At 41.3% G+C, this 283,359-nt stretch overlaps 6 protein-coding genes across 9 annotated transcripts; 4 read left to right on the top strand and 2 right to left on the bottom strand.

The window, feature by feature from the left end:
* The first annotated feature begins 30,904 nt into the window (after positions 1–30,904).
* Positions 30,905–31,451, top strand: LOC121462022 (39S ribosomal protein L27, mitochondrial-like). The gene has a single exon (XM_041673432.1). It carries the CDS (start codon positions 30,905–30,907, stop codon positions 31,343–31,345), a length of 441 nt encoding a protein of 146 aa, XP_041529366.1. The 3' UTR covers positions 31,346–31,451.
* Positions 31,452–34,805: 3,354 nt separating this feature from the next.
* Positions 34,806–36,223, bottom strand: LOC121461780 (tubulin beta chain-like). The gene has a single exon (XM_041673051.1). The coding sequence runs from the start codon at positions 36,144–36,146 to the stop codon at positions 34,821–34,823; it is 1,326 nt and encodes a 441-aa protein (XP_041528985.1). The 5' UTR covers positions 36,147–36,223; the 3' UTR covers positions 34,806–34,820.
* A 51,046-nt stretch (positions 36,224–87,269) lies between these two features.
* Dtx3l (deltex E3 ubiquitin ligase 3L) lies at positions 87,270–102,594 on the bottom strand. Of its 2 annotated transcripts, XM_041673247.1 has the most exons (6): positions 102,275–102,594; positions 99,503–99,780; positions 91,826–93,088; positions 91,550–91,684; positions 90,861–91,078; positions 87,270–88,616 (listed from the first exon to the last, which is right to left on the bottom strand). In XM_041673247.1, the coding sequence occupies exons 1-6, from the start codon at positions 102,456–102,458 to the stop codon at positions 88,547–88,549; spliced, it is 2,148 nt and encodes a 715-aa protein (XP_041529181.1). In that variant the 5' UTR covers positions 102,459–102,594; the 3' UTR covers positions 87,270–88,546. The 2 variants fall into 2 exon arrangements, with proteins under 2 accessions (XP_041529181.1, XP_041529180.1); XM_041673246.1 differs by having other exon boundaries at positions 91,550–93,088.
* On the top strand, positions 102,547–143,652 carry Parp9 (poly(ADP-ribose) polymerase family member 9). Of its 2 annotated transcripts, none has more exons than XM_041673244.1 (12): positions 102,547–102,641; positions 103,598–103,821; positions 104,362–104,464; positions 106,487–106,628; positions 110,056–110,972; positions 122,040–122,252; positions 123,661–123,879; positions 129,836–129,893; positions 133,850–134,236; positions 136,685–136,821; positions 138,537–138,711; positions 142,778–143,652. In XM_041673244.1, exons 3-12 carry the CDS (start codon positions 104,450–104,452, stop codon positions 143,170–143,172), a joined length of 2,658 nt encoding a protein of 885 aa, XP_041529178.1. In that variant the 5' UTR covers positions 102,547–102,641; positions 103,598–103,821; positions 104,362–104,449; the 3' UTR covers positions 143,173–143,652. The 2 variants fall into 2 exon arrangements, with proteins under 2 accessions (XP_041529178.1, XP_041529179.1); XM_041673245.1 differs by having other exon boundaries at positions 106,487–106,520; positions 142,778–143,601.
* A 6,184-nt stretch (positions 143,653–149,836) lies between these two features.
* Kpna1 (karyopherin subunit alpha 1) lies at positions 149,837–213,401 on the top strand. Its single transcript, XM_041672983.1, has 14 exons — positions 149,837–149,992; positions 164,077–164,210; positions 174,718–174,825; positions 182,366–182,465; positions 185,924–186,018; positions 194,232–194,363; positions 195,469–195,557; positions 195,859–195,958; positions 196,732–196,895; positions 198,577–198,655; positions 201,843–201,968; positions 206,190–206,317; positions 209,550–209,728; positions 210,005–213,401. The coding sequence occupies exons 2-14, from the start codon at positions 164,082–164,084 to the stop codon at positions 210,190–210,192; spliced, it is 1,617 nt and encodes a 538-aa protein (XP_041528917.1). The 5' UTR covers positions 149,837–149,992; positions 164,077–164,081; the 3' UTR covers positions 210,193–213,401.
* A 2,376-nt stretch (positions 213,402–215,777) lies between these two features.
* On the top strand, positions 215,778–220,252 carry LOC121462010 (WD repeat-containing protein 5B-like). 2 transcript variants are annotated; one of them, XM_041673410.1, is made up of 2 exons: positions 215,778–215,822; positions 219,187–220,252. In XM_041673410.1, exons 1-2 carry the CDS (start codon positions 215,778–215,780, stop codon positions 220,141–220,143), a joined length of 1,002 nt encoding a protein of 333 aa, XP_041529344.1. In that variant the 3' UTR covers positions 220,144–220,252. The 2 variants fall into 2 exon arrangements, with proteins under 2 accessions (XP_041529344.1, XP_041529345.1); XM_041673411.1 differs by lacking the exon at positions 215,778–215,822 and having other exon boundaries at positions 219,151–220,252.
* Positions 220,253–283,359: the final 63,107 nt, after the last annotated feature.

Genomic DNA, 283,359 nt, shown 5'->3' with positions numbered 1-283,359 from the left:
CCAACAGGTCACACAACTCAGTGTGAGGCTTGTGAAGATCTTGGTAACACCGAAATGCTTCTGAAAGCACAATGACCAAAAATTAATTCAAAATCAATTTCATAACACCTCCTTGCTTCTGGCCCAGCTCCACCGGTGTTGTCTCCTGACATTACCACAACCTTGTTCTGAGCACACATGCACACTTTGCAGAGGGGGCCTTCACATCAGAGGACACAAGTGAACACTCTGAAACAGGCACTTCAAATGAGAGACTGTGGTATGATATGGATTGCAGTTTTTATTGTACACAAAGTTTCTGTTTTTATAGAATATGACTTAGTAATAGAAAACAGACTTTTAATGTGTTCCTGCTGTCGTTCTTCAGCATTTAATTATTAAATTAGTCTATATTTGGATTGCATCTTGTGAGAAATTGCTGTTTTCGGGGCTGGAGAGATGGCTCGGCAATTAAGAGAACTGGCTGCTCATCCAAAGGACCCAGATTGAGCACCTGCATGGCAGTTCACAACCCCCTGTAACTCCAGTTCCAAGAAATCTAATACACTCTTCTGGCTTCTGTGGACTGTTCATACACATGTCATACACTGACACACATGCAGGCAAAACACTCACTATAAAATAAAAATAAATAAAATAAACTTTCTTCTAATGAATTTTGTCTTGGGAATTAGGACAGAATTTCCTACCATTTCTGAAATGGTCCTCAACATTTGTCTGCCATTTTATATTGCGTATTTAATTCAAAGTATGGTTTTCAGCATTAAAAACAGCAAAACAAAAAAATATTTATTAAGTCTGGAAAAAAAGTTAAAACTGTTCCATGTCTTGCAGTAGCAAATATTCAGCCAAGATTTAGTTCTTTATATAAAAGACAAACATTTGTTGCAATATGCAAATTTTCTTTCATTTTTAGTAAATGATAAAAGCATATGTAAACTCAAGAACTGGCTTAAAATAACTTTCTTTATAGTTATTATCTGTAAGTACTTGGTTTATATAGACATTTTTGTATGCCTGGGTACCTGAGGTTGCACTAAAGTTCGTCAGCTGTCAGCAGTAGAAGAAAAAGTTCTATCTCAGGGTCCTCAAGTTCAGAGACGCTTTGGAGAAAGACAGACCTCGCACATTGCTATTTAATCCCAAAGAAGAAACAGTGTAGAGAAGGACAGAGACCCATAGAGGAGCATTTACTGTTTTGTGTTTTGTTTTGTTTTCCTGATCTTTAATAGAGTGCCCAGGTGTCCTCCAGCTTTAGAATTCTGCCTGCAGATGGCGCTGATACAGCTCTGGACCCTGGCATAGAGGACACCTGCGTAGGTTAGAGTGCCAACTCCTCCTGACTTTGTCCCTGGCTAACCCAAGCCACAAAGAAAACCAGCAACCACTTTCCCAAAACTTAGAATTCCAGAGCTGGGCAAACAGTTTCTGGTTTTCCTCACACCATCAGCTTCTAAGAAATAAAGTCATGTTGTAGATCCAAAACAGCCCAAGCAGGCACAAGAGTCCACACAAAGCAAGTTCTTTATTGAATTGGGCATCAAAGATCAACAGACCAGGGACAACAGTACAGACTCAGGAGCTGACTGTGTCCTTGAACATTCCTTTCAGTGAGTATTTAAGCAGAAAATCTGCAAACATCTGCACCAAGTCACAGTTACATTGTTCCCCAGTCAAGGTTCAGGGATAGGGAACTTTCCTAGGATGATTTTCTGTGGTGCACTGGTCTTGCCTGGTTTACCCAACTGTGGCAGGGTGACTTGCCCACCATACAGGTCTCAACTTGCCAGCCAGGATGTCAAGGATGTCAGTTACCCAAGGATGTCTAGGGAGGTCTTGGGAACTTTAACTTTGCTTCACCCTACCTTTCAAGATGGAAGTCTTATTCAAAATGACTTCAGTTTGGATCCTTCTTACAGTCACAATAAAAGTGATATTTATAGTTGAAGTTTCCATCAACACTGGGCCTTTCCACTCTGGGAGACCCCTTTGTGTAATCCAGTGTCAGTCTGCCGGTACAGCAGTCTCTAACAGAGCATCTCCAAATTAGGAGTGACATAGGCTCTCTAATACTCCAGGTGGATGCTGCTGCCTTTGTTACTTTTCCCGTTGCTCTGCTGAGACACCTGACAAAAGCAGCTGGAGGGAGAAGGGTTATTTTGTCACAGTGCCAGGTTGTGTCTATCACAGTGCAGAAGTCACAGAAGCAGGAGTCCCAGATGGCATTCAATATTCAAGGTGGCTGTCACACTGCACCCACAGTCAAGGAGCAGAGCAGGACTGGATGCTAATGACAGCTCATGCTCTCCTCTCAATGTCCTATTGGATGGACTCTGTGTGCATTGTGCACCATGAGGAAGGAGAGACAATGCCTATGGGCAGTGAAACAGCACAGTCCTTTATAAGTCAGCAGATGAGTTGGGTCACTGATCGATCAGGCTACCTTGATCCTCCTGGCAGCCCTGATCAGAAGTGGGGTTTATAAGCACAGAAACCACAAACACCTGTGACAAGTCACAGTTACAAGTTTCCACCAACCTGGGACCTCAGCACCAGACCAGGATTGCAGCAACATCCAACTTCATAGACTAAAATCTACTCGATTCTTGACCTTTCTGGTGCAAGATAACCATTGTTGGCCTACAGGACTACATCCTATAGGTTAGTTTAATGAATCCCCCTTAATATCAATTCTATCCATTCTTCTCTGGAGAAACCTGACTAGAAACCTGTCTTGGCTACTTCATGTCACTCTGGTAAAACAGCATGACCAAGGCAACTCATCAAAGGAAGTGGCTCATTGGACTATGGTTCTGAAGCGATACAGTCCATGATGGCAGAGTGGAGGTGCAGGCAGCAGACACCTGGAGCAGCACCTGAGAGCTCACATGTAAAACTGCAAACAGAGGCAGAGAACACACTGGGAATGCCAGGACTCTTCTTAAACCTCAAAGACCTCCCCCAGTGACACACCTCTTCTTCCAACAAGGCCACACCTCCTAATCCATCCCAAATAGTTCTACTTTCTGGGGAACAAGTATTCAAATATGAGTCTCTGGTGTTATTCTCATTCAAACTACCACAGAAACAACAACAAAGAAAATCGCAGGTTCATTTTCATGTATGCACACATGGTCCAAGAATGGAGCTCTGTGAGGGAATTCCAAGTGCTTGGGAGAAAACTCCAAGAAAAGAAGATAAGAGGCATGTGACCTCTGCTCCTTCTAAACATGGGTTTGTCTTTGGAATGAGCTTTTGTGCCCCTGCCAGGTGTAATAAATAGAAGAGGTTTACTTTAGATTTCCCATTATCTCACTACTGTCATTTAGATAATGTCTCCAGGCACTGCCTGTCTTTGTGATTGTACACAGCTTGAATCATGGGAGTTTTGTTCATGTTAACTTTGCTCATTGTTGTTTTGCCTTGCGAAATGTGTCTTCCCGGATACCATGAAGAGCCCCCTTCTACATGATATATTCTCACACTTATCAACTTCACAGGCAACCTTGAGCCCTGAGCTCCCCACTTTTCTGTACAGGTGCTAAGAGCCAATTATCCCAACAACTGTTTTCTATCAACCTTAACCCTTCCCTATGAATGGGACTTCAAAAGTCAGTAAGGGGCTGCTTAACCCTCAGGATATAAGCTGCCTGATGTTCTAAATAAAGCTGGCTATCAAATGAGACCTTAGTCCACCTTGTTTTTAGGCTCCATTCTCCCAGGTCTCACTGCCTCTAGAGTAGGGACACCAGGAAAAACACAGATAAAAAAATGTTCAATGAAACACTTATAAAATTGCTGATGCCACATGTCTTTCATACCAGTATTCAGAGAGGCTGTGGCAGGTGGATCTTTGTGAGTCTTAGGTCAAGCTAGTTCTATATAGTGTGTTCCAAGGCAGCAAGGGCCAGATAGTGAGAGCCTGTATAGAAAATATTAAATTAGGAGGTCCTTCAGGCTGGCAAGAGGCCCTGATCCCATGCTGAGGGGATCTGGAGAGCCCACCTTTTTGTCTGCAAGGTCCTTAGAACCTAATCCTTGGAACCTGGCCCTTGAAATCTGGCAAGAAACCCTGCTACCATGCTAGGGGAATCTGGAGAAGAACAGATGGGCAGGCGCCAATGCAAGAATTCCTCAAACATCCTGAAAAGCAACATGATAACACCAGAATCTAGAGAACATGCAATAGGAAGACTTGAACATCCTAACCCAAAAGAAGTAGAAAAAAAAATCGACTTTAAATGTAACCTTATAAAAATGATGGAGACACTTAAAGAGGATGTGAAAAACTCCCTTAAAGGAATGGAAGAAAAGACAAACAAAAAGTTAGAAGAAATTAATAAATCCCTCAAAGATACCCAAGAAAACCAAGAAAAAGCAATCAAACAGATAAAGGAAACAGTTCAAGACTTGAAGGATGAGATAGAGGTAATAAAGAAAAACAAACCGAGAGACAGCTGAATATGGAAAATCTGGGTAAATGAACGGGAACTACAGAGACAAGTATAACCCACAGAATACAATAGATAGAAGAAAGAATCTCAGGCGCTGAAGATACTATAGAGGAAATAGACTCATTGATCAAAGAAAACATCAAATTCAACAAATTCTTAACACAGAACATCCAGGAAATCTGGGACACCATGAAAAGACCAAACCTAAGAATAATAGTGGTAGAAGAAGGAGAAGAAAGTGGCCCTGCTCCTGTACTGAGGAGATCCATCCAGAGGGGTAAGTGTGTGCCCGCCTGGCCAGCCAGATGCATTGGGAACGAGTACAGGCCCCCTCCAATTCCCTAAACATTTCTGGCCATCCAGCAGTGCATCTTCCTGGCTATTGGCTCTCTCTACTTACCCCCATTCCATCTTGTCCCCGAGCACCATTTCCATCTGCAGGATCCTAGGATCCCTCAACACAGCCTGCTTTGAGGCTGAGGGTCTGTGGACCCAGGGGTGAGTGCTCTTTTGGCAGGGGATTCTTTGTTCCACAGGAATCTGCCCCCCCCGCAAAGCCTGCCCTTTTGTCTGCTATGTCCTTGGCCCAACAAGTGGCCCTGCTCCTGTACTGAGGAGATCCATCCAGAGGGGTCAGTGTGTGCCTTCCTGGCTGGCCAGACACCCTGGAAATGTAGTACAGGCTTCTTCCAATTCCCTAAACATTTCTGGCCATCCAGCAGGGCATCTTCCTGGCTACTGGCTCTCTCTACCCCATTCCATCTTGCCCCCAAGCACCCCTTTCAATCTGTGGGGTCCTAGATCCCACAACTCAGCCTGCCTCAGGTGGAGGGGATCTGAGAACCAGCTCCAGTGCTGAGGGGACCTAAGAGAGGGCAGACCAAGAAAAAACCCCAAGTACACAGTCAGCCACAGCAAAGATTGAACCAAGATGCCAAGACTCTCCTGGCCACATTTGAAGGAAGAGATGGGCAGGCGCCAATGCAAGAATTCCTCCAACAAACAAATTCATAAGGTTTGATGGTTATATTGCCAGCTATTTCCCAAAGTTGCCTGCTTTCCTTTATAGCTCTGACTGATGCCAACATAGGTTCTCTTATTTTAATCTTAATGACTCAATATTAGTGCTCAGATTATACATTAAATATCACACAGTAAATCCATCATCTGTTTGTCACCATATCCACTGGAAACAGCAAGAATCATGAAGCCAGCACAGGTGTGTGACATAGTTCCAGCATAGCTGAGTCAGTCTCACACTTTTGGTTTTGGTATCTATGTGCTGCATGCTTGGGGGCTTTCTACTTTATAATTAATTTAATGTCTTTTACTGAGGAAATTATGTCTGTGTCTCTTTAGGAAAGTCTTGAACATTTTATCCCTCTTGCTTTTAGGGAGATAATTTTATCTGGCCCTATTTGGAACTCTTCTGGATACTCTGGAGATTGTGATAACCCCAAAGATGCTAGAAACTTTCTTCATGAGGCCATGATTTCAGGATCTTCTTGGTACATCTGCCCCTGAGCAAATTCAAACACGACAATTAAAACAATGTAAACTTAAAGACGACTGGTAAGCTCCAACCAACTGGGAAGCTTGACAACAGATCAGAGGCCCCCTCTTATGTTTAGAGTTTGCTGAATAAGTAACGTACTAAATAGGGAGATATGCAGAGTGTGCCTCTAGAAAATTAGAATGTCAATGACAGGCTAATTAATGAATAACCCTTTGTACTCTAAGAACTGACAGTACACTATTCAAAGCATGATGATTCACCTGAACTGGCTCAGATATTTTCTGTTTACCTAGCTCCTTGAAACTGCAAACACTGCCAGCCTGGAAAGAGGCTATTTTATACTAAGTATGCTTGCCCTAATAGAAGAATCTAGTAGAGTCTTTAAAATATGGTCATGGGTATGGAGACCCAAAAATGTGAGACTATTCCATCTTGTCTGAAGGTCAGAGACTTTGAGTTTATTTTGCTTGTTCAGAGTTGTTAACAACAATTATGGCTACACACCCTGACCTAGGTGTGGTTACTTGGTGTTTTGAACATTAATGTGGCCCATAGATGTAGATCCACTCCACCCTGACCAAAGGTCAGAGAATTCAAGCATACTTCTGCTCTTTCTTTTGCAATAGGAGATTTGATTTAGGTAGTGGCTGCCTTCTGGATACTTGATCTAGGGTGTTTACTGCCTAAACCACAGAATGCTTTTCTCAAAAAATAATGATCAGAGAAAGTAGCTGTTCTAGTTGTCCTTTGTATCATGTTAAATCATTCTTTTATCTTCTTCCCCCCTTTTGTATTATGGTATAAAAGTGTATGGAAAACTAAACATGCGCAAACTCAGATACTATCCTATGTCTCTGTGTTTTTTTCTTATCTCCTCCCTAACTTTTCTAATCCTCATGTCCCTACCCTGAATGTACAAACCTGCTGTGGTTAGGATCTCAGAAGAAGTCATCCCAAAAGCAAGGCTTCCAATGCACATGAGACTATAATAGAAGTAAAATATGTTCTATCTGTACCTGTTAATTGTAACTGAATCTACGACCCTGTACATGTTCTAGAAAATCAAACCTATGTCCAGAAAGAAACTGATGTAATCTATTCCTTTTGAAATAAATCATGAGTTTGTCTTTGTCTTGTGAATCTATATAAATAAAGAGGCAACCTGATTGCTAATCAGTCAGACTGCAAGATTCTCCAGACCACTGTGCCTGACTCCCTTCTTCCATTGCTGTCAACACTTTCATTCTTTCAGGATCATCAACTGCTAGGTCTGGCTCCTGGCAATATATCTCTTTATCATCTGTCTGTCTGTCCGTCCGTCCGCCCGCCCGCCCACCCACCCACCTATCTATCTATCTATCTATCTATCTATCTATCTATCTATCTATCTGAGTGACTAAAAAAAAATTCAAGAGCCAGGCAGTGGTGGTGCGCACCTTTAATCCCAGCATTCGGGGAGGCAGAGGCAAGCAGATCTCCATGAGTTCAAGGCCAGCCTTGTCTACAGAGTGAGTTCCAAGACAAACTCCAAAGCTACACAGAGACACCCTGTCTCAAAAAACCAAAACAAACAAACAAACAAACAAATAAAACAATAACAACAAAAAAGGGTCAAGAATCAGGGAATGAGAAAGAGGAGAACCCAGAGCTGGAAAACTGACAGAAATGCAGACAAACCTGTGGGGATGAGCCATGCCAGCTTCCCAGGTGGAGGTTCCTGGGGAGGCCTCAACTTGCAGGGTCAGAATGGAGCTCTAGAGTTGAGTCCAGGTGCAGAAGCTAAAGGGGGACATCGAATGTAAAAACAAATGGGTGGATGAAGAGAGGCAAGACCAGACAGGCAAACCAGATTAGACTAGACGGTAGCATTAACAGCAGGGACCAAGCCAAGCCAAACCCCAGGGACAGTTGGGAATTCTCTTTATGCTGGTCCCTTGATGCACAAAATTAGTGGTCATATGGCAGATGAATAGGGCTGTCACCATTTCAGAGCTAGGATTCTATCTCTTTATGACATCTGAGTGAGGGAGTTGCACCATTTCCTTGGGTTGTTGTGTCCAGTAAGTTATTGGACCCAGTTTTTCTAACATAATTTTTTGCTGTTGTTGGGTTTGGTTTTTTTTTTCTCCAAGACAGGGTTTCTCTGAGTAACATACCTGGCTGTCCTGAAATTAGCTTTGTAGTCCAGTTTGTCCTCAAACTTACAGAGATCTGTCTGCCTCCACTTCTCAAGTTGCTGGGATTAAAGGCTTGTGCCACCACCGTCTAGCTTTTTTATGATATGATTTTAATGTACCCACATGCTCCTTAATTCCCGATTTATCCTGATAAATGTACAGGCTGGTGTCTTCTCTAGCCTAGAAATAAATCACCTCTCCATCTGTGCCAGGTGAGTAGTGCCAGGAAAACAGTGCAGGGCAGGTGTCTATCCACGGGCACACCTTCCAACCTCACAATAGTCAGTGACTGCTTGGAAAATGGAGTCTCTCAGGACAAGGGACAGAATAAGAACCTCAGTTCTTTACACAATATTTGGAGGAATTCAGAGCAGGGCACAGCCTGATCACAACCTACTTCTGGACAGAATACTCCTGTTTCTCATGTCTTTCTGGCTGATGGGTTGGATCTTGTAGTTCCTTCCTATGCCCTAACTAGGAAAACAACTCTGAACTGGACCATTCTCTGAGGTCAGGCACGTCATGGTCTGGGACCAGCTCGGACCATAAATTATTTCTCTGGACCAGAAGGGAGACATGGGATTAAATACACAACACACATGGCTTTATCAGGAGGGAGATTCTCAGTGATTCCTCATGAAATCCTGAGTTCACATCCTGAAAATTCTCTTCATTTATTCCCCAAACAACCATATATACCAAAAAAAAAAAATAAATAAATAAACTGATGGGCAAGTTCATTAGCATTCTGTTTCCGAAGTAACCAGGTAAATGGCTGTGGTCGCATCCACACATCTACCTATGCCTGCTCTGCCACATCTTTCTATCTTCCTGCTTTGAATGCGAACTCTGTCACATAGGCTGAATTAGCATCTCTTTTTAGGCATCCTCCAAATTACAAAGAAGGGAGCAGAACAACATTAGCATATCCTGACCCTTTGTTAGGGAGGTGACCACATCCTGTGTGGCAGGTGCAAACTATGACCTGAAAGTCTAGCTGTCATTCAATGTAGAAATATGGGCCTACAATCCATTCTCTCTTATTTATTTTAATAAAAACCTGTGCTTCTGCAACAGGACAAACCATCATGTCTGCCTTAGGCAAAGAGTTCTCCATGTATTCCAATTTACCCATCCTTGGAATAGGCACTTTATTTTATGTAACCTCCTGTCTTAGGTATCTGGGGAGAAGAAGCTTTAAACCCATAACTGACTGTTGATCTCTGTAAAGAAAAGAGATTAAGGGAGAGAGATACCTTTGGATTCTGTGTCTCAGAGAAATAATCATGTTTTATGAATAATCATGCTCCTAAAGGCTATAGTCTCCTATTTAAAGAAGAAAGGATCACCTGAGTTGAAAATGTTTCTTTAGCTAGTTTAGAACATCTCTTAAATATTTTTTACATTGTATCAAAATCCAAAATTTGTTTTTTAATTTTATTGATTTTTATTGAGCTCTACATTTTTCTCTGCTCCACTCCCTTCCTCTCTCCTCCCCTTCAACCCTCTCCCAAAGTCCCCATGCTCCCAGTTTACTCAGGAGATCTTGCCTTTTTCTACTTCCAATATAGATTAGATATATGTATGTCTCTCTTAGGGTCCTCATTGTTGTGTAGGTTCTCTGGGATTGTAAAAATCCCAAATTCTTAACATATGTATTAAATCCAAACAGTTATAGGTTGTGTCAAACTTTTCTCAACATTTTATAAGCAGTTACAAGCTTAAGGTCAATACCAACTTTTTTTTAACATGTTATAAGCAGTTACAAACATTATCAGGTCAGTATCATAATTAACAATAAATCTACAATTAAACATGTCACAATTTTCTTAAATCCACATTAATCAAAAGACAAGAAAAGCTTTTCTGATGGGCGAGAGTACAATGACATTGCTGCTATCAAATACCAGCAGTTAAACCTGAACAGCAGTTAAACCCCTTGTTTGCTCCCTTCTTAAGTGAAGAGGGGTTTCAGTCATTCCTTATTTTGAGTCTTTGTTCCCCTAAGGGAAAAGCTTATTTCTTAATTCTCGGGTCCAATATTTTAATGAAAATGAGTTGTGTCTCAAAGATTAAAACAGTCAGATGTTTAGTCTGCATTTCAGCTCCTAAGCAAATTGTAGAAATTCAAATTGTAGAAAACTGTAGTCGTCATGCAGCAGGGCCTCTGGGTCTGTGTGTCCCAAGTGTCTGGAAACAGCTCAGCATCTGTCCCTCAGAGCAGCATGGAACCCTGCAGTGCAGAGGGGAGATCCCACAATCAGTGACTTTTCTCTGTGGGGGCCTCCTCTCCAACTCCTTTCTCCAACACCTCCATAGGGGCTTTTGCAGCTACAATGTCATCAGGTCTGCCACTCCTTTACTTTATATGCATTCATCTTATCTACTTTATTTTCTTTCTGTGAAAAAAGCACAAACACATACTCGACCACAAATTAATACAGGTTCGGGTCTTTTTATAATTCATTGCAAGGCCTTTTTTTCACCTTGGTGCCATCATGCCAGATCTGTCTGCCGCAGATCTGTCTGCAACTTTTATACTTTTAAGTTGTTTTTAAGGAGCCATGCTAAGCTCCATAATCTCTTTTCTTTATTAACTATATATGCAGTCCTTCTATTGGAAAAGGCATTTGCAAAATTTTTGCTTAACTTTTTTTAAGGGGTCTTTAGCTATAACATTAGCAAGCTATAGTTTTCTGAATTGCAGCAATGGTCATCTGGGAAAAGACCATTACTCTGGCCTTTGAATTGAGCAAACATAATTGTCCAAGAATCACTATCTTAAAATTATTGATTAATCTGTTGCTTAGTATAATAAGTATTGATCATAGTCAATTCTCTGCTAAACTATCTCCTAAATTTCATCCTGCTCTTTTGTATTAGATAAGCTACTGCTTTAAATTAAAAGTTTAATATCTCAACTGGCAAAATGGGAAGTTACAACCATAAAAAGCAATCTGTTTTTTCTTTTATAAAACTGCTGTAGAATAAGTTTCTTACTTAATACACACACTTGTCATATCTGAATCATAATTAATATACTGTCTTTGCTGGTTATTGTATACTCTATCTGTTTGAGTACCTGTTGAGCAGCTTCTATAAGCTCGTTACTGGAAATTGGCTCATTGCTCCCTTTAAGAATTTTACTTTGTAGTTTAATATCTCCCATAAGAATATTATAATTAAGGCTTTAATCATTGTATATCTAATTAAATATTTGTAAACTAGTTTTTTCTTAAGTTCTCAGTCTGTCTAGCTGATAGGAACATGGAAAAAGGAAAGCATATTTAACTAATGATGCTGGCCCAATTAGACATCAACAATGTAGAAGAATGAAAACAGATCCATATTCATCTCTATGCACAAAACTCAAGTTTTACTGAATCAAAGACACAAAACCAACAATACTGAACCACATAGAAGAGAAAATAGAAGAACACTTTGGCACATCTCAAGTACAGCTCCAGTGGCACCAACACTGAGAGAAACAATTAATAAATGAGATCTCCTGAACTGAGTTCTGTATAGCAAAAGATATAGTAAACAAAACAATATATCAGCCTATAGAATGGGAAAAGATCTTTACTTATCACTAATTCACTCCAAAAACATACAAAGATCTCAGAAAAATAGTCATCAAAAAACAAATAATCCAAAAAATACATGGTACAGATCCAAACCAAAAATTCTCAACAGATAATCTTAAAATGACTGAAAGACACTTTAAAAATGCTCAACCATAACATCCTTAACCATTAGAGCAATGTGAATCAAAACTCTGAGATTCCATCTTATCCCTGTAAGAATGACCAAGATTAAAAACACATATGACAACTTATGCTGAAGAGCATGTGGGGTAAAGAAAAAACTCCTCCATAACTGGTAGGAGTACAAATTGGCACAACCACTTTGGATCCTAGTAGGGCGATTTTTCAGAAATTAAGGCAACAATCTACTTTAAAACTCAGCAATACCAGTTTGGGAGCCTATACAAAAAAGATGCTCAACCATACCATAAGAACATATGTCAATTATGTTCACAGCAGAATTATTTTGTCATAGACAGAATCTGAAAACATCAAGGAACTTCTGAATGCCTCACAATCTCTGACTTTAAACTTTATTACAGAGTTTGTCAGTATGTCATCACAGGCTCTGGCAAGTGTAGCCATGCCAATTTTTAACTATCCTTTTTATTTGAACTTGTAATCATAAAATTAGGAGAATTCCTGAATCCTCTCCTTTGTTTTATTGACCAACTGGGCTGTTGTGTGGTAAAATTTGTTATGTGTTCCTTGCTTAATATTGTTTATTGCTTATAATTTTATATTTGGTATCTGTTCCTGTTGTATTGGGTTTGGATCGATCTTGTTTAGACAGAAGGGGGAGATGATGGGAAAGCTATCAACCAATCACATCTAATTAGGGTGTGGCTACCTGGGGCCCAAGTAGAAATACTGGGAGATCAAGGTGTGCAGCTTTCTCTATGCAGTGCTCGCTGAACCTTTTGGATTTCAGACCTCCCACTCTTGTAGCATGAGTTTCCCCTTTTCAACTATTAAAATATAACTGCTGTTCTTGAGTTGGTCTGGTTATTTATCATGCCAACCTAATTTTTCAGCAATCGACTTCCCTATTCCTAGAGCACGAAGTCTGGCAATTAGCGACACATGTTGACAATAACCTTGAGAGAGCAGAACTCTCAGATTATCTTCAAGGTGAGGCCTTTCTTTGAGGTAAGTGCAAACTAACGTTGTAGGTTTCAACTCTCTGACCTTTGGTCAGATGTGGAAATAGGCTCATAATTTTGGGCCTCCATACACTTGGCTCAGACAGCAGCTCAGACCTGTAAAGTATGCTTGAAAATGGGTGGGGCTAAAATAGGCTCTGGAGACTGTTGAAGGAGCTGCGGGCCTGCTTTTTGTCCCTTCCAGCTCCCGCACGGCTAGATTTACACCAGAAATAACAACACACAAATTGCATTCTTTTAAACACTGCTTGGCCCATTATATCTAGCCTCTTCTTGGCTAACTCTCGCACCTGGACTAGCCCATTTCTAATAATGTGTGTAGCACCCCAAGGTGCACTTACTGGGAAGATTCTAGCCTACGTCTATCCTGGGTCGGAGCTTCATCACGTCTGCCCGGGAGAGGGGAGCATGGCCTCTGTCTGAGGCATCTTACCTCACTTCCTCTTTCTCCCAGCATTCTGTCCTGTTTACTCCACCCACCTATGTTCTAACCTATGAGGGCCAAGCAGTTTCTTTAATTTTTAACCAATGACCTTCCTCCATCATTTCCCCTTTTTCTGTTTAAACAAAAAGGAAAGGCTTTCACTTTAACATAGCAAAATTACATATAACAAAACAGTTATAAAGCAAGAATTACAGTTACAATATTTACATCTACTTTATCTTTATCATAACAAAGAAAAACAACTATAACTATCTATCTATTCTTCAACTCTATCAAAGACTCCAGAAGGATATTATATTACCTAAGTAAACAACTAAGAAACTTCCAAAACTCTAGAAGTGACAGAGACATCTTGCGGCCTGGACAGTCACCCAAAGTTCTTTTGTACCGCTGGGGCATCCATCTTTGGCCTTCAGGCCCATAGTATCCAGAGACATATCCATGAAGCAGGAAAATCCAAAGGCAGTTCAGTCACTATCTGCTGTGTCCTGCAGAATGTCTCGCAGACTCTTTCATGAATCAGGAACTCCGAAAGATCATCTCACCTTTAGGCAAGTTCAGTAGTCCTCTCTCTGTGGGTTCTCTGTGTCCAGTTTATACAATAGTCCAGACAAGAGCAGTTTCTTGCCCAAATGGCTATCAAACTCCATAAGGTGCCTCTTCAATGCCCATCTTCTTCTTGAAGTAGATTGGTGCTGCCAGGAGCAGAGTGTCTCATTGTCATGAAAAGTCCTAAGTTATTAAAACATTAAATTTCATATTCTGTAGTCATTGAAAGATATGAAGAATGTCTATCTAAAATATATCTATGCACATCTAGAAAATCTAACATGATTACAAGCTTAACTATTATAGATGACTATCCATTAACAACCTATATACATTACATTTTTAAGTGAACTACACAATCACAATACCTTAATCAAGATTAGAAATATATGTACATATAACAAAATTGACCTTAAATCTCTATCAATAAAGCAAAATCTATACTAATGCAAATTGCTCATACCTATATCATATTCCCCTTTAAATGTAAAAGAACCTTTATAAACAATATTTGGGAATATGGGCACAGTTATTTCTCTCCAAACTGCTTCCTGCTGTATGGGAGCACTGTTAATCAGGTATTTCAGGGTATAACCTGTGTGCTAGATTCATCTCAGTCAGCAGTCGAATGAAGTAATTTTTTGAAGGTGTTCACAGCAACCCTTCAGGAGGGCGTGATCCATCATACAATACTGGGATAGAAGCAATGCACAGGGTTTCATCCTCTGTGAAAACAAAAGAAGAAACTCCTTTCCAAAGCATCATGTCCTTAAATCCAAATTCTGAAGTCAAGGTATTTTCAAAACATCTATCTTGGAGAAGTTCAGCAGCATTTATAAACAAATATCTTTTAGCATCTGTTGCTCTTTCCTCAGCATTCAGACAATTCAAAGAGAGCATACAAGATTCTCATTGTATTTTCCATCCTTGTGTGGCTTTATTATAACTCTATTTTGTTTGTTTTTACTTTTATTTTATATTCTCTGTATATCTTTGTTCTGGAATAACTCTGTAAACCAGGCTGTCTTTGAACTCTTAGAGATCTGGCTGTCTCTGCCTCCCAGGCATTGGGATTAAAGGCGTGTGCTACCACACCTTGAAGTCACTAATTTTTGATACAACAGCAGAATTTTTTACCAATGAAATAATGAGTTACCAGGACCCTAAGTCATTAAATGCCATTAGATAGATCTAAGGAATAAATGAGCAGTAATGAGACAGCATTTTTAGCTATGCAGGCAATCCCAAGTCTCTCTGTAATAGTCATCAGTCTAAGAAGTGGTACTTGCCTTTAGCTGCTGAGTCCAGGAGCCCAAAGATTTTCTTGTAGGGAAAGATTTAGTCTTCACAGAATGAGACAATCAATCCCTAGGTATAGTGTCCGGGAAACTGATAAAATGGAAGGCCACTGTTTGCTGTGTAGGGAGCTTTGCCATACCCAAAGGCAAGCCACCAGGCAGAAGGTCTTTTGTACCCATGCATCTTCTTGGAGGAGGTATAGGATGCTGCAGGAGCAGGCATGTCTCTGCATTAGAAGCTCTTTTGTTAAATGTCATACTCTTAGATCTGTAAAGCACTTGAGAATTAGGGTACATTTACCTGCTAGTTATATTTAAATTAGACATATAAGTTAAATTTAGAGATACAGTTTACCCAATTAGTTAAAGCTTACCAATGCTAGTAGAGGCAAGAAGATTAGAATGAATTTGTTAGTAAGTCAAAAAATTTTGGAGATGGAATGTCTCCTTTGTAGTTCCAACATACAAGAGTACTCTTACCAAAGATGGCACTGAGATCAAAATGGCAGCTACCACTGTGTTTGTATTTCTTTAGAGCTGTTGTAATCTGGAGTTATAAGTTTTACAGATCTTAAAACACACACACACACATATACACAAAGAAATAAGACGAGCTTACTATGGAAACAAACACACATGCACACATAGACATAAAAGAAGCATAGTATGGCCACATTATTTTAACAGACATACAAATAAAACTTCTTAGGAGCTTATGCCAGTTGACCAACTTAAAAATCCTGGTGTAGGTGGCAGAAGCCAGGGAAGCACACAGATGGGACCATTAAGGACCAGATTAGCATACACTGCAAAAGAGAACAGAAACATAAGGATGGAACACCTCTACAGTTTTAGAGTAGAAGGATAGGAAAAATACAGATCCATTGTAGAGAGAATCCCAGAGTGAGGCAAACATCAAACAGCTAGAGAAGCATGGAGGGGAAGCGGGAGCACAGCACCCAGAAACCATGGGCATATGGTGGCTTGTTTGCTTTACATTAGGCATTAAGGGATGTACAGTGTCAGATAACACTAATTTAAAGGAATTGTTTGTGACAAGCAGCCCCAGAATTTGAGGATTTGGTTTCAAATTGCAGGCACCCATATTACAAGTCTATGCTGAGACTTGCAACTCAATGCCTTAGTACAATGCATCCACCATGATAAGACTTTTGAGTTAAAAAGAGAGAGGTATGGGAAACCTTTGGAAGTAAGTCTCTTGTCTGAAGAAGGCCCATGAGGGAAAGGACTGCTTTGCCTCTAATGGTGGGGTCAGATGACTTCAACAGACAACTTGAGAACTATATGGGCCCTGGGTCATAATGGCAATGACTTGAAATAGAAGAACTCACAACAATATGGCCTAGGCTACTGACTGAGAACCTGTCTCAATATACATCACTTTTTAAAAATAATGTTCACATAACTAAAAGGAAACACTGTAATCCACTGACATGCTGAGTTTAGAAAAGCAGCAATTATTTCTTTAAGGCAGATTAGGGTCCTACAAAAAATGTCATTATAAAAGCATTGAAAAAAAATTTTTAAATCTAATATTTAACAACTTTACAAAAAATGTTCAAATCTGTTGTTCTCAAACGGTTTTGAAAAAATCCCCTCCATTTGCTTTCCTCCTTGTGACCCATAGGTATTCATAGTTCTTCTAAAACATAATCAAAGCAAGTGTCCATCTCATAGATCTTCTAAAGTATAATCGAAGCAAGTGTTTATCTCCATAAGTTTCCTTTTGTATAACATTATTTAACCAAATACTGTTTATTTCTTATAGCATTTTTATGTTGATCCTTTTAGGATGTCCCTGGAGGATATCATTTTAATATACCACAGTTACTTCTATGATCTGTACTGTCAGAAGAATATTATCTTTCTTCCAGAATTTTACTATCATTAAATAAACATTCTATGTGTCATTTTCTTTGTTTTTTCATCAAACATTTTTTTCCTCAGGATAAATTCTACCCCTTTGTCAAGGTTGGGCATATTTATGATTCTTTCAATAAAGCACTGTTTTACCCTTCAGAAAACCTGCAAAAGTCAGAAGAAGGTTTTGGACTCCCTGGAATCAGAGTCATAAGTAGTTGTGAGCTACCATGTGGATACTAGGAATGGAACCCAGGTCCTCTGCAACAGTAAAAAAGTACTCTTAACCACTGAGCCATCTTCCCAACATACCAAATCTATATTTTAAATTTTCCTTTCCAGAGTTGGTGGGATGACTCAAAGGGAAAGAGTACTGGTTGCTCTTCCACAAGTCCTGAATTGAATTCCATGAACCACACTCAGAGATGATGGCTCACAACCATCTGTAGTGAGATCTGATGTCCTCTTCTGTCATGTAGGTATATATCCAAGCAGAATACTGCAGATATAATAGATAAATAAAAGTTTAAGTTTTCTTTTTTATTACTTTATAATAATAACAATCAAAATTCCAGCTTCCTCCCCTCCTCCCACTTCCCTCTTGGTCCCCACAAAAAACCTGCCCCCTCCCCCTCCAGTCATAAGAGGGCAAGGCACCCTGCCCTGTGGGAAGTCCAAGGCCCTTCCCACTACATCCAGGCTTAGGAAGGTATGCATCCAAAGAGACTAGGATTCCAAAAAGTCAGTACCTGCAGTAGAGACAAATCCCAGTGCCATTGTCATTGGCCCCTCAGTCTGCCCCAGTTGTCAACCATATTCAGACGGTCCATTTTGATACCATGCTTGTTCAGTCCCAGTCCAGTTGGAGTTGGTAGCTCCCATTAGATCAGGCACACTGTCTCAGTGGGCGAACCAATACCTCATGGTCCTGACTTCCTTGCTCATATTCTCCTGCTTTCCACTCTTCAACTGGACCTTGGGAGCTCAGTCCAGTGCTCCGAAGTGGGTCTCTGTCTCTGTCTCCATCTGTCAACAAACAAAGGTTCTATGGTGATATTCAAGATAGTCATCAGTCTGACTATGGGACAAAGCCAGTTCAGGCACCCTCTCCTCTACTGCCCAGGGTCCTAGCTGGGTTCATCCCTGTGGACTCCTGGGAACCCCTCCAGAGCCAAACCTCTTGCCAACCCCACAATAGCTCTCTCAATTAAGATATCTCCTTCCTTGCTCCCATATCTGTCTTTCCTTCTTCTCAACCATCGCACTCTCCCAAGCTCTCCCCAACCCTCCCCTTCTTCCCTCTCTCTCACTCTCTCTCCCTCCCCCTACTCCCCCCACCCCCATGCTCCCATCTTTTGCCTGGAGATCTTGTCAGCTTCAAATCTCCAGGAGGATCTATACATGTTTTTCTTTGGGTTCTCTTTATTACTTATTTTCTCTAGGATCATGAACTATAGGTTCACTGTCATTTGTTTATGGCTAGAATCCACTAATGAGTGAGTACATACCATGTTCATATTTTTGTGTCTGGGTTATCTCACTCAGGATACTGTTTTCTACTTCCATCCATTTGCATGCAAAATTCAAGATGTCATTGTTTTTTGTCGCTTACTAGTACTCTAACGTGTAATGTGCCACACTTTCTTTATCCATTCGTCCATTGAGGGGCATCTAGGCTGTTTCCAGGTTCTAACTATTACAAATAATGCTGCTATAAACATAGTTGAACAAATGCTTTCTTAGTATGATCGGACATCTCTTGGGTATATTCTCAAGAGTGGTATTGCTGGATCCTGAGGTAGGTTGACTCCCAATTTTCTGAGAAACCGCCACACTGATTTCCAAAGTGGTTGTAAACACTTGCATTCCCACCAGCATGGATGAGTGTTCCCCTTACTGCACATCCTCTCCAGCATAGGTTATTATTGGTGTTTTTGATTTTAGCCATTCTGACAGGTGTATGATGGTATCTCAAAGTTGTTTTGATTTGCATTTCTCTGATAGCTAAGGAAGTTGGACATGTTCTTAAGTATCTTTTGGCCATTTGAAATTCTCCTGTTGAAAATTCTGTTTAGTTCAGTACCCCATTTTTTAATTGGGTTACTTAGAATTTTAATGTCTAGTTTCTTGAGTTCTTTATATATTTTGGAAATCAGACCTTATTCTGATATGAGGTTAGTGAAGATCTTCTCCAGTTCAGTAGGTTGCCTTTTTGTCTTAATGACTATGTCCTTTGCTTTACAGAAGCTTCTCAGTTTCAGGAGGTTTCATTTATTCATTGTTGTTCTTATTGTTTGTGCTACTGGGGTTATACATAGGAATCTCCTGTGCCCATGCATTGCAGGCTACTTCCCACTTTTTCTTCTACCAGGTTCAGTGTGGTCAGATTTATACTTAGGTCTTTAATCCATTTGGACTTGAGTTTTGTGCATGGTGATAGATATGGATCTATTTTCATTCTTCTACAAGTTGAAATCCAGTTATGCCAGCACCATTTGTTAAAGACACTTTCTTTCTTCCATTGTATAATTTTAGCTTCTTATCAAAAATCAGGAGATCATAGGTGTGTGAATTAATATCCGGGTCTTCAATTCAATTTCATTGGTTCTCCTGTCTGTTTTTATGCCAATAGTAGGCTGTTTTCACATTACTGTACCTCTGTATTAGAGCTTGATGTCAGGGATGGAAATGCCTACAGAAGTTCCTTTATTATATAGAATTGTTTTGGCTATCCTGGGATTTTTGTTTTTCCATATGATAATCCATAGATTATTGTTCTTTCAAGGTCTGTGAAGAATTTTGTTGCAATTTTAATGGGGATTGCATTGAATCTATAGATTGCCTTTGGTAGAATTGCCATTTTTTACTATGTTGATACTCCCAATCCAAGAGCAAGGGAGATCCTTCCATTTTCTGGTAACCTCTTAAATTTCTTTCTTCAAATACTTAAAGTTCTTGTCAAATAAGTCTTTCATTTCCTTGGTTAGTGTTACACCAAGATACTTTATGTTATTTGTGGCTATTATGAAAGGTGATGCTTCTCTGATTTTCCTCTCAGCTTCTTTATGCTTTGTATATAGGAGGACTACTGATTTTTTTTAGTTGATCTTGTATCCTGACACATCACTGAAGGTATTTATCAGATCTAGAAGTTCTCTGGTAGAATTTCTGGGGTCACTATGTACACTATCATATTATCTGCAAATAACGAAAGTTTGACTTCTTCCTTTCCAATTCGAATCCCTTTGATCTCCTTATGTTGTCTTATTGCTATTTCTAGAACTTCAAGCACTATGTTGAAGAGATGTGGAGAGAATGGACAACCTTGTCTTGTTTCTGATTTCAGTGGAATTAATTTGAATTTCTGCTGTGCCAGCACAGCATCTGTCGTTCTTCTGAGTGAGGGATGTCAGGATTAACACACAACACAACTTCAGGTTCTGCAGACAAGCCCTTTATTCCACCTTCTCACACAGTATATATAGCCCTCAGAAGGGGAGGCCAAACCAGCAAAAGCAGGAAGCTCATCACTGTAACTCAATGGCTTAGGGGTAAACATAGAAACATTGCTGAAAGCAACAGATTGTTCCTGTTTTTGTTCCTATTTTCAACCAACCGCAAGAGTACAAAACAGATCAAGTGGGGGTGTGAAGGCCTGTCCTCTAGGGACCCAACAACTCCCCCCTTTTTATTTTAAAAGCATGAGAACTCCTGTCTTAGGACTTCCCCCGATAGAGATTCTTACCCATCTATGGGAGGCCTTAATCCTTGTCTTAGGCGAGCTCTCTATACCAGGACAGTTGCCCATCGTAGGGATCCCTCATGACTTCTGCAGCATCTGTAGCCAGACTTGGGGCACTTCCTGATTACTGGAAGACAGCCCACGTAAGACTCATCGAGTGACAGTGTGCTGTGCATGGCATTGCTGCATAGAGCAGCAGAGAATTCAAAAACAGATAATCCCAATATCAATATCAGTACATGTGAGCATTTTAGACAATTGCTAGACCCAGCCCCCAAGCTGAGCCATGGCATGCTACTGACTGGATCCAGACACAGCAGGGGCCCTCATGCTATTAATACTAACAATATGATAAGCTGTCTGCGGGGTGAAATTCATAAAGAAAGAATTCCAAGGGCCATCCAAACATGCATTCAACCACATCAGAAGCATGTATAACATTAGCAGGTGTAATGTACAAGACACTTGTTGCAGGAATCAAAGGGAATCTACCTGTTCTTGCAAAATCACAGTTTGCTGATCTAAATTTAAAAGTCCAAGTCCAATATAAGAGTCTAGAGCACTCCATGTCTGCAGGGACTTGCTAACCTTTCCAGATAGCTGATCCATAGTCTCTGTAGTCACAGCTGTCTGCAAAATGGCAACTCCAGCAACCGTAGCCACAGTGGCAGTGACAGCAATAGCAGCAACAATTGCAGCTGTTCACCCACTGTCGATAAAGGATGATCTCCAGATGTTCTTGAGACACCAGCACTGGCAGAGGAATTATAGCAGGCACTCGAACAATCGAAGCTCCATCAGAACCGTCCCAGCAATTACTCAGCTTGCAGATCCTAGAAGAACAATTAAGAATATTGCCTTCCAAAATGCCATTCCACAATACAAAAAAAAAATGGGGCAGGAACTCAAGCAGTGGATTGAATAGTTATATTGTATCCAGCAGTATAACAAATCAGGCTCTTGAGTATTACATTCTCTCCACATAACTGTGGGGTGGAGATTAAAATCTCTATCAGCATCCCAACACTGAGGAACAGGTTTGGGACTATAAGTATTATGGAATACTAACTGGCATTAAAAGTGGGGGGTTCTCACCAGATTCCCCATCACACATAATTCTGTTGTTGTTACAAGAGTCATCACCTGAAGCAGAAGGAGTGTCATGATCTTCATCCTGGGTCACTGGCCTTATGTACTGCTCTGGCACCCAAATTGTTTTATCAACTCCTGGAGGAAAAACACATACAGCCCCCCTCACCTTTGCCAACAGGGGGTTGGTTCCATCCACCTTCCTGTTTGCAGGTCTTTCTAATGAACCTATCCTAGGCTCTGAGCCCTAACTTGTGTATGGTGTTCCATGGGTGAGAGTTCTTCAGCATCCACAGTCAAAAAATTTAAAATAAAGAGAATGGTAGAAAATTGAGTTGCTGGGAAGAATATGAACTCCCCCCTTTTTATTTTTTGAAAATATTGCTTGAGAGTCTGATTGGCTCATTCCACAATTGCTTGACCCATTGGGTTATATGGGATGCCTGTTTTATGGGAAATTTCATAGAATGAACAAAAGGATAAAATTTTTTTGCTAATATATGCTGGGCCATTATCTGTCTTAATAACCTCAGGTTTGCCCATATAGGCAAAAGCAGAAAGACAGTGTGCAATGGCATCTTTTGCTCATTCTCCTGAATGCAAGGATGCGAAAATTACTCCTGAAAAGGTGTCTACTGATACATGAACAAACTTAAGTTTCCCTGCGGCAGGCAGCTGTGTAACATCCATCTGCCATAACTGATTTGGTCATAACCCTCATGGGTTAACTCCTAAATTGGGACTGCTTAGGAAAGGAGCACACTGAGGACAAGAAGATGTAATGGCTTGTGTTACCTCTCACATGTATCGAGTATGATACGGAAGGGAGCACGCATTAAGGTGAAATTTATCATGTATTTCTTGGGTGCGGTCAGAAATAAAGCAAATGTGTATATTTCTCAGCTAAATCATTACTTGCTGACAATGGCCCAGGCAGCCGGGTATGACTGTGGATATGTATGACAAACAAAGGCTAAGTCCTCTGTCAAATCAAATGCTGAACACAGCTGAGCAAATGATGGATCTTAGAGATAGGTGATATATATGCAGATGTCTCCAGTGGCTTAAAGATATGTGCCATATACACACTATCAGTATACAAATTTAGAGGTTCCCCAGGGAGGAGCTGGAGTGCAATGAGGCAGGCTGTTACCTCTGCAGCTTGGGCTGATACATCCCCCACAGGACGTTTCCATACTTTTCCTCCAGAAACCACTACTGCATTACCTTTAGGGGAAGCATCTGTAAAGACAGCACTTGCTGAAGATATGGAAGATCCTCTAATCACTCAGGGGAACATAATGGGATGATTTTTAAATAGGACCATTAATGGATGCTGAGGATAATGACAATCAAAAATTCTAGATAAGGAGGTGAGAAAAAACGGTCCACTTATCATGGTACTGCTGTAAATGTACTAGCTGATCTTTAGTATAAGGTGTTATAATCTTGTCAGGGTACTTCCCAAACATCTGGGCAGCAACCTTCTTAGCTTTCCAAAGTAATTGTAATATAGCTTCATAGTATGGGGTGACTACCCTCGCTGGAGAGGCAGGCATGTGTACCCATTAAATAGGTCCATCCTGCCGAAATACTCCGGTAGGGGCAAAATTGGAAGCAAGAACTACAAAATTTAATCATTGATCATAATTAATTTGCTAGAGATGGACCCTTTCAATGTTGTCCAGAAGAAGCCTTAAGGCCTGCCTGGCTGCAGGCATCAATATTTGGGGAGAGGTTGGGTCAGGATCTACCAAGAGCATATCATACAATGGTCTTAAGTCACCTGTCTTGATTGCTAGGGAGGGGTGTATTCACTGTACATCTCCCAGTAACTGCTGCCAATCATGTAAGGTTTTAAGATGAGAGGTGTCAATAGTTAATTTTTTTGGTTTAATTCTATCCATGGCCAATTGGTACCCAAGGTAGGAATATGGAGTTTGCATTTGGACCTTCTCAGGAGCTATGATCAGCCCCGCCTTCTCTAAATCCTGTTGCATTTGAGTATAAGCCTTGAGCTTATATCTTGATCAGGTTCTGCTTTAATAAATCATCCATATAATGAATAATATATAACTGTGGAAACTGACCATGGAAAGACTTCAAGGCACTAAATAAGAAGGTGAATCCAACGACAAACATATAGGCATCCTCCTGAATATTAACCTTCATCAGGTGATGAAAGGAGACAGAGACCCACATTGGAGCACCGGACTGAAATCTCAAGGTCCAAATCAGGAGCAGAAGGAGAGAGAGCACGAGCAAGGAACTCAGGACCACGAGGGGTGCACCCATACACTGAGACAATGCGGATGTTCTATCGTGAACCCACTAAGTCCAGCTGGCCTGGGTCTGAAAAGCATGGGATAAAACCGGACTTGCTGAACATAGCGGACAATGAGGACTACTGAGAACTCAAGAACAATGGCAAGGGGGTTTTGATCCTACTGCACGTATTGGCTTTGTGGGAGCCTAGGCAATTTGGATGCTCACCTTTCTAGACTTGGATGGAGGTGGGGGTTCCTTGGACTTCCCACAGGGCAGGGAACCCTGATTGCTCTTTGGGCTGATGAGGGATGAGGACTTGATTGGGGAAGGGGGAGGGAAATGGGAGGCGGTGGCAGGGAAGAGACAGAAATCTTTAATAAATAAATAAATTTTAAAAAATGAAAAAAAAGAAAGACTTCAAGGCAGCAGCAACATAAGTTTGACATATGGTAGGATTATTGGCCATGCCTTTTGGGAGTACAATCCAATGGGATCGCAAAGCTGGTTCCTTAAAATAAACTGCAGGGAGGCTAAAAGCCAAATGAGGGCAATCCTATTTGGCTTAGAGGAATAGTAAAAAAAGCAATTCTTTAAATCTACTATAATTATATGCCAGCACTGGGGTATGGCTGAAGGGAAGAGCAATCCATTCTGAAGAGGACCCATATGCTGCATCCCCTCATTGATGGCCCTAAGGTCTTGTAATAGTCTCCATTTTCTAGATTTCTTTTTAATGATAAATAAGGGTATATTCCAAGGGGAAGTAGAGGGGATAATGTGCCCAGCCTGCAGCTGATCTTGGACCAAGGCATGAACAGCCTGCAATTTCTCTTGAGTCAAAGGCCACTGTTCCACCCAAACTGGATCATCATATTTCTAAGTTATAGGAATTGGGGCAGGCATGGGAACAGTGACTCTAACTAAAAATGGCCTAGACCACTTCAGTCTCCCAGCAGTCTGGTAATTTTTTTATCTGGTGTTATTGGCTGCAACTGGCCCTGCAGATTTTTTTTCCCAGTTCCTGTCCTGGTCTCCATCCCAGTTGCTGCATAATATGGGATGCTGGAGGTGGCAGTGTGGGCTGAGTGGTCAAGACAACTCCCATCTCACTCAGGACATCTCTTCCCCAGAGATTAACAGGTAGTCCTGTGTTACGGGAGGTCCTCCCACTCCTCCAGCCTATCGCCACTGAGATACCAGCCCATTGGGGCGTGGTCTCTCTCCCTTTAAAAAAGCGGACACTTGCCTCTCCTATCTCTCTTCACTTCCTGCTCTGCCGGCGACTAGACTCCCTTCCTGGTTGCCCAGAGGGCTGATGGTGATCTGTAAGTTTTTTTCCCCTTTAAATAAATACCATGCTATTAATCATAATTCCAAACTGGTGGGGCATTGTTTATGACTTATGCCTTCAGTTGGCACCCAACGTTTGGTTTTAGAACCTCTCCTTTCCCCGCTCGGCTGCCGGCTGCGAGTTCGGCTTGGCGGGAGCCCTCCCTTCCTCAGCCGCCACCTGTGCCTTGCAGCAGTGGCCTTGGCCTCCCCACGTGGATTTAAACTCCACAGGCCCGCGTAGTCTCTGCCCGCGTGGTTTGCTCTTTTCTGAGTCATTTTTAAATCTCCATTGCAAGCACAGCTCTTAAGTAGCGCAAACCAGAGCACAAGGTTGCTGAAAGCTGCAACCCCTCAGGGTGACTCTGTCACGTGGAGGCATAAGCGGCTTCCAGGTTGCTCTTCTCTACCCCTGGATCCAGGGTTTCTGGTTCCGGCTCTGGAATTGATTTAATTACATTTACTTTGTTGAGCAACTTACATTTTCCAGATTTTAACAGATACTAGGCAGACTCTGAAACAGGACCCTGTTTTCGTCGCTACTTGGCAACAGCGCCACCTGCTGGATAATAGGTAATATGGCAGTTTTCGTTTCCAAGGCAAATTTTACTGTTCTGGTTACCAACACAATGGGTTATATCATGCAAGGTTTATATGACTATGGGGATAACTTAATTTACTGGTTACTAGGTTTCAATATGATTTTGCATATTTTATCATTTAGGAAGATCATGGCACTCCTAAGAACCATACAATCTTTACTAGAAACTCATGCAGGTCAGGAGATTCAGGATTCAAAAGAGACAATAATAAAGACAATAATAAAAAGACTTGAAATGGTTGAAGAAATGATTGGAGCTGGTGAACAGAGTAATAAGGCACAAGGACAGGATACAATGCTAACACCAGCTATTAGAACTGGCTTACCCAAGGTTTTAGTGGCATACCCTATACTTAATTCTGACAAAGCGTCAACTTCTAAAGGCGCAAAGGGAGTCAGAGAAGCTAGATGGACGCCAATAGCAATGAATGATCTAAAAGAAATTAGGCAAGCTATTGTTAATTTTGGCTTGCACTCTGAATATGTAAAGGAAATGATAAGGACTTGGGCTTCTAATGCTAGAGCTACCCTCCATGATTTCCATCAGTTAGTGTCTGCAGTTTTAGATAATGGACCTTCCTTGATGTTTGGAATTTATTTCAGAGAAGAATCCAAACATATGGAACAGCAAGGAAGAGCAAAAGGTGTCGAGGTTTCCCAAGATCAAATTCTTGGTGCAGGAGAATATGCTGATCCACAGGTCCAAGCTCTTTATGATGATGAAGTACTGTGTCTATGTCACCAAGCAGCTTTAAATGCTTGGAATAGGATACAAGATCCAGCAAAAAGGGTTGAATCATATACTAGAATTAGGCAGGGACCGAGAGAACCCTTTATTGACTTTTTGCAAAGATTAATTAAGGCTCTGGACATAGGGGTAACAGACCCGGAAGCTAGACAAATACTTCTTGAATCTCTACCTTTTGAGAATGCAAACATAGAATGCAAAAAGATAATTGGGCCTTTAAAGTCTAGATCAGCACCTATGGATGAATGGATTCAGCATACGATGAATGTTGAGACGTTTAGCTATAACGATGAATCTTGGGTAGGAGAAGTGATTTCCACAGCAATGAGGAGACATCAAACTGCCAGGTGTTTTAATTGTGGTAAATTAGGACATTTGCAAAGGGATTGCAGGCACATAATTTCTAGGAATATTATCTCCTCTGGGAATGACAAAAATAGGAGACCTAGGCCTTCAGGTATATGTAGGAGATGCGGTAAAGGCCGACATTGGTCCAACGAATGCAGGTCAACAACAGACAAACAAGGTAACCCGATACCATCGGGAAACTCCTTGAGGGGCCTCTCGCAGGCCCCCAAGCCAACAGTGGCCCAGTCATTCCCAGTCACAGTGGAGAACATGCCTCACCAAGAAAATGAAAAGCTCCAATTTCTGCTGTAAAAAGTAATACTGGTCTAAATGATGAATTACGTGTGGAGGATGAGTCAAAAAACCCAGTAGAACAGAGTAAACGTATATTTTGGCAGACTTCTATTAATGATCAAAGACCAAAGCTAAGAGTCTGTATAAATGGCACTTTTATTGAAGGCTTATTAGACACAGGTGCAGATGTAAGTATCATTACCACAGAATCTTGGCATCTGAATTGGCCTCTTCAAGAGGTAGATGTTCAGTTCCTGGGAATTGGAACCCTATCTCGTGTAAAACAAAGCACAAGATGGATTGAATTCATAGGGCCCGAAGGACAAATAGGAAGACTAAGGCCATATATCACCAATATTGCCATAAATTTATGGGACCATGACCTGCTACAGCAATGGGATACCCAGATTAACATTCCTGTAGTTCCAGGAACTCATAATTCTGGAAAGGATATGATGAGGTATTATGGAAAAAGGTCACCAGCCATTCAGGCTGTACAAGAACATACAGCAAATACCAAACCTTTAGAGGTATCAAGAGCCCTACCTTTAAAATGGCTAACTGAGAAGCCAATATGGATCAAACAGTGGCCTTTAGCTGAAGATAAACTACAGGCATTGGAACAGCTTGTGCAGGAGCAACTAGATGCTCACCACATTGAAGAATCAACCAGCCCTTGGAATTCTCCTGTATTTGTTGTAAAAAAGAAATCTGGTAAATGGAGAATGGTGACAGATCTAAGAGCTGTCGACAAAGTAATTCAACCTATGGGCCCACTATAATCTGGAATTCCTTTGCCTTCCCTGTTACCAAAAGGATGGCCTCTTATAGTTATTGATTTGAAAGATTGTTTTTTCACTATACCGTTACAAGTAAAGGATAGAGAAAAATTTGCCTTCACAGTGCCTACTTATAATAATTCTCAGCCTAATAGGAGATAGCAATGGACTGTCCTCCCACAGGGTATGCTCAATAGTCCTTCATTGTGCCAATATTTTGTAAGTAAGCCATTGGAAATAATTCGTAAACAATTCCCCAAGTCCATAATTTATCATTACATGGATGACATCTTGTTATCTGATTCAAATAAAGATACTTTAGAAAGGATGTTTGAAGAAGTAAAGAAAGTCTTGCCTAGGTGGGGATTACAAATTGCCCCTGAAAAGATTCAAAGAGGAAATTCTATTAATTACCTAAGTTACAGAATAGGGTTAGAGAAAACTAAAACACAAAAGGCACAAATTAGGAGAGACAGGTTAAAGACTCTTAATGACTTCCAAAGATTGTTAGGAGACACTTCCAGTCTATGACCAACTGTTGGGATAACACCTGATCTAATAGTTCATTTAAACAAAACCTTAGATGGTGATAAAGATTTGAATAGTCCAAGAAAACTGACAGCGGAAGCAGAAAAGGAACTGACAATGATAGAGAACAAATTACAGGAGGCACATGTGGATAGGGTGAACCCAAATCTTAGCTGCATCCTAGTCATATTGCCTTCCAGAATTTCTCCTACAGGGATTCTAATGCAGAGGGAAGATATTATTTTAGAGTGGATATTTATACCTAATAAACCAAGTAAAAAATTAAAAACTTATGTGAAAAAAGTCTCTGAATTAATTATAAAAGGTAAGCTGAGACTTCGTCAACTAGTAGGTATAGACCCAGCAGAAATTATAGTGCCTTTTACTACTGAAGAAATAAAAAAGTTATGGGAAGACAATGAACCGTGGCAAAGAGCTTGTGCTAATTTTTTGGGAGAAATTAATAGCAACTATCCCAAAAGTGGTAGACTTAACCTTATAAAAAGAACTTCTTGGATTCTTCCTAGAATTGTACGTGATCCTCCAATAACTGGAGGCCGTACATTCTATACTGATGCAAATAAATCAGGGAAAGCAGGTTACAAGTCAGATGAATTGAGTAAGGTGGAACAAAGCCCTTATAATTCTGTCCAGAAGGCAGAATTATATGCCATTCTTATGGTGCTAAGGGATTTTAAAGAACCCCTTAATATAGTTACAGATTCACAATATGCAGAAAGAGTTATCTTGCATATTGAAACTGCTGAATTTATACCAGATGACACAGAGTTGACATCATTGTTTATCCAGGTACAAGACATAATCAGTAACAGACTTTGTCCGATGTACATAACACACATCCGGTCCCATACAGGTCTGCCTGGTCCTCTAGCCCAAGGCAACGCTGAGATTGATCAATTATTGATTGGAAATGTGTGGCAGGCCTCAGAATTTCATAAGAAGCATCATGTCAATAGTAAAGGCCTAAAGAAAGAATTTTCCATTACTTGGCAACAAGCTAAGGACATTATAAAGAGATGTCCTACTTGTTCTTTCTATAATCAAACACCGTTGCCTGCAGGGAGTAACCCAAAGGGTACTAAGAGAAATGAAATCTGGCAGATGGATGTGTTCCACTTTATGGAATTTGGTAAATTAAAATATGTACACCACACCATAGACACGTATTCAGGTTTTCAATGGGCTACTGCCCTGAGCTCTGAAAAGGCTGATTCAGTAATCACACATTTATTGGAAGTTATGGCCATCATAGGTATACCAGGGCAAATAAAGACAGATAATGGTCCAGCATATGTATCTAAGAAAATGAAACGCTTTTTTGATTATTATAATATAAAACACATTACAGGTATACCAAATAATCCTACAGGTCAGGCAGTTATAGAAAGATCAAATCGTACTATAAAGGATATGCTGAAAAAACAGAAAGGGACCGAAAATACCCCCAGAAATAGATTACATAATGCTTTATTAACCTTGAATTTTCTTAATGCTAATGAGAAAGGAATGACAGCAGCAGAAAGACATTGGATAATGGAAAAGTCTGCTGAACTAAATCAATCGATTTATTTCAAAGATGTACTGACCTCTCAGTGGAAGCCAGGAGTTGTGCTACGTTGGGGAAGGGGTTTTGCTCTTGTTTCCACAGGAGAAGAAAAATTGTGGATACCATCAAAATTAATAAAGTTTCAATTTGAAGAGGAGAAACCTCTTGGAAAGGAGAAATGACAACTCATCCACAATGATGATATTCATACAGGTGGCAAGAAAAACATATAGAATGGGGGCAGGGTTCTGTTCTTATCTCCACAGGAAAACACTCATCTTTGAGAAATTCAAGGGACCCTGGATGTTTGGATACTGACAGATGGAAAAATACCTGCCCAATGGGAAATATCAAGAAAACTGAATGGGTTGTGTAAGTAATATTAAACCATATTTCTAAATTTATAAAGCTGGTTTTGAAGTTGGACTCTGGCTCAGTCCCTCTCCAATTCCAAGCCTGTTAGTAAGAGAAAAACCCAGAGTTTCTGGAGTTTCTGTCTCATGTCAAGAGCCATGATGTGGGCGAATGCGAAGCAGCAAGCATGGCGTTGGCAGTGCTTGCCCTGAGGACGAGGGCAGAAGCCCTTTTCAGCCCCAAGACAGCTGCAGCTCTTTCAGTCAGATATGCGTCCAAGAAGACAGGTGGCAGCTCCAAGAACCTGGGCGGGAAATCACGAGGCAAACACTATGGCATCAAGAAAATAGAAGGTCACTATGTTCATGCTGGGAACATCCTTGGCACTCAGCGGCAGTTTCGATGGCACCCAGGCGCCCATGTGGGACTTGGAAGGAACAAGTGCCTCTATGCCCTGGAGGAGGGGATAGTCCGCTACACCAAAGATGTCTATGTGCCCAATCCCAACAACTCGGAAGCTGTGGATCTGGTCACCAGTCTGCCCAAGGGGGCTCTGCTCTACAAGACTTTTGTCCACGTGGTTCCTGCCAAACCTGACGGGACCTTCAAACTGGTAGCCATGCTTTGAAGTCCCTTTGAGACCACTGGATGGGGACTGGAGCCAGGTCACAGGGCCAGATTGAGGACATGGTCCCCAGAGAAGAAGCCTTGGATGGTGACTGCTGGAGACCCTTTGGTAGCGCTGATGTGAGCATCAATAAAGCTCGCTGGAGGCCTGCATCAGTGCCATCTGGGGACAAGTCCAGATGGGGCTGCTTACTGCTCTAAAAAAAAAAAAAAAAAAAAAAAAAAGAGCCATGATGTGGGACAGAAAGAAATATGAGTTTAGAAAACATCTTTGCTTTTCTTCATATCTATCATACTTTTCATTGAATATATCTATCAAGTCTTTCATTGAATATATATATATATGTCTATATATGTCTATATGATTAATGTTTAAGTTTTTCATAATGAACAATGAGTTTTTCCTGAAGTGACATTTGAAGTTTCCAGGAAGTAGATGTGGCCCCATAACAACAACTCCACCTGGTTGATATGACGTCATGATACTGATAGCGCTACTACAAGACCTGCTTTGGGTACCAGCTGCACAAGACAGTTCCAATTTGGTTAGCTGAAATGGTGCACATCTTATACAACATTTTGGCCAGACCTGCACAAAATACTCAGAGACTATTGGCAATTTTAAAAGACTTTGATCTTGAAATTTTACCATCATTTTACTTTCACAGGATCCCCCAGAAAGAACGTTGCCCCCATGACAGCTGGAAGTAATTCTAGAGGACAACGTCCCCTCTCCCAGTAAAGTTTGCCCTTGGGTTTAGGGACATCATTTAGGGGTTGATTATAATTAGTATACGGTTGAGGGTTGGGGGAGGAATTTTATAAGCTCAGGGATCATTTTGAAAAAAAAAAGAGGGATGATGGGATAATAGATTTGTAATTGTGAGTTACTGTTTTTAGACAAATATATTGGTATTGATTCTTGTATATTGATACAAAGTTAAATTATATTGACTATTGTATGCATGCATGTTTCTACCTCTGTTTAAAACATTTTTATGTATTGACATATATTGTATTGATATATATTGTATATATTTACCATATTGCAGTGTACATTTGTACCTCTGATTAAGATACTTATATAATGTTTGTGTATTGATATATATTTACCTACTGCAATGTATATTTGTACATTGTTTATATTTGGAGGTCATTGTCCTCATTTGTTTCACAGTCATTTATTGTCTTAGTCTTTAAGTTAGATAGATATTGAGAATTATATAGACTAATAGTCATCTAAGTTTGTCATTTATAATTAGACTAATCAGGTTCTTTAGATATATAGAGATTATACTCAGTATAGATAGATAATCTTCAACTTCTTCAAAGAGCTGTAGAAAATGGCCTTTAATCTAACTCAGAGTTTTGTGGTAGTGAGACACAATTGCTCCTGGCAACACCACTCTATTCCCGAGAGAATGTTGAGCACCAAAGACACTCCACCTGGAGCCTTTCTTTTTGGCAGAACTGGCCTTGGGGCAAAGAAATGCCCATACTTCAACCACTGACAAAGATACAGAGCGTGCATCAATGGATAAAACAGGGCTGTCATATCCTGCCAAGACAGGGTAAGATAGTTTTGAAAAGTTGCTTGCCTTTGAAAATGGTATGTCAGTTATGTTAGGCCTTAGCCAAAGTTGGTTGCTTCAACGCTGCTAATGTGACTTTGGGTGATTGCCTAGGTAGCTAGTTGTCTCTGTGATTTGTTGCATTTTTGGAAGTTGTTTTACTGAACTTCCTAATTACCCAGGTAACATTATTTCCCTTCTCAGATCTTCAATGGGGTTGAAGACTATATAAATGTAGTTACTTTCTCTCATGACTTGGCCAAGTTATTTATTATACAAGACCTAAGCTAGTTAGAATAGGATATTTGTACTTATTGTATATAATTTCATAGTAGGTTTAGAACTCTCTTATTTAAACAAAAGGGGGAGGTGTTACGGGAGGTCCTCCCACTCCTCCAGCCTATCGCCACTGAGATACCAGCCCATTGGGGTGTGGTCTCTCTCCCTTTAAAAAAGCGGCCACTTCCCTCTCCTCTCTCTCTTCACTTCCTGCTCCGCAGGCGACTAGACTCCCTTCCTGCTTGCGCAGAGGGCTGACGGTGATCTGTAAGTTTTTTCCCCTTTAAATAAATACCACCCTATTAATCATAATTCCAAACTGGTGTGGCATTGTTTATGACTTACGCCTTCAGTCCTGGAAGGACATAACCCTCATGGCTTTCATTATCTAGCCATTTTAATTATTTTGCACTCTTCTTGGGACTTGCTTGACCTATTCCTTGTAGGGTGGCAGTACTACTTTCTAATGGCCACTTCTTAGGGCAGAATTCTAAAGACAGGATGGAGACATCAGCTCCAGAGCTTAAAATCCCATTAAATGACTTCCCATCAATAATCAATTCCAATCGTGGTCTTTCTTTCATATGAGCTACCCAAAAGGCTGCAGTGCCAGATGATCCAAAACCCTTAGCACCCTGACTAGACCTGGGCACAGGGTTGGAGGTGATAACTAAGGGTACCAAGACCAATTGGGCAATACAATCCCCCTGAGGAATTACTGTAACTCCTTGAGTAACTGATATCATATTTTTTTTTCCAACTCCCATTTATTTGTCGGCTCTTGGGGCAATGTCATCTTTTCAATATGAAAAAAAAGCAGCCAAGTTCAACACAAAAAAGAAGGGTAGGAGCAAACCAGGAAGAAAACGGCAGAAGCAGAGACAGGTCCCAGATACCCCGGTAGCAACACACCTTTCCAGGTTTGGAGGTCAATGGACGGGGCGGTTTCTGGACAGCCAGAGACCAAGGCTCTGTTCCACTCCCACCTTAGAGAAAGAAGGAATACAGGGAAGACACCTCCAATGGCAGATTTGGCTCAGGACAGCTGGAGGTTATAAATGGAGATAATACTGTTAATCCTTCCCCTGAGGCTGAGAGATGAGGCAGAGAAAAACCTGTCAATTGAAAAAGCCTCAGTGGATTCCCTTGTGGAAATGGCCTTGACTGGAAAACCCACCCCCCTCTTCCCAGTGACCTCTACCTGGCACCCTTCCCTTCCTGATCTCCTTAACTTTAGGATGGTGGCCACTATCTGTTCTTTAGTAATGGACTTGTTCTAGGCGGACTCTGGAGCAGAACTCAGGTTCCTGGGGAATATAATGGAAACATTGACAGTCATGAGAAATGGGTACCAGAAGGTAACAGGGCAACACTCAGAATGGCAGAAGTGTAGGTTTGTCAGAGTGGAAAAGAGAAAGGAGACATTCCACAAACAAATATTTATTGAGCGCCTACTGTGTGCTGGGCACCGTTCACTCCCCCCCCCCCCCCCGCCCCAGTGAAAAAAACGAAAAAACAGGACAGAGGCAGCAGAAAGAAAACTCTGAAGGAGAAAAATGGGCAGCTGAAGAAAGCTGAGGGAACTAAGCAGCCTGAGGTGATGCGGGGCTCTCTGCCTTAGGCCTCTTATTCTGCCTCCTCCCCGAAATCCTCCTCCTCTTCCGCAGTGGCATCCTGGTACTGCTGGTACTCTGAGACGAGGTCATTCATGTTGCTCTCGGCTTCGGTGAACTCCATCTCGTCCATGCCCTCACCTGTGTACCAGTGGAGGAAGGCCTTCCGGCGGAACATGGCTGTGAACTGCTCCGAGATGCGCTTGAAGAGCTCCTGGATGGCCGTGCTGTTTCCGATGAAGGTGACTGCCATCTTGAGGCCGCGGGGTGGGATGTCACAGACCGCCGTCTTGACATTGTTGGGGATCCATTCCACAAAGTAGCTGCTATTCTTATTCTGCACGTTGAGCATTTGCTCATCTACCTCCTTCATGGACATCTGCCCGCGGAAGACAGCTGCAACGGTGAGGTATCGGCCGTGGCGGGGGTCGCAGGCAGCCATCATATTCTTGGCATCGAAGACCTGCTGGGTAAGTTCAGGCACAGTGAGGGCCCGGTACTGCTGGCTTCCACGGCTGGTGAGCGGGGCAAAGCCGGGCATGAAGAAGTGGAGACGCGGGAAGGGCACCATGTTGACAGCCAACTTTCGGAGGTCAGCATTGAGCTGGCCCGGGAAGCGGAGGCAGGTGGTGACACAGCTCATGGTGGCAGAGACAAGGTGGTTCAGGTCTCCGTAGGTTGGCGTGGTGAGCTTGAGGGTACGGAAGCAGATGTCATAGAGGGCCTCGTTGTCAATGCAGTAGGTCTCATCAGTGTTTTCAACCAGCTGATGGACGGAGAGGGTGGCGTTATAGGGCTCAACCACGGTGTCAGACACTTTGGGTGAAGGCACCACGCTGAAGGTATTCATGATACGGTCGGGGTACTCTTCTCGGATCTTGCTGATGAGCAGGGTGCCCATGCCAGAGCCTGTGCCTCCACCCAGAGAGTGGGTCAGCTGAAAGCCCTGCAGGCAGTCACAGCTCTCTGCCTCCTTCCGCACCACATCCAGAACGGAGTCAACCAACTCAGCTCCCTCTGTGTAGTGACCCTTAGCCCAGTTGTTGCCTGCCCCAGACTGACCAAAAACAAAGTTGTCTGGTCTGAAGATCTGGCCAAAAGGACCTGATCGAACGGAGTCCATGGTCCCGGGTTCTAGATCCACCAAGATAGCTCGAGGGACATACTTGCCACCTGTGGCTTCATTGTAGTAGACGGAGATTCGGTCCAGCTGCAGGTCGCTGTCTCCGTGGTAGGTACCGGTGGGGTCGATGCCGTGTTCATCGCTTATCACCTCCCAGAACTTAGCACCGATCTGGTTGCCACACTGTCCGGCCTGGATGTGCACGATTTCCCTCATGGCTTTAAGATAGGTACCGAGCAAGAAAAGATAATTATTTTTCTTTCTGGGCTGGTCTCAGGCTGAAAGGATGGAACATGGCCCCGGAGGCTGCAGCAGCGAGATGTGACCACGACCGCAGGAAGGTTCTAAGAGGCAGGAGAGGCCGGCGAGCGCAGGAGGGAAGGCGCGCAGGGCGGGGCCTGATATCATAATTTTTATTTTTTCTTGATAACCTGCATCAACAACCCCAGGATGAATTTGAAATCCCCTCAAGATGGTACTGCTTCTTCCTAAGATAAGCTCCAAGGTCCCTCTAGGGAGCAGCCCAAAAATGTTAGTGGGTAAAGTTTGAACCCTCATTTGGGCTGTCAAGACTGTTCGGGTGGAGGTAATAAGGTCCAGTCCTGCACTTCCTGGGGTGGCATGGGCAAGGTCTGCAACACAAAAGGATTGCCCTCTGGAACAAACTGGATACGGCCACTGCCGGGATGGGACCCCCTGACTCCGCGTGTCATTGCTCCATACACGCGGCACTCCGTTCACGGGCCCTGGAGTGGGGCCCTCCACCAGTTTCCCTGCTGTTGGCCTTGGATGGGCAGAGGCCTTCCATCTATATCTGTCTTAGAACTGCAATCATTTGCCCAGTGGGCCCCCCTTTTACATCATGGGCACTTTCCTGGTCTGTCAGTAGTTCCGCGAGTGAGTTATGGACATTCCTTTTTTAAATGTACAGGGGCACCACAGTTAAAGCAGGTTTTATCCCCAGGTATCCAGGATCCTCGCCCAGGCCTGATGGGAGCAGCAATCTCCTGGCCCTGAATGAAGTGCCCATCAATATTCCGGAAGATCCAGATGTATTCATTTAAGCTTTTTGCCTTATGTGGCCGCAAGACTTCCTTACAGTATTTATTTGAATTCTCAAACGTCAGCTACCTAACTATGGGCATAGCTGTGGTCACATCACCAATCTCCCTGCCAACTGCAATATCCTATCCACATAGACCTGAAATGGTTCTGAAGGCCCTTGTAAAACTTTTGACAGCTGATCTCCCGTGGCCTTGTTTGGAAGGGCTTTCCAAGCTTTGGTAGCAGCAGTCACCATCTGGAGATATACTGCAAGATCGAGCACATTTGATTGACCAAGTCAGCATAAGCTCTTGCTCCAGTTAACATGTCTAGATTGCGCTGTGCCTATCCTGCTTGCGCATTTAACCCAGCCATTTGTAAACAATTTTCTTGATATTCTCCCCTCCACAGTAAGTAATCTCCTCCCAATAGTACCACACGGCATAGCTGCTGTCAATCGCTAGGTGTAAGATTCAATGATGCAAAAGACTCTATCATTACAAGAGTAAACGGGGCCTGAGAGCCGTATATCACCATGGCCTCTTTCAATTGCTTCATCTCCTTAAATCTCAAGGCCACATGTTGTCTCAGCATCTGTCCTGGATTGTTAGGATCGGGTACCTCTGTAACTGTGTGCCGGGGCCGAAAACAGACAGCTCCTCTTCTTCCTGAGCCCTCTTCAGCCTCCTTGTCATCTGTCAGTCCCCAATGGGACTCCCTCCTTCCCCAATCCTCATTATAAGGAGGTGGGGCTGACACAACTTCAGGTTCTGCAGACAAGCCCTTTATTCCACCTTCTCACACAGTATATATAGCCCTCAGCAGGGGAGGCCAAACCAGCAAAAGCAGGAAGCTCATCACAGTAACTCAATGGCTTAGGGGTAAACATCCTTAAAAACATTGCTGAAAATAACAGATTGTTCCTGTTTTTGTTCCTATTTTCAACCAACAGAAAGAGTGCAAAACAGATCAAGTGGGGGTGTGAAGGCCTGTCCTCTAGGGACCCAACAAATTTCTCTCCATTTAATTTGATGTTAGCTGTCAGCTTGCTGTATATTGCTTTTATTATATTTAGATATGATTCGTGTATCTTTAATTCCAATACCTTTATTAAAGGGGTTAGTATTTTGTCAAATGCTTTTTCAGCATCTAGTGAAATGATCATGTGGGTCTTTTTCCTTTCAGTTTATTTATATGATGGATTACATAGATAGAATTTTGTATGTTGAACCAGTCCTGCATCTCTGGGATGAAGCCTACTTGATCATAATGGATGATTTTTTTTTTATGTGTTCTTGGATTCATTTTGCCAGTATTTTATTGAGAATTTTTGGGACAATGTTCATTAGTGAGATTGGTCTGTAATTTTCTTTTTGGTTGAGTCTTTGTCTTGTTTTGGTATGAGTGTCACTATAGCTTCATAATAAGAGTTTGGTAATGACTCTTCTGATTCTATCATGTGTAACACATTAAGGAGTATAGGTTTTAGCTCTTCTTGAAAGTTCTGCTAGAATTCTGCACTAAAACCATCCAGCCCTGGGTTTTTTTTTGTTGTTGTTGTTGGGAAGTTTTTGATGACAGCTTCTAATTCCTTGGGACTTATAGATACATTTCAATTGCTTGCCTTTTCTTCATTTAATTTTGGTATATGGTATCTATCTAAAAAGTTGTCCCTTTCTTTTACATTTTCCAATTTTGTGGCATACAGGCTTTTGTAGTAAGACCTAATGATTCTCTGAATTTCCTCAGTGTCTGTTGTTATGTTCCCCTTTTCATTTCTGATTTTGTTAACGTGGGTGTTCTCTCAGCTTTTTGATTACTTTGGATAGGGGTTTGTCAATCTCATTGCTTTTCTCAAAGAACCAGCTCTTTGTTTCACTGTTTTTTGTGGATTGTTTTCTGTGTTTCTATTTCAGCCCTCAGTTTGATTATTTTCAGTCTTCTACTCCTCCTGGGTGAGTCTGCTTCTTTTTTTCTAGAGCTTTCAGTTGTGTTGTTAAGTCTCTAATGTGAGTTTTCTCTGTTTTATTTATGTGGGCACTTAGTGCTATGAACTTTCCTCTAAGCACTGCTTTTATAGTTTCCCATAGGTTTGGGTATGTTGTGTCTTCATTATCATTGAATTCAAGGAAGACTTTAATTTCTTTATTTCTTTTTTGGCCCAGGGGTGGTTCAGTAGTTGACTGTTCAGTTTCCATAAGTTTGGAGGCTTTCTGGTAAATTCCAACTTTACTCCATGGTGATCTGATAAGACATGGGTGGTTACTCATTTTTTTTGTATCTGTGGATGTTTGTTTTGTTACAAGGTATGTGATCAGTTTTCAAGAAGGTTCCATAAGTTGCTGAGAAGAAGGTATATTCTTTTGTGTTTGGGTGGAATGTTATATAGATCTCTGTTAAGTCCATTTGATTATTATATCTGTTAGTTCTTCTATTTCTCTGTTAAGTATCTGTCTGGTTGACCTGTCCATTGGCGATAGAGGAGTATTGAAATTTCCTACTATTAGAGTGTGGGGTTTGATGTGTGATTTGAGTTTTAGTAATGTTTCTTTTACATATGTGGGTGCTTTTCTATTAGGGGCATAGATATTCAGGATTGAGATTTCATCTTGATGAACTGTTCCTGTTATGAGTATAAAGTGTCATTCTCCATCTCTTCTGATTGATTTTTAGTTTGAAATCAATTTTTTTAGATATTAGTATAGACACACTTGCTTGTTTCTTAGGTCCATTTGATTGTAAAACCTTTTCCCAACCCTTTACTCTGAGGTAGTGTCTGTCTTTGAGGTTGAGGTGTGTTTCTTGTAAACAGAAGAATGCTGCATCCTATTTTTGTATCATTCTCTTAACCTGCGCCTTTTTATAGGTGAATTGAGTCCATTGATTTTAAGTGATATTAATGACCAGTGGTTGTTGACTCCGGTTATTTTTTGGTGGTAGTGTTTGTGTGATTCCCTTCTTTGAGTTGTGCTTGTGGAGGGTTATCAGATGTCTGTGCTATTGTGGGTGTTGTTAGCTTCCTTGGGTTGTGGTTTTTCTTCTAGTACTTTCTGTAAGGCTGGGTTTGTGGATATGTATTGTTTAAATCTGTTCCTGTCATGGAATATCTTGTTTTCTCCATCCATGGTGAATGAAAGCTTTGCTGGGTATAGTAGTCTGGGCTTGCATCCATGGTTTCTTAGTGTCTACAGCAAATTTATGCAAGACCTTTTGGCTTTAATGATTTCCATTGAGAAGTCAGGTGTAATTCTGATAGGTTTACCTTTATATGTTATTTGACCTTTTCCTTTGCAGATCTTAATATTCTTTCTTTATTCTATATGTTTTGTGTTTTGATTATTATATGGTGAAGGGGTTCTTTTTCCAGTCTGTTTGGTGTTCTGTAAGCTTCTTGTACCTTCATAGGGATATCCTTCTTTAGGTTGGGAAAGTTTTCTTCTATCATTTTGTTGAATATATTTTCTAGGCCTTTGAGCTGGAATTCTTCTCATTTTCTACCCCTATTATTCTTAGGTATCCCAGATTTCCTGAAAGTTTTGTATTAAGAATGTTTTGGATTTGATGTTTTCTTTGATCAATGAGTCTATTTTGTCTATAGTATCTTCAGCACCTGAGATTCTTTCTTCTATCTCTTGTATTCTGTGGGTTATACTTGTGCCTGTTCATTTACCCATATCCAGCCTTCCCTAGGTTTGTGTTTTCTTTATTACCTCCATTTTGGTCTTCAAGTTTTGAACTGTTTCCCTTACCTGTTTGATTGCTTTTTCTTGGTTTTCTTGGGTATCTTTGAGAAATTTATTAATTTCTTCTAAGTTTGTGTTTGTCTTCTCTTCCATTTCTTTAAGGGAATTTTTCACTTCCTGTTTGAAGGTCTCCATCATTTTCATAAGGTTATGTTTAAAGTCGTTTTCTTCTACTTCTGTGTTAGGATGTTCAAGACTTCCTATTGCATGTTCTCTGGATTCTTGTGTTACCATATTGCTTTTCAGGATATTGGAGAAATTCTTGCATTGGCGCCTACCCATTTCTTCCTTCAGATGAGGCCAGAAGAGTCTTGGCATCTTTGTCCAATCTTTCCTGTGGCTGACTGTGTACTTGGGAGTTTTTGTTGTTGTTGTTCTGCCCTCCTATGTCCCCTCAGCACTGAAGCAGGCTCTCAGATCCCCTCATCACTGATGCAGGCTGTGTTGCAGGGTTCCAAGGACTCCAAGATGAAAAGGTGAGCTATAGGTAGGGAGGGAAGGGAGAAAGAAGGCCCAGTGGCAGGAACATACCCTGCTGGCTATCCTGTCCCCTCAGCCCTCAAATTTTTTTCTATCTGTAGTAAAAAGGTGATTTCCCAGGCTGTCTTTCCTATGTAGGTGCATATCTTGTGATTTTTGTTTTGTTTTCTTTTCTAAGGCATTTAGTTTTTAATCTATCTGTAAGCTATTTGGCAGAGAATGGTGGGAGGTGTGTATTTTTAATGTATATATCTTCCATATTTATACAACTCCAAATTTGTGTCATAACCCCTTTGGATTCTAGAATACTATTTTGATTCTCTTTACCATTTACTTTCCCAAACGAAAATGAAAATTACATTAATTCCATAAAGTATTTCATTCTCAACTCCATAGTAAGCTTTGCTGAATGGGGGTAGGTGGTCATGTTCCTGGCTCAGTGTACATTGATTTTGATGGCTCTATGAGAAAAATATAGTACATTCTCCATGTCACCCTCCCCCACAAGGGTCCAGAATTCTGACCCTTGCCTCTTGGGATATCTGAGGATTCTGTTCTGCTGTCCGTGTCTGCCCAGAGTTTTCAGACTACTTCCTCATTCATCTCTGGAATTTCACAGATGTCAGTGAGGAATTTGCAGCTCTCCCTTACAGCATAAGCAGTAAGCTTCCAGGCGGACACTGCCTGAGATGGATCAGCAGAGGGCCTGAAGTCCGCTGTCTTTAAGCTTCTCTGGAGCTGGAGTCTTGTTCCACTGATTCTTGGTGACTGACTCAATTGTTCTCCTCTACCTCAAAACTTCCTGCTTTCTCTATTTTGTTGAGATTTCTTGGTATCTGTAGGTGTGGATGATGACTGGCCACTGCTAATCCACTCCACTGAGAAACAGTGTTTCATTCTACTTGACTGTTTTCATTTACCTTCTTTAAAAAATGCTTTTATCAACAGATTGGTGCACTAAGGTAGGGCAGACTACATTCAAGTAAAACCTGAAAAGGCTTGGAAAAGAAAATTCTAGACACAAAAGAACAGATTTAAGCTTGGCTTTTTCGTAGTCAGCGTTTTGGGGAGCCATGGGTTCCATTTGCTGGCAATGAGCAGGGGCACCACAGCTCCTTTAAGAGAGGTCTTTCTAAGTCAGCATTAGCAGCAAAGGCTGTGAGGCTTCTTTATGGGAGGGCTTCCTAGTTTGTGTTAGTTGGCATGAACAGCTCTGGCTCTTTCAGGAGGATGAGCATTTAAATGGGGTCTGTGAGCAGCATGTTACAAATTGCTTAATGGGGACATAGGCCCACCACTACTTCCCTGGAGCTGGGGCAGCATGCATTGCTCTCAGAGGAAGCAAACATTCCTCTGTCATGTTGGACTGGGCAGAGCTAACAGGCAGGGCCATGAAATTGGTCCTAGTCATAACCATTTAGCATTTGGGGGGGGGAAAAGCACTCCTTGTCAGAAAATAATTACAGATACACATGAATAAAGACAAATTCAGATGGAAAGGAACTCTAAATGGGTAACAGTGTTGGATAACTATGTATAGGGTTGGGAGAAAGAAGAAAAAGTATACAGACAGTTATAAAAGGAAGTAAATGGTTTTAAAAAAAATAAAACAAAATCCTTAAAGAGACAGAGTACAGACAGTCATAGATAGAGGCATAAAGAAAAATAAGCCACATAAAGATAGATGTCTTATTCAAAGAGAGTCTGGATTATGTATATTATTGTGTTTTCTTTAATTTTTTGACTGTGAAGAAGCTAAGTACAGAGAGACATTTCATTGTATGGGCTGCTAAGCTAAGCTAATCCAACATATATATTAAAGGTATCTTGATTTCAAATTTTGGGTATAAGGATATGCTGCTTTATAAAAGAGGTTCTGCTTCTGTTTCCACAGAAGATGAGAACCTGTGTAATCCTTCCAGACCAATGTTGTTTGATGAATCAAGACACCCTGAAAGGCCACTATGAACACTCCCAAAAATTACTTCGCCCAACAAACATAGGAAGTAATTGGAGAAAACTACACCCAAATTCCCAAATATCCTCTCAGGAGGCAGAGGCAGGTGGATCTCTGTGAGTTCGAGGCCAGCCTGGTCTACAAGAGCTAGTTCCAGGACAGGCTCCAAAGCTACAGAGAAACCCTGTCTCGAAAAACCAAAAAAAAAAAAAAAAATCCCAAATAATGTTTATAAATATTTGTTTACATTTAAAGGGAGATATGCTATAGATATTTGCACTGGTATGGATCTTGATTTATTGATACAAATTTAAGGTCAATTTTACTATACTGTGTATATGTGTTTCTGCTCTTGATTAAAGTATTATGATTGTGAGTTCATTTAAAAATATAATGTTGAGACAGTGGAGCTGATATATTGGGAGCTCACCAAGGCCAGCTGGACTGTGACTGAAAAAGCATGGGATAAAACTGGACTCTCTGAACATGGCGAACAATGAGGGCTGATGAGACGCAAAGGACAATGGCATGGGGTTTTGATCCTGCTTAATGTGCTGGCTTGGTGGGAGCCTAGCCAGTTTGGATGTTCACTTTCCTAGATATGGACGGAGGGGGGAGGACCTAGGACGTACCACAGGGCAGAAAACCCTGACTGCTCTTTGGACTAGAGAGGGTGGGGGAAAGGAGTGGGGGGAGGGGGAATGGGTGGGAGGAGGGGGAGAAGGGTGGGAGGAGGGGGAGGGAAATGGGAGGCTGGGAGGAGGTGGAAACTTGTTTTTTTTCTCCTTTTCTCAATAAAATAAAATAAAAAGTCAGAAAAAAATGTAATGTATAAATATAAAATATAGGTTAATAGGGAGTCCATCCAGCTCTGGAAGGGTTACATGGCTTCTCTTGACTTCGCCTTCTTTTTCCCAGCCTTCAATTTAATTTCCCCACCTACCTCTATTCTGCCCAGCACAGGCCGAGAGAGCTTTTATTAACACTGGTATTCACAGCATTCAGAGGGAAATTGCACATCACCTCCCCTTTTCTGTTTAAATAAAAAGGAAGGTTTTAAAATTAACATAGTAAAATTACATATAACAAAACAGGTATCAAGCAAGAATTACAGTTACAATATTTATATCTACTTTATCTTTTATCATAACTGAGGAAAATTATAATTATAAATATCTATTGTTCAACTCCATCAAAGACCCCAGAAGGATATTATATTATCTAAGTAAACAGGAAGTGCTTTGTAAGCAACTTCCAAAACTCTAGAAATGACAGAGACATCTCACTGCTTGGATAGTCACCCATCTTCTGTAAAGTTGGGGCACCCATCTTCAACCTACAGACCCATAGAATCCAGCAGACTTTTCCATGAAGCAGGAAGTTTGAAATCTGTTCTGCCTTGTAATGGCAAAGACTATCAGTTGCTTTCTTCTGTGTCCTACAGGATGTCTGGCAGACTCTTTCATTAAGCAGAAACTCCAAAGGATCATCTCACCTTTAGGCAAGTACAGCAGTCATTTTTCTGTGGGTCCTGCATGTCTAAGTCACACAGCATAGCATTTAGCAGTCTAGGTAGGAGCAGTTTCTTACCCAGATGGCTAACTAACACCATAAAGAACTTCTTTGGTGCCCATCATCCTTTTGAAGTAACTTGGTGTTCCCAGGAGTAGATGTGTCTCACTGTCATGAGAAGTCCTAAGTTCTTAAACATTATAAATGCCATATTCTGAAGTTATAGAAAGATTTCAAGAATACCTATCTAACTGAAATATATAATGATGAAGGGTAGTGGTCTCATTCAAACAAGGATGAAAATAGAGGGGTATGTTTCCACTCGGCACACCTGGTGGCAACTGTAATGGAAGTACCAGACCCTAATAATCCAGGGCAGGTGATGCGACAACATTTTCTATTACAGTTTAAGGAGATAAAGCAATTAAAGGAGGCTGTTGCCTATGTGGCCCAAGCACACTTCACATTGGCCATGGTGGAGTCTTTATCTGCTCTGAATTTGACACCAAGTGATTGGCAGCAATTATGCCATGCCATTTAATCTGGGGAAGACTATCTTCTATGGTGGGGAGAGTACCAAGAAAACTGTTTACAGACAGTGTGATTAAATGCTCAAGCTGGACAAGCTCAGTGTAATTTAGACATGTTAACTGGAGCTGGGGCTTATGCCAATATGCAGCAACAAATTTTTTTAAAGATTTATTTATTTATTATGTATACAACATTCTGCCTCCATGTATGCCTGCACGCCAGAGGAGGGTGCCAGATCTCATTACAGATGGTTGTGACCCACCATGTAGTTGCTGGGAATTGAACTCAGGACCTCTGGAAGAGCAGCCAGTGCTCTTAACCTCTGAGCCATCTCTCCAGCCCTGCAGCAACAAATTTTGTACAATCTGGCGGTATTCGCACAAATAGTGGCTGCCGCTATTAAAGCTTGGCAGGCACTGCCCAACAAGGCAGTGGGAGATCAGCTGTAAAAAAGTTTTATAGAGGCCTTCAGAACCATTTCAGAACTATGTTGATAGGCTATTGCAGTTAGCAGGGAAACTGTTTGGTGATGCCACAGCAGCCGATAGCAAAACAACTTGCATTTGAAAATGCTAACAAATATTGTAAAGAAGCCTTATGCCCTCACAAAGCAAAGAGTTTAAATGAATATATCAGGATATGCAGAGATATAGATGGGAATTTCATTCAATACCAGATTATAGCAGCAGCTATTCAGCCTCAGGGAAATATGCGAGGACAGGGTCTGGGGCCAGAGGCTGTAATTGTTTTAAATGCAGAACTCCTGGCTATTTCCAGAAGGAATGCCCACAGCTGATAATGGGAGGAGGGAAGAAACCTGGCATGTGCCCTAGATGCAGAAGGGGAGCACATTGAGTTAATGACTGCCACTCCAAGACAGACATAGATGGGAAACCCTTGCCACCTACCATTAATCAACAGCAGGGAAACTGGTGGAGGGCCCCACTCCAGAGCCCCAGAACCTCAGTATATGGAGCAATGACTGTGGAATCATGGAGACAGTACCCCAGCAGTGGCCATATCCAATTCCTTACACAACTCAATCCTTTTGCATTGCAGATCTCAACAGAGCCACCCCAGGGAGTGCAGGATTGGACCTCTGCACATCTGCCTGAGCAGTCTTAATGCCCCATATGGGTGCAGGCTCTTCCTACAAATGTATATGGTCCCTTACCATTGGGGTTCTATGGGACTGATTCTGGGAAGGAGCAGTACTATCTTAAGAGGAATTCTGATACACCCAGGTATCATGACTATCAGGGGGAAATCAAGATTATAACATCTGTCTGACAAGGGGTTGTGGCCATTCCTCAAGGTGAGTGTATAGCTCAATTAGTACTAATTTCTTATCTGAATTCCAAGAATGCAATTAGCATACTGAGTCACCACAACCTGGGATTTGGATCCTCAGGGCCAGATGCCTTTTGAATTGCTCAATTAAATGAGTGACCCCAGCTCAAAATAAATATAGAAGGAAAACTTTTGAGGGTATTTTGGATTCTGGAGCAGATGTATCAGTGCTATCTATGAAATTTTGGCCTAAGGCTTGGCCCCTGAATGACAGCACTGTACGATTACAAGGAATAGGTCAAGCAGCTCCTCAAAAAAGTACAAAAAAATTGAGATGGCATGATGGAGAAGGGCATGGGATTTTTTCCAGCCATGTGTTCTTCCCAGTCTGCCTGTCAATCTATGGGTATGTGATCTCTTAGCAGAGATGGGGGCTGTCTTAACAGCACAACCTATAAAGGTGTCCTCAGGAAAAGCTGTAACCCGCCCAGGGGGTCAGTTATTCCAAGGTCCCGAAGAGGTGCTATCTGAAAAAGACATGGGTGGGAAAGAGAAACGGAGACCAAGCAAAGCCAGACAAGATTCTGTTCTCAATTTGTCAAGGTCTCCCTTTATTAGTGAAATGGTTGTGGCTTATATAGCCCTTGAATGAGGAATTTGGCTTGGGATGGGGGCAGGGGGATGGCAAGAGCAAGAAGGGACCTTGCCGGGGCAGCAAAGGTCACAAGTCAACACACCTAGTGTTCTCTGTGCAAATGGAATCGTTCCTTTTGTGATTCCAACCACAAAAAATTCTCTAGATAGTTGGAGTGTGGGGCGGGTTCCGCTAACAAATGGTTCTCAAGATAGTTGGGTGTGGGGCTCCCGGCAAACATCCTTAGGACAATAGTCCCTGCTATAATCTTTGGAAAAATGGCTCCTGACAAAAAGCCACCTCTCTGATGAAAGCTATGGGATGGTGAACAGGCCAGGGCCTATGAGTGTTGCATTAGGGCCGGACATCACCTTTAATGCCTGATGACCAGGTTTCTCACCTTCCAGGGGACCGTACGTGGCTGGGACATTTTTAGTGCAGGTCACTGTCCCACTGCTCACACCTATACCATACACATGGTTGTCAGATGACCCCACATGGGTGGAACAGTAACTCCTAGCTGAAGAAAAATTGCAGGCAGCCCATGCTCTAGTGCAAGAACAATTACTTGTTGGGCATATAGTGCTATCCACGTCCCCCTGGAATACTCTCATTTTTGTAATAAAGAAATAATCTGGTAAATGGAGGTTGCTTCAGGACCTTCGTACAGTAAATAGAACCATGCAAATCATGGGACCACTGCAGCAAGGGCTCCCCTCTCCCATAGACACCCCCAAAGATTGGCATCTTATTGTAGTTGATCTAAAGGATTGCTTCTTTACTATTCCTTTGCATCCTGATGATTGCTTTTGATTTGCTTCTAGCCTGCCCTCTATTTTAAAGAACTTCCATTGGGTCACATTACCCCCAGGACATGTCAAATAGCCCCACTAATTGCCAGTCTTATGTGGCAGCAGCACTACATCCCATCAGACAGAAATAGTGTGATCTTTATATGATTCATTATGTGGATGATATTTTATTGGCCGCTAAATATTTAGAAAAAGTGCACGATGCATTCATTGATATGCAATAAGCTAGCAGTCGCTGGATTGATTATTGCACCAGAAAATGTTCAAGCCATGCCCCCATATTCTTATCATGGACACATTTTGAAAAAATGAGGAATTAAACCTCAGAAGTTGCAGTTTGATTGTGCTCATCTTAAGACCTTACATAATTGGAAATGCTTTTTGGGTGATGTGCAATGGATACGCCCTTCACTATCTATTAAGTCTGGAGATCTTAAACTGTTATATATTTTACCCAGGGATACCGATCCCTCATCCCCGCGAATGCTTGCTCCTGAAGCCAAAGGAGCTCTAAAATTGCTTATGCAGAGTATAGAACAGGTGCATATACAAAGGGTAGATTATGATAAGCCCATACAATTATTGATGTTAGCCTCTCATTTTGCACCAACTGGAGTTTTTTTGGTAATCTGGACCTATTATGTGGGTACCTATGCCTGCTTCTCTTTCCTGTGTTATTACACCATATTATGATTTACTTCTACAGTTGCTCTCAAAAGCTAGGAGGATGGGTATACAAACCTTTGGCAAGTTTCCAGACAAAATTGTACTCCCTTATGATGATTAGACTCTATATTTATTAACAACTGATGCAATGATTGATAATCATTATCCCCAACATTAATTGTTAAATTTCTTTAAGAATCATCCTGTTATTTTTCCACAGATAGTAAAACCTAGGCCCCTAGCAAGGAGCTCAAACAGTTTTTCTGGACGGTTCCCAAAAAGGAAATGTTGTGGTAGTTTCTCAAGATCTGATATCCCAAATACCTGTTGGTGATGTCTCTGCCTAGGCAGCTGAAATAACAGCCTATATTCTAGCATTGCAAATGTTTTCTGATGAGCTGATAATTCTCCTTATATTTCCCCTTTGTCCCACATACAACAACAATTATGCTGTTTGCAACATTTATTGTGGTCCAGATGGGATCCTCTTTTTGTGAGTCATATTAGAGGTCATACTCAATTACCTGGACCCCAGGCCGAGGGTAATCAGCTCGTAGATTCACATACCCAAATATTACTTGCCAGTCCCAAAGAAAAGGCTTCTAAACTCCATAAGAAGTATCACCTTAATGATCGGTCCCTGCAGCACCATACTGGTTGCTCAAGTCACTGCCTTACAAATTACCACTTAATGTTCCCCCTGTGTCCCTTTTCATAATGCACCTATTGCAGGAGTTAACCCCTGTGGACTTAAACCAAATGACATTTGGCAGATGGATGTAACACACCTACCTTCGGCTGGAAAACTGAAATACATGCACGTTTCAGTAGATACTTGCTCTAAAGTAGTTTTTGCTTCGTTGCATAGTGGGAAGAAAATTAAGGATGTGATTGCTCATTGCCTGCTGGCTTTTGCTTATATGGGATTACCTAATGTTATTAAAACAGAAATGGTCCTGCATATACTAGTGGAAGATTTCTAACCTTTTGTATAGATAATGATATTAAACATATTACAGGTATTCCATACAACACAAGCTATAGTAGAAAAAATGCATATGGTTCTAAAGCAGTATTTCACAAAAATAAATAGGAGGGAGTATATTACCTCTCCCACTATACAATAAAATATTCTATTTTATTTATTTTAAATTTTTTAACTGTGGATCGTGAGGGCCACTTGGCCATGGAAAGACATTGTAATAAAAGTTCTCAGTCTTTGGGATGGGTATGATGGAAAGACCTTATTACAGGACAGTGGAAGGAGCCCACATCCCTGTTGGCTAGGGTGAGGAGGCTGTATGTGTTTTTCCCCCAGGTAAGGGCAAACCTATTTGGATCCCAGAATGATAACTTTCGACTGATGGATAGTACCTTCAATGGAAGAAATAATGAAGCTATGGGTAGGAATGATGATGGTCAGCTTCACTCAAGCAGAGCAAACTGTATAGAGCCTGGTAAGGAACCCCACAATATTAATGCCAGTGAGCTAGACTAGTCCTTTATATCCATCTTTTTATTCCACCAATTGTTAGAAAGGTACAGAATCACTCTTAAAATTCTTCATTTTACAGTACTGTATAATACTAAGTAATGCTTCCATGGCTGATTTTACTCCAAATGCTACATCAAGCAAGGCTGTGGGACTAAGAAATATTTAGTAGTCCATGAATAAGGAGGATTTAAAAAGTACTATGACATACTCCCCGTTGCTGGCCTACAGTAGCCAACTTTGATCTGCAAGGAGTTTTGCTTTGGGGAGAGTGTATCAGCCCAAGTAACATGTGGGGTATGGCCATGGGCCTGATGACTTTGAAATAGTACTTTTGGGGAGAGAGATATTGTTCTTGATTGTTCTTCCAGAGACTGCAGCCTGAGTAGTTGCCGAGATTGAAGCTCCTCGGCTGCCCTATTAGCTCGTGCACCAGCTATCACTCCTTTGCCAGTCTGAGAGAAGGCTGTTAGAACAGAAGTAACCCTGTGTTGAAAAAAATGTGATATCAGAATAATAGCTGCTGTGGTTGCAGTCATTACAGTCTCTGATGCTGCTGGACTGGCAATGGCCCAAACGTCTCTTGTGGCAGACACTGTGGATATATTGGCAGGACAAGTTAGTAAGGTTCTTCAAACGCAAAATGTTTTGAATTTTCACATCAAATTTGGACTTTTAAATTTAAATCAGTAAATTGCCTTATTGCAAGAACAAGCGGACTCATTATGGGTAATTCAACAAATGTCTTGCTTGCATTTTTATCATACAACTTGTGTTACACCTTCTGTTGTGAACAATGCTTCTGAAATTGTAAAACAACTTAATGCACATTTGTGGGGTCCCTAGAATTCTACTTTCCTTAATTTTACCTTACAATTGTCAAATGATACTCGGGTGCCACCTGTTTCAGTCAAGGGGTGGTGGAATGCTATGACTCAGTTGGGAGATTGAGTCCAGCAGTTGTTGGGGACTCTCTCACTGGCTATGCTAGTTTTCGTAGCCATGAACATTTGTCTCTGGATTCTGTGTAAATTTATGCAATCCATGAAATCACAAAACATGGTCACTCAGCAAGTTCTTTAAGTCTGTCATATGGAAATCCAGATATGCCGCCTGGCTACAAATGCAGAAACACTGAGGATACCTCCATAGATGGGCAACTTCTACAGGGGAGGGCCCACCTGGACAGAAGCCTCACAAGGACAGGTAAGGGACTGCTCTCCTGAGATGACCTAAGACAGGAGGATCTTCCTTTTATATAGGGGGGAGATGTTGGGACCTAATGGAGTTCTGGCCTTCCTACTCACCTCCCCTGTTGGTAACCTTTCTTGCCTTTGTTGTTCTGGGTTTCTGAGAAACTTACAAGTTCCATACTCTCAGAGTTGTTTACCAACCCTGCTTCCTGAGTATGCATTGCCTTGGCCCTAACCCAAGGATCCGGCAATGAGGTCTCCATCCTGTTTACCCACCTATCTGGGTTAGGTATAAAACCCCCCTTGAAGATGTACAATAAAGGGCTTCTGATTCTGCAACATCCAGAGTATGTGTTTCATTAATCCTGACATCCTTCGCTTGGACTTGGAATCCAGGTTGTGCTGGTATGGCAAGATATATATGTTGGTTTGGCTTAGCAGCCCATACAATGAAATGTCTCTCTGTACTTAGCTCCTTCATAGTCAAAAATTCACAGAAAACACAATAATATACATAATCCAGACTCTCTTTGTATAAGACATCTTTATGTGGCTTATTTTTATTATTCTATTACTTTTTCTACAGGTTTAACATTTGTTGTCTTTTCTCCTTTAATCTATGATTGTCTGTACGCTTTTATATTACATTTACTATCTCTCTACTCTTTTTTCTCTCTCACAAGTGCATGTACATTTTTAAAACACACTGTTACTCATTTAGAGATCTTTTTTGTCTAAAATTGTCCAGTTGTGTATCTGTAGTCCTTTTCTGTCCTGGAGAGCTTTTAAAATGGTAAGCAGCTTGGTTTCAGTGGCACTGGGTAATGGCTCCACCTCTCTTCGCTTTTCAATATGGTTGAGGTACCATTAATGAAATCTCTGGGACTTCCAGGTAGGAACTGGACTCACCACTTTAACTCTGAGAAGGAGCATGCAGCACATAAACCCTTTCTACTTGCAAAGCACTGTACAACCTGGAAACATTTCAGGTCTTAGCTATGCCTTCTTCCCTGTGCACTCCTGGCAGACCTGATCCCATTTCCCACCCAGGCAGGGACCACTGAGCTGCAGGCATGGTCTCAGCTACTTTCCTCCTGACCCTCAGTGAGCACAAAAGCTCTTGGGCCCACAAACACCATTCAAGTGCTCGATCTCCTGAAAGAGCCAGGGTGGTTTGTGGTGCCATTTTGAAACCACACTTTTTTCTTTTGCTACTACTACTGAATCAGAAAGACCACTCTTAAAGGAGCTGCAGCACACCACCAGCAAAATGCTGGCTAGCAAGAAGCCATGTTTACCTCTGTTCTTCTGGGTCTAAAATTATGTTTTAAGCTTCCTCAGGTTTTACTTGGATATAGTTGACCACGTTGACATGCCAATTTGTTGTAGGAAGCCACTTGTTTGTCCTGGCTGGCCAGAGACAAAATAACCACATAGAAACTGCATTAATTAAATCACTGCTTGACCCATTATCTCTAGTTTCTTATTGACTAACTCTTACATTATAATTTAACCCAATTCTAGTAATCGGTATATTGCCACGTGGCTGTGGCTTATCGGGTAAAGTTCCATATGGCTCCAGCGGGACTACATGGCTTTTTTTGACTCTACATTTTTCCCCAGCCTTTATTTTAGTTTTATCCACCTATCTCTATTCTACCCTGCACAGGCCCAAGACAGTTTTTATTAACCAATGGTACTCACAGCATACAGAGGGAAATTCTACATCAGTTATCTATAATAGTCAAGCTTATAATCATATTAGTTAGGTTTTCTAGATGTACAGAGATATATTTCAGATGACTATGTATTCCTCAAACATTTTAAAGACTACAGAATGTGGCATTTAAAATGTTTTAAGAACTTAGCATTTTTTATGACAATGAGACACATCTGCTCCTGGCAGCACCGATCTACTTCGAGAGAATGATGGGCATCAAAGAGGCTCCCTATGGAATTTGCTAGCCATTTGGGCAAGAAACTGCTCTTGTCTGCACTGCTTGGTGTTATTCTATATAAACTGGACATGCATGACCCAAAGATAAATGACTGCTGAACTTGCCTAAAGAAGGTGAGGCAGTCTTTCAGGGCTCCTGTTTCATAAAAGAGTCTGTAAGACATTCTGAAGAACACAGAGGAAAGTGACTGACAAACTGCCAATGAAGATGGAGCTGTCTTTGAAATTTCCTGCTTCAAGGAAAAGCCTGCTGGATACCATGGGCCTGTGGGCTGCAGATGCATGTCCCAGTGTTTCAGAAGAACTTTGGTGAGTGTCCAGGCATTAAGTTGTCTCTTTCAATTCTAGAGTTTTGGAAGTTGCTTACAATGTACTTCCTGTTAAATTTAGAAATATAATATCCTTATGGGTTCTTTGATGGAGCTGAAGAATAGTTACAATTATAGTTTTCCTTAGTTATGATAAAAGATAAAGTAGATATGAATATTGTAACTATAATTTTTGCTTGGTAACTGTTTTGCTGTAAGTAATCTTGCTATATTAAATTTAAAACTTTCCTTTTTATTTAAACAGAAAAGGGGAGGTGGCGTGGAATTTCCCTCTATATGCTATGAATATCATTGGTTAATAAAGAAGCTGCTTTGGGCCAATTGCTCATGCTTCTTATTGGCTAGCTCTTACATAATAAATTAACCAATTTTTATTAATCTGTGTATCACCATGTGGTTGTGGCCTACTGATAAGGTTCTGATCTTTTTTTTTTTTTTTTTTTTTTGGTTTTTCTAGACAGGGTTTCTCTGTGGTTTTGGAGCCTGTCCTGGAACTAGCTCTTGTAGACCAGGCTGGTCTCAAACTCACAGAGATCCACCTGCCTCTGCCTCCCAAGTGCTGGGATTAAAGGCATGCGCCACCACCTCCCTGCAAAGTTCTGTCTTTATCTGGCATCTCTCTCCTGTGGCAGCTATAAGGCTTCTCCCTGACTTCACCTACTCTTTCCTCCTCTATCTGCTTGGAATTCCCATCTTACCCTATTCTATGCTGTAATAGGCCCAGAGTACCTTCTTCATTGCAGAGGGGAATCCAATATCAGAGGTGGTGCACACCTTTAATCCCATCACTTGGGAGACAGAGGCAGGCCAATCTATGTGAGTTCAAGGCCAGCCTAGTCTACAAAAGGAGTTTTAGGATAGCTAGGGCTGTTAAACAGAGAAACCCTGTCTAAAAAATAATTGCTTTTACTTTTATGTATACAGTTGTATTCCCTGCTTATGTCTGTCCACCTTACTCATGCCCAAGGAGACCAGAAAAGGGTATCAGGTCAATTGGGACTGGAATTGCAGACAATAATGAGCTGATATATGGGGGCTGGGACTTGAACCCCAGTCTTCAGGAAGGACAGCCAGTGTTTTAAGCACTGAGTCATCTCACCAGCCCCTTCATTTACCTTCTTATATTTTATTTCTGCAGGTTCTTATTTCTGTTTGACATATTTCTCAGAAAAATCTTCCCTGACTTTTAAAACCCAGTTAAACACATGTAGGAGGAGGGCCCACTTGTTCGTCCCGGCCACCCAGCTAGCTTAGCTCCAAAATAACCACACAGAAACTATATTAATTAAAGCACTGCTTGGACCATTAGTTCTAGTTTCTTTTTTTTTTGTTGTTGTTGTTGTTTTGTTTTGATTTATTTTTTGACACAGGGTTTCTCTGTAGCTTTGGAGCCTGTCCTGGAACTAGCTCTTATAGACCAGGCTGGCCTCGAACTCACAGAGATCTGCCTGCCTCTGCCTCCCAAGTGTTGGGATTAAAGATGTGTGCCACCACCACCCAGCTAGTTCTAGTTTCCTATTGGCTAATTCTTACATCTTAATTTAACCCATTTCTATTAATCTGTGTATTGTCACATGGCAGTGCCTTACCAGATAAAATTACCACCCCTGTCTCCAGTGAATCAATGGCATCACTCTGACTGTGCTTTCTTCCTTTCAGAAATCAGTTTTATCTTCCCTGCCTACCTAAGTTCTGCCCTATCAACAGACCAGGGCAGTTTCTTTATTCATTAACCAATGAAGGACCTCCCACACCAAACACATCACACCCTCTACTTCTCCTTTAAGACTAGTGTTTTATTCTATTATATGACCCATCTAATGCCTTTCTCACATAGTAGACAATAAGTTCCTTAGGGGAGGAGACTTATTCTGCCATTTGACACATCCTTGGTGCTGAATGCAATGCCATCTACATGGTGGTTGGTAGTGCTTCGATGAATGGATGATATCCAGACCATTTCAAAGTTGTTTGGTTTTCAGTCTTCCTTATGTGTTTTAGATTGTGTCTTTTCAGACAGGTGAGATGCCTCAGGGTGCTTTCTGCCAAGCCTGACACACCAAGCTCACTTTAAGCTCTGCTAATTTTCCTCTGGTCCTCTCATGTTTGCTGTGGAACATGTTCACACAACACAAATTATACATAAGTGTAATAGAACTTTATTGTGTCCTGTATTTTATTCCTTACCTTTGTTTTTTAATAAATTTAACCTGTTTTCATCATTTCCTTTTCCTTACATATGTAGTGACTGTTAAATATCAATTTTATCACTTTTTAATTTACAAATTTATTCACATTGCTTCATTTAACTTTTGCCTCTCAGTCTGTCCTCTCTGTCTGTGTCTCTCATCAGGATGTCCTTCGTTTGCAGCCAAACTAACCTGGGAAGTAAATCAAGATCCACACTACTACCTAGTTGTTCAAGGGAAGTAGGATAGCAAGAACTTTGAAAGTGAAAACTCATCTTCTAAAGTATATATGTATCACTTAAAGTTTTCCATGCAAATTTCAGGGGATGCTTTTATAGACACAGCACAGCTCTCACCACATACAGGATGAGAGAGTTTGTTCTGGAGCTAAATATGAGTGATGATGGTCCAGAAACACAGATTTACATGACTCAAAATACTGTGCTCCAATGTGACAACAGTTTATAAAGTTTGTAGGGTTACAAAACAAAGAGAATCATAAATCAAGTGGATTTAAAGATAAAATGAGCACAAGTCTTTAATTACAGCACGCGGAAGACAGTGGCAGGCTGAGATCTGTGAGTTCAAGGCCAGCCTGGTCTACAGGAGCTAGTACCAGGACAGAAATCAAAGCTAAGCAGAAAAACTCTGTCTCACCCCACCTCCTATTTCTTTCTTTCTCTCTCTCTCTCTCTCTCTCTCTCTCTCTCTCTCTCTCTCTCCTCCCCCCCTCTTTCTTGGGGCATGGTCTTTCTTTGTAGGGCTGGATGTCCTGGAACTCATTATGTAGACCAGGCTAGCCTTGAACTCATAGAGATACAGGTTCCTCTGCATCTCTAGTCTGGGATAAAGTCTGTACCATCACACCTGGCCAATTATTGTCATTTTATTTCACTAAATTGGAGTAGCTGTTAAAAGAGAGAGGTAACTACATATGAAAAATTAGGTCACTGCCTAGTTTAAAACAAGAGTCATTCTTATTGAAGCTTCTTTATGCAAATGCATTTGAGTCAGTGACAGACTGTTAGATTTAAGAAAACAGTTGATAAGTAGGATGGAAAATTAATTTGCTTTAATTGAGGCATATCACTGGCTCAGGGAGGCAGAAAAGATTTCCCAAAAATATTCTATGGAGCAAAGATTTTAAAAGGTTGTTTCTTGCTTTTGATAGCCAGAGTGTCCAAATGTCATGAACATTTGACCTGAATCTGCAAAGATTTTGTTGATTTCTTCACAGAGGCACAGGCAAGGGACTTTGAGAGACACACAGCTTGAGCAGTTGGTACCTAGTCCAAGTCACTGACTTTCCCTCGATGCATGTAATTAAAAGACTCTTGAAAATATCAACCATAGCTATATTCACTACAAATCAGTTTCTCTAAGGACAGGACTCTCACATGAAATGCAGTGTGCAGAAAGTATATCAGGAAGTGACTTTGAAGTGGATATCAGTGCAAAGAAGACACAGAAGTTGAATTAGACAAAGAAGCCATTGCAATGCTGGTGCAAGAAGAGCCTCATTGAATCCCTAGGTGTAGTGGATTAATTAAAAATGTTGCAGGATCCCAAAGAGATGGGAATGTAATAGTCTGTCCTGTATCTTTAAGAGACAAGCCACTGACACTCCCCCTCATCTACTGAGGCAGGCAGATCTTCCTTCCTGCTAGAAGCCTGAGTCTCTTCCACCTTCCTCTCGAAGAGGCAGCTTCTGCTTTAACCTTCTCTCCTCTCTCTCTTTCTCTCTCTCTTTCTCTCTCTCTCTGCCTCTCTGCCCCCTCTCTCTGCTCTGCTCTCCTTCTCCCTCCTCCCTTCCATAACCCACTGAATAAATATCCAACCTCACTCGGCATGGCATGCCTATCCATGTCTCTGTCTCTCGCCCGCCACCACATGTCTTGCCACCTGGGACCAGCCACCTTCAGAGACCTGTGGCATGGTCTCATGGCTCACTGCCCCTGCAGTCACTAGGGATCCTGCAGCATTTTTAAATTAATCCATTACATTGGTACTGTGAAACTCAGGAAGCTCTCCCACCCAAGTCCCTCTCCCGGGGTTGGGATCCAGATCCGGATATTTTTTCCACGACAACTACATGTTCCATATGCTTGAGCAGTATTTCTACAGTGTGATTTCTACACACACCACCAGCTTCAATTGGTGAGTTTCCCCCCATTCTGGTCAGCTTAATCATTTCTGCGAACCCAAGGAATTGACCCGTGAGCTCCTGGCAATCTTCTGGTGTTCCTAGAAATGGGGGGACAGCTCCCAACCATGGACAGTTGAGCCCTTCACTGAGATTCATGTCTGGATTGCTTCCCTTAGCTAAATTGCATTTGGAATGTCCCAGGGCCAATCCACCTGCAACTAAGGGCTCAGGGTCCCTCGGATTCTTTTTTCTCTTTATTCCTTTTCTTTTTTACCCTTTTCCATGAAAGGCCACTTGGCCTCTCTGGGTTCCAAGTTGCCCCAACAAGATCCAGCCAGGCTTTACGATCCCACTCATGGCCAAGAGATGACTTCTCATGGGTCGTTCAACAGTTGCACTGATTCACACCCCACCTGCAGTCAAGAGACATCTTACTGTGCACTTGTGGTGTCACCAGTTCATGGGTTTTCATGTTTTCAGCCATGCGTAGCAAGCCATCCAAGCCCATCAATCCAGCCTCCCCTGTGGGATGCCTTTTAGAGGCCCTGAAACCACAGGCCTTAATATCCTACTTCTTCAGCTCATACCCATACTCCGCAGGTGTCCTGCCAGCTCCACTTTTATGGAAGATTTCTAACTACTGTCAGCACACAGGCAAATGGAAGGAGTTTCCTCAAACTGTCCCTGCCAGTACTGCTGCCAACAAAATTGTTTGGATCCGCAGGGAGGCAGTTTTTTTTTTCAGCTCTAGCCTTTTGCTTCTTGCTGCAGCTTGTGGCATGGCAGCTCAGCAACAGGATGGGTCACGCCTCTAGGTCTCTCTTATTAACCTTAAAATCTCTATAGCTCAAAAATCATGAATTTTCCATACAGTATGTGACTGCTGCCATTTTGACAACCTGGGAGGCAGAGACAAACAGATCTCTGAGAGTTCAAGGACAGTCTGGTCTACAGAGTTATTCTAGCACAAAGATATACAGAGAACCTGTCTCAAAAAATAAAAGTAAAAATAAAAGAAATAGAGGTTAAAATAAAGCTGCACAAAGATGGAAAATACACAGAGAATCTTGATACTGTATGCTATTATGCTCTTTTTGAATTGTTTGAATGTTGAGGAAGGAGCAACAGCTACTAAAAGATACGTGTTTATAAATGCTGCTGAGGCAGACACACGCGGTGGACACCGGCATGCAGAAGCAGTGGTGGTGGATGCTGGATAGTCAAACATGAAACAGTGAATCCCACACTGAGAGCAGATCGCCACACTACAGCTAAACCAAGTAGGTTTTTGGGGGCCAGGCCTGCAGAGTGGTAGACCTTTTATGGCGTGGTCCATGGACGAACGGAGAGCTATTTACAACAAGCCGACAGCTAACATCAAATTAAATGGAGCGAAACTCAAAGCCATCCCACTAAAATCAGGAACACAACAAGGCTGTCCACTCTCTCCATACCTCTTCAATATAGTGGTTGAAGTTCTATCAATAGCAATAAGACAACATAAGGGGATCAAGGGGATTCGAATTGGAAAGGAAGAAGTTAAACTTTCGTTATTTGCAGATGAAATGATAGTATACATAGGCGACCCCAAAAACTCTACCAAAGAACTCCTAGAGCTGATAAATGCCTTTAGTAATGCGGCAGGATACAAGATCAACTCCAAAAAATCATTGGCCTTCCTATACACTAAGAATAAGGAAACAGGGAAATCAGAGAAGCATCCACTTTCACGATAGCCACAAACAGCATAAAATATCTTGGGGTAACTCTAACCAAGGAAGTGAAAGATCTATTTGACAAGAACTTTAAGTCTTTGAAGAAAGAAATTGAAGAGGACACCAGAAAATGAAAGGATCTCCCTTGCTCTTGGATTGGGAGGATTAACATAGTAAAAATGCAATCTATAGATTCAATGCAATCTCCATCAAAATTCTTCACAGATCTGGAGAAGACAATAATCAGCTTTATATGGAAAAACAAAAAACCCAGGATAGCCAAAACAATCTTATACAATAAAGGATCGTCTGGAGGCTTTACCATCCCTGACTTCAAACTCTATTACAGAGCTACAGTATTGAAAACAGTTTGGTATTGGCATAAAAACAGAGAAGTCGACCAATGCAATCGAATAGAAGACCCTGACTTCAACCCACAAACATATGAACACCTGACTTTCGGTAAAGGATCTAAAAGTATACAATGGAAAAAAGAGAGCATCTTCAACAAATTGTGCTGGTAAAATTGGATGTCAATCTGTAGAAAAATGAAAACAGATCCATATCTATCACCATGCACAAAACTCAAGTCCAAATGGATTAAAGACCTCAATATCAGTCTGAACACACTGAACCTGATAGAAGAGAAAGTGGGAAGTGCTCTACACATGGGCACAGGAGACCACTTCCTACATATAACCCCAGCAGCACAGACATTAAGGGCCTCATTGATTAATGGGACCTCCTGAGACTGAGAATCTTCTGTAAAGCAAAGGACACTGTCACTAAGACAAAAAGGCAACCCATTGACTAGGAGAAGATCTTCACCAACCCAGCAACTGACAAAGGTCTGATCTCCAAAATATATAAAGAACTCAAGAAACTAGACCATAAAAGGCTAATCAACCCAATTAAAAAATGGGGCACTGAACTGAACAGAGAATTCTCAACAGAAGAAGTTCAAATGGCCAAAAGACACTTAAGGTCGTGCTCAACTTCCTTAGCAATCAGGAAAATGCAAATCAAAACAACTTTGAGATATCATCTTACACCTGTCAGAATGGCTAAAGTCAAAAACACCAAGGATAGCCTTTGCTGGAGAGGCTGTGGAGGAAGGGGTACCCTCATCCATTGCTGGTGGGAATGCAATCTTGTACAACCAATGTGGAAGTCAGTGTTTCAGTTTCTCAGGAAATTCGGGATCAACCTACCCCTGGACCCAGCAATACCACTCTTGGGAATATACCCAAGAGATGCCCTATCATATGACAAAAGCATTTGTTCAACTATGTTCATAGCAGTATTATTTGTAATAGCCAGAACCTGGAAACAACCTAGATGCCCTTCAATGGTAGAATGGATGAAGAAAGTATGGAATATATACACATTAGACTACTACGCTGCGGTAAAAAACAATGACTTCTCGAATTTTGCGTGCAAATGGATGGAAATAGAAAACACTATCCTGAGTGAGGTATCCCAGACCCAAAAAGATGAACATGGGATGTACTCACTCATAATTGGTTTCTAGCCATAAATAAGGGTCACGGAGTCTACAATAGGTGAACCTAAAGAAGCTAAGTAAGAAGGTGAACCCAAGGAAAAACATATAGTTATCCTCTTGGCTAAGGGAAGTAGACAAAATTGCCGGGGAGAAAATTGGGATCTTGGGGGTGGGGTGGGGTGGGATGGGGGTAAGGGGAGATGGGGAGAGAAAAGGTAGAAGGGAAGGAAGGGGGACTTGGGGAAACAGGAGGATTGGGATAAAGGAAGGTTGGACAGGGGAGCACGGAACCACAATTCTTAGTTAAGGGAGCCACTTTAGGGTGGGCAAGAGACTTGACCCTAGAGGGGCTCCCAGGTGCCCAAGCTGAGGTCCCCAGTTAGTTCCTTGGGCAGCTGAGGATAGGGAACCTGAAATGACTCTATCCTAGAGCAATACTGATGAATATCTTGCATATCATCATAGAACCTTCATCTGGTGATGGATGGAGATAGAGACAGAGACCCACACAGGAGCACTGGACTGAGCTCCCAAGGTCCCAATGAGGAGCAGAAGGAGGGAGAACATGAGCAAAGAAGTCGGGACCACTAGGGGTTCACCCACCCACTGAGACAGTGGAGCTGATCTACTGGGAGCTCACCAAGGCCAGCTGGACTGTGACCGAAAAAGCATGGGATAAAACTGGACTCTCTGAACATGGCGAACAATGAGGGCGGATGAGACGCAAAGGACAATGGCATGGGGTTTTGATCCTACGTAATGTGCTGGCGTTGTGGGAGTCTAGCCAGTTTGGATATTCACCTTCCTAGATATGGACAGAGGGGGGAGGACCTAGGACTTACCACAGGGCAGGGACCCCTGACTGCTCTTTGGACTGGAGAGGGAGGGGGAAAGGAGTGGGGGGAGGGGGAGAAGTGTGGGAGGAGGGGGTAGGAAATGGGAGGCTGGGAGGAGGTGGAAACTTGTTTTTTTCTCCTTTTCTCAATAAAAAAAAAAGATACCATCTTACACCTGTCAGAATGGCTAAAATAAAAAACACCAATGATAGCCTTTGCTGGAGAAGTTGTGTAGAAAGGGGTACACTCATCCATTGCTGGTGAGAATGCAAACTTGTGCAACCACTCAGGAAAGCAGTGTGGCGGTTTCTCAGGAAATTCGGGATCAACCTACCCCTGGACCCAGCAATACCACTCTTGGGAATATACCCAAGAGAGGCCCTATCATACAACAAAAGTATATGCTCAACTATGTTCATAGCAGCATTGTTTGTAATAGCCAGAACCTGGAAACATCCTAGATGTCCTTCAATGGAAGAATGGATGAAGAATGTATGGAACATATACATATTAGAGTACTACTCAGCAGTAAAAAGCAATTACTTCTTGAATTTTGTATACAAATGGATGGAAATAGAAAACACTATCCTGAGTGAGGTAAGTCAGACCCAAAAAGAGGAACATGGGATGTAGTCACTCATATTTTGTTTCTAGCCATAAATAAAGGACACTGAGCCTATAATTTGTGATCCTAGAGAAGCTAAATAAGAAGGTGAACCCAAAGAAAAATATATAGGCCTCCTCCTGAATATTAACCTTCATCAGGTGATGAAAGGAGACAGAGACAGAGACCCACATTGGAGCACCGGACTGAAATCTCAAGGTCCAAATCAGGAGCAGAAGGAGAGAGAGCAGGAGCAAGGAACTCAGGACCGTGAGGGGTGCACCCACACACTGAGACAATGGGGATGTTCTATCGGGAACTCACCAAGGCCAGCTGGCCTGGGTCTGAAAAAGCATGGGATAAAACCGGACTTCTGAACATAGCAGACAATGAGGACTACTGAGAACTCAAGAACAGTGGCAATGGGTATTTGATCCTACTGCACGTACTGGCTTTGGGGGAGCCTAGGCAGTTTGGATGCTCACCTTACTCGACCTGGATGTTGTTGGGTGGTCCTTGGACTTCCCACAGGGCAGGGAACCCTGATTGCTCTTTGGGCTGATGAGGGAGGGGGACTTAATTGGGGGAGGGGGAGGGAAATGGGAGGCAGTGGTGGGGAACAGGCTGAAATCTTTAATACATAAATAAATTAAAAAAAAGAAAAACACAAAAAATAAAATAAAATAAATGCTGCTGAACTTATCCAATATAGATATTTTCAAAATACCTTGACTTTAAAATTTCGGTCTAAGGACATGATGCTTTGGAAAGGAGTTTCTTCTTTTGTTTTCATAGAGGATGAGACCCTGTGGATTGCTTCTATCCCAATATGGTATGATGGACCATGCCTTCCTGAAAGGTTGCTGTGAACACCTTTAAAAAATTACTTCACTCAATGCTGACTGAGATGAACCTAGCAGACCGGCTATACCATGAAAGGCCTGAATAACAGTGCCCCCATTCAGCATGAAGCACTTTGGAGAGAAATAACTGTGCCCATATTCCCAAATATGTTTTAATAATTTAGGGTTTTTCATGACAATGAGCCACGTCTGCTCCTGGCAGCACCAATCTACTTCAAGAGGAAGATAGGCATCGAAGAGGCTCCTTATGGAGTTTGATAGCCATTTGGTCAAGAAACGGCTCTTGCCTGGAGTGTTGCATAAACTGGACACAAAGAACCCTCAGAGAGTGGACTGTTGAACTTGCCTAAAGGTGAGATGATTCTTTGGTGTCCTGACTCATGAAACAGTCTGTGAGACATTCTGTAGGACACAGCAGATAGTGACTGAACTGCCTTTGAAATTTCCTGCTTCATGGAAACATCTCTGGATACTATGGGCCTGAAGGCTGACGATTGATGCCCCAACCATACAGAGGAACTTTGGATAACTGTCCAGGCAGTGAGATGTCTCTGTGATTTCTATAGTTTGGAAGTTGCTTATTTCTTGTTTGCTTAGGTAATATTATATCCTTCTGGAGTCTTTGATGGAATTGAAGAATAGGAAGATAGTTATAGTTGTTTTCCTTTGTTATGATAAAAGATAAAATAGATATAAATATTGTAACTATAATTCTTACTTGATAACTGTTTTGTTATATGTAATTCTGCTATGTTAAAGTGAAAGCCTTTCCTTTTTGTTTAAACAGAAAAGGGGGAAATGATGTGGGAAGGTCATTTGTCAATCTGTTGTTTCATTGGTTAATCAATAAAGAAAACTGCTTGGCCTGATAAGTCAGAAAATTAGGTAGGTGAAGCAGACAGAACAGAATGCTGGGAAGAAGCGAAGTGAGCCAGATGCCAAACCTCTCCTCTCTGGTCAGATGTGATGAAGCTTTGGCCCAAGATGGACACAGGTCAGACATGCTGAATATTAGAAATGGGTTAAGCAAGATATGAGAGTTAGCTAAGAAGAAGCTAGATATAATGGGCCAGGCAGTGTTTATATGAATACAGTTTTGTGTTATTATTTTGGGGCATAAGCTCGCCAGGCGGCTGGGAGCTGGGTGGCAGGAACGCAGCCCGCAGCTCCCCCTACAAATGGGGCCCAACCTTAACTGAGTGGTTTTTCTATACAATATATGCATGCTGCCATTTTTGGAGGTCAGGTGACCTTACTGCCATCTTGACTGAGAGTCAGGTCAGGTGACCAAGTTCTGCCATCTTTACTGAGGTATTCTCTGACTGGTTCTCCAGTGTTAACTCTGTTACAAGGATGACCTTACAGCCATTTTAACTGAGGTCAGGTGTCATTATCACCATCTTAACTGAGAGCCAAGTCAGATGACCAAGTTCTGCCATTTTTACTGAAGTATACCCTGCCTGGTCCCCCGGTTTACTTATGTTTTTGTCTCTAAATTCCTCTTGCTGACTCTGTTGCATGTGTGTTGTGCACAGTGGCATGCCTTTGGTAAGGACCAACAAGAGAATCCACTTTGCCCAATTCCTGTTCGCACTGTGTTTTGTGTATGTTCATACATGTAACTTAAGTGCACCTATGTTTACTATTAAATGTTATAATTGTCTGTTCATTGTATCTCAATACAGACTACAAAACAATAAGTCTCATTTTAAAGTTGTATGTACTTTTAACTCTCTGATGAAAATACTTTATATTTAATCCAACCCTCATTTAAAATATATTAAGATGTTCTATACTATTGTCAGTTCTACCATTAATTTTCTATTGCAAGCAGTTTTCTCTCCAGGCAGATTCAATAATGTAGTTACACCTAATAAACAGCCCTCAACTTCTCAGAGATATGGGGAATATGACATTTAAATATTTAATTTTTTTTTTTTTTTTTTGGATTTTCGAGACAGGGTTTCTCCATAGCTTTTGGTTCCTGTCCTGGAATTATTTCTTGTAGACAAGGCTGGCCTCGAACTCACAGAGATCCACCTGCCTCTGCCTCCCGAGTGCTGGGATTAAAGGTGTGTGCCACCACCGCCTGGCTAAATATTTAATTATTAAAAGACTTTTTCATAACAAAAAGAGACAGTTTGGCTCCTAGCAGCAGCACTCTACTGATGTGGGAGTGTCATATATCAATCTGTTGATTTCATTGGTTAAGCAATAAAGAAACTGCTTCGCTGGCCCTCATAGGTTAAAACATAGGTGGGAGGGGTAAACAGAACAGAATGCTGGGAGGAAGAGGAAGTGAGGTAAGACGCCTCAGACAGAGAGGCCATGCTCTGCTCTCCCAGGCAGACGCGCGATGAAGCTCCGACCCAGGATGGACGTAGGCTAGAATCTTCCCAGTAAGCGTACCTAGTGGTGCAACACACATGATTAGAAATGGGCTAAATTAATATGTGAGAATTAGCCTAAAGAGGCTAGATAGAAATGGGCCAAGCAGTGTTTAAATGAATACAGTTTCTGTGTAATTATTTCAGGTAAAGCTAGCTGTGTGGGTGGCCGGGTGCCGGGGACGCAGCCCCGCCGCTCCTATTACTACACTCTACTTCCTCCAAAGGAAACAGCAGACCAATGGGCACCGAACAATGTCCACTGGCAATTCACTTCAGCTGCCAAGTGTTGATCACTGGGGAAAATTGCCTTTGATATAAACTGAAGATCTCCAGACATGGACAGAATAGCTGGAATCCACAGCCTAGCTGCCCAGGTCATGGTAGGCTTGTCTTCCTACAGATTTCTCTAGCCCACAGGATCTTCTGAAGCCTGGCAGGCCCTGTGCTAAACAGCAAAAGGCAAATACAACCTTCAGTGATCATGGAAGACCCTATGGAGTAGCTGTAGGTTCAAACCAGGTAAATTCTCTGTCATTTTTAAATCAGTAACTTAAGTAAAATTTCATCCTTCTCAATGATCTCTAATTCATTTTGACATCTGAGAGTTTTTGTCAGTTTAAAAGGAAAACCACACCAAACGAATTTCAGTAAAATACAAATACAAGACCTGCAAGTTATAAGAGTGTGAGAACAAGTGCACACTATCAAACTTCTCTGTCCTGTTGCCTTTCATAGTCTTAAAGATACTCTTCATTGTGCAAAAATATCTGTCACAGTCATTCTGACATAAATATGCTACTGCTTATATAATATATCTATCTAAAACTTCTGTTTTCACAAACCCAAAGAATTATTGTGAATTCCAGGGAGCCAAATTGAAGGATCTATCTTAGACAGGTCAGAGACACCCCTCTCAATTCCCTGGTCCTAATTTTTTTTTTCCTAAACTTAATTTACTCCTCCATTTTGCCAATACCTTAAACAAGTGTAAGAGACACCATACATTTCCATACCACAAACACCAGATAGGAAAAAACAGATCAGCTACACCAGGATGTGACCAGCACCCAGCCTTCTCAGATTCCCCCGAAGATATGCCCACAAATAAGCAGGCAGCAGTCTTGAGAATCTGCTGCACCAATTCCTTTAATCTGTGGTACCTAAACTCCCATCTTTTTATTATAAAAAGGAGATGGGGATGTAAGAATCTGTTCCATCCCTTTAAAAGACAAGTCATACCCACTTCCTCCCTCATTGACTGAGGCAGGAAAATCTTCCTTCCTGATTGCAGCCTGAGTCTCTTATAACTCCCTCTTGAAGAGGCAGCTTCTGCCTTACCTTTCTTTCCCTTCTTTCTCTCTCTCTCTACCCCCTCTCTCTGCTCTTCTCTCCTTCTCCCTCTTCCCTTCCATAACCCAGTGCATGGTGTGCCTATCTATGTCTCTGTCTCTCGCCCGCCACCACTTGTCTCTCTGTGCAGGACCAGCAGCCTTAGAAGACCTGTGGCATGGTCTCATGGCCCACTGCCCCTGTGGCCATTAGGTATCCTGCAGCATTTTAAATTAATCCATTACACTAGGAACTCACAGACAAAAATGGCCCATCAGTGTTGTACAAGAAATATTGAGACTTTATGTTACCTTTTTCGAGACAGGGTTTTTCTGTGGTATAGTCCTGGCTATCTTAGAACTCACTCTGTAGACCAGGATGTCTTCAAACTCCCTGAGATCAGCCTGCCCCTGCCTCCCATGTGCTGGGATTAAAGGCATGCACCACCATGTCTTTATGTTACTTTTTCATTTCATTATTGCTTGTTTGTTTCCTCATTTAGACAAGGTCTGACATCCTCCATAAAGTGCTTCTGCATTGTGCCTCCTTCACTGGCTAAGTGCTTCAAATGAAACGAAGACTTTTGGCTGATTACAGCACATCCATATGGTTTCTGAGGAATGTCTTTTGTTCTTTAGTTGTCAATGAGGATGACTAGTTTCAAGAGCTATAAAAAAGCTGACTCAATAAAATGCCAGACTGCCTGGAGTTTTAGAATGGGTTTCCCCCAGTCAGGTGTTTTTAATGCCATACAGTGATTATAGATGAATAACTTAATTGCTGCCATCAGCAGATGATAGGATTTTAGCATTAAAAATCAGTTTAGAAACTTACATTTTTCTTTTCTTCCTTTAATTTAAATTTAAAAGTTTTGTTTCATTTTTAATTGTTTTTTTCCCTTCTCTCAACTCTCTTAGATCCTCCCCACCTCTGCAACTTTATGTCTCCCCTCTCTCTCAAAAAAAAAAAAATCAAGAAACATACAAAAAATAAAAATCAAAATAAACAAGCAAAAGATCACTTAGGTGGGTAAGGAAAGAGTCAAAAGGAATCAAGTTTATCTCAGAAAATAAATTCTCATGACAATGTAAACTTCTAACCTCCAGCAAAAGACACACCCAAGAGGAAGTGAGTTCTATCTTTCTACCATATTACTTCTGGCTATTGGTTCCTGTATCAGGCATGGCAACTAGTACATTTATTGACTGAGCTCTCTCGCTCATTCTGTTTCATTTTTTAATTTCATAAGTCAATTTAAATTCTTGAGGATTAGAACCCAGTGGTACATGACTTTAAACCCAGTACTCAGGAGGCAGAGGCAAGTGGATCTCTGAGTTTGAGGCCAGTCGTGTGTGTGTGTGTATGTGTGTGTGTGTGTGTGTGTGTAGTGCTTCAGGCTAGTTAGAACTACTTAGAGAGATCCTGTCTCAAAAAGTAGATAAATAAGTAAAACAAAATAAATTTTTAATGTAGACAGAGTGTGTTTGAATTCCCTTAAACTTCCTTTTATTTGCACTGATAATAGATTCCCTGATATTCATATATTTAAAGAAACAATTATCTACAAAGACCAAAAAGAAAAAAAGTTAACTTATAGACCACCAGATTGCACAGCAGGCACATGACAGCCTTCAGTTTTCTGGAAATAATAGAAATGGGTTAATTTAAGATATGAGTTAGCAAAAAAAGATGCTTAAGATATTGGCCAAACAATTTTGCAAATAATATGGTTTCTGAGTGATTTTTTCAGGGCTGAACAAATAAGTGGCCTCTGACTAAATTTCATCACTGGATGGATATTCTTGCCTGAAATGGGTCTGAGGTGGATAGAAGCTGTCATTCATCATGTAAAGCTCAAAGATAAAGGAAACACCACTAAACAACCAAGAAAATCAAGGTCTAGAACAGTGGTTCTCAACCTTCTCAAGACTGTGACCTTTTATGCAGTTCCTGATGCTGTGGTGACCCCCAACTATAAAATAATCTTTATTGCTACTTCATAACCATAATTTTGTTACTTTTATGAATTGTAGTGTAAATATCTGCCTTTTCTGACGATCTTAGGTGACCCCTGTGAAAGGGTCTTTCAACCCCCAAAGAAGTCAGGACCCACAGGTTGAGAACCACTGGTCTAGATAATGTCATTTTATCACCTGGATCCAGCTACACCTGAAGCAGGGATTGCGTGAACTGTATTGTAATAGGAGTCAATAGAGTCTAGCTTTTTACAGAAACTAGTATAATTTATATATTGTATTTTATAAATTGTATTTTATATTACTGCAAAAACTTTAACAAAGGAAATTACTGCTTTCATTGTGGTTTATTGTGCATGAACAGCTCTTACGTGCCCTGGGTATTGTAACATATCAGGAAGAGTGGCTGTCAGATAGTTGACTGTGGGAATGAAGCCAGCACCACCAAGCAGAGATGCTGATAAGGAAGCCTACGGCTGAGCCCAACACATCAGCACTAGAAAGGTTCATGGTATTTCATAGGGAAGTGCTTGAAAAGGTGGAAACAGCTACTGACAGACAGCTGTGTTCCTCGTCCTTACAGTAGAGACAGAGAAGCTACCAGAGGAAGGGAAGGCCGTGGGTGAACGCAGGTGCTTAGACATACTGTGCAAACACGTCTCAGAGCAGCAACTGAGACTCATAGACTTGCGATTCAACAACTGAGTCCCTAATAATGCTATTTTGAGAGGTCTTTGAAACTTCAGGAGCTGTATGAGGTAGGCCACTGTTGTTGGGTCCTTAGGGGTATATCCCTGGCTTCCTGCTTTCTGCTCCCTCGCCCACTGCAATGTGAACTGAACTACCTACCCTGCAATGTCTTTCCCACCATGAACATCCTAACCCTCTGAAACGATGAACAAAGTCCTTCCTCTTTTAAGTTGCTCCTATCAGGCTTTTGGTCTCATTGATACCAAAAAAACTATTACACTTGTCTAGAGAGAGGTGATCAATCCACCGTTGATTTGTAGTTTATAGCTACAAGAGGCAGTGAGGATTCATAATATTAGACAGAGAAATAATGAGAAAATTGGCCACAACTTCTGGCTCACTCTCCCTCCCTGCTGTCTTGATTTCGCATTCTGTCCATTTGCTGGTGACAATTCCAGGTGCCTTAGTTAGGGTTTCTATTGCTGCAGTAAAGCTCCATGACCAAAAGCAAGTTGGGGAGCAAAGGGTTTATTTAGCTATCACTTCCATATTGCTGTTCACCAAGTCAAGACAGGAATTCAAACACGGCAGGATGCTGGAGGCAGGAGATGATGTAGAGGCCGTGAAGGGATTCTGCTTCCTGGCTTACTGCCCATGGCTTGCTCAGCCTGCTTTCTTATAGATCCCAGGACCACCAGCCCAGGAGTGACACCACCCTATTCTGGATGTTCTGGATCCTCCCCTATTGGCCACTAATTGAGAAAATGCCTTACAGTTGAATTTCATGGAAGCATTTCCTTAGCTTAGGCTCCTTCCTCAGTGATGACTCTAGCTCATATCAAGTTGACACACAAAACCAGCACTATACCAGACATGGATTCGTTTTTCAGAAAAAAATAATCAAATAATAGGAAGGTATGTTTCCTGATTGTTGGGCTTTACCGTGTGTCATGGAAAGTTGTTTCTGAAGTCCAGAAACTGACAGAAAAGTATAAACCCAGAGAGCATTCACATCTGAATATTTTATACATGATATTAGGCAGCCTCCTGATTATCAAATGAGCATTATTTTTAGACAATGACTGGCCCTGGGAGGCAAGAGCCGTCATGAGATGGCCCTTTCCTTCACACTGCCATAGAATATATTTAGCAGCTCTTATTGAAAGACGCCAGCTTTAACTATGTCTAACGCTAAAGAGGAATGTTCCCAGAGAGTTTCTATTATGTCACTGTTCACCTTACAAGCAATGATGATTGAGGATTTTTAGCACATTTCCTAAAACAAAAACATTTTTCTCTACATGACCAAAAAAAAAAAAAGTGTCAGCTGGTCTTGATGATGTGATGAGCTTTGGCAAAGGGGGAAGTGAAATTAAGGGAAGGGAAGCAAATGAATGCCCAGGAGGAAATCTGGATCATTCCAAGGCACACAAGCTAAGGTCCCAGCTAAATGCTGGGGGAGGAATAGAACCTTTAAGAGACAGAGATTATGGAAAGTCATCTCAGGGTATGGTCGCACAGGGGAAGCTGAGACCCTTGTCTCTTCCATCTTGCACTTCTTGGCCCTGAGGAACAGGTTTGCTCCACCACACACTTAAGATAGATGTGCTGCTCAGCACAGGCCAAAGCAACAGGGTCAGCTGATTGTGGACTGAATGGAACCTCCAAAGCTAGGAGACAAAAATCCTTTTCTAAACAATTGGTTTCAGGTATTTGTTATAGTAACCGGAGATGACTGGCCTTGGATTGAACACATAAAGACACTGAAAGAGAAGAAAATAAAGCAAAAAGCAAAAGGTAAATAAAAAGAGGCCTGCCTGGGTTCTGTCGCTCACTGCTAGACTCCGTGTAGACACAACTTAGAGTAAGTCCAAAAGAAAGGAGCTAATTCAGGATGTTCAAGTTGTGAAGCTGCAAGCCTCTTCCAGTTCCTAACAGGGAAGAAGGAATGTACCCTTTGATCATTCCTTTCTCTAAGACATCAATTGTTACTTTGTACTCAATTTGCCTTACATAATCAGTCCCTCCCATCTGTGCAGCTAAATAAAGAAGAGGAAGCACAGAAGGCATCAGTTACTGGAAGAAGCACCTGATTTCTGAGCAATGAGAACAGCTGACAGCACAGATAACTGTGAGGCCTGGACTCACAGTTATCTCCGGTTCCACTTCGTGACCAGTTGAACTTTCTTTTAATCAGAAATGCTTTTGTTATTGGTAGGGAAATGGTAAGGTTATTGGAGATACTTACACGAGCTTGAGAGAAGGGATTTCATACTCAAAATCAAATGCATCACAGAAAAGCACCACCCCACCATGAGTGACGAACCCTCAAAGCTGCCTGACTCCCACCCCCACAACCCAGATTCTTAATTCAATAAATATATTGTTGAAGTCGGGCATTGGTGATGCACACCCTTAACCCCAGCACTCAGGAGGCAGAGGCAGGCAGATCTCTGTGAGTTAGAGGATAGCCTGGTCTACATAGTGAGTTCTAGAATAGCCATGACTCCTCAGAGAAACTCTGTCTCAGAAAAACAAAAACAACTACAGCAAAACAAAACAGAAAACAAAACAAACCACCAAATAAATTGTTTATACTGTTCAATATTTGGTGTGTTATGTGAATGTATTATCTGCCTTAATCCATCTGATCCTTAAAACAAAGCAATGAGTAGATCTTTCTTTTCCATCTCATGGATTCGATGGATCTCAGAGGCAGGTGACCAGGCATCCGCTAGTGCTTGAGCCCTCGCCATCAGTCCCCAGAGCACTCAAGCCCTGTCCTACATTCATAGAAGAGCAAGGTCAGTGCTCATTCTCCTGAGATTTTCAGGAAGGTAGAATGATAGCAGCCTTCCTCCAGAGGCTGGAGAACAGCCTGACCACAGCTCTGAGGTGATGCCCAGAGGGCGAAGCAGAAGCTGAGTTTTTGCTTGAACAGAAACGTTTATAGAGCCAGGTGGTGGTGGTGCACTCCTTTAATCCCAGCACTTGTGAGGCAGAGGCAATGGATCTCTGTGAGTTCAAGGGCCAGCCTTGTCTACAGAGTGAGTTCCAGAACAGCCAGGTCTATGTAGAGAAACCCTATCTTGAAAAAAACAAAGATAAAAATGAAAATAAAAAAATAAAAAAAGAGAGAAGAAAAGGAGAAAAAAGGAACGTTTTCAAGCAATTTTAGTTTTTTGCACCATATTATTTTATTTAAAAAGAGTAAAAATGTACAAACACAGTGTGTCAATTAGAAATGTGAAAGAATACAGAATTTAATGAGAGCTTGTTCATTAATTAGCCTAGCAATTGTTAAGAAACCATTGGATAAAAGAGTCCATGTGTTAGAAGATAGTTATCATACCGTTGTCAGAATATCTTCAAAACTGAAAAATAGAAAAGGTGAAAAGTTCAGATGCTAACAAGAAACACTGACCTCAAAACCACAATAAAATTGGTCATTTTGTCTGAATTATTTGATTCCTCCTACACATGTAATCAGGGAACTACTCAGCTGGTTTCAGCACAGTGAGTATTTAATCAAGGTTGTGGTTTCACCACGTTGGTCAAAGTGTAATGATGGCTGGGCTGAGTGCATAAAACCAAGGACTTTGCACTTTGACATCCTGGCTGGGAATTGGCTCCTCCAGTTTCTTCCAATAAAAAATTCCTCTTTCCTCATGAGTCACACACAGCCTGAGAGAGTGCTTCCTGCTCCAGGATACTTGACCAACAGAAGTAATGGATCAAAGGTGCCCGGGATGCACAAAACTTTGAGCAAATGTTAGATATTACCACTATGAAAGGACACACACACATACACACACATATATCCTGGCCATTAAAGAACTCACCATGTACACCACTTTGGTCTCGAACACACAGAAATCCACTTGCCTCTGCCTGTCTAGTGCTGGGATTAGATGTGTGTGACACCATTCCTGGAAAATATCTATATACTTTGGATTATGTGGATGAGATCTTTAACTTTTTTTTTCCTCTTTCCATTTCTATGTCTGGCCTCTGTCTTTGCCAAGGTGGAAACCTTCCTTAAACATTAAAACTTCTTGGCAAAAGAGGCTTGGAGAACAGTAGACTTCAACACTGGCACAGCAGACCATGTTCTACTCTGTAAGGCATGCAGGGACGCAGCAGGGACAGGGGACTCACAGCTGGCACAGCCCTAACACTGTTTTCTGTCTAGCTCATCTCACCAGGCCCTGGTGCCCTACATCCGGAATCTCTCTGGTCCTATTTCTGTGGTGAACTAACCTGTGATAAAGAAAAGAACTTGTTGTATAGAATAGGGCAGGGCATTAAGAGCTGATGCCACTGATGCAGGATGTCACCCAATGCCACCTCATCTTCTTATTGTCTCAAGTCCTCCCTGGTCCCTGTGGCCTCCAAGTCTGTCTCTGGTGGTGCCATTCTCTGTATTGTTCTCCACTCAGTTACTCCAAAGGGCTAGCTGGTTCTCATCTTGTAAAATATGTTATCTTTTGTTCATTGTTATTTTTCTTCCAATTCCCTTTTTTCTTTACTTGTTGCCTTAATGTAATTTCAGAAGGCTAAGACAGAAATTAATGCTTAAGTTCAATTTTTCATTTTACAACTACTTTTGGGTGGTTAGTAAATTGTATAAATATTTACAGACTCACTTCTGTGAGTTCCAAAATACTGTGCAATTGAGAAAGTATTAAAACTTTTATTTGTGTTTTATCTTAACCTTCAAAATTCAGTGTTTTACAATACACGAGTAAACAATAGATTTAGGTAGGAGGCTTCAAAAGTGCTACATCAATGGAGGTGGTCAGACGTCTGAGGGAAAATTAAGAAAAACGGATTGAGTTTCATTTCCTAATGCAGGGAAAACCTGTGCAATCCAAAAACCTGTTCTACTTTAGCATCATGATGGTCATCCTACTATCCTTGCAATGAGGAAAATTAAATACATTTTTGCAACTACTGTTAGGGTATTTCTCATCTTTTGGACCCCAATATCTGTGGTCTCCTATATCAGCTGTGCTAAGGAAACAGTGGACTTGCAGATGGGTGAGGAAGGAGCAAAACCAACCTTCAGCCTCCTTGGCTAGTAGGCACTGTGGTAGTTTGAATGAAAACAGCCCCTACAGGCTCCTGGGAGAAGTACTATTAGGAGGTGTGGCCTTGTTGCCTTTGAGCAAAAAAATCATTTCTCCATATATTTTATAGTCACCAGGGGATAAAAACAAAAACAGTTTTAGGTTAAATATTTTTAGCCATTATTCTTTCCTGCCTCCATGGCAAGTTCATTTACAAATCATCTCGTGTAACCATTTGATTTTGTCAGATGACCTCAGGGAAGACGACACTTCCAACTGCAATGTTAAGAATAGTTTATCACATGTACTCACTCATAGGTGATTTTTAAACACAAAGCAAAGAAAGCCAACCTACAAACCACAATCCCAGAGAACTTAGACAACAATGAGGACACTAAGAGAGACTTACACAGATCTAATCTACATGGGAAGTAGAAAAAGACAAGATCTCCTGAGTAAATTGGGAGCATGGGAATCTTGGGGGAGGGTTGAAGGGGGAGGGGACAGACAGGGGGGAGAGCAGAGAAAAATGTAGAGATCAATAAAAATCAATTAAATAAAAAAAAGAATAGCTAAGCCAGGTAGTGGTCCCAGCACTAGGGAGGCAGAAGCAGGGAGATCACTCTGAGTTCAAGTCCATCCTGTCTACAGAACAAGTTCCAAGATAGTCATGAAAACACAGAGAAAATCCATCTTGAAACCAACAAACAAGCAAACATGCAACTTTTTCTGGTCTAACTGGGCATGAGAGTACACACCTTTAATCCCAGCATTTAGAAGGCAGAGGTCGAGGGTTTCTGTACATTCTTTGCCACCCAAGACTACACAGTGAAACTGTATCTCAAACAACAGAAAGAAAACTACTTAGTTTATTAATTTTTGGTTCATATTTCTTCCTGTTTCTTTACACCTACTCTTTTGTACTAGGTTTTTCAAATCATGGTTTCTCGGTGTCACCCCGGTTGGGATCAAAGGCATGTGTCACCACACCCAGCACAAGAATTTATTTTTAACTTTCCATTATTATTATCAGTGGTTGCTCAGCAGTGAGATGGCATTGAACCCTGCCAGAGCTGGCTTTACAGTTGGTCTGCTGAGCAACCTAAGCCTCCTCCTAGAGTGAGAAATAAATGAGCTATAATGTTACGCCATCCAGTTTCTTTCCTGGTCTGATTATACTCTCATAGCACCCTCATAAAACTCAGTCACAGCACTCACCATCACCAGTAACCATGACAATTATCTTTCCCACTGCAAATTAAGTAATTAAAATTCCTGCTTCATAAAGTCACCCTCTTGAGTTTGATTTGTGTGAGTCAGATCATTCCGGGATAAAAAGATAAGATTCAGCTGCTCAACCTGCTGATCTCAGGACAAGGTCCTGAGCCCACACTCCAAGGTAGTCCAAGGACTTTGCTCATTGGAGAACGTAGAGAAAAAAGCTGGCTGCATCCTCTGCTATCGCATTAGCTACACCAAAGGCTAATGTTTCCAGTGGCTCATAATCAGAAAGCCTCAGAATTTCTCAGGAGGGTTCGCTTTCCATTAGTCTTGAATGTGTGCTGTCCAAACAGAGGCGAATTTCAAGATCAGATGGTGGAATTCTGAAGAAAAACTCAAAACAGCGGTTTTCAGCTACAGCTGCATAATAGACTCCCTTGGAGTGCTTTCGAAAGCTGCTGTGTCCTGCACCACACACTTGACCAGGTGAAATAAAAATGTCTAGGGCTAGCACCTGGGTGTCTGCATTGTAAAAACTGATCTGCAACCCGAATTGAGCAACAGGCTCATCTACAGGAAGGGGGAAGGTCTGCATCTCCTGCTAATGGGGAGTTGCCAGCAAAGAGGAGCAACAAGAAAGAGGGACCTCAGAGCTAACAGTGGGTCAAAGTCAGTTATAGAGAAATAAGGAGGTGGTTCTGCATAGCCTGGCTGGTGGTTGAACTTGGACCTTCTAGGAGATAATGTATCTTTACGTGACATTAACTTCTCAAACTTATATAATGTTAATCTGATTCCAAATCACAGAATCAGTCAGTTACTTGAATCGTGTTGCTTCGTACTAAATTTTTTTTCATGAAAAGCAAAGCCTACTCAGAAATACAGACCATCATCAAAAAATAAAATCTCTCACTGTTAAGGCTCACTGGCAACTTGAGGGCTCATATACAGGGGTTAAAAATAGACTTGGAAGTCAAGATTTTCTTTTTTTATTGTTTTGTCTTTTCAGGAGTTGGGGCAGGTGGATCTCTGAGTTTGAGGCCAGCCTAGTCTACAGAGTGAATTCCAGGACAACCAGGGCTACTCAGAGAAACCCTGTCTTGAAAAACCAAAGGAAGAAAGGGAAGGGCGGAGAGAGGAAAGGAGGGAGGGGACAAGGACTTAGCATCCTGAGATCACAAGGAATCCATGAATCCCTCCACAGTTCACAGTCTGCTGTTGTTCAGTCAGATTTGTGGATATGTGGGATGACATCAGCAGCAACTGTAGCCTTGATGAGTAGAATCCAGTATTCATCTACACAAATATCTGGTTATAAGTGACAGAATTAATAGGTAGCTTAAGGCTTCTGATGTCTCCTGCTAACTCAGGTATCACTGTGGTGAGCTACCCAGGACAACTGCACCAAACACAGCAGTCCTTGAGTCCCTGGGTGATTGGTTGTCCTAGATTTCAGGTTTCCCTAAATATGTTCTACAGAAAACTGCTAGTTACCTCGCTGTGAAGGGAAGCTGCCACCAAAACTCCCCTTAGCTGTGCTTAAAAAAAGCCTGCCTGCTCCCCTCGGGCATTTTGTACAGGTGAATGGCCTCACATATGCTGATAATAATCACTTCTTGCTCTTACATACTGTTTGAGTCTGGGGTCTTCCTTCAGCATTTCTTCAGACCCCTACACTAGGTCCTTTAATTTACTCATGTTCTCTAGATGAAGCATCATGTGGGTTTGTCTGTTTACACCCTGTTTAGGATGGTGGCTCTGACACTGTTCTCATCCTCCTTTATTCTTCCCGCACTTGTCACTGGACAGAATTCTATTATACATCTGTTTACTCTGCTTTGTTTCCCTTACTCGATGTCAAGGCCCTAAGAGCAGTCCACACAGTGTCTGTGCCCCCAGCCCTACATCAGTGTCTGTCACACCTTAAGCAGTACCTATTTGTTGAGTGCATTTTGTTAATGGCTGGTGCCTTCTCATCTTTTAAGCCTCAGGCTAAATGTCACCTCAGCAAGAAGGTCTCCCATCTTCCCCTTGCATGCCTTCACCATGTTACTCTCCAATGCAAAACTCCTTTTTTTTTTTATTCTCCTAGCACATCTCTGTCTTTGAAGTATTTTTCCTCAGTTCATTTACCTGCTTATGGTCTATGCAACCCCCTTACCCCAATACAGGCTGCATGAGGACGGGAATCTTGTCCCTGCTTATTCACCTCTGTAGCCCAGTACCTAGAGCAGCATCTGGCTCACAGCTAGTGCCCAGCTAAGGCTGCTGGACCAAAAGGGCAGAAGTGGTGACCTAGGGGCAGTTGTAGCATCAGTGCCAGCTCTTCTGTCAACACTCACCTCCTGGACAATAGCGTCATCAGAATTGTAAACAGGCCCTTCATCAGACAGTGCTTCATCCAGAGACTGTGTCACAGATGGAGGTCTGGAGCTTGAAGCCTCATCTGGCTGTGTCACAGATGGAGGACTGGGTCGCGGGTCCTCCACTGAGTTTTTCATGGTTTCCAGGAAAATGGTCACAGGTTTGCCATCAATCACCATCTGGTGCTCTCTTTTTCAGAACTCTCTCCTTAGCTTCAGGGGAGACATTGTTGAGGCCCTTGTGGGTCCAATATAGATAATTATCTTCCCTAACTGAACTGGTACGGAGTTGTGAAGAATAATCAGACACAACTTATACGGTCATCATTGAAGGGCAAGATCTCTTCCGTTTATTCTCCAAACAGTTTATATATCATCCCATAAATTGAGCGTGTGGGGGGGGGGGGCATGACACATTAGGCTGTATCCTAGGTAACCAGGTGAATGGCCTTTGTCACGTTGGCATCTACCTGTATGCTAGCTGTTAGGCTGAGAGCCTAGGCCCCAGTCCCTGGCATCTATCTCAGCCCCCAGGCCTGGTCTGGACTTCAAATCCCAGCAGGCCAGTCCTGGCCCCTCCCTGGGGGTGGGGTCAGGACCACTCCCCAGAGTACTTAAGTGATCCCCCAAAAGAAGAACACGTGGTCCCCCTTTATTCCTCCCGAGGGAGCTGCATTTCTGCAGCTTCCCGGTTTCCCCCTGGGGCCACCAGAGAGCGCAGATTTCCCATTAAACTTGGATATTTCTTAATTCAGCTTGTTTTGATTTGGCTTGATTGGGAATTTTTGCGTCTTCAGAGAGCTCGCTTAGGAAATATTCCTAACACTAGCTGTCACATAGGCCATAAATTAGCATTTCTATAAGACATCTTCCAAATTACAAAAGGAAGGAAGCACCAAACCCTTAAGTCATCAGCTTCAGCCAACACCTCTCCTCAGGTGATCTACATTTATAACAAAAGAAAATAGGAGCAGCACATCCTGGCTATTGTTAATCAGAGACAGCTTGCCTGCAGAGCCTCACGATCACCTCAGACGGGGCCTATGGCTCTTGTGCCATACAGAAATATGGGCTTACAAGACATGAAACACACATTCACAGGGAAATGAGAGAAAACTTACAGGTGACACCCAGTGTCCTCTCTGGGTTGATTCTAGGAACGTCTGAAGGCACCAAATCCAGAAATCTCCCTTATAGGTTTAGGACTTTCACATAAGCTACCCATATTCTCCCATTTGGTTTTTGTTTGCTTGTTTTTTCTTGTTTGTTTGTTTGTTTGTTTTTGAGATATGGTCTTACAATGTAATTCTTGCTGCCCTGGAACTCCCTAAATAGACCGGGCTGGCCTCGAACTCACAGACTTCTGACTATTACTGCCTCCAGGGTGCTGGGATTAAAGGAGTGTGCCACCACACCTGGCCTTCCACACACTTTTAAGAATCTCTAGACAACTTTAATCCCTCACACAAGGTAAACACTCTGGAAATACACGTTATGTTGTATTGTTTAGTTGGATGAACCCTATAATGCAGCACTGTTGTCTAAATTTCCTCAAGATCGAAAAGTTCTATCCTGCAGGGAAGTTCCTAGAGCCAGAAGGTGAACAAATTAAAATACCTTGAGGAAGTCCCTGAATCTGACCAGATTTACTAGGTTTCTCCCTGCTAGAGTAATCAATAAAGACTGCTGAGAGTCCCTCTGAGACTGGCAGGACAGAGGGGCAAGGAAGATTCAGAAAAGCACCATTGACTCTAAGAGAAGACAAGCAGTTATGACAACACCAGACCATGTACCTGAAAGAATCAGAAACGAACTGAGTTACCTGGAAGAGGTTTAGACCAGAGCTATTTGGACCTGCTGAGGACCTGCAACCTATGCAGTGTGCTCTAGATTCCCAAGGTTATGAGCTGTCACCCATGCTAAGCTGCGCTCTGGTGATGCAGCTGTCTTTGAGTCATTTCTGCTCCTGTAAGTAACCCTCCTGTAAGAAGTCCTGTAAGAAACCTCGATAAAAGCCATTGGTTCACCAAGTTGGGCTTTGGTAGGATCCTTCCTTTGGTCTGTTGTAGGCTCCTTATCTGAGGTGAGTGGACATGTGTGTTGTGTCTCCCCAGGAAGAGTTTTGTGTCCCAATAAAAACAGAGAATCTGAGCCCTTGTGTCTGGCATTCTGGAATAGCAGGTTGTTGGTGGCAGAAAGTTATCTGGAACTCAAAAGTGGGCAGCATAAGCTTTACTGTAGAACATCATTTGGTTATTAAAAGACACATTTCTAGTCTGGGAATGAAGGTATACATTAATAATCCTAGCACTTTAACAGTAGAAGTAAGGGCAAGGGGATCACAGGGCAAGGGGATCACAAGTTCAAGGCCAGTCAAGAGCAAGACGCTGTCTCAAAGTGGTGAGGGCAAGTCTATGCTTCTGAATTGGTCTTAAACCCTCATCTCAATGACATAGAATGATATTGTATAGTTATGTAGGTAAACCCCCGCCAAACTAATAACCCAAAACTTTAGAATGACTTAAATGTATATACATTAGCTGTTTCACAGATAAGAATACATGAGAATGTTCCCATTGTACATCTCCAGGGACCTTTTTTTTTAATGGATCATATATTACTTTTGTAATCCTTAGAAACAAGCCAATGGAATCGTTATTTACAACAGAAAGATGCTTTGGGTATAGCTCAGTTGGAGGAGCAATTGTCTGGCTAGCACAGGACTCTGGGTTCCTGCTTCAATCCCCATTTCCACACTTTCCCTTCTCCTCTCAAGGCTGTCTGCTGGGTAACTGGGCAACTCAGGTAGCAAATGGAAGCTATTCCTAGGAAGCAGCCAAACTTCTGGGGCTCTGTCCCCCCACTGTGGGATGGAGGAAGTCTGTGGATAGTAGTGGCTCCCACAGGCAGTGCCACACTCCCGTGGGCTCTCCTGAGAAGCATGAGTGGGTCTGTTTGGACACCTGCATGGTCTGCCTTTGTACCCGACCCTGGCCCAGTTCTACTGTCCTGACTCACCTGCCCTTTCTAGGAAGTTCACCTCGAAGGTGTCGGGGGTGCTGGGGCCCAAGGGCTGGACACTGCACTCCCTGCCTCCCGAGGCCCGGCTCTGGAAGTATTTCTCTTGTTTCCTGTGGGCCCGGGAGATGGACTCCGGCAGCCGCACAAGTAGAGGGGACACCGGGCAGGGACTGGAAGCCATGGCTGTTAGACGTCTGGCTCACCTAGCCCTTAGGGAACTTTGCACCTCACAGACAAAGCAGAGTCCTGCCCCAGAGACTTGGGCTGCAAAGTTTCAGTTTTCTTTCCCAGGAGGCCCCTCCCTGTTCCCTGCAGAACTACCTCCTTTCCTCCTTTCTTTCTCTGAATTCTCCAAGGGCCTTCGCCCCTTTGAATAGGTTGGTGGGGAAGTAATTTCTTTAGGGTCCCAGGTTGCCTTCTTCTCTTGCAAGATCGGAAGAGTGGCAAGAACTGGGATCAGACTTCCTAAGGGAGGGTGTAGAGCAGCAGAGGGATAAAAAGGTTTTCCCATGTTTGTGCTCTTTGAAACTATATTGTTTGGATTAATATTTCCTGAGATGTGATTCTGAATTCAACTTATAGTTACTAGTTTTCATAGAAATTGAGGGTGTTTACCTGGCTGGTGACCGGTTAGATGGGCACTTAGGAATTTTCTGCTCTGGGTCCTTAAGATAGCCAGCAACACAGATCTGCTTGCTGTCCAGAGTCCCCAGAGAGTGAGGTGGAGAGGCACCTGACCACAAGAATAGGTACCTGTGAACAAAGCAAAAAGCCAAGGCCTCCAAGAGCTGGTTTCAAGCAGAACCTTAAGGTGAGGTGGGGAAGGGGAGGAGAGTATCCCAGGCTGGGAGAGCTGTACTCTGAAGTCCCTGAGAGCTCAGTCCCAGGCCTGGGAGCAGATGAGATAGGTCAGGGAGAGGATGAAGAAGGTTCTCTTAGATCTACAGTGTCAGCAGAAATGCAGTGGAGATTATGTGTGTTAACTGTAAAGTTTATCACCATGGTTTAACTTGTATACAAGGCAATGGCCCTTCTTGGTTGTCGATGTGACACCACTTGGAATCAGCTAACACCCACCTCTAACTCCCCAGCACTGGGAATAAAGGTGTGCACTTCCACACATTTTTTTTCTTAACTTGATTTTATTTTATGTGCATGTGTGGATGCCTTACACATGTGTGTTCACCTCATGTGTGTCTGGTGCCCATGGATACTAAAAGAGAGTGTCCGATCTTAAAGCCTACAAAAACATCATCAGAAGAAACCTCATTAGTTTTTGACCCAGAATGTCGTCGGTAGTGAAGCCTTTATTGAGGACATAAAAAGTCAGGTCTTCCTTGTTCAAGTTGTTCATGGTTTCCCTGTGAACCTATGGAAAACTGAGAGATGGAATTAAAGAGATGATTTCCAGTTTATCACCAAAGAAAACCTCCAGGAAATCCAAGTCTTGTCGTCTCCTAGGAGTAGCAGTGGCAACTGGCTTAGAGAATACCAGATCCCTGCCACCCTAGCTGTGGACTGGGGAGCACTCAGCCTCCCTGGTAGGTAACTTCCTTTCTGTCATTGGTTGTTTTTTGAGACAGGGTCCCATAATGTCAGGATCTCAGTATTGGCTGTCCTGGAACTCACTGTGTAGACCAGGCTGGCCTTGAACTCACAGAGATCTGCCTGACTCTGCTTCCCAAGTGCTGGGATAAAAACCATGCTCCATGTAGGTGGCTCCTCAGAAAGGAACAAGACAGAGGGACATTCCAAAGAGGAAATATGCAGGACAAAGACCAGAAGGACAAGAGGATAGTCAGTGTTTGGTAAAATTGATATTCCGGTGTGGCATGGGCCATAGGGTTTTGTGCTGAGCAAGAGATAGGAAGAAAGCAAAACAGAATAAAAAGTGTTCTATGGCCAAGCTAGCTGCAGAACTGAGATTTTATTTTTAGGCCAGTGGTTTTAAAAATGTGGTCCCCAGACCAGCAGCCTCAGCATTACTTCAGAACTAGCTAGAAGTATACCTTTTTGGGTCCAGTAGGTGTGTCTCACACCTACTAGGTCAGAGACACTAGGGGTAGGTAATAGCACTCTGTACCCAGGTGAGCCCTTTTAAAAAGTATGTGTATGTGTGTGTTTTGTGCACATGCACACGTGTGCACATGTGTGTCACATGTGTGCAGGTAGCATAGGAGTGAAGGTGCCCAGGAGGCCAGAAGTGGTGCCAGATCTCCTGGTATTACAGTTACAGGTGAGTTTGAGCCTTCAAGAACTCTTAGCCACAGAGAATCAATCCAGCCCTGTATCCAGTAGAGTTTAACCTATGATCAAGCTCACAAAGCATTAGTTGGGGCATCAGGAGGCCGCCAAAGGCCACCTCATAAAAGAGATTTGATCAGAGTTGTTCTCTCAAAACATAGTAATTATTGTGTATATGAAGCCCATTTTTCAAAAAATTATTATTTTTATACGTATGAGTATTACCTGCCATGTATGTATGTGCAATGTGTGTGCGTGGTGCTCATGTAGGTCAGAAGAGGGTGTCAAGGCCTTTAACTCCCAACACAAAGGAGGCAGAGGCAGGCCTGGTCTACAGAAGAGAGGGTGTCAGATCTCTGGAACTGGATTCAGACACATCTGAGACACCATGAAGGTGTTGAATGATCTTCTATATGAGCAGCAAGTACTCCTAACTGCTGAGCTGCCTCTCCGACCCTGAGAAGCCCATTTTCAGGATCCATTCACCCAACGATGGGCACGTAGGCTAATCCATGAGTTGGTGACCTGTGATGTGGTGGATGTAGTGCGCAGGGACCTGGGGATCACATGTAGATCAGAGTAAGTTTAATGTAGAAAGACACATACAGCATGTCAGGAGGTAGCATGAGGACCAGAGAGCACCAAAGGTGGTGGTAAAGATGATACAAGTGTACCGCATAAAACATCTGTGGAGGGGCTGGAGAGATGGCTGTTGTAAATAAGAACCTAAATTTATTTAAGCCAGATAAGAACAACATGGAGGCAAGAAACAGTGAAACTTGAACTATAAGAAGAGGTGGGACCAGAAGTAGTGGGCAGGAGGGTGCAGGGGAGAGAGGAGCCAACCCGGCACTAGGACTACATTAAATAAGCGTGTATTTCACAGCGACTCTTGTTTTCCTGGGAAATAGATCTGAGCTCCTCCACTAGAAAACCAGGCACCCGAAGTTGAAAGAACTGACAAGTCTCCATTAAAATTACTTCTCTGTGAACTGTTACCCCAAGCTGGCAGTTCTATGCCTGTTTTGATGTCACTGTTTTTCTACTTCTGACCAATTATGTTGACTGTCAGATGCCCTCGGAATCACCACACGGAAGCAGGTAAGTGGTATACCCCTTTAATACCAGCAATAGCAAGGTTGAGAGTGGGATCATGGGTCGAGGCTAGCCTGGGCTATCAAAGACTCTGATTCGAAAAGAAAATAATTAGGTGACCTGACAGCCAGAAATGGTCTTTCTACCCAGTGCCCACCTGAAAGCATCGGAATCGCCAGGCCCTGCAGCCTCAAGACTTAAGGCCAGCCTCAACTAAACGTATGTTGACAGGTGAATTTTTTTTCTTCTGGAATAAAAAGAAACCAGAAAGGTTTTCTAGGGACTTTTGAAGAGAGTAAATCACAAAACCAGGCTTGAGTTTTTCATAGTGGCTATTTCTTGTAATCCCAGCACATCGGAAGTTGGGTCAGGAGGGTAGCAGTTTGAAACCACCCAATACTACATTGAAACATTGTCTCGAAAATGTTTTAAAAAGGAAAAAACGCAAAAAGCACCCGGCCCGGACCCTCGGCACTAGACCCTCCCTAGGTAGGCCCAACCCAGGACCAGCACCAATTTGTCCTTTGACAAACGGGGCCTAAGCAGCTTCTTTGTTAACCAATAAAAGCAACACATATACAGAAGGCCATCCCACATCAGCAGCAAGCACCTTTACCCTCTGACCTATATCACTGTCCCTGTGGTCTATTTTTGTTTCTATAGCAACCTATATGTTGGAGCCCGTGTCGCTCCAACACAGATTCCCTAACTGAACTGGAACGGAGTCATGAGGAATAATCAGACGCAACTTACATGGTCATCATTGAAGGGCATCTCAGAGTCTTTTCTCCTGAAGAGCTCCCTCGTTTATTATCCAAACAACTTATATATCAACACATCAACTGAACGGGAAAATACATTAGATTAATCTCTTAGGTAACCAGGTGAATGGCCTTCTGTCACGTCCGCATCTACCTGTTTGCCGAGTATGCTAGCTGTCATGTAGGCCATGAATTAGCATCTCTATAAGATATCCTCCAAACTTCCTGACCATTGTTAGGCACAGACAGTTTGTCTGCAGAGCTACGTGACCACCTCAGATCAGGCCTATGGCTTTTGTGCCTGGCTGCCCCACCATCCAGAAATATGGGCCTATACCTATATTCTCTAGAAGGGAAAAATACTGAGAAATATGATACTTTTTATAATCAAACGTGAAGCCACACACCACTGTATACAATGTGTCATAGGAAACAGAATTCCAACCTAAGGAAAAAACAATGAGAAATAAGGGAAACCACAAAATCTGTTGTAAATAAGAACCTAAATTTATTTAAGTCAGATAATAACACCTGCAAAAGCAGAAATCCAAATGCCATTAAGCATTTACACCATATTGAATTTGCATATGCATATATTATGAAATACAAGATCCAGAAGTTAACAGAAACCATTTTTTTTTTTTTTGCTTTTTTGGAGTAAATTAAACTGCTAGATTAGATGACAGAAACTGATCATTAGTCTTAATGATAAAAACTTGGTAAATCATTAACAGTAAAAGGTTTAAGCTGGATGTAGAAGTGAGGCATAACAATGTATCCGTGCACTTGGGATATAGGAAGGCAGATCCTGAGAGATGGCTTGTGGAATATTAGTTGCAGATGTGTTACATTTGTTTATGCTGTAGAATGTTTGTTTAAAGAAACAAAGAGGTGTTGCATTCTTTTAGGTTGCATTTATTTAACTCTATGAAGCTGTGTTACTTTGCCTACCTAAAACACCTAATTGGTCTAATAAAGAGCTGAATAGCCAATAGCTAGGCAGGAGAAAGGATAGACAGGGCAGGCAGGCAGAGAGAATAAAGAGAAGGAGAAATCTGGGAACAGAGATCATGGAACAAGAAAAGAAGGGTAGGAGGCAGAGGCAGGTGGATCTCTGTGAGTTCGAAGCCAGCCTGGTCTACAAGAGCTAGTTCCAGGACAGGCACCAAAGCTACAGAGAAACCCTGTCTCGAAAAACCAAAACAAAACAAAAAATCCCAAAGATCTGAGGAACTCATCTTTTTATATGCTCATCCCTCTGCTGAGCTGAGTAAGGCAACAAACACACTCTAAGCACCAACTGTCTACTAGGTTCTGTATCCTGACACACAAGATTATCTTCTTATTATCAAAAGTTGCCTAACCTCCTGGGCATGTTTCGCACTATGGGTAGGGAGGGAAGTGGGGGTCTCTTCCAGTCAATCCTGTTTTTTTTTTTTTTAAAGATTTATTTATTATGTATACAACATTCTGCCTCGATGTATGACTGCATGCCAGAAGAGGGCACCAGATTTCAGTACAGATGGTTGTGAGCCACCATGTGGTTGCTGGGAATTGAACTCAGGACCTCTGGAAGAGCAGCCAGTGCTCTTAACCTCTGAGCCATCTCTCCAGCCCCTCAATCCTGTTTTTTTTTTTTTTTTTTTTTTTTTTTTGGTTTTTCAAGACAGGGTTTCTCTGTGGCTTTGGAGCCTGTCCTGGAACTAGCTCTGTAGACCAGGCTGGTCTCGAACTCACAGAGATCCGCCTGTCTCTGCCTCCCGAGGGCTGGGATTAAAGGCGTGCGCCACCACCGCCCGGCTCTCAATCCTGTTTTTAAACTTTCCATTTACACAAAGGTTTCACTTTCCCATTTACACAAGGATTTTACTTTTCCAGGCAGAGATTAAAAACCAAACAACTAACATACCACAAGAGAGATGGCCATGGAAAATGATCAAAGGTGTTGGGATTGAACTTACTGCCCTTGGGTTTAAGTCCCAACACCAAAAGCAGACCAACTAAACCAACCAAAAGAGGCAACAACAAAAACCCCAAACAAACAAATACAATTAGGCATGTAGCACATGTCTTTAACCCCAGCTCTCAGAAGGCTGATGCAGGCAGATCGAGATTCAAGACCAATCTGGTCCACAAAGAGAGTTCAAGAGCTGCACAGAGAGACCATGTATCAAGAAAACAAGCAGCAGGAGAGGGTCTACTAGTTGCCAGTTGTTCAATGAAAGATACAGAAGGTGACTTCATACTGAGCAGCACCCCTATAGGACACAAGAATGAGATCAACTTCCTCAGCAAAAATTTGAAATCCTTTATGTTTTTCTGCCCTACAACTTTTCTCTGTGTGTGCGCAGGTGTGAATGTGTTTATAGGTGCATTTAGAGGTCAGAGGGTGATGTAAGATGTCTTTATTTCTGTCTACCTCATATTTGTTTTGTTTGTTTTTGGCCATGGCCTCACTATGTAGCCCTGGCTGTCCTGGAACTTGGGCTATGTAGACCAGGCTGGCCTGGTTTGGCATGCTACTGCCTCCCAGTTCCTGGCATTAAAGGCATTCGCCATATTGCCCAGATGCACCTGATTTCAGTGAACCTGGAGCCCATGGTTTTGGTTTGGGCTAGACTAACTAGCCAGTGAGCTCCAGGAATCCTTCTGTCTCCACTCCCCAGGGCTAAGCTTACAAGTATATGCCATCACATCAACTCTTACATGGATACTGCGGATCTGAGCTCACATCTTCACACGTTATGATGTCCCCAGCACATGCCCTTCATATTTTGCCTTCCAAGAAAAAGAAACACTCTAGAAATCACTGGCAAGCAGACTTCTGCTTTATAGAAACTACATCTACTTAACATGAAAAATGCTCTAAGTTTTTTCTACAAAATGATTGAGGCCTGTCCTACTGCGGCCTCCTAACACACTTCTTTTGAAAGTGCACAGACGTCTTCCCAGCGCTTTCCTTACTCAATTCCTTTTGCTTTCAGCTCCTCCTTGACACGTGTCAGGTAATGAGGATCAGGGTAGCCAAAACTGCATGAAGAAAAAGGAATCCTGTTAGTTTCCTCCCAAATAATTCTCAAGAATTTGTACAATAGCCGGGAATGGTTGCACAGGCCTTTAATCCCAGCACTGGGATGGTGACAGCAGTCAGATCTCTGTGAGTCTGAAGCCAGCCTGGGCCACATAGTGAGACCCAGCCTCTAAACAACAACAACAAAATCTGTACAATTTACATTTGAGCATCTAGTATTCTGGGATCCAGCATCCTCAGGCAATCAGACAGTGACTGGTATCTAGTCACTGAAGTGCCCAGCTGACTGACCAGCATCTGTTTTCCACACATTGCTTGCATAATGTTATAAATGCAAAATTCTACCTAGAAGGTAATCATATGACAGTAGGATTTTCAAATTGGGAAACTTAACAAGATCTCAGGACAGTTTTCTTTTAGATGCCACAAGTAGAGGAATTCTGAGTTTTATAAAATAGAACCAGATTTCAAATTACATCTCCTACCATCTTGGGACTCTTTATAATGAAGACTTTTTTCTACCATGTTTCATCCATGTTAGTTTAACATCTTTGTGAACAATGGGAAGTCAGGGGTGAGGGAGAGTAAGATGACCTTAAAAGAAATCAAAGCAGGGCTGGAGACATGGCTCAGAGTACTGACTGTGCTTCCAGAAGACCCAAGTTCATTTCCCAACACCCACATGGTAGCTCACACCTGTCTGTAACTTCAGGTGATCTGACAGCCTCACACAGGCATAAAAGCAGGAAAAACACTAATGTACATACAAGTAAGTAAATAATTAAATCTAAAAGAAACCAAAAATCAAAGCAAATAACATTCCTAGGATCTTCCTTTCAAATTGACATGAAACCCTAAAATCGACTTGGGCACCATTCATCCTGGGTTCTGAAACCACTCTCTTCTGATGCATTTGGTGGGAAGGGTTGTAGAAACAAGGTTTCTCTGTGTAGACCTAGCTGTCCTGGAACTCTCTCTGTAGACCAGGCTGGCCTTGAGCTCAGAGATCCACCTGCCTCTGTCTCCTGAGTACTTCGAGTTGAGTACTTAAAGTTGTGCCCCTACCCTGCCCATCTTTGATATACAAAATTTAATAACCAAGTCATACATGATGAATGGCAAGTAGAAAGTTTGAGGAACCATTTTTTTTTTCTTCAAAACAGTGTTTCTCAACATAGCCCTGGCTGCCCTGGAACTTTCTCTGTAGACCAGGCTGGTCTCAAACTCAGAGTTCCACCTGTCTCTTCTTTACAAATTCTGGGATTAAAAGTATGTGGCACCACTGCCTGGCTGGGACCAATACTTTTTGTCTTTAAGCTATCATTATGGATTAGTATTTTGCTGTGTGTGTTGTCTAGTTTTAAGACACAATTGGAGTCATCAGAGAGGTGGGAACCTCAATTGAGGAACTGCTTTCTTGTGCGGTGGTGTCACACAACTTTAGTCTTAGCAGAGAGGGAGTCTGGCCTGGTCTACAGAGTGAGTTCCAGGACAGCCAGGGTTATATATAGAAATTGCCTCCACAAGATCCGGCTGTAGGCAAGCCTGTAGGGAATTTTCCTTTTTATTTTTTTTCCTTTCCTTTTCTTTTTTGAGACAGGGTTTCCCAGTAGCTATGGAGCCTGACCTGGAACTCACTCTATAGATTAGGATGGCTTCAAACTAAAAGAGATCCATCCACTGCCTGGCACGGGTTTTTATTTTTAGTTTTGGTTTTTCGAGACAGAATTTCTCTTTTTAGCTTTAGAACCTGTCATGGAACTCGCTCTGTAAACCAGAGCTCACAGAGAACCTCCTGGCCTCTGCCTCCCAAGTGCTGGCATTAATGGCATACACCACCACCGCCTGGCACATTTTCTTAATTAAGTGATTGATGTCCAGTTCATTGTCAGTGGTGCTGCCCTGGGCTGGCAGTCCTGGGTGGGCTATAAGAAAGCAGGTTGAGCGAGCCATGGGGAAAAAGCCAGTAAGCAGCACCCCTCCATGGCCTCTGCATCAGCTCCTCCAGTTTCCTGGTTGGTTTGAGTTCCTGCTTCCTCTTCCCTCAGTGTCTCAGGAGCTGTAAGCCAAATACACCCTTTCTTCCCTAGGTTGCTTTTGGTTATCACAGCAACAGAAACCCTCGCTAAGACACTGGGCTAACATCTGCTGCTAGAATGCCGTTTCATACCACAGCCTCAAACTGCAGCACTTAACACCCCTATACTTTGTCCAGCAACCATTACATTTCAAAGGGCTCTTACTTTCCTGGTCCTCCAAACATGTTTGTTTTGTGATGGATGTCATTCCATGTAACGACATCAGACATTCCTGATACTCTAGAGTCCCCTACTGTGAAAATCAGCCTGTTCTTAAAGGCTTTCTGGAGCAGATCCAAGACGTGTCTTCCCTCCTGATTATCAGGCAAGTATGCAGTTCGTTGTGTTCCAATATAAGGCTTTCCTGGGTTTGGGTGCTCATCCTGTATGAGGAAAGGAAAATGTTAGATAAAAAAATGGCATGCCTCCGAAATTTACTATACTAAAGGTGTGTGCATTATAGGTGAAGTCTACTGAAAACCAAAAAGAAAATGCTGTTTTGCTCATATTCTGAATAATTCATAGTTCTCTTCAGATTACAGTCGTACCCACCCAACTCCTCCCATCCTGACATATGGTCTCTACCTTCAAAAAGACATGAAAGTCTAGATGCACAGCTTGGCAGTGCTTGCTTGGCATACACAAGAGGCTGGGTTCAGCCCCAACACTGTTGAAATAGCTGAAAAGACATCCAAGTTCTAAGCAAACAGTATGGCCTCTAGCTATTATGTTCCTACCACAATCACTGAATGAGTTCCTGGGAAAATCGGCATCTAAGAAGCTACAGGATGACCCCTTGGGTGCTGGTAACTCTAACAGAGCCAAAAGAAACTCATGTTCCCTGGTACACTTACTGTTTGGATGCCACTTTCTATAATGTATTGAATCTCAATTGTGCCACAGTCTGCATAACCCGGAAGTGACCGTCTTGAAGTGGAGAAAGTCATGACTCCTTTTGGCTGGTTCCCTTTCTGGATACCGTAGGACGTCTGACACAAAGGACAGACAGGCTTGAATGACAAGGCCTTGGTGATACAAGAGGAACAGAATTCATGCTTGCACTTAGGGAGCACATGCTTGTTGCTAATGGTATCCATGCAGATGGCACAGGAATCTTCGTTATCATTCACCTTCAAGGCCCCAGAGCTGTCGTCAGCAGAGCCTCTGAGAGGAGGTGAAGCTTCATTTGCATCGATATCCATGGGTGTCTCGTGATCCACATTTAAGCTCTCTCCAGATGGTAGGGACAGTCCCATTCTTTTGAACATATACTGCTTTGCCTGTGCAAGCTGATTCGGCAAACCCATCAAAGTCATTGACTCTTTAGATACCACGAAGTGTACGTTTGGGTGCTTTTTCTTTAAGTCATCGACAAACTTGTGTAAGTGAGCTTTCCCCATGCCCAAATGTTTCAGCGGCAGGATTTCTGTCGTTAGCTGACACATGGCATGTTGGAATGCATCAGTGAAACTGGCATAAGAGTGCACGGACAGGTCGACCTCCTTATCCATGGGGACAATTAGAATGCAGGTTTTCTGGGTATTCTCCTGGACTTCTACACTAGTGTTATACTTCTGCTCTATCTCTGAGATTTCCTGGTCCAATGCTGGTTTTAGAAGGTTGAAGTGAGTTGAATCAACCTCAATCCCTGTCATGTAACCAGAGGACATTATTTCCACAGGAGTCTTGAAGGAATTTTGGGAGACTTTTTCTGTGGCGGCTGAGATGTCAGCTTGAGACCCGAGGAGAGTTAGCTTTCTTCCCTGTTCCTTTATCAGGAGCTGTGGAAAGCAGCGATTCAACTCCTGTCTGAGTTTCATTGCTCTCTGAGGATCTTCTAAAGAGACACAGTCTTGCTTCAGAGCTTGGGTGTATCTCTGAAAGTCTCTGATAAAATACTGACAGGCTGCTTCTAAGTTGCCTGGTTGGCCGGTGGTGAATTGTACAGAGGCCATATTGGGAGCACTGTCTCGGACTTTAAAGCTTACACCAAATTTATTCGCTATGGACTCTATTCTATCAGGATAGGCATGTCTGAAATATTCAAGGAAAAGCAGAGGAACTTCAACACGGTTCTCAGAATCATCTTCTAACCCGGTTTTTGGTTCCGAAGAGGAAAAGTCCATGCCCGAGTCTTGCTGGTTGGGTGGCTGTCTCTCCACATCAGAAGGGGGGTATTTGTGTGTGGGGTACTTCTGTTTCTGCTCACTTTCCAAAAGCCGCACAGTCAAGAAATTATGTATCTTCTCAATATCTTTGAAGCTGCCACACACCTTGGCAATACCATCCTCACCCTCCACGCTTCTGATGCCAGGGCAGACAGAGGCTATGTGTGCCCTCTGCTCTTTGGAGAGCAGCTCACAGTTCAGCTCAGCGGTCACAGCAAGAAAGACCTGAAAGTTTAAAAGGCACATATACAAATCAACTCTCTCGGATATGACCCCCTTCAGGAGAACACCCAGGAATACACAAAAGACCACGATCTTTTTTTCTTGTCTTTTTTTTAAAGCAGGGGTTGACTCCTTTAAATCTGCTGAGAGGAGCATTCTGCTGCAAGCCAGGCTTGTCAATCCATTTGAACCTTAGACTCACCTAGGGGGAGTTCAAAGATGAATTAAACAAAGAAATTCAAGGCCAGATCTCATTCCAGAGGTCCACATAACTAACTGGTTTGCAATGAAACCTGCGTGCCAACATTTTCTAATAGATCTGTATCTAAAGACAACATTATCTGCTTGACCTGGGGACTGAGAGTGCCGAGAAGGCAACGCTACTCTGTGAAGTTGCTGTGGTCCTCAAGGAAGAGTTTGTGAGCTTCAGAGGTAGCTCTAAATCCAAGAAGGAGTCTAGCCCCCATGTCAATACGCTTTTTGTTATTTACCTTAATTCTTACTTTAAGAAAACATGAAAGCTGAAACACTTACCTCACGCAAAGTTAATAAGTCCTTTTACACCTTTGTTTTAAGAAGTGCAGTGATGCAATAGAAAGTCCAGATTAGTTAGGAGAAAAGGGATATAGGCAAATTGAGTGCAATGTAAACAAAAATATCTAATGATTTATTTCCACTCAAGGTTTTTGAAAATGATCTTTTTTGTTGTTGCTATTCCTTTTTGTTTTTAAGATGTATTTATTATGTATACAGTGTTCTGCCTGCATGCCAGAAGAGGGCACAAAAATCTCATTATAGATGGTTTTGAGCCACCATGTGTGTGTGTTTTTTTTTTTTTTTTTTTGGTCCCTTCAAGAGACAAGCGACGCCCACTCCCTCCCCCTTCCACTGAGGCAGGCTGATCTTCAGCTTCCGGCCTGAGCTCGCTCTTTTTCCATCTTCCTCTCGGAGAAGCAGCTTCGCTTCTGCCTCTCTCCCCACTTCTCCGCTTCCCCCCTTCTCTGTCTCTTTCTCCTCTCCTCTCCTTTCTCTCTCTCTCTCTCCCTTTCTCTCTGTCCTCTCTTCACCCTTCCTCCTCCATAACCCCCTGAATAAACATTCAACCTCACCCTGCATGTCGTGTCTATCCATGTCTTTGTCTCCTGTCTGCCTGCCATGTGTCTCCCTGCCTGGGACCAGCCACTGCTCGGAGACCAGCAGCCGTCTCTGCCTGGGACTGGCTGCTCCCAGAGCCCATTGCCTGCTGCCACATGGCCCGCTACCACCATTTGGGACCTACAGCATTTCTGCTGCCTACTGCCACGGGGATCTTGCAGCATTTTTTAAAAAAGAATATTATTGGTGCCGTGACTTGGATGATTCGCCTGCCCCGGACTTGCACCCGGGGCCGGAGTTCCGGCTTTAGGCGCCATCCAGGACTCCAAGCTCCCTCCCGGGGCAGAATCAGGACCTGAGGACCTTTTCTACAACGACCCACATGTTCCATCTGCCTGGACACAACTCCTCCAAACAACACCGGCTTCTAATCGTGAGTGTCCCCATCTCGGCCAGCTTAACCATCTCTTTTAACCCAAGGGATTGACCATTGAGCTCCCGGCAACCCTTCATGGTTTTTAGGGATGGGGGGGACCTCCAACCGTGGGCTTTCAGGGCCTCGGTTGTTCCCTTCGCTGGCATTCAATTCGGCTTGTCTCCTGTGCTAAGCCTGTGCCTGGGATGGCGTGGCCTTAGCCAGCCCCTCAGCTCACCTGCACCTGGAGGCCTGGGGTCTCCAGTTCTCCCTCTTTTTGTCTTTTTATTTCTTTTCTTCCTTCTTTTCGTCATAACTGCCACTACGGTGCGGCATGCAGCTACGGTGCGGCCTGGCCTTGGCTGAATCCCTCCGGCCCGGGAATCCCTCTCCCGTCGGAGGCTCGAGTTGATTCAGCCAGGTTATAGCACCCCCCCCCCCCCCCCCCCCCCCCCCCCCGTGAGCTCGGATGCCTGTTCACAGGGCCTGGGTGTTCGTCTGCTACAGTGCGGCCTGACCTTGGCTGAATCCCTCCTGCCCGGGAATCCCTCTCTCGTCGGAGGCTCGAGTCGATTCAGTCAGGTTATAGCACCCCCCCCCCCCCCCCCCCCCCCCCCCCCCCCGTGAGCTCAGATGCCTGTTTACAGGGCCTGGGTGTTCATGCCATCTGCATCTCGCCTTTAAAAGGAGCCGTTCTCGTTGTAGGCTTGAGGTGCCATGGTTTTTGCGGGTGTTTTCATGGCTTTGACCATGGGAGCCAAGCCACCCAGACCTATCACTCCAGCCTCATGCTTTAATGCCTTACACTTATCAATGTCTGTTCAAAATGGCCCCAACTACCTTTAAGAAAATTTAAATGGCCGGTTTTTTCGGTTCCAGCCTTTTGCCCCTCCCCGCTGTGGCTTCTGTTATGTCATGGCGGCTCTCCAACAGAGCAGACTACATGTGGTGGTCGCCATCTTGGATGAGGGCCAGATGGGTCAGGTGACTTTTTGCCATCTTGGCTGGGAGCCAGGCCACGTGACCATACTCTCCCGGTTTTACTCCTGGTTTTACCCTGCCTCTTCACCCGGTTTTCACTAAAATCCTCCTATTAACTCTGTTACATATGTTTTGAACAATGTCACGCCTCTGATAGGGCCCATCAGAGTCGTCCACATTGCCCAATTTCTGTTCACTCTTTCTATACATAATAATACATATATTTTAAACTGCTATGTACCTTTAAGTCTCTTAAGCTGTTCTCTACCATTGTCGGTTCTGCCACTAACCTTATATTACAAACAGTTTTTTGCCCTCAACTGCTCAGAGATCTGGGGAATGTAATATTTAAGTATTTAATTATTAAAAACTTTTCACAACAAAAAAGAGACAGGTTGGCTCCTAGCAGCAGCTCTCTGCTCCCTCCAAAGAAGACAGAAGACAGACACGCGCAGAACAACGTCCTTCTGCATTTCGCTTCGACTGCAGAGCGCTAACCATTGTGAAAACCTGCCTTTCATCTAAAGTAAAGACCTCTAGACGTGGAGAGAATCGCTGGAATCGACAGCCTAGCTGCTCAGGTCAAGGTAGAACTGTCTTCCTACAGATTTCTTAGCCCACAGGGTTTTCTGCAGCCTGACAGACCCTGCGCTAAACAGCAAAGGTCAAGTACAACCTTCAGTGACCACGGAGGACCCAAAAAGAGTAGCTCTGGGTGCCAACCAAGTAAGTTCTCTGTCATTTTTTTAATCAGTAACTCAAGTAAAATCTTATCCTTCTCAAAGATCTCTGAGAGTTTGACAGCTGAGAGGTTTCTCCAGGTTGAGGTTTTACAAGATGACCTCACCAAACAAATTTCAAATCAAATTTATCTCTTATGCCACAGTCATTATATGTCTAAAACTTCTGTTTTCACAAACCCAAGGAGTTCTCATGAGTTCCAGGGAGCCGAATTAAGAAATCCATCTTAAACAGGTCAGATACCACCTCAATTCCCTGGTCCTAAATTTTTTTTTTCCTTAATTTAACTTTGTTGTTTGTTCTGCCAATACCTTAGGGACACCAGACATTCCCATGCCATAAAAACCGGTCAAAAGGAGACCAGCACCCAGCCTTCTGTCGGGTTCCCCTTCTATAAAAGACAACGCCCACGATCAGCCAGAAGCAGTCTTGAGAATTCACCGCCCCAATTCCTTCAAACTGGAGCATCTAATTTGCTTTTTTATTAAAAGCAAGATGTGGGAATGTTATTCTTTTGGTCCCTGCCCTAGCCACGCCCACTCCTTTTTTACCTCTGACCTCCACCTGTCATCTCTCTCTCTTTTGTTCTCTCCCGGTGTACACATGGCTTTGCCTCCTCTCTCTCTCCTTTTCTCTCTCTCCCTCTCTCCTTCTTTTCCATTAATAAATGCTGTTATGGCTACTTTCTGTGTTTATGGGTCTGCTCACATGTGCCCACTGCATTGGGAATTCTGCCGCATGGCTTCCCGCTGATGGGAACTTTGCCACCGCTTCCCGCTGATGGGAACTTTGCCACCGCTCGGGTGCCGGACTCTGGAGCCGGAGCCCGGCACCGCTGGTAACCCGCCAGAGCCTCCCGCTGGTGGGAAACTGTAGCCACTTGTCTCATGGCGGGCTCTGCCAGCCCGCCAGTGGATCGTTTTAAGAATAAGAACCAGGAATTGAACTCAGAACCTCTGGAAGAGCAGTCAGTACTCTTAACCTGAGCCATCTCTCCAGCCCCTTGCAGATGATCTTTAATCCACTTGGAACCTTTTTTCTCTATGTTACAGCTTCAGGATGTTTCCAGATTTCAGCCTGTTTGTCAGTCCTCTGTCAGGACCTTTGGGAATCTGTCATTGTCATCACCTTCCTGGCTCCTTCCTACACCTGTGCTCAACCCAGCAGCCAGAGTCACCCTTTACCAGTACCATCCAGGGACTGGAGAAGGACTCAGGGGTTAAGAGCACTGGCTGCTCTTCCAGAGGTCCTGAGTTCATTTCCCACAACCATCTGTCATGGGATCTGATGCTCCTTTCTGATGTAAAGTCCTACATGTACACAAAGTACTCATACAGCTAAGATAAATCTTTCTTTTTAAAAAAAGTGCAATTCAGATCCCTCATCATCAGGCTCAAAAAGATCTGGTGAAGATCCCCACTGGTGGGAGCCCCCGTGTGACTCAGTTTCCATAAGGAGTCCTTTCTGACTTAAAGAAGTCTTTTGAGTTCAAGCTTGCTTGCCTGATCTGCTTTTTCCAGTAAGAAAGTTCTGATTAAGCCCATGGGAAAGAGCATTTTTGCCCAAGAGAAAGAACACATTATCTGTTAAGATTTGGGATTGGGTGTGCCAGTCGGAGGCCCTCCTCATTAGAGATTAGAAGCCACTTAGCTGATTGAGATAAGGAACTTGATTTAGCTTCCTCTGAAGGACAGTGCGGGGAGGTGGCTAGCTGACTGGACTGCCCTTTGTTCTGCCTTCTGACTGTATTTAGCATAAATGCTGGCTGAGCAATAAACTTGGGGCTGTTTCGTATTTGCCTTCAGTCCTCCTGGTCTATCCTATTTCTGTCTTCACTTCTCGTAATCTGCTATTTCCTAGAACCTCACACTCCCTCCAGGTACCCCTTGCTGATTCCTGTTGGAGTGGACTCCTACACCCATTGGAGTTAAAATCCTACACCCTGTCTCACAGTACCCTTTCCCATCCTTAGCTCTCTCCCTTGCTCACTGCCTCCCCCCTCCTCTTGCCTCATTGAGCTTCAGTTCCTGTGAGGCCTGTGCATGTGCTTCCCTCAACCTAGAATGTTCTTACTACAAAACCAGGAAGCTAGAGAAAGGTCTGAAGTGTTCCCATTTTACAGCTGAGCCTGAGTTTCAGTTTCCTAAAAGGACAATGAGGGAGACAGCACATACCGGGCCTGAGGCAGCTCCTACAATACTTCAAGGTAGTGACCAAAAAGGACAGTTCCTGTAATCTCCCTAAAACATACCCTGCCTTACCCAAGTATGATCTAAAATGATAAAACCATAACCACAGCCAATTAAAAATGTACTAATGGAGCTACAGCCTGCTTAACCAATTATATTTGAGGTGACCTAACTGTCACCAAAACTCCCCTTAGCTGTGCTTAAAAGGAGCCTGCCCGCTCCCCTCGGGCATTTTGTACAGGTGAATGACCTCACATACGCTGATAATAACACTCCTTGCTCTTACATACTGATTGAGTCTGGGGTCTTCCTTCAGCATTTCTTCAGACCCCTACACTAGGTCCTTTAATTTACTCATGTTCTCTAGATGAAGCATCATGTGGGTTTGTCTGTTTACACCCTGTTTAGGATGGTGGCTCTGTCACTGTTTCTCATCCTCCTTTATTCTTCCCGCACTTGTCACTGGACAGAATTCTATTATACATCTGTTTACTCTTCTTTGTTTCCCTTACTCGATGTCAAGGCCCTAAGAGCAGTCCACACAGTGTCTGTGCCCCAGCCCTACATCAGTGTCTGTCACACCTTAAGCAGTACCTATTTGTTGAGTGCATTTTGTTAATGGCTGGTGCCTTCTCATCTTTTAAGCCTCAGGCTAAATGTCACCTCAGCAAGAAGGTCTCCCATCTTCCCCTTGCATGCCTTCACCATGTTCCTCTCTGACACAAAACTCCTTTTTTATTCTCCTACCACATCTCTGTCTTTGAAGTGCTTTTCCTCAGTTCATTTACTTCTTTACAATCTGCAGACCCCCTTACTCACTACAGGCTGCATGAGGACAGGAAGCTTGTCCCTGTTTATTCACCTCTGTAGCCCAGTACCTAGAGCAGCACCTAGCTCACAGCTAGTGCCCAGCTAAGGCTGCTGGTCCTAAAGGGCAGAAGCGGTGACGACAGGGGCAGTTGTAGCATCAGTGCCAGCTCTTCTGTCAACACTCACCTCCTGGACAATAGCGTCATCAGAATTGTAAACAGTCCCTTCATCAGACAGTGCTTCATCCAGAGACTGGGTCACAGATGGAGGTCTGGAGCTTGGAGCCTCAGCTGACTGTGTCAAAGATGGAGGACTGGAGCTTGGAGTCTCATCTGGCTGTGTCAGAGATGGAGGACTGGAGCTTGGGTCCTCCACTGGCTTTTTCGTGGTTTCCAGGAAAATGGTCACAGGTTTGCCATCAACCTCCATCTGGTGCTCTGTCTTTTTCAGTACTCTCTCCTTAGCTTCAGGAGAGACATGAAACACATTCACAGGGAAATGAGAGAAAACTTACAGATGACCCCCAGTGTCCTCTCTGGGTTAATTCTAGGAAAATCTGAAAACACCAAAATCCAGAGATGTTCCTTATATGCTTAGGACTTTCACACAAGCTATCCATATTCTCCCATGTGCTTTTTGTTTGCTTGTTTATTTTTTAAAGATGTATTTATTATGTATCTAGTGTTCTGCCTGCATGTATGCCTGCCAGAAGAGGGCACCAGATCTCAGTACAGAAGGTTGTGAGTCACCATGTGACTGGGAATTGAACTCAGGACCTCTGGAAGAGAGAGTCTCTCCAGCTCTGATTGTTTATTTTTGAGACGTAGTCTTACGTCCTTGCTTCCCTGGACCTCCCTATATAGACCAGGCTGTCCTTGAACTCACAGACACCTGCCTGTCTCTGCCTCCAGAGTGCTGGGATTAAAGTCCTGTGCCTGCACACCTGGCCTTCCACACACTTTTAAGAATCTCTAGACAACTTTAATCCCTCACACAAGGTAAACACTCTGGAAGTACACGTTATGTTGTATTGTTTAGTTGGATGAACCCTATAATGCAGCACTGTTGTCTAAATTTCCTCAAGATCGAAACGTTCTATCCTGCAGGGAAGTTCCTAGAGCCAGAAGGTGAACAAGTTAAATTAGCTGCAGGAAGTCTCTGAATCTGACCAGATTTACTAGGTTTCTCCCTGCTAGAGTAATTAATAAAGACTGCTGAGAGTCCCTCTGAGAATGGCAGGACAGAGGGGCAAGGAAGATTCAGAAAAGCAGCACTGCAGAGGAGACTCTCTGACAAGCCAAGCTGCAAGGAGACCAAGACCAGACATCTGCCTGGAAGAAACAGAAACCTGCAGAGCTACTGGGAGGAGGTTTAGATCCACGGAGGCACCTAAAAAGGACATCGTCCCAGCTGCTGAGCTGCCTGCAGCCTATGCAATGTGCTTCAAGTTCCCAGCTTTGTGAGATGTTACCCATGCTGACCTGGACTTTGGTGATGCAGGTGTCTTTGAGTCATTTCAGCTCCTGTAAATAACCCCTCACCCATACTCCAGTAAGGAACCTCGATAAGCTGGGCGGTGGTGGCACAGGCCTTTAATCCCAGCACTCTGGAGGCAGAGGTAGGTGGATCTCTGTGAGTTCAAGGCCAGCCTGGTCTATAAGAGCTAGTTCCAGGACAGCCTCTAAAGCTACAGAGAAACCCTGTATCAAAAAACCAAAAAAAAAAAAAAAAAGAAAAAAAAAAGAAAGAAACTTCAATAAAAGTCATTAATTCACCATGTTGGGCTTTGGTAGGATCCTTCCTTTGATTTGGTCTGTTGTGGGCTCCTTATCTGAAGTGAGTGGACATGTGTGTTGTGTCTCCCCAGGAAGAGTTTTGTGTCCCAATAAGAACAGAGGACCTGAGCAATTGTGTATGGCATTCTGGAATAGCAGGTTGTTGATGGGAGAAAGTTATTCTGAACTCAAAAATAGACAGCTTAAGTTTTACTTTAGAACATCATTTGGTTATGTGAAGCCATGTTTCTAGTCTGGGTATGGTGGTATGCACTAATAATCCTAGCACTTTAAGGGTAGAGGTAAGGGTAAAGGGGATCACGAGTTCAAGGCTAGCCAAAAGGACATAGCAAGATGCTGTCTCAAAGTGGTGAGGGCAAGCCTATGCTTCTGAAGTGGTCTTAAACTCTCATCTCAATGACATAGAATGATATTTTATAGTTTAGTGAGGAAACCCCTACCAAACTAATAACCCAAAAGTTCAGAATGATTTAAATGTATATACAATAGCTGTTTCACAGAAAAGAATATATGATAATATTCCCATTGTGCATCTCCAAGGAATTTTTCTTTTGACTTTTTTTTAAGTGATCATAAATTACTTTTGTAATTATTTAAAAACAAGTCAATGGGTTGGGTGCTGGTGCATGTGCCTTTAATCCCAGATGTGAGTTTGAGGCCAGCCTGGTCTACAAAAAGGGCTAGTTCCAGGACAGCAAGGGCTATTAGACAGAGAAACCCTGTCTTGAAAAACCACTCCACCCCCCAACAAGCAAATAATAACAAACAAACAAATCAGTGGAACCATTATTTACAACAGGAAAGGGCTTTGGGTGTAGCTCAGTTGGTGGAGCTCTAGTTTAGCTAGCACAGGGCTCTGGGTTTCAGCCGAGATCCCCGCCCCCACACTTCCCTTTCTCCCTTCCTGTAGGACTGTAGGGAAAATTGGCAACGCAGCTAAAGGAAACTATCGCTAGGAAGCAGCCAAACCAAGTCAGGGGCTGGGCACATCTAAGGCTCTGTCCCCCACTGTGGGATGAAGAAAGTCTGTGGGCGGCAGCGGCTCCCACAGGCAGTGCCACACTCCCGTGGGCTCTCCTCGGAAGCATGAATGGATCTGTTTGGAAACCTCATGGTCTGAATTTGTACCCGACCCTGGCCCGGTTCTGCTGTCCCGACTCACCTGCCCTTTCTAGGAAGTTCACCTCGAAGGTGTCGGGGGCGCTGGGGCCCAAGGGCTGGACACTGCACTCCCCGCCTTCCGAGGCCCGGCTCTGGAAGTATTTCTCTAGTTTCCTGTGGGCCCGGGAGATGGACTCCGGCAGCCGCACGAGTAGCGGGGACGGCGGGCAGGGCCTGGAAGCCATGGCTGTCGGCGTCTTGCTCGGTAGGGGCTCAGGGACTTTGCACAGTCCGGACAGAGCAAAGATTTATTTTGCCCCAGAAACCCGGGCTGCAAAGTTTCAGTTTCGTTTCCCAGGAGGTCCCTCCCTGTTCCCCGCAGAGCCACCGCCTTTCTTTCCCTGCGGTCTCCTTGGGCCCTCGCTCCGGTGAGTAGTTTGTACCTCGGGCGGTGGGCTCTTGGGGGAAGTAATTTCTCCGGGGTCCCAGGTAGTCTTCTTCCTTTCCAAGACCGGAAGAGTGGCGGGAACCGGGATCCCAGGAACAGACCTTCTTAAGGGAGGGTGCAGCAGAGTAGAAGGATAAAAAGTTTTTCCCATGTTTGTGCTCTTTGAAACTATATTGTTTGGATTAATATTTCCTGAGATGTGATTCTGAATTCAACTTATAGTTACTAGTTTTCATAGAAATTGAGGGTGTTTACCTGGCTGGTGACCGGTTAGATGGGCACTTAGGAATTTTCTGCTCTGGGTCCTTAAGATAGCCAGCAACACAGATCTGCCTGCTGTCCAGAGTCCCCAGAGTGAGGTGGAGAGGCACCTGACCACAAGTGTTGGTACCTGTGAACAAAGCAAAAAGCCAAGGCCTCCAAGAGTTGGTTTCAAGCAGAATCTTAAGGTGAGGTGGGGGAGGGGAGGAGAGTACCCCAGGCTGGGAGAGCTGTACTCTGAAGTCCCTGAGAGCTCAGTCCCAGGCCTGGGAGCAGATGAGATAGGTCAGGGAGAGGATGAAGAAGGTTCTTTTAGATCTACAGTGTCAGCAGGAATTATGTGTGTTAAATGTAAAGTTTACACACATCGTGATGGTTTAACTTGTAACAAGGGGACGGCTCATTTTGTCAATTTGACTACATGTGGAATCAGCTAAAACCCAAGCTAGCTGGGTAGAGCTTGTGAGGAGTTTTCTTCCTTCCTTCCTTCCTTTTTTTGTTTTTATTTTTCGAGATTAGGTCTCTCGGTGTAACAGCCCTAGCTGTCCTGGAACTGGCTTTACTGTGAACCATGCTGGCCGCGAACTCACAGAGATCTATCTGCCTGTGCCCTCTCTCCCCAAGTCTGTGCAACAAGTCTGGCTGTGAGTGATTTTCTTAATTGTATCATTTCAGGTAACAGACACACCCTAAATCTGGACCACTCCTCCTGGTAGCAGTCTATATAAAAGGACAAGGAAAAAGGAAGCTTTTGCTTCTTTGCCTGCACGCTTCAGAACAGACAAATGCACGGCACGAAGCAGATGCCCTGAAGCTGTCTCCCAGGAACCTTAGAAGTCTTTCTTCTGTGAAAATAACACTGCCCTCTGGAGGCAAGGCGGACCTTGTCCCCGCAGTCGGTTAGTATCCAGCTTACTCAAGATGAATGTATGACCAACTGTGCTGTTTTGTTATTTTTTTTTCCAACTACGCTCTGATGTACAGTTTTTCTATTGCAAAGACATTGTAAATCACTCCAGAGACTTAACGATGGCAACAGTTTTAGACCACTGTATTGTAAGTTTTAATCATGAGTCTGTTCATAATCTTTAGTTTTTACCTACTAGGCTAATATCATGAAAGTATGGTGTTCTCCAGAGTTTCCGACTTTGATCTAGATACCCTTAGGTCAGAGCTGTCTCACAGGTTCAGTTGAATACGACCCCTGCAGGTTCAAGCAGTTTTCTCAGTCCTCAAACACTCTGTGGGGAGCCCCACTGCTCAAAGACTGCTGTTTGGAGACCTTTTCAGTCTCAGCACTTTGTTATCACTTTAAAGCCAGCCTTTACTTAGCAAGTTCCAGAGTAGCATGATGAGTCCCTATCTCAAAACAAGAACAAAAACCCAAATTCCCTCACTTTTTGGTCGGTGCTAACTGTATGCTTTCTATTTGATCCCAGAAATAGACCACCCTCTCCAGGATCAGCAGACTACGCCTGGAAACACGAACTGGTATAAACAGCTAAAGACCCACGTGAGACCCAAAGCATGGACTTTAACCTGGTAAAAACATAAATACCTCTTTGTCATGAAGTTCAGTCATTACATGAAGAGTTCTTCCCCCAATAGTAAGAAATATTCAGTTATAGCTCGCATCCTCATGGTTTTACTAGCTCAACAGAAGCTTCTCCCAGGGACTGTACAGATGGCTCAGTGGTTAAGACTGTATACTGCTCATGTAGATGACCTAGGTTTGATTCCTAGCACCCGCACGGTGACTCACGGTGTTGCCTGTAATTACAGTTCCAGGGGTCTGATGCCCTCTTCTAGTCTTTGTTGGCCCCTGCACGCATGCGGTATACACAAACTCACAGAGTTTTTTGGGGGGGGGGGCTGGAGAGATGGCTCAGTGGCTAAGAGCACTGGTTGCTCTTCCAGAGGACCCAGGTTCAATTCCTAACACCCACATGGTGCCTCATTGTCTGTAACTCCAGCTCCAGGGGATCCAGTTGCCCTCTTTTGGCCTCCATGGCATACATATGATGCACAGATATACATTTGGGCAAAACACCCATACATATACGATTATATTATTTTTTTTCTGTTTTTTTCCTAGTACTGTGAAAGAAATGGAAAATCAAGAGTATGCTAATATAGTTAAATACCATGGCACACACCTGTGATACCAGTAGTCAGGAAGCTGAGGCAGAAGAATCACCATGTGTTCCAAGGCAGTCTGAGCTATGGAGTAAAACCCTGTCTCAAAATTCAAAACATAAAATACTTATCTAATTAGCAGAATCAACTTGGGGATGGATAATTTAAAAAAAAAAATGTCGTCTCCTAGACTAGGAATGTATCACAGATGATGAAGGGCTTGTCTACTGTGCATATGGCCCTAGGTTCAATTGGGCCTGGTAGTAGTAGCAAGTTCAAGGCCAGACTGTGCTGCCTGAGATCCAGCCTGGGTCACCTCCGTGACGTGTGGATTTTTTTTTTTTTTTGAGACAGGGTTTCTCTGTGGTTTTGGAGCCTGTCCTGGAACTAGCTCTTGTAGACCAGGCTGGTCTCGAACTCACAGAGATCCGCCTGCCTCTGCCTCCCGAGTGCTGGGATTAAAGGCATGTGCCACCATCGCCCGGCTGACATGTGGATTTTCCTCAGTCACTCAGCAGTTGTCTTTCAGCATAGGTAAGGAGCGCTCAAGGAATGAAAATGGGAACAGAGAAAGGCACCTTGTCGAGCAGATCAGAAAATTCCCATTTAATGTTTGTGTCGTGAAAGAGGTAAACGAAGTGGGTCCTTACAGATGTGAGGAGGGACAGCTGATGAAGCTCATGTCCCGTGTTTTCTGTTCTGGCTAGGGAAACCCCACAAGACTTTGGAAGCTGGACTCTGAGAGCTCTGACTCATTTTAGTTGAGGACTCTGTGCCTTCTCAGGTGTTAGCCTCCAGCTTTTATCTTATTTTAAATTAGAAGTGTATCGAGCCGGGCGGTGGTGGCGCACACCTTTAATCCCAGCACTTGGGAGGCAGAGGCAGGCGAATCTCTGTGAGTTCAAGACCAGCCTGGTCTACAAGAGCTAGTTCCAGGACAGACTCCAAAGTCACAGAGAAACCCTGTCTCGAAAAACCAAAAAAAAAAAAAGAAAAAAAAAAGAAAAAGAAAGAAAGTGTATCGGCTGAGCCTGGTAGTACACACCTATAACCTGAGTGTTCAGGAGGCTGTGGTAAGAGGATGACTGCTGGGAGTTCAAGGCCAGCCTGGGCAATTTAGTGAGTTCAAGGCCAGCCCAGGTACAGTGTGAGATGAACAAGCAAAAAGTGCATTGATCTCTAAGGGACCTAGGATCGGTACTTGCAGCATTTAGTATTTTCAGTGTTTCAGGCACACAGGCTAAAAGGAACACTACAAAAATCAACAAACCAAATAATGAATCTACACAAACAACAACCAAGACATTTCCTTCCCCAACCCGAAAACCTGTGCTCTGCGCTTCCTCTTCCTAGAATATATGTACTGTCCATCATCTCCACTTTTGCAGCTTCGAGCTATTAAAGGAGCCGTTTTCATGTTTTTCACAGGGTACTGGAGCAGCAGCTTACGCCGAAAGACCAGGTATGATCGCCTCACTCTCACTCTTGTTTAAGAAAGGCTTTGCTCATCTCTTCCCTCAGTGCAGAAGAGGGCACACGGAAGGAGACTGCCTCCCCCTCGGGGGCTCAGGTGTGTGACTGCAGGCCCCGAAGATGCCAGCTCCTCCTTCAGAAGGGGAACTGCTTCAGAGGCACTGGTACAGCTGAAGACGTGTTCTCTTTGGGTCCCTACTGTCCTTTTCCCTTGTTGGCAGATATGATACTCTTTTCTCTATTCACTTTGTATATCTGGCTGGCCAGAACTCAGATCTGCCTGCCTTAGATCAAAGGTCCGCATCACTACTCTCGATCCTGTGAGATGCTTCTGACCATAGCTCGACAGCCAAAATGGGCAGGAAGGGTGACCCAGAGCTAAAAGAGCCAACCTGCCTAATTCTAGGGGTGGCCCATCAGAGGTTTCCCGTCAGTGCTCAGGCCAGTTGAGACCAGCTGCTTAGATATGGCTTCTTTCGGGTAGAGAGGTCACCAGAAGCCTTTCTTTGGCTCAGACTAGAAACGGAGTAAATTACGACATTTAATCTGTTTTAGGATGCATGTTTTCTTGCATTTTGATGTCTCTGAAATGATCCCCAGTTTCACTGACATTCATCTTCCTTTCTCAGACACAGAGGCTGTGTTGGTAACTCATTAAAGACTCGACACTTCTCTTGGGATAGTTAGACCAAGGGCAAGCTCAGAATTGAAATCTCCACTTCTCCTCATGTTCATCTTTCTGTAGTTTGTGGTCTGTAGTCTGTCTCTTGTGTGTATCTGTGTCTATCTGTCCTAGTGGTCTGTCCCTAACATAGGGCTTTCTGTTATTTGGCAGCACAGAAAACACAGTATGGTGAAGGAATTAAGAATTTTTTAAAAGAGTTTTAGAAGAGAAGAAGTTACTTTACTGACCCCAGCTGACCCACAAACAGATGTTCTCTAACAGATGTTCTCAACCTATATCCATACGTTGCTTCCAGCAATTATGAATTATTTTGCTTAAGGTTCCCTTCAACCTATTGACTGCTTTGAGCAAATGATTACCACCACACACACATTATTCTGGGTCAGGGTCATGAAAGAATCATAGTTTGAGATTAAAGCTATGCATTTAGTTTAAGTTATAAAAAGGGATTGCATAAGTATGTATACTATTGCATAGTAAGATTGGTTGGTTGCATTTTTTTTTTAAATATTTATTTATTATTCATACAATAGTCTATCTGTGTGTATGCCTGCAGGCCAGAAGAGGGCACCAGACCCCATTACAGATGGTTGTGAGCCACCATGTGGTTGCTGGGAATTGAACTCAGGACCTTTGGAAGAGCAGGCAATGCTCTTAACCTCTGAGCCATCTCTCCAGCCCCTGGTTGCATTTTTTAAAGGTTTATTTATTATGCATACAGGATTCTGCCCTCATGTATGTCTACATGCCATGTTTACAGTATGTATAGTGTATTCTGCCAGCATGTATGCCTGCCAGAAGAGGGCACCAGATCTTATTGTAGATGGTTGTGAACCACTACGTGGTTTGCTGGGAATTGAATTTGACCTCTGGAAGAGCAGAGATACACACAAGAGACTCTTAACCTCTGAGCCATCTTTCCAGCCCTACACTGTTTTCTTAAAGGCAAGATTAGAAGGCTGGATATGCAGTAGAGAAACAGATTGAGTACATAATTTTAAGTGATTTCTAGAAAAACGTATGTATTATCATCACTCCACAGTTGGGTTATCCAAAGGAAAAAAAAAAAAACAACAACAAAAAAAGCCGGGCGGTGGTGGCACATGCCTTTAATCCCAGCACTCGGGAGACAGAGACAGATGGATCTCTGTGAGTTCGAGACCAGCCTGGTCTACAAGAGCTAGTTCTAGGACAGGCTCCAAAACCACGGAGAAACCCTGTCTCGAAAAACCAAAAGAAAAAAAAGAAAAAAAAAAAAACCACAGTTGGGTTATCCAGAAACTGGATTCTGAGGTTGAGTGAGGCATATAAAAAGTTTATATGAAAGAAAAAGAGAAATCCACCAGGCTGTATGAAGATCTGTGCTAGGTGGGTGTGGTGGTAATCCCAAGGTTTAGGAGGTGAAGGAAGGAGGATTATAATTCAAGGACTACAGGCCAAAGTCTTGTATTATCACCACCAACAATAAAATTGTAATGGTACCCCCCCCCCACCACCACCAAATTGAAGTCTCTGGCCACCTGAGGTGTGTGTTAGAGGTGCCCCACAGGCACAAGTGGCCTTGCTTGGCCTTTGATGATCAGGGGGCTGCCTTGAGAACTGTGGTTAGTGCTGAGGTGAACTTTAGTGGTAACAGCGACAGACTTCCGAGATAACTAGATTTTCCACAAGTCAAGGAATATATCCTTGATTTCATATATCAATATATCCTATATTTCATAGTGTGAAATATGCAGTAAGTGATATTTATTTTTAAGGACAGGATCTTCCTATGTAGTTCTGACTGGCCTGGAACTCAGAGATTCTGTCTGCCTCTGCCTCCCCAGCGCTGGGTTTAAGGAAAGGCATGCACAGCATAGAAAATATTTTTTTAGTTACTTGGTTGTAACTCTGTGCTGATTTTGACTGTGAGGACCGGAGTAGGTGCCATGAGGCTGAGGTTGTCAGCCTTCTACCCATTGGCTATCCTGTGTTGCCCATCTTCCCTCGGTACAGCTCTGAGCAGTGACTTGTGGGAGCAGGAGCCATAGCTCCCGTAATGACCACTCTAAAACTAGATCTAGAGTTATGTGATCTGTTCAGCCCTCAAGTAGAGTTAAGCTTCATTTGCTAATCAACACACACATTATCCTTTTTTGTTCTTGTTTTCCTGTCTTAGTTTCTTACTTTCTCTCCTTATCCAGAACCCCTGGTGTTTTCTAGAATCATTTCTTAAACTCTAAAGACTTACTTACTTCAGGATTTTCTTCTAAGCAAACAAACTCAGACACTAAAAAAAGTGAAGAAGTGTCAGGTGTGGTGGTGCACATCTTTAATCCCAGCACTTGTGAGGCAGGGACAGGCGGATCTCTGTGAGTTCGAGGTCAGCCTGATCTACAGAGCCAAGTACCAGGACAGACTCCAAAGCTACAGAGAAACCCTGTCTTGAAAATACAAAAAAGTGAAGAAGTTACAAATACAGCTTCCCTATGTTTCTGATTAATAATGAAGTCATTTTAGTATATATATGCACTTGGCATGAGTCTTCCCAAACTCACAATTTTTACATACATTCAAGACCTTCTTAGCCCCGGTACAAGGTTTTCTCACTTAGAGGGTTCTGACTAAATTCCACACACAAGCCTGAGCCCTTTTCAAGTGACTTGGCATTGAAGACTCTTAGTTGTCCTTGGCCTGACTCCACCGTGTGGATGAAAAGCAGGGTCAGCACAGAGTAGAGTGCAAGGTCGTCTCTCTTTAGAAGTAAGAAACTCAGTCTCGTGGTGTGGAAAGGAATCAGGTCCTTTCCAAAAGAATCATCGTTCACTGCTTTCTTGTTTTGTCTCTTTTCCTTTTCCAGCCAACGATTCTTTCAATAGATGGCTAATTCCTGTTAAACACAACGTCTTTGAAATTTTAAAAAGCAATGAGAGTCAGCTATGTGAAGTCCTCCAGAGTAAGTTTGGGTGTACCTCTACCCTGAGCTGTCCAGTTCCAGCAGGAAACAGCACTCCTGCTCAACAGGTCTTCAGAAGGAGGCTGATCCCCGGGATAGAGCTATCTGTCTGGAAGGATGACCTCACCAGACACGCTGTTGATGCTGTGGTGAACGCAGCCAATGAAGAGCTTTCACATGGAAGTGGCCTGGCCGGGAGCCTGGTGAGAGCTGGTGGTTTGGAAATCCAAGAAGAGAGCAGACGCTTCATTGACATCTATGGTAAAGTTCCAACTGGTAAAATAGCTGTCACAAAAGCAGGAAGGCTTCCTTGCCTTCAGATTATCCATGCTGTCGGACCTCGTTGGACAGCACGGAACGGCCAGACAGCTGTTAAATTGCTGGAAAATGCCATTAATAGCATTCTAGACTATGTCTGCATACAAAATACACAAATTAAGACGGTAGCAATTCCAGCCCTGAGCTCTGGGATTTTCCAGTTTCCTCTGGACTTGTGCACACAAACAATTTTAGAAACTATCCAGTTATATCTCCAAAAGAAACAATCGATCAGTGATTTGAAAGAGATTCATCTGGTGAGCAATGAGGACCGCACTGTTGCTTCCTTTAAAAATGCAGCAGAACGCATTCTGGGGAAGGATGAACTGAGCCTCAAGATGAGTCCAGGAACTACCCCTTCTTCCAGTGTAGAACGATTCCTGAGGAAGGATGAGCTGAGCCTCGGGATGAGACCAGGAACTACCCCTTCTTCCAATGTGACGCTTCAGGTTGGCCAGCGCCTGACTCTCCAGATTGTCCAAGGCTATATTGAACAGCAAACAGTAAGTCTTTGGTTTTGTTTTTTGGGTTTTTGTTCTGTTGTTGCTGTTTGTTTGTTTGTTTGTTTTTGAGACAGGGATTTTCTCTGTAACAGTCCTAGCTGCCCTGGAACTAGCTCCTGTGGACTGGTCTGGCCTTGAACTCACAGAGATCCACCTGCTTCTGCCTCCTGAGTGCTGGGATTAACCACTGCCCAGCAAGTCTTTGTTTTTATTCTCTGGCTCTGACAGAGTGGAATCCTGGAATTATTTATTTATTCTTTTCTAAATTTTTTTATATTTATTGAGCTCTACATTTTTCTCTGCTCCCGTCCCTGCCTCTCTTTTCCCCCCTTCAACCCTCTTTCAAGGTCCCCATGCTCCCAATTTACTCAGGAGATCTTGTCTTTTTCTACTTTCTGCTTCCCATGTAGATTAGATCTATGTAAGTCTCTCTTTTAAGTTCTCTGGGAATGTGGCTTGTAGACTGGCTTTCTTTGCTTTATGTTTAAAAACCACTTATGAATGAGTACATGTGATAACTGTCTTTCTGTGTCTGGGTTACCTCACTCAAAATAATGTTTTCTAGCGCCATACATTTTCCTGCAAAATTCAAGATGTCGTTATTTTTCCTTCTGTGTAGTACTCCATTGTGTAAATGTATCACATTTTCCTTATCCATTCTTTGGACAAGGGGCATTTAGGTTATTTCCAGGTTCTGGCTATGACAAACAAAGCTGCTATAAACATACTTGAGCACATGTCCTTGTGGCACGATTGAGCATCCTTTGGATATATACCCAAAAGTTGTATTACTGGGTCTTAAGGAAGGTTGTTTCCTAATTTTCTGAGAAATCGCCACACTGACAGTCAAAGCGGTTGTACCAGCTTGCACTCCCACCAGCAACGCAGAAGTGTTCCCTTTACCCCACAACCTCTCCAGCATAAATTGTCATCAGTGTTTTTGATCTTGGCCATTCTTATAGGTGTAAGATGGAATCTCAGAGTTGTTTTGATTTGCATTTCTCTAATGACTAAGGACATTGAACATTTCCTTAAATGTTTCCTTAAATGTCTTTCAGCCATTTTAGATTCCTCTGTTGAAAGTTCTCTGTTTAGGTCTGTACTCCATTTTTTTTTTTTATTGGATTATGTGTTCTTTTGGTGACCAATTTCTTGGGTTCCTTGTATATTTTGGAGATCAGACCTCTGTCTGATGTGGGGTTAGTGAAGATCTTTTCCCATTCTGTAGACTGTTGTTTTGTCTTGTTTACTGTGTCCTTTCAGTTTCAGGAGGTCCCATTTATTAATTGTTTCTCTCAGCATCTGTGCTGCTGGGGTTATATTTAGGAAGTGGTTCCCTGTGCCAATGCTTTCAAGTGTATTTCCCACTTTCTCTTTTATAAGGTTCAGTGTGGCTGGCTTTATGTTGAGGTCTTTGATCCATTTGGACTTGAGTTTTTTGCACGGTGATAGATAGGGGTCTATTTTCATTCTTCTACATGTTGCTACCCAGTTATGCCAGCACCACTTGTTAGATAGGCTTTCTTTTTCTATTTGATATTTTTTGCCTACTTGTCAAAAATCAGGTGTTGGAAGATGTGTGGATTGATATCTGGGTCTTCTGTTTGGTTCCATGGGTCCTCCTGTCTGTTCTTATGCCATTACCAGGCTGTTTTCAGTACTGTAGCTCTGTAGTAGAGTTTGAAGTCAGGGATTGTAATGCCTTCCTAAGTTCTTTTATTGTATAGGATTGTTTTGGCTATCCTGGTTTTTTTTTGCTTTTCCATATGAAGTTGTGTACTGTTCCTTCTAGGTCTTTGAAGAATTTTGCTGGGATTTTGATGGGCATTGTGTTGAATCTGTAGGTTGCTTTTGGTAAGATTGCCATTTTTACTATGTTAATTCTGCCTACTTAAGAGCATGGGAGATCTTTCCACTTTCTGGTGTCTTCTTCAATTTCTTTTTTCAAAAATTTAAAGTTCTTGTCATACAAGTCTTCCACTTGTTTGGTTAGAGTTACTCCGAAGTATTTTATGCTGTTTGTGGCTATTGTAAAGAGTGTTGATTCTCTGATTTCTTCCCCAGCCCTTTTATCATCTGTGTATAGGAGCTACTGATTTTTTTGAGTTAATCTTGTATCCTGCTACATTGCTGAAAGTGTTTATGAGTTGTAGAAGTTCCTTGGTAGAATTTTTGGGATCACTTATGTAAACTATCATATCATCAGCAAACAGTGAGAGTTCGACACCTTCTTTTCCAATTTGTATCCTCTTGATCTCCTTTTGGTGTCTTATTGCTCTAGCTAGGACCTCAAGAACGATATTGAATAGATATGGAGAGAATGGGCAACCTTGTCTTGTTCCTGATTTCAGTGGGATTGCTGGGAGTTTCTCTCTACTTAGTTTGGTGTTGGGTGTTGGCTTGTTGTATATTACCTTAATTATGATTAGGTATGCTCCTTGTATCCTTGTATCCCTGCTCTCTCCAAGACCTTTATCATGAAGGGATGTTGTATTTTGTCAAAAGCTTTTTCGGCATCTAATGAGATGATCATGTGGTTTTTATTTTTCAGCTTGTTTATATGGTAGATTACATTGACAGATTTGAACCATCCCTGCATCTCTGGGATGAAGCCAACTTGATCATGGTGGATGATGGTTCTGATGTGTTCTTGGATTTGATTTGCCCGTATTTTATTTAGTATTTTTGTATCAATGTTTATGAGTGAGATTGGTCTGCAATTCTCTTTCTTAGTAATGTCTTTCTGTGGTTTGGGTATCAGAGTAATTATAGCCTCATAAAAAGAGTTTGGCAATGTTCCTTCTGTTTCTATTGTGTGGAATAATTTGAAGAGTATTGGTCTTAGTTCTTCTTTGAAAGTCTTGTAGGGCTGGAGAGATGGCTCAGTGGTTAAGAGCATTGCCTGCTTTTCCAAAGGTCCTGAGTTCAATTCCCGGCAACCACATGGTGGCTCACAACCATCTGTAATGAGGTCTGGTGCTCTCTTCTGGCCTGCAGACATACACACAGACAGAATATTGTATACATAACAAATAAATAAATGAATATTTTTTTTTAAAAAAAAAGAAAGCCTTGTAGAATTCTGAGCTGAAACCATCTGGTTCTGGGCTTTTTTTGGTTGGGAGACTTTTGATAACTGTTTCTAGTTCTTCAGCAGTTATAGGTCTGTTTAATTTGCCCATCTGGTCTAGCTTTAATTTTGCTAAGTGATACTTATCCAAAAAGTTGGATTTCCTTTAAGTTTTCCAATTTTGTGGAGTACAGGTTTTCGAAATATGACCTGATGATTCTATTTCCTCTGTGTCTGTTGTTATGTCCCCCTTTTCATTTCTGATTTTGTTAATTTGGATATTCTCTCTCTGCCTTTTGGTTAGTTTGGATAATGGTTTGTCTATTTTGTTGATTTTCTCAAAGAACCAGCTCTTTGCCTCATTGGTTTGTTTTGTATTGTTTTCTTTGTTTCTATTTTGTTGATTTCAGCTGTCACTTTATTTCCTGCCGTCTAGTTCTCTTAGGTAAGTTTGCTTTTTTTTTTGTTCTAAAGTTTTCAAATGTTCTGTTAATTTACTAGTATGGGATTTTTCCAGCTTCTTTATGTAGGCGTTTAGTGCTATGAACTTTCCTCTTAACACTGCTTTCATTGTGTTCCATAAATTTGGGTACGTTTTGTTTTTATTTTTAAGACTGTAAATCCTGGTGCACAGACTCCAGAAATCACATCTTTTTTTTTTATTTAAGATTTTTATTTATTTACTATGTATACAATGTTCTGCCTACCTGCATGCCTACTTACCATAAGAGGGTACCAGATCTCATTGTGGATGTTGTTAGCCACCATGTGGTTGCTGGGAACTGAACTCGGGGCCTCTGGAAGAGCAGTCAGTGCTCTTAACCTCTGAGCCATCTCTCCAGCCCTAGGAAGTCTTTAATTTCTCCCTTTATTTCTTCCTTGACCCATTGATGATTCAGGTGAGCATTGTTTAATTTCCATGTGCTTGTGTGTTTTCTGGAATTAGTATTGCTGTTGACTTCTAGTTTTATACCATGGTGATCTGAAAAGGTACATTGGATTATTCCTATTTTTTTTTGTATTTGTTGAAGTTTGTTTTGTTACTGAGTATGTGGTCAATTTTTGAGAAGGTTCCATGAGGTGCTGAGAAGAAGGTATATTCTTTTCTGTCTGGAAGGAATGTTCTATAGATGTCTGTTAAGTCCATTTGAGTCATAACATCTGTTAGTTCTTTTATTTCTCTGTTCATTTTTTGTCTGATTAACCTGTCCAATGGTGAGAGGGGAGTGTTGAAGTCTCCCACTATTAGTGTGTGGGGTTTAATGTATGATTTAAGCTTTAGAAGTGTTTCTTTCACATAAGGGTGCTTTTGTATTTGGAGCATAGATGTTCAGTATTGAAATTTCCTCTTGATGGATTTTTTCCTGTGACTAATATGAAATGACCTCCTTTGTCTGTTTTGACTGATTTTAGCTTGACGTATATTTTGTTAGATATCAGGATAGCTACACTGCTTGTTTCTTAGGTCCATTTGATTGATATATTTTTTTCCCAACCCTTTACTCTGAGATGATGTCTGTCTTTGAGGTTGAGGTGTGTTTCTTGTATGCAGAAGAAGGATGTATTCTGTTTTCGTATCCAATATGTTAGCCTGTGCCTTTTTATAGGTGAGTTGAGTCCATTTACATTAAGGGATATTAATAACCAATGATTGCTATCTCCTGTTAATTTAGTTTTCATTGTTGGTGATGTTAATTTTTGCATTTTTTTTCTTCTTAGGGATTTGCTGTTATGATGTTATGAGATCATCAATTGTCTGTGTTTTCATTGGTGTAGCCATCTTCGTTGGGTTGGAGTTTTCCTTCTAGTATTTTTTGTAGGGCTGGATTTGTGGCTAGGTATTGGTGAAATATAGATTTGTCATGGAATATCTTGTTTTGTCCTTCTATGGTGACTGAGAGTTTTGCTGGGTACAGTAGTCTAGGTTGGCATCCATGGTCTCTTAATGTCTGCATAATGCTTGACCATGGCCTTCTGGCTTTCATCATCTCCAATGAGAAGTCAGGTATAATTCTGATATGTCTACCTTTATAAGTTGCTTGGCCTTTTTCCTTTGCAGCTCTTAATATTTTTTCTTTACTCTGTATATTTAGTGTTTTGATTATTATGTGGCCAGAGGACTTTTTTTTTTTTTAAAAAATCCAGTCCAAAAGCTTCTTGTATCTTCATAGGCATATCTTTCTTTAGGTTGGGAAAGTTTTCTTCTATGATTTTGTTAAATAAATTTGCTGTGCCTTTGAGTTGAACTTCTATACGTATTATTCTAAGATTTGGCCTTTTAATGGTGTCCCATATTTCCTTGATATTTTTGGTTAAGCTTTTGTTAGATTTAATATTTTTTTAACTGATGAGTCTATTTCCTCTATTGTATTGAGAGTCTCTCTTCCATCTCTTGTATTCTGTTGTTCATTCTTGCATTTGTGATTCTTGATCTTTTTCTCATGATTTCTGTTTCTATAATTCCTTCGGCTTGTGTTTTCTTTATTGTTTCTATTTTCAAGTCCTGAATAGTTTCTTTTATGTTTGATTTCTTTTTCTTGGTTTTCTTTAAGTGATTTGCTGATGTCTTCCAATTTTTTGTTTGTCTTTTCCTCAATTTCTTTAAGGGAATTTCTCATTTCATCTTTAAGGATTTCTAACATTCTCTTGAAGTTATTTTTAGGTCATTTTCTTCTGGTTCATCCATATTTGGTTGTTCAGGTCTCGCCGTTGTAGCGTCTTAAGGTTTTACTGGTGTTGTGTTGCTCTTTGTGGTGTAGAATGTGATCTTACCTTTTCTATTCATCTTTTCCTCTAATAGGTGTGGTTGGGGCTGTCTGAGATTCTGTTGAATAATCTTCTAGGTGCCAGTGAATCCAAATCTCGGTTGTTCCTTGTGGTACAGTCAGTGTCACAGTTCTAGTTACCCCGTTGGTTACTTGGTGTTCCTGGAGATAGCTCAGCACTCCTTTTCCTTGCTCTGCTCACTTGCAGTTTGCTGTCTCAGGCCTACTTTGGCCTAGGTTGCCGGCTTTGTCCTGTTTCTGTAAATCTTGGTCTGGATTCCCTCCTGTAGAAGTTCCTGGCTTGGAGTTGAACCTGTTCTGGTGCAGACCACTGACACTGGATCTGGTCGCTGACTCAGTCCTCATCTGCCACGTCCTAGGACTGGGTTGGCTCCCGGGGACTGGATTTGTTCCTGGCTTCTGCTCCTGGTGGAGCTTGTTGGCTCTCTGTCCTAGGTAGCTGGTTTTGTCCCACTCTGGTTCTGGTGGAGATCACTGACTCTGAGTCAAGTTGCTGGCTCAATCCTGGTCTGCCAGTGTCCCGGGACTGGGTTGGCTTCCGGGACTGGATTTGCTTCTGGCTTCTGCTCCTGGTGGAGCTTGTTTCTATTTATTTATTCTTAATGGATGAATGCTCTGTCTGCATGTATGCCTACATACCAGATCCCATCATAGATGGTCGTGAGCCAACATGTGTTTGCTGGGAACTGAACTTAGGACTTCTGGAAGAGCAGTCAGTGCTCTTAATTGATAAGCCATCTCTCCAGCCCCTAGTTAATTATTAATTGTGACGATGTTTAAAGTGGAAGACCATGGAATGTATCATTTTTGGGTTAAGAATGTGGATATTGGGGTTAGGCCATCTGGATTAGAAACCACCTTCATTAGTTCCTAACTCAAATACTTTCTCCCAGTCTTCAGTCCTTCTTCTGTAAAACACATTACAGTAGCACTTGACATCTGAAAGTTGGAATCAGCATCCAAGAAACACTTACAATACTGTGTGGCACATGGTTAATATGGAAATTAAAATTAGGCTATGAGTCTTAGGAATCATAAGGAGTTAGAATCCTCTTTGATCCCAAAGAACTTAAGCCCCTTCGTGTGTCTTTGTTGTTTTTGAAACAAGAAAGTATTTTGCCGTGTCACCAAGGACTCAGTCCTCTTGACTCAGCCTCAACCACTAAATTTTTATTTTATTTAATTTTTCTATAGAACCTTGGCTATCCTGGAACTCACTCTGTAGATCCGGCAGGTCTTGAACTCTACCTGCCTCCACCTCCCGGGTAATGGAATTAAAAGTTACTATGCCCCATCCGAGCACTAGAATAAATGAATGAATTCAGTGTGTGTTTGTGTTGATAGATGTAGGTTTATGTGTGTTTATGCGTGCATGCTTGTGGGTGGAGTTGCACACCTGTGCACAGGTGTGTAAGAGCCAGGGATCAGCCTTGGTTGCCTTCCTAAAGTATTATCTACCTTTCTTTTTTTGAGGCAAAGTTTCTCATCTGTCTGGATCTTGCCAGGTAGACTGTTCTTACTGGCCCGCTAGCCCCAGGGAACTTCTTGCCTTGGCCTTCTGGCTTGCAGAGATTATGAATGCTTGTTACCACACCTGGTTTTTTTTTTTTTTAACAGAGGTTCCTGCAAGAACTTTACTGAGTCATTCCTGCAGTCCTATTTTTAATCTTTTAAAAAAATCATTTATTTGCAAATATTTCGTTGGGAAAACCAACCACTCAACATGTCTGAAGCAATCTATCAATAACAGTAAACAAAAGTAGTACTTAAGAATATGGACAGGCATGGTGGCTTACTCTTGTAATCACAGTAATTGGGAGGTAGAAGCCCAATGATCAGGAACTCAATGTCGTCCTCAGCTCCTTGAGTTGGAAGAAGCCAGCTTTCGCTACATGAGACCTTGCTTCAGAAATTTGAGGAAAAAAAACAAAAACAAACAAACAAAAAAAAAAAGGACGGGGGCTGGAGAGATGGCTCAGTGGTTAAGAGCACTGGCTGCTCTTCCAGAGGACCTGAGTTCAATTCCCAGCAATCACATGGTGGCTCACAACTGTCTGTAACTCCAGTTTCAGGGGATCTGAAGCCCTCATACCAATGTCCATAAAATAAAATTAAATAAACTTTATAAAAAATAGAGTCCTTTGGATTTACGGGAAAAATGACGATAATTGTGATTAGAGCAATATATACACAGAAGTAGCACAAAGTGATGGTGGCAGAGCAGAGGATGAAACCCTAACTGACACCCCTTTAAAAGCAGCCACAGGCTGGGGTGCTCTGTCGAAGAATGCTTGTTCAACATGGGTTGGATCACTGAACTCGGAAAAACAGAAGCTAACCTCAGGTTGTAGCAGATGTGAAGTGGCAGGAGAAAAAACTTTCAGGGAAACTTGAGAGACAGGAATCCACAGACAGGAGATGTGGAGTTTGGATAGACTCAGTGAAGTTTAAAATCATATCTTTATTATTATTTTTAGATCAGCGATGTGTCTTCTGGTCATAGTCAAATTATAATTGACCAATTATTAGTGAGACTAGCACTTATTACCTACAAGTCAATTGGCGTGAAATGGAGGAGACTATGAAATGAAATACTCGAGGAGTCATTAGTGTAGCAGTTTAAAACCAAAGTAGAAGCATTATTGAGTAATATCCTTTTAAAAAAATTTTATTGTATGCATTTATTGTCAGCAGCATTAGGAACCTTACACTTTCTCAAGGGTGCCAGTGCCCCCAATGGCAAGATCAGATTGCTCTTTCATGGTAAAACATTTAATGTCCCTGATAAACTAAGCACTTCGTCACATGCGTGGAATTCCAACACCCCAGAGACAGAGGCAGATTTGATCCAAATGTGAGGCCAGCTTGGTCTGCAAATCAAGTTGAATGCTAGCCAAGACTACTCAGTGACACCCTGTCTCAAAACAAATAACACCCATAGAAGTACATAAGTTTCCTTTGATGGAACCAAAGACATTGGGGTAATAGGAATTTGGGCACTAAAGCAGCAAGAACACAACCACCTCTAGCACTGCTCCAGAGTGATGAAATATAACTGGTGTCTATGCGGAGTCTGTTTCCGTAGAGCAGTGGCTCTCAGCCTTCCCAACGCTGCCACCCTTTAATATAGTTTGTCATGGAGGGGTGACCCTAACCACAAAATTATTTTTGTTGCTATTTTGTAACTGTAATTTTGCTACTGTTATTAATCATAATATAAATATCTGTTTTCCAGTGGTCTTAGGTAACCCGTGAAAGGGTCATTCAAAGCCCCCTAAGGGGTTCAGACTCACATGTAGAAGGAGCTGCGGGCCACTTTCCACCACCCAGCTCCTGGCCACTGGCTAGCTTATGCCCTGAAATAATTACATGGAAACTGTATTCTTTTAAACACTGCCTGGCTCATTAGTTTTAGCCTCTTATTGGCTAACTCTCATATCTTGATTAACCCATTTCTAATAATCTGTGTAGCACCATGAGGTGGTCGCTTACCGGGAAAGATTCGGCATGTCTGACCTGGCGGCTGGCTCCATGATGTCTGTCTGAGGCATCTGCCTCATTGCCTTCTTCCTCCCAGAATTCAGTTCTGTCTACTCCACCCACCTACGGGCTGTCCTACAAAGGTCAAGGCAGTTTCTTTATTAACCAATGAAAGTAACACATAGACAGATGACTCTCCTCCATCATTCACAGGCTGAGAACTGCTGCTGTAGATTGACTGGTTAAAGTGGCTGCCTGTGGAATAGATGGATGATTGTATATCCATGAAGAAAGAGAGCTACCTTTCACTAAAGACCTTTTGGTCTTGTTTACTTTCTTTAACCTTGTGCATGAGAACATAAAGACATGAGATGGCAGAGAGTTCCTAAGAAACTTTATTCTTTGTTCCAAAACAGCCTGCACAGAGATGGCAGTAACTGATAAAGGTAAAGCAGAGAATGAAACCTGTAAGGGTTTTCTCAAAAATCATCGTGGACTAGGGATTTGGCTCGGTGGTCAAATGGCTGCCTAGCATGTGGCACTGGGGGAAAACAACACAACTGGGCATGGTAGGCTGTGTATGCTGCTAATTTTAGCACTGGAGATATGATTCAAAGTTTAATCTGGACTACATAGTGAGGCCCAGTCTAAAAAAAAAAAAAACAACCCAAACTCAAAAAAAAAAAAAAACCAATAACAACAAAAACAAAATGAAAAGCAAGCAGGCATTTAGGTAAAAAGATAAGAGGACTGGAGGATGTAGTTCAGTTGGTCAAGTACTCATCTAGCAGCATGGAACCTTCATTTAACCCCTAGGATCCATAAACCTGGAAGCCCAACACTGGGGAGATAGAGGCAAGAGGATTGGGAGTTTTGGTTTTTCGAGACGGGGTTTCTCTGTTTAGTTTTGGAGTCTCTCCTAGAACTCACTCTGTAGGCTAGGCTAGCCTTGACCTCACAGAGGCCTGCCTCTGCCTCCTGAGTGCTGGGATTAAAAGTGCATTACCACCCAATGAGGATCCAGAAATTTAAGGTCACTTTTAGCTATGTGGGAAGTCTCAGGTCAGTCAGGCTGCAGGAGACACTGTCTCAAAAACCAAACAAGGTGTGGTGGTGCAAGCCTTTAAACCCAGAATGAAGTAGAGACAAATGGATCTCTGTGAACTTGAGGTCAGCCTGGTCTACACAGTGAGTTACAAACCCACATAGAGATATACACACAATTGAAAATAAAATCTTTTAACTTTAGTATTTTATGGGTGTATGTATTTTGCTTGTGTGTCTGGCACAAATACATGCTTGGTGACTTTGGAGGTGAGAAGCGGGCTTTGGATCCCCTAAGAGTGGAGTTATTGACAGTTGTGAGCTGCCTGGGAATTGAACCCAGGTCCTCTGTAAGAGCCACAAGTGCTCTTAACCACTGAGCCAACTCTCCAGCTTCAAAATAAAGTCTTTAAAACAAAGGAAGCCTGAGGGAATGGTCAGAAACTTGAAATAAAAAGTATAATTCAGCAAAGGTGAATGCAATGACAATATCATCCTTATATGTATAGGACAAACGGCTTCGTAGCAAAGAAACGAACTCTCTGGAAATGTCAGTCTATTGTGAAATCAATTTTTGTGAATTTGGGATATCCAAAAAGTAATTTTCAAAACTCTTTGGGAAGTACAAATTAGTCATTTAAGAAGGAGGGATTTAACGTGAACTCCTGTGTTTTCTACCCTTTTCAGACAGAGGTAATTGTTAATTCTGTATTCAAGTATAATCTTAAAAGCGGACGTGTGTCACAGTCAATTCTTAGAAAAGCAGGACCTGAAATGGAATGGGAACTTCACGAGGCTAAACTGACTTCAGATTGCCAGACGGTACTGGTCACAAAAGGATTTAAATTGTCGTGTCAGTATGTGTTCCATGTGGTATGGCAACACGATAACAAACACCAGGTAAGTTCAAAATCTGTTTATGTTTGTATAATTGCAGAGTCTAGGCGGTTTGTTTCCATTGTTTCATTATGTTTGTAAGCTATTATCAGATGATATATCCCTGTTAGGAAACACACCTATGCCTGACTGAAAGGCTGAGCAAGTATGGTTGCCCCAAGTTCTCTTAAGTTTGACTTGACATGTCTAAGTGTACACACTGCACATGGGCACTGAAACATCTGAACCCTTCTGTCTGTGCACCAGTTTGCTCCACAATTCACGATGACCTGCTCTGTCTTTCCCTGGTGAGGTGGGATTCAGCCTTTCCATATTTCCTTTCACAGGTTAAATTCCAGTCTAATCTATTACCTGGTCTCTTCTGACTGTGCCTATAGTGGATATTGACTCTTAGCCAACTCCTCCCCCAAAACACAAAAATTAAAGAATAGATGGAGGTCATTCAGATGTAGAGATGCTTAATCCCTTTTTGTTTTGGTTTTTTGGTTTTTTTTTTGAGATTGTGACTATCTTTACATAGCTGAACTCATAGAGATCTACCTGCCTCTGCCTCCCGAGAGTTGGAATTAAAGGTGTATACCACCACTACACTGACTGTTTTTTGTTTTTATTTTTGAGATAAAGTTTCACTGTAGTCCAGGCTATTCTAAAACTCATGGGAATCCTCCTGCATCTGCCTCCTGAGTGCCAGCATTATAAGCCATCACACCTAGAATGCGAGTGTGTGTGTATATGTGCCCATGAGTTTGCGGAGTGTGTGTGTGTGTGTGTGTGTGTGTATTCTGTACTATGTCTTGTTCTCTGTGAGAGAGTTCTCTAATCCTAGATTGGCCCTCCAATCATTCTCTATGCTTATCTTTCCAAGGTTCTCAAGGTTCTTCCACAGACAACGTTCCTGTCTGTATGTAGTAATTCAGTGTAATATGGAAAAGTTGATAGAGGGTTAGTCGACATTGTGGTCCACTTTTTTTTAAATCCCAACATTTGGGAGGCAGAGGTAGACAGTCCTCTGTGAGTTTGAAGCTACATACTCTACTCTAGCCACGGTGCCTTAGTGAGACTTTGTCCTTAAAAAAAAAAAAAAAAGGAAAAAGAAAAGTTGATGGAAGTTTAAATCTGCCAGGCTATTGGCACTTCTCCAGGAGAAGGTACACAGTAGACTTAATCATGGTGAAGGACCACTCTTTGCCTCATTTAGTCTCCATCTCCTTCTAAACTGCCAGGGACTCTGTTGACTTGGGAGTGGCCGGTGAGTGGCACACTGACGCTTGGCTCCCTAAGATGGGGAGAACAATCAAGGCTGTATAAATGGGAGAGAGTACAGTGCTCAGATGCACTAGGTAGCGTTTAGTTGCCTCAGTTTCTTATTTTAGACTCAAAGGTTGATCTTGAACTTGTATTTATCTTACAGATATTAAAAGACGCAATGAAGAATTGTCTGAAAGAATGCCTTCAACTATATGTAGATTCCATTTCTTTTCCTGCCCTCGGGACAGGAGGGATTGGTATGGAGGGCAGTTCAGCAGCAAGGGTAATGTTAGATGAAATTTTAACATTTGCCAAAGAGTACCCGAATAAATCACTGACTGTAAGGATTGTGATATTTCCAGCAGATAAGGAGACATACAAGGTGAGTTTGCTTCTTGGAAATGTCTTACAATTCATTCATTCACCAATGTCTAATTAATATCTTTAGTCTAAGAGGCTAGGTTAGGATCCCACATGTGGTGGGATTCTAACTCGGTAAAGTTTAATTTCTGCAAATTACTCACCCTTGACCAAATGTCACCCTGAGCAAAGTTCACCCCAATCAAAGTCATGCTCACAATTTGCTTTTCTCTTTTCCTGTTGTGTTTATTCTCTCTGTTCCGCAAAGGTAAGCAACCTATTTTTGGTATGGGATGATCTTTCTTCACTTTGTCCCTCCTCTCCTCCTCCTTCTTTGGGGTATTTCTTTCTATATTTTATTTGTTTGTTTGTATTTTTAAGACAGGGTTTCTCTGTGTTACAATCTTAGCTGTCCTGGAACAAGCTCTTGTAGACTAGTTTGGCCTCCAACTCACAGAGATCTGCCTGCCTCTGCCTCCTGAGTGCAGTGATGAAAGGCATGCACCACCACCACCCGGCTCTCTTTGTGATATTTCTTGATGGCTTTTGTCCTGGATAGAGCTGAGTATCTATAAAAGTATAAAGAGCAATAGATGGTTATTTAGCAAATATTTCTTGTGTATTAACCTAAGCCAGGCATTTTGTCTTAGAGTAAGAAACAGCTCTGCAAAATACACTGTTGGCACCTCTCAGGTCAGGTGTTCATCACTAGTGGACAGAGCTGGAAGGATACTGCCACAGCTTGCCCTTTGGCTCCACCTCTTAGATCAAGTGTTCATCTGTTGACGGGGGCTGCTTGTTTGTTCCTGGTCACCTAGACCCAAAATAATCACTCAGAAACTATATTAATTACAACATTGCTTGACCAATAGCTTAAGCTTCTTTCTAGCTACCTTTTACATCTTAAAACAACCCATTTCTATTAATCTGTGCATCACCACAAGGTTGTGCCTTACTGGCAAGGTTCCAGCATCTGTCTCCAGTGGCAGCTATATGGTGTTTCACTAACTCCACCTACTCTATCTGTCTGTCTATCTATCTGTCTATCTATCTATCTATCTATCTATCTATCTATCTATCTTTCAGCCTGGCTATATTCTGTTAAGCCATTGGCTGAAAACTTTTTTATTAACCAATTGCTATAAAACATATTCACAGCATACATCACCTCCCACATCACCTCTCCTTTTCTGTCTAAATTAAAAGGTTTTAACTTTAACATAGTAAAATTGCATATGACAAAACAGATATCAAGCAATAATTACAGTTACAATACTTATATCTACTTTATCTTTTATCATAACTAGGGAAAATATAACTATCTAGTCTTCAATTCCATCAAAGACTCCAGAAGGATATATTACCTAAGTAAATAGGAAGTATATTGTAAGTAATTTCCAAAACTCTAGAACTTACAGGGACATCTAGCTGCCTGGACAGTCACCCAAAGTTCTTCTGTAACATTGTGGGCACCCATCTTCAACCTATTGGCCCATAGTATCAGGCAGTCTTTTCCATGAAGCAAGAAATTTCAAAGAACAGTTACACCTATATTAGCAGTGTGTCAGTCACTTTCTTTTGTGTTCTGCAGAATGTCTGGCAGGCCCTTTCATGAAGCAGGAACCCCAAAGGACTGTCTCACCTTCTTTAGGTAACTTCAGCAGTGACTTTTCTATGGGTCCTGCAAGTCCAGTCAAGCAGTTCAGGCAAGAACAGTTTCTTGTCCAAATGGCTAACAAGCTCCATGAGGAGCCTCTTTGATGTCCATCTTCCTCTTGAAGTAGATTGGTGCTGCCAGAAGCAGACTTGTCTCATTGTCATGAAAAATCCTAAGTTCTTAAAACATTTTAAATGCCATATGCGTAGGTCTTTGAAAGGTTTGAAGATTATAGATATAACTGAAATATATCTCTATATATCTAGAAAACCTACCTGACTACAAGCTTGATTATTATAGATGACTACCTATTAACCTGTATTTCTTAATTATACATTACATTTTAAATGAGCTGTAAAACCAATACTTTAATTAAGAACAGAAATATACATATAACAAAACTGACCTAAAATTTGTATCAATAGACCAAGATTCATACCAATGCAAAGTAATCATCTCTATAGCATATCCCCCTTTAAATGTAAATAAACTTTTATAAATAATATTTGTGAATTTGGTTATAGTTCTCTCCAAACTGCTTCCTGATTTTTGTTGGATGAAGTAATTTTTGGGGGGTGTTCACAGCGACCTTTCGGGAGGCCTTGGTCCATCAAACCATATTAGTCTGGAAGGAATCCACTAGTTCTCATCTTCTGTGAAACAAAAGCAGAACCTCTTTTCCAAAGCAACAAATCTTTAGACCCAAATTTTGAAGTGAAGATACCTTTAAAATACATTTGTTGGTTTAGCTTAGCAGCCCAGGAAATGTCTCTCTGTACTTAGCTCCTTCACAGTCAAAAAATTCAAAGAAAACACAATAATATGCATAATCCAGACTCTCTGTGTATAGTCCATCTTTATGTGGCTTATTTTTATTACTCTATTACTTTTTCTACAAGTTTAATATTTATCTTATTATCTTTACTCCTTGAATCTATGCCTGTCTGTACTCTTTTATATTACTTTTGCTGTTTCTTTAAAGACTTTCTTTTTATAACTGTCTATGCTCTTTTTCCTCTCTTTTTCAAGCCTTGTACATTTATCCAACACTGTGACCCATTTAGAGGTCTTTTTCATCTGAATTTGTCTTTATTGTGTGTGCATCTTAATTATTTTCTAACCAGGAAATAATTGTTTTAAGCTCCTAAGTGGGTGTAGCTAGGACCAACTCCTTGGCATGGTCTGCTTGCTTCGCCCAGTCCAACATGGTGAAGGCATGTTCACTGCCTATGAGAGCCATGTACATTGCCCTAGTTCCAGATATACAGTGGGTCTATGTCACACCATTAAGCAGTTTGAACAGCTGCTCATAAACCCTTTTTAAATGCTCCGTAGCCAGATCTCCTGAAAGAGTCAGAGCCATTTTTGTGGTGGCAAACCAGGAAGCTGCTGGTTCTTTTCTTCTTTTTTTTTTTTTTTTTTTTTTTGGTTTTTTGAGACAGGGTTTCTCTGTGGTTTTGGAGCCTGTCCTGGAACTAGCTCTTGTAGACCAGGCTGGTCTCGAACTCACAGAGATCCACCTGCCTCTGCCTCCCAAGTGCTGGGATTAAAGGTGTGTGCCACCACCGTTCAGCTAGGAAGCTGCTGTTTTTAAAGATGCTGCACAGCCTTCCTTGCCAAGGCTGAGCCAGGAAGACCTGTTGTAAAGGAGTTGCAGCAAGCCAGAAAACAGAGCAAGAAGCTGCATTGATCTCTTTGTTTTGTCTAGAATTCCTTCCCAAACTCTCTCAGGTTTAAAGTGGATTTAGCTGGCACATATGACATGCCATTCTGTTGATGGAGGCAGCTCGTTCATTCCTGGCCACCTAGACCTGAAATAATCACTCAGAAACTATATTAATTACAACACTGCTTGGCCAATAGCTTAAGTTTCTTTGTAGCTAGCTCTGACACTTTAAATTAACCCATGTCGGGCTGGAGAGATGGCTCAGAGGTTAAGAACACTGACTGCTCTTCAAAAGGTCCTGAGTTCAATTCCCAGCAACCACATAGTGGCTTACAACTATCTATAATGAGATCTGGTGCCCTCTTCTGGCATGTGAGGATACATGGAAGGAATGTTGTATACATAATAAATAAATAAATCTTAAAAAAATAAATTAACCCATGTCTATTAATCTGTGCACTACTACAAGGTCGTGGCTTACTGGCAAGGTTCTAGCATCTGTTTCTGGCATCTACGTGGCATCTGACTAACTCAGCCTACTCTATATTTCTTTCAGCCTGTCTATACTCTGTTAAGACATTGACCAAAAGCAGCTTCTTTATTAACCAATGGCAATAAAACATATTTGCAGCATACATCACCTCCTACTTCATTCATCACTAGTGAGCAGAGCTGGAAGAACTCTGTTTGCCACACCTTGCCCTTTGGCTCCACCTCTCAGTTTTTCATCACATTTCAGTTAAAGCTTTCCCTAAGTGTTTCTACCCTTGCAACATCTCCCGACTTCTAAGATGAACTATGAAAGAGCTGACTTGTTTTGTATATGGCCTCTTTTACAGTCTGTTTATTAGTGGATAATGTTAGTTCATTTGCTTTATTTCCAAGTTCTTGGTTGGGTATGACAGGGAATAACCCTGTCTTAACCTCTCCAGGTAATTAAATGTGGTTAGTTTAAGGGATTTGTTCTGTTTTTTGTTGTTGTTTTTTTTTTGTCATCCCCCCCCGGGGGGGGGGGGCGTCTAGAAGCTGCAAATACCATTTATAAAGGAAATTTTTTGTTTTTGTTTTTTGAGACAGGGTTTCTCTGTAGCTTTAGCGCCTGTCCTGGAACTAGCTCTTATAGACCAGGCTGATCTCAAACTCACAGAGATCTACCTACCTGCCTTGCTGTAACTCCTTTACAACAAGTCTTCCTGACTCAGCCTTGGCAAGGAAGGCTGTGCAGCATCTTTAAAAACAAGTGCTGGGATTAAAGGCGTGCGCCACCACTGCCCAGCTAGAAATGTTTTAAAGAAAATTATTTTTTTAGTTTGGTCTGGTGGCGCATGCTTTTAATTCTAGCACTCAGGAGGCAGAGGCAGGTGGATCTCTGAATGAGTTTAAGGACAACTTAGTCTACAGAGAGTTTTTCCAGGACAACCAGGGCTACACAGAGAAATCCTGTCTCTACCAACCCCTCAAAAAAAGAGGATCTCTGAGTTCCAGGCCATCCAAGGCTACATTGTGAGCCATAGTGAGACAGTGAGAACCTGTCCAAACATACACACACACACACACACACACATTTTTGAAGTACAGATAAAGCAAAATCTAGTCTTTATCTCATCAATATTATCATTTTTCAACAAGGTTAATTATTGCTACTGTATCACCTTTGAAGAAGAAAGGTATTGGATAATGTCTCTTTTCCTGTAGACCATCTTGTAACAATAATTACCATATCTAACATATATTGATATTCATTATGAGTCAGATCCAATTTTAAGTACTTTACAATAATTAACTCATATAAAACAGTTTGGTGTCCTCATACTGTTTAGAAGTGATCTATATTTTTATTTGAGCTTTAATTCAGTACCTACAATAATACCTATTGAATGGATGAATGCTTACGTTTTGCCTAAATCCTGCCAGGTTTTAGTTTTATTTTTACCTATTTTCTTTTCTCAGATGTTCTAATACAGTGACCTTGTGACCTTTAATACAGTCCTCATGTTGTGGTGACCCTCAACTGTAGTGAGGAGACGAGCAGGCCTGCTTTACATCCTGCCCGGCTTCCGCATGGTTAGCTTTACACCCAAAATAACAACACACAAACTGTATTCATTTAAACACTGTCTGGCCCATTAGTTTCAGCCTCTTATTGGCTAATTCTCACATCTTGATTAACCCATTTCTATTAAATGTGTAGCACCATGAGGTGGTGGCTTACCGGGAAGATTCTAACCTGCGTCCATCTCGGAGAGGAGAGCTATGGCGTCTGCCTCACTTCCCTTCTTCCCAGGATTCTGTTCTGTCTACTCTGCTTACCTAATTTTTGGCCCTATCAAAAGGCCAAGGCAATCTCTTTATTAACCAATGAAAGTAACACATAGACAGAAGGCCCACCTATATCACCCAGCCATAAAATTATTTCTTTTTTATTTCGAAACTGTAGTTTTGCTACTGTTGTGACTCATAATGTAGATATCTGATATCTCCACAGGTTGAGAACCACTGGTGTAGTAGCTCATAGTGCTCATGTTATTCTCTTGGGCTGTCCAAACCCTGCTTGTGGCCTAAGGACTGTGCGAGAGTGCTGTGGTGTGTGCAGGCAGAGATTTTTATTGGAACACTGTCCTCCCTGTTATGACTGCTTTGCTCTGCTCATTCTAGGATTTTTGTGCTGAAATGACGAAGAGGTCCAGTGAGCTGAGTCTCAGCAACAGCAGTGGTGAGTGAGAAATTAAGAGTCCTACAGGCATCAGGGTGGGGGCAGGAGACTCGGGAGTTCAGGTCATTCTCATTAGATAGCAAGTCTGAGGCCATCCTGCGCTACATGAAAGAAAGGTGGGATGCCTGCCCATATATTCTGATTATAGATTCTGATTCAGCAACTCTGGTTTAGGGTCAAGCAGATCTCTTTAAGAACCGTCTACTTGATTTCACCGCTGAGCTAGGTTTTGGATTCCAGGGATTGATGGATTAAACAAATATTGAACGGTATATGCTAGTGGTATTAATTTTGTCTCAGACTTCCACTCCTTCACTGGAATGTGAGTGGACTGGGGTGGAATGTTTAATGGCTCAGTTGTGCTGCAAGTACAGAAGGGTAACTCTGTCACGAGTCTTGGGAGTCTTAGGAGCCTATATAGATTGGTCTGTAAAGTGAGGATGATCACGATAGGTGACTACGAACCGGTGAGATGTGCAATCAGGTGAGAGCACCTGCTGCCAAGCCTGTTGGCCAGAGTTCAAGTCCAGAACCCACTTGGTAGGAGAAAACTGACTCTCACAAATTGTCCTTTGACCTCTAAATGTATACCATAGTACATGTGACAGATATGCACATTCACAGAGAGAAAGGGAGAACAATCATGAACTGTAATTTAAATAAATAATAGACAATATATTGATAATTTCCAATTATCAAAAAATGTTTTGTAAATTAAAATTACAAAGCATTAAACCAATTCCAGGAGACAAATAAAAGGGGCACATGGTCAGACTCCTCGGGTAGAGTAGAAGAGGGAAAGATTCCTTCAGGCTGGGGGTGAACAAGAATGGCTGCACGGACAAGAATGAGTCTAAGGTGAGCTTGGGATGCGAAGATTGCCATTGGCCAGCAGTGGAAGGAGAGTGAGCTTGGGATGGGAAGATTGCCATTGGCCAGCAGTGGAGGGAGAGTGAGCTTGGGATGGGAAGATTGCCATTGGCCAGCAGTGGAGGGAGAGGGCAGCACTTGAGATAAATCAAACCAGTAGGAGCCAACAAATAAATTTTGGGAATCCACATGGAATATAGAGGAACAGAAAAGGGATGGAGTTCTAGGTAACGCTAACTCAAAAAGGGGATGTAAAAGTTCTATATGTCATCAAACTGAAGCACAGAGACAAGGATTGTTGTAGTAATAAGAGCGGTGGCGGGGCTGCGTTCCCAGCACCCCGGCCGCCTGCTCGGCTAGCTTATGCCCCGAAATAATTACACGGACACTGTATTCTTTTAAGCACTGCTTGGCCCATTCTCTTCTAGGCTAATTCTCACATATTAATTTAGCCCATTTCTAATCATCTGTGTGTGGCACCGCAAGGTGCGCTTACCAGGAAGATTCTAGCCTATGTCCATCCTGGGTCGGAGCTTCATCGCGTGTGTCTGCCAGGGAGCAGGGCATGGCGTCTCTGCTGAGGCGTCTGCTCCGGAGAGAGCTGTGGAGTCTCTGACCTCACTTCCTCTTCCTCCCAGCGTTTTGTTCTGTTTACTCCACCTACCTATGTCCTAACCAATAAAATGGGCCAGGGCAGTTCCTTTATTAGCCAATGACCTTCCTCCATCAGATTGTGATTAAGTCAGTAGTTCTTGAAAATATTTGTAAAGAAATTAGAAACCACAGGAAAATAATTACCATTCAGCATGTTTGATACGGATTGTCTTCGATTGTCAAGGAAAGATTAAACTAGCCAGGGATAAAGAGAAGCACACATTCGTTAGGAATATTTATATAATAAATAGTTAATTGAATGCATTTTAGTGCTTAGAAAAGTTGCCCTTAGTGATTTGAACAATTTTGTTGTCTGAAGTAATTCTTCTCTCCTAATAATGATGGCTCAAGAAAGTACCACTATGTATGGTTTTTGTGTCTTTCCAGAAAGTAAATTCCCAAATAAGTATTTAAAACAGCAAGAAGTATACTCCTATTAAAATTCCCCTTTCACTTCTGTTGTCTTAGACATTGGCCCTTATTTCAACTCAGCTCCCTTGCTCCTTCCTTCTAGTGCTGCCCTGTTGCTTCCCAGAGCTCCTGGTACCTCCCAGCTGTGACGTCAGTAAAAAGATAGATACTGACTACCTACCCAGGTGTCCTTATTTAAAAGTTCAATTATGGGAGGAGAGAGGCATTTTGCCCTCAGAGGCCAGAGATCTCTCTGGAGCTAGAGTTAAAGGTGGTTGTGAGCTGCCTGATGTGGGTGGTAGGAATTGAACTTGGATCCTCTTCACCACTGAGCCATCTTTCCAGCCCCTACTCTGTTTGTGAATCACTATTGGAAAGTTGTGTGATTTTAGGGTCAGATGCACCCACCCACTAGCTTGGTGGACATGATTAACTAGTCCTACAACCATGCCCAAGTTACTCAACAACTCTGGGAATTTTAAGTGCCATCAATTGTACAATGAACTAAATAGTTCCTGTCTCAAAGGGTTGCATGGCTTAAATAAAATAATATATTTAAAGCCCTTAGAACAATGTCTAGAGTAGTTCTCAAATTGCTTTGTCTCCCCTCAGAATATGTTTCTGTGACTCAGGTAAAGGTAATTTCTTTTCATAAGTACAGTAATATTCTATTATTGAAGGGCATCAGGTTATTTCCATTGGGCAGTTAGTTCCAATGTGAACATATAAGATGGCTTGGTGGGAAAAGTGCTTGCTACCGAGCCTGAACACCTGAAGAAATGTTCTCTCTCTGTCTCTCTTCTCTCTCTCTCAGCTGTTTTTAAAAAGAACAAAATGTGGGCTTTGTAAAAGTTTTTGGTTTTAACTTACGTAAGAATGCTGTTCCCAATTTTATGTCATAGGTATTTAGGAATTCTAGTTGTTCTATAGATTTCTCACTTGATATTGTTAAACTGCCAAATTCTTGCCCAACTTGTGGGTGATGGTGCATTTCTCTAATTGCAGTCAAGATAAGCATCTTTTTACATAGGTATAAGCCATGCTTGCTTTCCTGTGGAATATTTTGCCTAACTGCCTACCAATTTGCTACTTTTTTTTTTTTTAATGTGCATCAGTGTTTTGCCTGCATGTGTGTCTGTGTGAGGGAACCAAAGTTACAGACAGTAACTTGTGAGCTGCCAGATGGTGCTCAGACTTGAATCTGGGTCCTCTGGAAGAGCAGCCAGTGCTCTTAACTGCTGAGCCACTCTCCAGCCCCTTGCTACCTTTTTTAAAAGTTAAGGTGATAATTAGTTCTTTGAGAATTACATACAGTGCATTTGCCCTAATTCTCTCCTGACTCTTCCCAGAGCCACCATCTATTTTATTTTTGAGACAGGCTCTCACATTGCCCAGGTTGACCTCAAAACCTTCATATATTCATGATCCTTTTGGCCTCACCTCTCAAGTGTGGGTATTACAAGTACATGTTACCAGCCTCAACCTCAGCTTTTCTTTCTTTTTTCCCCTCAAGGCAGGGTTTCTCTGTGTGGCTCGGGATGTCCTAGAACTCACTTTGTAGACCATGCTGACCTCAAACTCAGAGATTTGACTGCCCCTGCCTCCTGAGTGCTGGGATTAAAGGTGTGCGCCACCACTGCCTGGACAGTTTTTGTTTTTAAAAAAATAAATTTTATTCCTCGAATTCTGTAGCTTTAGGTGTTTGATTTTAAGTCTGGTAGGAACAAGAGGCTAAGGATATGCCACTTGGCAGGTGAGAATAGGTAAACTTACTTATGAATTGACAAATCACACACAGCAGAGGGTAGATACAATAAATCCATTGTCTTCTAAGCTAGCTGGTGTGTTTATAAGGAGGCCGGCCATGAGCTAGCTGTTCATGTAGACTTCCTTTATAGCTTTTACAGATAGGTCTTAGCTGCTGTTGGTGACAGTGGCGGTGACAGCCTTGGGGCCAACAGTGGCTGTGATGTTCTGTACTATTTAAAAACCCACCAGCCTTCTATAATTGTTTTTGATAGTCGTTTCAGTCCCACAGCGGATCAGAGGGGAGCAGAGACATGGACTTGAAGCTGGATCCCCTGCCATCAGTCTGATGTGTGTAAAAGTGGAAGAGATGTGTGAGGCAAAAGAATGGATTGAAAGGTTGCTGACTTCTGAGGACTGCCACATCATTGAGAACAACCACATTCTCTACTTTGGGAAAAAAGAGCATGACAGGCTGTCTCAGCTCCAGATAACCTCAGGAGTCTCCATCTCAGAGACTGTCAGTCCACAAAAGGCCACTCTGGAGATTAGGGGTGCCCAGACTGACCTAATTGAAGCCGTCATACATATTGAAGGCATGCTGTGTGAAGTTCAGGAAGAAGTGGCAAGAAAAAAGGGGAAAAGTCTTCAGGGCTTGTTAGGTGAGTAATTGCATATCAAGGTCAAAGCTCTTGCTAGGCATCGTGGAGCCCAACTTTCAGCCCAGCACCTTCAAGGTGTATCTGTGCGAGTTCCAGGCCAGTCAGGGCTATGTACTGTGACTATATCAACATAAATAAAATTAAAAGAGGAAAAAGAGTTTCTTAAATTCAAGTAAGTGTTCTTCTGACTAAGGGATGAAGGATGTTGGTGTTGGCAGTGTTTTTGCTAAGTCAGGGCAAAGATTTCCGCAGAGAGAAGAGATGGAACAGAAGCAGAAATGAGAAAACCAGTGACCCCTGATCCCCCAAAGCCAGGTGTAATCCCAGCACATGGGAGACGAGACAGGAGAATCAGGTAGTCTTTGATAAGTTGTGTTTTGTCTTTCTACTGTCAGAACTGTTGATTGATAAATAGAAGCACATTCCATTGGATTTACTTGCGATGACTTGGATTGTCTTAAGAGGTAATTATACAGAAAGCCTAAAGTAAGACCTGCTAGAGCCATGGGGCGAAAAAAATCAAAACCCAAAACACCACAAAACCCAACATGCTCAATTGTGCAGATGGAGCATTAAATGTAGATATGTTCTATCTTATTACTTACCTTGAGTTTCATTACATTTATATATTGCTGGCAGCATTTCATTCTCTAAAATTGCTATTTTGAACTCTGTCACCAACAAAAGGACTCACTGGTATGGTGAGATATATACCCCACTACATCTCAGTTAGTGTGATTAAACTCATTAGAGTAACTGTGGGCACTTGGGCCAACAGAGACCCTTTGTGAGTCCTACAGCCAACCAAGCTATTGTCTCATTCAAAATGCCACTTTGATGGCCAGCAAGATGGCTCAGTAGGTAAAGGCATTTGCCGTCTAACCTGAGTTCAATCCCTAGGACTCATGTGGTGTAAAAGAACCACCTTCCATAAGCTGCCTTCTCTTCCATACCCATGGGGACCAGCACATACCCACATCTACACAAACAAATAAATGTGATTTATAAAACAAATTAAGTGGAATTAAGTGGAAAAGTGTAATTAATGCTCCCCTTCCTATTTTTGAAGTCTCAGGACCCAACTCACCAAGAACAAATTCATCACGCATCCATTTCACCCCATAACTTAGTGTATCATAGTTTAGAACAGCTTTAGGGCAGAGGGTCAGCCTCTGCAGCCCCAGGAGGCTCAGCTCAGCTGTCCTTCCCAGTATGAAAATCAGGGATAGGAGTAATGACAGAGAAAGATTTCATCAGTTCACATTGGGAAGAGGAAGCAATAAAGGGTCCCAGCACCTCCCATTTCCTCTTCTGATTGATGTGAGTTTTAGGTTTAATTAAAGGATGAATTGGGGACTGGTGACATGGCTCAGCAATTAAGAGCACTTGATTTCGAGTTTCAGAGGACCTGGGTTTGGTTTACAAACATTTACATGGTCACTAACAATCTATTAACTCCAGTTCTAGAGTATCTGATGCTCTCTTCTGGTCTCTGCATGCACTGCATACACACGTTGCACAAATAATGCATGCAGGCAAACACCCATGCACATAAAATGAAAATAAATCTTAAAAAAAACTTTTTGAGGGTAGGCAGAGAAAGCAAGCAGTCCTTGTCAAGGCTTTTCCCGTCCATCATTACCTCAGCTCAGGGTTCCACAAGATGGTCTCATAAATTGATAATTTTTAAGCACAGTCATCTATGGTGGGGGACTAACCTGGACTCCATAAGATCTGTCTCCATCACAGACAGCTGTTCTAATCATGGAAGTGGCCTGTCCTGCCTGGAAGGCCTTGTGGTCCCTGGACTCCAAGGTAACTAAAGGTTTAAGTGCTTTCAATCTTAAAATAGGTTAAATAGACTGACACTCCTTATTAACAGATACGCCTATGCACTTAGGCCTGAAGTAAAAGAGATGTGCAGGCAGAGGTGGCAGGCTTCCGCCTTGTTTTAGATACGTACCAGGGCCCAGTGAAGAGCAGAAACAGCTCCTGGGTGCCTGGTGCAGCTCTTCCTGCGTGCTCTAAACAGCAGGAGCACATGCTTTCAAAGGGCCGACCTTCCACATTTTTTTTTTTTTTTTTTTTTTTTTTTTTGGTTTTTCGAGACAGGGTTTCTCTGTAGCTTTGGAGCCTGTCCTGGAACTAGCTCTGCAGACCAGGCTGGTCTCAAACTCACAGAGATTCGCCTGCCTCTGCCTCCCGAGTGCTGGGATTAAAGGCGTGCGCCACCACCGCCCGGCGACCTTCCACATTTTTAGATTTCCTTTTCACAAGGCAGTTGTTTCTCTGTACAGCCCTGGCTGTCCCAGAACTCGCTCTGTAGATCAGGCTGGCCTTGAACTCAGAGATCCGTCTGCCTCTGCCTCTCAAGGGCATGTGCTACCACTGCCCAGCAAGAAATTGTTTAATCAAATCTCCTCAAGGTTTTGTCTTACTCATTTTTAGGACAGTGGACCGATCAGCAAGAAATACTGGATGAAATGGAGGATTTTCACACATATCTTCGTTACCCAGTACCTTTATCTCAGGAACTTGAGGACCGAAAGAGACAGTTTGAGAAGTGTGGCCTGTGGGTTGTGAAGGTATACGTAATCAAGGGAGGCTCTGGTTCACTTCGCTATTGATTGGTTCTATAGCCAAAATAAAAATTCACCTGCCAAGGACTCTCAGGCAGGTAGCAGGTCAGTCACCTGGGGCCTGAGTAAGACCGGGTGAGAATTCAGGCCTGAGGGTGTAGCTGGAATCAGGAGGTAGAAATGATGTCAAGATCTACAGAGCCAGAGAATCAAGATTCATGAGCAGATGGTCTACCTGTCAGTGACCACAACAGTGGAAAGTACATTAGTGCTTAGTCCACTGTGCTACAATTGTTTACCTACTGTTATCTCACAAACCGTTAGCTTCAATGGGACATGTACTATGTCAGCATTGTTGGTCATTTCAGCACTAGTGACTGGCACATACTTATTACACAGTGGATTTGCTGTGTGTAGCAGGCTATACCTGCCTGGTATGTGTATGCTGTTGAAATAAAGAGGCTTCTCCAGTGAAAGTATCTCAACAAGGCAAACTTGACTTCTAATTAGCAGGGTGTGCTACTTAGAAAGTGGAAGAGCAGGAAGACTGGTGGGAGTTCTAGGTTTACATCTAACACAGGGGCGACTGTGTCCTTCCCCATTGACTGGGGGCTCATCCACAATCTCTCTCTCAGTTGTCTAGCTGTAAAAGAAACCATGAAAAGGAAATGAAGGAAAGGGGGTGGGGGCATGTCAGTGCCTAAACTACCTGAACTCTGACAATCTGATGTTTCTAACATGTGGAGGCCAGAGAACCTTGGCTGTTGTCCTTCCTTAGGACATCTTCCACAGCTCCCCTTGCTTTTGAGACAAGGCCTGTGGTGGTTCAAGTGAGAATGGCCCTCATAGGCCCACGTGTTTGAATAATTGGTCTCTGGTTAGTGGAACTAACCAGAAGGAAGTGTTAGTGGGTGTGAGCTTACTGGAGGAGGTGTATCACTGGGGGTGAACTTTGAGGTTTCAAAAGTCCATGCCAGGCTGAGTGTCTCACTCTGCCCTCTGTGTATGAACTGGGGTGTAGAGCTCTCAGCTACTGCTCTCACCTGTCTGCTTCTTGCTATGATGATCATGGACTAATCCTCTAAAACTGTAAGCGAGCCCCCAGTTAAGTGCTTTCTTTTATCAGTTGGCCTTGGTTATGGTGTCTCTTCACAGCACTAGAACAGTGACTAAGGCGGATCTCTCACTTTTACTTGGAACTAAGTAGGCTAGGTTGTCTAGCTAGTGAGCCCCAGGGACCTGCTCCCTCCCCAGTGCTGGGATTACAAGATCATGACACAATGTTTGGCTTTTTAAAATGTAGATTCTGGGGATAGAACTCAGGTCCTCATACTTTCAAACCAAGCACTTTACCATTTCCGAATTTCTGGAACTGAGCCATTTCTGAAGCCTGTGATTTTTGTTGTTACTTTTTTTTTTTTTTTTTTGAGACAGAGTCTCATATAGCCCAGACTAGCTTCATACTTGCTGTGTAGTTGAGACTGTCCTTAATCCCTTTCTGATCCTCCTGACTCCTTTTCAGGGATTGTAGGCATACAACTAACTTTATTAAATGCACTTACTGAAAAGGGGGTAGATTTTGGAGAGAAGCCAAATTAGGAGAGAGTTAAAAAGCAAAATGCACGTATTCCATGAACATCACACATGTAGTTTCCAAATAGTACAGCAGACAATTTAAAGTAGCTGTTTTTCAGACCAATTCAGTTCTTCTTTTCTTATAGGTGGCACAGATACAAAATAGTGTGCTCAAGAATGCCTTCCAAGAGAAGAAGAAAATGATGGAAGGGAGAACACTGAGGGGATCTGGGAGCCAAAGGTTGTTCCAACAGGTCCCCTATCAGTTTTGCAATGTGGTATGCAGAGTCGGCTTTCACAGACTGTACACAACACCTTGTGGTAGGTATTGGCCTCATCGTCGGGGCTCATCCTCAGGGCTGCCTGCATGGGCAGGACAAGCAGACATCAGAGTATGGCTGTGGGGAGGGATCCTTTGCCACTGGCCTTTAGAGGTGAAGTCTTTTGGAAATGGTTGCTATTTTATCCTTTGTTGGTGGGTGATACTTGATGCAAGTGTGAACAGCAGGATCTGTGGTCCAGGTTTAATCTCATTCTTGTCTGTGTTCTGTCTGCATAGAGCACCTTGAAGTGTCACTGCTTTGCCCTTTTCATTTCAACACAATTATCAGAACCAACCCCATTCCTTAGTTTGAAGCATATTTACTTACATTTAAGAAACTTGTTTTGCACCCACCCCTGGTTTGTTGTTTTTGTATTGTTTTGTTTGTCCTGCCTGACCTGTAATTCAGAGTTCTGCCTGCTGCTCCCTTCCCTCCCTAGTAAACCAGGATTAATGGCAAGTACCACCATGCCTAGCCCTTTCTTCCTCTATCTCCTGTGAATGAATCAGGTATAGTCTTGCAGGTGAAGTGCCCTCTCTGTCATTAGCTAATGCTATGTAAAGGATTTGGAAAAGTGTAGTAATGGCTCCCATTTTGAAAGAGGAGAGGAAAAACACAGAACAGTTACTTATCTTGTGCTGCTCGATAGGAATAGGGAGCATTGCTCAGTCAGGGAAAATTCTCCCTTACAGCCTAACCAGTCACCTAACCAGGTGACTGACTTTGCATTGCCTCACAGGCTGGAACATGCTCAGATTCTTAGCCAGATTATAATTTCCAGCAATATAATACCTTTAAATGTTCAGCAAGATCCGTGGTTAAGAGCACTTGTTCCTCTAGTAGAGGACCCAGGTTTGATTCCCAGGACCCACATGTGGTTCACAACCATCTGTAACTCTAGTTCCGGGGGATTTGATGCCCTCTTCTGAACTACTTGGGCACCAAGCATACATGGTGCATACACATTCATGTAGGCAAAAACACTCACACATAAAATAAAAATGAATAGATCAAAATTTTTAGAGACTGGAGATGGCACTTATTCTTCCACAGGGCCAGGGTTTGATTCCCAGCACCTACATGGTGATGCACAATCATCTATAACTCCAGTCCCAGGTGGATCCAGTGCCCTCTTCTGGTCTCTGTGGGCACTGCATGCACATGGTGTACAAACATACACACAAGCATTCACACACACATACACACAATTAAAAAGTTCAGCAACTAAGAGAACTAATTTGAGGTCAAGCTAATGTCGTCACAGGATCCCTTTTGCAGGTCCTTGGTTACGTCACTAAAACAGTTTTCAAAACGGACTCAGCAGGGAACGCAAAGACTACTTTATTGCAGTGAGAGAAAATAATAGGATAGGCCAGCAAGCTGGAAGTCTATTGGCCTGGCGGAGGGAAGTGGAAACAGAAGGAAGGCTGTACTTGCTGAGCTGCGAGTCAAGAAAGACAGCAGGCAGGCTCAGCAGTGGGAGTCTGTGGCTTCACAGGACACAGTGAGGAGAGGTATGCTTCAGAGAGAGTGATTCGTTCCAACATCAGGATAGACAGGCTTAGGATTTTGATTAGCAAATAAAAAGGGCTGGGGAGTGGGAAGGTTATGGTTTCTGGGTCAGAACTAGTTACATCCCCTTCTTATTAATTTGGTTGTACCAGCTGGAAGAAAGGACTTCAAACTGAGGAAAACTGCTCTAAGAGCATCATGCTTTATTTTCCTGCCGTTTATAGTTTAAAATCTAAACAGAAAAAAACGTTCTCAGTCTTTCAGGTTCTTAGCCTGTAGTTGAAAATAAACCTCAGAAAACTAAACTATGTAAGCTAGAATTTTATGATTTTCTTATGTATTAAAAAACTATATAGGGGGCTGGAGAGATGGCTCAGCGGTTAAGAGCATTGCCTGCTCTTCCACAGGTCCTGAGTTCAATTCCCAGTAACCACGTGGTGGCTCACAACCATCTGTAATGAGGTCTAGTGCCCTCTTCTGGCCTGCAGGCATACACGCAGACAGACTATTGTATACATAATAAAATATATATGAAATATATAAAGTATTATATATAATATTCTACATATTATATATAATACATAAAATTATAAAAAAGCAACTATATATGCATGATTGTTTTATAAGTATATTTGTATATTAAGAGGCTTTGTTCTAAGCTTTATCGCTTTTGTCCTTGAGGCAATATTCAAAAAGAAACTCTTTCAAAGAAATATTTATTTTTAATCTCAGACTATTATTATTTTGGCACTGTATCTTCTATGTTTACAATGCAAGGAGATTGCTTTGTGATGTTTTGAAAACAGAAATGCCACTTATTACTTCACTGTTAACTGTGGCAGCCTCTAGCCACACATGACTGTTGAACATGAGATGTGGCTAATCTGAATTGAAATGTTCTATAAATAAAGTAGATACTGGATTTTGAAACCAATCATAAATGTAAAATATCTCCCTAGTGAATTTTTGAAAGTATACAACTTTTATTTTATTTTTTTTAGTTTTTCGAGACAGGGTTTCTCTGTAGCTTTGGAGCCTGTCCTGGCACTAGCTCTTGTAGACCAGGCTGGCCTCGAACTCAAAGAGATCCGCCTGCCTCTGCCTCCCAAGTGCTGGGATTAAAGGCGTGCGCCACCACCACCCGGCTAGTATACAACTTTTAAAAAGATTTATGTGTAGTAGTGTTTTGCACCATGCCATGTGTTTGCCTGGTACCTCTTGAGGTCAAAAGAGAGGCTGGATTCCCTGGAACTGGAGATATCCAATGGTTGTGAGCCACCATATTTGCTCTGGGAACCTGTCTTAGGGTTTTTATAGGGTAAAGAGATACCAGGACCACAGCAACTCTTATAAAGGAAAACATTTAATTGGGGATGGCTTCCAGTTTTAGAGGTTTGGTCCATTATATCATCATGGCAAGAAGCATGGTAGTATACAGGCAGACATGGTGCTGGAGAAAGAGCTGAGAGTTTTATATATTAATCCACAGGCAGCAGGAGTGTATAGGGTGTAGTTTGAGCATATGTGACCTCAAAGCCCGCCCCCACAGTGACACTTCCTCCAACATAGCCACACATACTCCAACGAAGTCTCTAAATAGTGCCACTCCCTCTGGGCCAAACATTCAAACACATGAGTCTATGGGGGGCCATACCTATTTAAGTCACCACAGATCTGAACTTAGGTCCTCTGAAAAACAAGTGCTCATAACTGTTGTGCCTTCTCTCCAACCCCTGCCCCGCCCCCAGTGAATTATACTATTAACTAGACACTGAAATGACAGTTTGACTCTAATTTGATTTCATTCTTTTTCTCTTTTCTTTCCTCTTTTTAAAACGTGGCCCCTAGAAAACTTAAAGTGGCTTATATGGCTTGGATTGCATTTTACTTTCCAGTGCTGCTCGAGAGCCTATGCCAGCATTTGCTTCAGTATAGAAGGGATAAAGAAGGAAGGAACGGCGACACAGCTTCAAAGTTTTCGCGTGTTCACCTCTACATGAGGTTATTTATTTTCAGTGCTGAGGAGTGACCCACGACTTTGTGATGCTAATACATGCCACTAAGCTGCGTTTAGTTCCTCTACAGTGAAGGGCGACTGAACAGTTTTGGAGGGTTTGGGTTTGCTCGTTTTCATTTCTGTTGTTTTGCTGTTTGAGACAAGGTCTTCCTGTAGAGTCTTTGCTTTAATACTCATTTGAGGCTTCTGTAGCCAGCCAGTGTTTTAAGAACAGACTTCCTTACTGCTGCTAACTGCCTGGTTAATAATGACTTAAGTCAGAATTTGTCTGAATCTTATATTTTCATACTGTAAATGATAATATTATCCAAATTACAGATTAATTTAATATAATTGATATGAAATTGCTTTGAAAGCTGGTGACTTCTGTGTAAATTCTAATGATATATTCTGACATCAAACTATTGTTGATGGTATCAGTGATAGTGTTGGGAGCAACTTAGCATGGAGGTAATTATGTGAAGGTCTGAGAGAAAATACATATTAGCACCCAAATAGACATAATCTATTATAACATATTTTTTTTCTTTTTCAGACCCAGTTTATGGAACCGGCATATATTTCACCAAAAGCCTTAAAAAACTAGCAAACAAAGTCAAGAAAACCTCTAGCACTGATAAATTAATATATGTGTTTGAGGCAGAAGTGCTCACAGGCTCTTTTTGTCAGGGTAATAATTTAAGTATAACCCCACCGCCACTGAGTCCTGGGGCCTTAGATGCTCATGACAGCGTGGTTGACAATGTTTCCAACCCTGAAACCATTGTCGTTTTTAGTGGCACGCAGGCGATGCCCCAGTATTTGTGGATTTGCACACAGGATAGGACATTGTCACAGCATCAGATGTGGGGACAGGATGACTTATCAGAACTAGAGATGGTCTCCTCTCCGCTCTCATGGAGGGAGGTCTCAAATGGCATCCCTGTTTAATCTCTACGTCATTTTAACAGACAGCAGGCTTTGGGTGAATTGAAACAATGACCGTCGGTGACTTGAAGAGTGGCTTGAATATAACAGATTATCTGTTCAGAATGACTGGGTTACTCAAGGCATCTACCACATACTAGCAACTTACTGCCTTCTTCACCTCTGGGCTCGGGATGGACAGATGCCAACTAAAACTTGTTCTTGACTGTCTCTTCTCCTTGACATCCTTCATTTCCTTTCCTATAGGTAACAACAAGAATATTTTACATATAACAAAAGATGTTTTTTTCCTAGTAACTCAAGCCAATTAAAATGATGATAGTATAAAATAGGACAATGGAATGATTTTAGATTTTCTATATGATTTTATAAAGTACTTTGGAAATTCAAATAAATCACCTTTGTCTGAGTAACTGGTTCTGAGTAGTTATGTGTGCAAGGAAATAATGCAAACTGGAAGGGCATCAAAAGACTGCTACTCAGTTTGGATTCAGTGATATCAAACAATGCTACTCAGTGCTGGGTGTGGCTGTGCACACCTTTAGTCTCAGCATGGAGGCAGGGGCAGGGTAGGTCTGGTAGGTCTCTGAGCTCCAGGCCAGCCTGGTTTGCCAGAGAAACCACGTCTAGAAAAACAAAACACCCACCCTCCCCGCTCCAAAAAAAAAAAAAATCCCCCCAAAACCGACCCAAACAAACAAAAATCAATACTGTTCATCCACCATGTGGCTTAATTCACCAAGCATTTACTGATCACTACAAGTGCTTCAGTCACTTTGTGCATGCCACGCAAGACAACTACCCCCCAAACCCTGTACCCTGAATAATCATAAAGGCAGAGATGGACACATGAACAAATATAATTAGGCGTAACTAAAGGAGGATAACAGTCTTTGAAAAAATTTAAGTGAGAACAGGGCAAATGAGTCAAGGACTGGGAGGAAGCTTCCAAAAGAAACAGTAACAACAAGGTAAAGTGGAGGCAGAGCGGGAAGTGTGTTTTAGGCAAAGAATATAGCTCTTATAAAAATTGAATCCACCTCTACTGGGCCCAGACTTAACTTTAAGATGCTATTTGTAACAGACTAATTTCATGTTTGCCTTTTGATGTAAAAAGATGTCCCCTGAAGGCAGTTTATGAAGTATTAATGGAAAAGTCAACAGAATAAAAAATACTCAACCCTTGGGCTGGAGAGATAGTTTTGCTCTTCCAGAGGTCCTGAGTTCAAGTCCCAACAACCACATGGTGGCTCACAAACATCTGTAATGAGATCTGGTGCCCTCTTCTGGCTATCTGCAGTCATACATGCAACAGAACACTTTAAATCTTAAATCTTTAAAAAAAAAAATACTCAACAGAAACATATTATTTTATTACTTGTTTTGTTGAGAGGTTTCTCTGTGTAGACCAAGCAGGCCTTGAACTCACTGGGATAAGCCTGCCTCTGCCTCCTAAGTGCTAGGATTAAAGATGTGGGCCCCCACTGCCAGCCATTATTTTTATTGAATACAGATAACAGCTATCTAATTAGTTCTTTTATCATGCTTCTATTATTCCTATATTTATAGGCTTTAATGTACAGAAGAAGAGGCTGGAGCTAGAGTTTAGTTAGTAATGTACTTGCCTAGCATGAAGTCCCAGGCTTGATTCCCCAGCACCATTACATAAGATCAGGTGTGAAAGAAAGATACAGAATAATATATCCTGCAAAATTTAGACATGTAATGAAAAATTAAAATAGATCCCTAAAGCAAAGGGATATAAGCATTATAAAATATTGCCAGATACATGTTATTTAATTTGTCCTTCTTCTACTTATTACTAGCTGACATTTTTAATCAGTCCTGTTGCCATTTTGCTTTTATATGTAACAGAAATATGCCATACTGTAAAATTCCAAGTAAATATCTATTTTTATATTTACATGTTTGAGTACTAAATCTACATTTGTTTTTATTTCTGTACCTGTTAGCTTGGCAGTTTTGTTTTTAGCTTCAACTTGCAGAGGTTTCGTTTTGAGTTAGGGTCTCACTATGTAGGCCAGAGATCTGTTGGCCTCTGCCTTCCAAAGTCCTGGAATTAAAGGAGTGTGCCTCCAATCCCACATATGTGCACATATGTGGGCAACCTCAGATGGTGGTTCCTCAGCAGTGCTGTAAACCTTGGCTTTGTTTTCCCTCCTCCCTTTCTCCTTCGCTCCCTCCCTTTTTTGAGACAAAGTTTCTCAGTGGGTTCTGGGGCATGCTGATTAGGTCACTAGGCCAAACTGGTTGATTGGCAAATCCTAGGGATCCACCTGTCTTTGCCTCCCAGAACTGGGATTCAAAGCCTGTAGCAACCTACCTGACCTTCTGCTTGGATGCTGGAGATTGAACTGAGGTCCTCAGACCCTAGTGGCCAGTATTTTACTGACTGAGGTATCTTTCCACTCTCGACCTTTAGTTTTTTTTTTTGTTATTTGTTTGTTTTAAAATTGCATCCAGCTGGGTGGTGGTGGCACACACCTATAATCCCAGCACTTGGGAGACAGAAGCAGGCGGAACTCAGTGAGGTCGAGGCCAGTCTGTCTACAAAGCTAGTTTCAGAACAGTCAGGGCAAACAGAGAAAACCTGTCTCAAAAAACAAATCAAGGGGCTGGAGAGATGGCTCAGAGGTTAAGAGCATTGCCTGCTCTTCCAAAGGTCCTGAGTTCAATTCCCAGCAACCACATGGTGGCTCACAACCATCTGTAATGAGGTCTGGTGCCCTCTTCTGGCCTGCAGGCATACATGCAGACAGAATATTGTATACATAATAAATATTTTAAAAAAAAACAAATCAAACAAACAAAAAAATGTATCACAGATATCTGGTCAGTTGCGTTTAAACTTCCATGAAACAAAGTCAAAAGTAACAAATATATAAAATGAAAATAGTTTACAAATAGATGAAAATAGCTGAAAGATAAGTATTTATAAACTTATGTTCCAAATATTAGCAAATATGCAGAGAAATGGAATCTTATAAACTGCTTATAGACTATAACTTGGAGAAATAACCAAGCAATGCCCAGTGTATTAGTTTAGTTTGCAAATGATATGTAATGAGTTGCCACAAACTTAGTGGTTTAGCACCCATTTATTATCTTAGTCCTTTGGCCAGAGAGTGTTCACAGCTTACCCGGATCCTCTGTTCAGGGCCTATCAAAGTGGCAATAAAATACATGTTCCTCAAGTCCGGAAGGGTCTGCTTTCAAGATCACTCAGGCTGTTAGCAGAGTTCATTTCCTGTGATTCTCACTGCTAGCTAAAGGCTATTCAGGTCCTATAGGCCATCCATAGACCCAACCAGGTGGCCTTTTTTTTTTTTAAAAAAAAATAACATTTAATTTTGATATTATATGTATTGGTGTTTTGCCTGTAAATATCTGTGCAAGGGTGCTATATCCCTTGGAACTGCAGTTACAGACAGTTGTGAGTTGCCATGTCTGTGCTGGGAATTGAATCTGGGTCCTCTAAAGAATAGCCAGTGTTCTTAACCATTGAGCTATCTCTCCAGGCCCAACCAGGTGGCCTTCTATAGGCAAGTGACAACAAGTTGCTTCTTTAAGGCTAGCATGAATTTTTAGTTCCATAATACACAAAGTATTACAAAATGAACTGTTATCACAGTAAGCCTTCTATAATCCTAGATCTATCTGTTGTCTAGGAATTAGTAAGGGGTCCTATTCAAGGAGTGGGGACTATACAGAGCAACACCAAGAATCAGAGATCACGGAGATTATTTTAGAGTTCTGCCAACCACATCTAATGATATTACAGATGTAGTGTCCTGGGGCTGGAGAGATGGCTCAGTGGTTAAAGGCACTTGCTGCTCTTGCAGAGAACCTGGCCTTAGTACCCAGCACATGTGAACTCCCACATGGCAGTAATAACTGTCAGTAATTGCAGTTCCGGGGATCTGGTACCCATCTTCTACACAGAAGATGCACAATATGGCGTACATACATACACACAGGCAAAATACTCTTAAACATACATTTTAAATTAAAAAGGCAGTTTACTTGTACATAGTATATAGTCAAGATTATTCATAGGCTGAGCGTGGTAGTACATGCCTTTAATTCCAGCACCCAGGAGGCAGAGGCAGGTAGATATTTGTGAGTTCAAGCAACAGCTAAGACACTGAGCAGAGCTTTGGTTATCTCATGGGGTTGAGAAGGCCCTGCCGAAGAGAAGAGACCCTAGTGGATACCTGTGACTCTTGGTTGAAACTCTTAAGGATCTACCTAGGACTAAGGGCGGATTAGGGAATAAACCAGCCTCCATGAAGACTACTCTGAATAATGAGTCTTAGCTCCCGGTAATGATCAGACATCACCTCAGTTACAGTCAGGAATACCTGCTGGTCTTAATTAGGGTATCTATAGCTACAGTGGAACGGCGTGACCAAAGGGCAAATTGGGGAGGAAAGGGTTTATTTGGCTTATACTTCCGCATCTAAGTGCATCACTGAAGGAAACCAGGACAGAAACCCCCAACAGGGCATGAACCTAGGTGTTAGTAATCAGGCATCTCTGTACTGGCCTGCCTTGGGAGTTCTGACAGGCTGTAGCCACTAAGAGCACCTCCTGTGCACATTCACTAAGTTCCCTTTTAAAAGGGCACTGCCCACCTTCCATCTCTTTCTCCCTCAGCCTCCACTCACTATGCGCTCTCTCTTCTCTTCTGCTTCTGTCCCCAGAGGCTGGGCTCTCCACTCTCCTTCCCTTTTTACATTCCCTTTCCTCTAATAAAATCCTTCCATATTAACTTGCTTCTCTCTCTCCCATGCTTTTTTTTTTTTCCCAACACTAGGGGCAGGAGCTGGGAAGCGTGGTATTTACTGGCTTGTTCAACCTGCTTTTTTCTTTTGCTTTATTTCTTTTTGTTTTTTGTTTGTTTGTTGAGATAGGGTTTCTCTGTGTAGCTCTGGCTCTCCTGGAACTCGCTTTGTAGTCCAGGCTGGCGTCAAATTCACAAAGACCCGAGAGATCTACCTGCTTCTGCCTCCAGAGTGCTGGGAGAAAGGTGCGCAACACACAACCGTCTTCAACCTGCTTTCTTATAGAACCTGGGACCATCAGCCCTGGGATTGCACCACCCACAATGGGCCAGGCCCCATCAATCACTAAGAAAATGCCCTACAGTTGGATTTTATGGAGGCTCAATTTTCTCAGCTGAGGTTCCTCCTTTCAGATGACCCTAGCTTGTGTCAAATTGACATAAAACTAGCCAGCACACTGGCCCTAAGTCTCTCTCATAGAACATTTTCTTTTTCCCCAGCTGCCTTACTCAAACTTAGTTCTAATTGTAATAAACACACTGTTAGTGGAGAAGGGGATACTGATGCAGACAGGAGTCAGAAGAAAGAGAAAGAAGGACCATGGGAGGGAGGAGGTTGTTCTACTTTGCTCTATTGCTTGAATAGCATTAAACGAGGCAACTTGGAGGCAGGCATTCCAGCTTACAGAACATCTCTGAAGGAAGCCAGGGCAGGAATTCAAAGCAGGAACCTGGAGGCTCTAGCTGAACAGACCATGAGGAACGTGGTTACAGTGACTCATTCTCAACTTGCTATCTTCTACAGCTCAGGGGTGGCACTGTCCACCGGGGGCTGGGCCCATCATGAGTCAGGAAAATGCCTCACAGACATGCCCACAGGCCAATCTGACAGGAGCCATTCTTCAACTCAGGGGCCCTCTTGCCAGGTGACTCTAGTTTGTGTTAAGTTTATTAAAACCAGCACTGGAGCCAAGCCAAATGAACATTGCACTGCGGAGGGTTCTCTCTTTCTTACGTTTATAAATGTATCGACACTGTCTGTTGCTCCTCAACACTCCTTTTAAACTGACTCGTTAAGCCACATCTTGTGTGTGAGATTTTCCCGTGACCTCGGCTTGGCCAGCTTAAGGGTCTTTTGAATCCACAACTCAACTTCCCCAAAAGAAAAATAATCATTTTTTTCTAAACAGCATGTCAAAGCAAATGTTTTTTTTTTTTTTAACTAAAAATGATTATTATTGAGATAAGGTCTTCCTACATAGCCATTCTGGTCTAGAATTCGCCATTCTCCTGCCTCAACCTTTCTAGTTCTGGGAACACAGGCGTGCGTTATCATGCCAGGCTCAAAAATTAATTTCTTAATGTTTTAGGATACTAATAAATTACCAGGCAAAATGGGAGAGAGCCGAAGAGAATACCCAGAAGGTTCCGGCAGACGAGCTGCGAATTCTTTGAACGTGAGACACTGACGTATTTTGTAATACTCCCTCAGCCTCCAACCATGCCATCGTTCATCCAATAAGCAAGCTCCGGGTGCGGTACCTACCATGTGAGAGGTTAGCTATGGAGATGTGAGGGGGAGCCGTCCGTTCTAGAAGAGCTAAGTTAGGACACAACTTCTACCTGTCTTTACTTTTACTGACAGCAAACCTCGTCCTCAGAAACCCACTCAGAGCCCGGGCGGCTACTCCCCACCCCCCTCCCCGCCGCCCCGGGCGGCTCCAAACAGCGCGTCCACTCTGGGAAGAACGTTCGGAGCCTCCGCTTCCCGGCAGCCCCTGCGGCGGGCGGCGGAAAGGCGCACGCAAGCGCGCAGACCGGCCCCCGCACGCAGGCGCACTGCGCACGCCGGCTGCACTAGGTCTCGCGGTTCGGTGCACGGTAGCGGAGAGCGAGGCCTGCTGAGCGCCGCCGTGGTGCCGCCTAGTCAAGGTTGTGCGGGAAGAGGCGCAGCGGGCGGGCGAAGAGCGCGCGTCTCACCCTCGCAGTGGCACCGGGACCGGTCGCCTGGAGGAGCCGGTGAGTGAGGGGGTTCCCCGCGGCCCCTCCCCCTCGGCGGGCGGCTCTAGGTTCCCTCCGCGGACCCGAGGGAGTCCCCGGGGCGAAGGCGGACGCGGGCGGCGGCTAGAGCTGGCGCTGACGCGTCAGGGACCGGACCTTCGCGTCGCTCCCGTGCGTCACGGGCTCGGCGATCCTAACGGCAGCGCGGCGGCGACGAAGGCGAAGCGGGGTGGGGGTGGGGAACGCTGGTGCTCGCTGTGAAGAACGCCGGTCGGGGCGGGGCGGCGGTGGCAGCGGCGGCAGGGACTGCGGGGCGCCGGGCGGTGGCGCGGAGTCTGCGCGCCACGCTAGCCGGAGGGCGGGGGCGAGCGGCGCGGATTGCGGTGGCCGAGGTCCCGGGCGTGCGGGGCCGGTCCGGGAGTTGGCAGGTTACCGCCCGGGTCGGTGTTTGGAGGGAGGTGGGGGTGGAGACGGGAGGCTGCAGTTTACAGATGTCATAACTACGCGGGCCTGGAGCTGCTGACGGGGGTGTGGTAATTATAGCAATGACAACTTGGTCGGCTGTGTGAGCGGTGGAAGCGAGGGAAACCGCCAGGCGTTAGCTGAGGCTCGCAGTGGCTGGAGTCAGGAATGTCGGCCAGAAAGAATGAGAGGGTTGAATGCAGTTGCTTCCGACCCGCTTTGCAATGAGAAGTTTCAAATAATTGGTTTTAAGGCTTAAACTTAGGTTTGGTAAACTATCAGAATCGACAACCGAGAAATGCTTTTGAAATATTGTATTAAACACTAACACCTATCCTTTTTTTCTCTTAACACAGTTCCTTCAAACCCCATCTCCCTGTCACTTTCTTTGCTTTATGTTCCCTGATACATAGCCCATGGTTGTCTTGAATTCAGAACAGTTCTGCCTCAGCCTTTCAAGTGCTGGGGTTACAGGTAAAACAACATGCCAGATTTACTTATATATATTTTGAGACAGGGACTCATTACGTACTCCTGGCTGCCCCTAGAACTCATATATAGACTAGGCTGTCCTTGAACTCAGAGATCCACCTGCCTCTGACTCTTGAAATTCTGGAAGTAAAGACTTGTGCTGTCATACCTGACTTCCACCCTCCCATTTTAAAGTCCAAAATTTGAAAGAAAATTGAGAATGGTTTAACTCTACAGTTTTGCTGAAATAATTTATTCTTGGTAGGTTACTGTTTTATGTGGCACCTAATTTTAAGAGGAAGGCCTGAGAGGAAGTAAAGAAAAGTGGATTTACAGTAACTTTGAAGTAGATGCAAACTTTTCCTAGTATGAATGAAAGCACGGAAGAGCACAGTATTAGTTTTCAGAATAACTTGTTTCTTTTGTTTGTTTGGGTTTTTTTTGTTGTTGTTGTTTTGTTTTTGTTTTTTCGAGACAGGGTTTCTCTGTGGCTTTGGAGCCTGTCCTGGAACCAGCACTTGTAGACCAGGTTGGTCTGAACTCTTCAGAGATCTGCTTGCCTCTGCCTCCCGAGTGCTGGGATTAGAGGCGTGCACCACCACCGCCCGGCCAGAATAACTTGTTTCTTAAAAATATTTTAGGTTTTCTGCGTATGAGTGTCTATTTACATGTATGTAAGTACATCATGATGGTGCTTGGTGCTTGCAAGGCCAGAAGAGGGCGTTAGAGCCTCTGAAACTGGATTTACAGATGCTTTGAGCTGCCAAAACCAAAGACAAGACTTTTGATTGGCTAGATGACTGACTTGCTGATAAAGGATAATCCCTTATTACTCTTGTTTTCTTATCTTTGTACTTTGTTGGGATTGTGAATTTAGGTGTAACTAATAATCTAAATGTTGGCTATGACAATTCATTTAGCTGAATTGAGCTGATTTCTCTCTTCCCGTGGTGTACAGATGGGACTTTTGTAGGAAGGATTGTGAAGTAGGTCATTGAAAATGTGGGAATAAGACCTGATTAATTGTAGTTTCTGGATTTTTGTTTGTTTGTTTTAAGACCTTAGCAACACTGCAAAGTAGACCTAAATGAGAAAAAAAATGATTCTGTCCCAATACTGTAGACTAATTGGGATAATTCTTGAGAGCTGGCAGTAATCCAGAATGTGGATAATGGAGATAATCCTCTTCATATAACAAGAATAATGCTGCCCTTCATATATGAAGATAAGTCTGCATGCTCATCACGAATGATTTTCCAGCACGAACAAGGATACGTGCTGAGTTGTCCATGTGTCCATTCTCTTATGCTTTGTAACCTACAAGCCAGCTTGGGGTCAGAATGACGGCTTCTAACTGAGAAATAGAAAGACTCACAGAAAGTAGTAAAATTCATTATGGGTCAACCCTGTCTACATCAGATGTCTTTCAATAATTATCCTTGCAAAAACCACTTGAAGAGGAGGTTGCCTTACTGCCTGATTAGGTAACACGCCCCACTTTACAGTGGTGGGGCCAAGATTGAAGACATAAGATTGTTTGTAATATATTTATACCAGACTTTAAACCTTGGCTTTATCAGCAGTTCAGTCTTTATTTACATTAGAACAAACCAGAGGCTGAATTTATCTACAGTTAAGAGTCTTTTAAGTTTTTTGTTTTGTGACCATTAAAATTCCTCAGTTTTAAATAGAATAGTGGAAAAGAGCTGCCACCCCATTTCAGTCTCTATACTTTAGATGATACCTCACTTTAGATTGATAAATACCTTAGTTTATTGCCTCTTCACTCCTCCATTTTTTTTTTTAATTCTGTGGTTTAAAGTTGTCTATTGGTCTCACTGTGTAGTTCTAGCTCTGGAATTTGCTGTGTAGACCAGGCTAATCACAAATTCACAGACCTTAAACTAATATTGATCCACCTGTCTTTGCCACCCAGAGTGTTGGGATCAAGAATGTGTATCACTAAGCCTAGCTTCCTTCCTTCTCTCTTTGTTTGCTTTTTGAGATAAGGTTTCTGCCTGTTTTGACTGTCCCTGAAATCACTCTGTACATCAGGCTGGCCTCGAATTTCACAGAGATTTGCCTGCCTCTGCCTCTCTGAGTGCTGGAATTAAAGGTGTGCCCATTTTTACTATAGTTTTCCTCAAAGTAAAATATTCCTTGGTATTTACATTATCAGCTCCACCTAAATATAACTACCCATCCCTTTTCTCAATATACTTACTTTAGCATCTGTTAATATGACTGTAAGTATAGTTGAACCATATTGATTATTATGATATAATTTCCTGTCAACCAGTTGATGTTTATGTAGAAATTAATACATTCTTTTGGAGTAGAGTGGCCTCATTTCTTGAGCTCTTTCCTGAAGTCATTACCCTCTTTATTTTCTTTGTTTTTGGCTTTTTGAGATGGTATCACTATTCAGCCAGGCTGGCCTGGAACTGAAGATTCTTCTGCCTCTCATTTCCAAGTGTTGGGACTAGAAATGTTTGCCAAAAAATTCTGGCTCCTTTGTTCTTTTTTTCTTTTATTTATTTTTCTTTTTCTATACACTGGTGTTTGCCTGCATGTATGTCTGTGTGAGGGTGTCAGATCTTGGAGTTACAAACAGTTGTTAGCTGCCATGTGGGTGCTGGGAATTGAACCTGAGTCCCTGGAAGAGCAGTCAGTGCTCTTAATTGCTGAGCCATCTCTCCAGCACCAGTTCTTTTTAATGCAGTCTGGATTGGTAGTCTTCATCTATGTTCATTTACATTCTTATCTTGGGATGTCTCGTTATGTCATCCTTAAATTTTTCTTTGCTCTTCTTTATTGAATCATCTTTTTTCCCCTCTTTTCTTTATTTATTTTCTTTGGAATATATCCTCTTGATAACTTCCTGACACATGCATGGTACTTTTTTATTTTACCTTCTCATTGACTAATAATCTTGCCGGGTATGAGATTCAAGATTGAACATTATTTGGGGGACTGGAGAGTTGACTCAATGGTTAAGAGCACTGGCTGAGGTCCTTAGTTCATTTCCCAGCAACCACATGGTGTCTTACAGGCAGACAGAACACTGCAAAATCATAATAAATAAGTAAACCTTAAAAAAAATTTCACTCAAAGTAGAAGCAGAATCTCCACTGCTTCCTTTCACTGTTGCTTTTGACATTTTAAGCCCTTTTAAAAATATTGTGTGGTTGTGGTATATATACTTGTGCTTATGGGTGTGCATGCACATGTGTGCACGTGAGTGTGGGTGCCAAAGGAACCAGGTATCTTTCTTGATCAATCTCAATCTTTTTTAAAATTTATTTTTATTATTTCTAATTGTTTGTGTGTATTTGTGAATATGTGCACTTGAGTGCAGGTGGTGGTGGCCTGAGGCTTTGCATTCCCTGTTGCTAGAGTCACAGGTAGTTGTGAGATGCCTTTCATGGATGCTAGGAACTGAACTTGTGCTCTCTGCAAGAACATGTTCTTAACTGCCCCCCCCCCCCCTCGCCCCTCAATATTATTATTTGAAAAGAGAGTCTTTCTGAATCAGGAGCTCAAGATTTATCCCAACAGTGGGACAGAATCACACTACCCCAGCTCTGGGTTTACAGATTTGTGTGCTACATCTGGTCCTTTACCTGGTGCTGAGGATCCAAATTCAAGTTTTCATTCTTGAAAATTTTTTGCAATCTGAGATGGGATCTCATGTATATTAAGCTGGTCTAGAGGATGGATGACCTTGAACTAACTTACTTTCTTTTTTTCTTTATTATGTATACAGTGTTCCCTTGCAAGTATGCCTGCAGACCAGAAGAGGGCACCAGATCTCATTACAGATGGTTGTGAGCCACCATGTGGTTGCTGGGAATTGAACTCAGGACCTTTGGAAGAGCAGCCAGTGCTCTTAACCTCTGAGCCATCTATCGAGCCCTGAACTTTCTTTCTTAAGTGACAAGCATATTTTTTTCCAATTTTATTTTTATGTGTATGGGTATTTGTCTACATGCATGTCTGTGCACTACATTAATACCTGGTCCCTCTAGAGGCTAGAAGAAGGGGTCACACCACCTGGAATTCGGTATCAAATCTCATTTTAGATGGTTGAGCCACCATGTGGTTGCTGGGAATTGAATTCATGACCTGGAAGAACAGTCAGTATTACTAATTCCTGTGCTTCTGGGTTAGGGTTAGGGTCCCCAGCACCTGATTTTTTTTTTTTTCATTAATGTGGTAATGGGGATGGAACCCCCAGCATGGTAGACAAGCATTCTACCAACTGAGTTACATTTCCATTCCCCTCACCTCAGGCTTTTTTTTTTATTATTTTAAGAGCATTCCAGGGTTAGAGAGATACTTCAGTGGTTAAGAATACTGGCTTTTTTTTTTCAAAGGTCCTGAGTTTAACTCCTTGGATCTATAGGATCCAATACCCTCTTCTGATGTGCAAGCATACATGCAGACAAAACACCCATATACATAAATAAATATCTTTTTTTTTAAAGCTGCATTCTATAGACCCTTAAAAAACTGGAAATTTATCTTTCAGGTTTGAAAATTTTATTATTTCCTGTCCCTTAGGAAAAAAGAATTTTAAAGTTGATTGCATCAGTTTTGACATACCAGATCATACAGGATACTTTAAAATATCTGTCTTAAATTTCTGAGCTCGGGCTACAGAGATAGCTCAGAGTTAAGAGCACTGACTGTTCTACCAGAGGTCCTATATTCAATTTCCAGCAACCACATGGTGGCTCACAACCGTCTGTAATGAGATCTGGTGCCCTCGTCTGACATGCAGCCAGAACACTGTATTCATAATAAATAAATAAATCTTAAAAAAACAATTAAAAACATTCTGAGCTCTCCTTCTATTCATTCCTCTAGCATCGTAGAATCCCAGTCCTCTGTGGCTCAGCTGTGAATGTTTACAGTTGTAATTACACATGATTTATTGTGAGATGAAATGTCTGTCAAGGTGTATGTGTGCTGTTTATTTTGAACATTCCAGAGCTTAAATTTTCTCCACTAGAGACCATTTTTGTTCAAGAAATTTTTCTGCAGCCAGAGTATGTGGGTGTAATACAAATAAGAATGCAGGTCAAGCATTTACTGATAATAAACAAATAGAAACTAATTTAAAGTAATTCTTTGATATAAATGAACTTTTACCATTTATTAAAGACTAAAACAAATTTGTATGAGTCAGTTGTGTGTTTATTTTCCCATTATTACATCTATTTTTTCATTATTACATCTTTGTTGAATATTTGATGTTGCAAGATATATAACATCTTCAGCACATTTCAGAGTTGATTGATTCTTTGATTTTATACGTAACAGTGCTGAGATGACTGCTTCATGTAAATACCTAGTATAAAATGGTAGCAGTATGTTGAAGGCTATTTCAGAATGGTTGGAAATTCTGTCCTGATCCTACCAAGCAAAAATTTCAAGTAGAAAGATTTAAAACAACAACAACAACAAAAACCCCTCAGAGCCTTTGTGTGGTGTTGTGTGTGTATAAATCCCAGTTCTGGGGAGGCAAAGATTGGAGGATCTCTGAGGCTTGCAGCCAGCCAAGCTGTTCTAATTGGTGATCTCTAGGTTTAGTGCAAGAGCCTGTCTTAGTAGTAAGGTGGAGAGTGAAAGGAGAAGACACACTCACCCTCTTGTCTCCATTCTGATATACATGCATGTGCGCTCAAAATGTGTGAGTGCATACATGTGTGCACACAGAAGTAATGAAGAGAAAGAAAACGAGTAGTTGGCATTTCTTAGTTGTCTTTTCTCTGTTTTGAAGAATAACTGTTTTAATAGATGAGATTGCCATTCCTCAGCAACCACTTTCTGATTTCTTTTTTAATCTTAAAAATTTATTTTACTTTTAGTTGTGTATGTGTGTATGTGCGCACATGCTCACATAAGCATGAAGAATGTGTCAGATCTCCTGGAACTAGAGCTCCAGGTTCTGTTCTATTGGACATGGATGATGGGAATCTGTAGTGATGAGGTGAGCAGGCTTGCTCTTCATCCCGTCCAGCTCCTACATAGCTAGCTTAGCCCAAGAATAATTACACGGAAACTGTATTCATTTAATCACTGCCTGGCCCATTAGTTCCAGCCTCTTATTGGCTAATTCTCACATCTTGCTTTAACCCATATTTAGTAATTTGTGTAGCACCACGAGGTGGTGGCTTACCAGGAAAGATTCAACATGTCTGATCTGGCAGCTGGCTCCATGGCGTCTGCCTCACTTCCCTTCTTCCCAGTATTCTGTTCTGTTTACTACGCCTACCTAATTTTCTGTCCTATTAAAGGGCCAAGGCAGTTTCTTTATTAACCAGTGAAAGTAACACATAGACAGATGGCCCTCCTCCATCAGGAACCTGACTCTGGTCCTCTTAACCACTAAGCCATCTTTCCAGTCCCTCTTCTGATTTCTTTTTTTTTTTTTTGTGGAATTTTCTTTTTTAACCTTATCTGCTAAAATCTTTTCTACTTTACAATTTAGCTGAAATACTTTTTTTTTCTTGGGTGTCTTTTGGTATTGGAGATTAAACCCAGGGTATTAGAACTGTGCCCAAGCCCAGCTACCATCTACTTTTTAGAGCTTTGGAGACCTCTGATCACTTCATTCTTTGTATATCAAATTTGACCTAAATATGGATCAGGCAGTACAAGTATGCTATGAAATGTTATGTTCTCTTCACCTTCTGAGTTCTTCATATCTCCATTCTAGAAATGGGGGATCCAAGTTTCAGAGAAATCTAATGTCTCCATGTAATTGGTTCTCTTAAGGCACTTTAATAAAAAGATACAACTGAGTTCCTTCTTTTCTTGTTGTTTGAGATGGTCTTTCTTTGTAGCTCTGACTGTTTTAGAACTTGCTGTAGACCAGCCTACCTGGAACTCATAGAGATCCCCTTGCCTCTGCCTCCTGAATGCTGGGATTAAAGGTGTGTGTCATCAGGCTTGGCTCATGTCATCAAATATACACATACTTTTTTTTTTTTTTTGAGACACGGTTTCTTTGTGTAGTCTTGGCTGTTCTGAAATTCACTTTCTAGACCAGGCTGGCCTCTAACTCAGAGATCCACCTGAGTGCTGGGATTATAGGCCTGAGCCACTGGGTCACCACCACCCAGCTATATTGTATACCCTTTATTACTGCCCAGATCCAATAAAGCTGCTTTCTATGAACTTTAGGATTTTAAAGGAGTTCTCCTTAGCTAGAGTCAGTTGTTTCTTTAGAAGAAAAAAAAATAACAGAGTAGTTAGTTTTTGTGAAAATATTTTTGGATTTTTAGGAAATTATTTTGGAAAATTTTTGTTTTGAGACAGTCTCTCTTAAGTAGACCAGATTTCCCTTAGCCTTGAACTTGCTATGTAGCTGAGGGTGACCTTGAAATATTAATCTCCTGCTTCCACCTCCCAAGTTTTGGGATCATAGCCTTAAGCTACTGATGGAGGAAGGTCATTGGTTAAAACAATAAAGAAACTGCTTGGCTGGCCCTCATAGGTTAAAACATAGGTGGGAGGAGTAAACAGAACAGAATGCTGGGAGGAAGAGGAAGTGAGCTCAGACTCGACAGCTCTCCTCTCGGGAGCAGACGCCTCAGAGAGACGCCATGCTCCCGGCTCCTGGGCAGACACACACAATGAAGCTCCGACCCAGGATGGACGTAGGCTAGAATCTTCCCGGTAAGACCGGTGCTCACAGATTATTAGAGATGGGTTGATTGGGATATCAGAATTAGCCAGTAAGGGCTAGAGCTAAAGGGCCAAGCAGTGTTTAAATGAATACAACTTGTGTGTTGTTATTTCGGGGCATAAGCTAGTGAGGTGGCTGGGGTGATGGGGACACAGCCCCAATGCTCCTTATTACTACAAGCTACCATGTCTGACATCTTTTGAGGTGGGACTTGAGTCTGTTTTTGTGCACAAACATGATGGTAGATGCCTGCAGTGGTGACCAGAGGTGTCAGATACCCTAGAGCAGGAGTTATAGATGGTTGTGAGCTGCCTGATTTGGGTTCTGGGAATTAAATTTGAGTCATCTCTCTAGCTCATCTTTTTCTTCCTCCCAAAGACAAGGCCTATAGTAAATGAGAAGGGTATGTGTGTGACATAAATCAAGGGATAATTGAGTAATTCAATAAGAGTGAAGACACTTCATTACTATATCTTCAGTAGTGAAGAGAACAACCAGGAGTAATGAGGAAGCAAACTATAAACAAATTACAGTTGTCTTTTGGGGAAGACATTCTATTTCCCTTAATGGGTATTTGAAAGCAGGTAATATTGAATCTTATATACAAGCATTTTAGTTTGTTGATATTTGGTTTGATGACCACAATAACTGTTTAACACAATAAAAGTAGGTACTGGATAAAGCCTTAGTATACTGGGCAAAATAATGATTTACTTAGCTGACATGATGGAGTGGGATGGTGTGAAATTTCAACAGCAGTTAGATGATGGGCACTGTAAAACTTATGAATTGCTTTTTTCTCTACTTTTCTAGGTTTGGATTGTGATTTATAATTGGTGTCTGCAACTTTGGAAAGTAAAACCATTGGAAAAAGGTTTACTGTATACAAAACTGAAGCAAAGTTGGGTACATTGCTAGCTTGCAATACAAAAGATTATAAAAATGTGGTCAACTCTTGTATCGCAATAAAGACTTAGATGAAACAGGCATATTATACCTATCAAAGCTGTCTAAATAAGAACAGACTATGAATAGACATATAAAGTGTGGAGCTGTAGAACGAACTGCTCACAGAGAAAAGTTTAGGCCTGTTGACTTCATTCCTGAATTCTACCAGACATCTGAAGACTCAGGACTAATTCTTTACAAAGTATTTCATCACCCAGCTCATTTTTTAAAGCTCATACCAAAGTCTGATACCAAAGCCAGACAAGATATTCACAAGAAAAATACAGACTGATATCATAATTTGAACACAATTCTCAACAGAGTCTTACAGTGGAGCCCAGCAGTCTTCCAGAAGACTTACTTACTCATTATAGTGAGATGGGATTTTTCCTAGAGATATGAAGGAACTGGTTTAAAGTCTTAAAACATGTTAATGTAATGTATTAGTAAAATAAAAACAAAAAGTGCATCTCAGTGTACAGAAAAAGCATTTCACAAAGTCCAAATTCTTTCAATGGTAGAAAACACTCATCTAGTAATAGAAAGGAGCTTCTCAACATGGTAGAGCACACGCATGGAAAACAGATGATTTATTGGTTAAGAGCACTCCTGGGCTGGAGAGATAACTTAGGTTTTAAAGGCTAGGCTCACAGTGAAAATAGAAGAGCGCTTCCTGATCTTCCAGAGCACCTTAGTTTAGTTTCCAGTACTCAAAACCACTTGTAACTCCAGCTCCTGGGGTTCTAACACCATCTTCTGGCCTTTGTGGATACCCAAGCACACATAACATATATTCACATAGACACAACATACACATAAGCTAATAAAAATTTTACATAATTCTCAAGGGTAAGGGTAATAATGTCATGCTTGATGGTAGCTTTCCTTAGATGTCTGTTTTCCGTTTATATTCAGCTTTGTATTGAAAACCTTAACTAGGAAACTAAAGAGTACAAAGGCATTAAGGTTAGTCGTTATAACTAAAGTCTGTATAGGAGATAGTCTTGTGTATCTGCTGAACACTGATAAGCTCAACAAGATGGAAGGGTATTTTAGGTCAGTATTTATGAATCATTTGAAACTGGGTGTGGTGGTGCACGCCTAGAATCCTAGTGCTTGGGAGGTGGGGTTTGAGGCCAGGTTGGGCTACATGAAACACTGTCTCAAAAACATGAAAACCAAACAAAACTGCCATAACAATGAGTTGTATTTCTGTAGACATAACGAATAACCTAAAGCAAAATTAAAAATTGACTCATCAGGAAATAAAAAATACTTGAATATGTTTAGCAAAAGAAGTTAAAATTTATACTCAGAAATGTGCATAAGCATTGCTAGGGGGAGTTGGAGAGATGGCTTAGCAGTGCTAAGTACTTGATGTTCTTGCAGAAGACCTGGATTTGGTTCCCAGCACTCACATAGTAGCTCACAATTGTCTAAAACTTTAGTTCCAGGACATCCAACACCAGCTTCTGGTCTCCCAAGGGGTACCAGGCACATATAAGTGCACATATATGTAAGCACATATGCACGTGTATGCACACACACACTGAAATAAAGGTAAAAAAGTAGTTAGACAAATCAAAATTATAAATTAGAATGTTTAGCTTGTTATGATGGCAGTACTCCCCAAATTGATCTATAGGTTCATTACAGTGTTATCAGGATCTGAACTGTTTGTAGAACTTGACAGACTGATTCTGAAAATTGATGTGAAAGTACAGGAGATCTGTAATGACTAAGGCAAATCTTTTAAGAGAGCTTGTAGAAAGGTCCACACTTCCTTGTTCTAATGTTCACACAAGGCATTGATAATCAAAGAGCAATTGAATATAATCAAAAGTCATAAAACTAAACCTATGTATGACAAACAAGAATGCTTCACAAGTAACAGAAATTCATTTCTCATGGTTCAGGATGCTTGTCTTTTTACTTGACAGAAAGGGCAAGCAAACACTGTTTTTTTATATGAGATATGGTTTCTCTGTGTATTCCTGACTTGTCCCGAAACTCACTAAAAGATCAAGCTGACCTCAACTCGAAATCCACTGCTTCCCAAGTGCTGGGATTAAAGGCATGTCTTTTATAAAGGAATTAACCTAATTTCTGAGGGGTCTGCCTTCATGACCAATCATACTGGACTCACCGCACGTACTCTCTCATACTGGGACTTAGGATTTCATACACACATTGTGGGCAGTCATAACATGCATTCTGTAACAAGCTCCAAGATCGTTGAAAGATCATCAGATACCACTTGGAAAACTGTATAGACGTGCAAAAGAATGAAGTTCAACTTTTACCACATAGCATATAGAAATATTAACTTGGAATGGACCACTGTAAGAGAAAACCTGTATATAACTCCTAAGAACATAAAGTGAAGAATTTCTAGATATGACATCAAAAGCATGAATGAGAAAAGGTGGGCTGAAGAGATAGCTCAGTGGTGGTTCTTCCATAGATCATGAGTTCAATTCTCAGCAACCACATGATAGCTCACAACCATCCCTAATGAGCTCTGGTGCCCTCTTCTGGCCTGCAGGCATACATGCAGGCAGAACACTGTATACATAAATGATGTGGGAAAGTCTTTTGTCAATCTGTTTCATTGGTTAATCAATAAAGAAAACTGCTTGGCCTGATAGGTCAGAAAATTAGGTAGGTAGAGTAGACAGAACAGAGTGCTGGGAAGAAGGGAAGTGAGCCAGACACCATGCCGCTCCTCTCCGGGGCAGACGAGATTAAGCTCCAGCCCAAGATGGACGCAGGTCAGACACGCTGAATCTTTCCTTGTAGGACACCACCTCGTGGTGCTATATACATTATTAGAAATGGGTTAGTCAAGATGTGAGAGTTAGCCAGTAAAAGGCTAGAGCTAATGGGCCAAGCAGTGTTTAAAAGAATACAATTTGTGAGTTGTTATTACTGGTATAAAGCTAGCTGGTGGCTGGGAGCAGGAAGGCGGGAAGCGGCCCACAGCTCCTTCTACGCATAATAAGTAAATAAATAAATCTTAAAAGAAAAGAAATATTATTTAGGGCTTATGTTAAAATTAAGGGTTTTTTTTAAAAAATATTTTTTATTTTCCATGTATGAATGTTTTGCCTTCATGTATGTATGTGCACCATGTGGTTGCCCTTGGAACCAAAAGAGGGCTTCAGATCAACTGAAACTGGAGTTGTAGATAGTTGTGAGTCATCATATGAACCCAGGTCCTCTGCAAGAGCAACAGCTTCTCTTAAACATTGAGTCATCTCTCTAGCTCAAAATTAAGATTTTTAAGATTTTCATCTATAATCTATTTTTAAAAAGCCTCTTACAACTTAGTAATGAAAAGACGTGTAACCCAATTAAAAATAGACAAAAGATCTGCAGATTTTTATGATAGCTACATACTTAGATAATAGTTGCCAAGATGCTGTATTTTTTTTTTGATGCTGTATTTTCTTAATCATCAGAGGATTACAAATCAGAACCATGAGCTACCATTTCATACCTTTAACTTCAGTTAAAGGAATCATATTAGCTAGGATGTCGAAAATTCCAGCTAGTGGTGATGGACATATAAAATGATAAAGTCACCTTGGAAGATGGGCAGTTTTTCAAGCGATTAAGCATAGAGTTACTGTGACACACAATACAACTGCTAACTATATATGCATGAGAAATGGAAATATGTCTGCGCAAAATCTTCTTCATAGATGTTTATAGAAGCATAGTTCATAATAGCTAAAAGATAGAAATAACCCAATTGTCCATCAGCTGATAAGAGATAAATGTAATTGTTGTAGACATATACAATGGACTATTAGTCAGCTGTAGAAAGAAGTAAAATACTGATAATTTGCTACAGTGAAAATCAATCTTAAAAGTGTTAGGCTAAATGAAGCCTATCAACAAAAGATTACATATCATATAATTCTGTTTGAAATGTCTAAAATAAGATCAATAGCTAATGAGCTAAGTGAAACAGGTTTCTTTTTCTGAGTCAGGGATTCTTTTTGTAGCCCTGGCTATCCTGGAGAACAGACTGTCCTCAAATTCACGGAGCTCTGCCTGCCTATGCTTCCTGAGTGCTGGACTTAAAGGTGTGCGCACCACCGCCTGACCAAGACAGGTTTCTTTTTTAAGGTGATAAAAATACTCAAATTCAGTCTGGTAATATTTACACATACCTGTTACTATAGTAAAAATGGTGAATTGAATATTTTAATAATACTTTTGGAAATATGATAGAGCTGGTAAGATAAATTGTGGAGTGAGATGCTTGCTGCCAAGCCTGACTGTGAATATTCCCTCCTCACGACTATAGTGCTAGGAGAGAGTGACTCCTGCAAGTTGTCCTCTGACCCCATATAGTGTGCTGGCTTCCTTCCCTCCCAATACATAAATGAAATAACCATTTCTCGTGTTCCACCTCTGTGTGTGTGTGTGTGTGTGTGTGTGTGTGTGTGTGTTGAAGCCTGAGCTCAGAGAATAATAAAATCCTTAAAATTCATCTGTTCCCTCGCTGTTTTTCTAGAAATCATGACCACTCCAGGAAAGGAGAACTTTCGCCTGAAAAGTTACAAGAACAAATCTCTGAATCCAGATGAGATGCGCAGGAGGAGGGAGGAAGAGGGCCTGCAGTTACGGAAGCAGAAGAGAGAGGAGCAGGTAAGTCTGTGGGGCTGTCAGTCACCTTCTGTTGTACATATGTGTTATTGAATTCTCAGATGACAAAGCACTGCCTCTCATAAATTTTATTTGAGAAGTTTGAAAATAAACAGGAACAAAGGGCAGTGAACCTCATAAACTCATACGTTAACTTCAGTGATTGTCATTTATGTGCTCTGGTTGCTCCATGTTTCTCCCTATATAGTTCCAATATCTAATATTCTAAAGTAAAATTTGAGAGAATATATCTTTTCTCAATTTATTTTATTCAAAAAGACATTTTGGATAATGCTTTTGGTTTGTTATTATTATTGCTGGGTGGTGGTGGCACTGACTTTTAATCCCAGCACTTGGGAGGCAGAGGCAGGTGGATCTCTGTGAGTTTGATGACAACTGAGGCTGTTAATACAGAGAAACCCTATCTCATAAAAAACTAAAGGGTTATTATTGTTTTTATTAGATCACATTTATTTAGTGTATATGCATGATGTTTGTGTGACAGAGTAGGGGTCGGGCGTCTTGGAGCCAAGAATGCTTGTAGACGTCAGAAGACAACTTGCAGGAGTTGATTCTCTTTTTCTGCCTAGTTGGTTCCTGGGTGGTAGTAAGTGCCAATTAGTCATCTCATGGGCTCCCTTAATTTTTCCCCCCTTGGATATCTTGTGTCACAGTGTCAAAAAGTTGGACATGCTTGAATTGTCCTTGATTAGTTTACTGATTTTGTGTGTGTGTGATTACTTTTTCATGCTTCAATTCTATTATAAAATTTCCATAGCTTTTTTCTTTATTTAACTTCCTGAAAGCAGAAGCTCAATGTCCATAGTATATAAATTGACAAATACGACCACATTTCTGACTAAAAGCATTTGTAGTTGGAAGTTTACCATATTTACTATGTAAAAATCTGAAATTGTGCTAGGGCTTTAATTTTCTGGAATATTGGTTCTTAACTTTCAGCTGGGTGTGGTTTTATGCTTTTAGTTGCACTACTTCAAAGACAGAAGCAGGCACACTTTTTTTTTTCTTTTTTTGAGTTTGTGGCCATCTTGGTCTACATAGCGAGTTCCAGGTCAGCCAAATAACCTGTCTCAAAAACAAAAAATAACAAGGGTGGTCTGGGGGAGAGATGGTGGGGGGAGAATTGTGAATGGAATATAAAATGAAGTTAAAAAAATAAGTTAAAATTAAAAAACAAAAAAAAATCTTGGTCACTTGGTAAATTCTGTCTTGTACGGGTAACTCATTAGTACTTCATGCCTTGTTTGTGAGATACTGAAGATAAGGAAAACAGAAATTCATTTGGTACTGTTGATCTTCCCACAGCTGTTTTCTCATCTATCTATAAGGTCCTTGGCTTGTGCCAACTAAGCAAGGTCTGAGTAAAGTGTAGTAATTGATGCTTCCGAGTGCAAAGTGTTAGCTGCGTCTCTTAGTGCCACCCTTTCAGCAGAATAGAAATTAATATTTGTTATCTAGACAAAGTATATAAACAACCTCTGTGTATAGCTCGGACAAGTGAAATTAAAAGGTCTTCTGTACAGAAAGAACATGCGTTATGTTTACTGAGTTGTGGAAACTTCTTCAGCCAATAGCCTTTAAGATACAGGCCCACTTTGGGTGAAGTCTCATGTACTATAAGTGCAGACAAAAAGTGTGCACAGCCCCCCCCCCACCTTTTTTTTTTCTGGATTCGGTTCCAGTTTCTAGTGTGTGCAGAGAACTGTGGATCGCTACCCTTATTATGAGTTTATCCCCAAATAAATAAACCTTTGTTATTCTCCATTCCTGGCTATTGTGGAACTACCATTTGGAACCCAGCTACACTGAGCTTTAGATTCCTGCCGACTTGATATGATATAGTCATATGTTATTGCTTTAAAGTTCATACACAAAGTAATAAGGAATGAAGGCCTGTTTGGCATTTTTAGTGAAGAGAAATATCTTCTGGAATAACGGTTTTGATAATCTGGACTGTCAGAATTTGTCATCAATTAGCTTGGCCTGTGAGTTCAGGTAACCTGTTGTGTATGAGGTAGTCTATAGATCATGACTGTCTGTGTGGTTATATTTTCTTTCACATTCCTACTTTGAGATGAGTGACTGACACATGTAGTGGAGGAAGCCAAACAGTTTTCAGATACTTGAAAATACTAGAGGTTTCAGGTTTCATTGCTAGGTAAGATGCTTTCAACTCTTATGAATGTTAAATTTCTGAGTAATTTCTGTATATCTGCTGATGTTTCCCTGTAGCAGGTAAAGGTCTTACAGCGCTCTTTCCAGTCATTCCTAGCAGCATAGTTGTATTCCTGTGTGCTTTCATTATCCATCACTGATGAGCAGCTGTATTTGCTTTTCTGTACATTGCTTTTTTTCTTGGAGTTTTTTTTCCTTTCTTTTCTTTTTTTGTCTTTCTTGATTTGTTTTTAGTTTGAGTGTTTTGCCTGTATGTATGCATGTGTGTTTGTATGCATGTATGTTTGCACTTGCATGCAGTGTCTGTGAAGGTCAGAAGAGGGTATCAGATTCTGGAACTGTGAGCTGCCATGTGGCAGTTATGAACCTGGATACTCTGTCCCCTGCAAGAGCAGCAAATGCTCTTAACCAATGAGCCATCTCTCCAGCCCTTCTATATATATATATATATATATATATATATATATATATATATATATGTAATTCCTGCATTTTATGTGTATGTTTTGCCTCCATCTATGTCTGTATACTATGTACATGCCTGGTACCTGTGGAGACCAGAGGAGGGTCAGTTAGATTCCCCTGGAGCTAGAGATGGTTGTGAAACCACTATGTAGATGCTTGAAATTGTACCCAGGTTCTCTGGAAGAGCAAACTTACCCACTGCACCATCTCTCCAGCAACCTGCTCCTCCTCCTGTGCCTTTTTTAAAAAAAACCTATTTAGCTTTCTTTAAATTTCTAACATTTACTGATTCCCTCCTATAGTTAGGTCATTTGTTTATTTATGAGACAGAGTCTCATGCAGCTTTGGCTGTCCTAGAGCTTTCTTTGCAGACCAAGCTAGCCCCTGCCTCATAAATACTGGAACTAAAGGCGTATGTCTCTATGACAAGTTAATTTTTATTTAATTTTTGTTTTTTTAGTTTAACTTCGTAAACTTTTCAGATAATTTATTGGCTCTAGTATTTTTTTTTTTTAAGTTTTTCCCCTCCACAGTTTTGCCCTCTGGGATCAGTTAATATTGATTATTCTGTGAGTTTGCTGTGTAGCTATTTATTGTACTAAGACTTCTTTACTGGGATTTCTTACCATTTTTCTTATAATGATCCTTTCTCCTTAATCTTTGTTTTTATTTTTTTAAGATTTATTTATTTATTTATTCATTATTTATACAGTGTTCTGTCTGTATGTATGTCTGCAGGCCAGACTAAAAGAGGGCACCAGATCTCATGGATGGTTGTGAGCAACCATATGGTTGCTGGGAATTGAACTCAGGACCTCTGGAAGAGAAGCCAGTGCTCTTAACCACTGAGCCATCTCTCCAGTCTCCAATCTCATGTTTTTCTAGACCAGTGGTTCTCAACGTTCCTAATGCTGTGATCCTTTAATAGAGTTCCTCATGTTGTGGTTGACCCCAACTGTAAAATTTTGTTTCTTGCCACTTTATGACTTATTTTACTACTGCTATAAAGCATAATATCAATTTCTGTGTTTTCTGATGATCTTTAGCAATCCCTGTGAAAGGGTTATTTGAACCTCAAAGGATTCTTGATTCCTAGGTTGAGAACCATCGTTCTGGAAGCATTTACTTCCTCTTTTTGCTAAAGTCAGTTCTTTAGTAGATTCCTGAAAGGGGGGCATGCAGAAAAAGTTCTGGCTAGATAGCACTGACTGGCCTGGTATTCACTGTATAGGCTAGGCTGTCCTTGAACTTGGGCCAGTCATTCTGCCTCAGTCTCTCAAGCAGTCAGATTTTCTTAGAATGTTGAAACTTTTTTCTTTCATACTGGTGAAGGCGTAAGTCACAAACAATGCCACACCAGTTTGGAATTATGATTAATAGGGTGGTATTTATTTAGAGCGAAAAAAACTTACAGATCACCGTCAGCCCTCTGCGCAACCAGGAAGGGAGTCTAGTCGCCTGCAGAGCAGGAAGTGAAGAGAGAGAGGAGAAGGAAGTGACTGCTTTTTTAAAGGGAGAGAGACCACGCCCCAATGGGCTGGTATCTCAGCGGCTATTGGCTGGAGGAGTGGGAGGACCTCCCGCAACAACTCCCCCTTTTGTTTAAATAAGAGAGTTCTAAACTATATTAAGAGGTTCTTTAAAATCCCTTAGCACCATAAGAATGGCATATAATTCTGCCTTCTGGACAGAATTATAAGGGCTTTGTTCCACCTTACTCAATTCATCTGACTTGTAACCTGCCTTCCCTGATTTATTTGCATCAGTATAGAACGTACGGCCTCCAGTTATTGGAGCATCACGTACAATTCTAGGAAGAATCCAAGAAGTTCTTTTTATAAGGTTAAGTTTACCACTTTTGGGATAGTTGCTATTAATTTCTCCCAAAAAATTAGCACAAGCTCTTTGCCACGGTTCATTGTCTTCCCATAGCTTTTTTATTTCTTCAGTAGTAAAAGGCACTATAATTTCTGCTGGGTCTATACCTACTAGTTGACGAAGTCTCAGCTTACCTTTTATAATTAATTCAGAGACTTCTTCCACATAAGTTTTTAATTTTTTACTTGGTTTATTAGGTATAGATATCCACTCTAAAATAATATCTTCCCTCTGCATTAGAATCCCTGTAGGAGAAATTCTGGAAGGAAATATGACTAGGATGCAGCTAAGATTTGGGTTCACCCTATCCACATGTGCCTCCTGTAATTTTTCCTCAATCATTGTCAGTTCCTTTTCTGCTTCAGCAGTCAGTTTTCTTGGACTATTCAAATCTTTATCACCATCTAAGGTTTTGTTTAAATGAACTATTAGATCAGGTGTTATCCCAACAGTTGGTCGTAGACTGGAAATGTCTCCTAACAATCTTTGGAAGTCATTAAGAGTCTTTAACCGGTCTCTCCTAATTTGTGCCTTTTGTGTTTTAATTTTCTCTAACCCTATTCTGTAACGTAGGTAATAAATAGAATTTCCTCTTTGAACCTTTTCAGGGGCAATTTGTAATCCGCACCTAGGCAAGACTTTCTTTACTTCTTCAAGAATCCCTTCTAAAGTATCTTTATTTGAATCAGATAACAAGATGTCATCCATGTAATGATAAATTATGGACTTGGGGAATTGTTTACGAATTATTTCCAATGGCTTACTTACAAAATATTGGCACAATGTAGGACTATTGAACATACCCTGTGGGAGGACAGTCCATGGATATCTCCTATTAGGCTGAGAATTATTATAAGTAGGCACTGTGAAGGCAAATTTTTCTCTATCCTTTTCTTGTAACGGTATAGTGAAAAAACAATCTTTTAAATCAATATCTATAAGAGGCCATCCTTTTGGTAACAGAGAAGGCAAAGGAATTCCAGATTATAGTGGGCCCATAGGTTGAATTACTTCATTGACAGCTCTTAGATCTGTCACCATTCTCCATTTACCAGATTTCTTTTTTACAGAAACACAGGAGAATTCCAAGGGCTGGTTGATTCTTCAATATGGTGAGCATCTAGTTGCTCTTGCACCAGCTGTTCCAATGCCTGTAGTTTATCTTCAGCTAGAGGCCACTGTTTGATCCATATTGGCTTCTCAGTTAGCCATTTTAAAGGTAGGGCTGTTGGTACCTCTAAAGGTTTGGTATTTGCTGTATGTTCTTGTACAGCCTGAATGGCTGGTGACCTTTTTCCATAATACCTCATCATATCCTTTCCAGAATTATGAGTTCCTGGAACTACAGGAATGTTAATCTGGGTATTCCATTGCTGTAGCAGGTCACGGCCCCATAAATTTATGGCAATATTGGCTATATATGGCCTTAGTCTTCCTATTTGTCCTTCGGGCCCTATGAATTCAATCCATCTTGTGCTTTGTTTTACACGAGATAGGGTTCCAATTCCCAGGAACTGAACATCTACCTCTTGAAGAAGCCAATTTGGATGCCAAGATTCTGGGGTAATGATACTTACATCCGCACCTGTGTCTAATAAGCCTTCAATAAAAGTGCCATTTATACAGACTCTTAGCTTTGGTCTTTGATCGTTAATAGAAGTCTGCCAAAACATACGTTTACTCTGTCCTACTGGGTTTTTTTGACTCATCCTCCACGCGTAATTCATCATTTAGACCAGTATTACTTTTTTCAGCAGAAATTGGAGCTTTTCATTTTCTTGGTGAGGCACGTTCTCCACTGTGACTGGGAATGACTGGGCCACTGTTGGCTTGGGGGCCTGCGAGAGGCCCCTGAAAGAGTTTCCCGATGGTATCGGGCTGCCTTGTTTGTCTGTTGTTGACCTGCATTCGTTGGACCAATGTCGGCCTTCACCGCATCTCCTACATATACCTGAAGGCCTAGGTCTCCTATTTTTGTCATTCCCAGAAGAGATAATATTCCTAGAAATTCTGTGCCTGCAATCCCTTTTCAGATGTCCTAATTTACCACAATTAAAACACCTGGCAGTTTGATGTCTCCTCATTGCTTCTCCTACCCAAGATTCATCGTTATAGCTAAACGTCTCAACATTCATCGTATGCTGAATCCATTCATCCATAGGTGCTGATCTAGACTTTAAAGGCCCAATTATCTTTTTGCATTCTATGTTTTCATTCTTAAAAGCTAGAGATTCAAGAAGTATTTCTCCTCCAAAGCCACAGAGAAACCCTGTCTCTAAAAAACCAAAAAACAAAAAAAAAAAAGAAGTATTCGTCTAGCTTCTGGGTCTGTTACCCCTATGTCCAGAGCCTTAATTAATCTTTGCAAAAAGTCAATAAAGGGTTCTCTCTGTCCCTGCCTAATTCTGGTATATGATTCATCCCTTTTTCCTGGATCTTGTATCGTGTTCCAAGCATTTAAAGCTGCTTGGTGACATAGACACAGTACTTCATCGTCATAAAGAGCTTGGACCTGTGGATCAGCATATTCTCCTGCACCAAGAATTTGATCTTGGGAAACTTCGACACCTTTTGCTCTTCCTTGCTGTTCCATATGTTTGGATTCTTCTCTGAAATAAATTCCAAACATCAAGGAAGGTCCATTATCTAAAACTGCAGACACTAACTGATGGAAATCATGGAGGATAGCTCTAGCATTAGAAGCCCAAATCCTTATCATTTCCTTTACATATTCAGAGTGCAAGCCAAAATTAACAATAGCTTGCTTAATTTCTTTTAGATCATTCATTGCTATTGGCGTCCATCTAGCTTCTCTGACTCCCTTTGAGCCTTTAGAAGTTGACGCTTTGTCAGAATCAAGTATAGGGTATGCCGCTAAAACCTTGGGTAAGCCAGTTCTAATAGCTGGTGTTGGCATTGTATCCTGTCCTTGTGCCTTATTACTCTGTTCACCAGCTCCAATCATTTCTTCAATCATTTCAAGTCTTTTTATTATTGTCTTTATTATTGTCTCTTTTGAATCCTGAATCTCCTGACCTGCATGAGTTTCTAGTAAAGATTGTATGGTTCTTAGGAGTGCCATGATCTTCCTAAATGATAGAATATGCAAAAGAATACTGAAACCTAGTAACCAGTAAATTAAGTTATCCCCATAGTCATATAAACCTTGCATGATATAACCCATTGTATTGGTAACCAGAACAGTAAAATTCGCATTGGAAACGAAAACTGCCATATTACCTATTATCCAGCAGGTGGCGCTGTTGCCAAGTCGTGACGAAAACAGGGTCCTGTTTCAGAGTCTGCCTAGTATCTGTTAAAATCTGGAAAATGTAAGTTGTTCAACAAAGTAAATGTAATTAAATCAATTCCAGAGACTGAACCAGAAACCCAGCATCCAGGGGTAGAGAAGAGCAATCTGGAAGCCGCTTATGCCTCCATGTGACAGAGTCACCCTTAGGGGTTGCATCTTTCAGCAGCCGCGTTTTCTGGTTCGCGCCACTTAAGAGCTGTGCTTGCAAGGGAGATTTAAAAATGACTCAGAAAAGAGCATACCACTTGGGCGGAGACTACGCAGGCCTGTGGAGTTTAAATCCACATGGGGAGGCAGATGATAGGGTGTGTGGGGACTGGAAGTCAATCTGAGGTGTTTAAAGAGAAAATATAAAGAACCACAGCAATAAAAGCCAGTGCGTGATGATTTATATTAAGCTGCTGGCTCCACGCACAAGACATAAGCCACAAGGCCACCTGCCGGCTGCGTCAGCTAAGGAAGGGAGGCTCGCGCCAAGCCGAACTCGCAGTCGGCAGCCGAGCGGGGGAAGGAGAGCTCCTAATACCAAATGTTGGGTGCCAACTGAAGGCGTAAGTCACAAACAATGCCACACCAGTTTGGAATTATGATTAATAGGGTGGTATTTATTTAAAGGGGAAAAAACTTACAGTCAGCCCTCTGCGCAACCAGGAAGGGAGTCTAGTCGCCGGCGGAGCAGGAAGTGAAGAGAGAGAGCAGGAAGTGAAGAGAGAGAGGAGAGGGAAGTGGCTGCTTTTTTAAAGGGAGAGAGACCACGCCCCAATAGGCTGGTATCTCAGCGGCTATTGGCTGGAGGAGTGGGAGGACCTCCCGCAACATACTGGTTTCCAGATGCTACTACCGCTTTTTTGTGTTTTTTATTTCCTTTTTGAATAGTTTCCCCAGTCCTGAAATCTATAATGATGTATATTGGAGTTTTTTTTAATTATTCACTGTGATAGGCTTAATTAAACAGTTCACATCTTTGAAGTCAGATGACACTTCATAGGCTTGTCTTAATTTCTCTTAATTTCAAACTATCCTGATGTTCTTAATTTTCAGTTGTTTCCAGTGGTTTATGAGCTTGCATCCTACCTCTGTCTTCTGTATTCTGGGATTAAAGGAGTGTGTCACCACACTTAACAAAATAGGGCTTTATTTTTGATGTCTTAGGCATACAAAAGCCTCACTCTGTCACTTTTCTGAGTCTTATCATATAAAATTCATTGTTATTTTTTAATTTGCTAAATTTATGAAGAAAATTAGTGTGTTAATTTTTGTTGTATATTATGAGCTATACAGTTCTGTATTAGTTAACTGAACCAATTAATAATTTTTAAGTATGGATAATAACTCTTGAGTATTTGCTATATCAGTCACCATTCTAAACATTTTTTTGAAACAGCCTCACCATGTAGCCCTGGTTGGCCAGGTTAGTCTTGAACTCACAGAGATCTGCATGCCTGCCTTGCCCAGCTCTATTCTTACCATTTTATGAATTACTCTTAATTTCTCCCAACCAAAGTCTGATAATATAGATTATTGCTTTATTATTTTCTGATATATTACCATTCTGTCTTAATTGTGAACCCAAAATGAAATACTAAAATTTTGACAGAAATTCAGCTCAATAAATAGTCAGTGTTTGTTTATCTGTTTATTTGAAGCAAGGTAAGTATGAGAATTTAAAAACACTGAGAGGGACAACACACACTCATTTAGTGCATCATCTCTAGTTCTTTGTCTGAAGTTTACATAGGTGTAGTTGAAGCACTTTAGTGACCATGACTTGGGCTGTAAAGAAAGTAATAGTTTTGTTACTGTAGGGAACCTTTGACATCATCTGAACTAGTAATGTTCAAAGTGTGTTCTATAAAGCTTCAACTTCTAGCTGTGTCTTGCTGCTTCAGTCTCCCTGAGTTTCTAAACTTTAAAGCTGGTTATTGTCCAGTATAAAAGCCACTTGTTATAACAAATGGCTGATTAATTGCATTTTTCCCTGAAGAGCTGTTAAGACTGTTGCCTGCTTCTTACTAACTGTTGAGGGATATGGCTTCAACACGTCCAAAGTAGTGGTTTTGTCCTTGTACAATGTTATTTATCGTCATCACCATCGTATGTATGTCAGTGTCAGGTCTCTCTTAGTTAAGTTTTGTGCCTTTGAGATTTGTTTGTTTGTTTGGGGCTTTTCTTTTCAGAGGTTTCTCTGTACAGCTCTGGCTGTTCCAGAACTCACTCTATAGACCGACCAGGCTGACCTCAAATTCACAAAGATCCTTCTGCCTCAACTTCCCAAATGCGGGATTAAAGGTGTGTGCCTCCACTGCTGTGCTTGCCCTTGAGGATTGCCATATGTATTGTGGTAGTTAATTGTTTTGTAAGACTGTAGAGAAAGCAGTCTCACCAGGAAACACTAAGGGCAGTACAAAGTTTTATTTATTTATTTATTTATTTGGTTTTTCGAGACAGGGTTTCTCTGTGGCTTTGGAGCCTGTCCTGGAACTAGCTCTGTAGACCAGGCTGGTCTCGAACTCACAGAGATTCACCTGCCTCTGCCTCCCGAGTGCTGGGATTAAAGGCGTGCGCCACCACCGCCCGGCAGTACAAAGTTTTAGAAGTAAAAAGGTGTTGAATTCCCTTGTGTTAAAATTGTGTTACTGACGTCCATTTACTTTTCAGTTATTCAAGAGAAGAAATGTCGCTACAGCAGAAGAAGAAACCGAAGAAGAAGTTATGTCAGATGGCGGCTTTCATGAGGCCCAGGTTAATAACATGGAGATGGCCCCAGTAAGTATGATAGTAAAACGAACTCTTTGGTGTGTGATGAAGCTAAGAGATGTTGGTCTTCTTGAGTTTAATAGAAAGGTTAAGTTAATTGGACATGGTAATGTCTGTATATAATACCAGTACTAGGGAGTCTGAGGAAGGAGGGTAGTTTGAGGCATTCCTTGACTTCACGGACCCTGTTTCTAAATCAAAGCAAAAAAAAGTCTGTTAAAAATACCTGTGTTGAAACATCTCATTGTACTTCATAAGTGTATACAACTTGTCAACTAGCCCGGTTCAGTCTTTGTGACTTACATGGTGGAGGGTGAGGACTGACTCACTCTTGTCCTGATTGCCACAGGTACCTGTGGCACATGTACCCTCCCCAAAGTTGTGATAATAAAACCAACATGTATGTATAATTAATTAAATAATTTTAGGTATATCATATAAAATATTCTATGCATTTATGAAAATATCTCATCGAATGCAGTTAGCATATATATTTTAAAGATGTATTTCTTTTTAGGGGGAGTTTAAGACAGGACTTTTCTATGTAGCTTTGGCTGTCCTGTAGACCAGGCTGACCTTGAATTCACAAGATCTGCCTGCCTCTCTGCCTCTTGAGTGCTGGATTCAAAGGCAGTTCTATTTTTATTTTATTTATACAAGTGTTTTGCCTGCATGTATGTAAATGTGTATATGCCAGATGCCCATGGAGGCTGAAAGAGCACTGAATTCCTTGGAACTAATGCCATGTCAGTCCTGGAAACTGAACCCAGGCCCTCTGCAAGAATAGCAAGTCCTCTTAATGGCTGAACCATCTCTCTAGCCCTCTGTTTTGAACAATTAATATATTCTAATAGAAATCACATGCATACATCTTTGTGTTCTGGGTATTTAACTCAGGTTCTATTTCAGGGTAGACGACAGCATTGCCACTGAGACATATCCCAGCCCTGTGTAGTACTTTTTAGTTTTAGAACTATGGGTTCCTGGTAAAAATTGTTTGAGATTTATATTCTAATAAGGTTGATAAGGCATGGACTTAAGATACAGTAGTCAAGGGTTCAAGGTCTTGTAATTTAATAGGCTAGAAATTTAGGGGATAGTGGTGACACACCTTTAATCCCAGTACTGGGTAAGCAGAGGCAGGTGGATCTTGTGAGTTCAAGGTCAACCTTGTCTACAAAGTGAGTTCCAAGACAGCCAGGGCTACACAGAAAACTCTGTGTCATTCCTCCCCCCCCCCCCCCCCAAAAAAAAGCCTTAGAGAAGTCACTTCTCATGAGGTGAATAAACTCAGAGGAAAAGAGCTTGGGTGGCCATGAGGCAGCTTAGCTTGAGATTGGTCCCCAAGATGAAGTGTGACACACTGACCAGTTACATCCGTCTTACAAAAGTGAACCAAGAAAACCCCAAAATAAACCACAGACAACGCAGGCTCACTTTTGTACCATTCTGATCATCCAACTAGGAATCAGTGAAATTTTTGAGCTGAAAATAGATGCAAAATTGTACAAAAGTCTCAAAATAAATTTATTACATATCTATAATATGAATACAATGTACTTAATGTAGGCTACAATTAGAAAAATTACTATTTTAATAATAGGAGGTCACTGTTAAACTAATTATAAATGGATAAAGAATACAAGGATATATACAGACATAGATGAGTTAAAAACCTATTAGATAAAGGATCATAAGAGTAACTGTAGCTAAGGAAGTATTTCAGAACATTTATTGTACGTATATCTGAGTAAGTAGTTACAATAATTCTTCCATCGAAGATTTCATTAGAAAACAAATGAAGCAGTTTTGTGTGCATTGAATTAACCCAGGAACTTGAGCATATTGGGTAAGAACTCTACCAGTGAGCTCCATCTTAGCTCCATGAATGGTGGTCTCAAACATTAATTTGGTGGGACTGTTCGCAAGACTTGTGGGAAACATAGTTTGCCTAACTAAGTCAAGAGGGATTAGAAAAGAAAGTGGTTTCCCCAACATATATAACTCCTTTAGAATTGATGAAGATATGGCTCGCATTTTAATCTGTTTGTGGTAAATTTTTCTCAGGCCTTTAGAAGATCTGTCTTTGAGCCAGGTGGTGGTGGTGTACACCTTTGTACTGGGCTGTAGAGGCAGACAGGTCTCTTGAGTTCGAGGCCAGCCCGGTCTATAGAGCTAATTCCAAGACAGTCAGGGCTACACAGAGAAGCCCTGTCTGAGCACAGTGTGGGTGGGGGGCTGGGGGGAAGTTGGTCTTTCCAACTACTAAGGAGAATACTAAGTGAATATGGTAATGTTAGTAATGTTTGTTATTGTTTTGTTTTGAGTTTTTGGAGGGGGGTTTCGAGACAGGGTTTCTCTATGTGTTGGACCCTAGAGTCCAATTACTGAGGAGGAGTTGCCCCAAGAAAACACTCTCACACCGCAATTGATGTAAAAGCAAGAGGATTTAATTCTGTCGCGAGAGTGTCTTTCAGCATTCGAGAATCCAAAAGACCCCGAATAGCTGTACAGGCTGCTTTTAAAGTAAAAATCCACAGAAACAAGGGGAGAGTCTGGGGGTTGTTTTTCCAACTATTAGGTTTGGCTGATTCAAAGGGCTACTAGCAATGGTTGTTACTGAGCCACAGCGAGAGAGTGGTTGCTAGATCAGGCGGGGTAAGGGGGAAACATCTGTGAGTCATCCTAACTGTATCCAAGGAACCGTATCTGAGTCAATATCCCCTGACCAAGGCTGAGGAACTGAGTCAACATCTATGGGTTATCTTGCCCTAATTCCAATAACCGAGTTCTGTCTGGAGAGCATCCACAAGATCACAGGGAGATGGAAAATCCCCAACATTCTAGTGTGTGCATGTGTAGTTAGGTCCTTGGTTCCTAGGGGAGGGGGAGCACTAATGCTGAGAGGCCTCAGAAATGGCCTCAGAGTTGTCCTAGAGTTTTTCATATGTATCTCTAGCTTTCCTGGAACTCTCTCTGTAGACCAGGCAGTCCTCAAACTCATAAAGATTCACATGCTTCTGCTTCTTGAGTACTGGGATTAAAGGTGTGTGCCACCACTGCCGAACCAGTAATTTTTTAAAGGTATTTATTTTAAAATATGTATATAGAGGTCTCTAGGGGTGTGTGTTACATACTTGTATGTGTGTGTGCCTGAGAAGGCTGGAAGTGAGATCAGATCCCCCTTAGTGGGAGTTACAGGTACTTGTGAGTGGCCCCATGAGTTCTAGGAACAGAACTTGAGTTTTTGCAAGTGCAGTATATATTCTTAACTGCTGAGTTAATTCTTCATGCCCTATGAATGCAGTGTTCTAGATGCATTAGTCAAGGTTTCTAAGAGAGATGGGGAGAGGGGCAAAGAGAGGGAAGGGAGTGATTGGAGTAGTGGCTTTTGTGATGGCAGCTTGCAACCGAGTAGTCTGGATGCGGGGAGGTCAGCAGGCTGGAAACTCAGGAAGCATCGCTGTTGCAGTCTGAGTCTGAATTCCTTCTCTTTGGGGAAACCTCAGGCTAAAAGGCCTTTAGCTAATTAAGTTCACCCCACATTATGAAAACCAATCTTAGAATCTGCTCTATTCAGTTGTCCTAATTTAAATGTTAATCACATCTAAAATACTTTCAGAATAACATTTTGACTAGTATTTGTCTAGGGAATCTGGTTGACACATGAAATCAGCTGTCAGAATCTACTCCTTATTTGTTAGGAATAACCCCCCCCCCTTTTTTTTAACCATATTGAGCTTCAGAAAAGATAACAAAGTTGTTCCTTCATCTAAAATGATATAGCTTTTCTACATAACCAATTTTCTCCCTAGAAGGGGTTGCTAAAAGTTTGGGTAGTGTTCACTTCCCTTCTTGATGTCCTATAATTTAAATACCATGATATTAATCTGTACAGCTATAAAAGAGGATATAAAAAGAAGAAAAAGAGGGCTGGAGAGATGGCTCAGAGGTTAAGAACACTGACTGCTCTTCCAGAGGTCCTGAGTTCAATTCCAGCAACCACATGGTGGCTTACAGCCATCTATAATGAGACCTGGCGCCCCCTTCTGGCTTGCAGGCACACGTGGAAGGAATGCTATACACATAATATAATAAATAAATAAATAAATAAATAAATATTAAAAAAAAAGAGCTCAGGGACAGGCTCTAAAACTACAGTGAAACCCTGTCTCAAAAAAAAAAAAAAAAGAAGAAGAAAAAGATAGTTGTTTGCTACATTTATATTACTACCATGCACACAGATATACAGCTGGTTTTGTACATGTGAAAACATTTGTAACAGTCTCTTAAACACTTGTTTACTCAGGAATCAATCTTGCTACATTGAAAACAGTTGCTTTTCTAATCTTAAGCAGAATGCTTCATGAATTCCCCTATGGAAATTCAGACAGGATCTCACTATGTAATAGCTGGTGTTAAATTCTCTACCCCCTTGCTTTAGCCTTTCTTTGCTGGGGTTTCCGCATGCGCCACCACGCATGATCCTCTAATGAGAATGTTTTGATTTTCGGGTTTGTTTTGTTTGTTGTTTTTTCAAAACAGGGTTTCTCTGTGTAATGGCTGTCCTGGAATTCACTTTGTAGACTGGAGTTGGCCTCGAACTCACAGAGATCTGCCTGCCCCTGTCTCCCAAGTGCTGGGATTAAAGGTGTGTGCCACCATCACCCAACTTCTAATAAGAAATTTTAAGTGTTAGAGGTTTATTGTCAATTACATAGTATTTCCAGAACTCAGTGCATATTTCTCTATAATTCTTATTAACTTTAACTTTTCTTTTCCTTCATTCCTTCTTCCTTCCCTTTTGTCTTTTTTTAAATTTTTTTTGCATCTTTTTTATTGTTATTATTACAAATTTTCACCTCCTCCCATTTCTCTCTTCCGCTCCCATTTCCCTCTTCCGCTCCCATTCCCCCTCCCCCTCCCTCTCCAGTCCTAAGAGAAGTCAGGGTGCCCTGCCTTGTGGGAAGTCCAAGGCCCTCCCCCCTCCATCTAGGTCTAGGAAGGTGAGCATCCAGACAGACTAGGTTCCCACACAGCCAGTACATAGCAGTAGAATCAAAACCCAGTGCCATTGTCCTTGGCTTCTCAGTCAGCCCTCCTCGTCAGCCACGTGCAGAGATTCAGGTTTGATCACATACTCCATCAGTCCCAGTCCAGCTGTGCTTGGTGAGTTCTCATTGGATCAGCCCCACCGTCAACAGTGGGTGGGCGCGTCCCTCATGGTCCTGACTTCCTTGCTCCTGTTCTCTCTCCTTCTGCTCCTCATTTGGACCTTGGGAGCTCATTCCAGTGCTCCAATATGGGTCCCTGTCTCTCCATCCATCGCCAGATGAAGGTTCTATGGTGATATGCAAGATATTCATTACTGTGGCTATAGGATAGGGCCAGTTCAGGCGCCCTCTCCTCAGCTGCTCAAGGAGCAAGCTGGGCACATTTCCTTGGACACCTGGGAACTGCTCTAGAGTCCAGTCTCTTGCCAACCCTAAAATGGTTCCCTTAATTAAGATATATACTTCCCTGCTCCCATATCCACTCTTCCTCCATCCCAACTGTCCCATTCCCCCAAGCTCTCCCCATTCTCCCCTTCTCACTTCTCTCTCCTCATCTCCCCTTACCCCCACCTTACCCCCCCTCCCCAAGCTCTCAATTTTTGCCTGGCAATCTTGTCTACTTCCAATATCCAGGAGGATAACTATATGTTTTTCTTTGGGCTCACCTTCCTATTTAGCTTCGCTAGGATCATGAATTATAGGCTCAATGTCCTTTACTTATGGCTAGAATCCACTAATGAATAAGTACATACCATATTCATCTTTTTGGGTCTGGATTACCTCACTCAGGATAGTGTTTTCTATTTCCATCCGTTTGCATGCAAAATTCAAGATGTCATTGTTTTTTACCGTTGAGTAGTACTCTAATGCATATATATTCCACACTTTCTTCATCCATTCTTCCATTGAGGGGCATCTAGGTTATTTCCAGGATCTGGCTATTACAAATAATGCTGCTATGAACATAGTTGAACAAATGCTTTTGTGGTATGATAGGGCATCAACTCTTTCTATAGACCAGGCTGGCCTCAAACTCAGAGATCCGACTGCCTCTGCCTCCCCAAGTGCTGGGATTAAAGGCGTACACCACCACCACCCTAGTAACTGTAACCTTTATTAAAAAAAAAAAAACAAAAAAAAACAGTAACATGGTAGGGAACAGAAAATTTTAAGACAAATTGGGATTTAAGGACCTCATTTTTTAATTTAGTGGTGGTTAGAATCTGGTTTCTGCAATCCCACCACCAACTCCTTTACTTCTAGTTGAACATCTCATCTCTTATTCACAGCCATCATAGTAGTGATTGCGTATAGGAATACTTAATGCTGTCCTATTAATATGTGCAATTTTATGTCTCTATACATCTGTTGAAAAAATAACACAAAAGGCAAGGTTATTTACTTTCAAGGAGAGTATGATAAACTAGGAAGTTCAGGTGTTAACAAATAACCAGGAAAATATCTAGTGGTGATATGAATTTGGTATGTGGTATGCTGGGGATATGGGTTGTCTCAGTTAGTAGAGTGCTTGCCTAATACACACACACACACACACACACACACACACACACATATATATATATATATCTCCTTGAGTTCAGTCCCCAGTCCCACATAAATTGGGTCTGGGGGTAAGATCAGGAGGTTCAGTGTTATCTTTGGCTACACAGAGCGTTTTGTAGATTCATGATACCTGTTCTTGAAAATAGAAACGAATAGAATAGAAGTGACTGATTTAGCAGCTGAGCAATTGCTTTAGATTTAGAGGTCATGAAAAGAACTTTAAAATTTTGTATATTACACATGTGGGTGTTTTGCCTTCATGTATGCCTGTATACCACTTGGGTTTCTGGTGCTTATGGAGGCAAGAAGAGGGCTTGTCTTTACCCCAGGGCTGGATGTACAAGTGGTTGTGAGCTGCCATGTTGGTGCTTGTACTTCAATCTGAGTCCTCAGGAAGAGCAAGCAGTCTTCTTAACTGCTGAGCCATCTAGACCAGCCTTTATATATTCTAATACTTACTTTTGATAGCAGTAATAACCATACATGTGAGGAGCTGGGTGAAGAATGCTAATATGCCTCTTTCAGCATTTATTACTTGGATAGTTTTCTCACTATTATAAGCTGCTGCTGCTGCTGCTACATTTTCTTCTTTTTTTAATGCCTTAGATTTTAAGGCAAAGTTTCTCTGTATAGCTATAGCTGTCTTGGAACTCACTCTAAAGACCAGGTTGCCCTCAAACTCAGCAGTCCACTTGCCTCTGACTCCAGAGTGCTGGGATTAAAGGGTGAGACACCAAGGCCTGGCTGTCATGAGCTTCGTAATAATAGAGTCTGACTGACCTCTTCATATTAGTATGATCTTAGACAGTTTTGCATGTAAAGATTTATGTATTTGTATAACTTTAGGAAATGCGTGATTTATTTGATTGTATTTTATGTTTTTTCTTTCCACTGAACTAAGGTTGTGTTATATTTGCTTATCTTTAATCCAGGGTGGGGTCATTACCTCTGACATGATTGAGATGATATTTTCGAATAGCCCAGAGCAACAACTTTCTGCAACCCAGAAATTCAGGAAACTACTTTCAAAGGGTAAGTCTTAGATTTATTGACTTTACTTTTTAATCTCTGTGTAAATTATTCCTTGTCCACAATCCCTTTTCTACAGCTCCTGCTAATTTCCTTTGGAGTAATGTGTTTTGTGAGTATAAAAATAAAGAGGCATACAGATGTGTACAATTTTGAGCCCTGCATTTTGTTTCCTTATTTCCCAGAAGGGAACCATTTGGGAGCTGTCATAAAAAGACCTTATAGTAAGTAATAATAGCTTTTGCTGGCTGATATTGAGAAGCTCCGCTCTTTATTAAAAATTACTTAAACAGTGATTACTGATTTTAATATTAGTAGTTTACCACTGAAAGTTAAGTATAGATTTATTGTGGAATAGGATATTTCTTCTTTGTGTAATTAGAATAAATTGGCGTATAAAAAAATTCTGAGCCATATTAAAATATTGGTAGTAAATAGTGAACCATACAGTAGTAAGTTATGGTTGTTTAAAATCATTAGTTTTTAAAAATATTTATGTCGTGAGCTGATAGCTGCATTAAAATGTCTACCTCCTTAACATACACAGAAGGTATGACAACTTTCCTACATGTATTCTAGTTTGCCAGCTTCCTTCTTAAAAACTAGATAACTAGAGCATAGCACTGCGGATGTGTTTATTGCAGTAGTTGACAAGAAACTCACTTCTTTGTCTTGAGAAGACTGCTCATTTCAGTGTCAGTTTAAGAGAATAGTGTTGTCACAGCATAGTTCTACATTTGAATTTTCAGCAAAGAAAACTCTTTACTTCGTGAACTGTAGTTTTGAATGTTTTAGGTTTTTGTTGTTGTTTTGACAAAACTTCTTGGCCAAAAGCAACTTAGGGAAGGGACTTACTTGACTTAGTTCCCTTTTTTGTTTTATTGCTGTGATATTACCTTATAGAAGAGTTTACTTGGGTTTGCAGTTCCAGATGGCTAGACTCCCAGATGGTGGAGGAGCGGTAGCTGAGAGCTCATATCTCAGAACACTGAGAGGAAGCAGAGAGCACGAATGATAGCAACTGGGGACCAAGTGTTCAAAGGTGTGAGACGTATGGGGAATAAGTTGCAGTTGCTTACAGCCCATCGTAGAGTGTTACATGCCAAAGAACACACTTGATGGCAGAAAAAAGTATGGCATGTGCTATAGGGAATCCTGCTTGCTGGCTAGTAGGCAGGCTTAGTGTGTCCTCTTGATTTCTCACGCTGTTCAGGGCCACCTTCCTAGATAATGGTGCTACATATAGTGTGGGCTGGGCCCTCCTACATCAATTAACAGCCAAGATAATCTCTCACGGACCAGCATGATGTGGCCAATGTTTCAAGTGAGATTCTCTTACCAGATAATTATGTCAAGTTGAGAGAACCTAATGAGGACAGTGAATTCATGTGGATTTAAAAAAAAAAAAAGAGCCTTTTAATAAATACAGTGACTAGGCCTTCAATATGACTCATGATAAAGGCACTAGGCTCCAAGGCTGATGACCTGAGTTTGATCTCTGGAATGCATGTGGTATGAACCAGCTCTCGTAGGTCATTCTTTGACCTCCACACGTGTCGTGCCCCACAGGTCCACACACAGAGAGACGAACAAATAAATAAGTAAATTAAAAAATATATAGTTGTTAAGCTGGGTACTTAGTTGTCTGCCACCAGGAGATGGAGATAGGATCTCAGAATTTAAGACTAGCCTGGCCAACATAATGAGATCACATCTTAAAATATAAACAAAACAAATCAACTGTTGTAGCTTAGAAACATGACTTACAGTGGACTTGCCTGTGATACACAGAACCTGGGGTTCATCCCCTATGCTGGCAAACAGAACAACCAAGATTGCTTTTGTTTTATTCCCCTGATTTATTGTCATTTTTGGTGTGTTACTCTTTATTTTCTATGATGTTTCTGTAATTCAGAATATTAACTAGTTTATCTTTATTATTACAAGGTTTGTTATGTTTGAGTGATTGATAAAACTGTTGAACAAGGCAAAGGACATGTTACTAGAATGCCTTCCTTCTAAATCAACAATAAACTAATTAGTCAAAACAAAAGCATAGGGCCTTAATGTAGCACACAGGTTTCCCTGTAAGTTGCCATGAGGATAACCTGAACTCCGGATCTGCCTCTGATCTGGAGTGCTGGGGTTTTGGTGCGGACCACCATGCTTGGTTTACCTTTTACAGTGCGGCTATTGACTTTTGCCATGGGTCTCCCTAGGCAGTACTGTTCTAATGTGTTTTTCTGGCATTGCATACACGAAAGGAAAAGTCTCTCCTGAAATTACTGGCCTGATTATCTGATATTTTCTGTCTGCTCACCCAGTAATTGTTTATTAAATGCCAATTTATACTCATCCTCATAAATGAAAGTGAGATGAATTTGGCAAGTAAGTGTTAATGAATTCTTGCTGACACTTTCTTGTTAGTGCTGCTGTGAAATCCTATAAGCACATTGAGAATCCTGTCATTCAGGTTCTTTAGGCAGGTCTAATAAAAACACAGGTTGAAGCCTTTTGTACAGAAAAAGGGCCAGAGGAGTGTATAGCAGAATGCTAGTAGCAGTTGGCTTTGGATTTCCCTGCTTTCTTGAATGTTTTTTAATATATATATATATATACACATATATATATGTACACATATATGTGTATATATACACATATATGTATATATATGTATACATATGTATATATACATATATATGTGTATATATATATATATATAATGTATACAATATTCTGTCTGTATGTAGGCCAGAAGAGGGCACGAGGCCTCATTACAGATGGTTGTGAGCCACAATGTGGTTGCCGGGAATTGAACTCAGGACCTTTGGAAGAGCAGGCAGTGCTCTTAACCACTGAGCCATCTCTCTAGCCACCATTTCTTGAGTTTTTTTAAAATAGTGGCTCATGACCCTTTTGGGGGGGATTGAATGACCTTTTCAAGGGGTCACATATCAGATATCTTCCATATCTTATTTACATTATGATTCACAACAGTAGCTAACTGCAGTTATAAAGTAGCAGTGAAATAGTTTTATGGTGGGGCTTACCACAGCATGAGGAACTTCATTAAAGGGTTGCAGCATTAGGAAGGCTGAGACCCACTGTAGCAAATGCATTAATTTTAGGAAATATTGGGACCTGATAATGTAGCTCAATGATAAGAATTATTGGCTTGGCATACAAGGTTCAGCACTGAGGGTGCACACATGAAAGATTTTCCTTGTACTGCAAAAACAAAGAATTTTGCCCTTCCTTCATTTTAATATGTAAGCTTATTTTTGTGATACCTTTCAAGCTACACTACTTTAAAAGTGACCAAATTCAATATTAACCTTTTTGGAGGGGATAGATTTCTAATAGGAAAGTTGGCCAATGAATGATCAGAGGGGTATTGTGACTAACTTTGATCTATAAAGTCATTTTATTGAAATCTTTTATTTTATTTTATGGGGAAACAGAACCTAATCCTCCTATTGATGAAGTCATCAACACACCAGGAGTAGTGGCCAGGTTTGTGGAGTTCCTCAAACGAAAAGAAAATTGTACACTGCAGGTGCGGATATTTTCATTTCTTGCCTTAGAACTTTGTTCTTGAAAATATGAGTTTCTAATCTGTATGAAGGCTTGTTTGTTTGTAAGAGTATTGGTGATAACTACCTTGTAAACTGCTTATATAGGTTTGTTAACATGTAGGTGTCCTGACCAATACTTGCTAGAATTTGTATCTCATTTGAATTTTTCGCAGTAGGACTTGTCATAACCAGGAGCCTATGCAAGCTATGTGAAGTTTCTTGTGTGTGTGTGTGTGGGGGGGGGGTGTTAGACTACTTGTTCTCAAGATGGAGTATATAATATGTAACATGGACTGGCCTAGAAACTCGGAAATCAAACCCGGTCTTACTAAACCACAAGAAAACTTTGCCATAAGTTTGATTTTCTTCTAATGGACTGTACAAAGAGTTTACCACCTAATGATTGAATTTTTTTATTTTTTTCTAGTGTTAATTTCTAACTTGTTTATTTTTATTTTATGTGCATTGGCGTTTTGCCATGACTGTCTGGTCCCTTGGAACAGGAGTTACAGACAGTTGTGAGCTGCCATGTGGGTGCTGGGAATTTTGAACCTGGGTCCTCAGTGCTTTAACCACAGAGCTATCCCTCCAGCCTCCTAGGATTGAATAATTTTTACAGTAAGAGGAGCCAGCTGTCAAACTCACAGCCTTTGAGTATCTGGAATTCTAAAAATACTACTTTTTTCCCTTGGTAAAGTTAAACTTTTGCTACTAATTTGATTGTTCATTAGCAGATTCCTTTAATATCTGAATTATTTTTTTTTTTTCGTGATCCTCCTGCCTCTGCCTCCTTCAGCAAATCCTACCGGCGTGCGCCACCACAACCGGCTAATATCTGAATTATTGACAAATACCTATAATCTGTAAATTCTCACCAAGGTCTTTTATGTAATATGAAGGGCTCAGGTCTTTCAGAGGTAACATGTAGCTATAAAATTTGGTTACATTGCAAGTAGATCACAAGATGGGAGAAATACTTGCCAATCATAAGGCAATTTCTGCCTCCATTGTCACTCTTGATTGAGGCATTTCATAAATGGCAATTCCTGTCCCAGGTTCCTTATTGCAGATGATTTGTTAGTCTTAATGCTTTGTCTTGGTACTTTCTCTTCTCTTGTTCCATCTTTCTCTTTATCTTACATCTTTATTGTGGTGATGAATGTCTTCCAGAGGAGAAGGAGGAAATCCTGCAAAGGTAGAGTACTTCTCTGTCCCATCGGTTTTCTTCTCCAGTTTGACCTTTGCCAATCCCTGTGTTGATTTGAATTAAGATTCTGTTTTGCTTGATGCCTTCTGGATTATTGTAATTCTGGCCTCCATCTAAGTCCAGAATCACCAGACAGTTGAAAAGTTCTATTTACCCTGAGAGCAAGGAAAGAGTTTTCTCAGAAAAAAAAGGAAATCCAGATGACCAACACTGCAGAGAACAGAGCCTGAGCCCCTAATCGACCTGCCAAGAGACCATGGGATCAAAAGAGGAGACTTACTGCAGTTTACCATTCCAAATGGTTTGTAAGAAAAGGGAGATAGGGAAGGTGACTATTTCGTTCATTACAAATTACAAAAATGTTGCTCTCCGGTCTCTAGAAGGAGTGTACGTGAGTGGTAGCAGTTCTACTCTCAGGGAGGCAGTTTTAATTAGGTGCTTATAGAGGTCTATTCTCTTATGCACTAAAGAAATAAAGCAGAAGCTTCCAGAATTAAAATGAAAAAATCCTGAGAAATGAATCTTGTCTCTATACTCTACTGTACTCTTGTTTATAAGCAGTATACCATGTTCTTATACAGTACCCTTTTCTGACTGACACATAAAATTCTCTATTATTTTGTGATTCATTATCTGTTAGAACTTAGGTGAAGCCTTCAAAGTCTCTGATTTGCTTTTATCTAAATTTCTAGATTCCACCCTTTTCCAGACTAGTAATTGGGATGAAAGACTAAAAAATGATTTCTCTGAAGTGAGTGCTTCATGAATTGTTACCTCAGTTATCTAAGATTGGGAAGTAACCAGTCTAGTGTTTGAGGGTCGTTGTCTCCAGCTTTCCTTCTGCATGTAAAGTACAGCATGGCATTCTCTCTCCAGTCTGAGTGTCGGGTGACATCGATCACCTCCAAAGCAGTTAAGAGCAATTATGCTCAGGGAGGAGCCAGGGACATAAGTGCTCTGCCATGTCTTCAGATAATTAGATGTTTTGGGAAGCTTGGAGGGAATTCCTTGCCTTGTGACTTGGGGGCAGCACTAAATGTAAGACAGCGAGTAGCACATCTTTAGAATAAGATTTTGCCATTTCTCTTTTCACAAAGAGCCTGATAGTCTATGGCACAAATGAAATTGGGTGGCTTAGTTCAATAATAAATCCCAGGACCAAGTTTTTTTCATCTCATAGCTAAAGAACTGAGTTTTAGTGAACGTCACTACCCTTTGTCTTCTCAGATCAGTGGATTGTCTTAAATAAGAGAGCCCTACATGTCTTCTTTGGGACATCACTACCCAGATACTATCTTGCCATTCAAACTAGAGGTTGAATCTAGCATTTGGGGATTAGGCAGTACCTTAGCTTTAGAGTGCTGTCGGGCTTAGTGACACCCTCTAGCCTTTGGTAGGAGACTGCTCTACCTTGAGTAGTCTGTGGACTCACTTGTTTGAGGTCAGGTCCAGCATCTTTATACTATCTTCTGCAGTGCTAATATACTGCGCTGCCAAACTTTTAAAGTTTTATCTAGAAACGATAAATTACTGCTTACTTCTAATTATTAGATGGCACTCCTCCAGAAGTTGTAAATTTGAATGAAGTTGGCTTAGCTTTTTTTCCTTTCTTGGCTTTCTTGTCCCCTCTGGAAGCTTAGTGTGATAAACTGCAGTAAACCTTCATCCTCTTCCCTCCCTGTCTTCACTGATGTCTCTCCATTTCCTGGAGGGTTGCTCAGATATCTCAGGTGCTCTTCTCTGCAGAGTTTGATAATCTGGGTTTATTTTTCTGATGTGAGCCTTTCTTTTCACTTGCTCTCCAGGTGAGCCTGGCATTTGCTAGGAACCAGAGTGGAACCGGCAAAGTGGCCAGCAACAGAGTCCTGATCCAAATGGAGAAAGGGAGCCAGGCGTACCTCAACCTGGAGTGGGAAACTTGATAGGAGGTCAGAAGTACTTCAGCTTTGGATTCTCATTTTCCTTATTAAAGGAGCTGAGCACCAGAAGGTAGAGACTCAGAAAGAGGACAGAGAGAAAAACCTCAAATCTGAAGAATACAGATGGCAGTTGTAGCAATCAGTTCGTATTTAGCAAATTCCTGTGCAAAACTTCAGTGGAGTAATAATGTATAAGCAGTTATAGCTACACAGTAGGTTCTTTCCTGTGATGCAGTTTTTGGACTACTAGGATTATGCTAGTATAAGACAACACAGAGAAAGCTAAGGCTGTGATTATTTTGTCCATGATTTGTTACTTTTGGTGATAACATTTCTCAGGTACGCTTTTTCACTTTCCAGGTTATTCTCCTATTGGGTTATACGATTACTTAAGTCATTATTGTTTCTTTTGGATGTTTCTATCATATCTTTATGTATTTGTATTTACCATTAGTTTGAGCTTTACAGTCTCTCTCTGGTTACATTCTAATCTAGCACCTAAGACCAAAATATTAAAAACATAGCTATAAACCTTAGTGAAATACAGGACGGACTATAAGGAAAGGGTATCTAGGCTGCTTACATCCAAGTCTTAAAAAAGTGTACCTGCACATTAAACACATCTGAATAAGGACTTATATTCCTGAAGTGAGTTTTCTTTCTGACCCCCCCCCTCCCATGGCTATAACTCCATCATAAGGTGAAAACACTGAAGTAGTAAATACCAAAACTATTTTTTAATTCCCATTCTGGAATCTTGTCTGCATTTAAAGACAGTCATCATTATGATTATGTACTGAATATAAGCATAGCTCCGGCACATTAGCTTTTGCAAAAGCACATCCAATGTTTCTCATCCATGCTTAGCTGTTGCTCTCTTGTTCACTTTCCTGATCATCATCACAACTGTTTTTCTGTCTGGTTCATCTGAGTAGGCTTCTGGTTCTTGATTTTCTCAGAGACCTTTGTTAAACTCAGTCAGCAGTGTGAACCCTGGCAGTATTACTATGCTAATTGATTTTTCCCACTGATAACTCTTTAATATGTTCTGTTATCAGGGTCTTGCTGTGATAGACATCAAAATCTGACTGTGACCCCTTTCCTCATGGAAATGTAGTATCCAGATAGGACTTGCTCTTTCCAGATCGCTTTTCCTCTGTTTTCAACTTCTTCTGACTTGGTATCTATAGTAACTGGACAATTAGTTTATGAACTTTGAGTTTACCTTCTAGTCAGACAGTCTGCTGCCTCCCTACATCATTTGCCTTATATTTTACCCAGTTCATTTTAACAGTGACTTAGAGAAACTACAGCTTAGGCAACACCTCTGTAGTTAAATAATGTGCTGTACTATTTGAGACTTCTTGCTCTAGGTGGTAGAACTAAAAGCCGTTGAAGTGTGTATGTTTCAGAGAGATTGAAATTAGTTTGAACATTTCTTTCATTAGTAACTTAACTAGAGATAAATGTATAAAGTGCTTTTCCCCCCATGATATTTTTATGTTAGATTTTTAACCGCTCCCCCACAGACTTTATTAATATAGTTACATGTATGTAGTTTTTATAGCATTAGCTAAAGTTTCTGCTTTCAGAGGTGTCTTTGGCAGCCCTTTTGTTCTGCTGTCATTTTTCCAACTGTAGACACAATCATAGATTGGGTCACTGGTTACATTAATCTTAAAAATAAGCAAACCAAAGAACCCTCAAGGGGTAGCAAAGGACGTACAAATTTTTCTCACTTGACCTTCTTGTTTCTTCTGCTAGGAATGTACTGTCAGTCACCTGGATTTGTTCTGCTATCTTGACTTAATTTTTCCAATGATTGATGCCTTTTTAATTGATATAAAATCTTAGAAAATAATTAGCTACAAGTATATTTTTGATGAGATGTAATTGATCTCACATTCAATGTTATATTACTAAACAGAAATGTGACATCTTTTCAACTGCATAAGTTTTTTATTAAAGGATAGAAATGGTGGAAGGAATTAAAAATTTAATTTGGGGGTCTTGACTGAATATAGGTATATAAACTTTCTTAGATTTCTTAATGTTATGCTAGCGAGAAAGTTAGGCATCTCTAAAATTGGTAATATGCTGTAGTTTTGTTGGTCATAATTTTCTTCATATTTTTTGCTTACCAATGCTGTATACTAGATTGATTTTTGCTCAATTTACCTTTGCCACCACCTCTTCTTCTTCCTCCACTTCCTCCTCTCTCTCTTTTTTTTTTTCTCTCTTATCTATTAAGAACCTTTTCTTTGCCTGGAAATGGTAGCAATTATCTTTAATCTCTCCTCTCAGGAAGCAGAAGTAGGCAGATCTCTGATTTCAAGGCCAGCCTGGTTTACACAGAGAGCTCCGGGCCAGTAAGGACAAGAGTGAGATTCTTGTCTCCAAGGGGGCCAATATATTTTAAAGAAAAAAAAAAAAGAGAGAGACTTGGATTTGAAGGCTGCTTCTTATCTATTAGATGCTTGTATACTCTGAAGCAGACATTGCTTTTAATTATATACTTGTTATCTTTTTACCTATTTAATTTACTTACAATGTGTTTTGCTCTTTTCAATTGTAATTGTGTAAAATACATTTTACATTGTTTTCTTTCTATTTCATTTTGCCCATTCCCTAGAAATTATTTATTTATTGGTTCATAAATACAGTACCACAATACAAAGCTCAAAGGAGCATAGAATGTTCATTAGAGTTCTTTTTCTTATCGTTATTAAGTCATCTAGGCCTGTCCTTATAAGCAGTACGTCTTGATGGTGTCTTGTGACTCTGTCTAGAGATGATCTGTACAGTGCCTATATTAATGTACTTATAATTACTCCTTTTTAGCTCTTTAATTAATAAAATGGTGTGTTACTCTATGTTGTTGTTTTGTTCTTTCAATAAAATTTTCAATAAAATCACTGAGTGCTGATGATGCACACTTTTAATTCCAGCACTTGGGAAGCAGAAGCAGGTAGATCTCTGGGTTCAAGGCCAGCCAGGTCTGTAGTGAACACCAGGACACCCAGGGCTACACAGAGAAACTCTTATCTTGAAAAAAAAAAACAACAAAAACAAAAAATTTGATATCATTCCATATCAACTTATGAAACACTTTTTTTCCTATGGTTTCATGATAACTATACTTTGTTCTGAAATTTTAGGCACTTTAAATATTCTTTTATTGTTGGAGGCTGTTTCTTTTCCTGGCTGCTCAGAATAATCACTCAGAAACTATTATAATACTGTTTGTCTTATTAGCTTATACATATTTCTTGCTAGCTCTTACATCTTAAATTAACCCATTTCTATTATTTTATATTTTACCATGAGGGTCATGGCCTATCAGCAAGATTCCAACTGGCAGCTCACGTATTTATTTATCCTCTGGCAGCTACATGGCTTCTCATTGACTCCTCCTACTCTCTCTATCTTTTCCAGCCTGGCTGTACTCTGTTAAGCCATTGGCTGAAAGCAGCTTCTTTATTTATTAAACAATAAAAGCAACACATATACAGGAAGGACTTCCCACACTGTTTCCCCTTTTATGTTCAAATAAAAAGGAAGGTTTTAACTTTAACATAGTAAAATTACATATAATAAAGCTAGTATCAAGCAATAATAACAGTTACAATTTTATATCTGCTTTATTTTTTATCATGACTAAAGAAAACTATAACTATTCTTAAATTCCATCAAAGACTCCAGAAGGATATATTACCTAAGTAAACAGGAAGTGAATTGTAAGCAACTTTCAAAACTCTAGAATTGACAGAGACATTTCACTGTCTAGACAGTCACCCAAAGTTCTTCTATAATATTGCGGGCATCCTTCTTAAGCCTACAGGCCCATAGTATCTGGCAGACTTTTTCATGAAGCAGGAAATTGCAAAGACAGTTCCGCCTATATTGGCAGTTTGTCAGTCACTTTCTTCTTTGTCCTGCAGAATGTCTGGCAGTCTCTTTCATGAAGCAGGAACTCTAAAGGACTTTCTTACCTTTGGGCAAATTCAGCAGTCATTTTTCTGTGGGTCCTGCATGTCCAGTTCATACAGCATATCATCAAGCAGTCAGGCAAGAGCTGTTTCTTGCCCAAATGCTAACAAACTCCGTAAGGAGCCTCTTAGATGCCCATCTTCCTCTTGAAGTAGATTGGTGATGTCAGGAACAGATGTGTCTCATTGTCATGAAAAATTTTAATTTCTTAAAGCATTTAAATGCCATATTCTGTAAGTTTTTGAAAGGTTTGAAGAATACTTATCCATCTAAAATATATCTCCATACATCTAGAACACCTAAGTAACATGACTACAAGCTTGACTATTATAGATGATTATCTATTAACCTATATTTCTTAATTATACATTACATTTTTAAATGAGCTGCACAGACACAATACCTTAGTCAAAAGCAGAAATATACATATAACAAAATTGACCTAAAAATTGCATCAATAGACCAAGATCCATACCAGTGCAAAGTATTCATATCTGTCTCATATCCTCCTTTAAGTGTAAACAAACATTTATAAACAATCATTTAGGGAATTTAGGTGTAGTTCTCTCCAAGCTGCTTCCTGCTTTTTGTTTGGCAAAGTAATTTTTGGGGGGTGTTCACAGTGACCTTTCTGGAGGACTTGGCCCATCAAATCACATTAGTCTATAAGGAATTCACAGGTTCTCATCTTCTGTGGAAACAAAAGAAGAACCTCTTTTCCAAAGCAACAAATTCTTAGACCCAAATTTTGAAGTGAAGATACCTTTAAAATGTCTATGTTGGTTTAGCCTAGCAGCCTGTACAATGAAATGTCTCTCTGTATGTAGCTCATTCACAGTCAAAAAATTCAAAGAAAATACAATAATATACATAATCCAGACTCTCTGTGTATATTCCATGTTTATGTGACGGAGAGATTCTGGAAATTATTTTTAAATTAGTATGGTATTTACAACATGTCAATAATGATCCTAGATTGATCCCAAACTCCTTTTATTGTACTAAACATTGTATTGTTTTAAGTAAAGAATCTTTTAAATTTTAATAAGATAATGAAACTTAACTTTTGTCTTCATAGTTTGAATCAGCTTGGGTCCTGACAAATATTGCTTCAGGAAATTCTCTTCAGACCCGGATTGTGATTCAGGCAGGAGCGGTACCTATCTTCATCGAGCTGCTTAGCTCAGAGTTTGAAGATGTCCAGGAACAGGTAAAATCTTCGCAGAAACAGATGGGAGCCCACATTTCACATAGTCATACCCAGCTTGAGTTTTATCAAAATGGTCCATAGCTTGTTTAAATAGGAACAGTCCTCTAGTGAAAATTACCCTTCCAACCGTGGGATTCTTGCAGCTTTTATCTTTTTCTTTAATCATGGACATATTACTTATAAAATGGCCTTTCTTAATGTCAGTTTCTATTGCTACTATTAAGAGTCTGTCATTTTAAGCCAGGCGGTGGTAATGCATGCCTTTAATCATATCACTTGGGAGGCAAAGGCAGGTGGATCTCTGAGTTCAAGGCCAGCCTGGTCTACAAGAGCTAGTTCCAGGACAGGTTCTAAAGCTACTGAAAATCCTGTCTCTAGCCCCCCCCCCCCCCCAAAAAAAAGTCCTTGTCATTTGTTCAGAAAAGACAGAAAACAAACTTTTGTTAATTACCAGCCTTAATAAGTTTGTAAGGATAAGCCACTACTAAGTGAATATGATTTTCTTTTGAAGTTTTGAGGGAGAATTAAAATACAATAGACCACTGTATTTAGATGCCTACACCTATGAAGCCATTGTTGTGAAATTACAGTCGCCACCTTTACAAGTTTAATAAATGTGTTTATATTATTATTTCAGCTGTCTGCTTAGTTTCCTATTGTAAACAGCCTTAAGTACATTTTTAGTCCACCAATTGAGCCATTTAGATCCCTGTTTTGTACAAAGGACTGTATAAAATATTACTTATAAGTAAGGGTAGGATCCATTAAAAATAATTGACTCCAGATTAGGTATGTTGCTTTATGGAGCAATTATTCACCTTTTGTGAGGTACTGAGTTCAGTTCCCAGCACTGAGAAAAGAGTTCTCTTTTACTAGTAAAGCTTTTACTTTAATGAAATAACATTTTCTTTTGTGTAATAATTGCATTTTCTAACACTGATCTTATTACTGGCTTGACTCCCTGATGAGTGATTTTAAGAAAATAATAGTCCTTATATAAAATGTTTATTTTATAAAGTGTTACTGTGATACGTTGGTATCTCTTTTGAAAGAATTATGAGGGAATGAAAATATTCAACTTTATTGATGAATAACTCTTTCACAGGCAGTCTGGGCCCTTGGCAACATTGCTGGAGATAGTACCATGTGCAGAGACTATGTCTTAGACTGCAATATCCTCCCCCCTCTTCTGCAGTAAGTTTCTTCTCTTTCTGAGTAATGAATATATGAAAAGTATTATACCTTGGGAAGCCATGTTGTGTTTTCCTTGTATTCTTTTGATGCCAAGTATTTTCTTGTTACTTTGTTAGGTTGATGTCTCTTATTGAAATTCTGAAATACTGCATTAGAATTAATGTTTATCTTTAAAGAGTGAATAATTTAAGAAAATGAATATTTATTTTGGAGAATAAAGACATCTCTTATCAGTAGTAGTATTTTCTTTATAGACTATTAGGATCTTTTATAATTTACTGTGGGTTCATTATACTTGTAGGTTATTTTCAAAGCAAAACCGCTTGACCATGACTCGGAATGCAGTATGGGCTTTATCTAATCTCTGTAGAGGGAAGAGTCCACCTCCAGAATTTGCTAAGGTAAACACTATCCTTGTTGGAAATCATTAGGAAAAAAATGCTCTTAAAGTAATATAGTAACCACCATTAATGTTTATAGAAAGACGATTTTTGTTTAATTTTTTTAGAGTGTTAGAAAATCTATTTGGGGGCTGGAGAGATGGCTTAGTGTTTAAGAACACTGACTGCTCTTCCAGAGGTCCTGAGTTCAATGCCCAGCAACCACATGCTAGTTTATAACCATCTGTAATGAGATGTGGTGCCCTCTTCTGGCCTGCAGGCATTAATGCAGGCAGAACATCATATACATAATAAATAAATAAAATCTTTCTTAAAAAAAGAAATTGTATTTGTATGTAGAAACAATACTTTTGGTAGTTTTTGTTTTAATTTAGGGTAATTTCTAACTCCCAGTATGAAGCTCTATATCACTCTTAACAACCATAGCAGTTTTTGTTGATAACAAAGTTCTGTAACAGAATTTCTCTGCTGTAGTATCTTTGAAAGTTCCTTTACTTTCTTTTTGTAAGTGTGTACTGTAACAAAGAATTCTAATTAAAGGATTAATACACAGCATTTTTCTTCCTGAAATCATTTTCATTGGGTTCTGACTACCTCAACTCAGAAAACTGAATAAGTACTGGCCACATTGCCAGAGATTGAAATGTCCTTCAAACGCTTGACGCGTAAACCACTCGGTGACTCACCAAGTGTCTGCCCGATAGGCTTCTTGAGAGTCTTAATCTTACTTCAGTTTGTTTCAGTTGAGTTTCTACTCATCTTTTCTTTTCTAGGTTTCTCCCTGTCTGAATGTCCTTTCTTGGCTGCTGTTTGTCAGTGACACTGACGTGCTGGCCGATGCCTGCTGGGCCCTCTCATACCTGTCAGACGGACCCAATGATAAAATTCAAGCTGTCATCGATGCAGGAGTATGTAGGAGACTTGTGGAGCTTCTGATGTAAGATGATCTTCAAGAAAGTGTCTGTGATAAACCACACTGAAAACAGCTTAGAGGAGGAAGAGATTTACTTAACTCTCACTTCCAGGTCACAGTCTGTCACTGAGGGAATCCAGGGAAGGAGCTGAAGTAGAAACTATAGATGAACTATGAACCAGAACTATGAACGAGCTTCCTGCCTTGTTCTCTGCTTTGCTCCCAGCTTATCATGGGGTCGCTGGGCCCTGCCCTCTCATGTCAGTTGTCAGCTATGACAGTCCCTCACAGACATGGCCACAATCCAGTCTGATTTGGGCCGTCCGTCAGTTTAGTCTTAAGTAGATGGCTCTAGACTGTGTCAAGCTAGCAGCTGGTACTAACTTATATACTCTGCTATCTTCCATATTTCTAGTGCTTTGGTTGTACGTTTTATTGATTTATTGTGCACTGGCCGATTGTCTCTTGTTTATTATGATGCCATGTTTTGGTTTGCTTTGAGATTTAGTGAAGAATCTATTATACCTCTGCCATTATTAGCCCTTTAGCAGAATTATTTGGAAAGTTCTGCCTATGTAATTCTGTCTCTGTTGTTCATCCCATACTGGAAGGCCTAAGGTCAGATACTAGAAACCAAAGGCATATTTCTATGGTAAAATGCCATTTTTTACTTTCTCATTAAAGGAAAACACCAGACTGGCATCAGACTTTGAATCCTGTTTTTGTAATGCTTTTGGTGATAGCCTGGAAGATTTATTTACTTATGGCATAAATAATTTTAGACTGTATTAATCAAATCTTTAGTTAATACTTAGAAGAAAATATAGACACAATATCATAACAAATAGTACAGTTATAAGCAACGTGAACTTGATTGGTGTACAAACCATTTGTAGAGACAGTGTCTCAAACATGATATGAAATTGATAAGTGTATAATTACTGGGATTATAGCTGGTTACAGACTGGTTGCAGACCACTAGTGTAGTATTGGTACAAGTTAAAGGCAACATGGTGCTACGGGGGTTCAAAGAATTCAAGATCTTGAAAACAATCACCTTTGTCCTTAAGTTAAGATTACTACATGTTTCATTTTAATCATTAGATCTTAAATGTGGAGGAAGAGAATAGGGTCTTAGAGGAGAGTTGCAGGGGTATTGCATTATTTACCCTGAAATCTGTACTTACTATCTGTCCTCCAAGATACATAGGAGACTTTGTGGACAGCTTTTTTTTTTTTTTTTTTACCATAAAGATTGCCTTGTAGGTTAGTGAAACAGAAAAACATTTGAAGTGTAAATCTCGCTTTGGTTTTTAAGATAGCTGAACTGTTGACATAGCATTTTCAGAATGTAAGCAGTACATAAATGTCACCTGTGCTTCCCAGTCATCTCAGCAGCTCCAGGAGACCAAGAAAAGAGGAGAGGGGCTATAGAATAAGAGAAAAATGGAATTCAGTGCTAGAGTACCTGGGAAAGATTACTAGGATGAAATTTATTTAAAAATGAGGGGAAAAGATTGCTTTTCTAGGTAATGGTCAATTCTGCCACCATGCTAAGTTCCCTAAATAGCCATAGTCATAAAGTACCTTTCTGTTCTAAAATTGAATCACATCTTCCTTATTTTGGATTTCATCCCCTAAAAAATGATTCTGGATACAACTGTTGACTCTTAGCATCTCTCTTTCTCTTTTTTAATGGTTGCAGGCATAATGATTATAAAGTGGTGTCTCCTGCTTTGCGGGCTGTGGGAAACATTGTCACAGGGGATGATATTCAGACACAGGTATGGATGCGTGCTAACGTTTTCCTAAAGTGAGTCCCTTGAGCTTTGTGAGCACAGTTCTATTATATTGAATTCTGTATTGTTAAGAATGACTGACACTGTTTTGCTGTCCTCAGTTTCTTTAGTATTTCTCTTTCGTCCTGTGACTTGTAGCGATTGTAGGTTCCCTTATGAAATAATTTTTCCCTAAGTCAGTTTTCTCCCTGCTTTTATTTGTATTGGATCTTAGGAGCACCAGGTAAGCTTTCCAGCAGCGCGTTTCTGGTAGCTCCCTTCTGTGGTGTATGCTGAGGCTTTTGTAAGGAAGAGGCCCATCATAGTTCTCAATATCCATTCTACTTGGATAACAAGCACGCCATCCACAGTGAATCATTTTAGCTGTTTTATTTTTCCCCCACATTTCTGATGCATTGATGATGCTGTCATACAAAATTTTTTTTCTGTGCTTCCATTATATAGAATACTTAGTTTTTTGACTTAGGAAGCTCTGTTTCCTGTTCTCTAGGGAACAGATCTTCAACCTCATTCCTGCATTCATTACCCTTTTGTGCATGGACTTTAAGAATTGAGAGTTAGATGTTAGGTATCTCAGTCAGCTTTACAGTTATAATGTTCTGATTCTAGTTTATTCTGTCTACAAGGGAACTTGTTTCTCCGTCTTTATCTGCTCCCGTTTTAGTTTCTGGTCTTAGTATTTGGCTCTAGTAGTGTCCCTGCCAGCAGTACATGTTCTAGCTTGGCTCTACTCTCGCCGTTCACTGTGCCCTGTTACTTCGTCACTAAACATCCCTTACATTACTTGATGTAGGTGTCTTAGGCGAGAGAAAAGAGAATATATATTTGATTGTATTTGTTTGAAATTCCTCTGGGACCACACTTACAAAATTAATATCATGAATTATCTCTGAGAATAATTTGACTGTTGGAGTAGAGTAACAGAACAGAAGGGAAAGGAGTTTCTTACATATGCAATCTTTATACATTCTGAATTTTTAAAATACTGTATGTCTATGTGTGTATATGGATGTGCATGTGTGTGCCATAGCTTCTATGTGGAAGTCAGAGTACTTTGGAGTTGGTTTTTATTCTTTCATTAAAATGAGTTAGAAGACTCAAACGTGGCAAATGCCAGTCTTAGATTTTGAACCATGTTAATGTATTTACTTGGTTGGTGGGCAACTTTATAGGGCTGAAATACAACTCAGTGGTAAATTGCATGCCTAGCATATGTGAGGTCTGAGTTCAATTCCTGCCCCCACACAACAAAAAGTTTTGGCCATCTTCCTTGTCCCACCCATGCTTTTTGTTTTTGCCCTGTTTGTTCGTTGAGTTTTGACTGACTGGACTGACCACTCTTAGCTCTGAGTTTTAACACATACTTTTTTTTCCTTCATCTACCATCCCTGCCCTAGCCACCACCTCCCTCATATCTATACTCTTTTTACTAATGTCTTACTCTTTGTGCTTTTTATATTAGTATTGTTTTCTTTGGAAAGCTTCTTTAGAACCTCAAGCTCTTTAATTTAGGTAGTAATCTTTTACAAGAGCACTAATCATACTATATTATTACTATATAATTTATAGGGACATTACTTTTCTCATCACTGAAGAATATCTTCCCTAAAAAAGTTAAAAGGTTATTTGAACTGGAAGTGGCGGTACAGTTTTAATCCTAGCACTTGGGAGGCAACGACAGGTGTCCTCTGAGCTTGAGGACAGCCAGGGCAACATAGAAAAATCCTGTCTCGGGGACTGGAGAGATGGTTTAGAGGTAAAAAGCACTGGCTATTCTTCCAGAGGTCCTGAGTTCAATTCCCAGCAACCACCCGGTGATTCACAACTGTATATGATGAGATCTGGTGCCCTCTTGTGACTTACAAGCATACACATAGACAAAACAACATAATAAATAAATTAATCTTAAAAAAAAAAGATGAAGAACCACCAAAAAGTTTATTTGGGCTTACCGTTTTGATAGTTCCACCTGTAGTCAATTGGTTCTGCATTTGGGGCCTGTTACAAAGCAGAATATTATGGTTCTGAGAATGAATGACAGAGGAGCTTTTCCATGTTAGGTCTGCTGGAAAATAGAGGAAAGAACAGACAAAACACACAGCTCCATGAACTGCTTCCTCCCATCTTTCAAAGTTTCTACAACCAAAGCTGGCTTTGAATTCAGAAGAGATCCACTTGCCTCTCCCTTCCAAGTGCTGGGATTCAAGGTGTATTCCACCGTACTTGTCCTCTATTTGTAGATGTTTTTAAAGATTTATTCATCTTATTTTATGTGTGAGTGTTTTGTGTGCATGTGTCTATGTATAGCATGTAGCTTGGTGCCTGTGACTAGCAGAAGGCATCATATCTCCTCAAACTGGAGTAGAGGATGGATGTGAACCACCATGTGGGTGCTGGGATTTGAATCTGGGTCCTCTGTAAGAGCCACCATCTCTCCAGCCCATGTTAGTTTTTAATACTAACATTATTGTAGATGAGTATTATAGGTTTTGTTTTGCTTTGAGAGCAAAGTATGACTGTAATGATCAAGCTGTGCTCAAAATTCAAGATCATCCCTTGTTTGCCTCCCAAGTTCTTAAGTATGGGTGTGTACTGTCACAAGGCACAGTGTTTGTGAATGTACATAGTGAAACCAGATTCATAGTCTTTAATGTATTTCAGACTAGCACTAAATATTATTTTAATGGACTGGTATGTTAGCTCAAATGGTAAAGGCACTTGCCACTGAGTTTGATTCCTAGGACACACGATGAAAGGAGACACCCTACTCCTACAAAGTTTTCTCTTACCTCCATGTGTACTGTGATACAGTCAAGCCACATACATACATGCTCCTCATGAATAAATACAATTTAAAAGCACTATATATATGTAGTTAATTTTTAGAATTCCAGTTTTTTTCCTCCTACATTGTAGTAAAATAAGTTTGTTTTGGATTTTTTTGTTTGTATTTTTTTTTTTTGAAACAGGGTTTCTCTGTTTTTCAAGACAGTTTGCTGAATTAATGTTTACTTATTGCCCCTTGGGGAGTGGACACAGGAAGATCCAGGATTTCAAGTTCATCTTCCAGTATGCATTGAGGCCAACCTGTGCTTCATAAGACCTTGCCTCAGCAAACAAAACTTGGAATTATGCTATAACTAAAACTGAAAAACCCGTTTTTTTCTTTTAGGTAATTTTGAATTGCTCAGCTCTTCAGAGTTTACTGCACTTACTGAGTAGCCCCAAGGAATCTATCAAAAAGGAAGCCTGTTGGACAATATCTAATATTACAGCCGGAAATAGGGCACAGATCCAGGTAATGCCAGAGTGCCTGCCTTTTTTTTTTTTTTTTTTTTTTTTTTGGTTTTTCCAGACAGGGTTTCTCTGTAGCTTTGGTGCCTGTCCCGGAACTAGCTCTTGTAGACCAGGCTGGCCTCGAACTCCCAGAGATCCGCCTGCCTCTGCTTTCCGAGTGCTGGGATTAAAGGTGTGCGCCACCACCACCTGGCCTGCCTGGTTTTTTTTTTTAATCCCTGTGTGTGAAATACATTTTCAAAAAACTTTATTATTGTTTAAGTGTATATGCCTGTTTAACTGTATGTGTGTCATGTGCATGCTGTGCTTAGAGACCAGAAGAGGCCATTGGATCTCCTGGAACTAAAGTTACAGGGAGTTGTTAGCCATCTGTGGGTGTTGGGAAGCAAACATGGATCCTCTGAAAGAGCAGTAAACAACTGAGCTGTCTCTTTTAATGATGCGTAAGGTTGTTTTGGTCAGTCTTTAAATAGTCTTCTAATTTCTTCTAAAACTGTCAACTTCCTGTGTCACTATTTCAATCTTAATTTTCTCTCTTCTGATGTTTGTTTTTTGATACTTAGACCATGCGTTTTCTCTTTACCTTTAAAGTTTGATAATTTTACCAGAGATCCAAAAAAAAAAGTCTCTGTTTTCAAAATGTTTTGATGGAAATAGGTTTTCTTTACTTCTTATTAAACTATATTTTCCAGTGATCCCATGTGTTAGAGTTTGTAAATTTTTCATGGAGTATTAAAGATCTTTTGTTGTTTGAGATAGGGTCTCATTTTGTAACCCCAGCTAGCCTGGAACTTACTGTTTTAGAGTCCATAGAAATCATAGAGATCTGCCCTCCTTTATTTTCTGAGTGTCAGGATTAAAAATGTATACCACCAGGCCTAGGAGGGTCTGTTTTCTTTAAATATGCTCTTTGCAGAATTTCTCTCTCTCTCTCTCTCTCTCTCTCTCTCTCTCTCTCTTTTTTAAAAGATTTATTTATCTATTAAGTCTACAGTGTTCTGCCTGCATGCCAGAAGAGAGCACCAGATCTCATTACAGATGGTTGTGAGCCACCATGTGGTTGCTGGGAATTGAATTCAGGACCTCTGGAAGAACAGCCAGTGCTCTCCAGCCCCCCCCCCCCACACACACACACACTTATTTATTTTCAACACAGGGTTTCTCTGTGGCTTTGGAACCTGTCCTAAAACTTGCTCTGCAGCCCAGACTGGCCTCAAACTCACAGAGATCTGCCTGCCTCTGCCTCCCGAGTGCTGGGATTGTAGGTGTGTGCTTCCACTGCCTGGCTAGAGTTTCTCTCCTTTTTTTTTTTTTTTTTTTTTTTTTTTGATAGGAGAAATTATACAAACCTATGCTAGGTTTTTGGGCCAGTTTCAAGCATAAAGAAAGTATATGAGACAGACTAGTAATAATATGTAAGTGGAATTTAGTAAAAGTATTCCATTAATAAGAAACCTTGGATTTTTTGAGGCAGGGTCTCAGTGTGTAGCCCTGGCTAGCCTGAAGCTTGTTTTGTAGACTAGGGTTAGGATCACATTCGCAGAGGTCTGTCTGCTTCTCCCTCTCGAGTATTGCAATTAAAGCACATGTCAACATTTCCTGGCCCAAGGCATTAAATGTTTGTTTGTTTGTTTATTGTATCTATGTTTGAGTCATACACAAGTAGGCAAATGCTGAGACTTTCATTTTGTGCTTGCCATCACATTTTACATTTCCAGTGGCTTCTAGAAATTAGAACTGTTTGTCAGTACTGTGGCAAGCACTTTTATCCACTAAACCATCTTTTCTGCCCTGATGAGACTTAAAACCACAAGCTCCTCCATAATAGTAATATTAGCTATAGTACAGAGCCCATGATAGAAGGAGAAAGCCAGTGCTATGCCTATTCATTCTCACATACACATTAATAATAAATAAAGTAAAAATTTAAAAATGGCAGTAGGAAAAACAAACATCGTTTGTCAGTTAGTTCAAAAGTTATTCTTTTTAATCCCAGCACTTAGAGACAGAGACAGATAGAACTCTGAGTTGAGGGCTAGCCTGGTCTACATAACAAGTTCCATACTGTAGTCATATACTGCTTGTTTGTTCCTGGGCCCCCAGACCTGAAATAGTCATACAGAAACTATTAATTAAATCATTGCTTGGCCTGTTAGCTTGTGCATATTTCTAGCTAGTTCTTACATCTTAAATTAACCCATTTCTATTAATCTGTGCATCACTACTACTAGGTCGTGGCCTGTGGTGGCCTACCAGCAAGGTTCCTCCAGTGTCTGACTCCGCTTCCTTTCTCCCAGTATTCAGTTTAGTTTTTCCACCTAACTCTTATGTCTGCCCTATCACATTAACCAATAAAAACAACACATATACAGAAGACAATCCTACATCACCTCCCATTTTCTGTTTAAATAAAAAGGAAGGTTTTAACTTTAACACAGTAAAATTACATAAAACAGTTATCAAGCAAGAATTACAGTTACAATATTTATATTTACTTTATCTTTTATCATAACTAAGGAAACTATAATTGTAACTATTCTTCAGTTCCATCAAAGACTCCAGAAGGATGTACCTAAGTAAACAGGAAGTGCTTTATAAGCAACTTCCAAAACTCTGGAGTTGACAGGGACATCTTATTGTCTGGATAGTCACCCAAAGGACTGTCTTACCTTTAGGCAACTTCAGCAGTCATTTTTCTGTGGGTCCTACTTGTCCAATTTATATAGCATATCATCAAGCTGTCCAGGCAAGAGCCGTTTCTTGCCCAAATGCTAACAAGCTCCATAGCCTCTTAGATGCCTATCTTCCTCTTGAAGTAGATTGATGCTGCCAGGAACAGATGTATCTCTTTGTCATGAAAAGTCCTAAGTTCTAAAAATATTTTATTTTATTTTTTTTGTTTGTTTGTTTTTTGAGACAGGGTTTCTCTGTGGTTTTGGAGCCTGTCCTGGAACTAGCTCTTGTAGACCAGGCTGGTCTCGAACTCACAGAGATCTGCCTGCCTCTGCCTCCCGAGTGCTGGGATTAAAGGTGTGCGCCACTACCGCCCGGCTCTAAAAATATTTTAAATGCCATATTCTGTTTGTCTTTGAAAGATTTGAAGAACATCTATCCATCTGAAATTTATTTGTACATCTAGAAAACCTAAGATGACTAAAAGTTTGACTATTATTGATGATTATTCGTTAACCTGTATTTCTTAATTATATATTACCTTTTTAAATGAGCTGCAGAAACACAGTACCTTAATCAAGAACAGAAATGTACATATAACAAAATTGACCTTAAATTTGTATCAGTAAACCAAGATCCATACCAATGCAAAATATTCATCTCCATCTTATATCCTCCTTTAAGTGTAAACAAACATTTATAAACAATCATTTAGGGAATTTAGGTGTAGTTCTCTCCAAACTGCTTCCTGCTTTTTGTTGGGCAAAGTAATTTTAGGGGTTAATGGAGACCTTTCAGGGGGTCTTGTTCCATTGAACCACATTAGTCTGGAAGGAATCCACAGGTTCTCATCATCTGTGGAAACAAATGCAGAACCTGTTTTCCAAAGCAACAAATCCTTAGACTCAAATTTTGAAGTCAAGATATCTTTTCTTTTTAAATTTTATTTATTTATTTATTTTAGATTTTATTTATTACGTATACAATACAGTGTGATGCCTCCATGTATGCCTTCCGGCATGCCTTCCATGCCGGAAGAGGGTACCAGATCTCATTGTAGATGGTTGTGAGCCACCATGTGGTTGCTGGGAGTTGAACTCAGGACCTCTGGAAGAACGGTCAGCATCCTTAACCTCTGAGCCATTTCTCCAGCCCCAAGTCAAGATATCTTTAAGTATATATGTTGGTTTAGCTTAGCAGCCCATACAATGAAATGTCTCTCTGTACTTAGCTCACTCAGTCAAAATATTCAAAGGAAATACAATAATATAAATACATACATAATCTAGAGTCCATGTATATTCCGTTGTTATGTGGCTTATTTTTCTTTAATCCTTTAATCTATGACTGTGTGTACTCTTAAAAACTTTGTTTTATTTTTAAAAAATCATTGCTTTTTTTGGAATCCCCATCAGCAGGCTAAACAGAGCTATTTAGTGAGACCTGGTTTCAGAAACCAAACTGAAACAAAGCAAGTTATAATGACCTTTAGTGATATTTCACAAATAGTGTAACTTTCTTGTTCTTTTAACTTTTTCTTCAATTGCAGACTGTGATAGATGCTAATATGTTCCCAGCTCTCATTAGTATATTGCAAACCGCTGAATTCCGAACAAGAAAAGAAGCTGCTTGGGCCATCACAAATGCAACTTCTGGAGGGTCAGCTGAGCAGATCAAGTAAGTACTACCTAGGTAGTGTTTTGTAAATTAAAGGAAATAAAGTTATCCTCTTCATCCTATTCCCAACACTTAACCTAAAAGAAAAGATTGATTTTCTTGATCACTATGAATGAACTTCTTGACTATGAAGAATTAAGCCTGGCCCTTTGAGAAATTGTTTTTAGTGCTATAATTAGACTCAGAAGTACATTTAGTCTTCTTAAGTGTTATTTTTTTAAAAGCTGTTCTAATTCATATGTGTGTGGGTGTGGGTATGTGTGTGTACATAAATGCCAGTACCTGGAAGGCTAGACAAATAAGATCTGAGAACTAGAGTTAGAGGTAGTTGTGAGCTACTTGACAGAGTGATGGGAAGTAAACTCTGTAAGAGTAGCAAGTGCTCTTAGCGACTGAGCCATCTCTGCAACCTCTACCTTGAATTTTTAACACTCGTCTTTCCTCTCTCCCTTTCAGTTTTTATAAAAAGATTTATATGTGTGTACATTTGTGTGTATCTGTCTTTTTCTTGCTGTCTCTGTGTGTTTGCCTCGTGTTATTAGGTGTTCATGGAGGCCAGAAGAGGCCTTCATAGTCCATAGAGCTGGAGTTCAAGCAGTTGTGAGCTTCCAGGTGTGGGTGTTGGGAAGAGATCTTGGGTTTTCTGGAAAAGCAACATCATTCTTAACTGCTGAGCCATCTCTGCAGCCCTTCATAGTTAGGTTTTTGTTTTGTTTTGAGTCTTTATTTTTTTAAGATGGAGTTTTTTCTGTGTAGTCCTGACTGTCTTGGAACTTGCTCTATAGATCAGACTGGTCTGAAACTCAAGAAGCTGCCTTTCTGCTTCTAGAGTTCTGGGATTCAAGGTGTACATCAATGTGCCCCAACAGATTTATACTGTTTTCTACTATAGTGATTTTTAATTTCAGAGTCTTAACTGTTCATTACTAGCGTATAAAAGTTAAATTTGTGAATTAGCTTTCTGTTATGCCTTATATAATGAACTCTTTCTTTACTTATTATCCAGGCCTGTCTGGGCCAGTTTTTTTGGGTTTTTGTTTGTTTGTTGTGTATTTCTCCTCCATATAGACAATAATGAAAGAAGAGTTTTCTTCCATTCCTTTTTATATATCTTTTAAAAAGCATACTGTTTGGGATCATGTGTAGTGTGCAATAGGATAGGAGTAGAGAGTACCCCTTCCCTAATTCCATATCTTTGTTCTCAATATGATGTTAGCTGAAAAGTTCTTGTTAAGGCTCTTTATCATATTCCCTTTGTCCTTAGTTTGCAGAGAGGTGTTTTTTTTAATAATCAAGAAGGGATTTTGATTTTCTTAATCTCCATGTCATCAGCAGTGATATCCCTCTTTACCATATAATGTTAGTAATTTTATGTGTTCTCTCTTCCCTTCTGGAGATTTACCTATGTATTTTCAGTTTGAAGTAGTGTAGAAAGAAAATAGATAAAAGACTAGTACCAAGTTCCACAGTGACATTATTCACATATACAAGTTTTACTAATCTGTAGCTCGTGTCCATTGTACTTAATCCAGATTACATGTTAAATCTTGCTGGAGCTAAAAGAAATACAGCTATAGAGTTCTTCCATTTGCTTCATTCTTAGTTCACACAATTTGTATTTGAGAAGTGTGAGTACATACAGAAATAATGCCAACATTAACTCTCAAAACTATATGTACTGCTAGGGGTAAAGGAGATAGATGGCTTAGTCGTTAAAACCCTGGTTCTGCATCAAGTAAGTGCTGCATAAGTCTGGCAGTCCAGCCGTACGTCCAGCCTCACAAGACAGAGATCATACCCCGGGCGTCCTTGCTAGTTAGACTTGCCATATCAGTAGTAGGCTCTGTCTGTTGGGTTGAGGCACCTGCTTTGATGAATAATGTGGAAGAATCATCAGGGTTATTTTTGACATCAACCTTGTGTTCCTGCCTTCACTTGTACACATGTATGTCCACATCCCCTAAGTGTGCCCATATACATGTAAAACATGCATCTTGGAATACTGCCCATGTGAAAAATGGAGAAAGAACTGAGCAGCGGTGGTGCATGCTTATACAGATCTCTTGTGTTTGAGGTCACCTGGTTCAAGAGTTCAAGGATAGCTAGGACTACCCAGAGAAATCCTGCGTCAAAAGTAATCCAAAAGAAAGAAGAAATAAACAAAACTTATTTTGATAAGTCACTCATACAGATGAGAAGAATTCCTTTAAAAAAAGTATAAAAATTATGAAGGGGGAGATGTTATTAGATAACTCAATTTGTGTTTTTTGGTGGTGGTTTGGTTTTGGGTTTTGGGTTTTTTGTTTTGTTTTTGTTTGGTTTTTTTTGGTACTTGGTGATGAAATACAATTGTTAATGATTTTGAGGCAGGATCTTACTATGTAGCCGTGGCTGGCTTTAACTCCATGTGTAGACCAGTGTTGCCTCCAGCTCACCTTCCTTAATTTTGAGACTAAAATCATGTGACACCACTCCCATTGTGTCAGTTTCTCTGTCTGCTTGAGATAAGCTAGTTGAAATAATGCTTCCATTGCCTTGGTCTATAGGCAAACCTGTGGAGCATTTTCTTGATTAATTTAAGATTGATGGGGGAGGGTCCAGCCTACTGTGGTCCTGGGAGGTAGGGTAAAAGCCAGCTGTAAGTGGTCTATGGACCTGCTTGAGGTCTCCTTCAAACAGAGGCAGCGCTTTCGTGTCCTAATCACACAAAAATTTTATTAATTGCAAACTGTTTGGCCTGTAGTTCAGGTCTATTACTAACTAATTCTTATATTTAATTTAACCCATTTTAATTAGTTATTAATATGTGTTAATTAATGCATGTTAATCTATGTATTGTCATGTGGCTATGACTTTTACTGGTCTGCTGGCAGGTTGTATCTTGGGCAGCGGCTTGTGTCTCTCTCGACTCCTTCCTCCCCACCTGAGTCCTCAGTTTGATTGTTCCTCCTAACCCTGTCCTGCCTCGTTATGCATTGGTCAAACAGCTTTTAATGTTAACCAGTGGAAACAAACAGTACATATTTATAGTGTGCAGAAGCATCCTAAAGTAGTCTCCCTCAGTAATGGGCTATAATTGGGATGTGTAATCCAAATAAATTCTTTCCGCCCTAAAGTACTATAGTTGACAGTTTATTTTTATTTCTATAAGCTTGAAGATGATGCTTCACAGTTTGATGAAAGTCTAACAGAATTATTTTGTATTACTAAATTGTGCTTTTTATTGATTCAGGTACCTAGTAGAACTTGGTTGTATCAAGCCACTCTGTGATCTCCTCACTGTCATGGACTCAAAGATTGTACAGGTTGCCCTCAATGGCTTGGAAAACATCCTGAGGCTTGGAGAACAAGAAGCCAAAAGGAATGGCTCAGGCATTAACCCTTACTGTGCTTTGATTGAAGAAGCATATGGTAAGATGCTTTGACTGGAGCAGCTTCTGGCTAAGAGTTAGGAAATAGACATAGTCATCAGAAGACGTGAATATAGTAGGTACTGCGTGATAAAGTGACTGTTAGAGAAATTGTTACTAAGATGCTAATTTATAATATTAACATTCAGATGTAATAGTAGTAATCACTTCTGTACAGCTGTGCAATACAAGATAATGTGAGAATGTTTACATCAAAGTAGACTTGAAGATGTAGTTACTGGGATTTTCAAGAACGATTCTTTATTCTTCATTTTAGGTCTGGATAAAATAGAGTTCTTGCAGAGTCATGAAAACCAGGAGATCTATCAAAAGGCCTTTGATCTTATTGAGCATTACTTTGGGACCGAAGATGAGGACAGCAGCATCACTCCCCAGGTTGACCTTAGCCAGCAGCAGTACATCTTCCAGCAGTGTGAGGCTCCTATGGAAGGTTTCCAGCTTTGAAGCAATCCTCTGCTTTCTTGTTCCTGTGTCAGACCAGGCTACCCAGTCAAGTCCTCTTGTGGAGCCCACAGTCCTCATGGAGCTAATTTCTCAAATGTTTTCCATAATACTGTTTGCGCTCATTTGCTTGCCTTGCGCACCTGCTCTCTTACACACATCTGGAAAACCTCTGGCTCTCTGTGGTGGAATACCCTTTTATTACAAGGGTAACCAGAACGGCCCACTTTCTTATGGAATAATCCCTAAGCTTTGGAGATCCGCACTTATATTAGAGTCATGGGAATATATACACGTATATTTGTGGCTCCCTTTTTTGTGGGGAAAAAAGAGGACTCTTCCCTCATTCCGTAAAGTGGGAAAAATGACATTAAAAGATAAAACTAAAACCTTTATCTTGAATTTTACACAACTGCTTGGACAAGGGAGATACTTAGACTTGTGTATACATCAGAGTACTCTTCTCGAGTTCTTCCACAGTGAACCAACCCTTGGAGTACCTGGTGGCTTTTTCTAGCCAAATTTGCATTAATCCTTATTGAGATGGGATGGTTTTCTTTCCTCTAATGGAGTCATTCTTCAGATATTAAAGTTAAACCATCCCTCCCTCACCTTCAGCCTTCAGTGAATGTGCTTCTAGTTGTCAGGAACGCTGAAGAATTAACACTCTGACTTTTAAATGTGATACTGACTTGGCAGATTCCCTTAAAGCAGAAAGGAGAGGAGCACAGATTAATGTGTATGGCTTCTCTTTGGTTTTATGTCTCTTAGGATTTGGAAGTAGTTGAGTTTTAACACTGGTATGAAGATAAAAGTCCTTAGTTAAACCATGTTCTAAAATTCGATTAAAGAGTCAGAAGAACACAGAACCCATCACTTTTTCTAAACCAGTGTGACGAGAGGCTGTGTTTCTGCATTAAAAAAGATACTCAGGCTTTGTGGTCCTGATCAAGGTCCTGGTAATTGGAGTTCACCCTAGGTGCTTTTCCTTTATGTGACTGGCAGATAACACAGATTTAAATGTTACTTAGGGACTTTTTTTCCTTAGTCAAGTGCAGCTCGATTCTAATGCATTCATGCTGCATACATGATCCTGCAATGCAGCAACCTTACCTTTAAAAGCGTAGCAGTCTCCTCAATATGACCTCTAGACTAAAAGGGCAGTGATCTTTTTCTAATAACCTCAATGTTCCCTGGTTTTATTTTCATCTCTTACTGTAAGTACCCTACCTCCCCAAGTAAAAACAGTGCCCACCTCCTGCTTATTTAATGATGACTGTAATGTACCTGCAAATGGCGCTTCCAGTACTGTGTTCACTGGTCCACATTTGTGCTTGGACTAGAAGGGGAAAAAACAAAGAAAGCTTAATTGCCAAGAGAACTGCAAATGAGTTCAATGTGACTTCCCGGTGCTAGTTGGCCATTTTGGCTCAATGTTGGGACACACTATCAGAGAAGAGCTTTCCTTGATGATGTTCTGTTCAAAATGAATTCTGAAGGAAAAGATGCTCACGTCTGTTTCAGAGCATACCCTTCTAAATCTCTTTAGACTACTCTTCTAGAATTCATTGTAACCCCAAAGTATAAAAGCTATCTGGGAGTTGCCCCTGACAAGCTGTTGCACATCTCTGGTGAATCCTGCTGAATGTAAGGGATATTTAGAACTTCCATACCTCATCATGATATTATTTAAGCAGCCAATTTACATGACCCTATTTACTTTGAAAAATTCATTTCCTTCAAACTAGAAAGTTCCAGAGTCAAAGGACATTTATCAGCTAAGAGTGTGATGCGTTCTTGCCCTAGTCTTTAAATGTGTCTGTGCTCTGGGATGGATATCTTCTGATGTCTGTCACTGATGGGGCAGGCACTACAAAACTAGTCAGCTCCCATCTGTCCTGTTGTTTTCTAGTGCTGCTTTGTGCTGAGAGAACATGTTAGTTTACTGAACTTGACCTGTACAAGACTGATTCTTTGTAATTTTAGGGATAAATTAGGTGGTTAATTTAAAGATAAACTTTCAATGTTGCCTTTACATCACATTAAAATATCACTTCTTTCAGAAGGGTAATAGAAGCACTGATTCATAGTAAAAATCTTGTTTTTAGCTTTGGCTTTTTCGTGGCTGATTTTTTTTTTTTTGTAAATTACTGGTAATGTTATTTCTGTAGAATGTTTTAAATTATGTACCTTTATTGCATAGTTAAAATCTTTGCATCTTATAAACGAGTTTGGATGAAAAGAGATACAAAGCACACAGAGTTGTCACCCTACCTTACCAAGGGCATACAGCTGGAACTTTTGTAACAATTTTAGGGTTACCCAGTGACGTTAGGTCTAGTAGCCAGTGCAATCTGTTTTATCTAAAACAGAAGATTTATCTTCAGCTTGACCCAAGAAGTTCATGAACCTTAAATATCCTGAACTTTGTTTTTATAGTAAAATGATTAAATGTAAAGATTTAACAGCAAATTCGGATGTTCTGGAAACGAGTCCTTAAGGAGCAGACTGATGGTTTAATACAAGTGGAATGTTAGGGTACTTGTAAATCCTATCTTCAGTTCATCTGGCAGAGTCTGTTGATGTAGTTTAATCTTTTGATATTTTTATCAGAAAGGTGTCACTACAGAAGCATGTTAGTATCTACAGCACAACAAGCTCTAGGGTTTAGACAGCGATCGGGCAAAGTGGCTTTGTTCTCTTTACCTTTCCCTGTCTTCCCTCAGACTTCTATACTGAGAACTTTGGTCTTCAAACAATGGCATTCAGAGAATTTGAGGTGTATTGGGTACCTGAAGGACCAACAGGTAAATATGATTGGGTGGAGAAATAACCCAGAAAGTACAGATACCGCATATAAAGAAAAGGATTTCGGAGACACAGTTCTCTGTGGAACACTTGGTTCTTGTCACCAGTCAAAGCCACTTTTCTGACGCCCTCATCAGTCGTCCCTCCTGGAAACTGTCGCGCTAGGGTGGTTCTTCCGTGTACCAGACAAAGCTAGTGGACTCTGGGTATTTTTCAGCCTTACTGTCCCATAAATAAATCTGAATTATTCCAGTTGCTGCTGATTATGCCTAAGAAAACATATGTAAGTATAATTTGTCAACCAAACTCTGTTGTACATGACTACCTACCGGCAACTTTGATTTCTGTAGTGCGAAATAAACATTTCAGCTGTCTGACCCCAGATGTGGGGCTGCATTGTAAAACAGGTTTGCCTTGGGTTTCTTTAAGATTTATTTTATCTCTGATTAATTTTGTGAAAATTGTCACACCAATAAGCAAACCATTTTAGGTGTATTTAGAGGCTAAAGCTTTTGACTTACGTTGGAAATTCTGCTCAGTAATGTACAGTAAAAAAAAAAGGAGTTGCTTTTTGAGAGGGGTATTGTTTCCTTTCAGGATACATACCTGTGTTCTGCGTCCTATGTTCAGGATACACACCTATAAGCTGCCTCCTACATTCCAAAATTGGCTTATTTGCAGTTTCATTTGACATCTCAAATCAGTAGAGCCGTTTCCCTCTGCATAGTTGGGAAATATTTTGACTTACCTTTTCCCATCATCCAAAAATATTTAAAAGTAATTTGGGATTAGGTGTGACTAAGTGTTCTATGTTGGCTATAATGTAAATGATACTCTATAATATTCTTCATTGTTAGGAAAGTTATAAGAATGAGTACTAAGACATTAGGATAATGTTTAATAAAATAGATATTTAACTTTTTATTTATTTATTTTGATTTTGGTTTTGGTTTTTGTTTTTGTTTTTGTTTTTTTTTCTTCAAGGCAGGATTTCTTTGTGCAACAGTCCTACCTGTCCTGGAACTCACTTTGTAGACCAGGCTGGCTGGCCTTGGACTCAGAGATTCATCTGCTTCTGCCTGGCTGATATTTAACATTTTTAAAATATCAAATTGCTAGAGCTGAGCTGGAGAGATGATTCTTCTGTTACGAGATCTTCTGTTATAACTGGGCAGTGGTGGCGCACACCTTTAATCCCATCATTTAGGGAGGAAGAGGCGGGCAAATCTCTGATTTCGAGGCCAGCCTGGTCTATAGAGTGAGTTCCAGGACTGGCTCCACAGCTACTGAGAAACCCTGTTTCAAAAAGCAAACAACGAAAAAGAGAGATCATCTTATAGTTACAAGAAGTACTGCTCTTAAGGAGGACAGGAGTCTGGATCCAGCACCTATATCAAGTGGTCACAGTTGCTGGTAGCTCCAGTTCCTGGGATTCCAGAACCACCTTCTGGCCTCTTCAGGTACCAGGGACACCACGGTGTAGATGCATACTTGTGAGTAAGCACTCAACACAGATAAACACAAACCTTGGCTGGTCAGTGATGTTGCGCATCTTTAATCCCTGGATTTGGGAGGCAGAAGCAGGTGGGTCTCTGAGTTCAAGGCCAATCTGGTCTACAGAGCAAGCTCCAGAACTGCCAAGGCTACACAGAGGCACCTTGTGTTGGCAAACAATAAACAAAACAAAGCAAAAAAAAAAATTAAAAATATTTAAAGTTTCAAATTACTGTTGGACAAGAGATTATCTGAAGGCTTGATGTAAGAATTAAGGATTATTAGTATAGAATGTTTTCAACTAAGAGTAATCAGAAATGTCTATTTTCCTTTAGGTCAAATAAAAGCAAGTCATGTTTGTTTAGTGTCTGTAGTGTGTCAGGTTTCAGATGGATAATGATGTATGACAAGATCAAGGTTTGATGGATTACTTTGCTCCATTGTCATCATTCTTAGATGGTGCTGTCCAGAGGAGAGCTTTCCCAGTTGTGTTCTCATGCCCATGCAGCATTTCTGTGCCCAGGAAGCCTCTGCTGGCGTTTAGTGGCTGTGGCTGGGCAAGCCTTCTGTATTGGAGCATCTTCCATCGTGTCCTCATCAGCAATACTTTTAAATGGCTCCCGCTCATTTATCAATTGTTATTAATTTGCATCTTCAGATAGATGAACTGACCCCCCTTGTCCCCAAGTATCTCTCGCCTATACTACTAAAATTATATATAGTCAGACAAGTATAACAAAAGTTTAAATGAAATTCATATGGTTGATTGTGAGTTTAGTGACATAATGACTAAACTCAGAAATATCTTTTTTCTCCAGTGAAAATATAGAGGGTACTGACAGGGAAAAGTTTCGGAATGCAGAATAATTGCTCTTATAGTCAGCACCATGGGCGTAAAGTTAAACTACTACTTCTAAACAGTATATTTTCCTGTTGACATCTTTTGTTTCATCTGCTGGGTATTTCCTACCTTATGACATTTTTGGCCATTGTGTGCCCTTTCTCAAGAGTGTTCCTACAATTGATTGGGAATGACTATTGATTCTTTGTATTTAACGCACTCTGCCAGGCCATGGATGAATGCTTTGCACATAGTAAATTTTCCATAAGTAATGAATGAGGAAAATACATCTGTGATAGTAATGGATGCTTGATTACAAAAGAAAATTCAGAGAAATTCTTTCATAGTTGGCTGAAATCAGAACTGATAACTATTAAAACAATTGTCTCAACATAAAGTATCTTATTTGAGGATACATTAAAGGACCTGAAGTTTACAAAAAGAAATGTCATCAAAGCAGATGTCTGTGACATCAGGAGAACGAAAAGCTGTGTGGCATATTTTACAGACTAACATACACCAGTGTGTTTGATACAGCAGACAACATTAGTCTGTTCGGGCATATTTTAAAGTTTTGTTTGCATGGAGAATTGACTCAGTGGTTAAGAGCACTGACTGCTCACAGAGAACCTAAGTTCAATTCCCAGTACCCTCATGGCTGCTCACAATTCTGTAACTCCAGTTCCAGGGTGGTCTGATACCTTCACACCAAAGCACATAAAATGAAGTTAAATTATTTTGAAAGATTTGTAATTGACTGATGTGGAAGCAAGTGTCTAGGCTGTTGAGGTCTTATGTTTTCATGTACTCTGTATTGCAGGAGAATGTTTTTATTTCTCCAGGCTTATGTAACAAGTGAACAAAAAGTCTGACTTTTCACTTTCCTTTTGAGATGTGCTGGCCAGGTATTTTTGTGAAGATTCAATCAAAACAGCTTCAGTTCATGCAATCTTGTTTCATCTGTAGTACAGAATTGCTGGATGTACAGATTTACTACAAAACTTGATTTTTGCCCATGCTTCACCTGCATTTTGGGGGTGTGTGGAGGGCAGTACTTTTTCAATAACAAAAGCAGGCTGGCATTAAACTGCTTTAGAGCTGAGGGTATCTTTGAGCTGGTCTTCCTGTTTCCACCGCTGCGGTGCTGGAATTATGGGCAGGCGCCAGCTTCACCTACATTTGAAAGATTGCTGAGTATCCAGGCTCCTCTGTAATGCAGTGTTTCTGCAGAGAATTAAAGCTGTACTTTACATATCTATCCGTATGCCCTTAGCCCAAGGAAGCAAGTGGAACGCAGAGAAGTGACCATAAGGGTCTCAGTCTTAACAACCCTTTGAGCTCTAGGTAAGGAGCAAATGAAAACCCCAAAGACCAGTGGTGGAAACAAAATAGTTCAGGGCTTGGGAGTGTCCTGGACAGCCAAGTTGTGATGGAGGAAGGTCATTGGCCAATAAAGAAACTGCTTGGCCCTGTGGGTGGAGTAAACAGAACAAAATGCTGGGAGGAAGAGGAAGTGAGGTCAGAGTCTCGACAGCTCTGCTCTCCTGAGCAGACGCCTCAGCAGAGACACCATGCCCTGCTCCCTGGCAGACACACGTGATGAAGCTCGGACCCAGGATGGACTAGGCTAGAATCTTCCCGGTAAGACCGGTGCTCACCGATTATTAGAGATGGGTTGATCGGGAAGATTCTAGCCTAGTCCATCCTGGGTCGAGCTTCATCCCGGGAGCGGGGCATGGCGTCTCTCTCAGGCGTCTGCTGCTGAGAGGAGAGCTTTAGAGTCTCTGACCTCACTTCCTCTTCCTCCCAGCGTTCTGTCCTGTTTTCTCCTCCCACCTATCCTCTAACCAATAAAATGGGCCAGGGCAGTGCCTTTATTAGCCAATGACCTTCCTCCATCAAAGTTGTAAGCATGGAATTTTACAAGGGTAACATGACTACGATCGTGGACAGAGGTCATCAGTGAACACTGACTTGCTGAAGGTAGTGCTTTTAAGTTTCTGCATCAATTGACACCCTGATTTTGCCATCTTTAGCTTTAAAAAATGTCCAGTTTTAACTGATGCTCATTAGCAAATGTCCTATTTACCTATTTAATCTGAATAGATTTTCTTGATTTGGCAGAAGCGTAGGAAAATTGGGTTTGTAGTCCAAACAGCTGCTTTAAAGAAGCCAGTTTCAACGGTTAAGATAGAATGGAGGAATCTTTCCAAGGCCATAGAAGTGTGATAGATGTTTTTAAAAAGTTCCAACATTCTGTTTAGAAAGTTGAGCAGAGACATGAGCCCTTGCATTATAAATGGGAGACTTAGGGTAAATTAGAGAAACTGATTTGATTTCTGAAATTTGAAACAGGTCCATGGTCTTCTGAGAAGGGTAGCTTGTTATAAAAGGATAACCATGACACTGCCTAGGAACTCGGGGTCCCACTCGGATTGCTGTTTGCTTAGCTCCTCCCAAAGAGCTAAGCAAATCTGTTAGGACAGCTTGTTAGAACATGGTAATGATTACTAGTCTGTTCCTAGCCTTTTCTTTCCAGAAGCCCTTGATGCTATGTATAAACAAGGTCTACACATCAAGAAGTGAATTTTACTCTTTTCAAAAGGAAAAGCCGACTCTTAATTCTACCCACATACTAAATCTGCACTTTTTGTTCCTCATAGTTGTGTGTATTGGACATCCTGTACCACCATCCGGTCTTGGCTCTTAGCATGAAGTATCCAGGCTAAGAGCCAAAGGTTTGCTGATTTCTCCCATCATAACCTTGTTTTTTGTTTGTTTTGGTCTTTTAAGACGGCTTCACTGCAGAGCCTTGGCTGATCTGGCATCCACTCCTTAAACCAGGGTGGCTTTGAACTCATCTACCTCTGCCTCCCTAGGCCTGGAATTAAAGGAGTGTGCTACCTCCGCTAGGAATAACCTTGGGTTTTAAAAGACTTAAAAACAAATGTGGGTTTTTTTGTTTGTTTTTGTTTTTCGTTTTGTATTTTTCGAGACAGGGTTATGAAGCTCTGGCTGTCTTGGAACTCGCTCAGTAGACCAGATTGACCCCAAACTCACAAGATACCCATCTACCTCTGCCTCCAGAGTGTTGGGATTAAAGGCGTGGCCAACGGAGGTGGAGGTGTAGATCTCAGGGTTTCCTAAACGTCTATAAAAGAATTGTAAGCCACTAGTTTTACGATCTGTGCATTTGCTCTGCTCCATTCCCTAGCCATAGTAAGTAGATCTTGTGGCTGCCAAACTCCGCATCAGAGGAGGGCGGGGGCAGAGGCCAGCTATGCTTACAGTCTTCCTGAAGTGCCCGCGGGCGGGGCCGCGCCCCTTCCTGCACCCAAGCCTCCCACAGCAAAAAGCGGGGTTCAGGGGCAGGGTCCAGGAAGACCGGAAGCAAACGTTTACTTTCTTAGGCGCAGGCGCCATTGGGCAAGTCCCATTGGTAGTTGTGGGCCTGCGCTGTGGAGCATCCCCGCCTCTTTTTGAGCCTTCTCAAATTCTGTTTAGTGTGGCGTCTTCAGTTTCTCACTGTTCCCCAGACGCTAGGGAGCTGGGGAGAACGTGGAAGAGGACTTTCTGTGCAGCCCTCTAAATCCCCGAACGACTCTAGTCCCAGCAAGAGTACCGATCTCACAACCACTGTATCCCGTTCTCTGATGCTACCGAAGAAAGTGGGAGGAGAGTGGTCCAAACCTTGCTTCTGATTCTGTGCTGACCCAAAAGACAAGCTCATGTTACAAACAAAAAAGTGCGCCTTCAAATGGCAAGTTTCTTCTGCCAGGCTCCGGGCCGGACGCCTGCGCAAACTGTAGGTCCGAGCTATGGCGACTGAACATCCCCCAGCAGAGGGAGCACAGCAGTTGGCCCTCTGCTCTGCCACCCAGCGGGCAGGAGAACCGCAGAAACCCAACTATGCCCTCAGACTTACTCTTGAGGGGCACTCGGCGGCCATATCATCAGTTAAGTTTAGTCCTAACGGAGAATGGCTAGCAAGTTCTGCCGCTGATACGCTAATTATAATTTGGGGGGCATATGATGGGAAATGTAAGAAAACACTCTGTGGTCATAATCTGGAAATATCAGATGTTGCCTGGTCTTCGGATTCTAGCCGTCTCGTTTCTGCCTCAGACGACAAGACTCTAAAGTTATGGGATGTGAGATCTGGAAGCTGTTTGAGAACACTAAAAGGGCACAGTGATTTCGCCTTCTGCTGTAATTTCAACCCGCCATCCAACCTCATCGTTTCGGGGTCCTTCGATGAGAGTGTGAAAATATGGGAGGTGGAAACAGGAAAGTGCCTCAAGACCTTGTCTGCCCATTCGGATCCCATCTCTGCCGTACATTTTAATTGCAGTGGGTCCTTGATAGTGTCGGGGAGCTACGACGGTCTTTGTAGAATCTGGGATGCTGCCTCGGGCCAATGTTTAAAAACACTTGCTGATGATGGCAACCCTCCCGTGTCTTTTGAAAAATTTTCTCCAAATGGCAAATACATTCTCACTGCAACTTTGGACAATACTCTTAAACTGTGGGATTGCAGCAGAGGCAGATGCCTGAAGACATACACTGGCCATAGGAATGAGAAATACTGCATATTTGCCAGTTTCTCTGTGACTGGTGGAAAGTGGGTTGTGTCTGGCTCTGAGGACAACATGGTTTACATCTGGAACCTTCAGACTAAAGAGATTGCACAGAAGCTACAAGGTCACACAGATGTTGTGATCTCGGCAGCTTGTCACCCTACAGAAAACATGATTGCATCAGCGGCGTTGGATAACGACAAAACCATCAAAGTGTGGACGAGTGACTTGTGAAGTCGCTGGCAACCACCGATGAGTAAACTAAGTCAGAAACAATCGAAAGGGTGACTCCCTGAAGTTTGCCTGGTTTTGTAGCTCTTGTCGAATTGTCTTTGATGTTATGAGTTTGAGACATTTTAATTTGCGAAATAAGACCGGTATAAAAGCCAGTCTAGGACCTGTTGCTTATGATCTTAATTTTGAGGCCTGTTGTCAATCTCATGTCTTGGTCCCTGGACAGCATCATCCATTTCCTTTCATAGCTTTCTCAGAGGGGAGGATATTTGGGGTATTCAGAAGGTTGACAGAACAGGATGGCTGAGAGAAGGGGGATTCACAGTTCCTGTTTGGGAGGCCACTAAGGACGAAGGCAAACGTTGAGGGAGGAAACGAGAGGACTGAAGTTCTACATGTCACGTGCATATTTTTTGTGCATATTCTACATGGACTATCTTATTGCCACATAATCCGTCAGGCTGGGGACAGTAAGTCTGGTCAGGTTCAGTCTACAAGTCTTAAACTTCTGCCTGTGTTGTGGTCAAAGGACAACCCTCAGGAGTTAGGCCTCTCCTTATGCTGTGAGCTCCACATAGCAAACTCAGGGCAGGCTTTCTCAAAAGAGCCAGAATCTTAAATCGTTTTTGAGAAAGGGGTTTGCTCTGTAGCCCTGTAGGCCTGGTTGGCTGGAAAACCAGACTGGTCTCAAGCTCAGAGATCTACTTGCCTCAGCCTCCTGAGAACCTTAAACATTTAATGGGAAAATCTTCTTAAATATTTTATTAGATGATGCCATTTTGTGACTTTTCAGGCAAATTATATGTCAGGTTGTGGCTGTTAAGTTAGGAGCATAGCTCCAGCCCCTGGCCTGGGAGTTGCTTTGCTCTGGACTCCAAATCCCAAGCATGTCAGATCCTGACACACACACACACACACCCAGGGGGAGGGGTCAGGACCACTCCCACAAGGCATTTAAGTGGCCTCCTAGAGGAGAAACATGGGCTCCCTGCTGTCCTGTCTCCCTGCCATGTGCTCAGCCACCTGAGAGCATCATTCTTAATAAAATGATGGGCATTTTTATTTGGTTTGATTTGACCTAATTGGAATTCTTGCACCAGCGGAGCCGCTCTTTTTCTTATCAGTGGCCACTCTTTAGCAATGGACCTCCTAACTCCTACCCAACATCATTCAATTCAGAAATCACCTTATCAACACTATGGTTGCTTGCCTTCCCTCAGTGGGCAGCAGAGGTAGGCTTTCCAACTTTTCACTGCTTCTTATAAAGCTCAGGGTTTACAGTTATCACCTTGCCTATTTAGTAGACAGGAAGTACTAAGATCAGGCTTTATGTCTTGTCTTTGTAGCCTTGGCTTTTTCTAGAGGACTTGATATTTACTGGACAATGAATGATGCCATAACTTCATTCCTTACTTGCTGTCGATAAACTTCAGTGATAATTCTTCAAACTCTTAATATTTTAGAAATATTTTGCTCCACATACTATCCAAAAGGTAGCTATGCTAATCTCTATACCACCAACACCTCAGACCCATATACTAACTGAATCCACATGGGGCTTCTATAGAAAATATAGAAAAACACACAGATGAAAACCCTGAGACTAAGAAATAATACTACAGTACTATCACTGAAAGCAACGTGGGCAGAATCTTATCTCAGAAAATTGGGAGTCGACCTACCTCAGGATCTAGCAATATCACTCTTGGGAATATACCCAAGAGATGCCCAATCATACTACAAAAGCATTTGTTCAACTATGTCCATAGCAGCATTATTTGTAATAGTCAGAACCTGGAAATAACCTAGATGCCCCTCCATGCAAGAATGGATAAAGTGTAGTACATTTCACATTAGAATACTACTCAGCAGAAAAAAAACAATGGCATTTTGAATTTTACATGCAAATGGATGGAAATAGAAAACACTATCTTGAGTGAGATAACCCAGTCCCAAAAATATGAATATGGTATGTACTCACTCATTAGTGGATTCTAGTCATAAACAAAGGACATTTGTGATCCTAGATAAGATAAATAATGTGAACCCAAAGAAAAACATATATAGATTTTCCTGGAAATTGGAAGCAGACAAGATCACCAGGCAAAAGTTGGGAGCATGGGGGTGGGAGTGGGGTGAGGGTAGAGGGGGAGAGAGAATGGAGAAGGGAAGCATTGGGGAGAGCTTGGGGAGTGGAATAGTTGAGATGGAGGAAGGGCAGATATGGGAGCAGGGAAGAAGATATCTTAATTAAGGGAGCCATTTTAGGGTTGCTTTTCTCCCTTTGTAACCTGTATTGGCCTCTTTAAAAGATGACTGGAACATTCCTACTGCTGCAGCTGCAGTTAGCTACAAAAGCTGATAAGTTTTGCCATATATCTCAAAGAATGACTGTGTCTCCAAGAATTTTACTTGTAGTTTTTCATTAATAACGAGTTGTTAGTGAATGGTTGTATACATGCTTGGGAATTTGTAACACAGATTGGAAGAGTAAAGAATGTAGAAGGATAAAGAATGTAGAAAAAAAGAATAGAAAGAATGTAGAGTAATTAGAACAACAATGAATTGCAACAGATAATTGGAATTCAAATTAGAATGGAGACAGAGAATTAGAGCTGAGAAATTTCAGAGAATTGGGGCAATTAGAATTAAAGCAAAACAATCAAGAGACAGGATTGGAACTGTATTGACTGAGAGTGCTAGTTTGATTCCCGACCACTCTGACTTGAAATAGTGACACAGAATCTGTATGAATTGCAATACTGTTTAACCAATAACTTAAGCATATTTCTGTTTAACTTTTATATCCTAAGCTAACCCATCTCCATTAATCTGTGCATCACCACAAGGTCATGGCCTACGGGCAAATTTCAGTGGGTTCCAACAGTAATGTATGTCTCTGGCAGTGGCTACATGGTTTCTCCTTGACTCTGCCTACTCTTTCTTCCTCTATCTGCTTTGAGCTCCTACCTTGCTGTATTCTGCTAATCTATTGGCCAAAACAGCTTTTTTCATTAACCAATGAAAGTAACACAAAGACAGAAGAACTTCCCACACCATTTCCCCTTTTCTGTCAATAAAAAGGAAGGTTTTAACTTTAACATAGTAAAATTACATATAACAAATCAGGTATCAAGCAAGAATTACAGTTACAATATTTGTATTTACTTTATCTTTTTTCATAACTAAGGATAACTATAATTATAATGATCTATTCTTCAATTCTATCAAAGACCTCAGAAAGATATAATATTACCGAAACTAACAGGAAGTGCATTGTAAGCAACTTCCAAAGCTCAAGAAATGACAGAGACATCTCACTGCTTAGACAGTCACCCAAAGTTCTTCTGTACCACTGGGGCATCCATCTTCAGCCTACAGGCCCATAGTATCTGGAAGACTTTTACATGAAGCAGGAAGTTTCAAAGACAGTTGTACCTATATTGGCAGTTTGTCAGTCACTTTCTTCTGTGTCCTGAAGAATGTCTAGCAGACTCATTAATGAAACAGGAACCCCAAAGGACTGTCTCACTTTTAGGCAAGTTTAGCAGTCATTTCTCTGTGGGTCCTGCATGTCCAATTCATCAAGCATTCCAAGCGAGAGCAGGTTCTTGCCCAAATTACTAACCAACTACATACAGAGGCTCTTCAATGCCCAATATCCTCTTGAAGTAGTTTGGTGCTCCCAGGAGCACATATGTCTCTCTGTCATGAAAAGTTCCAAATTCTTAAACATTTTAAATGCCATATTCTGAAGGTCTCTGAAAGATTTGAAGAATACCTGTCTAACTGAAATATATCTTCATATGACTAGAAAGTCTAACTAACATGACTACAAGCTTGACTATTTTAGATGATTATATATTAACCTGTATTTCTTGATTATACATTACATTTTTAAATGAACTGCACAAACATGATACCTTAATCAAGAGCAGAAATACACATATAACAAAATTGACCTAAAATTTATATCAATAAACCAAGATCCATACTAATGCAAAGTATCCATCTCTATAGCATATCCCCCTTTAAATGTAAAGAAACATTTATAGACAATATTTGGGAATATGGACATAGTTCTGCCCAGACTTTTTCCTGATGTTTATTGAGAAAAGTAATTTTTTGAGGAGTGTTCACTGCAGCCTCCAGGGGATCGTCGTCTATCAAACCACATTAGCCTGGAATGAATCCACATGTTCTCATCCTCTGTGGAAACAAAAGTAGAACCTCTTTTCCAAAGCAACATATCCTTAGACCCATATTTTGAATTTGAGATACCTGTAAAATATACATGTTGGCTTAGTTTAGCAGTCCCCAGAATCAAATGTCTCTCTGCAAGAAAAAAATTGAGGTAACACAATAATATACATAATCCAGACTTTCTGTGAATTTTCAATCTTTACGTGGCTTTTTTCACTCCTTTTAATCTATGACTATCTATACTCTGTCTCTTTAAAGACTTTATCTTTTTTTAAACCATTAACTTTCTTTTATGACTTTCTATATTCCTTTTCTTCTCTCTCCCAAGCCTATGTACATTTATCCAACACTGTGATTCATTTAGAGTTCTTTTCCACCTGAATTTGTCTTTATTGCATATCTGTAATTCTTTACTGTCCAGGAACACTTTTTAAAATGCTAAGCACTTCTTAAACCTTAAGTTGCGCCATTACTCGGATAAATGTGTGTGTGTGTGTGTGTATATATATATATATATATATATATATATATATATATATATATTACTTCCTGCTTGCCCTATCAAGTTCAGCATGGTGCAGCTGCTCATGCCTCTGAGCCATGTGCACCACCCCACTTCCAGGCACACAGTTGGTCTGCATTGCTAACAAGCAAGCTGCAGCATGCTGCTCAAACCCCATCCAAATGCTCAGTTTCCCAAAAGAGTCAGAGTTCATGCTAGCAGCACGGCCCATGGCTGGAAATCTGCTATAGAAAGTCTTACAGCCAGTGGTTGCCAACCAATGGGGCATAGCCTCTTATACTATATGTTCTGATGTAGAGCATGCATCTGGCGTCTTTTCTGGTTGCAGGATTTGGTTTCTGATCTTTATTCAAGCAGAGGATTCTGATTTGTGAGTCTACCTCTAAATAAATAACCATCTATTTCTCAATTCTGAGCTAGTGTGGGATTTCTTTTAAGCATCCTTCTTCAGGAAGATGCTATTTTGAAACTGCATAGCTGCTACCACTGAATCAGTAAGACCTTTCTGAAAGGAGCCGCCGCATGCTGCCCCAAACAAAACCCCATTTGGAAAAAAATGTGGCTAAACCTGTTTTTCTGTGTCTCAAGTACCTTTTCAAGCTTTTAAAGGTTTTACATGGATTTAGTCCCCCACGTTCATGTGCCAAATGTAGTGGGAGGCTGTTTGTTGGTTCCCAGCCACTCAGTTAGCTTAGACCCAAAATAATCACACAGAAACTGTATTATTAGATCACTGCTTGGCCCATTAGCTTTAGCTTCTTATTGGCTAACTCTTATACTTATTTAACCCATTTCTATTAATCTGTGTTTTCCACATGGCGATGGCTTACTGGCAGAGTTTTGGCATGTCTGATAATGGAGGCAGCTCCATGGCTTATCTCTGATTCTACCCTTCTTTCTCCCAGCATACAGTCTAGCTTTCCCTGCCTACCTAAGTTCTGCCTTGCTATAGGTTCAAAGCAATTTATTATTCATTAGCCAATAAAAGCAACACATATACAGAAGGACCTCTCATACCAGGGATCAACATATGATGGCCTTGATCTGATTGTTGGAAATGTAACCTGCATGCATGCATCTCATGCATGTGGGTAATTGGGTGCTCTGGCAAATGGCCCCATCAACTGTTGCTGCTGTTTACACTTTTGGTGGATTCAGAGGCCCATACTCTACTGCACTGTGATGTCATGAACAATATGGACTTGGGCGGTGAATACCTGAAGTAGAAGAGCAGGATACCAGTACACTGCCCATGGCTTGTGCTCAGGACAGCAGGATGGACCACCACACTGCTACCTGTGCTTACACTGCTATCAGTCTATACATACCATTCTTTTTTCTTTAAAGATTTATTTTTTTTATTATGTATGTGGTGTTCTGCCTGCATGTATGCTTGCATATCAGAAGAGGGCACAAGATATCATTATAGATGTGTTGCTGGGATTGAATTCTGGATGTCTGGGTGAGCAGCCAGTACTCTTAATCTCTGAATCATCTCTTCAGCCCAGATAGCATTCTTTTAATGATACCTGAGAGATTAGTTCAAGTTAGGGGTTTGAATCATTTAATCTAGGTCTCCTAATTCTGAAGTGTCTTTGTAAGTGCAAGTGTCTTGATTTCTTTTCTATTGCTGAGACAAATAGCTGGCAAAGTAACGGGAGAAAAAGAGTTTTATTTCAGTTTACAATCCAAGAGACAGCCTATTGAGGGAAGTCAAGGCAGAAACTCAAGACAGGACATGGATGGCAGGCCTGCTTGCTATTCTGCACAGCGTGACTTCTGACCAAGGAACTCACTCTGAATGCAGAAGTCACAAAATAATCCCACACCAGTTCAGAATCATAAATAATAAAGGGTTATTTATTTAAGGGACACTTAGAGATCACTGTCCTATATAGCAGTCCTCTGCACAAATAGGAACAGAGTCTAGCAGCCAGAAGCAAGAACCGAAAGCAAGAGAATGAGTGCACGCTTTACAGATGCATTTACAGTATAAGAGACCATGCTTGAGTAGACTGGTATCTTAAATGCTATTGGCTCACTTCATGGTCAATGAAGTATGGCTGGAAAAATTGGGGGCTAAAGAAATGGCTCAGTGGTTAAGAGTACCTGCTGCTCTTCCATGATACAATTTCAATGCCTAGCAAATATCTAGCTTCACACAACTATCTGCACATATGTTGTGTACAGGTATAAATGCAGGCAAAACATCATACATATAACGTGAATAAAATCATATATATATATATATACATATACGCATATACACACAAACACATGTATACATGTGTATATGTGTGTGTGTGTGTATTATATAGGTATTTAAGCTTGGTGGTGGTAATGGTTGTGTATGCCTTTAATCTCAGCATTCTAGAGGCAAAGGCAGGTGGATCTCTGAGTTCAAGGCCAGCCTGGTTTATGGAGAGCATTCCAGGACATCCAAGTCCTCTAGAAAAGAATCAAGTCTTCTTAATCACTGAGCAATCATTCGAGCCTTTCAGCTAGCATTCTAATACAGTTCAGGATTACTTGCCTAGGGAGTGGTGCTACCCACAGTGGACTGGACCCTCCTATGGAAATTAACTTTCAAGAAAATCCCCCAAAGGCATACCCATGGGCCAATCTGGTCCAGGTAAGTCCTCAGCCAAGAATCTCTTTCCCAGATAAATTGAAAGTTAAAGCTAACCAGGCCAGCAGAGTTGGCACAGATGCAGAAAATGTAGAAGGCTGGAAGTCATATTTGTCTGTGCTGATTGTTTGGCTATTTGTTTTATATGGGTTTTTACTCACTTTTTAAACATGATATTAAAGTGTGGCCCTCAGTAGCTAAGCAATAATTTGTAGTTCATATAACGGCAGAATGGGTGTGACCCTCAGTAACTAAGCAATCATTTATTGTTTGTATAACAGTAGAATTGGCCAAAAGCTTAATGTCATGATGCATTCTGAAAATAAAGTATTTTTGAAATTAAAAAAAAGTAAGTTACTACTAATGGAACTGTCCTTCTAATCTTGTGACCAAATTTTATTATTCTCCTGCTATCTTAATAATTTATCTCTGGTCGTGAAAATACGGTGATAGGTGGACAGTGATGGCATATGTCTTTAATCCCAGTGTTCAGGAGGAAGAGACAGGTAGATCCCTGGTTCAAGGACAGCTTGGTTTTCAGAGCAAGTTCCAGGACATCCAGGGCTACACAGAGAAATGCTGTCTCGAAAAAACAGCAAACAAACAAAGAAAATGTGATAACAAAAACCCATCACCCTCACTACCCTCCTCACTATCACCTCTGCCTGATCTAGCACTAGAGGCTGGTTGGGTTAGGTGATAAGAGGGACCAGCATGCAGTTGGTTTGTGCATGGGACCCTGTTCTCCTTTCTCTGGAAGATAGTCATGGCTCCTACCTGATGGCATGCTGCAGAGATGCAGCTCTTACCAAGTACAGTAGATGTTTTCTCCCTCATCATAGCAGCCTGGATGGTACATAAGGATGGGGAGGATGCTTCATCAGCTCTCACTGGTTTTCCTTCTCTCTACAGCCACATCTGGTCAGTTTACTAAAGTATTTGTCTTGCACACATCATCTACAGACTGCCAGGACCCTTCTGCATGTATACTAATCCTTTAACTCATCCTCTGTCTGTTCTTCCCTTTACTTCCACCCCCACATCAGACAGAAGGGGTCTGTGCTTAATTCATTGTCACGATTTTACCCCAGTGCTGGCCTTTAATACGTGTTCATTAAATCATGTGAAAAAATGCGTTGTCAGGCCAGAAGGAAACTGGTCCCAGCAATGGCTCGGAAAGACTCAGTGTGTGTTCAGAAGATAAATGTGTAGGGAAGGAAAGCAGAGTTGGGTGGAAATGGGACACTAAGCAATTTTTAAAAATGTATATGAGTATTTTGTGTACATGTATCTGTGTACCACTTGCTTGCCTGGTCCCTGCAGAGGCCAGAAGAGGGAGTCAAATCTCTTAGGAGTGAAGTTACAGGAATTTGTGAACTGTGCCATGCATGCTGGGAACGGAACCTGGGTCCTCTAAAGAACAGCCTGTGCTCTTAACCACCAAGCCATTTTTTTCCCTAGCCCCAGATTTCTGTTTGTAGTGTGTCAGGAGCTCAGGCACTTCATTGTCTTTAATCCTCATGATGATACTGTAAGGTAATTATGTTTCTGAGCATTGTATATGTGTGCAGCTCTTGGAGATTTCACAGGTAATGAAATTGTAGAGCTCAGGATTTTGACCAAGAATTTGTTTAACACTAACACCAGGGTGCCATGGTCCTGAAGCAGCTGTTTGCATCTTATGTTTAGAAGCTGTTTTGTTACCAAGCCTTCTAGCTCCACTTACTTTTAGCTGATTTTAGAAGTCATTAATTTAAGGGGTTGGAGAAATGGCTCAATGGAACTACAGCTCCTGTAGGTCCAATGCCCTTTTCTGGCTTCTGTGGACTCCTGTATACATGTGGTACTCTCTCTCTCTCTCTCTCTCTCTCTCTCTCTCTCTCTCACTCTCTCTTTCTCTCTCTCTCAAACATATGCATAAATAAAAAATAAATGGACTCTTTTCTCAAATCTTTAGTTTAGGAGGTCACATGGTTGAGTGGATTATCAACAACCTCGCTCTAGCATTGCTGTATCTGGCACCTCTTACTGAATCATATCTAATGGGTTAAAACTGTTCAGGACAGCACATGGTGGCACAAGCCTGAGATTCCAGGCAGGAGGAGTACCTCAGCTTCATAGCAATCTTGGGGTTGGCCTGAGGTACACAGGGAGACCCTGCCCACGAAACAGTGAAAATCTATGAGGTCCAGTCAGGTTCAGTGGAAGCTGTGTTGGGCATCTATTCCTGTCGGCAGCGGTTCTATTGCTTTCCACTGCATCACCGTTCTTTATATCTGAATGATTAGCTGTAGAACTGACTGTTTCTATAAAAAGGAACTGAAAAATGCAGTCATCAGACTTTGCCATTTGTAAGTTTTCTTTGGATTTAGAGAACCCAGAACCACCCCACAATCTGCAGATACTAGCATAGGAAAGCACAGCACCAACTATCTGCAGCTGTCTGGGTACCCTTCATCTGATCCACCTCCTCACCTACCCTGCTCCCCACAAAAATTCCTATGAAAACCTTGCACTGCGACCTCCAAAAAAAGATGGTGTTTTAAGAATAAGAATTCCAGTCTGCAACTGGTCAAATTGCTGCAAGTCAAGCTTTGCTTGACCATATTATGGAGACAACCATCTACATGAGAAGAGCAGGACAGAACTTTCCTGTTTACATTTTTGCAGAAGAGAAAGTGAAAGTCACTGAAGGCTTGAATGGCAATGGGTGGGTCAACAGCAGCCTGGGTGGTGGTGGAGAGCCACCCCAGCCGAAGAAATAGCAGTTGAAGAAAGGCTTTTATGAGGGTTGAGAAAACACACATACAGCTCAGCCTCTCTCTGAAGGCTGGAAGTTTTTAAGGCCTCTGAAGGGTTTTCTTCTCCTAATTTAGGGTTGGTCAGTTTGACATAAAACAGGATGACTGATGGGTCCACACTCGTCCTGTCCCCATCATGAATGTGCTGAACCATTCCCTCAGTGGTGGGGCACTACTGGCAGGAGAAAAAGCCCACAAGGCCTTTGTTTTAGGCTTTTGTCTCAGATCCAGGGCAAAAAAGGAAGTCAGACATCTTGGTAGTTCTCCGTCTTTATTAGTCATGGCCCCTCTCCCTATCTGTCTGCCTATTAGTGAGTCTGCCTGTCCCTCAAGATCATAGCTTGGTGGTGTAGTTGCCACCTCAGGGCTACGTGTTTCTCTCTTTGGGGTTCCAGGTGAGGGAGCTGCATTATGTGTTTATAATATGTCCAAATTCCAATCCTAATTTACCCCCAATAAGTGTATATGGTAGCACACTTTCTACTCTCAGGGATCAATTATTCATCTGTCTGTGCTGCACGGGTGGTGTGGGACAAACGGCGCAGTGCATGTGTCCACACTTCCCACTATCTTCAAAGTGGAGTCAAAGACTGCATGTAAATGGAGTGTCTGAGAACAAAGCTCAGTTTGCAAACCCTCTGTTCACAGTTGGGTGTAACTTAGAGCAGGATCTTATGCTTGATGTCAACCTTCACCAATACAATTTTATAATTTGTCATGTGGGCTTGGGAGGGGAGGTGGTTGAGACAGGGTTTCTCTATTTAGCCCTGGTTGCCTAGAACTCACTATGTAGACCAGGTTGGCCTCAGATTCACAGTAATCTGCCTGCCTCTGCCTCCAGAGTGCTGGGATTAAAGGTGTGCACTGCCACATCCAGAATCATGTGGTTATCTTCAACCATGGGGGTCCCAGGGATTGAGTCCAAGACCTTGGGCTTGGAAGCAAGTGCTGTCACCTGTTGAGCCATCTCAGTGACCCAGATCTTTGTTATCTTTAGATGAGGATTTTTGCTGGCACTTGAACTTGCTGTGTAGCTGAGGGTTACACACATGCAGCGCCAGGCCTGGTTCATTGAACCCAGGACTTCAGCACTTTAGGATAGCTCTCTACCTGCTGATGCCAGGGGCCTGACAGACAGGTAGAGATGGAGGAAGCAGAAAATAGGACATACTGAATGAAAGAAAGGTAAAAATCCCAAGACAAAATGTAGATGAATAGAAGCAGGCTAAATTAACTTATAAGAACTAGTGGGACAAGCATAGGATAAGGCCAAGCTTTCATAATTAATAGGAAGTCTCTGTGTTATTATTTGGGAACTGGTTGGTGGGACAGAGAAAGAGCTCAGTAACAATGGTGTCACCCCAAGACAATACCTCTCTTTTTACCTTATTAATTTTATTATTATTTTATGCATGTGACTTTTTTGGTTTTGTTATTGTTTGCCTACATGGGTGTCTGTGCACCACACAAATGCAGTGCACTTAGGGGCTGGAAGAGGGCATTGGACCCCCTGAAACTGGAGTTACAAATGGCTGTGAGCTGCCATATGCGTGCTGAGAATTGAACCCAGATCCTCTGGAAGAGCAGCCAGTGTTCTTAACCAAATGCTGAGCCAATGAGTGAATTCCATTTCTCCTGAAGGCATTTAAAATATCACAATGTAATATAAAGACCAAAGTCTTTCAAACATGTGTCATATACAGAAACTTCTGCCCATTTTACAGCTGAGGAAATGGGGGCTAAGTACGGAAGTTTCCCAAATAATGAAGGACAAGTCTGTCATATGACCAAGCTATACCACTCGGGTGTATGTTTGAAGGACTCTTGAATCAGCATAAAACAGAGATGTATGACATTGTATTCATTCCTGCACTACTTACAATAGCTAAGAAATGGAACCAACTTGGATTCTATCAACCAATAAATGAACAAATAAATATGTGTCACAAATACACAAGTTTTACACAACTTTAAAGAAAAATTGAATCATAGCATTTGTGGTGAAGTGGATAGAATTGGAAGTCTCATAGTAAACTGATTGGAAGTGTCACTCCAGTCCCTGGCATCCACTGGGGCACCAATGGAGCCCCAAATGAGTCAAATGCTCCATCTCAAGTCTTCTCCCCCTGGCAGTTGCCTTGGGCCAGACTCCACTTTGGACTTCCACTCCCAGCCTGCTAAGCGCTGACCTCTGGCTATTTAGGCTTGCACCAGAGAAAGGAACACATAGTTTTGGGTTTGTGAGCCTGTGAGCCTGAGAGCCCGTGTGCCTCTGTGCGTGTGTGTGTGTGTGTGTGTGTGTTTTCTGTCTTTTCCTTGCCATGCTCTCCGGGCCGCCCAAGTGTGCCGTCTAATAAACCCGGGTATTTGATGTGTTTTAATCTGGTCTGATTGGACCCAGTTTAAAATACCAGGTAATGGTACCTGGTTCTCAAGTACCTTTACAAATCTGAGATCATGGCATTTTAATAACAAGAGCTTCTAACACAGAGATATGTAGCTTCTGCCACATCCTTTAGCTCCTCCAAGAAGACAGAAGATCTTCTTTCTCCACGCCTTTCCTCTGGGTTTGGCAAAGCCACCCACAAAGAAAAACAAACAAACAAACAAAAAAAAAACAAAAAAACTGCCTTTTACCTTTTCAGCTTCCTAGATGCCTTCCAGAGAATCAATCTGGTTATCTTGCCAAAACAGGTAGACAAAATCTTTCCTACACAGGAAAAATGTTTGGGTCTCTTGTACACAGCAGTTGAGGGCAAGCACTTATTGCTTCATCCATGCAATAAGTTAACTCTGTTAACTTATTGCTTCATCCATGACATTTAATGAAGTTTACTGCTAAAAGACAAACAGGTGTGCCTAACAGGTTTCAGTATGTCTTCAGAGGCCTACGGTTGCCAGTTCCTTTAATTTTCTTAACCTAAAGAAATAGCCTTTTGCTATGACACCAAGGTTCCTGGAAAACTTTTACTGCTGTATCAAAATCAGGTCTTGTCTCCAGGGCCTTTTGCTAACCCCAGCCAGTTTCAAGCATATTTTACAGGTTACTCCTGTGTCTGAGCCAAGACCAACTCACAAAGTGCTCTCCAGATAACGCCCAAGACCTACACCAGCTTCTAGGACTTCACCACTGGTACCAACTCTCCTAGATGAAGGACACCTACCCACTAAAATCTAATTGTACCTGAGCCTCACCTAGCCAACCAGAGCACTTTCCTGTTCCAATCTTTCTGGCAGTTAATGCATATGACAAATAATAACAATATTTTTTTCTCCTAGCCACTTGCCTTCTCATCTCCCTCAAAAAGCAGCTGCTGAGGACTCCAGGATGGGAGCAAACAGGATGCTGCTCCAGCCACTTCTCTCGCTGAGCCTGCACACCAACTCTTAGCTCTCTCTCCTCTCCCACGTCGCCCCATGCTCAGACTTGAGCCAATGCCCTTTTATCCAAAGAGAGCCTAAAATGTTGGTCATAAATATCACCTCAACTACTTGTCACACCCCTATATCCAAAGAGTCTGGGATAATTGGAAGCATCACCAGTCCCTGGCGTTCATTGGGGTGCCTTGGAGCACCAATGGCACCCCAGTGAAGCAGAATGCTCCATCTCAAGTCCTCTCCCTGGGAGTTTCCTTGGGCCAGACTCCACCTTGGACTTTAACTCCCAGCCTGCCAAGCACTTTGCAGTTGGACTCCAACTCCCAGCCTGCCAAGGGCTGACCCCAGGCTGTTTAGGCTTGCACCAGAGAAAGGGACATGTGGTTTTGGGTTTGTGTGAATGTGTGAGTGTGTGTGTGTGTGTGTTTTCTCTGCCTTTTCCTTGCCATGCTCTCTTGGCCACCTGAGTGTGCCATCTAACAAACCCACGCATTGGATGTGTTTTAATCTGGTCTGATTGGATTTCTTTGTGATGGTGGATTTTTCCAAACATAAATGAAATAAACTAGACTCAGAAAGATGGATACTACATGCTTTTTTTTTCTAATGTGGAACATAGATTTAAATTATGTATTTGTAGATATTTGTATGTGTTTGTATTGTAAAAGCATATTAAGTGAGGAAGAAATTTTTCTGTTGTGATTATTTTTGAGATAGTGTCTCATGTAGCTCAGGCTGGACTCCAACACACTCTGTAGTAAAGGATCACCTTGATCTTCTAATCCATTTGCCTTCTTCTGAGGGATTAGAGGCCTGTGTCACCATGCTAGGTTTATGTGGTTCTGAAGGTCAAACCCAGGTCTTCAACCTTCTAGGTAGGCACTCTTGCAATTGATACAACCTTTCTCTTTTAAATTTTTATTTTTTTTATGTATATGAGTGCTCTATCTGCATGTATACTTTTATGCCAAAATAGGCATCAGATTCCACTTTAGGTGGTTGTGATCCACCCTGTGGTTGCTAGGAATTGAACTCAGGACCTCTGTAAGAGCAGTGAGTGCTCTTACCAACTGAGCCATCTCTCCAACCCCAAGAAGATTTCTTAAGGGAGGGAAGAAAAAAAAGAGGGAGATAGTAATTGAATATATAAGACATGAAAGCATGAAGTGGGGGTGTTTAGGGGACCAGCAAGAGGAAGACAGAGTGATGGGGGAGAGCAGTGGGAAAGAGGGGATGAACTAGAACTAAATATAATAGTATATATGCATGAAATTGCCACAATAAAACCCATTATTTCAGATGCTAATGTTATGCCCAGATCCCTGAAGTCTCCCAAAAACCAACAAGGAGACCGAGTCCTGTATGTAAAAGCAAAGAGCCTTTATTTTAAACAAGTTTCCAAAATCGGTCTCTCTGTGTATCCAACGTATTGGAATAATTGGAAAGCCCGGAGCTCAGTTAGAGTTGGGTTTTTATAGTAGTAAAGGTGGGGGTGAGGAATTTCTAAGTTTCAGGACCCCTAATTGCCTGACATTTGTCTAGGGGTCTCCTGGTGAATGTGTGCTGTCAGGTGATCCTATCTACAACATTTTGAATGTTAGGAATTTCCTTTGGATGATCTGTTCTTGGGTGGTGTCTTGGTAATCTCAGTTTGTGGTCCTTCCTGCACCTCAGGGTAAACTACTGAGACTCAGGCCTCCATTAAGCTTATCATAACTCGATCCCACTGTTCCTATGAAGCTTATCATGACTGAATCCTACACTAACTTTAAAAATTAATCATAATTTTAAGAAGAAATGGGCCTTAGTATTAAATGGTTTGCTCAGTTTGAACAACTAGCAAATGAGAGAGAATTCTAAATTGCACATCTTGACTTTTTACTTTTATTCTTGGGACATCAAGAGCATAGGTTGGTGGGTCCTGTGTCTGACTGACCTTTCTACCTGAGTATCCAAGATGGCTGGTAAAAAAGGCTGGGAAGGACTCCAAAAGGGCAGGGACAAGGTGATAGTCCCTTCACAGAGAGGTAGCTAGCAGTTTTCTGTAGACTGTATTCAGGGACACCTAAAATCTAGGACGATCAACCACCCAGGGACTCAAGGACTGCTGTGCTTGGTGCAGTTGTCCTGGGTAGCTCACCACAGAAGTACCTGAGTTGGGAGACATCAAAAGCCTTAAGCTATTTATTAATCCTGTCACTTGCAACTGGGTATTTGTATAGATGAATACTGGATTCTACTCATCAAGACTACAGTTTCTGCTGGTGACATCCCACACATCCACAAATCTGATTGAACAACAGCAGATTGTGGATTGTGGAAGGATTTGTGGATTTCTTATGATATTAGAGTGTAAGTGTAATGGTAAACCTCTGTAGCGTAGTTACCCCAAGAGGCAGCAGCATCAGTGGGGCCTCTGTGGGTAGTTTAGGGGAGCAGCAGGTGGGAGACCATGGGGGGCCATGAGGGACAAATGGTCCCACCACCTGAGGCCTCTATGGGTCCCAGGCAGGTGGGAGGTAGAGGGTGAGAGACAGGTACCACTAGGAGCCGCAGCAGGTGAGACAGAGATGGATAGACACACCATGCAGAGAAAGTGGGTATTTATTTAGTGGGTTATGGAGTGGAAAGCTAAAGGGAGGAAAAGGAGAAGGGGGAAGAGCCAAGAGAGGCAGAGAAAGAGAGAATGAGAAACAGAGAGAGAGGAGGGAGAGAAGAGAGACAGAAGAGAGAGCTCAGGCTGTAAGCAGAAAGCAGATCTGCTTGCCTCAGTAGACAAAGATGGAGTGGGCAGGGCTTGTCTCTTAAAGGGACAGGACAGACAATTACACTAAGTCCTTCCCCTTTCCCTCCATCCCTTCCTTCCTTCGGATTTTCAAGAAGGGGTTTCTCTGTGTAGCCCTGGTTATCTGAGAACTCACTACATAGACCACACTGGCCTCAAAATCAGATATCCATCTGTCCTGACTCCTGAAAAACCAAAAACAATAAAAAAAAGAAAATCTTGACTTCTGAGTGTAGTGATGAGGCAAGTAGGCCTGCTTTTCATCCCACCCGGTTCCCGCATGGCTAGCTTAGCCCCGGAAATAACAATACACAAACTGTATTAATTTAAGCACTGCTTGGCCTGTTATATCCAGCCTCTTGGCTATCTCTCACATTTTGCTTTAACCCATATCTAGTAATCTGTGTATCACCACAAGGTCGTGGCTTACCGGGAAGACTCTAACCCACCTCCATCTCAGGCTGGAGCTTTATGGTGGTTGCCTCACTGCCTTCTTCCTCCCAGCATTCTGTTCTGTCTTCCCCGCCTACCTATGTTTTGACCTATCAGGCCAAGCAGTTTTCTTTATTAATTAACCAATGAAAGCAACAGATAGATAGAAGACCCTCCTACATCATCGGAGTCTATCTTTTTACCTCCTCTATATAAGCCCTCAAGTTTCCAGTGAGCTTTAACAGTGAGGATTTTATTTTTATGATGATGGTTTATATTTCTGAGTAGGCTTTGCTTTTCATGAAAAAAAATCTAATACAAAGCATCAAGATCCAGGTAACTTTTTGATTCTGTGATTTGGAGTCAAAGATTAACATACTATAAATTTGAGAAGTTAATGTCACATAGCACCCAAACAAAGATATATTGATTATCTCCTAGAAGGCTCAAGTCCAACCACCAGCCAGGCTATGCAGATCCACCTCCTATTTTTCCATAACTGACTTTGACCCACTCTTAGCCCTCAGGTCCCTCTCTCCTGTTGCTCCTCTTCCCTGGCAACTGCCCATTAAAAGGAATGCAGACCTTCCTCTCTACCTATAGATGGCATGCCTGTTCCTCAATTTGGGTTGCAGATCAGTTTTTACAATGCACACACCCAGGTGCTAGCCCTAGACATTTTTATTTCATCTGGTCAAGTGTGTGGTGCAGGACACAGTGGCTTTTGAAAGCACTCCAAGGGAAACTATTATGCAGCTGTAGTTGAAAATTGCTGTTTTGAGTTTTTCTTCAAAATTTTACTGTTGACATTGAGATTCGCCTCTGTTTAGACAGCACACATTCAAGTCTAATGGAAAGCAAACCCTCCTGAGAAATTTAGCGACTTTCTGATTATGAGCCACTGGAAATAGTCTTTGCTTTTGATGTAGCTAATGAGATAGCAGAGAGGATATAGCCAACTGTTTTCTCTATGTTCTCCAACAAGCAAAGTCCTTGGACTACCTTGGAGTGTGGGCTCAGGACCTTGTCCTGAGATCAGCAGGTTGAGGAACTGAATTTTGCGTTTTTACCCTGGGATGATCTGACTCACATGAATCAAATTCAGAAGGGCAACTTTATGAAGTGGGAATTTTAATTACTTAATTTGCAGTGGGAAAGATAATTGTCATGGTTACTGGTGATGGTGAGTGCTGCAACTGAGTTTTATGAGGGTTCTCAGAGAATATAATCAGACTAGGAACAAATTGAATGGTGTAACATTATAGGTCATTTATTTTTCACTCTAGAAGGAGGCTTAGGTGGTTGAGTAGATGAACTGTAAAGCCAGCTCTGGCAGGGTTCAATGCCATCTCACTGCTGAGAAACCACTGGTCAATATTCTTCAAACAATTCAAGATTCTTATCTATAAAAACATGTATGGATGTTATCAAGACTGTTATTGCACTTATCCCCTGGCACATAGTAAAGGCTTTAAGATTACAACTATTATTATCTACCTATGATGGCCCACTTCATACACTACTCAGTCAGCACAGCAATGCAGTTGAGATACTTATTGCCAGCCTCTACTAAACATGTTTACCTATTATCATATTGTAAATGATACGTGTGGGGGGCAGGCCTATTGAGATCAGAGAACAGCTTTGAGGGTAGGAGTTCTCTTTTTCCACCTTTATGTGGGTTCCAGGGAACAAATTGATCAAATGCTGCACATGAGAGAAGTACTGTATGTTCTGAGCCATCTGTTCCCCATCATTAAAGTTTTTTTGTTAATTCTTTGAGAATGTCATACAATATATTTTGTATATATTAATATTGCATATAATATATACAATATATATTATTATAATATGCAATACATTCACCCCTACCCCCAATACCTCTCAGATCCTTCCCCACCTCACTGATCACCCAACTTCAAATTGCCTTTTAAAAAAAAACTCACTAAGGTACTGGAGAGATGGCACAGTGGTTAGAAGGACTTGCTACAATTCCAGAGGACCTGGGCTTGATTCCCACCATTCCCATAGTGGCTCTGTAACTGAACAGAGAATTCTCAACAGAAGAAGTTCAAATGGCCAAAGGACACTTAAGGTCATGCTCAACCTTCTTAGTGATCAGGGAAATGCAAATATAAACAACTTTGAGATACCATCTTACACCTGTCAGAATGGCTAGAATAAAAAACATCAATGATAGTCTTTGGTGGAGAGGATGTGGAATAAAAGGAACACTCATTTTAGTGACAGTGTCCTTTGCTTTACAGAAGCTTCTCAGTTTTAGTAGGTCTCATTTATTCAATGTTGCCCTTAATGACTGTGCTGCAGGGGTTATACATAGGAAGCGATCTCCTGTGCCCATCTGTTGTAGGGTACTTCCCGCTTTCTGTTCTATCAGGTTCAGTGTGTTCGGACTGATATTGAGGTCTTTGATCCATTTGGACTTGAGTTTTGTGCATGGTGATAGTATGGGTCAATTTTCATTCTTCTACAGGTTGACATCAAGTTGTGCTGTCACTAAGATAAAAAGGGAACCTACTGACTGGGAGAAGATCTTCACCAACCCCGCAACAGACAAAGGTCTGATCTCCAAAATATATAAAGATCTCAAGAAACTAGACTTTAAAATGTTCATTAACCCAATTAAAAAATGGGGCACTGAACTGAACAGAGAATTCTCAACAGAAGAAGTTCAAATGGCCAAAAGACACTTAAGGTCATGCTCAACCTCCTTAGCGATCAAGGAAATGCAAATCAAAACAACTTTGAGATATCATCTTACACCTGTCAGAATGGCTAAAATCAAAAACACCAATGATAGCCTTTGCTGGAGAGGTTGTAGAGGAAGGGGTACCCTCATCCATTGCTGGCGGGAATGCAAACTTGTGCAACCACTTTGGAAATCAGTGTGGCGGTTTCTCAGGAAATTCGGGATCAACCTACCCCTGGACCCAGCAATACCACTCTTGGGAATATACCCAAGAGATGCCCTATCATATGACAAAAGCATTTGTTCAACTATGTTCATAGCAGTATTATTTGTGATAGCCAGAACCTGGAAACAACCTAGATGCCCTTCAATGGAAGAATGGATGAAGAAAGTGTGGAATATCTACACATTAGAGTACTATGCTGCGGTAAAAAACAATGACTTCTCGAATTTTGCATGCAAATGGAAGGAAATAGAAAACACTATCCTGAGTGAGGTAACCCAGACCCAAAAAGATGAACATGGGATGTACTCACTCATAATTGGTTTCTAGCCATAAATAAAGGTCATGGAGTCTATAATTGGTGATCCTAAAGAAGCTAAATAAGAAGGTGAACCTAAAGAAAAACATATAGTTATCCTCCTGGCTATGGGAAGTAGACAAAATTGCCGGGCAAAAAATTGGGTTCTTGGGGGTGAGGTGGGATGGGGGTAAGGGGAGATGGGGAAAGAAAAGTGAGAAGGGGAGGATGGGGGAACTTGGGGAAACAGGATGATTCGGATAAAGGAAGGTTGGATAGGGGAGCAAGGAAGCACAAATCTTAGTTAAGGGAGCCACCTTAGGGTTGGCAAGAGACTTGAACCTAGAGTGGCTCCCAGGAGCCCAAGGCGATGTCCCCAGTTAGTTCCTTGGGCAGCTGAGGATAGGGAACCTGAAATGACCCTATCCTATAGCAATACGGACGAATATCTTGCATATCACCATAGAACCTTCATCTGGTGATGGATGGAGATAGAGACAGAGACCCACACTGGAGCACTGGACTGAGCTCCCAAGGTCCCAATGAGGAGCAGAAGGAGGGAGAACATGAGCAAGGAAGTCAGGACCACGAGGGGTGCACCCACCCACTGAGACAGTGGGGCTGATCTATTGGGAGCTCACCAAGGCCAGCTGGACTGTGACTGAAAAAGCCTAGGATAAAACCGGACTCTCTGAACATGGTGAACAATGAGGGCTGATGAGAAGTCAAGGACGATGGCACAGGGTTTTGATCCTACTTCTTGTTCTGGCTTTGTGGGAACCTAGCCAGTTTGGATGTTCACCTTCCTAGACATGGATGAAGGGGGGAAGACCTTGGACTTTCCACAAGGCAGGGAACCCTGACTGCTTTTTGGACTGGAAGGAGGGGGAAGGAAATGGGAGGCTGGGAGGAGGCAGAAACTTTTTTTTCTTTTTCTCAATAAAAAATAAAAAAAAAAGAGGAACACTCATCCATTGCTGGTGGGAATGCAAACTTGTGCAACCACTTTGGAAAGCAGTGTGGCGGTTTCTCCGAAAATTCGGGATCAACCTACCCCAGGATCCAGCAATACCAATCTTGGGAATATACCCAAGAGATGCTCTATCATACTACAAAATCATTTGTTCAGCTATGTTCATAGCAGTATTATTTGTAATAGCCAGCACCTGGAAACAACCTAGATGCCCCTACAAGGAAGAATGGATAAAGAGAGTGTGGAATATGTACGTATTAGAGTACTACTCAGTAGTAAAAAACAATGACATGTTGAATTTTGCATGCAAATGGATGAAAATAGAAAACACCATACTGAGTGAGGTAACCTAGACTCAAAAAGATGAACATGGGATGTACTCACTCATCAGTGGATTCTAGCCATAATTAAAGGACATTGAGCCTATAATTCATGATCCTAGAAAAGCTAAATAAGAAAGTGAACCCAAAGAAAAACATATAGCTTTCCTCCTGATATTGGAAGGAGACAAGATTGCCAGGCAAAAATTGGAAACTTGGGAGTGGGGATGGGATGGGGGTAAGGGGAAATGGGGAGAAAAAAGTGAGAAGGGGAGGATGTGGAGAGCTTGGGGGAATGGGATGGTTGGGATGGAGGCAGGGTGGATATGGGAGCAGGGAAGTATATATCTTAATTAAGGGAGCCATTTTAGGGTCGGCGAGAGACTTGACTCTAGAGGTGTTCCCAGGTGTCCATGGAGATGTCCCCAGCTAGATCCTTGGGCAGCTGAGGAGAGGGAGCCTGAAATGGTCCTATCCTGTAGCCATACTGATGAATATCTTGCATATCACCATAGAACCTTCATTTGGTGATGGATGAAGCTAGAGACAGAGACCCACATTGGAAAACTGGACTGAGCTCCTAAGGTCCAAATGAGGAGCAGAAGGAGGGAGAACATGAGCAAGGAAGTTAGGACCGCGAGGGGTGCGCCCACCCACTGAGAAGGTGGGGCTGATCTAATGGGAGCTCACCAAGGCCAGCTGGATGATGGAGCATGTGATCAAACCGCACTCCCTGAAAGTGGCTGACAAGGAGGGATGATTGAGAAGCTAAGGACGATGGCACTGTTTTTTGATCCTACTCCATGTAAATGACTTTGTGGGAGCCTAGTCTGTTTGGATGCTCACCTTCCTAGACCTGGATGGAGGTGGGAGGACCTTGGACTTCCCACAGGGCAGGGAACCCTGACTGCTCTTTGGAAGGGAGAGGGAGGAGAAGGGGGATGGGGGGAGCGGGAGGGAAATGGGAGTAGGGGAGGAGGTGGAAATTTTTAATTAAATAATAAAAACAAATAAATAAATAAAAGAAACAGTCAAAAAAGAAGGTAATGGAGATAGTAAATATGATAAGTGTGCTATATGTATGTATAAATAGTCACAGTAGAAGTCATACTCTGTACAATTAATATGTTGATAATAATAATGGTAAGCTAAAAATAAACTCTTGTGCTGTGTGTGGGGCACATACAGTTCAGGGTGACACCAAGAAACTATGTCTTAAAAAACCTAGCAAAAGAGAGTAGGTGTAAAGGGACAGGCAGAAATGTGAACCAGAAATTAATTAATTAAGTGGTTTGCTGTTGTTATTTGAAACAGGGTCTCACTGTATGGTCTGGGCTGGTCCAGAATGTATAGAAATCCTTGGCCTCTGCCTTCTAAGAACTGGGATTAAAGGTGTGAACTATCATGCCCAGCTGGACCTGAAAAAATTGTTTGTATGTTTGTTTCAAGATGGGGTTTCTCTGTATAGCCCTGGCTATCCTGGAACTTGTTCTGTAGACAGGCTGACCTTGAACTCAGAACAATCTGCCTGCTTCTGCCTCCTGAGTTCTGGGGCCACCACCTGACTTTAGTTATTCTTAAATTGCAGTTTGAAGTGCTGTCTTCCCTGAGGTCATCAGACACAATTCAAACAATTACATGAGATGACTTGTGAATGAACTTGCCATAGAGGCAGGAGAGAATAATAACTAAAAAATATTTAGCCTGAAACTTTCTTCTTTTTATTCCCTGGTGACTATAAAATATATGGAGACATGATCTTTTGCTCAAAGACAAGCTGAAGAAAAACTATCAACAGAATTTCCACATTTAAAATAGACCAATCACACAAAATTTTGTGTAAATACTCTGTCACTCTTGCTCAGTTTCATCTCTAATATGCCTAAAAAAGCCCCCTTCTCATTTCAAAACAAAAATATAATTATGGAGGTTTCCAATGTGAATTTCAGTCCTTCAGGAGGCTTTGGTTGGACAAGGAAATGAAATCTATGGCTTTGCTGTTAGTCAATCCCATGAGGTGGATGTCTTAGTCAGTGTTCTATTGCTGAGAAGAGACACAATGACCATGTCAACCCTTACAAAGAAAAACATTTACTTGGGGCTGAGTTACAGTTCAGAGGTTTAGTCCATTATCATCATGGTGGGACATGGCAGCAGACGTGATGGGGAAGTAGCTAAGAGTACTACATCTGGATTAGCAAGCAGTAAGAAGAGATAGTGACTTTGGTACTTGCTTGACCTTCTGAAACCTCAGAGTCTATCCCCAGTGACACACTTCTTCCAAAAAGGCCACACCTCCTAATAGTACTTCTCCCTGTCAGCCTATAGGGGCTATTTTCATTCAAACCACCATAGTGCCTACTAGCCAAGGAGGCTGAAGGTTGTTTTTGCCCCTTCATCACCCATCTCCAAGCACTCTCTCTCCTCATCAGATCTGATGTAGAAGACCACAGACATTGGGGTCCAAAAGATGAGAAATACCCTAACAGTAGCTGCGAAAAGGTACTCAATTTTCCTCACTGCAAGGATAGTAGGATGACTATTCATGATGCTAAAGTAGAACAGGTTTTTGGGTTGCACAAGTCTTTCCCTGCATTAGCTGTTGACTAGAAGGGTTTCCTAACTCTCCACCAGGCTTCTCATAAGCAAAACCTACAAAATAAATTGCCTCAGCATTTTGACTTGAAGAAAGATGACCTTATATATACTGTGAATATGTTTTATTACCATTGGTTAATTAAGAAGCTGCTTTGGCCTTTGGCAGGGCAGAATATAGTTAGGCAGAAAATCCAAGCAGAGATAGAGGGAGAAAGAAGGCAGAGTCAAGGGAGATGCCAGCAACCACTGGGGAAGCAAGATATGAGGTAACAAGTCACAAGCCTCATGGTAAAATACAGAATGAATAATAAAAATGGGTTAATTTACGTTGTAAGAGGTAGTTAGTGATAAGTCTAAGTTAATAGGTCAAACCATTTGTAATTAATATTAAGCTTCATATTGTTTATTCAGGAACTGGTGGGTGGGAGAGAAACCTCCAGTTATGGAGACTAATCAAGAACATGCCTAGATTGAATTCAAGTTCTTTATCTAAGGTCTCTGAAGTGACAGTAAGTGGGGTGGAGTTCTTGGGGTGTTCTTGTCACTATTGGATAACTGAGGAATAATATGCCCACTTAATACTGCAGCCATTTACTGTTTCCATTTCTAGGTATTTTTAGATTCATTCACTAGATGGGCAAGTGGAAATCCCAAAGAGATTTTTATAGTTGGTATTAATGTTTTGTCTCCTTTAGCTTTTCTGTACATGATACTGAACAAAAAATGAAACTCAATCCATTTTTCTTGATTTTCCCTCAGATGTCTGACCTCCTCCATTGATGTAGCACTTTTAAATCCCCCTACCTGGATTTATTGTTTACTCCTATCCCAATATACTGTGTGTATCATAAAACATTGAATTTTAAATCAAAGTAAGATAAAACACAAAGGGAAGTTTTAATTCTTTCCAAATTTAATTCCAAAATACTGTGGAACCCACAGAAATGAGTCTTTATAATATCTATCCAATTTACCAACTACCCAAAAGTAGTTGTAAAATGAAAAATTGAACTTAAGCATTTATTTCTGTCTTACCCTTCTGAAATTACATTAAGGCAATAAGTAAAGAAAAAGGGAGTTGGAAGAAAAATAACAATGAACAAAAGATAACATATTTTACAAGATGAGAACCAGCTAGCCCATTGGAGTAACTGAGTGGAGAACAATACAGAGAATGGCACCACCAAAGACATACTTGGAGTCCACAGGGACCTGGGAGGACTGGAGACAATAAGAAGATGAGGTAGCATTGGGTGACATCCTGCATCAGTGGCATCAGCCCTCAATGCCCTGCCCTATTCTATACAACAATTTCTTTTCTTTATCACAGGTTAGTTCACCACAGAAATAGGACCAGAGAGATCCAGATGTAGGGCACCAGGGCCTGGTGAAATGAGCTAGACAGAAAACAGTGTTAGGGCTGTGCCAGCTGTGAGTTCCCCCTGTCCCTGCCGTGTCCCTGGATGCCTTGCAGAGTAGAACATGGTCTGTAGTGCCAGTGTTGAAGTCTGCTGTTCTCCAAGCCTCTTTTGTGGAGAAGGTTTAATGTTTAAGGAAGGTTTGCACCTTGGCAAAGACAGAGACCAGACAAAGAAATGGAAAGAGAAAATTTTTTTTTAAAGATCTCATTCATGTAATCCAAAGTATATAGTATATAGATATTTTCCAGGCATGGTCTCACATGCATCTAATATCAGCACTAGGCAGACAGAGTCAAATGCATTTCTGTTTGTTCAAGGCCAACGTGGTATACATAGTGAGTTCTTGCACATATATATGTGTGTGTGTGTGTCTGTGTGTATGTGTGTGTGTCTGTGTGTCTGTGTGTCTGTGTGTGTGTATCTGTGTGTCCTTTTATAGTAATAACATTTGCTCAAAGTTTTGTGTGTGCCAGGCCCCTTTGACCTCTGTTGGTCAAATATCCTGGGGCAGGAAGCACTCTCTCAGCCTGTGTGTGACTCATAAGGAGCAAAGAATCTCACTTTGGAAAAAGCTGGTGGATCCAATTCCCAGCCAGGATGTCAAAGTGCAAAGTCCTTGGTTTTATGCACTCAGCCCAGCCATCATTAGACTTTGACCAATGTGGTGAAACCACAACCTTGATTAAATACTCACTGTGCTGAAGTCAGCTGAGTAGTTTCCTAATTACACATGTATAGGAGCAATCAAATAATTCAGACAAAATGGCCAATTTTATTGTGGTTTTTGAGGTCCATGTTTCTTGTTCACATCTGAATGTTTCACATTTTCTATTCTTTTAGTTTTGAAAATATTTTGACAACTTTGTAATAACTATCTTCTAACACATGGACTCTTTTATTCAATAGTCGCTTAACAATTGCCAGGATAAATGATAACAAGCTCTCATAAAATCCTGAATTATTTTCACATTTCTAATTGACACACATTGTTTGTACATTTTTACTCTTTTTTAATAAAATAATACAGTGCAAAAAAACTTAAATTGCTCTAATATGTATATATTCCATACTTTCTTCATCCATTCTTCCATTGAAGGGCATCTAGGTTGTTTCCAGGTTCTGGCTATCACAAACAATGCTGCTATGAACATCGTAGAGCATATACTTTTGTTGTATGATAAGGCCTCTCTTGGGTATATTCCCAAGAGTGGTATTGCTGGGTCCAGGGGTAAGTTGATCCCGAATTTCCTGAGAAACCGCCATACTGCTTTCCAAAGTGGTTGCACAAGTTTGCATTCCCACCAGCAATGGATGAGTGTACCCCTTTCTCCACAACCTCTCCAACAAAGGCTATCATTGGTGTTTTTTATTTTAGCCATTCTGACAGGTGTATACTCAGCAATAAAAAACAAGGACTTCTTGAACTTTGCATGCAAATGGATGGAAATAAAAAACACTATCCTGAGTGAGGTAAGCCAGACCCAAAAAGAGGAACATGGGATGTACTCACTCATATTTGGTTTCTAGCCATAAACCAAGGACATTGAGCCTATAATTAGGGATCCTAGAGAAGCTAAATAAGGAGAAACCAAAGAAAAACAAATAGGCATCCTCCTGAATATTAACCTTCAGCAAGCGATGAAAGGAGACAGAGACAGAGACCCACATTGGAGCACAGGACTGAAATCTCAAGGTCCAAATCAGGAGCAGAAGGAGAGAGAGCACGAGCAAGGAACTCAGGACTGTGAGGGGTGCACCCACACACTGAGACAATGGGGATGTTCTACTGGGAACTCACCAAGACCAGCTGGCCTGGGTCTGGAAAAGCCTGGGATAAAACCAGACTCTCTGAACATAGCGGACAATGAGGACTACTGAGAACTCAAGAACAATGGCAATGGGTTTCTGATCCTACTGCATGCACTGGCTTTGTGGGAGCCTAGGCAGTTTGGATGCTCACCTTACTAGACCTGGATGGAGGTGGGGGTTCCTTGGACTTCCCACAGGACAGGGAACCCTGATTGCTTTTCGGGCTGACGGGGGGGGGGACTTAATTGGGGGAGGGGGAGGGAAATGGGAGGCGGTGGCGGGGAAGAGACAGAAATCTTTAATAAATAAATAAATTTAAAAAAAAGAAATTAAAAAAAAACTTAAATTGCTCGAAAAATATTTCTTTTTTCTTATCTCCCCCCCCCCACACTTTTTCTAAGAAGGGTTTCTCTACATAGCTCTAGCTGTTCTGGAACTCACTCTGTAGACCAGGATGGCCTTGAACTCACAGAGATCCCTCTGTCTCTGCCTTCCAGTGCTGGCTCCCACCACCTGGCTCGATAAATGTTTCTGTTCAAGCAGAGACTCAGCTTCTGCTTCACCCTCTGGGCATCACCTCAGAGTTGTGGTGAGGCTGTTCTCCAGCCTCTGGAGGAAGGCTGCTATCATTCTACCTTCCTGAAAATCTCAGGAGAATGAGCACTGACCTTGCTCTTCTGGGACTGCAGGACAGGGCTTGAGTGCTCTGGGGACTGACGGCCAGAGCTTAAGCACTAGCGGATGCCTGGTCACCTACCTCTGAGATCCATCGAATCCATGAGATGGAGAAGCAAGATCTACTCATTGCTTTGTTTTAAGGATCAGATGGATTAAGGCAGGTAAGACATTTACACAACACACCAAATATTGAACAGTATAAACAATTTATTTGGTGGTTTGTTTTGTTTTCTGTTTTTGTTTTGCTGTAGTTGTTTTTGTTTTTCTAGACAGAGTTTCTCTAAGGAGTCCTGACTATTCTAGAACTCACTATGTAGACCAGGCTATCCTCTAACTCACAGAGATCTGCCTGCCTCTGCCTCCTGAGTGCTGGGGTGAAGGGTGTGCACCACCAATGCCCGACTTCAACAATATATTTATTGAATTAAAGAATCTGGGTTGTGGGGGTGGGAGTCAGGCAGCTTTGGGGGGTCATCACCCATGGTGGGGTGGTGCTTTTCTGTAATGCATTTTATTTTGAGTATGAAATCCCTCTCTCAAGCTTGTGTAAGTATTCCAATAACCTTACCATTTTCATACCAATAACGAAAGCATTTCTGATTAAAAGGAAGTTCAACTGGTCACGAAGTGAAACTGAAGAGAGAGTCCAGGCCTCACAGTTATCTGTACTGTCAGCTGTTCTCATTGCTCAGATCAGGTGCTGCTTCCAGTAACCGATGCCTTCTGTGCTTCCTCTTCTTTATTTAGCTGCACAGATGGGAGGGACTGGTTATGTAAGGCAAATTGAGTACAAAGTAACAATTGATGTCTTGGGGAAAGGAATGATCAAAGGGTACATTCCTTCTTCCCTGTTAGTAACTGGAAGATGCTTGCAGCTTTGCAACTTGAACATCCTGAATTAGCTCCATTCTTTTGGACCTACTCTAAGTTGTGTCTACCCGGAGTCTATTAGTGAGTGACAGAACCCAGGCAGGCCTCTTTTAATCACATTTCTGCTTTATTTTCTCCTTTCTCAATATCTTTACATCTTCAATTCGAGGCCAGTCATCTCTGGTTACTATAACAAATACCTGAGACCACTTGTCTTATAAACAGAAAAGGATTTTTGTCTTTTAGCTTTGGAGGTTCCATCCAGTCCACAATCAGCTGACCCTGTTGCTTTGGCCTGTGCTGAGCAGCACATCTATCTTGAGTGTGTAGTGGAGCAAACCTGTTCCTCAGGGCCAAGAAGTGCAAGATGGAAGAGACAAGGGTCTCAGCTTCCCTTCTGAGACCACACCCTGGGATTACTTTCCATAATCTCTGTCTCTTACAGGTTCTATTCCTTCCTCAGCCCTTAGCTGGGCCTTTAGCCTGTGTGCCTTGGAATGATCCAGATTTCCTCCCTTTTCATTTTCTTCCCTTCCCTTAATTTCACTTCCCCCTTTGGTGGTGCCCCAGTGCTGCCAGTGCCCTGGCCGGCCACTCTCATCTCTTTGATTACCCAGACCCTACAATACCACCCAGTGGGCTAGGCTTCTTATATCAATTAGCAATCAAGAAAATTGCCCACAGACATGCCCACAAGGCAAATCTGGTGGACAGAATTCTTTAATTGAGGCTTCCTTTTCCAGGCATGTCAAAGTTGACAACCCAAGTTCACCACCAGAGTCCTATCATTTTCAAATCCTGTTTGTGGTCTTAACTCATTTCTCATTTCCTCATTTTAAAGTTGAGGAACTTGAGTAATTAACCATAAGTTTGGATGGCTAATGTTTTAATTACCATTTTGTTGCCATGACAAAACACCATGACAAAAGAAACTTATAAAATAAAGCAATTAATATGGGGTTCAGGATTCAAGAGGGTTAGAGTCCATGACTGTCACAGTGGGGAGCATGGAAACAGACAGGCATTCAGGAGGTGAAGCAATAACTGAGAGAGATTACAAGAGGCAGAGAGAAACATTGGGGAAAATAGTGGGCTTTTGAAACCTCAGAGCTCATCAACCTCCCGTCCAACACACCCTCTCCAACATGGCCACACTTCCTCATCCTTCCTGCATAGTTCTACCAGCTGAGGACCAACGTTCAAATACATGAGCCTATAGGGGTCATTCTTTTTCAAACCATCACAGCTAGGAAGTAACACAAGTAGGTTCTGACACATGCAACCTGGTTTCTGGATTCCTCCGAATAGCCTGAGCCAAAGTTCGTCACATCATCAGGACCAGCTGATACTTGTTCTCGTCATGAAGAGAAAAATTTTTTGATTTCAGGAAATTTTGCTAAAAATTCTCAATCATGAAGCTACTAGCCCCATCTTGTCACCAAACTTGCCTGTCCTCTTCAGCCACAGTAGAACTGTGAAACACAGCTTGCTACAATACTGAGGAGACCAAGAGGTGAGTGACTAGCCAAGTGGTAGGACACCCCACTCCCTAGAACATCTATAGTGGGACAAAACCTAGGGCCCTTCTCCTAACTGTCTTGGCTTCTCTAGCCAGTCAGCAGGAGAGTTTTCTGCAGGTAGGATGTTGCCATGGACTGACTCTCTTGGAGATAGAAGACCAAGGGAGAACAGGGGTGAAGGCTTAGGAGAACCCAGGATTCGGCAAATGACAGACACAACTCTAATGAGATTTGAATCTGCTGCAACTTTACTAAAATTCAAGCATTACTTTTAAGAGATTACAACAGGAAGTTGGCAGACATAAAAGTTTTCATAGAAAAATGATTACAGACAATTGATTATTCTCAGAAAGTCTTGTGGTCAGGGCCAGGTGGGCAGAGTTTTTCTTTGAAATTCATCTCACATCACTAACTAACTGTGCTTTCTCATGGCCCTAAATCATATCTGCCCTCAAGGTAACCCAAACACCATTCTTCAGGATTCCACCCCCAGGGTTTGTTCCAATATTGAATGGCTGGCTTCATGTTATCAAGAATATCTTGCCTTTCTTTCCTATCTAAAATGTACCGAGGGTTTCTTATTCTGGCTAGCCTCTCCATAAATGGTAACTCATGCCATTCCATACATTTTCCTTCATAATTTGCTCATCTTCTACCAAATCTCCTATCATAAGCTCTTTCTGTTCTAGGATATCTGTAAATTCCCCCAGAGAGCAAGCCAGAGTCTTAATCATAACATTAATGGCCTGAATCAAGGGAGGGAACTGACACATCAGTTCCCTCAGTATTCAAGGAGCCGTTGGAAATGTTTTCTGGTTCCTTGAACAGATTAAGTTTTTGTCAAGAGAAAAATAGAACAGAAGAAAGAATAGCAGAGTCAATGCAAGAAACCATCGCCAGGAACAAAGTGAACGAGGTCGTTGAGGCTAATCAGGCACCTCAACTCGAGCAGACTGCCAGGGAACTGCCAGGAACCAAGCTCCAAGAAGCACGAGCTTCTCATTTTGAGACGGCCACCACCTGAGAGGCATTTTGTCATATAGGCAAGACAGCCGTGGATGTGGCAGGCTGTCCTAATACTTACTGGCATCCACTGGACTCCACAAGCTACCAGCCGCATCCTGCCCCCAAACTTGCCTATCCTCCTGCAACCTTGGTGGAATTCTGAAACATAGCATGCTACAACATTGAAGGAACCAAGAGAGAGGAACAAGAGAATGAACTAGGAGAGAAGACCAAAAGAGCAGGCATAGAGAGACCTTGTGGCTCCCCAAGACACTGATGTTGACATTACAGAGCAGAGCAAGAACAATTTCCAAAGACTCAGACAGCCACTGCAAGGATTGGACCAAGGTTCAAAGACACTGCTGGTCTCAGTTGAAGGAAAGAATGGATAGGCATCAATGCAAGAATTCATCCAACAACCTAAAAAGCAGAATGGCAACACCAGAACCCAGTGGTCACACAACAGGAAGATTTGACCATCCTAACCCAGAAGAAGAAGGAGAAAATGACCTTAAAACTAACGTTATAAAGATGATGGAGACCTTTAAAAAGGAAATGAAAAACTCCCCTAAAGAAATGGAGGAAAAAACAAACAAAAAATTGGAAGACATTAATAAATACCTCAAATAAAACCAAGAAAACCAAGAAAAAAACAATCAAATAGGTAAAGCAAATAGTTCAAGACTTGAAGACTGAAATAGAGGCAATAAAGAAAACACAAACTGAGGAAATTCTGGATATGGAAAATCTGGGTAAATGAACAGGAACTACAGAGGCAAGTATAACCATCAAAATACAAGAGACAGAAGAAAGAATCTCATGTGTTGATACTATAGAGGAAACAGTTTCATTGGTCAAAAAAACCCCACTAAATCCAACAAATTCTTAACACAAAATATCCAGGAAATCTGGAACACCATGAAAATATCAAATCTAAAAATAATAGGGATAGAAGAAGGAGAACTCCAGCTCAAATGTATAGAAAATACAAGAAATAGAAGAAAACTTTCCCAAACTAAAGAAGGATATCCTTATGAAGGTATAAGAAGCTTACAGAACTAAAAAAAGAGTCCTTTTGCCATATAATAATTAAAATGCAAAACATACAAAATAAAGAAAAAATATTAAGAGCTGCAAAGGAAAAAGGTTGAGTAACGTAAAGGCAGATCTATCAGAATTAAACTGACTTTTCAATGGATACCATGAAAGACAGAAGGTCCTGGGCAGATATGCTGTAGACACTAAAAGGCTAAGGATGCAAGCCCAAACAACTATACCAGCATAATTTTCAATCACCATCGATGGAGTAAAAAAGATATTCAATGAGAAAATCAGATCCCCAACCAACCCTACAGAAAGTACTAGAAAGAAAACCCCAACCCAAGGAAGCTAACTGTACCCACAAAAAAACAGGCAACAGATAACCTCCCACCAGCAAAAGCCAAAGAAGGGAAATACGCAAACACTACTACCAAAAATAACAGGAATTAACAACCACTGGTCATTAGTATCTCTTAATATCAATGGACTCAATACACCTGTCAAAAGACACAGGCTAAGAGAATGGATACAAAATAGGATCCAGCCTTCTGCTGTATACAAGAAACACACCTCAACATTAAAGACAGACATTACCTCAGAGTAAAGGGTTGGGAAAAGTTTTTCCAATCAAATGGATCCAAGAAATAAGCAGGTGTAGCTGTCCTAATATGTATCAAAATAGATTTCAAACCAAAATCAATCAGAAGAGATGGAGAAAGATACTTTATACTCATAACAAGAACACTCCATCAAGATGAAGTCTCAATCCTGAATATCTATGCCTCTAATGCAAAAGCACACACATATGTAAAAGAAACATTACTAAAGCTTACATGGCACATCAAACCCCACAAACTAATAGTAGGAGACTTGAACACTCCACTCTTCTCAATGGACAGGTCAACCAGACAGAAACTTAACAGAGAAATAAGAAACCTAACAGATGTTATGAATCAAATGGACTTAATAGACATCTATAGAACATTCCACCTAAACACAAAAGAATATATCTTCTTCTTAACACCTCATGGAACCTTCTTTAAAATTGACCTCATACTCAGTAACAAAGCAAACCTCAACAGATACAAAAAAAAATGGAGTAATCTCCTGTATCTTATCAGATCACCGTGGTTTAAAGGTAGAATTTAACAACAACACTACTCTTAGCTGTCTCTCATTGGCTGGAGGTACCCATGTATCACATGATGTCACTTAAGTGGAGTTCACAGTAATAAACTGATTTACTGCTTTGATTTGACTCCCTATTGTGTCTGATTGTCCTGCATAGTGGGGCTGCATCTCATTGTCTTGGGTCATGGGGCTGTGGTACAGGAAGATAGTGCACTCACCTTCCTCTAGGGAATAAAGCTAAGGAGGACTGGCAGTTTTAGGGGAGGAGATGTAGTGCAGGTGGGTCTCTGAATGTAATGAATGCCTCTGTGGGCCCTGCCAAGGTTAGCTATCACACAAATACATTAAATGGAATGGAGCATAAAAGTAATTTTTTAAAAAATAAAGCATAGCTGATGGCTTAAAGACAGCTGGTGACAGGTCATGTAGCTGGCTGGGGGAGGACCTCGTGTGGAGAATCTGCTGTAGACACTCTTTGGCTGGGGGCAGAACCACATGAGTTTGTAGCTCCTCCCTTTGTTAAGCTCAAAGAAAATGGTGGCAGCCATGGTTGTCCATGTGGTGTAACTCTTCACTGGTAGAAGTTAGAAATGTCAGCCTATTTCCTATGGGTGAAGTAGAAAAATAAATGACTGGCTGAGGCTGTTATCTATTTGTCTGCAAGACAAGGGGCGGGGGGCTGAGAAAGGCCAATCATCTGAGAGGAACTAGGCCGAAAGAGAACAGTATCCCAAAAAAAGATTCATAGGTCATAGGGGCCCTGGGCCTAAAAAAAGGAATGCACCACTCAGTGAATGCATATCTAGGGTAGAACCTGAGAACCTCTTTCCTGGGAAGTACCAGTGGTGATTTTACCAATAGAAATAGTGGAATGACAGTTGGGAAGTGGTAGAAGGTTCAGGCCCAGGATTTTTGCATGACTTGGACCTTACATCTATAGCTCAACTGTGGCAGAAACAGGGCTCCATGGAAAAAAGAGAGACAGATTCTGCTGCTGCAGTGGGAGTCAGCATGGGGGAGCAGGGGTGATGGGGAACAGAGTGCCCTTTACAGGAGCAGGAGCCAAGCCTGTGAGTCAGAGCAGGGGCCCAGTAGTGGCCAGAGAGTTTAGCATGGGTGTGATCACACACTAGGAATAAAAAGCAGATAGACAAACAAAGAAAAAGTAGGCTGCATTTTCAAAGAACAATCACTGGGAGAATGTAAGCTGATGGTAGGCAGCTATGTCTGAGTTGGGACTGGCGCAGTCTCCATGAGTAAGGAAAAAAAAATACAGATACTGAGCTCCATCCCGGAAGCATGGACCACAGTTCAAGCCGGTTTCGGGTTCTTACTCACAAAGTCCAGGGGCACAAACTAAACCCCTACATCATCACATGAAGTCAAGGGTCTTTGATACCTATAGGCAAGTGGTTGATCAGTACTAAGCCATTTTTACATGGGGGAGCCACTACCAAAAGATTGCACACTCATGAATGCATGGCCAAATATGTGGGAGAAACCTACCATTTGATGTTGGGTATAGAATTCCAATGATTTTAAGTTGGAAAAGCAACCATAAAGAAGAAGAGTTAGAAGATTACAGGATCCCTAGTAGTCCTGAAGCTGCAAAGGATAGCCTGCTGAGTTCACAGCACCAATGTTATCATTCATAAAGAGGTGAGTGACCTGAGGCATTGGCGGGTCCTCTTGTGGGTAGGAGAATACAGCAGGTAAGAGACAGACAGATAAACCATGCAGAGAGAGTTTGGGTATAGAGTTTATTTATGAGAATAAGGGGTTATGGAGGGTATGGAAGAAGGGGGAAAGAGAGAGGCAGGGACAGAGAAAGAGGAAAGAGTGAGGGGAGAGAAAAGAAGGGGGAAGGGGAGAAGGTAGAGAGTCAGTAATTACCTCTTCAAAAGAGGGAGAGAGAGAGAATGAGAGAGAGAGAGAGAGAGAGAGAGAGAGAGAGAGAGAGAGAGAGAGAGGGAGGAGAGAGAAACAGACTGGCTGGAGAGGAGGTTGGAAATCCTCTTGCCTCATTGAAAGGGGATTGGGAGTGGGCAGGGTTGTTTCTTAAAGGGACAGGATTCCCAGATGACAGACCAGGCCAGCAGATTACAACAGAAACCCTTTCTTGAATCTGCAGTCATGATCCAGCTACAGAGGAAGTAAGATGTGACTACCTCAGTGAATAAGGAAGAAGCAACAGCTGTTAAAGATATTTGTGAGTTCGGGACACTGGCGGATCAGGATTGAGACAGCGACCTGATCCAGAATCAGTAATCTCCATTGGAACAGGTACAGGGGCATAACTGCTGAGCCAGTGAGCCAAGGCAGAGTCCACTGAGGATCCAGACATGTGTCTGGGACCTTCAAGAAAGTAGACCTAAGTCAGTACCCCTGTGGGTCTTGATGTGAGTCTAGGACCTCCCAGGAACTAGGCCTGAGCCAGGACCTCTGCCAGTCTGGGCATAAATCTGGGACCTCCAAGGGAGTAAGCAGGAACCAGATATCTCAGCGGGGTCAGGCATGAGCCAGGACCTCTGTGAGTCCAGGCATTGGTCTGGGACATCAAAAGGGATAGGCAGGAACCTGGAACCTTTGCGGGTCCAAGTGTGAGTCCAGGACCTCTGAGGGAGTGAGCCTGAGCCAGGTCCTATGTGGTTCTGGGTGCACCTGAGCTTGGGAACTCCAAGGCAGTGGACCAGAGCCAAAAACTTTTGCAGGAGCAACTCCAAGCCAGGGACTTCTGCAGGAGGGGATCCAGACCAGGATTAACAGAAACAGGTTAAAGCCAGTAACCTAGGCCAAAGAAGGCCTGAAGTAGCAAACTCCAAGGGAGCAGAGCAAAGCACAGGAGCACTGAGCTATCTCAAGGAACACAGAGTGACCAATGGGGTAACTAGAACTGTGGTACTGACTATACCATGAGGAACAACCATCTGAGCTTTGTATTCATTGGCACCTAGACTATTAAACAGAATCTCAGGCAGCCCCAACCACATTTATTAGAGGAAAAGATGAGTAGAAAAGGTAAGAGCACATGCATCACCACAAAGAGCAACACAACACCAGTAAAACTTAAAGACCCTACAACAGCAATAACTGAACAACCAAATACAGATGAAGCAGAACAAAATGACCTAAAAGTAACTTCAAGAGAATGTTTGAAACTCTTAAAGAGGAAATAAGAAATTCCCTTAAAGAAATGGAGGAAAAGACAAATAAAAAATTGGAAGACATCAGAAAATCCCTTAAAGAAAACTAAGAAAAAGAAATCAAACATATGAAAGAAACTATTCAAGACTTGAAAACTGAAATAGAGGCAATAAAGAAAACACAAGCTGAGGGAATTATAGAAACAGAAACCATGAGAAAATGATCAGGAACCACAAACACAAGCATGAACAGCTGAATACAAGAGATGGAAGAGAGAATCTCAAGCATTAAAGATACAAAACAGGAAATAGACTCATCAGTTAAAGAAAACATTAAATCTAACAAAAGCTTAACCCAAAATATTGAGAAAATATTGGACACCATGGAAAGGCCAAATCTAAGAATAATAGGTATAGAAGAAGGAGATGGTTTTACCTAAATAGGGATTACAGATTGGTACTGAAAAAATAGAGAGGAGATTCTGTCAATTATCTAGGTTATAAAATAGGTTTACAAAAAATTAGGACACAAAAGGCACAAATTAGGAGAGATCGGTTACCAATTTTTAATGACTTTCAAAGATTGTTAGAAGACATCTCCACCCTACGACTAACTGTTGGGATAATACCTGATCTAATAATTCATTTAAACAAAACCTTAGATGGTGATAAAGCGTTGAATAGTCCCAGATAATTAACAGCTGAAGCAGAAAAGGAACTGACAATGGTTGAGGAAGAATTACAGGAGGCACATGTGGATAGGGTGAACCCAAAGCTTAGTTGTATTCTTGCCATATTGCCATCCAGAATTTCTCCTACTGGAATTTTAACACAGAGGGATAATATTATCTTAGAATGGATCTTTTTACCACATAAACCAAGTTAAAAAATTAAAAACTTATGTGGAATTGTCCCTGGATTAATTATAAAAGGTAAATCGAGACATTGTCAACTAGCAGGCATAGACCCAGCAGAAATTATAGTGCCTTTCCCTACTGATCAGATTAGAAAGTTATGGGAAGGCAATGAACCATGGCAAAGAGCTTGTGCTAATTTTTGGGGATAAATTAATGGCAACTATCCCAAAAGTGATAGGCTTATAAAGAGAACTTCTTGGATTCTTCCCTGAATTGTATGTGATGCTCCAATAACTTGAGCCCATACATTTTATACTGATGCCAATAAATCAGGGAAGGCAGGTTATAAATCAGATGAATTGAGTGAGGTGGAAAAAAGCCCTTATAATTCTGTCCAGAAGGCAGAATTATATGCCATTCTTATGGTGCTAAGGGATTTTAAAGAACCTCTTAATATAGTTACTGACTTGCAATATGCAGAAAGAGTTATCTCGCATACTGAAACTGCTGGATTTATACAGAACTGACTTCATTATTTATCCAGGTGCAAGACATGATCAGGAATAGGCTTTGTCCGATGTACATAATACACATCCAATCCCATACAGGTCTGCTAGGTCCTCTAGCACAAGGTAATGCAGAAATTGATCAATTATTGATTGGAAGCATGCTGTAGGCCACTGAATTTTATAAAAAAATATCATGTCAGTAGCAAAGGTTTAAAGAAAGACTTTTTTATAATGTGGCAACAAGCTAAGGAGATTATAAAGAGATGCCCTACTTGCTCTTTCTATAACCAAACCCTGCTACCTTCAGGGACTAACCAAAAGAGTATTCAAAGGAATAAAATCTGGCAGATGGATGTGTTCTACTTTGCAGAATTTGGCAAATTAAAATATGTACACCACACCATTGACACTTATTCAGGTTTTCAGTGGTAAACTGCTTTAAGCTCAAAAAAGGCTGATTCAGTAACCACACATCTATTAGAAGTTATGGCCATAATGGGTATACCTACACAAATAAAAAAGGATAATGGTCCAGCTTATGTCTCTAAGAAAATAAAACATTTTTTTGCCTATTATAATATTAAACATGTTACAGGTATGTAGAGAGCTGCGTGGAGTCACATCTGATGGCGATCAACTCCAGAGATGGCTAAGGCCTGACTTATGCTATTATCATGCAATGATCATCAGCTGCTTGCATATGCGTGGACCTATGGGCAGTGCCCACGTGGCAATCCGGGGTTGGTGGCCCGTGCCTTTTTAAGGGCTGGGAGAGGTTTGCCCAGGAGGAGAGAGGAGGAGGAGGAGGAGGAGGAGGAGGAGGAGGAGGAGGAGGAGAAGAGAGAGAGAGAGAGAGAGAGAGAGAGAGAGAGAGAGAGAGAGAGATCTTCTATTGTTAAAAGGTCCTGAATAAACTGCTAGCAAGAAGAGCTCTGGGTGTCGCATCATCCTTGCAGGACGAGGCGGTATGCGACACAGGTACACCACACAATCCTACAGGTCAAACAGTTATAGAAAGATCAAATCTAACTATAAAGGATATGTTAAACAAACAGAAAGGAGTAGAAATTGCCCCCAGAAATAGATTACATAGTGCTTTATTAACCTTGAATTTTCTTAACGCTAATGAGAAAGAGCCATCAGCAGCAGAAAGACATTGGATAATGGAAAAGTCTGCTGAATTAAATCAACCAGTTTATTTTAAGGATGTGCTGACCTCACAATGGAAGCCAGGTGATGTGCTGTGTTGGGGAAGGGGTTTTGCTCTTGTTTCCATGGGAGAAGAAAAATTGTGGATACCATCAAAATTAATAAAGGTCCAGTTTGAAGAGAAGGAACCTCTTGGGAAGGAGAAATGACAGCTCATCCATAATGATGATATTTATACAGGTGGTAAGAAAAACATATAGGATGGGGCAGGGTTCTATTCTTATCTCCGAAGAAAAACACTCATCTTCAAAAAATTCAAGGGACCCTGAATGTTTGAATATTGACAGATGGAAAAAATTACTACCCAATATGGATCATCAAGAAAATCTAATAGGTTCCATAAGTAACAATGTTTACATATATTTTTTGTTTATTTATATTCATAAGCACATAGAGCTGGCTTAGGAGTTGGACTCTGGCTCAGTCCCTCTCTAATTCCAAGCCTGTTGTTAAGAGAAAAACCCAAAAGTTTCTGTCTCATGTCAAGAGCCATGCTATGGGACAGAAGGAAAAAATAATTTATAAAACTTCTTTGCCTTTCTTCATATCTATTTTTGTCTTTATCACACCTTTCATTGAATATATATGTCTGTATATGTCTATGTAAATAATGCTTAAGTTTTCCATAATGAATAATAATTTTTCCTAGTAATCTTTGAAGTTTCCAGGAAGAAGATGGGGCCCTACAACAACAACTCTACCTGGTTGATATGATGTCATGATACTGATAGCATTACTACAAGATCTGTTTTGGATACCAGCTGCACAGGATGGTTCCAACTTTGTTAGCTGAAATGGTGAACATCTTTTACAACATTCTGGCCAGATCTGCACAAAATACTCAGAGACTATTTACAATTTTACCAAACATTAATCTTGGAATTTAACCATCATTTTACTTTCCCAGGATCCCCTAGAAAGAATGTTGACCCCATGTCAGCTGAAAACAATTTTAGAGGATAACATCCCATCTCCTAGCAAAGTTTGCCCTCAGACTTAGGGACATCATTTAGGGGTTGATTATAATTGGTATCACTCCCTGAGTGATCAGGGAGGAATTTTGTAGGCTCAGGGATCTTTTTGAACAACAAAAGAGGGATAATTGGATGATGGGATAATAGATTGGTATTTGTGAGTTATTTTTAGACAATTATATTAGTATAGATTCTTGTATATTGATACAAAGTTAAATTATATTGAATAGTGTATGCATGTATGCTCCTACCTCTGTTTAAAATATTGTTTATGTATTGATATATATATATATATTTATTTACCATATTGCAGTGTACATGTCTACCTCTGCTCAAGATACTTATACATTGTTTACATTTGGAGGTCATTGTCTTCATTTATTGCGCAGTTGTTTATTGTCTTAGTCTTAAAGTTTAATAAGCATTGAGAATTATAGATCAATAGTCACCCATGTTTGTCATATTTATAATTAGACTAATCAGGTTCTTTAGATACAAAGAGATTATATTCAGTATAAATAGATAATCTTCAGCCTCTTCAAAAAGCTGTAGAAAATGGCATTTAATCTAACGTAGAGTTCTATGGTAGTGAGACACAATCGCTCCTGGCAACACTGATCTATTCCCGAGGGAATATTGAACACCAAGACACTCCACCTGGAGCTTTTCTTCTTGGCAGAACTGGCCTTTGGGCAAAGAAATGCCCATACCTCAACCACTGACAGAGATACATAGTATCTGTAAATGGATAAAACAAGACTGTTTTATCCATTCCAAGACAGGGTAAGATAGTTTTGAAAAGTTTCTTGCCTTTGAAAATGATATGTCAGTTATGTTAGGCCTTAGCCAAAGTTGGTTGCTTCAACATTGCAAATGAGACTTTGGGTGATTGCCCAGGTAGCAAGTTGTCTCTGTCATTTGTTGCACCTTTTGGAAGTTGCTCGATTGCACTTCCTGTTTACTCAAGTAATATTGTTTTCCTTCTCAGATTTTTGATGGAGTTGAAGATTAGATAATTGTAGTTACCTTCCTCATGATTTAGCCAAGCTTAATTTCAATGCAATATTTAGACTCCTTGAAATAGAATGTTTAGTAAAACTTTTGTTATGCATTCCTTGCTTAATAATGTTGATTGTTTGTAATTTTATATTTGGTATCTGTTCCTATTGTATATAATTGTATTGGGTTTGGATCGATCTTGTTTAGATAAAAGGAGGAGATGATGAAGAAGCTCTGTCAGCCAATCATGCCTAGTTAAGGTGTGGCTACCTAGAATCCAGGAAGAAAACTGGGACAGATTAGGTGCACTCTCTCTTTGTGCAGCTCCTGCTGGACAGATAGGAAGTCTGACCTCTCACTCTTGTAGCATGAGTTTCCCCTTATAACCATGAAAATATAATTGTTATTCTTGAGCTGGCCTGGTTAGTTATTGAACTGACCTAATTCACAACATAAATGGACTCAACTCACCTATAAAAAGGCACAGGCTAACAGATTGAATACGAAAACAGAATCTTTCTTCTTCTGCATACAAGAAACTCATCTCAACCTTAAAGAGTTATCTCAGAGTAAAGGGTTGGAAAAATATACCAAACAAGTAAACCTAAGAAACAAGGTGGTGTAGCTATCCTAATAGCTAACAGAATAGACTTCAAGCTAATATCAGTCAAAAGAGACAAAGAAGGTCATTTCATATTAGTCACAGGCAAAAAAAAATCCATCAACAGGAAATCTCAATAGTGAACATCTATGCCCCAAATATAAGGGCACCCTCATATGTAAAATAAAAATACTTCTAAAGCTTAAAACATACATTAAACCCCACACACTAATCGTGGGAGACTGTAACACTCCCCCTCTCACCACTGGACAGATCAGTCAGACTAAAAATGAACAGAGAAATAAGAGAACTAAGAGGTGTTATGACTCAAATGGACATAACAGAATCTATATAATATTACATCCAAACAATAAAGAATATACCTTTTTGCCCCTCATTGTGGCATCCTGTAAAACTGGAGGGTGGAAGGTCCTGTCTTCCAGACAGACCAAGTGTCTTGAGTAGGTGCCCGCTTGAGCCTGGAGAGATGGTACCAGCATGGATGTCCCAAGAGCTTTGCAGCTGAGGGGGTGGTGAGGACTACTGTGTGAGGTCCTGCCCATTGAGGTTTAAGAGACCTAGGAGTTAACTGTTTGAGGAGTACTCTGTCCCCTGGAGAGATCGGGGCAGGTTTAGGGGCATTAGGGTCCACTGGTGTGGTGACAGGAAGACAACTGTCAGTGTGTGAATGGAGAAGGGACCTTAAGAGGGAGAGGTAGGTAGATACCCCACCAGTGTAGGAGTTTGCACTGGGAGGTGATGGTTAAGAAAAAAGGGCCTGCCATAAAGCAACTCCAAAGGGCTCAGGCCTGTAGGGAAATGTGGAGTGGCCCCCAGGCGAAGGTCAAGATAACCTGAGTTTAGTGGAGAGCATGGTTTGTTGTTGTTTGATGAGTCCATTGTCCAGGAGATGTTGAGAGCTTCTGACACGAGCTCCATGACCTTGAGTCACCGCAACTGCTGTTTCCCTGGAGACTGAAAACACTTCTATCTATCCTGTAAAAGCATCCACAAGTGTTAAGAGATAATAACGTTTTTTTTATGAGTAGGCATATGGGTGAAATTAGCCTGCCAATCTTTCCCCGGTTGGTGTCCACAAAGCTGGTGTATATGGAGAGCTCCTTGTGAGTTGGACTGGGCACATGTCTGGCAGGAGGAGTGAACCTGTAAAATAGAATCTTGGAGATGGGTGGGGTTAAAAGGGGCTTCAAGAAGTGGAACAAAGCTTTGGGAAGCGGCTAAGGATATCTCCACCCAGTAAATGTGCTGGGCAAGCTGGTATCGCTAAGAAAAAAATGTTCTGCAAGATGGTAGGGCAGTGGCAAAGTTTTAAGTGGGGGGGGGAACAGGTCCCATCTACCCCCATAGCTGAAATTTGTGAGGGAAACTTAAGGCCTGAGTGATAATAAAAGTAATGGATTTACCTGCCACTTGTAGCATGACCCTAGGCTAGGAGAGGGTTATGAGATATACCAAGTCTGGGCAGCATCAATCCTCTGCAAGGCTGAGACACTTGAAGGTTGGCACAGTTTCACTTGCCAATGGTGATGAGGCCGGACCTCTGTGGCTTGGCCTAGAAAACAAGCTCGCATGGGAGCATTGTGATTTCCAGTGTCCAGGTTGCTAGCAGATAGGGCACAACCTCAGAGCAGGTGTAGTGCTATATTGTGCCACATGACCATTTAGGTCACACTTGATACACCCCTGTGGTTGGCTTCCCTTGTCCCCCCTTCCTGTGACCCTAGGGCAGCTGCTAAGGCTGGGCCTGTAGATTGTTATAGCTATGTCTATCAGGAAGACTCAGCTGATTCCTCTCTGGCATTAAAAACTTTAAAGGCCATATTCACCAATTCCCATATAGGAGTTTGGAGACCATCCTCAACCTTTTTTTATTAACTTTTTCCTAATATCTGGTACTGACTGAGGAAGTAGAATGATAGTAGAAAAGGAACCCAGCTGCTTTCCTACCTGAGAGAGATTTGGAAGAGGAAAAGGATCAGGGGAGGGACTAGCCCAGTGCACAGAGGGGGTCCAGGAGTGGAGCAGTGAGATAGAAGGGGAAGGGGAAGGTGAAAGTTGACCTTGAACCTCCAAATTGGGAAAGGGAGGGGAAAGAATGTTGCTCCACAGGAGGGGTAGGGAAGTGTGGACTTGAGGGAGTGGGGGAGGGGCCAGTGCCTCTGGCAGCATGGTGCTGTAAGAGACTGTCTACTAAGGGGGGATGAGAGCGCAGAGACCAAAAACCATGGATATATATATATATATATATATATATATATATATATTCTGTTCATTTGTATATATATATTCTGTTCATATATATATATATATATATATATATATATATTCTGTTCATTTGTATCGGACAGGCTCAATTTAAAAAGATTTTTTAAAAAGGCTTACAGGGGCAAAAGCAGACCTGTCTTTGAACTGTAAGTGCCCATTTTAGAGTCTATGCCCAACCACGTGGCCTAAGTCCATTTTAGAACATCCTCCAAAATGGCTCTTAGGTCCAAAAGGGGCCACGGAGATTGGATGCCTGGCGTCCTGGGACAAATAGATCTCTGCCTCAGCCAGAGGATTGACTGCAAGCATCCTCCAAAATGGCTCTTAGGTCCAAAAGGGGCCACAGAGATTGGATGCCTGGCGTCCTGGGACAAATAGATCTCTGCCTCAGCCAGAGGATTGACCCTAACCTGGGACTCAAATTCCCGGTGTGAGCTCACGACCTCAGTAGGAATCTGAAAATGACAAAAATAAGTATGAATGGGTCCCCCAAAAACCCTATAGCATAGACAAAAATAGGGACTCACCAAGACACAGCTGCTATAGCCCAGAAGCCAGTTTTAAGCATGGTATAGAGAGCTTGAATTGTAGACTAGAGGCCTTTCAACTCATGGCCTGACACGTGGAAAGGGCCTGTCCTAGCTCAGCAGAACCTCCAAAATGTTAGGAATATTTCCTAAAGTGAGCTCCCTGCCGACACAAAAATTCCCAATCGAGCCAAATCAAAACAAGCCAAATTAAGAAATATCCAGATTTAATGGGAGATCTGCACTCTTTGGTGGCCCCGAGGGATAACTGGGAAGCCGCGGAAATGCGACTCCTGGGAGGAAGAAAGGGAGACCATGTGTTTCTCTTTTGGGGGATCACTTAAATACCCTGGGGAGTGGTCCTGACAGGGGTCAGGACATGGCCTACTGGGATTTGGAGTCCAGACCAGGCCTGGGGACTCGGATAGATGTGAGGGGCAGGGGTCTATACTCCCAACTTGACAGACAGTAGCCAGGCAGGAAGTATAGGCAGAACAACCAAACAAGAAGTAGAAGCAGGTCAATGAGAACAGGAGAATTCTTGGAAGAAGGAAGTCCTAGTCTGCAGTTGTGAACCAGCCACAGAAGCAGTAAGATGTGACTGCTTTGTTGAATAAGGTACAGAGCCATGTGGCTAGCATAGACAAGAATAATGGGCTAATATAAGTTATAAGAGTTAATAAGAAGCCTCAGGTTATGGGTCAATCAGTTTATAACGAAAAAAAAACATTTCTCAAAAAAGTAAGATGGAGCTAATAGAGAAAGATATTCTATGTCTTCCTCTAACTTCCACATGGGGCTTAACATCTGAACACACACACACATACATACTTGAACATATGCCACATGTAAGCTTTTTATCACCTCAATATAGCTTCAACTGAGAAAATGTCCTTACCAGATTGGCCTGTTGGGTATTTTTTTTTCTCTTTTTTTAAAGAGAAGTTGCATGAATTCATTAGTATTATTATTCAGTGTTTTCTTGATTAGTTATTAATGTGGGATTGTCCAGTTCACTATGGTCAGTGCCATCTCTGGGCAGGTTGTTCTGAGCTGTATAAGAAAACAGGCTTGCAAGCCATGAGGAGCAAGTCTGTAAGCAGCACTCTTTCATGACCTCTTCTTCAGTTTCCACCCCCAGGACCCTTCCCTGACTTCCTTCAGTGATGGGATGTTACCTGAGAATGGAAGATGAAATAAGCCCATTCCTCTGCAAGTTGTTTGTGGTCATACAAAAATAGAAAAACCTGAGGGTCAGAGTCCTTAAGAAACAAGAAATCTGTAAACAGAGAGATTTGTACAGACACTGGGAATCAAATCAGCTTGTGATGAAGGAGGCAGAGGCTGGAGTGATGAACTACAAGCCAACAAATGCCAAAGACTGAGTGAAACAAGAAACAGGGGAGTTTTCTTCTTTGAGTGTCTGCAGGAACCAACCCTACAGAATCTTAGTTTGGAGTTCCACATTCCAGGACAAAGGGAAAAACAGTATCTATTGTTTTGAGCTATCCAATTTATTGGCTTTGTTGTTGTACCCCTGGGAAATTAGAGGATTAAATGTTATGTTTGATGGAAATACAGACCAACCCAAAATGGACTGCAGCTGACTGCTGGTTAGCAAGGTACTAGTAAAATTAATGATTCATCATTTTTAGCCATGGGCCTAAAGGAAGTCTACATGCTACTCAGAAAAGAGGCCAATGAGCCAGGCAGTATTGTTGTATGCCTTTAATACCGGCACTCTGGAGACAGAGGCAGGTGTATCTCTGTGAGTTTGAGGCCAGCTTGGTCTAAAGAGCAAGTTCCAGGACTGCCTCCAAAGCTACACAGAGAAACCCTGTCTTGAGAAACCAAAAAGAAGAAGAAGAAGAAGAAGAAGAAGAAGAAGAAGAAGAAGAAGAAGAAGAAGAAAGAAAGAAAGAAAAGAAAGGGGAAAAAAGAGCCCAAGGATATAAAATACTATATATCATTTTATTATGGATGTGGGTATTTACCCTGCATATGTATCTGTGCTATATGTGAATGCCTGGTACCGTAGTAGTTCAGAAGAAGGCATCAGATCCCATGGGACTGGAGTTACAGAGAACTGTAAGCCACCATGTGGGTGCTGGGAATTGAACCAAAATTCCTCAGAAGGAGCCCCCAGTGCTCTTAACAATTGAACCATCTCTCCAGTCATGGGTACATTGTTTCTTTCTTGGTTGCCTTGCAAAATAAGAATAACTTTTAATATGTGTAGTGCTTTGATGGAAATCAAAAGGACACTGATTGATGAGGGTGGGTCTTCTGTCTATTTGTTACTTTCATTGGTTAATAAAGAAACTGCCTTGGCTTTTTGATAGGGCAGGATTTAGATAGGTGGAGTAGACAGAACAGAATGTTTGGAGAAAGAAAGCATAGTTGGTCAGATGCATGGAGCTAGCTGCCAGGTCAGAAATGCTGAATCTTTCCCGGTAAGCCACCATTTTGTGATGCTACACAGATTATTAGAAATGGGTTAATCAAGATGTGAGAATGAGCCAAGAATAGGCTAGATATAATGGACCAGGCAGTGTTTAAAAGAATACAGTTTGTGTGTTGTTATTTTGGGTGTAAAGCTAGCTGTGTGGGAGCCAGGCAGGATGAAAAGCAGGCCTGCTCACCTCTTCACTACAAATGACACCCAGATGTGGATAACTGAATCCACAGAAAGCCTGAGAAAGCTTGGGAAAGAATAGAATGAAGCATGCTTCTTGGTAGCAGCAATTTCTTGGTCTTCTCTGCTTGCTAGAGGCAAGCAAGTGCTCTCATCTAAGAAAGGCTGCCTGACTCAGCTTTAGCTGAAAAACCTGAAGCTCTTTTAAGAGGTCCTGCCATGAAACACTTAAATAGTGTTGATGAAAAGCTAAACACATGCTTTTCAGTTTTCAGCCATACCAGGAATAAAGCTGCACTGTTTTAAAATGCCGGCTTTCTGGGCCATCCTGTCAGGACAAACTCTGACTCTTTGAGGCAGGCAGTCTAAATGAGTGTTGTCTGTGAGCAGAATGCTGCAGCTTGCTTGCTGGCAGGAACCTTGAAATGCCATAGAGTTGTGGCAATAAAAATGGCTACAGCCAGTACCTCCACAATGAGTCTGGAAAACTAAGGAATGGGCTTGATCCAGCCATCAAAGCCAGGGCTTGGCGGTGCAGAGACGCAAGCAGCAGGGACCAGCACGCAACACTGAGAGCAGATCGCCCCACTACAATTAAATCAAAGAGGTAGGCCTTTGGTTGGCGAGGTCCCTGGCGAACGGGGAGCCTGGTCCTGTTCCTAAAAACCCTTCTGAGTGGTGAGAGGGATCTTGGCCTGAGGCAGGAGCCAGGACATAGAGCAAGGGCATTTTGTAAGAGGAGCCCCTGGCCAGCAGGGAAACCTGATCCGGTTTTAAAAGACCCATTAGATAGCATCTATAGGAGGAGATGGGCAGGCGCCAAGGCAAGAATTCACCAAACAATCTGAAAAACAACATGAAAACATCAGAACCCAATGATCTTACAACAGAAGGACTTGAACACCCTAACACAGAAGAAGTGGAAAAAATTGACTTTATGAAAGCAATAGAGTCCCTTAAACATCATGTAAAAATCGTCCTTATAGAAATGGATGAGAAGTATAACAAAAACTTTGAAGAAATGAGTAAATACGTACATGATACCCTGGGAAACCAAGAAAAAATGATCAAACAGGTAATGGAAACAGTTCAAGAATTGAAAACTGAAATGGAAGCAAGGAAGAAAACACAAACTGAGGACCAGCTGGATATGGAAAATCTAGGTCAACGAGCAGAGTCTACAGAAACAAGCATAATCAGTAGAATACAAGAGATAGAAGAAAGAATCTCAGATTCTGAAGACACCATAGAGTAAATGAATGCACAGATCAAAGAAAACTGCAAAGCCGACAAATTCTCATCACAAAACATTCAGGAAATATGGGACACATTAAAAAGACCAAACCTAAAAATAATAGGAATAGAAGAAGGAGAAGAGTCACAGCTCAAAGGCCCAGAAAATATTTTGAACAAAATTATGGAAGAAAACTTTCCCAACATACAGAAAGATATTCCTTTGAATATTCAAGAAGCATACAGAACACCAAACAGACTGGATCGAAGAAAAACATCCCCATGCCATATAATAATCAAAACACAAAATATACAAGTTAAAGAAAGAATACGAAGAGCTGCAAAGGAAAAAGGGCAAGTAACTTACAAAGGTAAACCGATCAGACTTACACTGACTTCCCTATGGAAATGATGAAAGCCAGAAGGTCCTGGATAGAGATACTGCAGAAACTAAGGGACCATGGCTGCAAACCCAAATTATTATACCCAGCCAAGCTATTGTTCACTATGAATGGAGAAAACAAGACATTCCAGAATAAGAAGAAATTTAAACAATACGTAGCCACGAATCCAGCCCTACAGAAAGTAATAGAAGGAAAATCGCAACCCAAGGAACCCAACACTGCCAACACTGCCTACAATAATTCAGGCATCTAGTGACCCTTCACCAGCACAACTCAAAGAAGGGAGACACACAAACTCTACTACCAAAAACAATAAGAAGAACCAGAGTAAACAACCACTGGTCAGTAATATCACTTAATATTAATGGTCTCAATTCACCTATAAAAAGGCACAGGCTAAGAGATTGGATATGAAAACAGGATCCAACATTCTGCTATTTGCAAGAAACACATCTCATCTAAAAAGACAGGCATCTACTCAGAGTAAAGGGTTGGGAAAAGGTCTTTCAAGCAAATGAGCCTAAGAAAAAAGCAGGTGTGGCCATACTAATTTCTAACAAAACTGACTTCAAACTAAAATCAATCAGAAGAGATCGAGATGGACACTTTATACTTATAACAGGAACAATTCATCAGGATGAAGTCTCAATCCTGAATATCTACGCCCGTAATACAAAAGCACCCACGTATGTAAAAGAAATATTACTAAAACTCAAGGCAGACATCAAACCACACACACTAGTAGTAGGAGACTTCAACACACCTCCCTCACCAATGGACAGGTCAATCAGACAGAAACCCAATAGAGAATTAAGAGAATTATTGGAAATAATGGAGCAAATGGACTTAACAGACATCTATAGAACACTCCACCCAAATAGGAAAGAATATACCTTCTTCTCTGCAGCTCATGGAACCCTCTCGAAAATTGACCACACACTGGGTAACAAAGGAAACCTCCACAGATACAAAAAATATCAGTATCCACTTGTGTCTTATCAGATCACCACAGAATAAAGTTAGAAGGCAACAACAATGCTACCCCCAGAAAGCCTACAAACTCATGGAAAGTGAACAGTCAACTACCGTACCACACCTGGGTCAAGGAAGAAATTAAGAAAGAAATTAAAGTCTTCCTTGAATTTAATGAAAATAAAGAGAGAACATACTCAAACCTATGGGACACAATGAAAGCAGTGCTAAGAGGAAAGTTCAAAGAAAACGGAGAAAGCATGCATTGGGGACTTAACAGCACACCTTTAAGCCCTAGAAAAAAAGAAGCAGATGCGCCTAGGAGGAGGAGAAGACTGGAAATAATCAAACTGAGGGCTGAAATCAACAAAAGAGAAACACAGAAAACAGTCCAAAGAATCAATGAAACAAAAAGTTGATTCTTGGAGAAGATCAACAAGATCGACAAACCCCTATCCAAACTAATTAAACGACAGAGAGAGAATACGCAAATAAATAAGATCAGAAATGGAAAGGGGGACATAACCACAGACACAGAGGAAATTCAGAGAATCATTAGATCTTACTACAAAAGCCTGTATGCCACAAAACTGGAAAATGCAAAAGAAATGGACATTTAATTTTAGATAAGTACCATATACCAAAGCTAAACCAAGATCAGGTGAATGATCTAAATAGACCTGTTAGTCGTGAAGAACTAGAAACTGTTATCAAAAATCTCCCTTCCAAAAAAAGCCCAGGATCAAATGGTTTCAGTGCAGAATTCTACCAGAACTTCCAAGAAGAGCTAATACCTATACTCCTTAATGTATTTCACAATATAGAAACAGAAGAGTCATTGCCAAATTCCTTTTATGAAGCTACAGTTACCCTGATACCAAAACCACACAAAGTCCCAACCAAGAAAGAGAATTACAGGCCTATCTCACTCATGAACATCGATGTGAAAATTCTCAATAAAATACTGGCAAACCGAATCCAAGAACACATTAAAAAAGATTATCCATTATGATCAAGTAGGCTTCATCCCAGAGATGCAGGGCTGGTTCACCATACGCAAATCTATCAATGTAATCCACCATATAAAAAAAACTAAAAGAAAAAAACCATATGATCATTTCATTAGATGCTGAAAAAGCATTTGACAAAATTCAACACCCCTTTATGATTAAGGTCTTGGAGAGATTAGGGATACAAGGGTCATACCTAAATATAATGAAAGTTATTTACAGAAAGCAGACAGCTAATATTAAATTAAACGGAGAAAAACTCAAAGCCATCTCACTAAACTCAGGAACACAACAAGGATGTCCATTCTCTCCATACCTCTTATATATAGTGCTTGAAGTTCTAGCAATAGCAATAAGACAACATAAAGGGATCAAGGGGATTCGTATTGGAAAGGAAGAAGTTAAGCTTTAGTTATTTGCAGATGATATGATAGTATACATAGGCGACCCCCAAAAACTCTACCAAAGAACTCCTACAGCTGATAAACACCTTTAGTAATTGGCAGGATACAAGATCAACTCCAAAAAATCAGTTGCCTTCCTATACACTAAGGATAAGGAAGCAGAGAGGGAAATCAGAGAAGCTTCACCTTTCACGATAATCACAAATAGCATAAAACATCTTGGGGTAACTCTGTCCAAGGAAGTGAAATATCTATTTGACAAGAACTTTAAGTCTTTGAAGAAAGAAATTGAAGAGGACACCAGAAAATGGAAGAATCTCCCTTGCTCTTGGATTGGGTGGATCAACATAGTAAAAATGGCAATTCTACCAAAAGCAATCTATAGATTCAATGCAATCCCCATCAAAATCCCACCAAAATTCTTCACAGATCTTGAGAGGACAATAATCAACTTTATATGGAAAAATAAAAAACCCAGGATAGCCAAAACAATCATATACAATAAAGAATCGTCTGGAGGCATTACCATCCCTGACTTCAAACTCTATTACAGAGCTACAGTATTGAAAACAGCTTGGTATTGGCATAAAAACAGAGAAGTCGCCCAATGGAATCGAATAGAAGACCCTGACTTTAACCCACAAACCTATGAACACCTGGCTAAAAGTATACAATGGAAATAAAAGAGCATCTTCAACAAATTGTGCTGGCAAAACTGGATGTCAATCTGTAGAAGAATGAAAATAGATTCATATCTATCACCATGCACAAAACTCAAGTCCAAATGGATTAAAGACCTCAATATCAGTCTGAACACACTGAACCTGATAGAAGAGAAAATGGGAAGTACTCTTCAACACATGGGCACAGGAGACCACTTCCTACGTATAACCCCAGCAGCACAGACATTAAAGGCCCCATTGAATAAATGGGACCTCCTGAGACTGAGAAGCTTCTGTAAAGCAAAGGACACTGTCACTAAGACAAAAGGGCAACCCACTGACTGGGAGAAGATCTTCACCAACCCCGCAACTGACAAAGGTCTGATCTCCAAAATATATAAAGATCTCAAGAAACTAGACCGTAAAAGGCTAACCAACCCAATTATAAAATGGGGCATTGATCTGAACAGACAATTCTTAACAGAAGAACTTCAAATGGCTAAAAGACACATAAGGTCATGCTCAACTTCCTTAGCAATCAGGGAAATGCAAATCAAGACAACTTTAAGATACCATCTTACACCTGTCAGAATGGCTAAAATCAAAAACACCAATGATAGCCTTTGCTGGAGAGGTTGTGGAGGAAGGGGTACCCTCATCCATTGCTGGTGGGAATGCAAACTTGTGCAACCACTTTGGAAATCAGTGTGGCGGTTTCTCAGAAAATTCGGGATCAACCTACCCCTGGACCCAGCAATACCACACTTGGGAATATACCCATAGAGAGGCCGTATCATACAACAAATTATATGCTCAACTCTGTTCATAGCAGCATTTTTTGTAATAGCCAGAACCTGGAAACAACCTAGATGCCCTTCAATGGAAGAATGGATGAAGAAAGTATGGAATATATATATATAACAGTACTACTCAGCAGTATAAAACAATGACTTCTCGAATTTTGCATACAAATGGATGGAAATAGAAAACACTATCCTGAGTGAGGTAAGCCAGACCCCAAAAGAGGAACATGGGATGTGCTCACTCATATTTGGTTTCTAGCCATATATAAAGGACATTGAGCCTAGAATTCGTGATCCTAGAGAAGCTAAATAAGAAGGTGAACCCAAAGAAAAACATATAGGCATCTTCCTGAATATTAACCTTCATCAGGCAATGAAAGCAGACAGAGACAGATACCCACATTGGAGCACCAGACAGAAATCTCAAGGTCCAAACAGGAGCAGAAGGAGAGAGAGCATAAGCAAGGAACTCAGGACCGTGAGGGGTACACCCACACACTGAGACAATGGGGATGTTCTATTGGGAACTCACAAGTCCAGCTGGCCTGGGTCTGAAAAAGCATGGGATAAAACCAGACTCACTGAACATGGCGGATAATGAGGACTACTGTGAACTCAATAACAATGGCACTGGGTTTTTGATCCTACAGCATGTACTGGCTTTGTGGGAGCCTAGACAGTTTGAATGCTCACCTTACTAGACCTGGATGCAGGTGGGTGGTCCTTGGACTTCCCACAGGGCAGGGAACCCTGATTGCTCTTCGGGCTGACAAGAGAGGGAGACTTGATTGTGGGAGGGGGAGGGAAATGGGAGGCGGTGGTGGGGAGGAGGCAGAAATCTTTAATAAATAAATAAATAAAGCCACGGCTTCATCCCTCCTCGTAAAGACTCTTGTAGTCAGAAAAAAAATAGATATACAGTAAAGAGAGATTCAAAGACAAAAAAACCCTTTAAATGATTTACAGTGTGTTAAAAATATGTGCAGGATAAAAGTTAAAGTTCTTAAAGTAAAAAACAAAAAGAAAGAAAGAAAAAGAGTAGTTGGGTGTGGTAGTACACACCTTTAATCCCAATGCCTGGGACGCAGAGACTGAGCAATCTCTGTGAGTTCAAGGACAGCCTGGTCTACAGAGTTATTCCAGGACAAAGATATACAGAAATCCTGTCTCAAAACATAAAAGTAAAAATAAATGAAATAGAGGATAAAATAAAGCCGCACAAAGATGGAAATACACAGAGAATCTTGATACTTTATGCTATTATGCTCTATTTGAATTGATTGAATGCTGAGGATGGAGCAACAGATGCTCAAAGATATTTGTTTATAAATGCTGCTGAACTAATCCAAGATAGATATTTTGAAAATACCTTGACTTCAAAATTTGGATCTAAGGTTTTGATGCTTTGGAAAAATTCTTCTTTTGTTTTCACAGATGATGAAACCCTGTGGTTTGCTTCTATCCCAATATGGTATGATCAACCACACCCTCCTGAAAGGTTGATGTGAACACCTTCAAAAAATTACTTCACTCAACTGCTGACTGAGATGAATCTAGCACACAGGTTATACCATGAAAAACCTGAATAACAGCTCGCCCATTCAGCACAAAGCAGTTTGGAGAGAAATACCTGTGCCCATATTCTCAAATATTGTTTATAAATGTTTTTTTTACATTTAAAGGGGGATAGGATATAGATATAAATAATTTGCATTGATATGGATTTTGCTTTAGTGATTTAAATTTAAAGTCAGTTTTGTTATATGTATATGTATTTCTGCTCTTGGTTAAGGTATTGTGATTGCTTAGTTCATTTAAAAATGTAATGTATAATTAGGAAGTATAGGTTATTAATGGATAATCATCAATAATCAAGATTGTAGTCATGTTAGTTAGATTTTTCAAGATATGTAGAGTTTCAGTTAGATAGGCATTCTTCATATCTTTCGAAGACTATAGAATATGACATTTAATGTTTTAATAACTTAGGGCTTTTCACGACAATGAGACACTTCTGCTCCTGGCAGCACCAATCTACTTCAAGAGGGTGATGGGCATTGAAGAGGCTTCTCATGGAGATTGATAGCCATTTGGGCAAGAAACTGCTCTTGCCTGGACTGTTGCATAAACTGGACACAAAGAACCTGCAGAAAGAGGACTGCTGAACTTGCCTAAAGGTAAGATGGTCTTTCGGGGTTCCTGATTCATGAAAGAGTCTGTGAGACATTCTGCAGGACACAGCAGAAAGTGACTGAACTGTCTTTGAATTTTCCTGCTTCATGGAAATGTCTGTTGGATACTATGGGCCTGAAGGCTGAAGATGCATGCCCCAATGGTACAAAAGAACTTTGGGTAACTGTCCAGGCAGTGAGATGTCTCTGTCATTTCTAGAGTTTTGGAAGTTGCTTACTTATTGTTTATTTAGGTAATATTATATTCTTCTGGAGTCTTTGATGGAGTTGAAGAATGTTTAGTTATAGTTATAGTTTTCCTTAGTTATGATAAAAGATATATTTTAACTGTAATTCTCGCTTGATTACTTTTTGTTATATGTCATTTTACTATGTTAAAATGAAAGCCTTTTTTGTTTAAACAGAAAACGGGGAAATGATGTAGGTGGGTCTTCTGTCTATTTGTTACTTTCATTGGTTAATAAAGAAACTGCCTTGGCTTTTTGATAGGGCAGGATTTAGATAGGTGGAGTAGACAGAACAGAATGCTGGGAGAAAGAAAGCATAGTTGGTCAGATGCATGGAGCCAGCCACCAGGTCAGACATGCTGAATCTTTCACAGTAAGCCATCACATTGTGGTGCTACACAGATTTTTAGAAATGGGTTAATCAAGATGTGAGAATTAGCCGAGAATAGGCTAGATATAATGGACCAGGCAGTGTTTAAAAGAATACAGTTTGTGTGTTGTTATTTTGGGTGTAAAGCTAGTCGTGTGGGAGCCAGATGGGATGAAAAGCAGGCCTGCCTGCCTCTTCACTACAACTAATACTTTGTGAGATTTAAAAATTACTTCAAATTTGGACCTGTTATATGGCTCAGTGAGCCTGATGGCCCGATCTCAAAATTTGTTCTCTGATCTCTTACACCTCTCTCTCTCTCTCTCTCTCTCTCTCTCTCTCTCTATCTCTATCTCTATCTCTCTCTGTCTCTCTTACACACACACCCACAAACAAATGCAAATAAGATTTAGAAATTTTAATAAAATTCAAGTTCTCTGTCTGTAACAGGACCATGTTCACACAGTCACACCTATATATTCTATGTCTGCATACAGTAAATGCAAATAAAAAATTAAAAAAATTGATTTCCTAAGATGCAAAAGAAGAGTGAGACTTTCTTCATTTTCATTTTTAAGCACCTGTCAGTGCTGGTTCTCTGCACATTCTTTGGAGAATTATAAAATCCTTTTCATTTAAAATCTCTGGTCACTTTTGCCCCTGGGAATGTTTTTACAAAAACTTGGGAGTTGTTGCTTTGAAATGCAATTGTCAAAGGCAGCTGTATTCTTATCTCACAAATCCCCTAGGAGGGAAGCCTGATTTTGATTCACATTCACACCAGAGATGAGAAAATAGTATAATCCTTTGGATTAAAGGCAATGTACATAGTCACCCCAATTACCAAGTAGATATGGGGTGAGCCGTGTTATGTCAAACAGTGTTTTCAAATCTTTTTACTTGAGGACTATTTTCATTTATCTTAGAAAATGTATGGCTGGTGTTTGGCTGATAACATTGAAATGTTTCAACCTTCTAAATCTGTTGAACATTATTTTGTTCTGTGTAGTTATGGTGCACACCTTTAATCCCAGCACTTGAGAGGCAGAGGCAGGTGGATCTCTATGAGTTTGAAGCCAGCCTGGTCTACATGAGCTAGTTCCAGGATAGGCTCCAAAGCCACAGAGAAACCCTGTCTTGAAAAACCAAAAAAAGAAAAAGCATTATTTTGTTATAGTCTGAAGTTGTTTGTTTGTTTCCTGGCCACTCAGACCCAAAATAAGAATACAGAATCTGTATTAATTAAAACACTGCTTAGCAAATCACTAAAATGTATTGCTAGCTAGCTCTTATATCTTAAATTAACCCATTTTTATTAATCTGTGTAATGCTATGTGGTTGTGGCCTACAGGTAATTTTCCATCAGGTGTCTGGCATCTGTCTTCTGCAGTTTTTCTCCCTGACTCATCCTATTCTCTCCATATATCTTTCCAGCCTAGCTATATATTTTTATATTTTCAGCATACAGAGGGTGATCCCACATCATTTTGTCTTAGTAGGTATTCATAACAAATAATGTTCTTTTCCCCCTTATTTTTGGCAATGTTTTCTGGATGGGTAGTGTTATAGGGAAATTGGTGTCCCTTCTTGGAGTTCATAGTTTCATTAGTAAAAGAATTTAAGAATGGGACTTAGAAGAAAGCTTGAAGGCTTTAGCTTAAAAGGAAGACTGTAGGGCAATACAAACATCAACATCTCCCCTGGAGAGAAAGGTAGAAGAGAAATAGAAAGCCAGGCTATTTTAGCTAATCAATGGAAGCCAACCCCATGGACAGAGGGGAGGGAACCTCAGACAAAGATTTAGGAAGCCTAAATTGTTAGAGAGTGCTTGCCCTGGATTAGGTAAGTAGGGAAGAAGAAGAAAAGAAGTAGGAGGAGAAGAAAAAGATGAAGGAAGAAGAAAGAAGAAGGAGAAGGAGGGAAGGGAAGGAGGAAGAGGAAAGAAGGAGAAGGAAAAAAGAAGAAAAATAGTTACAGACAGACCTCACAGGGCCTCATTCTTGTTCTGTCTGTAATGACTGCTCAGAAGGTATAGTTTCTGGGAAGTAAAAAGTACATTATCTTACCAAAGGGCTAACTATACCCCCCCCCCATCTCATTAGCAAGGCTCTGGGTGAATCTACCTTCTTATGGGTGATCTCTTATGTGATTGGCTCGCCCAGATAGATTAGTGCTTATGTCTGGGGCAGTTGGAATCTTAGGTCTCCATCAATCTCATGGTACACAGTAATACATCCAGAAAAAACACACATACCTGTAAATTTTATTTATTTATTTATTTATTTTTAAGAATCCTGCCATTCCCAGTGTGTTCTCTGTCTCTGTTTGCAGTTTTACATGTGGGCTCTCAGGTGCTGCTCCAGGTGTCTGCTGCCTGCCACCTCCACTCTGCCATCATGGACTGTATTGCTTAGGAACCATAGCCCAATAAGCCCTTCCTTTTTTTTTAATTTTTTTAATTTATTTATATATTAAAGATTTCTGTCTCTTCCCTGCCACCGCCTCCCATTTCCCTCCCCCTCTCCCAATTAAGTCCCCCCCCCTCAGCCCGAAAAGCAATCAGGGTTCCCTGTCCTGTGGGAAGTCCAAGGAACCCCCACCTCCATCCAGGTCTAGTAAGTTGAGCATCCAAACTGCCTAGGCTCCCACAAAGCCAGTGCGTGCAGTAGGATCAGAAAACCCACTGCCATTGTTCTTGAGTTCTCAGTATTCCTCATTGTCCGCTATGTTCAGAGAGTCTGGTTTTATCCCAGGCTTTTCCAGACCCAGGCCAGCTGGTCTTGGTGAGTTCCCAGTAGAACATCCCCATTGTCTAAGAGTGGGGGTGCACCCCTCACGGTCCTGAGTTCCTTGCTCGTGCTCTCTCTCCTTCTGCTCCTGATTTGGACCTTGAGATTTCAGTCCTGTGCTCCAATGTGGGTCTCTGTTTCTGTCTCCTTTCATCGCTTGCTGAAGGTTAATATTCAGGAGGATGCCTATATGTTTTTCTTTGGTTTCTCCTTATTTAGCTTCTCTAGGATCCCTAATTATAGGCTCAATGTCCTTGGTTTATGGTTAGAAACCAAATATGAGTGAGTACATCCCATGTTCCTCCTTTTTGGGTCTGGCTTACCTCACTCAGGATAGTGTTTTCTATTTCCATCCATTTGCATGCAAAATTCAAGAAGTCCTTGTTTCTTACTGCTGAGTAGTACTCTAATATGTATATATTCCATACTTTCTTCATCCATTCTTCCATTGAAGGGCATCTAGGTTGTTTCCAGGTTCTGGCTATCACAAACAATGCTGCTATGAACATCGTAGAGCATATACTTTTGTTGTATGATAAGGCCTCTCTTGGGTATATTCCCAAGAGTGATATTGCTGGGTCCAGGGGTAAGTTGATCCCGAATTTCCTGAGAAACTGCCATACTGCTTTCCAAAGTGGTTGCACCAGTTTGCATTCCCACCAGCAATGGATGAGGGTACCCCTTCCTCCACAACCTCTCCAGCAAAGGCTATCATTGGTGTTTTTGATTTTAGCCATTCTGACAGGTGTAAGATGGTATCTTAAAGTTGTCTTGATTTGCATTTCCCTGATTGCTAAGGAAGTTGAGCATGACCTTAAGTGTCTTTTGGCCATTAGAGTTCTTCTGTTGAGAATTGTCTGTTCAGCTCAATGCCCCATTTTATAATTGGGTTGGTTAGCCTTTTACGGTCTAGTTTCTTGAGATCTTTATATATTTTGGAGATCAGACCTTTGTCAGTTGCGGGGTTGGTGAAGATCTTCTCCCAGTTAGTGGGTTGCCTTTGTGTCTTAGCGACAATGTCCTTTGCTTTACAGAAGCTTCTCAGTCTCAGGAGGTCCCATTTATTCCATGAGGTCCTTAATGTCTGTGCTGCTGGGGTTGCACGTAGGAAGTGGTCTCCTGTGCCCATGTGTTGTAGAGTACTTCCCATTTTCTCTTCTATCAGGTTCAGTGTGTTCAGACTGATATTGAGGTCTTTTTTTTTTCCTTTAATCACTGCTTGGCCCATTAGCTCTAGCCCTTACTGGCTAATTCTGATATCCCGATCAACCCATCTCTAATAATCTGTGAGAACCGGTCTTACCGGGAAGATTCTAGCCTAGTCCATCCTGGGTCGGAGCTTCATGGCGTGTGTCTGCCCGGGAGCGGGGCATGGTGTCTCTCTCAGGCATCTGCTCCCGAGAGGAGAGCTGTGGAGTCTGACCTCACTTCCTCTTCCTCCCAGTATTTTGTTCTGTTTACTCCACCCACAGGGCCAAGCAGTTTCTTTATTGCTTAACCAATGAAATCAACAGATTGATATATGACACTCCCACATCACTTCCCCTTTTTCTGTTTAAACAAAAAATAAGAAGGCTTTAATTTTAACATAGCAAAATTACATATAACAAAACAGTTATCAAGTAAAAATTACAATAATCTTTATCATAACTAAGGAAAACTATAACTATAACTAACTTTTCTTAACTCCATCAAAGACTCCAGAAAGATATAATATTTTTTTTTTGATGGTTCAAGCAGTGATTTAATTAATATAGTTTCTGTGTGATTATTTCAGGGCTGAGCATCTGGGAACCAACAAGCGGCCCTCTTTAATACATAAAGGCTCTTTGTTTTTACATACAGGACTTGGTCTCCTAGGTAGGCTGCGGGGGAACTCCATGATCTGGGCGTAACACTTCTTCTTTTTTTTTTTTTTAATTTATTCATTTATTAAGGATTTCTGCCTCGTCCCCACAACCGCTTCCCATTTCCCTCCCCCTCCCCCGATCAAGTCCCCCCCCTCATCTGCTCGAAGAGCAATCAGGGTTCCCTGACCTGTGGGAAGCCCAAGGACTGCCCACCTCTATCCAGGTCTCGTAAGGTGAGCATTCAAACTGCCTAGGCTCCCACAAAGCCAGTACGTGCAGTAGGATCAAAAACCCACTGCAATTTTTCTTGAATTCTCAGTATTCCTCATTGTCCACTATGTTCAGCTAGTCCGGATTTATCCCATGCTTTTTCAGACCTAGGCCAGCTGGCCTTGGTGAGATCCCAATAGAACATCCCCATTGTCTTAGTGTGTGGGTGCACCCCTCGTGGTCCTGAGTTCCTTGCTCGTGCTCCGTCTCCTTCTGCTCCTGATTTGGACCTTGAGATTTCTGTCCGGTGCTCCCGTGTGGGTCTCTGTCTCTGTCTCCTTTCATCGCCTGAAGAAGGTTAATATTCCTGAGGATGCCTATGTGTTTGTCTTTGGATTCACCTTATTTAGCTTCTCTAGGAACATGAATTATAGGCTCAATGTCCTTTATTTATGGCTAGAAACCAAATATGAGTGAGTACATCCCATGTTCCTCCTTTTTGGGTCTGGCTTACCTCACTCAGGATAGTGTTTTTATTTCCATCCATTTGTATGCAAAATTCAAGAAGTCCTTGTTTTTTACTGCTGAGTAATACTCTAATATGTATATATTCCATACTTTCTTCATCCATTCTTCCGTTGAAGGGCATCTAGGTTGTTTCCAGGTTCTGGCTATCACAAACAATGCTGCTATGAACATCGTAGAGCATATACTTTTGTTGTATGATAAGGCCTCTCTTGGGTATATTCCCAAGAGTGATATTGCTGGGTCCAGGGGTAAGTTGATCCCGAATTTCCTGAGAAACTGCCATACTGCTTTCCAAAGTGGTTGCACCAGTTTGCATTCCCACCAGCAATGGATGAGGGTACCCCTTCCTCCACAACCTCTCCAGCAAAGGCTATCATTGGTGTTTTTGATTTTAGCCATTCTGACAAGTGTAAGATGGTATCTTAAAGTTGTCTTGATTTGCATTTCCCTGATTGCTAAGGAAGTTGAGCACGACCTTAAGTGTCTTTTGGCCATTAGAGTTCTTCTGTTGAGAATTGTCTGTTCAGCTCAATGCCCCATTTTATAATTGGGTTGGTTAGCCTTTTACGGTCTAGTTTCTTGAGATCTTTATATATTTTGGAGATCAGACCTTTGTCAGTTGCGGGGTTGGTGAAGATCTTCTCCCAGTTAGTGGGTTGCCTTTGTGTCTTAGCGACAATGTCCTTTGCTTTACAGAAGCTTCTCAGTCTCAGGAGGTCCCATTTATTCCATGAGGTCCTTAATGTCTGTGCTGCTGGGGTTGCACGTAGGAAGTGGTCTCCTGTGCCCATGTGTTGTAGAGTACTTCCCATTTTCTCTTCTATCAGGTTCAGTGTGTTCAGACTGATATTGAGGTCTTTAATCCATTTGGACTTGAGTTTTGTGCATGGTGATAGATATGGATCTATTTTCATTCTTCTACAGGTTGACATCCAGTTTTGCCAGCACAATTTGTTAAAGATGCTCTCTTTTTTCCATTGTATACTTTTAGCTCCTTTATCGAAAATCAGGTGTTCATAGGTTTGTGGGTTAAAGTCAGGGTCTTCTATTCTATTCTATTGGTCGACTTCTCTGTTTTTTTGCCAATACCAAGCTGTTTTTAATACTGTAGCTCTGTAATAGAGTTTGAAGTCAGGGATGGTAATGCCTCCAGACGCTCCTTTGTTGTATAAGATTGTTTTGGCTATCCTGTGTTTTTTGTTTTTCCATATAGAGTTGATTATTTTCTTCTCAAGATCTGTGAAGAATTTTGATGGGATTTTGATGGGGATTGCATTAAATCTATAGATTGCTTTTGTTAGAATTGCCATTTTTACTATGTTGATCCTCCCAATCCAGGAGCAAGGAAGATCTTTCCATTTTCAGGTGTCCTCTTCAATTTCTTTCTTCAAAGACTTAAAGTTCTTGTCAAATAGATCTTTCACATCCTTGGTCAGAGTTACCCCAAGATATTTTATGCTCTTTGTGGCTATCGTGAAAGGTGATGCTTCTCTAATTTCCCTCTCTGTTTCCTTATCCTTAGTGTATAGGAAGGCAACTGATTTTTTGGAGTTGATCTTGTATCCTGCCAATTACTAAAGGTGTTTATCAGCTGTAGGAGTTCTTTGGTAGAGTTTTTGGGGTCGCTTATGTATACTATCATTTCTTCTGCAAATAACGAAAGCTTAACTCCTTCTTTTCCAATACAAATCCCCTTGATCCCTTTATGTTGTCTTATTGCTATTGCTAGAACTTCAAGCACTATATATAAGAGGTATGGAGAGAGTGGACATCCTTGTCGTGTTCCTGATTTTAGTGGGATGGCTTTGAGTTTTTCTCCATTTAATTTAATGTTAGCTGACGGCTTGCTGTAAATAACTTTTATTATATTTAGGTATGACCCTTGTATCCTTAATCTCTCCAAGACTTTTATCATAAAGGGGTGTTGAATTTTGTCAAATGCTTTTTCAGCATCTAATGAAATGATCATATGGTTTTTTTCTTTTAGTTATTTTTATATGGTGGATTACATTGATAGATTTGCGTATGGTGAACCAGCCCTGCATCTCTGGGATGAAGTCTACTTGATCATAATGGATATTTTTTTTTAATGTGTTCTTGGATTCGGTTTGCCAGTATTTTATTGAGAATTTTTGCATCGATATTCATGAGTGAGATAGGCCTGTAATTTTCTTTCTTGGTTGGGTCTTTGTGTGGTTTTGGTATCAGGGTAACTGTAGCTTCATAAAAGGAATTTGGCAATGACTCTTCTGTTTCTATATTGTGAAATACATTAAGGAGTATAGGTATTAGCTCTTCTTGGAAGTTCTAGTAGAATTCTGCATTGAAACCATCTGGTCCTGGGCTTTTTTTGGAAGGGAGATTTTTGATAATGGTTTCTAGTTCTTCACGACTAACAGGTCTATTTAGATCTTTCACCTGGTTTTGGTTTAGCTTTGGTATGTGGCACTTATCTAAAAACATGTCCATTTCTT

Source organism: Microtus oregoni, unplaced genomic scaffold, assembly GCF_018167655.1.
Source record: "Microtus oregoni isolate MIOR12 unplaced genomic scaffold, Mior012 000023F_ref0000262, whole genome shotgun sequence".
Classification (NCBI taxonomy): Eukaryota; Metazoa; Chordata; class Mammalia; order Rodentia; family Cricetidae; genus Microtus; species Microtus oregoni.
The sequence above is the reverse complement of the archived record's forward strand: the minus strand, read 5'-3'. Positions and strand labels throughout refer to the sequence as shown.

Bases quoted from the DNA above. Each gene is read 5' to 3' on its own strand.
- LOC121462022 (XM_041673432.1), top strand. From the start codon at position 30,905: ATGGCGTTGGCAGTGCTTGCCCTGAGGACGAGGGCAGAAGCCCTTTTC.
- LOC121461780 (XM_041673051.1), bottom strand. From the start codon at position 36,146: ATGAGGGAAATCGTGCACATCCAGGCCGGACAGTGTGGCAACCAGATC.
- Dtx3l (XM_041673246.1), bottom strand. From the start codon at position 102,458: ATGGCTTCCAGGCCCTGCCCGCCGTCCCCGCTACTCGTGCGGCTGCCG. The intron at 99,781-102,274 runs GTGAGTCGGGAC...TCTCTCCTGAAG, and splicing joins GAACTTCCTAGAAAGGGCAG to CTAAGGAGAGAGTACTGAAA. The intron at 91,079-91,549 runs GTAAGTGTACCA...TTCCTCATACAG, and splicing joins TAGAAAGTGGCATCCAAACA to GATGAGCACCCAAACCCAGG.
- Parp9 (XM_041673244.1), top strand. The intron at 129,894-133,849 runs GTGAGTGAGAAA...TGTTTTTGATAG, and splicing joins GAGTCTCAGCAACAGCAGTG to TCGTTTCAGTCCCACAGCGG. The intron at 134,237-136,684 runs GTGAGTAATTGC...ACTCATTTTTAG, and splicing joins AAGTCTTCAGGGCTTGTTAG to GACAGTGGACCGATCAGCAA.
- Kpna1 (XM_041672983.1), top strand. From the start codon at position 164,082: ATGACCACTCCAGGAAAGGAGAACTTTCGCCTGAAAAGTTACAAGAAC. The intron at 198,656-201,842 runs GTATGGATGCGT...TTTTTCTTTTAG, and splicing joins GGGATGATATTCAGACACAG to GTAATTTTGAATTGCTCAGC. The intron at 209,729-210,004 runs GTAAGATGCTTT...TCTTCATTTTAG, and splicing joins TTTGATTGAAGAAGCATATG to GTCTGGATAAAATAGAGTTC.
- LOC121462010 (XM_041673410.1), top strand. From the start codon at position 215,778: ATGTCATCAAAGCAGATGTCTGTGACATCAGGAGAACGAAAAGCT. The intron at 215,823-219,186 runs GTGTGGCATATT...GAGGGAGCACAG, and splicing joins CATCAGGAGAACGAAAAGCT to CAGTTGGCCCTCTGCTCTGC.